Below are 288358 nucleotides of genomic sequence, written 5' to 3'. Positions count from 1 at the left end.
TGATAGCAAAGGGGTTCGCTGGTGAAACTTTGGTCTTAGTACATCCCAGTAAGGGATAAGTCTTAAAGAGTAGCAGGTTCTCCAATGCTTGCGTGAAGGGTAGACGGAAGGGATCTACTCGTAGTACATGAAGATTAAACAGAAGTGATTTACTCGTAGTAAGTGAAATATATCTTTCCTTTGAATTAGTCACTCAGGTACAGTGGCAAATGTTTTTATGTTAATTCATAAAATTTGCACTTTAAAACAAAAGAAATTAAGTTTTCGTATAACCTTGCAAAAGAGGGAGTTAGTTGCGGAGCTGCGCTGAAGTCACTCAGAGCCGCGCTGGTATTGGTTGAAACAGCCGGTGTGTAGCTGAGGTAATAATTGTAAAGGAGGGGTGAGTACAGGAGCGTGAGAACCAGTCTCACGAGAAAAGCCACGCAACTATTGGCTGGATTTATTTGAATTCAAAATTTTGATTGGTCGCAGGAAAATAAGACGTGCTGGTTTTGGAAGCATTTTGTAAACAAATAGAGTATTATCGTAAAGGTTTAAATTTGTAAAATATATGTGGTATTTAAATCCAGAAATTACAGAAACCCGACCTGATAGAAGATACTTAGGTTTTTCTAAAGAACAGATGATAAGGGGAAGACATTATATCATGTACGGAGGTGAAAGAAAAATGTCATTCGTTAAGAGTTAAAAATTTCTTTAAGAAAGATAAAACGATTAAAACCAGAGAAGGAATTATACGCCCGCATCATACATGATGTTTGACAGAGGCTATCACACTTGTGTATGGTTAGAGAATTGGGTGGAATATACTAAAGATGACAGAGTTTTGGCATTTCCCGAATATGATACTTTCAATGGCAGAGTTCTATCCAATTTAAGGACACGTACGAATGACTTAAATCCCAGACCTAGACTTACGCAGTATGAGGCACTAGAGGAATGACGTGATTGAAGCTTTTGAACGAGAGAATGACCCAGAAGTGACAAAGGGTTAAGTAAGTTTTACCCAAAGTTTCCACGAGAAACTAGAGATAAGCAAATGAAACAATGGAGACAGTCCATGATGGCAGAAGGGTTGTATCCTGTATTTACACAAGAAAAACCGTCAGGAAGTAAATGCACAGAAAAAACAAGAAACCTAATGATGAATGATAATCCAGAAGATGATTATTTGGAGGATTTGTTAATGAAAAATCCCCCACCGTATAATGAGGAGCCAAGCACAAGTAATCCTAGTGCTCCGTTTTTGAAACCACCTCTGATTCCGCAAGTGGTACATGAGACATCATTAGAGAAAGTACTCCAAGACAGGAAAAGAGAAGCATGAAATAAAGGAGTGAGTTAATTCAGAAAATTTCCCAAACACAAGTCCTGAAGCCCTAACAATTCCGGTAACTATTGGCCCAGTTGTTCCTTTGTACGGAGATAAGCAAACTAGTCTTAAAACTCCAGTTATGACTACTCATCTCCTGTAGTTCAGCCAAGAAAAGAACCTTTAATAATCGATGATCAAGCAAGTGAATGTGAGTCAGTGATCTCCTTGATGGATTTACCAATAAGAGAACCAGTGAGTGGCTCAGCTAGGAAAATTACTCCTACAAATTCGAGAGAGGTACAGATTGAGACATCCTCAGGTACAAGAAGTGCCACAGTAGTTTCACTAGAAGAAATAGAGAGATGGTCACGAGAAATAGAGAAACCCAAGTCACAGCCAAAAGTATTATATATATATAAATTAAGAATCAAACTAGAAGAATTGATGGCTGGGAATGTGAGAGTGGACAGGTTAAATACACTTAGTGAAGATGAATTACTATTCATATGTAAAATCATTACTAGAAATACTAGAGTGGTGCACGAATTAGGGAGCTTTTTACCTTATTGCAAAAATGGGGTGATATAGAAAAATGGAGAACTAGATGGGCAAAGAAAAAGGAAGAAGCTCGATCAAGAGTTGCATCTGAATATGTTTTAAAAGAAACAGAAAAGGTGGAAAGGTTGTGTCCCACGAGAGAAGTACCAGGTGGAGGTTATGTACATGGTTCCGACAGGATATTTTGTCATTTACACGTGATTTCCCAAAACTTCGAGAAAAACCTGTAGAGTGGTACAGACAAGTTGAGAGATTTGTGAAGGTTTCAAAATGTCTATTGAAGGACTTAGATGGATTATTTGATATTGTTGTACCCGTAGATCTGTGGACAGAATGCAAAATAGCTAATGATTGGCCTAGTGATGAGTACCCTAGAGATCCAAAGACAGGAGCACCCTCTGAAGAGGTAATGAAAAAATACAACCAGGTAATACTCTACCTCAAAGGGAAGGTGCCTGCTGAGGAAACAGACTGGACTAGAATAGATAGAACCACTCAGAATAAAGATGAATCCGTACATGCGTATTATGAACGTTTGTTACAGGTTTTTAAACAGTACAGTGGATTGAATAACATTGATATGAAGGATATGACGCATTGTATCTATCGGTTTGTGACAGGATTTAGGCCAGAGATCTCACAATGGATAAAGGACCATAAGATTTGTTGGCAGGCCAAACCGATCGATGAAATTCTTAAATATGCAAAGTATTGTGAGGACGAACTTGACAAACGAAAAGAGCTAAAAGAAAAAGTAATGTGGGCACAAGTGAAATTAGCAGAGCAACAAGAACTTCAGTTGAGTAAAATGAACAATAATCAGGATCAAAGTGATGATAATGGGGGTAAGCCAAGGGGAAAATTCAATAGGGAAGAAGCGAAAAGAAAGTTTCCTTGTCATGGGTGTGGCAAGTTGGGGCACTGGAAAAACGAGTGTAAGGCTGTTCAAAATAGTAATATGCCAAATAATGATTTGAATCCACAGATGCAGAATGAGGTGCCACGGAAACCACAGCAGCAGGTAATACAAAACCAGTTACCCCTAGCACCTATGCCAAATTAAAGGAGCAAAGCACAACAGAGTGTAGACACCACAAATTGGGAAGGAAGTGAAAAGAGAGACACAGCGACATCACAATTTCTTTTGAATGATACGTTTTTCAGTGAGGACACCTACTGACGGTGCCTGAGAGGGGAGGACGAGGAGTACGTACTTGGTGCCTCCTTGCCGGTAGATCAGTCAGGTCCATACATTGAAGGAAAGGTTGAAGGAAATGATGTCACCTTTCTGTTGGACACTGGTGCTACCCGTTCTACTGTGAGAACAGCAGACATTCCAAACCTATCCCTCTCTGGAGAAGAGATCCAAGTAGTGGGCGTTTCTAATAAGCAAATTAGTACCCCAGTTACAGAACCAATGGAAGTCAGAATAGGGAATTTTAAAGAAATGCATAGATTTGTTGTATGTGATTCAAGTCCAGTAAACCTGTAAGGCGAGATTTGTTGTGTAAAATGAATTGGACCATCTTTTGCACTACAAGTGGTGTTGAAATTCAAACCCCAGACGAAGATGGAGTTTATAAATTGATGTTAGCAAAACAGGAAACTGAAATTAAAAAGTTAACTATAGAAGATTTACCAGAAGAGTTACGACAGGGCCGCTCACTGTTAGACTTTGCCTGCAATCGAGGATTGTTCCTGGGTGTTTGTTTCTCCCTATCCCTGCTTGCTCCGTGAGGCACGCCAGCTGGTGTGAGCGGCTCCGCAGTCGGCGGACTTTCAAATCGCTCCCAGTCTGGTATTGCCCAGGTGGAGGACTTTGCTGTGTGCATAGCGTGAGGCACGCCTACCGGGGGACTGCGAGGCCCAGCATTCTCCATTCCGCACAGCTGGTGCCTCTTCCCCCGGCGGCCACGCCCTTCGACTCGAGGCTTCATTACCTTTCGCGACACCCGCTTCGCGGGTGCCGCTCACTGTTAGACTTTGCCTGCAATCGAGGATTGTTCCTGGGTGTTTGTTTCTACATATCCCTGCTTGCTCCGTGAGGCACGCCAGCTGGTGTGAGCGGCTCCGCAGTCGGCAGACTTTCAAATCGCTCCCAGTCTGGTATTGCCCAGGTGGAGGACTTTGCTGTGTGCATAGCGTGAGGCACGCCTACCGGGGGACTGCGAGGCCCAGCATTCTCCATTCCGCACAGCTGGTGCCTCTTCCCCCGGCGGCCACGCCTCTCGACTCTGGGTACTTCACAGACGTAAGCTCCACCGCGACGCGGGATGCGCGTGGGACGGAGCGAGGGGCGAAGACCGGGCAAAGAGCGGGCCGTTTGAGGCCGGTGGAGACTGGACTGGGCTACTCCTCTTGGCCTCTACTTTGTTATTGTAAACACACCTTTTTGAGGCGCTTTTGGATTATAAGGTACTATGTCCACGCGTGAGTATAGAAGCAGGGCAGCAAAAGGGAAGCTGCAAAATGGAACACTTGATGATTTTATTACCAGGACTAATTCTGCCATAGATATGGAGATTAATAAAATGCAGCATAGGGTCTCCATCGAACTCGACGCAGCCAGAAGGTTATCTCAGGAGCTGACCATGGCCAAAAAGTCCTCCTTAGGTCATTTTGCTCAAGCCAAAACACCTGAACGCTCAATGGGCCCAGCTGCTATTTTGACGCACGCTGTTATCCATCAGTCAGCAGTCGCATCTTTTCCAGCCCCAGCATCGATGGTGGGGTCTCTATGTTCATCCCCCCCATCCTTAGTTCACCATTGGGTGGGGTTGTTAGGGCTGAGGGGGACAAACTTGAGACGGTACCTATTGACAAGTGTAAGGTAATGAGTGGGAAGATTTCCCTTACCCCCCAAAAGGGTGCTATCCACAAACGAAAGCGCAACAACACATCTGCCTACTCTAGGAAAAAGGCAAAGGTTGCAAAGGCTCAGCTCTTTACGGGGACAAAGCTTAATGTTAAGGGGGAGGGTTGTCCCCCTCCCCAGTTACCCTTCCATGCACTACCCCATCTATTCCATGAATCCCTTCCTATGGGAAACAATTGCCCCTCTGTATTAGAATCCAGTTAAGCGAAATCGGTGGGGGAATATGATACCCCACCATTCTCACTTTCTATTGTGAGGTTATCACTTTGCACGATAGAAGGGAAGGATGTGGAATTCCTGACAATTGTTTGGGAAACGTTAAAAAAACTCTTAACCCCCCTTGGAAGTTAGACTCTCAAGAATAGAAAACCAGCTGCTTGAGACAGAAAAAAGCATTCTAACTTTAGCAACCCTGAGCATACCTGAAAATAAACCAACTAGCCCACTAGTCGCTAATTTTATTCCACCAGCAGCTCTGGTGACTAAACCTATTCCGAAACCTCGACATAAGGTCAATACAAGCACTCCAGTAAACAGAGCACCGGAGGGCGATAATCAGCTGCCGGCTCAAGTTCTACCAGCACCAAAAGCCTTGCCTGTCCAGAGGGCTAAAGATCATAATACTTACCATCACTCTCCACAGAGAATAAAATCTAATAAAAATCATTACAGGGGCTATGTTGATCTTCCCCCAGATGTAAGACCCTATGTAGTTGTGTTAACGGGGGTGCCGTAAATTCCATATCAACAGCAGGAAGACTTTGGGTCATTAAAAAATAAAGTAATTCACTGGTTCAATGTAAATAGGCCGTTACCCAATCACCTGAGAAGTAAAATTCTCATGGTGCGACGGGTCCCTTGGATAGGGACCTCGCACAAATCTATCACAGGTGACTGTGTTATCGTCTCTTTTGAAGACCCCAATACTGCACACCATATCTATTCATGGAACAATCATGGAGTAAATTTGCCCATAACACCTAGACCCCTAACTTATTTTTATCCCCCGCGATTACATCCCAACACGGGGGGAAACTGGACCTGGATTCCGGCAAGAAACTGTGCACAGGGTGGCCTATCCAACTACTGGCAAGACACACATGGCGGGTGGAATGGGGCACCCACTTATAACAGATTTGGGTGCCTTGAGGACGTGGATTGACTTTCCCAAAGGGCTTTAGACACACCGTCCTTAGCAGACCCACACTGTCCCTTGCCCTGCCCTTCACCGCGCTTTGCCTCTCGACCATTACAATGTCTCACCGGGAACAGCAATTTAACCATAGGAGTTACTAAGCACACAGAGGGGGATGTTGTTGAACATCTAGCGGGTGGCACATTTCCTGAGCCAAGGACTGATAAAATCATCCATCTAGCTTCAGGTGGTCATAACACTAAGGATAACTCTCCTCCAAAGGCGCAGCATGCAATATGCTTGCTGCAACAGAGGGTCTGCCCTGCCCTAAGCACAGCCAGTGCAGGGCAAGCCGGTGCATCTCTGTATCTAACACCAAGGATAAGGCGGGGGTTCACGGTGCAGTGTCAATACTTTCTTGGAATGTTGCCGGGCTGGCCAACAAATTAGATTCCCCGGAGTGGGCGGAACTCATTGAGGAACATGATATATGCTTGTTCCAGGAAACTTGGCCAGGGAAAAACAGTGCCGTACAGGGTACGCTTCTTTTGACATTCCGGCCAAATGGGGAGGGAAGGGACGACCATCTGGTGGCCTGTTGATCTGGGTAGGCTCCCATCTAGGTTGCAGGGCGAAAAACCTTGAAACCAACTCAGCGGACTTTCAGTGTGTTGTTCTGGAGTGGGCATCTGGTGAGTGTGGCATTAATAAATGTATACTCCCGACCGGTTGGAATAACAGGTACTTCGGGGACAATTGAGGATCTAGCATTGTTCCTCGGCTCTGCTACCCTCTGTCCTTCACTTGTAGTTGGGGGGGACTTTAATACTCAGTACGAGCCCCTGCCAGATTTTCTGGAAGGGGTAACTAGCGAAGAGGATGATCTTTGGGAGATACCTACCCTGCCGGGCCCCCCTGTAAAGTCATGGTCACCTCTAGTCACTCAAATAACATCTTTTACCCTATCCCACTCACTGAGGGCCTGTAATGGGCGGCTCAAGGGAGATATTCCTCCTAAGCCCACTTTTAATAGAGTGGGCCAAGAGTCACGGATAGATTATATCCTGGTTTCAACGAAGGATTGGGCTAAAGTGAGGGACTTTGGGATAATCACAAGGACTGATAGTGACCACAATGTACTATCACTAAGGTTCATGGTTCAGGGAATGCCCATTACCACTCAAGAAGAAAATCCAGCATTTCCTGCCAGGTTAGTCGCAACTAGCAACAGACGCAGAATCAGATGGCCAAAACTCCTGGAGAACCCTAACGACATCCAGAGGTTATACGCGATTGTGGTGCCTGCCCTTGAAAAAGTTGTGGATCTCTCCCCCCAGTTATCCACCCCTGTTGAGTTCACTGTGCTTGGGGACATTCACTCTGAGCTCTGCTCTAACTTAGCAGAAGTACTGAACCCTGTGGCTAGGACGAAAAAGAGAAAGGGGAGAAGAGCCTCTTGGTTCAATGCTTCTTGCAGGAGAGCAAAGGCCGATCTTTTGGAGTCCCTTAAAATTCGGGAACCCCCCAGTATGATCAGGAAAAAGCGGTTGGCCTACAAGCTTGTCCTTCGCAATGCCAAAATGGAATGGGACCATGACAACTGGTCTGAAATGACGGCTGCCCTTGCACTATGAGATGCCCGAAAATTCTGGCATATCGTCAAGTATAGTTCTGCTGAACCTATGGCGGCAGTAGATGCAAATATTGCATCTGCTGTGTGGGAGGACCACTTTAAAACCCTGTACAGCGCTGCCGATTTGGACCAATTAGGGAACTCATCCGAAGTAGCAATGGTCCAACCAATTGAACGTACAACACCAATGGATGGGGTTACTTTGGAGGAGCTCATTATGGCGATTATGGGCCTTGCTGCTGAAAAGGCGCCGGGTTTAGACAAGCTCCCCGGTGACCTCTTTAGGCACGGGGTTAAGATCTGGGCCCCGTACCTTAGGGTGTTGTTCAATGCGATCTTGAATGGCATGACGATCCCCCCGACTTGGCTGGGGGCAGAGATAGTGCCCATATTCAAGAAGGGCTCGCCTCTGCTCCCAGCCAACTACAGGCCAATAAGCCTGATAGACGTTTCCCAGAAGCTTTTCACTAGGCTAATTCTGGATCGTCTGTCGGATTGGATGACTGAACATGACATTCCGAGCCCATATCAAGCAGGGTTCAGAAGGAAGGTCTCGTCTATAGACCAGGTCTTTCGGCTGGCCCTTATATTCTGGAAAACGGTACAGTTGGAGGGTGGCAGCCTCTACACTGTATTCGTGGACCTAAGGGCGGCCTTCGACCTGGTTCCCCGCAGAAAACTCTGGGAGGTGTTGGCCAAATTGGGGGTCCCTAGGGGCTTGCTTGAGATGATTATTCGTCTCCACACTGCCAACTTTGCACAGGTAAGGTGCGGCAAGGAGGGGTCCTTATCGAACAGGTTCCCCGTTGACAGGGGGGTAAGGCAGGGCTGTGTGCTTGCACCGACCCTGTTCTGCCTCTACGTCAACGGGGTAATCTCCCACCTGAATGGGGTTGATAACTCTGACGCCCCTAAGCTGGCAGGCAGCAGGGTGCCGGCGATTATGTTCGCTGACGACACCCTGCTGCTTTCAAAGTCTCCGATGGGGATCCAACGTGTTCTTAATGGTTTTGTGGACTTTTGTGGGGAACATGGTCTAGAAATCAACACTCTAAAGACCAAATTCATGGCCTTCAATCCCCCACCAAAATTCCGTTCTAGCCCACACATTGGGCCAAGTAGACTCGAAAGGGTCCGAACCTTCGAGTACCTCGGAGTAACGCTAAACGAGAAAATGTCTTGGTGCTTACACCAAGATAAAGCATTACTCAAATTGGTACAGTACTGGGGTGGGATTATGAAGCTCATGGGGAAAAATAGGTCATCTATCCGACCCGTTGGCCCACCTCTTCAGATCTACAGGGCACAGGCAAGAGGCGCTGTCATGTACGGCAGTGAGCTCTGGGGTCATGCAGTCTCTCCAGACCTAGTGAAAGAGGAGAATAAGTTCATCAGGCGGGTGGTAGCACTTCCCCCCAGTACGCCGCTTGTCCCATTAAGGTTAGATCTGGGGATGAGACCTCTCGATGAAGATCTGGCACTGCGTCCCTTGGGTTACTGGCGCAGGCTGTGGGCGGTTCCTGAATTGATTAGTTATAGGCAGGGGCTCCAGGAGGTGCTTGCTATGCCCAATGCTGGGAAAATTAAATGGATTAAATTTATTAAAGGTGAGTTGGAGGGTCTAGGTTTACTGACTCTCTGGTCTGACCCTCTATCCACCTGTCCAATAATTTCCAAAAAGAGGCTGGCAAAGGTTTACCACGACAGTAAAATAGCGGTACTCTGTCGCCAATCAAACCTTGGGACACTCACGGAGTCATTTTTACGTATCAAGGACATCTACAGTTTTGAACCAGTCCTGGACAAACTATACCCCGCCTTACTAAGGAAACTCTACTTGCAATGGAGGCACGGGACTCTCCCACTTCGTGCCTTTACTAGTAAGTGGAGCAAACCCGCCGTTAGTTTATGCCCGGCTTGTAGAGTTTCCGATGAATCTGAGCTGCACATAATTTTTTTCTGCCCGGCTTATAGTGCAACCCGTAAGAAATGGATTGTTCCTGTATGCAGGAATTTGGGGTTTGTGGGGTGTTTGGCCGCATTCAGAGTGCTCAAAACTGACCTGACGGACCACATTGTCTTTGCCGTGGCTAAATATCTAGGTACAATGTGGTCTTTGAGAAGACAATGCCTCAAGGCCGGTCTCTGAATTTTACTGTAGTAAAAGTATGACACCTTGTACTATTGAAATACTTTTATGGCCTCCGTAGGATGTCGTGATGTTATAACCTTTTAATGTTTTAATAATTCTTAATGAAATGTTCTTTTAATATCTTTTATGGTGATAATTTACCGAAATAAAGATTTATGAAATGAAATGAGTTACGACAGACTGTAGATCCTAAAGTGTGGGATTTTACTGGAAAAGATGTAGGATTAATGGCAAATGTCGATCCAATAAAAGTGACAGTGAAGGAAGGTGCAGTTTACCCAAATACTCGATAGTACAAAATGAGCACAGAAATAAAAGCAGGTGTTGCAGCAGAAATAAAACGTTTAGTTGAAACCGGTATTTTACAAGAAATAATGAGCAGTCCATGTAACTCGCCCATAATTGGAATATAGAAGCCGAGTGGCAAATATAGGGTCGTACAAGACCTTTGCAAAATTAATAAGATTGTTGTCCCATGCTGTCCAGTCGTGCCAAATCCTGCAGGGATTCTGTATCAGATACCATGGGAGGCTGGATGGTTTACTGTCATTGACTTATGTCACGCCTTTTTCTCGATTCCATTACACCCAGATAGCAAATTTATTTTCTCCTTTGAATTCAACAGTCATGTATATGTTTGGAATCGTGTTCCTCAGGGGTACACAGAAAGTCCATCTATCTTTAATCAGATTCAGAAAAAATGCCTCAAATCTTTGATACTGCCAGGACAGTCAGTCCTAGTTCAATATATAGAGGACCTATTAGTGGCGTCTAAAAATCGAAAATGACTGTGTTGTCGATACCATTGCCTTACTGAACCACTTAGGTGAAGGAGGACATAAAGTGTCACCTGAAAAACTACAGTTTTGCACCACATCAGTGAAATATCTGGGGCACCAGATAGAAAGAGGTTCCAGATGGGTTACCTCAGAGAGAATCAGAATAATCAGAAACATGAATTTACCTCAAACTCAAAGAGATCAGAATGTTTCTTGGAGTAGTAGGTTACTGCAGGCAATGGATTGTGGGATTTGCAGTCCTAGCAAAACCACTGATACAGATAACAAAAGAGCAAAAGACCCAGTAGAATGGGATGATGAAAGCATGAATGCTTTTCTGAAATTACGAGAGTTTCTGTGTACAGCTCCAGCACTAGGGATGCCTGACTATTCGAAAGATTTTGCACTATTTTGTGACACACAAGATAATTGTGCACTTTCAGTTCTAACTCAAACTCATGGTCTGATGAGACGTCCTGTGGCATATTTTTCCTCTACATTCGACCCAGTAGCATCTGCATTACCAGGTTGTCTGAAAGCAGTAGCTGCAACTTGCATGAGTCTCGAGCAAAGTGAGTCCATCATAATGGGACATCCTTTGACAGTATATGTTCCACATGCAGTTGTGATTTTACTGACCAGAACTAAAACCCAGTACCTCACTCCTAGTCGGCTGACTAAGTACGAGCGTATTCTTGTAGGTGCAGGAAATGTAACCATTGCTAGGTGTAATATTTTGAACCCAGCAACATTATTATCTAATTCACACTTTGCAGAAGGAAAGGGAGAAATCGAACATAATTGTATCGATTTGACTGAATACAGTACAAAACCACGTCCTGACATAAGAGAAGAACCATTAATTGATTGTGAATATGAGCTATTTGTAGATGGCTCATGCATGAGAAGGAGGTTTAAGCGCTGCCTATGCAGTGTGCACTTTGGGGGAGGGGGGTCCAATTGAAGCACCTTATTTACCTGGAGTCAAGTCTGCACAAATAGCCGAATTGTTTGCATTGACAAAAGCTTGCAAATTTGGGAAAAATTGGAAAGTAACCATATACACTGATAGCCAGTATGGTTACAGGGTTGTGCATGACTATGGCCAATTATGGATGCAAAGGGAGTTTTTGACTTCTTCAGGTACTCCAATCAAAAATGGTCATTATGTAAAAGATTTACTCGAAGCAATCCAACTGCCAAAAGAAGTGGCTGTGGTCAAGTGTGCTGCTCACAAATCTGGTAATGACAAAGTGACAGCTGGTAACCGATTTGCTGACCAATTAGCCCAACATTCTGCCAAATTTAAAATGGCTGTAAACAAGAAAATTGAAGTAGGTGAAAATAGCTGCCAACTTGAAGGTGTGAGAACGTGAGAAGAAGTGAGAGACCTGCAAAATGAAGCAGAACCAAAAGAAAAGGAAGAGTGGAGAAAGATAGGTTGTCAGAGAAGGGTTGAAGATGGTGTTATTGTGTACCTTGATGGTAGGCCTGTGTTACCCGACTGTATGCTTGCTCCTATGGCTTGGATGTTCCATGGAGATTCCCACCTGGGACGAGACGCCATGATTAGGTTGTTCAGACAGAGTTGGTTTAAGGCGAAATTCAGGAACATAGCAGAAGCACTTTGCCAAAGATGTTTAATTTGTCAACAGATGAATCCCGGAAAGAAAACTGTAGTACTACCAGGAAAGATTGGGAAGGCAGAGGGTCCCTTCATACGATTGCAGATTGATTTTATTCAGTTAGCCCCTTGTCGAGGACTAAAATACATTCTTGTCATTGTCTGCCTGTTTTCCAAATGGGTAGGAGCTTACCCTACACGTAGGAATGATAGCATCACTGTAGCCAAACTCTTAGAGAGCTTATACCACGTTTCGGTTTTCCAGTAACAATTGAATCAGACCGAGGCTGCCATTTTAATAATGAAATACTTGGCCTAATCTGTGAAGCATTCAATGTTATACAAAAACTGCACTGTGCATACCACCCAGAGGCTTCTGGAGTGGTAGAACAACTGAATGGCACAATCAAGTCAAGATTGGGAAAGATGTATGAGTCTACCCGATTAGAGTGGCCAGATGCTTTGCTTCTTGTGGTGATGGGACTCAGAAGTATTCCAGACCGGAACAAAGACTTGAGCCCTCATGAAATACTAATGGGAAGAGCAATGAGGCAAGCATGGGTGCCAGGACACAAGCTGATAAATATATCTGATGATTTGATACTGGAGTACTGCCAAGAACTGGCTGACCAAGTGCGTTCTATCTCTCACCAGGTTGGGGAAGACGCTGTCGCCAGACAAGCCACACCAGCACATGACCTGAACCCAGGTGATTGGGTAGTGCTAAAGAAACACACTCGAAAATCTTGCCTTGCACCGAGGTGGGGAAAACCACGTCAAGTGATTTTGGTTCCCACCACAGCTGTGAAGTGTGAAGGAGTTCCACTCTGGATCCATGCCAGTCACACAAAAAGAGTGACTGAAACTGAAGCTGGAGGTTGTGCAGCTGAAGGGTCTCGAAATGTCGATCCTGAAGTAGCTGAAGAAGAGCAACCGAGCACCAGTCAAGACGATTGGATTCCAGTAGTTGAGATACCTGCAGAATACGTGAGAACCAGAAGTCAAACTTATTTAGACATCAGAGTGATAGTGAGGACGGGAGAGGAATAGAAGAAGGTACTCAGATCATAGAAATACAAGTCAAAAGTGATTATGAGGAGGATCAGATAGGGACAGATCAGAATACTCCGATAATAGACATCCCACCAAGAACTTCAGAGTCTGAGGAGGGACAGACCGGTATTAGGGCGAAAGCTCCGGCGGAAGAAAATCAAGAGTTTGAAGAGCCCGAGCAGGACCAGATAGGGGTAGAAAAAGGTGTTCAGGAAGAAGAAGGTGAAATAAAACAAAGTCAAATTCAGCAAATACCTGAACAAGGCCAGATTAGTAACCAGGCAGAAGAAACTGTGATAAGACGTGCCACAACTGAATGAAAATAAAAGAGCATTGGAAGAAGGCCAAAGCACAGTGCCAGCTAAAAGACTAAGAAACGAAGACAAATGGCCTAGGTTTGTTAAAAGACTGAAATTCTGTTTAAAGACCATAAATGAAGAACCTGAGCAAGTGAATGAGATAACGAGTCAAACTGAACAGTCTGTAATACAACCAAGAAGGAGAAGTCCACGACTGAAAAGGCTGGATAATAAATTCAGAGGGCCTGAATGGACCTACATTGTACTTGAAGATTTTGAAAACCTAGAAATAAGTGATGAAAGTAATGAGGAATTGATTACTGATCAGACTGACTGAGAAGTGAGACCCACTTGAAAAATTCACAGAGTAAAAGACTGCGTAAAAGCTACAAAGAGGCGTTAAATCTCCTTAGTCCGAAATGGCTGATCGTAATGTTAATGGAAGACCGAAAAGAAACTGCTTAAAAACATGCTGTAGAATATGCACATGTAGTATAGCGATAGTACTCATAGTATGGTTAGGACTAACCATAGCTATTCCTTACATAATGAGTATAAACATGAAGAATGATACTAATGAGCTACAAACGAAAGATACACCTAGAAGGATAGATACACAAGAAAAGGCACTTACCATTAAACAACAGAAGTTAGATTTAGAAGCATCAGATGAGGAAGGACTACATTATACTGGAATTAAAAACAGAACTCAAGTTCAAGTTCAAAAGCTTTATTCGAAGTGTAAAAACAATTCATAAAAGCATGTACATTGCAATCACAGTTTAAAATTCATAACAATTACGCTTTTGAAGAAACCAATATTGGCAGTTAATTTAAAAATTCTTTAAAAAATTTCCAAGGATACATTTAAGTTAAAATAACAGTTACAAATTAATTTTATCAATACAAGCTATAACTATTCAATTATAATGGACCTTCTCACTCTCAGTATTGCTCTAGGATACATGGTTATGGTATTAATAGTGTAGTAATCATCCTATGACCTTAATCTATTATACGCTTCTCTTGACCCTCTCACTCCCCAGGATAGCAAAAGAGGTCTCAAAATGTGTCGCCTTGGATGGGAGTAAAAGGTGCAGTATAGGGTACAATGAATACTTGATTGGAATGATACCTCATCACATGGACAGGTTATTTTTTCTCTCGACCAGTCATTACACCTTGGCAGGGTTATTAATCTAAAAAAGGTTTCAAAACGAAAACATGTCAAAAGTCTGCGAAAGAAAAAAGGTTGGTCTACTACAAGATACAGCTAAATATTTCTATGCAATGTAACGTCATCATGGTTGGTGACTGATATCTTGGTCCTTTCCTTATACCATCTTTTCATTTCAAGGTGTTCCAACAGGGTTTTCTTTAGAACAGATCGGGATACAAGGTCCATAGTGGTTGGACTTGAGAAGTATTCAGGATGACCAATTTTGGATACTATATTTTTTATGTAAGATAACCATGTAATATTTTTTACCCCTTCGCATAGCAAGGAGTCCTCTATAATGGTTCTATTCAATAGTGTGGCAGGGTTAGTCCAAATGTTGTGCCAGAGTAGAATCGGTGCCATTTTTATAATATCTGAGATGTGTTGTATAGCAAGTTCGGCGTGGAGCACATATATAGATGTGCTCTTTGGGGCTGCCAATAGATATCGTAGGAATTTATTCTCTATGCGTTGAATTGCATCCACAGGCTGCGAACCCCATAGACCCGCTCCATAGGTTCCAATTGTAACGCATTTAGCTTTACAAATTTTGAGAAGCTCCCTAGGTGGCCTAGACCCTATCTTTTTGGCAAAGTTTAGGAGTGCGCCAGTTGCTTTGTTAAAAGCTAGAGCCCTCGCTTTTACAGCGGGCTTCCAGGTACCTTGTCTATCAAAATGCACTCCTAAATAACAGAATATGTCCGCTAACTCAACACGCCTATTTTCTAGAAAAATCATACAAGGAGCTCTTACTTTGTTCGAACCACATGACATAGTAAATGTCTTAGAAACATTTATGTGTAGCCCCCTGTCACTCATGTAGTGTGAGAATGTTTCCACTGCCTTTTGCAGTCCCCTCTTTGTCTGTGATAAAATCGCCGCGTCATCAGCGTAGAGGAATATGGGAATGGGTTTTCCCTTAATTACTGGATAATCGTAATAATGTTGTGTAAGAGAGGAACCCACGTCATTTATATATAAGTTAAAAAGCAGGGGTGCAAGAATGCACCCCTGTCTTACTCCTCTATGAATCCGAAAAAAATCTGTGCATTCCCCTTTATTGCCATATCTTACTCGTGCACCAGCCCCAAAATAAATTTCTTTGATGAAAATAAGTATCCTGTTATCCAGCCCAATGTCCGACAGAGTCTTCCACAGAATATCATGCCTTACGCAATCAAATGCAGAACTAAGGTCTACATATGTTGCATATAAGTTGTTTTTTTTGGCATGTATATATTTTGAAGTAATAAGGGGGAGATTTAGACCTTGCTCTATTGTCCCTCTCCCCTTCCTAAATCCATATTGTAATGTGGATAAAACATTGTGGTCCTCAAGCCATTCTTGTATACGAGCAAGAATGATCCTGCCTGCTATTTTCATTAGTCCGTCTAAAAGCGAAATGGGCCGATAGCAGACAGGATCATTCCTATCACCCTTTTTATATATAGGGACCAGGACTGCCTCTTGCCAGGTCTTCATGAAACCAATTTGATTTGAGCAATTTAAAACTTTTGTAAGTATTGGGACCCAGAGGTCAGGGAGGTTTTTAAAAACATCAATCGGGACACAATCAGGACCAGGGGCTTTAGCCGACGGGCTTTCCCTTAATGCTTTTTGAACCTCCTCTATTTCAAACTGAATATCTATTGGGAAAGAAACACCTGTATTTTCTGCTATAGGTCTTAAAGGGTGTGAATCGTCCAGGGCAGCTGGAATGCTATAAAGAGCCTGGAAATGTTTCACCCATTCCTGTGCTGATATTGCGTTGTCTATACGGGGACCCAACCGTTCTTGGTAGAACGGTGCATTTACAGCCTTCCAAAAGGCAACATTATCCTTTTGTTCAGACGCCGAATGCAAAACAGACCACGCTTTAGCTTTAAGATCTTTTTTTCTATTAGTAAGGGTTCTACGATATCTGCGTCTTGCAGATTGAATCTGCATTCTGTTAGAAGGACTAGAGTGTAGAACTTTTTTGAGTGCAGAAAGTGCCCTTGTACAGTTTGCATCAAACCATCCAGGGGAGCCCTTAACTGTATTACGGGGAATTATCATTAAAAGCTCTTTAATACAAGAGCAAATTTTATTGAAAGATTTAAGAACAGAAATAGGATCTTCTTCTGGAGAGAGACATGAATTAATTTCCTTAAGGGTACTAATTATCAGACTTTTGGTAAATTTTTCTGGAATTACCTTCTCCCACTTAATACAAAACCCATTTTGTTTCCCAAGGATAGGGTTCAAGTCGTAGTGGGTGAGGTCAGATTGGGCCCGGTTACTAGCGTCGAAATTGTAGGTAACCGAAATAGGATAATGGTCACTCATACCAGTAATAACGGTTTCCCAGTTGGTTACAAGCGCGGCATATCTGGATGAAAAGAGTGCAAAATCTATAATTGATTTTGCGCCTCTACCATTAAAGGTAGGACTAAATATTTTAGGTGGGGTACAAAGCTCATTAGTAAAGGCTAAGGAATGATCTCCCATTATGTTATTCATTAAATCCCCAATCTTTGTATGGCAGAAATGGTGTGATATCACCCCAAGGTTTTAATCCTCCAAACCACACACCCCCTTTAAACTCATTGGGCATATGGTACAGTTAAAATCACCTACCCAAATAACAGCCATATCCCCTATTAGAGTTTCTTCGATGATTTTCAGGGTAGCCGAATTTTTTTTAATAACCTTCTCTAGTTCTGGGATCGGAATATTATTATAAAAATTTATTATGACTACATTTTTTTGAACACCCCAAGTAGTAATTAAAATTTGGTAGTAGTTGCTATCCATATAGCTTTTTAGGACAGTTGGACCAGTGGAGATTGATAGAAACAAGGATAAACCTCCCTTAGGTCTACCTCGTCTACTAGGTATAGCTGGAGTAAAAAACGTTTTATAACCCAATAGATGAAGTTCTTCAATTGCCCATGTTTCCTGGGCGGCAATGACAGAGTGAGTCATTGCTGTTATCTGCCAGTGGGTATCCATGATTTTTCCTGCAAGCCCCGCCACACTCCAGGTAATAATCGAGCCTGGAATTTCCCTGGTTGGAAGAGATCATGGATCATTTGAGAGTGCTGGGGTCAGGTCAGGTCAGTTATGTTAGTTTGTAGTAAAGGACTCGTTAAATCTGTCATATTGTCTCTAGGTTCAAGGTGAACAAAAAGTTGTTCACTTGGAAGATGTAATTGGGATTGAGAGTTTATCTCCCGGGAAATTCCCTGGGTACGTCTGTCTATATCATCTAAGCCTTGGAGAGCATGATATCTTTGTGATAATGAGGGTGAATATTGGAAAACCTCTTGCTTTCTATGGTGTTGAGAATCCCGTTGATATTTGGGTAATATCAGTGTCCTAGGGTAGAAGTAATTTAATTGTCGAAGCTGTATCCCCATGTTCTCTTTTTCCTGATGCCAGTCCTTTAGGTAGTTCATGACTCTAAAATCTTTAAAGTTGATTATTATTACATCTCCACTGATGTCCTTTGGTCTCACACCCAACCATTTAGTCCTAATCACATGAAGTATCTCTCCATTAATGTTAGGAGAAGGGGTCTATTCTTTTTTAACCAATATATAGATTTATTTTTGAGGCTCCTATAGTCCTCATATTGGCCTGGAAGTAATTCATGAACCCCTGTCAGCACAGCAACATAGGGCACCGATTCAGGCGGAAGCATAATTTGGATCTCACGCCCAGTTCTGTTTGCTGCCCTATTTTGGGCAATTGGATTGTTATTACCAGGTATAGGAATATCCTTGTTTTTAACCATATTGCCATCTATTCTAGTTTTATTTCCCCCATTAGGGTCACTGTTTACTGGAGCAGTCATCTTGGTTTTAACCCCAGTATTTTTTTGGCCTGGTTGGCTTTGAGATAAAGATGGAGGATTTTTAAGTGCCGACTCAAGGTGAAGGGGATTGCCCCGTGTTTATATTTTCAGAAGTAATTTTGGATTTTTTTGGCCTTTAGTTGTTTTAATATCGGATCTATTATGTTTATCATGGAAAGTTGTTAGAATGGTAACTTTCCTACATGGTGTCTTTTTAGTTGTCTGTTTAGTGAGTTCCCTTGTAAGTTCTAAATTGGTTTGAGTTGTACTTTCCAATTCTACTAGCTTTTCTGTAATGATTTTTAACCTATGTACTATGGGTAATAATAATGATGTAATTGAGTGCTCAAGATTCCCAACTAATTATTTCATTGAAGGGGATTGTACTATGTCATTAGCTTGGCTCTTTGTCTCATTTGATGGTCGTTCTTTTTCTATATTTTTAAGATTCCCTTCTTTAATATCTGATTTCTTCCTAGTCTTAGCGCTTCTACCTTGAAATCTATCCACCCCTCGTTTCCTCTTTCTGCGTGTGAGCTGACTTTTAGAGGTTATAGGTAAAGGGGTAAGTGGTTGAGGTAATGTCAGTGAGGTACCTTCCGCTAAGATCTCTAACGGGGTTTCATTTTCTAGAAGATCTATTATCGGATCGGGTAAAAGTATCTGTTCCCGTAATTGAAGGGGGATGCTAATATCACCTTCTTTGTCTTGGCCGTCAAGTTGATATAAGGGGGACCTAACCTTGTTAGCTACCCCCAATGAGGCACTGTTGTCTTTAGTCAGTGGTGGGGAAACTGGCGTAGAGTGCAAAGAAGATAATTCCGTAATACTAGTATCCTTTAGAAAGTGCTGTGTATGTGTTACAAGGGGCATACGTGGGAGGGATACAAATGATGGTAATAAGTACGAATCCTGGGAATTATTGGTGGTACCCGATAGGTTAATCATAGAAAGCGGGGGCAGTGACCCCACGGGTAACGAGAAACGTCGCTCAGTTTGCTCGATTGCCGTAGTCACTACTCCAATAGTCCTTTGAAGCATACGGTCAATTGCTGTCAAAGAGTGCGTGTTGGACTTTACAAGTTTAGCCGGTTTTGATGAAGGCATGATGATAGTACAAAAAGGGCTGAATAAGCACAGAAAACCAAGCAACTAATATATACAGTTCTTACTATGTGGTACGGGGGAATCCTACGATGAAATCAGCATAAATCGGGGACCAGGGGGGGTGGCCCAGCCCGGCCCCCGAACGGCCACAAAATGGCCCGCCCTTTGCCCGGGCTTCGCCCGGCGTCCCGCTCGCGCGCTTTAGTAGTGCCTCCAGGGGCGGTGTCTGGCGGTGGCGGCTCCTGCCGCAATTGCCCAAGGGAAGCGTAGTCCTCCGCTCGGTGGACGCAGGTGTCAGGAGCGGCGGCGGGAGGACTACGGCACTGGTAGTGGATGACCCGGTGTTGCAGTTTATGGGGGTGAGTTGCAAAGCAGAATCCCAGCAAAAAAGGAAGACACCCGCTCAGCCGGTATCGCGCGCTTTAGTAGCGCCTCTGGGGGCGGTGTCCGGCGGTGGTGGCTCCTGCCGCAATGGCCCAAGGGAAGCGTAGTCCTCCGCTTGGCGGCCGCAGGTGTCAGGAGCGGCGGCGGGAGGACTACGGCACTGGTAGTGGATGGCCCGGTGTTGCAGTTTATGGGGGTGAGTTGCAAAGCAGAATCCCAGCAAAAAAGGAACTCACCTAAATGTATTTGCAAACTTGTTAGTACACTATGTAGAAGCTATGGAAATTGAAGATTGCTATGTTTGTATGAAGTTACCCAATTCAGTAGCCGAAGGTGTTCCCTACCACCATTTACCTTTAACATATGGTATTTCATGTAGTGTTTTAGCTAGTTTATTTTATAAGAAAGGACCTTTGCAGTAGTACTATTCTAATTCAGATGTGATATTTTCTGAACTTCCTATACGTAGTAACCTGAATCCTGCACATACTAAAAGTGACGTAACACGTTATATGGGTGAGTATTTCCTAACTATAGGTACAATAGATACAGCTGAAGCACACAAGAAGAATTTAACATGCTCATTACAAGAAAAAGAGAAAATATTTCTGAATATGGTAGAGAAAAGGAGAGAGTTTCCAAAGAAAAGCAGATGATAAGAATCATAAAATTCCTAAATGGGCTGAAACTATAGGGTCCACCCAGAATGGCAAGACTCATGCTGCTATGTTGCTGGATTTCGAAAAGAAAGGGAAACTCTGTCTCCATAGGGAAAGAACTAGTTATTATAACAATATATTCATTGGTTCCAGTGAATGTGAACACAATTATAAGGTAATTGGGGGTGGGGTTTCAAAGATGGAACAGAACCTGCGTTTCCTGGAATTTATTTTATATGCGGAAACAAGGCTTATTACAAATTGCCAGATCACTGGTATGGGAGTTGTTATTTTGGAATAGTCTTCCCAAAGATATATCATGTAAATAAAATCACTGGAAGCAATGAAGAAACTAATAGATTAATACATACGAAAGAGCTAGTTTTGGAGAAATAGTAGGTGATATATTTAGTGCATTGATACCTATAGTGGGAGTGGCTGAATACACACAGAATTTGCAAATTGTCAACGGTAGTGGATCGGTTATCAACTGACACTGCTGGAGGGTTCTTGATGGTCAATACCGAATTGGTTGCGATCAGATCAATGGTTTTACAAAATCGACTTGCTCTTAATACATTATTAGCAAAAGAGGGCGGAGTCTGTAGAATGTTGAAAGCACAACATTGTTGCACTTACATACCTGACAAGAGTGTGGAAATTAAAGGGTATGTAAGAAATATTACACATTTGGAAAAAGAGCTCAAACCATTGGAGGTTGATAGTGCATGGAAGAGACTGACTGATGGTCTCTCCTCAATAGGTAGCTGGATTTCTAACGTAGGGAAAAGTTTTGTAGGTAGAATACTGATGCCAATGGTGGGAATAGGCCTACTAATTTTAGGGTTAATAATTTGTTGCAAATGTCATAAACACAGAAAGAGATATACAGTAAATGAAAGAGGGAAGAAAATAAATCTCAATGAAATGGATCTTGAAGAATTAAATGGAAAAATGTATAAGAAAATGAAGTCTTTTCATTTAAATAATGAGAAGAATCCTAGAAGATTGAAGCAATTGAGTTGGGTGAATTGTGAAAAGTTGGCATCTGTTTTATTAATTGGTGAGGATATAAAATATAATCAAAGAGGAGATTGATGGAGCAAGGATTCGCACGTAACGCTGCTTGCATGTACTCGACCCTCTCGAAATAACATTAATGAATTAATCAACATGTTCGTATTACTAATATTTGCATTACACTACATTCTGGGTATCTAGATGAAGCTTGCTTATGTGCTTTTACTAACAATAATCCGCTTGCAATAATATGGCTGCTGCTACGCGGGATTTTCTACTGCGCATGCGTCTGTCATACTCACTTGACATGGCGTACTCTTTACTTTGGAGAGAATCTTTCGCTTCTGCGCACTAGAACTAAGATGGCTGCTCTGTATTACAGCATGCATGAAGCTTGCACTGCTGCTTTTGCTAAGCTGTCTGTTCTGCCTAATCCTAATGCTATAGTTAAATATGAAATAGTGGGTACAGAGTAGAGATAAGTGGTATACAGTGCATTCATTTATACTTTGTCCTAAAACTGTTATCTTCTATTTTTTACATGAGATACTTTTGGGCCTGACGAGAGCCCACTGCATCCATTTTGAACATGTGCACATGAAACAAAAAGACGCTTCAGAAATGACATTGAATGATTGCCAAAGAACAGTTTCATCCAAGATGTGCCTGGGAAGCTGAACTTTACCCCTGACAGAGGAAGCTCAACTGGACAATATTATTACAATGGATTTACCAATAGAACATTCATTGTCAGTGGAATAAAGATGCCATGTGAAAATAAATTAATGGGCGTGAACGTTAATTTAAATATAAGACGCTAAAAGTTTCTTTTTGGTATGGTGTGATGACCTCTCCTCATTCCTTGTCCAATCAAAATTGGGGCTCCTTACCCTTGCAACATTGGGGGGTGGTACACTGACCTGAAAAATAGTATAACTAGCGTAGGTTTAGCTAGAGAAATTGTCCGAATAGCTGACCTGTCACTGACCCAACGCACTCAATAGGCAACCAAGAGCCGAGGGCTGCGGAGCACTCTGTCAGAAGATTCGATAACCCAATCAGAGTTCTGGGAAGCTGAAGTGCTGGTGAAGCACTTTGTCGGGGAAATCAATAACCCAATCGGGGTTCTGGCTGTTAGCTGCAGAGAGGGAGTAGCGCAGGCGTTGCAACTTAACTGCAGGTGCTGGGCTCAACCTTGGTGGTCCTGTCCTGATCCAATTTTGGCTTTACCTGTCCTGATTCTGAATCTGCACCTGCTAGCCTACTGGCGACTGCAACTTTAGGGGTTCTGTCCTTTAAACTGACCTGTGGCCAGGGTTAGTTCTTCACACTATTCTAGGTAAATATAAAATCCACGTGGGTTCGTCATTGATTTGTTTCCTTCTCTCACCCTCCCTAAAAGTTACATATTTGATAAAAGTATTTGCATATTATGTTCCTTTTCTTTACCCTTCCTATTGATAAAGTTTAGCATATGTTCCTTTTTTCCCCACCCTTTTGCTAGATGCTTGAAAACATTTTGATCGATGTTTATGTTCCTTCTCTTTACCCTTCCTATTTGCTAAATGATCGAAATTAGTTTAATACATCTTTTGCATAGTTATATTATGATTCTGATTTTCATAATTGAAAGTCTTTTAGTGTTTAGTTTGTGAATCATGACCATTTAAGAACCTTAGATAAAGAGTTTAAAACTTCCCGAGTTTGTGGTTATTTTTATGAGTGCAAATGTTATTTTATCCTATTATGCGAACACCCTTGATCCCTTAGGACTTTAGGTACCGGTGACGTGGATTAGTAAGTCAAGGTATAGACAGGTCAAAAGTCCTAAATGTCTCAAATACACTGATAGTAGAGCGAAGGTTAACTGTGTTTTATTTATTTGTGAGATTGATTATGGGCCCAGGTGACTATTTTTGATAGAGCGCGCATGTCACCCGACTAGTCTTTTATCAGTGGTGGTGTCCCCGAGTGATGTGGTGGTGTCCCTGAGTGGTGCGGTAGTGCCCCTGAGTGGTGTCCCTGAGTGATGTGGTGGTGTCCCCGAGTGATGTGGTGGTGTCCCCGAGTGATGTGGTGGTGTCCCCGAGTGATGTGGTGGTGTTCCTGAGTGATGTGGTGGTGCCCCTGAGTGATGTGGTGGTGTCCCCGAGTGATGTGGTGGTGTCCCCGAGTGATGTGGTGGTGTTCCTGAGTGATGTGGTGGTGCCCGTGAGTGGTGCCCCTGAGTGATGTGGTGGTGCCCCTGAGTGATGTGGTGGTGTCCCTGAGTGATGTAGTGGTGTCCCTGAGTCATGTGGTGGTGCCCGTGAATTGTGCCCCTGAGTGATGTGGTGGTGCCCCGGAGTGATGTGGTGGTGTCCCTGAGTGATGTGGTGCAGCAGCACAGAGACTGAAGCTAAGAACACGCAGGGTTGAGTGCTACAAAGCGCGTTCAGTTTATCAAAGCACAGAATGATGGAGCCAGAAAAAATCAAGGGGAAACAGGAAAACACAGGGAGAGTGTATAATAATAGAGGCAGCGAGGGCTTGGGCTTGGACAGCAATCAAGTACGGGGTCGAGAAGGCACTGAATGGGAGAACACGGAAAACACCCAGGGCCAAGGAAGGAAGATGCAAGCACACTGAGGTAACGGGTTTTTAGGAACCCGCTGGTGTCAGGGGATAACACCCGAAGACCTCTGAGTTCCCTTGTTCCGGACCACAGAAACAATGAGTCTTCTATCGCAGTCAAAGATCAAGTTTTATTGGTAGCTACCAAGTAACACGTGTCCCAGAAGTACACCACACGGAGAGTAGGTTTTGGGAGACTGTTCGTTTTTACAGAACCAGCCGTCTCCTTATATACAAGATATATGGCTTTAAGCAAGAATTCTTGAGTTTATGGTACGGCAATAAACATATTTCTACAATAATACAAAGAGCGAAGTCATGTAAGCAAGCCCATATTTTAGATGTCCAGTTCGTTGATAGATTACCCAGTTAGGCCTGGAACTCCCATCAGATATCGATGAAACTCAATAAAGAAAGGTGTAACCCAGTCATAAACCTGGCCATAAAACAAGGAACGTGGACAGGTGCATGTTTGCAGAAAGCATGGTCTGTATGTAGTGAATGGTTCGTGGAATGTTATGCGTAGATGCTATCGCATTCGGCCACTGGGCGAGGAGCTGCCTAAACAGATTTGGCCGAAGGCAGTGGAGTCAGTTGGGACAGGTCAGGGGAAAGTCACAAAAGGTGGACGTGTCTATTTGGATCAAGCTCGACATTTAATTGACTTATCATGAGGGCAAGATGCAAGATGCAAGATGGATGCCATTCACAAAATGGAGTTTAAGGGATGGGACGGAAACTGTGATTTAGGGGTGTTGGCAACCCTCGATTGTAACGCAAATACATAGGAATGATGTCCTAATCATTATCGGTTCGTAGACACCAAAATCGTCTTGGTACGTTGAGATTTTGTGACACGGGTATTGAACCTCGATATCGGGAAAACAACGGGGTCCGGATTTTGAGAACCACAACACGGGAGAGCAGGCGGAGACCAGAGGGCAAGGAGTAGCAAGCAAAACAATCTCTCGGCATTGCTGTGGCGGGAGAGCGGGAGCGCATTCCTTTGGAGTCTGCTGCGGGGGGTGGGGGAGCGTCAGCCTTTGAAGTCTGATGCGAGGCACAGACAAATGGTGGTGTGTGACGTGGCTGGCGCTGTGCATGCGCATAGATCACATGAACTGTGTCTAATCCACCGTTTTGGTAGACTGTTCTTTTCCTCTTACTATAATCTCTCCGGAGCAATGCGCAAGCGAGACCCAAAAACAAGTAAACTCTACTTTAAGAATTGTTACGTACACAATCTGGATAATACACTGAGACTGAACTGCTGCATAACTATCATAGACCTAGGTGTTTCTATGAGCACCACAGAAGTTGCTTTGGTATAGGTATATAGTTAGGGCTGTGTACTTGAAAGCATCACCTGTGTAAGCTGGACTGGGAGATAGGTCACAAAGGGATCCTTACAGCAAAAGTTCTGCTTGAAGACCTTAAATATTGCTACAGCTCATGTATTTCCCCAGTTTTTTGGAAGTTTAGTGAAAGTGGGCTGCAAATGCCTTTTTAATGTATTTAAATACATCTTCCTTAAACATTTCCCTTTAATTGGAACCCTGTGGTTTCACTAAAATAAGTGAGCGGCCACTCCTGACTATTCGTTTCTATTCTTTCAAATCTTACTCATTCTATGCCAATTAAATGTCACACTAGTAATGTTTCTTTAAAATTCTTGGTGGACCTGCGAAGGTGGATGTCGCATCTGGTGTTGGCACACACGACAGGAGACGGTAGGGTGATTTGGATGATTCCTTTATTGTATTGCATCAGTGTGGTACCGCATGCCCTGCGCCCTGACCTCTTGCTCCGAGGTCCTCGTCCCGACTGCCCTCGTTCCCCTTCCCCTGACCGGATGTGGTGTCCGGTGTCCTCGTTCCCAGACCCTGAGTCCCCAGGGTCCTAGTGCCATCGTGTGGGCACGACATCTCCCCCCTTGTTGCGAACAAATGTTCTTTGCCAATTGTCCCATAGCTCTTCTAAGCATATAGACAGCGTGGAAATGGAAGAGAGAGATAGAGAGAGAGAGAGAGAGAGAGAGAGAGAGAGAGAGAGAGAGAGAGAGAGAGAGAGAGAGAGAGAGAGAGAGAGAGAGAGAGAGAGAGAGAGAGAGAGAGAGAGAGAGAGAGAGAGAGAGAGAGAGAGAGAGAGAGAGAGAGAGAGAGAGAGAGAGAGAGAGAGAGAGAGAGAGAGAGAGAGAGAGAGAGAGAGAGAGAGAGAGAGAGAGAGAGAGAGAGAGAGAGAGAGAGAGAGAGAGAGAGAGAGAGAGAGAGAGAGAGATATAGATATAGATATAGATATGACCAATAACCAATATTCCTTTCACATCTCTTCGATCAGTCTCTTGGTCCTCTTGCATTCTCTCCTTGGCCGTTCCCCCCCCATGTCTGCTGTTGGCGCTTCCTCTGATGTATGCCCAGTCCGTTCTTGCTTTGGCGTTTCTATTTCTTCTTCTATTTTCGCTTCTTTGAAATGAGAGCTGTTTCTGGTGATCTGACGTTGGCCGGATGCAGCCGTGATCATGGGCCCATTCACCTTCACCACTGTTACTGGCTCCTTTGCGAACGCGCTGTCCGACTTTCTTGCCTGCCTCTGCCTCACGAACACCATGTCTCCTTCCTCTATCTTCTTGTTCGTTGCGTTTCTTCTTTTGTCCGCGTATTCTTTCATCTTTGCTTTCTGCCCCTTGTCCTTGATGGCGACCTCTTCCTGGTCCACTTCCTTTTTCGCTTCCATCTGTGGTAGGCGTGTTCTGCTCACTCGCCCTAGTACCAGTTCGGCGGGACACTTTCCAGTGGAACTGTGGGGCGTGTTCCGATAATCCCTGAGTACCTGGCATAGGGCTTGTCCTGTTGATATTTCTGTTAGCTTAGCTCTTTGTACCGCCTTTTTGATGGTCCCCATGAACCTCTCCGCCATCCCATTTGCTTGCGGCCACCTAGGTACGCCATGAATCTCTTGAATTCTTCGCCTGAGAACGGTGGTCCGTTGTCTGTCTTTAATGTTTGTGGCGAGCCCCATGCCGCAAAAATGTCATCCAGTATTGGCAGTGTTGCAGACGTCGACGACACGGGCTTTACGATGGGGAACCTTGAGTATTCATCGATCACCACTAGGAAGTACTTTCCTGTTTCCAGAGGCCCATAGAAGTCCGCGGCCAGCTCCGTCCATACTGCTTTTGGTAGTGGAGACATTTTCAGTGGTTCCGGTCTTGAGGGTGGCCCCAATACTTGACATATATGGCACTTTGTCACTGTTTCCTCCACCATGCTGTCCATTCCCAGGAACCACACCTTTTCCCTCAGCATCTTCTTGGTGGCCACCATGCCCCGGTGTGACTCGTGCGCCAAATCCACTGTCCTTCTTCGTAGCGTTTGGGGCATTACTATTCTCGTTCCTCTCATCACTGTTCCATTTTCACATTCTGATAGTTCCTCGTTGATTCTTTTAAATGCCAGCAATTCATTTTTGTCTATTCCCATGTCTACGTGCATGTTACTATTCACGTGTCTCCATCGTTGAGCTTTGTTGATCCTCATTGCCTCTTGCATCGTCCCGTCCCGTCTCGTTGCTTGTTCCAATTCATTCACCGTTATTGTCGCCGGTGTGCTTATTTTCAGCGCAAAGTTCAAGTATTCTTCTGCCATCGTGGTCACTTGGGAATTTTGTGGCAGTGGGTGTCTTGACACGTAGTCTGCTGGATTTTGTTCTTTTCCTGGCTTGTGGATGATTTTGAAGTTGTAGTCCATGAGCCTTATTCCCCATCTTTCTATTCTTGGAGGTATCTTCGCATTCGGATTGCCATATATTGTGATCAGGGCCTGATGATCCGTTACGATCGTGAACAGTTGTCGCATCTGGTGTTGGCACACACGACAGGAGACGGTAGGGTGATTTGGATGATTCCTTTATTGTATTGCATCAGTGTGGTACCGCATGCCCTGCGCCCTGACCTCTTGCTCCGAGGTCCTCGTCCCGACTGCCCTCGTTCCCCTTCCCCTGACCGGATGTGGTGTCCGGTGTCCTCGTCCCCAGACCCTGAGTCCCCAGGGTCCTAGTGCCATCGTGTGGGCACGACAGTGGATTTCTTAAAACTACATTCCAATCTTCTAAAAATTGTGTTCTGTGAAAAGAATATAACCGGCAAACCACTACAATGTAAAGATCGATTTAAATAAAAAGGATACTGGATCACCTGAGAAGGAATGGAAACCCTGTTGTCATAAACCTAATTTTAGAATGCCCTGTTTAGGGCCAGACTGAACCCTGGCAAGTTATATGTAATAGGCAACAAAACAGTGACACAAGTATGCAGATGAAAACGAAGTAAATTAATTGCCCATTGTTTACTCACACAGGACCAACCAAGCTCCTTGATGTTCATCATAATCTATTAGCAAACCCTCAAGTGACCAGATGATTTGGAAGGAGCTGGATTGATATCACAGAAGAAATATCACCAAAGTATGAGAGGTGGTCTTTAGCTCTGAATAAAACATGTAGTATTTGAGTAGGTCAGGGGCCTATTAAAGGATTCAGATGTGCATTGCTGCAGACAAGACTGTGGTGCGTGAAAGAATAGAACATAAGTAGGGGCCAGAGGAAGACTTCCCAACCATATGCTCTGTGGGACTCCAAAAGAACTGGGGAAGTACTGTAGGCTCATAAGTGATCTATGAAGAAGTAACCAAGCCTAAGAGTTATTTCACAGTATTTTATTAAGTACTAGCTTACCCGTCGCGCGTTGCTGCGATCTCCGAAGAAAGGAAATTCAAGGAAACTCGTTATGATAACATTCAATTTACATTGTCATTTTTATTGAACCGTATTCATTTTAATATGGAAACATTTCAAAGTGTCGTTTTAATTCCATTTCTTTATTCGAGTGCTTGTGGATACACAATTTGTTGTTTTTCCGTCTGGTGCGTACATCAGTATTCGAAAGATTATGAGGGCCCTGGAGGGCCGATATTTAAACAAATTTTATGCCAGAAACCTTCGCGGGAGTGTACTTAACAACTTCCCAAAGTTTCATGGCGATCGGATGAATGGTGTAGTAATGCATAAAGGACAGACAGACAGATAGAAATACATTCGTTTTTATATATATAGACTAGCTTACCCGTCGCGCGTTGCTGCGATCTCGGAAGAAAGGAAATTCTTGGAAACTCGTTATAACATTCAATTTACATGGTGTCATTTTTATTGAAACTTATTCATTTCAATATGGAAAGCATTTCAAAGTGTCGTTTTAATTCTATTTATTTATCCGAGTGCTTGTGAATACACGATATTTTTTGTTTTTCCATCTGGTGCGTACACAAATAAATCAGAAGGTTTTCTGATGCGTGAGCTGGCCACATACAGTTGTCCATGTGGGAAGCACGGATTCTCCAAATCTAGTCCACACACTTTTAGCGATTGTCCTTGTGCTTTGTTGATGGTCATTGCAAAAGCAAGTCGCACCGGAAACTGTAAACGTTTCAATTCAAAAGGCATATCTGTTGGTATCATTGGAATACGTGGCAACAGTACATCTTCTCCCTTGAATTTCCCATTCAAAATTGTAGCTTCGATGACATTGTTCATCTTTTTCACCGAAAGTCTTGTACCGTTGAAAAGTTGTGGTGGATTGATGTTTCGGAGAAGAATGATCGGCACGCAATTTTCAATGTTAAAATGTGCGGTGGCATACCTGGCAAATCCAGTGAATTCAAGAATTCCGTTGGGTAATTGTCAACTTCGTCTTGATTCATCACAGTATCGATGGACTTATACGTTGTCGCTTCGACTGGTATTCCGTAAATGGAAAAATGCAGTTTTCGAAAGATTATGAGGGCCCTGGGGGGGCGATATTTAAAACATTTTTATGCCAGAAACCTTCGCGGGAGTGTACTCAACAACTTCCCAAAGTTTCATGGCGATCGGATGAATTCTATTTATTTATTCGAGTGCTTGTGGATACGCGATACTGTCGCCGATGCTCGCAAATGCGCTGAAAATAGATTATGAGGGCCCTGGGGGGCCGATCTTAAAAAATATGTATGCCAGAAACCTTCGCGGGAGTGTACTCAACAACTTCCCAAAGTTTCATGGCGATCGGATGAATGGTGTAGTAATGCATAAAGGACAAACAGACACACAAACATACTTTCATTTTTATATAAATAGATAATCAAACAAAGTGTGTGCATAAAGCAAGATATGTAGAGCATTGTGTTAAAAGAGAGTAAGATAGAAAAGAGGAAATACAAGGGGATAGGAGAAAGCAGAAAGGGGATAGAACAAATCATTCCAATACAATGTTTTGCTGTATAAGTAAGAAATCAAGGCATATAAAAAGGAATTGAGCAATACTGTGGTGTACATTTACATACACTGTATCGGTGGGGAAATCGCTGCTCATTAATTCTTTGCATGGTTTATGGTGGTTGAATTTCTTTGAGGTAAGGGTTAACCCAAATAGTATATCTAGCAGTTCTCCAAAGAGATTGTTGGAGAGAAAGATTGTCTGCTCCTCATAAAAGTTCACCATTCTTTTCAAAACTGAAAAAAAAATCTTAGATGCAGATTTCCAATTACATAACACAATTTTACCACCAAGCATTAGAAATAAATTCAGAAGGTAGCTGTCAATTTTTTCGGGATGGAAGGGTAATTCGGTTCGGTCAAAGGTAAGCTAAACTGAAAGTGGGATTAGTGGTAGTGTCAGCTCAATAAAGTTCAAGACTTTTGTCCAAAATATCTGTAAAACGGGGCAACTGAACAACATATTGCGAAATCACAAATCTAGCATAGTCGAGAGCCCCGAAGGTTCCTCTTATGTAGTCTTTGTGGGGTCCAGTACTTTTTTTGTATGAAGTAGGTGAAAGAAATTCTGTTTGAACTAAAGATGGTGAAATTTTATTTGTAAAGGAGAAAGCTTAGATCAAGGCCAGGGGAAAATCAATACAAATCCGATTCCTATTTTAATTGTGTGGGTAAAGTTAATGTATGAGATCTAGCTAAAAGTAAATAGAAGACTTTGGAAGAACATATGTCCTCTGTTGTTTTTATGTGAGATCCAATATGGAAGGGCTTAGGTTAAGATTTTTAGCATTGGTTAAAGCTTTCTTAAGATTTAAAAATATTTAAAATTCTATATTGCCCAGTGTATAAACATGTTGTAAGTTGACGATAGGGTTGCAGGAGCTCCCAGACGCTTAGCCATGAATATTTAGATGGCTGTTCAATTCAATTTATAGTTTGACCATTCAGTTTAATATGTCTGTTATTCTAAAGTGATGCTATGTTAGAATTCCGAAGTTTGGTGTTTGATTTCTTGTCTTTGCAGTATTGTTTTCTTAGTGTCCTTAAAAGTAAGTTTAGAGCAAGATAGTGTATTTTTGGTGGCAGTCAAATATAATATTAAACTGTTATTGTGGAGGCTTAGTTGCTTCTTCTTTAAGCCAGATGGCGTGATCGGAGTCGAGATTAGTAAGCCATCTGGTACCTTGTTGTTACAACAGGAAAGCTGTTTGACAATCCTTAACCTCTTGCATGCTCATGACAAGGTGAGCTCGTCATGAGGCACACTGGAGCTGTGCTCATGACAAGGTGAACTCGTCATGTATAATGGGATTCAATAAATATCAGCACAGGACGGGAAAAGCCTTAGCAGCCAAGTGGTTAAAGTTAGCTAACCTAATTCCACCGTGGTCTTTAGGTAGTGTCAATTTGTGTCTTTTAGTGAGATTCTGGGTGTTTTGGATTTCCAGAGAAAATCATCCAACGTACAATCTAATTTGATACAGAAACTATCTGAAAATATTATTGGGATAATGCTCAATATGTAGTTTACAATAGGGGTGATCCACATTTTATTAGTTTCAATCTTTCCCCTACCATTGTTAAACACTTGTGGGACCATCCCTCAACAGTATCCATTTTCTATTCTATTTTAACCCTTTCCATGCTGATGACGGAACTGCTCCGTCATCGGCTGCGGTGGCACTGTGCTGATGACGGAGCGGTTCCATCATGGCCGGGCCACCGCGCCTGCGCGGCGCGGATTCCGCGCCTGCGCTGGGCGTTCTATTGAGCGGGCGGGGCCATGACGGAACCGCTCCGTCATCAGCACAGCCCAACCGCGGCTGATGACAGAGCGGTTCCGTCATGGCCCCGCCCGCTCAATAGAACGCCGCAGCGATGCGATTAAGTGTGGTCTTTTCAATGTATTTGTTTCCATAATGTTATAGTTGCATTGAATTCCTAGGTACACAATGAACTGAGTCTGATGTGGTGAATTATTTTATTAGGACAGCGATGGCCCTATATGTTCAACCAAGGGCTAGAATACCACTAAATGGGATACTATCAGATCATTTGGATCAAAAGCAAGGTACAAGACAGGGTGGTCTGCTGTCGCCAACCTTTAGTTCTATTGGTGAATAAACTCCTGTTATTCCCTATCGGGGTCATCAAGGGATCTCCTGGATTACAATTAAAATGACTACAGTTAGAGCAGCTTCATATGGATACGATATCTTAATAGATACTGAAAAAGCAGAACCTTACATTAACGCTGTAACAGACTACATCAGATCTATTTCATTACCATTGTGATATACCTTAAACTGAGACAACTTATCCTGTAACAAACTGGGTGGTAGGGAGGTCTTGGGCACATCTAGACAAGCCAGCCCAAGCGTTAAGTGCCAATGTAACGGTGAACAGTGATAGAGCATGACATTTAGATGCAAGGAAAATTAGCCCTTCCACCTACAGACCCAAAATAAATGAAGACATTACTACGAAACTGCATAAAAAAATTATTGCTTCAATTACCAAAAAGTGTGAAAGAACAGTGGGATGAAGATGTGGGCTGGATGGCAGTTGAGCACTGACCCTACAACAATAGACTGAAAAAGTGTGGAGACTGGCAGAGCAGGCAAAATAACAACCGCCCATGTTTGCCAATTCTAAAGAAAGCATTGTAAAAAGCCAGCCAATTGAAGAGGGAAGCTTACTTCAATGTGAGACTGTGGCTGTTAAAGCACTAGAACAATGATTACCCTGTGGCAATTTTTTTTTATAAAATGGTAAATTAAAAATGGGTCACCGTAATGAAATTGCAGGAGGCACTCGCCACCTGAGAAAACCATTCTCATAGTAGGGGAGAATCATTAATCCTGCTGAAGAACAGCACTGGGAGCAAGCGAAAGTGAACAAGGGATGGCTATAGGCCATACAAATGGCAAGCACATTTGGAAATGATGGCAGCTTAACCAGATCATGTAAGTGGCGGTATTCTCTGCCTCTCGTGAGAAGACTCTGACACCTGTGTACGCCCCTTTTTCTTCGCATGGAAAACTGCAGAAATATATCAAGAAAACAAAAACTCAACCCATAACGGAATGTTGATCAAGAGATTGAAGATAATAAGAGCAGATGGTCAAAAGCTTTAAAGAACCATAGCCAGTTAATCAAGGGTAAGGTCAAAAGCTCTGAAAGTAGTTAGCTGCAGAATAATATGGAATTCACCTCGAGTGTAAGTGGAAAAACTCTCAAGTACCCCAGGAAATAGCAGTGTAAATGCTAAAAGTAACATAATTATATGTTCTGATCCTGGCTAAAGTATTGACCTCTAACGCCCTTTTTAGGTCTCGCTGGAGTAGCATCCGAAGGATGCGTCCAGCTAGAGACGTATAGCCGCCCGTCTTGGGGGAATTAGGGACAGGAGGGTGTCACGCGCTTCTGCTGCTGTATTTGCCTGCTTGAACACGCACGTCGGCTCCGTCCACATTCTCAGCAACATGCGTGCGCATACACACACAGACAGACACTCGCTCGTTCACACCCCCCCCCCCCCCACAGTCATCGGCCTCTTTTAAACACACACACACACATACACACACGCATACACACAGACTCCAAGACACATACACACGCACGCTCACACACATACAGAGCCCCCCGCTGCCGCACGCGCACACACACATGCCCCCCGCCCTCGCAGCTCAGCAATGGCCCCCACTCACCGGTACTCGTCTCCAGCTCTCCATGCGAGGGCTCGTTGCAGGCGGCGGCGGCGGTCTCTTCCTTCGGTGCGGGGCTCTCTCACCTCACGGGAGCCCCGCTAGCGCCAGCCGCCCTTCTCCTCCTGCCCACACGTCCCAGTGCTGGGTAGGCTCCCGCCTGGGCTTCCGGTGTGTCTTGACGTCCCGCCCCCGGCCTGCCTGACTTCCGCCCGGGATTGTGCACGCCACGCATGAGTCCATGACTTCCTGCTGTGTCTCTTTGGTATTATCGAGGGAAAAGGTATTTTAATAATAAAACATTACAAATGTTAAATTATTTGGTGCGGTATGAGGAGAGCTACACAATCCCTGTTCACGTTTTTCACTTCAAAGCACGCCCCATTGCACACCCAGGTGCGCCTTCGTCCCAACCTCCAATCAGTCTCCTCCATCCTAACCACGAACCTCCAGGGGCCAAAGCAGCAGAAATACAGAGCTCCCCCTAACTCAGCAATGAAAACTCCTCGCTGCCTCCTCCCCAGGCTGCCTAAACACGGTGTCCCCCCCTTGCACCCTTCCACATGAGCCCCAGGACGATAAACCATGCCTAGACCCAAACCCAACCCCACCCCCTCCAAAGACAGCAGCTCCGAACCTAAGGCTCACATCCCCCCCCCCCACCAAACCCAACCATCCCCCCACTGTCCTGTTACGCCACACTCTATGCTCCCAAGCCCCATCTGAGCAGCTGCAACACCGTCCTCCTGTCCGTCTGTACTTTTTTCAAGCCCACAAAAAGATGTTAATATTTCACTTCTGTTCTTGGATTTTAGTCTCAATAAAATACACTGAACATAATCTTCACAAAAGTTAATTACAAAAATGTACGCTAGTGCCATTATAAATTACAATAACTTTTTTCTAAGTATTAATTATAAAAAAAATTAAAAGCCATTGTTATGTGTATTAACAATACATCTAAGTCATGTAAATACAACACATATTGCATTACAAATGCTATAGGTGTCACATTTGCGAAAGTTATAACTATTGGCATTGTAAATGACTAAGCTATTAATTTCGCTATTTTCAAAACCAACACATAAATAAAAAATGTCATTTACAATACCAATAGCTCAAACTTTCCTAATGCGAGACCTATTGCATTGCAAATGCTTGTTAATTCAGTTTTTGACATGCATTGTGAAAGATATTATAAGTGTGTGTTAAAAAACTAAAGAATAAGTACTATTATATGACAGTTTACGGTGTAGCAAGAGTAGTGGACTGATTCAGTGTGCATTGTCTACCTTTATGTTGTAGGTTTAAAAAGTGTAACTGCATTCCAAGTGTCTAAAATAGTTGATATTAAAACAATGAACTGGATGTATAATACATGAAACTTATGTCTTCTAGCCAGCAATAAAACAAGATTGTATATGAGCACCAGAACAAAACCGATTGTTGCGTGCAAATCTGGATGATGGCTTGTATAAACGTTCCAATGTATTACATTTCAGAAACTGCCTTTGAGAGCTCGCCTTCAATCCACTGACATCTGACAGAGTCCCCTGAATTAGAGAATACAAGCCTGACTTTCTACATGTTCAATTGGAGGTTCCTCAACTGCCTGAGAGAATTTGGAAAACGGGGCAATCGTGCATTTATTATTATAATTTCACATAAATTGACTTCAATCATAGGATTAGAAAACACATGCATGAAATGTTCCAGTGCTTTCATGGTGTGCTTAGCAAATTCGACCTTTTTCAGTGATTTGGGGATTTCACACTTCAAATAAAACTTAAAATGTGGTGAGAGAATGCATTTTTCAAAACACTTTCCGTGAATATTAGTTAAATACAATAAATATCACATATAGTTCAAAATATCTGGACCTGCCATTTGACATGTCATATCCAAAATCAAAATAAATGTATTCTTACTTTTATTTAACCTTTTTGCAGTTCCAAGTAAATTTCCGTGATCTACTTTGAAGGCACCATGTGGCAAAATTTAAAGTTAAAAGGACCTCGTGCGAGATGTAGACGGGCCTTACAGGTACTAATCAAGTTGCAGATACTGTACCCCCGTTTAGACTGCTGACACCGTTCTTTCAGGCTCAAAGCATCTAAAAACAGTAGTACTTGCACTATAAATACAGGTGCTAAAATCCATCGTCACGGTGGATGAGCCAAAGCAGTAAGTATCTTCTGCCACCAAGATAACTACATAAGCAATAGGTCCTTCAATTGCGCACATACACAAATCAGCTATGCATGTATTTTAGAAAATAAACCATTTTGTCCCCATCCACCAGGTTGTCAAGTACAAGCTGTTTTTGGTTTGGATAAATAATCTTCCTGTAAAGAAATATTGTCTTGAGAAACTATTTTGTTCTAAAATACTGACTATTTGTTTTGTAATAAAGGCACTGTTGCCAAACATGTCAGTTCCACCACGTATTTGCATACTACTGCTGCACATGAACAGATTCTGCGTTATACATCGACAAACCCATCATCTTACAACAAGATACCCTTCATATATTCTCTTAACCTCCCCCTATACTCACACACCCACCATCAAATGTCCTCAGTCACCAACTTCACTTACACAGCCACTATTACACAGCAACCCCTCTACCATCACACACTTACAAAACTACTTGTATCCGATAGATACTTCTAGCTGCAGATTCCTTACCTTCGAATTTCCCCTGACTTCACACTGGAGCTGGAAGATTTTCCATGAGTGGTACCCTGGAACACAGGTATATGGGATCTATCAGCTCTGCGTGGTGTAGGTGGCTGCGCCTGAAGAGACACCTGCTTCACCTATATAGGCACCACCTCCGCATATGGATGTCAGTTCTTTTCTTTCCACACCAGCTAGCTCTGATCCAAGAGAAGAGCTACCCCTCTGTCAGTTTTTGACAGGATCTTTGCACCGTTTTGTTGACATTTTGATGTCTTTTCCATCTGGTGTGTCGAAGATGTCATTGAGGAAGACCGGTTTTCGACCCTGTGGCGCCATGTCTGTGATGGACCTGTACCTCGAGTGTTTGTGGTTCCTGGAGTGTAACCACAACTCCAAGTCATGCTCCTACTGTCGGGCCATGGCACTGAAGGCTTTGAGGGAGCAGCCCCCGAAGCTGCTAGCAACCCTGCATTTGAAGTCCCGTTCAAGAGGATGGTCTCTGGACCGTTCCAGTAGTCCGAAGTCCACTGCGTCCTACTCAAAATCATCCAGGCATTCAGGTAAGAGGCCTAAAAATACAAGACGTCAAAGCACTCTTCAACTTCTCATCCATCGGCCGACGCGATGAAGGAACATCTGAGTTTGAGGCCTGCCTGAACCTGGGCAGACTCCGTGCCTCCCCAGTTCAAAATAAAGAATTTTATGAGGCCATGCGTCTTGTTTTTGAGTTGCACAACCCCTCCTGTGCACCTTCGGGCCCTGCAGGGTCGGATGGGGCCTCATCTGGTTTTGCGCTGCAGGGTCTGACGTGCCTCCATGGATCCAGACTGGTGCTAGTTGTGCCACTAGGACCTTCCCCGATGCCACTGGCGTCATTCAGCAGCCTGAGCCCCATTTGTAATCCACAATGGAATGGAGCCGCATCGACCAATGCAGATTCCAGTGCCAACAGGACCCCTGTGTCCTAGGTCAGAGCATGAGCCCAATTCTGAAGTGCTTAGCCTTGGGGACGAATGGAAGCATTCACTGGCCCCTTTAGAATACCAGTATGAACAGGATATGGACTGGTGTGAGGAACTGGGTGTTGCCAGCGGACTGGACACGTCTCCAGATACTGGCATGCTTTCTCCCCCTATCATGGCTACAGTGGAGGGTACTACATATGCAATGGTGGTGTGTAGGGGGGCTGAAGTCCTCGACCTTCAGTTGCCTTCGGCGGTGATCCAGTTTAACATCTTGACAAAGGTGCTGCAACTGGGACTCTCCTCCTCTTAACCCCTACTCCTGTTCATCAAAGCACTCACCAACTCCCTTCGGGGGACCTGGTCCAAACCCAGCACAGGGGCTCCTGTGAATAGGACGATTGCCTGCTGCCACTGCCCCACTCCAGGGGACCCAAATTTCTCTACCCAGCACCCTACCCCGGAGAGCTTGTTGGGCCAAGCCTCCACTTCCCATGGGGTGTTCCCTGCCGCATAGGGTGTTCAAGGTGCTGGGCAGCTTGGGAAGAAAGAGTTTTCTTCTGCCAGCCTTGCATTGTGATCAGCGAACACTGCATGCTTATTGGGCTGTTATTCCAACACACTGTGAGAAAAGGTTGCACAAGTACTGCCACAAGTCCCGGAGGAGGCCGGGCCATTCTCTCAGGCAGTTAGACGGGAGAGTACCAGTGAAGTTAACTATACGCTGTGGCTTAGACACTACTGACTCGCCAGCCAGAGTGGTTTTGTTGACGTGGCCCTCAGACGCCACGCCTGGCTGAGAACATCTGGATTTTCAGCAGATGTCCAGGCATACTCTGTGCTGGAGCGCTTTAATGACTTGCAGGCTCCGGCCAAGTCTTTGGGCCACTGGGCTGCCCACGTCCCTAGTCTGCCTTTTGCTCCTTTTGTGGCCACGGAAGGGGCTTTCAACTCTGCCAACCCTACCCCAGCCACGCTGGCATCCCAGCCTCTGCGTGGACTAGGGCACAGTTCATACCGACCTCGTGGGTCAGGTAGCTAGCGGTATGGTCCAGCCACCACCCCTCTGGCAGATGCAGCTTCCAACCCTTCCTAATCTTGCCCTTCTAGATTATGGGTGTCTCGTTGGTGGCAGAATCCACCATCACCCCTGCCTCTGGCAGTCCCTTCCCTTCAAGATTAACCCTCCCTTGATGCCTCTATTTTACGACTGGCTGATTGAGGTTCATGGGTCCCTCCCCCACGAGGAAGTCATGGCTCTCATGGCCAAGGGATCCATAGAGAGGGTTCCAGGTGCCAGTGGGCTGTGGTTGTAATTCCAGCTACCTTTTGGTCATGCAAAAGGATAAGGGCCTTCGTCCTATCCTAGATTCATGAGCTCTCAACTACTTTTTCAAAAAAGCATAAATTCAAGACGCTCCGGTCTTGTCTGCCCTGGACCTAGGAGACTGGATGGGAGCGTTGGACTTGCGGAACACCTATTTTTACATCCCCGTCCTGCCTGCCCATTGGCGTTACCTGCTGTTTACGGTAGGCCACGAGCATTTGTCGTTCAGCATTTTTCGTTCACCGTGCTCCCTTTTGGCCTTACCAGTGCCCCACGGGTATTCACCAAGGTGAAGGCGGTACTCGCAGCTTATCAGTACAGATCTGAGGTGCCAGTCTTCCCCCTATCTTAACGGCTGGCTGCTGAACGTGGGCTCGCCCCAAGCTGTCTTCTTCCACCTCCAGACTATGGTGCCCTCTTGCATTCCCTGGGGTTCACTATCAAAATGCCAAAGTGACACCTCACACCCTCTCAGACGTTTCCTTTCATCGGAGCTGTTCTGGCTGTAGTGCAGTTTCGGGAGTATCCTTCTAAGTGACGAGTCAAGGATATTCAGGCTATGATAACGATGTTTCAGCCTCTATCCTGGGTTTCGGTCAGACAGACTCTGAGGCTGCTGTGCCTCATGGCCTCCTGCATCTTGCTAGTAACACATGCCAGATGGCATATGTGGGCTCTGCAGTGAGACCTGAAGTTTATGCGGCATAGCATCAGGGGAATCTCTCTGACATGATCCAGATCTTGGAGGGAACTGTAAAGGACTTAACGTAGTGGCTAACAAACCGCGATTGAGTCAGAGGCAGATCCCCTCCCTTCCCCAACCAGATCCCACAGTAGTGGTAGATGTGTCACTTTTGGGATTGAGCACCCATCTGGTAAAAGTTGGGATCAGAGGACTTGTCTCTGCCGAAATCTGAACTCCCCATTATTCTGGAGCTCCATGTGATCTGACTGGCATTGAAAGCCTTAGTACCCTCAATCAAGGGAAAGCTGATATAGGTGTTCACGGACAACACCACTGCTATGTGGTACTGCAACAAACAGGTGGGTGGGTGTCATGGACCCTTTGTCAAGAGGCCCTGCTTGTAGTGACGTGGCTGGAACTGCAGGGCATTTTCCTGGACCTAGTAGCTTCCCTGAACGCCAGGGCGGATGAACTCAGCCGTCGATGCCTAGTGGATCTCAAATTGCATTTCCACCTGGAGGTGGCGCACCGTCTCTTTTAACAATGGGGAGTGCCTTGGTCAGATCCGTTCACCTCTGCAGAAAATACGCAATGTCAGCAGTTTGGTGAGCTGGAGTTTCCAAAGCTGTTTTTGCTTGGAGACTCTTTCATCTCAAGTGGAGCTCAGGCCTCCTGTACACCTTTCTACCCAATACCACGCCTGCCCAGAGTCATCAAGAAGATCCAGAACGGCAGGGCCCAAGTCATTCTTATGGCTCCGGACCTGGCACAGAGGGTCTGGGATCCTGAGCTTCTGAACATGAGCATCAATCCTCCGAACAGGCTGCCCCTTCGGAAGGGGATTTTTTCGCAGCAGCAGGGGAGGGTCCTCCACCCAAGCCTGTCAACTCTTAACGTTCTAGCGTGGAGATTGAGTGGCTGCAGTTGATAGCTTTCAGCCTTTCTGCTGAAGTCTGTAATGTTATTCTGGCAACTAAGCATCCCTCCACCAAGGCGGTATAGACCTGCATATGGAAAAAGTTTGTATCATATTGTACAGAAGTCTCCTGCCTTCCTTTCTGACATTTTGATTTTTATTTTGAACCTTGCACAGCAGGGCTCTGCTATTAGCACTCTAAAAGGGCATCTTTCTGCCCTGTCTGCCTTCTTGCTGCTGCCTGACCAACCCTCCTTATTTAAATCTCCCATTGTAAATAGATTTCTAAAAGGTCTTGCACATACGCTCCCATTTTTCCCTTTCATTATGCCTCAGTGGAAACTTAATTTGGCTCTTAGATTTCTGATGTGTTCTCCCTTCGAGCCTTTACACAATTGTCCCCTCAGGCTGCTCACCATCAAAACAGCCTTTGTTGAGGTAATTACATCAGCCAGGAGGGTGAATGAGCTTAAGGCTTTATTGCCCAAGCCTCCCTTCCTATCAGTCTTTCCTGATATTGTGGTGCTTTGCACTAGGGCCTCTTTCCTGCCAAAAGTAGTAACACAATTTCATGTAGGCCAATCTGTCACCTTGCCCACTTTCTACACTCCTCCACATCTCTCTAAAGAAGAGGAGCGACCCCACCATCTGAACCCCAAAAGAGGATTGGCATTGTACCTTGACTGCACATGAGAATGCCGGGTGGACGACTAACTATTCTTTTAGTATGTTGGGGCAAAGAAAGGTTGGGCAGTGGAGAAACGGACCATTTCTTGATGGGTCATTTTCTGCGTCAATATCTGCAATGCACTGGCAAAAACCTAGCCTCCTGAAGGCTTAAGAGCTAATTCCACCAGAGCTAAGGCTGCAACCACTGCGGTAGCCTGTGGAGTTCCAGTCCTGGACTTCTGTCAGGCAACAACATGGGCGGCTGTTCACATGTTTGCCAAGCATTACTGCTGCGCAGTGAGGTCCACGGGGACAGATATTTCACCCTTTTGGTCCTGCAGGACTTCTTAGTTTAAATTTGTCCGTAGACTCACCTCCGGGGATGGTATTGCTTTGGTATCTATTCAAAGGTAAGGAATCTGCGGCTAGATGTCTCCTAAAGATGAACAACTTACTTCCCTCTGGTAATGCCTTATTTGGTAGAGACAATATGTAACTGCAGATTCCTTACCGACCCAACCATCCATCCTCCTTGCTCTGCGGACACATTTCTAGGCTCAGGGCTGATCCCTTTCAGGACCCATGGTTTTGTGCTTCTGGCGTGGAAAGTCATGAAAAGTGACTGATGTCAACCTGCCGAGGTGATGCTTATATAGGTGACTTGGGCGTCACTTCTGCTGTGGATGCTGCCGCCACACGGAGCCAATTAACGCCACTTGACAGCATGCAGGGTTGCGGCTCACTGAAAATCTTCCGGATCCAGTCTGATGCCTGGGGAAATTCAAAGGTAAGGAATTTGCATCTACATATTGTCCCTATCAGATAATGTGTTACCAAAGGTAAATAACTTGTTCATCAATGTGTGAGATACAAAGCAGCAATCAGTCATTCCGAAACTGACTTAACAAGATCATAGAATCACACAATAAACTAATTTGTGCTCGTTCTTAATCACAATTGAGATAGGTATGTAATATTCTAGCCACTCATTTTCTTACCAAAGTAGAAAATATATGACTTTATTAAATCTCTTCAGCTACTTCACCCCTTGGATACTAAAACACGAATAGTTCCCTGGAATGGACCAGTCTTATACATTTTCCACCCAGAGTCAACCAGGCACTGATACAATAACAGATTTTGGCAATTATTACGGATCTGCTCCCTCATTTTCAAATTGCACAATTCCTTGAAATCATTCACTTTGCTGCCAAGCAACCAGCCTTCCAGAGCCTTAATGACACTATCCACAACGCCTACCCAATCCTGATTTTGTGTCTTCTGGGTGTCTATGAACTTTATCCTCTACTGTTCAGTGGTTAAGCCAAACAAATCACTTAGAGCACTCTTCAAGATTGAGTTGTTGTCCGCATCCTCTGCTCCTGGGAATCTTTTCCAGAGTAGGTTTCCCTAAGGAGGTCTTAACTGACAGAGGTATAAACTGTAACGATTCGCTCCCTGCACTCTCGTGCCCACCACCAGGGGGCTGAATTGTGGGGCTCTCCAGTGTTCTGATAAGCTTCCAGACCCTCCCCTTCATGCATATACTGACTTCCAATCATTTGGGTGGAAGCCAGCCTGCTTGTGCTTGAAGCCAGCTGCTCATGTTTGACACTCTATTACCTAGAATTCCCTGTTCACTGCTTTGTCTCCACCCCTGCAGGCCAAGGATGGGTGGAAGAATTCAGCTCACCTGTGGCTGGCTGATGCTAGCCTGCTCACACCTGTGGCATGTGATTACTGTGAGCTCTTTTAAGCCCCAATGCCCTTCAGTCCAGTATTGGTCATTGTAGCTGTGTCTTGGTGAGACCGATCCTTGTTTCCTGGGCTTATGATATTCCTTTATTACTGAGCTATAGCTATTCCTTGTGCCTGATTTAGCACTGCCTGCAATGCTACCTTGTTTCCTGAGTTCCTGAGCTATAGTTATTCTTTGTTCCTGGCCTTCAGCTATTTCTTGTTCCTGATTTGCACTGCTTGTAGTGTTCTCTTGACTCCTCGTTTCCAGAGCTGTAGCTATTTCCTGTTTCCTTGAACTACCACTGCCTGCAGTGCTATCTTGACTCCTGAGCCTTAGCTCAATTCTTGTTCCTACCCGAGCACTGCCTTCAATGCTACTTTGTTTTTTTGATTCCTGACCCTGCACTGTTCTAGAATACCCTTGTTGCCTACCTTTCTGTATATCCCTTCCCAGTCCCTGGTTTTCTTTCCATTTCCTTTGTTCCAGTTCCTAGTTTGCTGTCTTTCTATTCCTGATGTCTTGCTTCTAATTACCTTGTATGTTTGGTACTTGCTTTCTGCCAAGTGTGTCCTGTGATTTCCTTCCTTTCTTATTAAGCACTCCTCCTTGCTCGCTCATTGTCTATCATGCTTGTGTTTAGTTCTACCCCCTTGTTGTTACTGTCTTGCATGTGCCTGTGTGATCACCAGGATCAGGGGGCACAGCTGACTACCTAGGTGGTGTTTCTTGTTCACTGTGAGTATTGTCTTTGAGTTACATTTATAACATCACCATAGGTATCAGCTCCATGGACCCTGCCTTTCCAGGTATATCCTACATGTGGGTATTTGCAGTCAGTATCTGTAACAGCAATTGTGGGTAAGGAACTTACTGAGCTTCAGTCTTACCATGTGGAGCTCCCGAGTGCTTTACCCCACATTCCCTTTATTGTTAATGTTGTTTTATATATATGTCTTACATATCCGTCCTGTTCTAAATGCTAAATCACCTCTGAGGGCCTGTCCTTTCTGAGCCTTAACTCTCTTATTCTCTTGTACAGAGCTTCCAATTAGAATTCCCTTTCTCCTTTGACTTGCTGTGTGATCTTGGGCAGCTCTGTACCCAGTATTCTGCCTACTTTGTCTTCCCTGGCACCAGTCACTGCCGGAGTCCCTGACACATGCCAGTGTCCCGGGCTGAGTCCTGACAATGACCAACCTACATTTCCAGAGTCACTTGTGAGGTTTCTTTGCGTTCAGTTAACTACCACTTTACTGTTACATTTGTGTGTGAAAATATTGAAGGTGTGTCATAATCAAAGGTTTAAGAAAGAAACACACCAGTGCATCATCATTTAGGTTTGTGCAGGGCAGATCCCCAGTGCCCAACAATGGGAGGCATGGAGTGTCTACTATACAATTTGAGGATGTTAACCCTAGTCCTGAATATTATACTTATTGGCTCTCAAACACTTCTTTGCCTGATTTTGACTTAATATGCTGCTCTGATTCAGATTCAATGTCTGTGTCAGCATTGCAAAAGGATAAAAATACCCTCTTCTGCTTGCTGAGCAAGAGTTCTGATTCTTGCATGTCTGCTAGAAGTGGTTATAATATAGCATGTTTAACCACACCACAGACACAGAAAGAGCAGGTGCTTTATGTAACCTCTGTTTTCCATTCAAATGATATAGCTCAGAGTTGTGACCCAGTGAAGATCACAGTTCTGACACTAAAGATGCAATGTTTAATACTACATTCAAAGTAAACCACACCCCATTTAACAAAGAGGGAAAAGACCTTCCAGAATACAGGCGGCTAATAGTTTAAACAAACTCCAATGTTTAGTTCTGTTGCTTGTTGTGAAGTTGCCATGCCTACCCTGTCCTTGTAGAGAATGGTCTACAGTCTTCACAGGATAAAATTAAATAGAAGATTAGGGAATTACAACAAGAGATTAAAATTTTGCAGGCCCTGTTAAGATGCTATAACTCAAAGTTCAAGTGGGAACCTAAAACCCCTGTACAAGAATACTTTTCTGAATCTATGTCAGCCTCCTTACGAATGAAACCTTGTGCTCTTTTTTGCGTTCCCCTCAGAGCTGGTCTAGTGATTGCTTGAATAATACTGTGGCTAACCACTCAGATTCCACTCAGAATGGCCAGATTACCTTGTCTCAAAGGGCAGTTAATGAGCGTATTTGTTTGATTTCAGAATTTTCTAACTCCTCTGATGTTTTGTCTTCTAGTGCTAAATTGCATATAGGCTGTACACCTGAAATGTGTCCCTCCACTTTTCATGAACCCCAAATGAAAGGCAAGACACAAAATATCTCTTTGTTTTCTTTTCCTGGTAGTGGGGTCAGTTCTGTCTCGGAGATAACCCATAGGCAGCCCCATTGACATACAGATAAAATCTTAACCAGTGCCCCACATAATCCCTGATGTGACAATATAGTGTGACTCATAACATGCTCTTGATCTAGCTGCTGCGACTGAAGACAACCTCCTTGCTGAGAAGAAGCAAAATTCTGACCCCTGGTTTGTTTTCTTGCCTTCAAGCACACCACATATGGGAAAATCAGGAAATTATAGTACTCTATGCTCAGTTGCATCTGTACCATGTTGAAATGCAGATTAAAATGAAAAGATCTCCCGTGGCCAAGTAATCTCTGACCTATTTTCTCTGACTGTGAGCTGTGAACTGCCAAATTGTGAAAGATGTCTGACCATCAGAAACTCTAAGATAAGCATTATTCTGAGCTATCTGGAAGGAAATGCTTCTGTGTGTTTTAATGTGACAAGGACCTGTGAGGATGTAACTACTGGCAACCGCAAATCTACTGTTTACAAGCTACTACCATTCCCAGAGCTTAAAGTCGGTGAACCATGAGCCCCTCCACCTTTAGCTTGTCTTCTTGTAGAGTCCCCAGCCAGCATGCTGCCTTCAGAGCCCGAGTCCTCAGCTTGCCTGCTGCCTTCAGAGGCCAAATCCTCAGCCGGCCTGCTGCCTTTAGTACTTGAGTCCTCAGCCGGCCTGCTGCCTTCAGAGCCTGAGTCCTCAGCCCGCCTGCTGCCTTCAGAGCCTGAGTCCTCAGCCCGCCTGCTGCCTTCAGAGCCTGAGTCCTCAGCTGGCCTACCTACTGAACTTCAGCCTGCAGTCTGCCTGCCATCTAAGTCCAAACCTCTGGCCTGGCTGCCTACTGAGTCTCCAACCAATTTGCTTATAGAGCCCGCACCTCCTAAAAGCCTGTTTATGGAGCCAGAGCTTCCAAAGAGCATGCTTACAGAGCCAGAACCCCCAGGCTGCCTGCCTTCAGCACCAGAACCTCCAGGCTGCCTGCCTTCAGCACCAGAGTTTCCAGGCTGCCTGCCTTCAGCACCAGAACTTCCAGGCTGCCTATCTTCAGCACCAGAGCTTCCAGGGTGCCTGCCTTCTGGTCTGCCTACTTTTTGACCCTGTACTTCCAGTTTGCCAGCCTTCAGAGGTCTCAGTAGGTATAAATTCAGAGACTGAATCTCCAGCATCAGAGACAAAACTCTCAACATGTAAGCCTCCAGGGCCTGGGTCTCCTGTATTCTTGCTTCCAAAGACACCTGCATGTGAGTCTTTTGCATGTTTTCCTCCAGAGCCAGAACTTCAGGTCTGCTTCCTGTCACCTCCTTCGTTTTCAGCCAGTTTGCTTTTGACCTCTGTGCCTCCTGCCAATCCATTTTCTACTTTTGACCCTACAGCCAATTTGCCTTTGTTTCCAGAGTGCTACTCTAGCCTGCCATCATCAGGACTTCAAACATCTTTAATTCAGGCTTCTAAGCCCCTGTCACTGGATCTGGACTCCAATACTGCTGTTATTTACAGCCTATTATCCAACCATCTAGAACATCACAGTTCCTGCAGTCCTCTGGTATCTTGCACTACATATATGACGGAAATGGACCTACTTCTCAGGAGCAAAGGCTTTGAATCCAGTTCCAGATTCCTGGAGACGGTCTTTGGAGGGGGTGTATTATTACAATTCGCTCCCTGCACTCTCGTGCCCACCACCAGGGGGCTGAATTGTGGGGCTCTCCAGTGTTCTAATGAATGAATGAGGGATTTATAAAGCATGGAACTCACCCCAGCAGGGGTATCTCGGCGCTAGCAGTGAAAAAAGAAGTGAGGAAGTAGATGGGCAATCATTTTTTGGTTTTTATAAGACCTTTATTATGCAGAAGATATACAACATACAGAGTGGTGTTATCGGCTCACTGGGGCCAGCCGAACAGAGAACAATCAGGTTACCTTCAATTAGATGACACAGCCATTTAGCCGGCAACCCGGGGGTCCGGCGGCGAATCTCATGGAAATGCATTCACAGACATCTGTTATCCAGGTGTATAAGCGGCAGATCTTGTGATTTTGTCTTATTTTGTCATAAATAGCCATACAGTGTTCACCCAGCATTAGTGCCGTGTTATCAATCTCCCTAAGTCCCCACAAATAGCTCAGTAGACAGTTGTAGTTAGCCGGTAGTAGGGGGGGGGAATTAGCAATAGGTGTTTCACCAGTTCCGTATCCATAATGCTGTCTGTGAATAGGCAAGGTGTATACTGGTATAGCTCACTGAGGCACAGTAGCAGGCGAGTGTGTGTGGCAGGGTTAGCCCACAGCCGTTCCGGGCAAGGCTCAGATGGCCCGCAATGTGGTGCCTGCATGTCCTCCCTATGTTGGTAAAGGGTGGTTGCGAAGGGCATGGTGGTGTTTAATATGCTGCGCAGCATGTCAGCGACAAACACGTGCAAGGTTGAGTGCAAGTCCGCACCTCGCACAGTGTGCAAGCGTCATCGTGGCTCTGCAAAGTGTGAAATGCGTGAGGTCGATAATATACCACTTCCTGTTAGTAACATAGTGTATCTGGTGTCCTCGATGGGGTAAAGAGGTGGGTCTGGTCGGGGAACTTGACCAGCGAACAAACTGTCCCCAAAGCCTATACAATGGCAGGGAAAACCTAGGGTAGGAAGGAGGGGGGGGGGGGGGGAAGAAAGGGAGAGATCGTCACAGGTTCTCATATGCGGCAGCATTTGCGGGGCGGGGCGGGGCAGGGCAGGTCATCTTGCAGTGCGAAGCGCGTGTTGAGGCGGGGGGGTCGGCGTCCTCAAGTTGGGGCTGTCAGGCGCTGCCTGTGGGGTATGGTCAGGGTGCAGGTCAGCGCAGCGCGGGGCGGTTGTGCCAGCTGTTGACGTGGTGGTCGTCCCCCTACAGGGAGGGGAGGTAGGGGGGGGGAGTCTCCTTGCCAGCATCTGCAATCTGCACGGGCAAGTAGGGGCCAGGGCAGCAGTGGGCGCGTAGCGCTGTGTGGGCGTCTGGCGCAGGACTGAGAGCAGCGGGCGTCTGTATCTGTTAATGCAGGGTGTGAGGTCTATAGAGGTGAGGGGGGTGGGGGAGAGGGGGGCAGCAGAGCAGCGTCCGCTCCAGGGATGGTATGTGTTGCAAGGGCCATGAAGCCTGTTATCTCAAGTGATCCCTTGTTCCTGGCAGGTGCGTTGGAATGCCTTGAGGAGGTCGTCCCAGAGCTGGGCGATAGGGAACTTGCGACTAGTAGATGGGCAATCATACTTTAAAAGAGTTCTGTTTTCTGAATTTGAGCAGGTCAGGGCAGTGAGTTCCAGAGATGCTGAGCTACGAAGGCAAAAGATTTTCCCCCCACACAACGTTTGTTGACCCAAGGCACTACTAGCAGAACCTTCCAACTTGAGCGCAGGGATCTGCTGGGACAATAGGGGACAAGACTTTCAGTCATATACTTGGGCCCACTATCGTTGATGGTTTTGTGAATCAAACAGCAAATTTCAAACTTGATTCGGTCACGAATGGGAAGCCAATGTAGGTTTTTCAGTAACGGCCGAGAGGGAGCCCTAGGTGGTTGATTTAAAGCCAACCGGGCTGCTGTGTTCTGCACTACTTGCAACATGTTTAGCACCCTCTCATTTACCGCGCCCAGAAGTGTATTACAGTAGTCCAAATGAGTAACTACCAGGGCTTGGAGCAGGGTCTTGCGTACCGATATGGGGAGAATATCAAACACTCTCCAGAGAAGCTTTAACATACCAAAACAGCTAACTGAGTCAACCGCCACCTGGTCCTTCATAGATAGAGAAAGGTGCGGACGCACTCCTAAGTTTTTAGCCTTAATAGTGGAAATAGGAGCTGGGCCTAATTCTACCAGCCACCAATCAAGGGAACAGAGAAGTTGAGCTTTGCCAAACAGGAGGACTTCGGTTTTATTAACATTTAACTGGAGCAGGTTCATTGTCATCCAGTTGGAGATTGCACGCATACCCTCTGCAAAAAGCTGTTTAGTTGCCTCTGAGTTGTTACCTGATGAAAACAGAAGTTGCGTGTTGTCCGCATATGTAAAAGAGACAAAGCCGGGATCTCTAATGATCTTCGCAAGGGGGGCCACGTATATATTAAATAACGTGGGCGGAGGCATGAACCATGAGGAACCCCTTTATTTAGAGATTTGGCTCCAGAGCGGAAGATACCCAGATTCACAGTTTGGGTGCGCTGTTCCAGAAAGCCGGAAAACCACTGAAAGGCAGATCCCATTACGCCAATTTCCGTCAGCCTTTGCAATAGTCTGTGATGCTCTATGGTATCAAAGGCTGCAGACAAATCCAACAGCACTAAAGACACTGCCTTATCCTTGTCCAGTGCAATTTTGATAACATCTGTAACACCAAGCAGGGTTGTTTGGGTAGAATGTTTTGGTCTGAAACCAGATTGCGAGGGGTCCAGACATGACTGAGCTTCCAGACCCTCCCCTTCATGCATATACTTACTTCCAGTCATTTGGATTCTACTTGCAAATTGTCATCCATTCCCAATCCATGCCGGGTTTTGTCGAAGCCAGCCTGCTCATGCTTAAAGCCAGCCTGCTCATATTTGACACTCCATTACCTAGAATTCCCTGCTCCCTGCTTTGTCTCCACCCCTGCAGGCCAAAGATGGGTGGAGGAATTCAGCTCACCTTTGGCTGGTTGCTGCTAGCCTGCTCACACCTGATGCATGTGATTACTGTGAGCTCTTTTAGGCCCCAGCTCCCTTCAGTCCAGTGTTGGTAATTTCAGCTGTGTCCTGGTGAGACTCATTCTCGTTTCCTGGGCTTTTGATATTCCTTGATTCCTGAGCTATCGTTAATCCTTGTTCCTTGATTCCTGAGCTATAGCTATTCCTTGTGCCTGTTTTAGCACTACCTGCAGTGCTACCTTGTTTCCTGAGTTCCTGAGCTATAGTTATTATTTGTTCCTGTTCCTGGGCTTCAGCTATTTCTTGTTCCTGATTTGCACTTCTTGCAGTGCTCTCTAGCAAGTCAAGTCAAATTAGTCTTTATTTCGACTTTTAGTCATAAAAGACACACATTTACATATTAAAAATCACATTTCATTGACATTACATTCTGTTTGATATTTACAGGGAAGTACATCTTAAGATCTTCAAATTAAGATTACCACACACATGGTGTTTCAACTCGACCAGTTAAAAAAATAAATACTATGTTTTGGTAAAAAACATTTAAAATTGATAAAAATGATATTCCACAAATATACCACAGTAAATTTATAGGGGCTGCAATACTTTCAGTTTACCACTTCGGATTGTCCAGATCCATTTTAAAAATTTTGCGAGCGCAATCACCATAGTGTCAGAACAGTCGGTTTGAAGTATCCTCAATGCTACTGTCCCAGTCTGAATCCCCTTTTGGATACAGATCGACCTAATCCATTTGTGGCGAGGAGCTTTGTACTCTGGACATGCAAACAGGACATGAGCTATACTTTCCGAGTGTGTTATCCAGAAAGGACACATGTGGTCATTTTTACTAGTTGACCATTTGCAAGTAACCGTGTTAAGTGGGAGAGTTCCTACCCTAAACTGATGAAACAGTTTCCTATCATATGGCGTTGTGATGAGATCCCAATACCTCTCATACGAGGGAGTATGTTTCAGCTCCAAAAAAGCCTTAGTAAGCGATGGAGCAGTATGTGACTGAAACTCCTCTTGGGATATCAGTGCCCAGTAGGCTTCTTTTAACTTAAGTTTTGAGGGGAAGATGCCCTCCTGGGGATTTTCCCTCAGATCCCCCATACCTAAGGCCTTAAGTAGGGATTTAACCTTCCTGAACCATAAAAGTTTACCCCCAGAGTCCATATTTCGCGTTTCCAAGAGTGCTGACGCGTAATGAGAGAGTTCAGGCGTCGCCCACAATCTCCTCCAATATGCAATTGGTCTAAACCTACAAATGTCCTGTATGCTATGACTCCCCAAATCCATGCGTAATGGTACAAGTGGTGTTGAATGTGGGAGCCCTGTTATACAGCGGAGAAATTTGTTATGTGCATTTTGTAAGCCTGTTATATCAGAAACCCCCCGCAATTCTGCTCCATACAACATGGAAGATCTAACTTTAGTGTCATAAATTTTAAGTACTGGGGCCATTGGTTTGGTAGCTGAAGACTTAAACTCTCTTAGTAGAACACCAGCCAACTGTGCGTGCTTGGAAGTTAAATATGACATGTGTGGCTTCCACTGGAGCCTGGAGCCTAGTGTTATGCCCAGGTAGCTAAAGCTGTCTGTCTGTTCTAAGAGTTCCCCGTTCATGAAAACTCTGCCCCTGATGTTCCTATGCTTATGCATTACCATGAATTTTGTCTTTGATACATTAACAGATAGGCCATAGTCGTTACAGAATTTTTCAAAGCAGCCGATTGCTTTCTGAAGCCCTTCCTGAGTTTTAGATATTAAAAGGGTGTCATCGGCAAACATTAACAGGGGGACCGAGATACCGTTCTGTTTAGGTGTATCTGTGTATGAGTCCCTATAATAATCTGTGACCCGGTTAATATATAGAGTAAATAATGTGGGTGCCAATACACATCCTTGTCGGACACCTCTTGCTGTCGGAAATCTATCGGTCACCTGACTCTGGTTACCCCATCTCACCTGCGCGTAGTTGTCCTCATGAAATTTAATCAAAACTGCGAGCAGTTCAGGGGGCATACCTTGTTCATGGAGCGCTCGCCACAACCTGTCTCATGGGACAAGGTCGAATGCAGCCTTCAGGTCAACAAAGGCTGCATAAAGTGTACCGCCCCCTAGGATCACCCATTTCCAGTATATTGTGGAGAACCTAAAAACTTGATCAACTGTGCTGGTGGAGGGTCGGAAGCCAGCCTGTAAGGTAGACATGACCCCCGATTCCTCTATCCAGTTCTGGATCCTGAGAAGTATCATCCCAGCCACAACCTTTTGAATACAAGCTATTAGGCTAATCGGCCTATAGTTAGCTGGATCTGCGCGGTCCCCCTTTTTAAAAATAGGTATGATTTCAGCTCCCCGCCATGTGTCCGGCAAGGCGGTGCCTCTCGCAATGGCATTTGCCAGCAATTCTATGTACGGGACCCAGACTTCTTTGTTATGTAAAAAAAGATCTGCTGGAATTTTGTCTAGGCCTGGGGCTCTGCCTTTAGGTATTAAGTTGAGGGCATATTCGACGTCTTTCCTTGTGAACACAAGTGGGCTTTTAGGTATGGAACAGCTGACAGAGTCCAGAGCAGTTATAGGTGCGCTATTTACGTTAGCAAACTGGGTCTTGAAATACATTGTCCAGCATTCTGGAGGGACATGCAGCCTGATTCATGAAAAACGGCATTTGCGAGTCTCAAATAGCGATAAAATGCGAATTGCTATTGAGAACTCGCAAATCAGAATTCATGTACATTACGGGAAAAAAAAAGCGACTCGCACGCGGGCGCTAAATCCGTTAGCGACTAACTATAATCGCAGAATAATCGCTATTTCCGGCTACCTGCGTCGGGAATGCGAGTCGCAATCTCGTGCGATCGGGAATGCGAGTCGCAATCTCGTGCGATCGGGAATGCGAGTCGCAATCTCGCGCGATCGGGAAAACGGGAAGTCGCTTTTCGAGCACAGTGATGACATCACAACCAGGAAGCAGGCAGGTCCCACCCCCAAACACCACAGTGAGGCAAACCTCGAGGGAGCAAGTCGGAAAGCAGCAGCTAATCTTGTGATAGCGAAATTACTACCAAACTGCTGCCATGTCTGAGGAACCTGTTCCTGGCCCCAGCAACAGCGCAAGGGAGTAAGAGGAAGCTGAAGTTCTCAGAGCAGGAGCTCGAGAATCTGATCGAAGGGGTGGTGGCCAACCACGACAGACTCTTTGGGATCAACTCCAGGAAGGTCCCAGAGCAAGACAAAAGGAGGATCTGGCTGGGAATAGCCTCCAGTGTGAACTCCGTGGGTGTGGCCGATAGGTCATTGAAGGAGCTCAAGAAGCGCTGGTATGACCTCCGAGGTCGTGCCAAGGAGAGGGTGGCGGAGCGCCTTGGAGAGGCATCGGGCACTGGAGGTGGCGGACCTACAGTCCCTCCCAACACACCCTTGGAGGACCAGGTGGAGAACACCCTTGAGAGGGAGGCGTGCGTTGGCGTCACACTTCTGGACTCCTCCCGCCCCAGCCAAGACACCCAAGGTAAGTGGCATGCGACTGCGACCCTGTCCCCTATACCGTCCCTGACCAAATAGGCTCACATATTGGCCCTTAGTCATGCCTTTGTTGCGCATCAGGAAATGCCCTGAAGCATTGTGGGAGATGTAGTATGTCCACAATGTAGTAGTACCACAATGCAGCCAGACAGGTTCCAAAGTACGCAAATCCACAGCCATCCAGGGAATGTCACCCAGCATGCATGTAACATCAGCACGTCTGACAGTCACATGCAACTAATGAGTATCCACTTACCCTCACAGGTGGCGCAGAAAGCAGTGACAGAGAGGCTGCAGATAGATGAGGAGGCCCAGGAGGAGGATTCTCAACCGGAAACCCAGGCACCAGCCCCTGCCGCTGCAACAACACCAGCAGCCAGGCCCCCCACCGTTGTGGCCCCTGCATCTGCCGTTCCACCCGCAGCCAAGGCCAGGCCCCCCACCGTTGTGGCCCCTGCATCTGCCGTTCCAGCCGCAGCCAAAGCCAGGCCCCCCACCGTTGTGGCCTCTGCATCTGCCGTCCCACCCGCAGCCAAAGCCAGGCCCCCCACCGTTGTGGCCTCTGCATCTGCCGTCCCACCCGCAGCCAAAGCCAGGCCCCCCACCGTTGTGGCCTCTGCATCTGCCGTCCCACCCGCAGCCAGAGCCAGGCACCCCACTAATGTGCCTCCAGTCCCTGCCGCACCAGCAACGCCTGCTGTGACACCACCTGCAGCTGGTGCTACGACATCTGGGCCTGCGACAGCGGCAACACAGCGGCCAGCCACTCTGACAGGCCAGCAGAGCAGGCGTGGGAGTTCTCGCCATCACACCACAGCTCCAATCAGCAGGAGGGGCAATGGACAGCGCCATGCCTGTTTGAGTGTAGAGAGACGCATGCTCAGGATCCATCAGCGTCAGTCACAGCAGCAAGGTGCCATTCAGCTCCAGCTGCACAAAATTGGGCGCAATGTGGCCGGAGTGGGAGACCGCATGGACCGCATGACGGCGGCCATGGGCCGCATGACTGCAGCCATGGAGGCAAACACTGCTGCAATGATCAAGCAGCGCATTGCAGCAAGCCGGCGCCACCACCAGCTCATGAGCCGGCTGGCCTCCTACAGCAGGTCTAATTATGTGGCTGCAAATGCCACCTCACAGTTGTCGCGGCGGTCACTCACACAGCAGCACCAACTAGTTCAGTGCTGTGAGGACATCACCAGGGTCCTGGAGCACCTAACCACCGCGGTAACGGCACTACACCCGCCTGCTCTACCTGCCACTGTAGGGGGTGACGATGGCAGTGAGGGGGCTTCCAGCGTCAGCAGCCAATCTGCCACACTAGTCCCGCCACTTAGGCGCAGCACCAGGGCAACGCCTGGTACAGGTGCCCCGGAAGAGGATGAGCCTCAGAGGCGCTTGGGCATAACGCGCAGGAGGCGCAATTGACTCTGTCAGAAAAACACTGGCACAGGCTGACTATAAGCCTGCCATGTACTTTCACACTGCAGTATGAAGGAATACTGTTAGTTGTAAATAGTTGTACTGATTACCTTTTTCTTGTGAATGAAACAAATATATTTATTTTGCAGCACACATTAGCCTTGTGTAATCATTACCTTTTGCATGCAATTGTGATATGTGGGGTGGGGGAAGAGGGTGGGCTAGAAATTGTTCTCTGTGATGTGGTTGCGACGTCTGTGGCCTTCAGCTGGGTTCTCCCCGCGTACATGGTGCGCATGTGCTGGTGGCCGGTCGTCCCCTTCTGATTCACTGCCTGAGATCTCAACAGGTATCCGGCGCTTGGTTGCAATGTTATGAAGCATTGCACAGACAGCCACAATGCGGCAGCACGCAGCAGGACTGTAATACATGGCCCCACCTGTCTTGTGCAGTATACGGAACCTGCTCTTGAGCAGCCCAAATGTCCTTTCTATACAGTTCCTTTTCCGGATGTGCGCAACATTGTAGCGCCGTTGCTGAGGTGTGGCAGGGTTGAGGTAAGGGGTCAGGAGGTATTCCCGTAGGGCGTAGCCACTGTCACCTGAATGAGAGGAGCAGATGTTGATTGCCTGTGCAGCGCAGTGACTTCATTGCAATGTGACATTCGCGACAAAGTGTACTTACCAAGTAGGTGTCCTTCCCCAAACTCTCCCCTGAGCAGTCGTGTGTGGAGTCCGCTGTGCCTGAAGATAAAGGAGTCATGGGTACTCCCTGGGTACTGGGCGACAATGTCAGTGATGATGGTCTTGGCATTGCAGACCATCTGTATGTTGAGGGAGTGGTAGGACTTCCTGTTGCGGTACATATACTCCGTGGCAGCTGGTGGGCAGATGGCGACGTGGGTACAGTCTATGCAGCCGAGGACATGGGGAAAATGGGCTACATTGTAAAATTGTAGTTTTGTCAGGTCCAATTCCTGTTGGCTCGTGGGAAATGTGATGTGGCGGTGGAGCTGGGTGAGCATGGCGTCAACGAAAGTGTGGAGGCAGCGTGACATGGTGGGCTGGGATATCCCCCCAGCAGCCGCTACTATGCCCTGGAAACTGCCGGAGGCCAGGAGGTGCAGGCTGCACAATACCTGCACATGTGTAGGCACAGAATTGTTTCGCCTTGTTGGGTGCTGCATGAGGGGGTCAAGTTCATGTATCAGCCAGATGATCATTTCCCCATTCAGCCTGTATTTAGCATATATCTGTTCTCTGGTTTGGCCCAGCAAGGTGACCTGCTGCCGGTAAATCCTTTCCTGCCTCATGCGTCTCCTCCGTGCTGCTCGCTGTAGCCTTCGCCGCCTCACCACCATGTACATTTCTGGGATTGTGGAACGCCTAATGCTGCTGCTGAATGTCCTTATGTGTGATTGGTCAGGCCTGGACCTGTTGGTGATTGGCCAACTGTTTTTCAAATTTTACTTAATCATGGCTTTTATGGTTACCACCTGCTTTGAGTTGTCCTTAATTTGCGCCGCGCAAAAGTGCGATTTTGGGGGTTTTCGCTATTGTATATTTTTCATGAATGCCGATAGAGAATATATTGCGTTTCGCTATTCATTTCGCAGATTCCGTGGTTGGTCGCTATTTCCGTATCGCTAATGCTCGACTACCGGGAATCTGCGACTATTATTGCGTAATCACTATTATAATCGCTATTCTGTGTTTGCGAATTCGCTATTTTGTTCTTGAATGCCAATTCCGTATTTTGCACCCGCAATTGCATTTTCGCAGCCATTGCGGGCGCTATTTCGCTTCATGAATCAGGTTGATGGTTTTCAGGCTGTGGTTTTTGATTCCCCTTGCCCCACCTCACCAGGTGCCAAAAGCCCGTCATATCTCTGGACTTGCTTGCTTCGTATAACTCGTCCCAGTATTTATTGTCCCAGGCTTTTTTTGCTACGTGTTGCGTCCTTTTATAGTGTTTCCTAGTGCCCTGTATGGCCTCCCTATCAGTAGATCGCACTGCTAGAGCTAGGGATTTGTATGCTGACCTACAATTTTTATCATACCATGACTCGGGTTCCGTCTTCCTTTGCCAGAAGGGTTCTTCTTTTGAATACTAAAAAATTTACCAAGTTTAAGAAAAAGGGTCGAGTGAATATGAACTACCCTGGTATCGTAATCTTCATAGGATAACTGTCCCTGTATTTCTACAATTGCTTCTTTAACCAAAACATCCATTTCATTAATAGAATGGGGATTACCCAGACACTCGGCCCATCTTAACCGCCTTGTGTCATTTGTCATGACAATATCATCTACTATATCGTCTTTCAGTGTTCCTTGTCCCTTAAGGAGCAGTATCTCAAGGCTGAGCGGGTTGTGATCACTCTCTATTCGTTGAATTATAGTCATGTCACAGACAGAGGACCAGAGTTCAAGATTCACTAATATATAATCAATTCTACTTGTACTCAAGCCATTATTGAATGTTGGATTGCCCTGCTTGTCCCCTCGCGTTCTCCCGTTTACTGCTCTAAGCCCACATTCGAGACTAAAGGTCTTAAGTTGAAGGGCTGCTTGGGTCCACCTTTTTATTGGGGGTATATTTAATGGGGGAATTTGCCAGCAAGTGTCTTCAACCTCAGTGAGCTCTAGATCGCTGTGATCCAGGGGCTCAAAGGAGCAATTAAAATCTCCACATATTAGTACATTAGCACCTCCCCTCCAGGTTCTAACATAATGTCCCAGTGCCTCAACTACCTCTGACGTTTTCCCCCCTGGTTTCCCCCTAGCATATACATTAAAGATAATTAATTCACCAAAAATGGGGGATTTTAACTTAACCACCAATATGTCCTTGGAATTGGTTTCAAGTTGGGTTGTTGTGTATCTATCATCCTGCTTGACCCATGTAGTCAGGCCCCCCATTGGTCTTCCCTTGCTTAAATGGGTTGCCGCTAACGCGAAATGAAGATACCCGGGTCTATATTGTGGTTCAACTGCCCAGGTTTCCTGCATGGTGATTATCATATAATTATCAATAAAGATAGCCCAATCCCTGGACGCCATCTTATTCTTACGGCCTGCCACATTCCAGGATACCAAGAACTGACCCCCCGTATGTGTCTGTAATATATTGTGGACCTTATTGTCACACAAGCAAGCTTCCCCATGGAGAACAGTATACCCCGGCTGGTTCTGGCTAATATCCTGCGATCCCTCTGTCACTATTTCTCTTTCCTCAGCCAAACTACTAGTTAGATTGACGTTACCTGTACAGAGATTGGGTATAGCAATCTCTGTTTCCCTATTACTGACAACGTTGTTGATTGAATCATGCATTGTTTTCTCGACTAAACAACTTGATTGATGGTCATTTTCTATGCAATAGTTGGGTGTGACATTCACTATCTCTCCCACTCTATTGGGGTCGTTTTTCGGATCAGGGATTCCAGGTTCGCGCCGGGGGTAATGGGCTGGATTTAACGTTTCCTCTAATGGACTTATTGCAGTAATTAAAATAACTACCCTGGGAACTCCTTTCCCTTCGTCCACCTCTAGTCCATCTGAACTAGGGATAATTGCACCTCCACTCCCCTCCCCTCTATTCTGTAGTCTTCAATCGCATTCGTCGAGACCACTAAATATGTCATACCTGTTTGTTGTCTCCAATGGTGTGAATGGCATGAGATAGTTCATTCTACTATGTGCTGTTGGATTAAATCTGGGGGGTATGGTGTCCCACCCAGGTGTGTCAGGAGCTGGTATTGGATGATACATATAAGCTGGATTCCTAGTGTTCTCCATATTTAAAAAGTGATTGGTGGAGAAGGCGTGACTATGTATTGTTTGAGATGAGAAAACTACAGATCTCTGGTAGAAATATGTTAGAGGGCAGGGGGTGATACAGTTGTTAGCATTGCCCTGTGGCCAGTTTAATATGTATCGAACTGCATTTTGGGCCCTAAAGTTGACTTCAACCACATCTCCCCCGATATCCTTAGGTCTTCCACCTAACCACTGAAGGCGGCGAACATGAACTATATCGCCATTGATGTTGCTTGCAATTGGTCTGTATGATGTCAGCCAATGCATTACCTTATTCTTCAGTTGAAAAAAACCTTCCCGCTTATTCTCAGACAACTCTGGTACCTCAGTGCTCCCTTGATTCATTGTTTCCTGAGCTGTAGCTATTTCCTGTTTCCGTGAACTAGAACTGCCTGAAGTGCTACCTTGACTCCTGAAGCTTTAATAATTCTCTATTTCTGAAGCAGCACTGCCTGCAGTGCTACCTTGACCGCTGAGCTTTAGTAATTCCCTGTTCCTGAACTAGCACTGCCTGCTGTGCTAGCTTGTCTCCTGAAACTTAGCTCAGTTCTTGTTCCTGCCCCAGCATTGCCTTCAATGCTACTTTGTTTTCACTATTCTAGTATACCCTTCTAGCCTCCCCTTCTGTATATCCTTTTCCAGTCCCTGCCCTTCTTCCATTTACTTGGTTCCCTTTCCTAGTTTGCTGTCTTTCTTTTCCTGCTGTCTTGCTTCTAATTACCTTGTATGTTTGTTACTTGCTTTCTGCCAAGTGTGTCCTGTGATTTCTTTCCTTTCCTATTAAGCACTCCTCCTTGTCTATAGTGCTTGTGTTTAGTTCTACCCCCTTGCTGTTACTGCATTGCATGTCCCGGTTTGATCGCCAGGATCCGTGGGCACAGCTGACAACCTAGGTAATGTTTCTTGTTCACTGTGAGTATTGTCTTTGAGTTACATTTATAACATCACCATAGGTATCAGCTAAACAGACCCTGCCTTTGCAGGCATATCCTATATGTGGGTATCTGTAACAGCAATGGTGGGTGAGGAACTTACTGAGCTTCAGTCTTACCATGTGGAGCTACGGAAAGCTTTACCCCACATTCCTTTTATTGTTAATGTTGTTTTATATATATACGTCTTGCATATCTGTCCTGTGTGTAGTTTTCTGAATGCTAAATCACCTCTGAGGGCCTGTCCTTTCTGAGCTTTAACTCTCTTCTCTTGTACAGAGCTTCCTCCTAGGATTACTTTCTCCTTTGACTTGCTGTGTGATCTTAGGCAGCTCTGTACCCAGTATTCTGCCTACCTTGTCTTCCCTGACACCAGTCGCTGCCAGAGTCCCTAACACATGCCAGTGTCCCAGACTGAGTCCTGACACAAACTTCATGTCCAGTTACATTACTGCAATGTGGAAGTAGTGTGGAGTGAACTATAAGTTCACCACACCCTATCACCCACAATGCAATGGGTTAGTTGAAAGGTTCAACACAACCCTCAAGGGGGTGATCGTGGGCCTCCCAGAAAAGCTCAGGCGAAAATGGGATGTCCTATTGCCCTGCCTTCTCTTTGCCTACAGAGAGGTCCCACCGAAGGGGTTGGCTACAGTCCTTTGGAACTTTTGTTTGGGCATCCAGTTAGGGGTCCCTTTGGTGAAGGAGGGATGGGAGTTACCTCTCAAACCTCCTAAACAAGACATAGTGGACTATGTACTTGGTCTCTGCTCCAGGATGACTGAGTACATGAAGAAGGCCAGTAAAAACTTTGAGGCAAGTCAAGAATGGCAAAAAGCTTGGCATGACAAAAAGGCTGTTCTGACTGTTTATCAGCCAGGGCAGAAGGTGTATGTGTTGGAGCCTGTGGCCCCAGCAGCTCTCCAAGACAAGAGGAGTGGACCCCTGTACTATTCTTGAGCAGAAGTGGGATGTCACCTACCTGGTGGGTCTAGATACTCCCAGGATCCCCCATAGGGTGCTCCATGTGAACAGGCGTAAGCCATACATTGACAGGGCTGACATGGGCGTGCTCATGGCAACTGATCAGGGACAGGAGGAAGAGAGTGACCCTCTTCCTGATCTCTTCTCTCAGAACCCTGATGATGGGTCAGTTGATGGTGTAGCATTGGCAAGCAGCCTCATTGACTAGCAACATATTGATTGTAGGAAGGTCCTCAATCAATACAGACACATTTTCTCGCTCACGCCTAGTCAAACGACCTGGCGTACCCATGAAGTGGACACAGGTGAGAGTCTACCTCTTAAAAATAATATTCACAGGCAGCCTGGCCATGTCAGAGACTGCATCAGGACTGTCTTTAGCTCCACCTGGAAGAATCACCTGGTCCACATACAGAATGTTTTGGAGGCTCTGAAGAAAGCAGGCCTCACTATCAAGGCTACTAAGTGCCAGATAGGGCAGAGCAAGATTGTGTATCTGCCACATTGTCGGTAGAGGCCAGGTTCAACCATTCCAGAGCAAAATCCAGACCATCATGGACTGGGTTGCCGCTGCCAAGGCTTGCTGGTGCTCCCGCCGGACACTGACCCCTCAGCACTCAACATCCTTCGTGGGACAGTTCGTACCCAGCTCCTGGTCATCCTCAACGTCTCCTGATCCCTGTGGCTACAGAGTTAAGAACCCCCTCAATGCAACTGAAGCACCCGACATCATTGGGCATTCATCTACCGAGCCCCTGGTCACTCCTGTCCCATAGCTTTCAGGTACTCTTCAACAAGAATCCACCTTTGGATTCCAACAGACACTTTTCTCCCTTCCAGCAGTGACTCTTCTTCGAAGTCCTTCATTGAGATCGACAACTTTTTCCGATGCCACTTCAGACCTATGCACCCAGCTTACCCGGGATAGGTAACTCTGGTACTAGGGTATCCACGGGTGGGGTGGCTCTCCAACCTCCTAGCTTCCACAGGGTTTCTTCGGAGTCCACTGGGAAGGGTCCTTAAACTTTAAAACCTCAACTGCGACTTTCCCATAGAATTGTATGGAGCACACAGTTGTGTTCCCACACTGCACCCATCCTCCGTGGGGTCCCAACTTACTCGCCTTGGGTGGGTGGAAAATGTGCTTTTTATGTAAAGCGCTTTAGTGCAGGTAGGTTATGTTCAGGCTATATATAGCCCGAAGCCCTTCTGCCGCTCTCGCAGACAATAGTAGTGTATTCTAGCATTGGGTTGCAGCCTAACACTTCAACTGATAGTGAGACAATTTGCTGCATGGCTAAATACTTAGGCCCCAAATACGAGACCGATTGCATTGCAAATGTTTGTCTTTTCAGCAGCCAGTACTGCCTTCTTCTTGTCAGCAATTAACTTTTTCTAAAAGGTAACCAGCTGCAACTGGAAGGCCCTCTCCACCTGCCTGGACTCTTGCTTTGATGGGGACCAACTGTGGGCGGATATGCTGCTCCCTGCTCTGGACATTGCAGGTGATGCTGCTCCTTGGGGAGAACATTCCTCTGGCACTCTGGCTTCATCAATGTCCTCCTCATTATCCTCTTCAACCTCATTCTTCTTCTTCTTCTCTGAGGTTCATTGCAGATGATGGACTTACTCCCAGGTTCTGAGGACAATGTGGTAATCGGTCTTTTTCGACTGCTTGTTTAGTTTTAATCTTTATTGCTTGCACATGCTTCTTAGCACTGCCATGGAGAGGTGCTCCTCATTAGCCAGATCTGCCTCCATGATCTCAAACACTTAAGGTGAGAAAATTGAGTACAAGAATTAATTTAGAATTTTTTTTTTAAAATGACCCAATTGAAACCAAAAGCCATTTAAAAATCAAAAGGTTACTTTTGCTGCGAATTAAAAAAGGGTGTTTTAATTTCATATTAAATCACTGCATAGTATTGCAAAACACAAATCCTGGATCCCACACCTAAAATACCAATGTAAGACACTGGATTATTATTTGAGGTGGGTGACTACCCATCTCAAAGAATAATCACAACCCTTGTCTGGGTGAATCCTCAGTCATTCAATTAACCTTAACACAGCCCTCTGGTAGCTAGGGCACACAGAAGCCAGGCTTAACCTAGAGAAATGTGTAAAGTATGTATGCAGTACCATATCTGAACATCCAGGTAAGCCTGAAAAAACCAAAATGCAAAACCATAAAAGTCCCAATCAAAATTAAAAGAAAACAATATATTTAATAAACAAAATTATGCCAAAATGACAGAAGCCCAATAAGGTGAACCAAGATATGAGTTTTCAAAGAGCCAAAAAGCACAAAACACTTATGATAGTCTATGGACGTGGTAAGTCTAGACCTAAGCCCCCTTTGGGGCTGACCCCAATGGAGTGTTGGTCGGATACATCAACCAGGTTCATTCTGGTCAAAGATTTCAGTCAGTCAGCCAGAAACCGCTTTATTCGAGATAAAAACTCATAAAAGCAAAGCAAGTTAAACATAGTTTGAAAAAGCTTACATGAATCCAAGTTAAAAAATGACACAAGTAAAAAGTTGAAGATAAAATAAGTCATAAACAAGCAGCAAATGGAAGAAGTATAAAATCCAATTTCATACAATAGAATAAGTAAAATCAGTTAATATAAAGATAAAAAAGTAATGAGATCAATTGATAAATAACCTAGACAGGGTCAAAAGGCATCAGTTATATACATTATTCGGAAACAATCAATGAGCTACAGATCAATTTCTGCCTTAAAACCCATGCCCATCCCAAGTATTTAGCTACTGATATTAAGATAAATGGCATAGTGCTAGTACATATTAGTCATTCAGCTACGGAACTCCTACTAGTGCCCAGTAGCTTGCACATTGGTGCAAGCCAACCCCTCCTCGGAGTTGCATATACTGGGCAAACAAAAAGAAGGTGTACAAGAGTTTCTGTATGGTTCCCACAGGCCGGGCAGCTGTTGGTACTTGCCTCAGACCATCTAGAGGTCAATGCCTTCAACGGCAGAGAACCCGCTCTGAGCTGAAAATAGAGCTTCCTATCCGCCGGCTTGATAATGATATCCCAATAGGATTCAAATTTAGGGGCAAGTTTTGCCCCTAAGAAAAGAAAACCCCTGCCATAGTAGATGAATCAGTAACGTTCCATGCCTGGAACGCAACTTGTTCCCAATATTTCTCCTTCAAGATTTTCTTGGACGGGAATGAGATTTCTGCAGGGCAATCCCAGAGCATTTGCATGCCCAGAGCTACCAGACTAGTTCTTTACTGGACAAGCCAACGAATCTTATGGAAGGAGTCTGATTTTATAACGTCTAGAAACCCCGCAGCATATGTGGGAAGCTCAGGTGTTGACCAGAGCCTACACTAATATAAAATTAGTCGTAGCCTGGCAATATCAATAATAGCTTTCCTGCCCAGATCATATCATATGGCAATAGGGATGTGCTCTGCGGAAGACTAGTAATATTACGAAAAAACGTATTTTCAGATAGCGCTAGTGGTGCCAGTTTCTCAAAGCCCCATAGTTCAGCGCCATAAAGCACGGAGGACACCACTTTGGATTCGTAGACTTGCAAAACAGGCTGAATTGGTTGGGTCAGCGATTTTTTTGTTCTCCAAGTTAAGGGCTCCCGCAATCTGGCGATGCTTGAGAGCTTCTGTGTCTATGTGATGTTCCCAAAACTCTTCAAAAATTTCTAGAGCGCGCTGGAGGCCACTAGGGGTTTTGGAAATGATTAACATGTCATCCGCGAACATTAAAATCGGAAAATTCAGACCAGCTAAAAAAGGGGCATCAGTGTTTACTGGCAACAGACAATTGACAATACCATTAATATACAATGAGAACAGAGTTGGAGCCATGGCACAACCTTGCCTGACGCCACGCTCAACCGGGAAATCAGCTGTGACCCTACCATGTCCTCCCCACTGGATTTTTGCGTAGTTATCCTCGTGCAGCCGCATCACCATAGTTAAAATCTCCGCAGAGAGACCTAGTTGCTTTAGTGTCATCCATAACTTTGAGCGGGGAACAAGGTCAAAGGCTGCACGCAAGTCGACAAAGGCAGCATAAAGACTGCCTTTGCCCAGAATCACAGTCTTCCAGTGGAGGAGAGTAAAACGAAAGACTTGGTCGATAGTACTGTTAAATTTACGAAAACCCGCTTGGAACTGGGACAGTACATTATTCTCTTCGATCCAGTCCAAAATTTTGTTAAGGGTCATCCTCCCAATTATTTTCTGAATTGTGTCTAACAGACTAATGGGTCTGTAGTTTCCCGTTTGTGCCTTGTCGCCCTTCTTGTACACTGGAATTATCACCGCCCCCTTCCAGGAGACCGGGACCAGGGCACCTTGTGCTGTGGCATTTGCCAACAAAAGTATATATCTCCCCCAGCGGGCATTATCGTACAAAAAAACATCAGCAGGCACGCGATCGGGTCCCGGGGCTCTACCTCCTGCCACAACATTAAAGGCGATTGTGACATCATTAATGTTAAAAGCATCATCATTAAAAAAAGACAAGACTTGGTTCTTCCACTTGGCTTCCTACAAAATTACATGCATACTGCGGTCTAAAATAATCAATCCAACCATCTTGAGAAACATAATTTACAGGCTGTTCAGAATTGCCTCCTCTGCCCCACTTTATAATTTTCCAGAATAATCGGGAATTCTTGGTGTCGCTTGCTTCTTTGAGCTCCTGCCATCGACGCTCATCCCATAATCTCTTGGCCTTACAAATAGCCCTTTTATACATCTGTCTGCCACAGCCGACAGCATCCAAATTACAAGCCCTTATGGCCTTGCCCAAATCGGCTCTGGCTTTTCTACAATCTTCATTATACCACCTTGCCATTTTTGGGGTAGCTAATTTCTTAGTTTTGACAGGAGCTAGAAAATAAGCACTAACGCGCTTTAACAAACTGTCATGGATTGTAGTTACATGGTTCAGATCGGCATTGCCAACAACACCTTCTAGGGCTAGTAAGGCACTATCAACCTCCTTGGCTATTTTGTTCAACACCTCTGGGTTAGAGGCTACATTTGGCCATTTAAGACGTCTCATGTCATTGGCAGGTACAATAGTTGGGGGACAAGACTCAATACGATCAACATGAGGTGAGTCCCACTCCCACCAATCATGGGACACACAAAGGGGATTATAGTCACTTTCCATGTGATCGTTGACCACCATATCAACAATCGTATGCCAAAACTTCAGGCTACAAAGGGCATAATCAATTCTACCTTTGCTACGTCCGTTGTTAAATGTAGCAGCGCCAATTCTATCCTTTGAGGTCCTACCATTAAGTGCCCTCAGTCCCCTTTCATAACAAAGAGTGTTGATCTGGATAACTACCTCTGTCCATTTCTTGACAGGAGCAAGTTCAATGCCTGGCACCCCCCACTGACTATCTTCATCTTCATCTAGATAATGCCCATTGGCGGCTACAAGGGGCTCAAAGGTGGAATTTAGGTCGCCCGCAACAATTACATTAGTATCCTGTGAGTGAAGCTCTATAAGGGAGTCCAAGGCCGCTATAACAATCGATTTTCCCCCTCGGACCCCCCTCACATAGACATTATAAATGTCCAAGCATCCCATAGAACCTAAATCCAATCTTAGCACTTGGATATCACCACTCCCTGAGGGTAATTCTTTAATAACTAAAGGGAGTTGCTGTCGTACCCAAATTGTTAACCCACCCATTGCATGCCCCTTGACCCCCTTTATGGCAGGGACAAAGAAATTTAAGTAACCAGGGCAAAAATGAGGCTCAGATGACCAAGTCTCCTGGAAAAGGCAGACATCAAAACCTCCAATGAACGCTAACCATTCTGGAGATAACACTTTGGCTCCCAAGCCTGCTACGTTCCAGGAGATTAATGTCCCACCCACGGGTCCTCCACCCGCACAAGGGTTATTAGCTTCCCTCACAGGATTTGCCTTTGAACAAACACCAGTGGGGCAATCAAACCCTTAACAAGATGTTTTTCCAATAAAGGGGTCCACCACTCTAATTTTACCAATTTGTGCAACTACACTATTACTACTGGAGCCTGAACTACTATCAATAATTTTCTTTACTATATAAGATCCTCCCCTAACAAGGTCTCCAGAACTTGAATTAGAGGGAGGTAACACAGAAAGGGCTGGAAGTCAGTCAATATATTCAAGACCAGAGTACCCAGTGTTGGTAAACGATTTCTGCACATTTGGTAAATTAAGGGGCATTTTCCTCAGCTGGATACGGGATTGCGCTGGGGGGATAGTTCTTAATTCCAGGGCAAAAAGATTATCGGCCGATGACTCCGTTCTTAAAACCAATTCAATACAGTCATATTGGCCGACATCCGAGATTAGCCTAGTTACCTTGTTAATATCCTCCCTGATTACTGATCTACAGCCTCTAACATGGCCTAGCCAGGGGATGGCTTTATTGGTCAGGGAGTCGGGCGCACTCAAATTTCCTCCCAATACCCAACTTAGGCACATTTGTCATAAAGATTTTGTTAGAATTGTGGGGTCTGCTTAGTTCGACACCCTCTCTCCCATTTGGGGGTTTGCCTCTGTTGTGAACTTTGTCAATAGTGCCCCCCCTAATCTCTGAAATAGAGTGCTCTCTTACCGGTGTTCTTAACTGGTGTGTTAACTTACATTCCAGTGGTTTGGACAATTTATTTTGGGTTTTCCCTGGTACGCTTAGTCCATTTACCCTAGCCTGCTCCATGACGGTGGATTGGATATCCAACCCTAGCTATGTTGCCCTCTACTTGGGAACTTGACCTAATGCTACTGGCTATCAATGGGAACGCATTGCCATTAGGTGGACCAGGATTCTTTACAGGACGCGACCTCTCGCTTGTCTGGGGCCCCACCAGGGCAGATAAGTTTAAAATTAGGGTTTTCATAGACGCAATTTCATCTCTTAACAGGGAAACTAAACTCGTTAAAACACTAATCTCCTGCAAGGCATTATCGGACATAGTGCCAACTTGTGCTAAAGAAACAGATGGTTGATTTAGCAGAAGTTTAGAAGTAAGATTATCAGTGGGAGCTAGGTCAATATCAGCTGAGATAGGTACATCTGTCGCCGTACTGTCACTATGTATATTCGCTAATACAGAAAACCTGTTGACACAAGGTGTAGGTTGGTTAAATAAAAAGGACTGGCCGCTATCAACTGAAGTCAACTTATCAGAATTATTCACAATGGGACTATTAATTGGCACAGTTAGAGGTCGCCCTGTGCCAGAATCAGTTGCACCCTTGTGCTTCAGAAGAAACATAGCAGGAACAACTGGCAAAACATTACCCCCTTTTGCAACCCCCACCTCCTCTGTATTCAATTGTGCAGCAACATTGCTGCCTAAAATTGCCTCACATTCCTCGACCAAACTATCGATCCGATCAAGGACACAGTTCGTAGCTGCATGTCTGGCCACCTTTCTTGCCTTTTTACCCTTTCGTTGCTTAGTAGAAGCCCCGGAGTCAGCTCTCCCACTCCCCTCCTCCATTGACTTGCGCTTCCCCATGTTCCTACTGGCAAAATGCGAAACGGTTAAAGTACAAAGATATCTCCTCCTATCTAGCAGTCCAAATAAATGACCATGGGGAAGAATGTGGCCTCCAACTTTCAAAAAGCAAACATCACGTGTAGGGGAACAGTACCTTTGTATGGGATACAGGAGTTGTTCCACCAGCTAGCAGGGCGTTTTTTTAGATGAAGACTCAAAAGGGGGGTGCCCTGCCCTGGCTCTTTCTGGTGCTGACCGGCGCGGGCCTCTGGTGTTTTCAAGTGCCTCCCGGCGCAGGCAGCTGACACGACACGCTGCGCCACTAAAGGATTCTGGGGGCTGTAGTCCCCGTCCAGATCCCGACGTGATGGTGGCAACGAAGGTCCGGAAGCCCAAGCTGAAATTCTTCCCGGTACTGGCACTCTGACCAGCAGGGCAGCAACAAAGATCCTTTAATGAGGCAGCAAGGTGAGCACAGTATCTCTCGTATACAGGGCGGGTAAGCTTTGCGCCGGTCAGAGCACTGCGGGGTGACAATGTGGGTGGGCGCGATCGCTCCCGGTCATACAATAAAAAGGCCTCACCTGGTAGCAGGATGTGCAGGGTTGCAGTAGATCCAGTGGGGCCAGCTGCCCGCACTCCGCGACCACCCGCGACGCACTGGGGGAGGGGCGGGCACCACACTGCGGTATCCGCTTGAGGCATTTCTCCAACACTTACCCCCTGCAAGCAGTCCTTGGCCCAGGAGATGGCAAGGACAAGACAAGCGTTCTACACTCCGGGCACACCAAACCACAAACCACAAACTTCCCACACGGCCGTCTCACTACCCCGGCCCTCGAAGTCTAAAAACCCGTGAATTGAATTGAACCGGCTGTGAGAGGCTGTTGGCTGTTGGGTCTCGCGCTCCACCACACGTGCTCTCTCCTTCACACTGTTGTTCAAAAGTTCCAGTTGGCTGTTGCATCCGCGTGTCCCAGCCACTCAATTTCATCTTCTTAGTCTTATGTCTCAATTCAAGCACAGCAGAACACTTCTAAAGAACCCCAGGACCTCAATGGTGGCTGTTTGAGACTCATAGGGAGTCAGGCAGAGGCCAACAGCAGGGCAAGTCCAGATCTAGTTGCCACTGCTCAGCTGGATACTTTCAGGAAAAGCCTCTTGCAGCTTCTAGTCTCCCTGTAGCCAAACAGGAGTTCAGCCAACTGGCCCTTTCACTCCAATTCCTTCACCTGTGCAAGAGTGAACAGATCCAGTCTTTCTGTGCTCCACTCTTGTCAAAGACAGTAGGCCAAGTCCTCTTCTGATCTTCGGCAGATCCAGAAAGTGTTCTGACTTTGGTGCATGGAAGTGCCACATTTATGGCTGTCACCAGCTAGTTGGTTTGGTGACTCCTAGTTTGTTCCTAACCAATGGGGTAAATGTTCCCATACCCTGATCTATTCCTGTTTACAGAAGTTCTTGTTAGCTGTATTGCCAGTAGGCCCAAAATGCCATGTGTCAGGGCAGTTTCAAGATAGCAAAAGCCTTCCGCCACACTAAACGTGGGCTCTGAGGGCTTAAAGTGTGTTTAGGGAGTGTACTGTGGTAATCCTTGTGTCGTTCCACATCTAATACAAATATCCAGTATGGAGCCAATACTAAACCAACAACAGACCCAGAGATAGAAGCCTGGTAGGCCAAAAGCAGGGTCTATAAGGAAACTTGGGCTGGGGGCTAGGTGTCCGGGGGGAGTGCACTATGGTAATCCTAGTGTCCTCCCACATCTAACAGTAAAATCCAGTTAGGAACAGGTACTGTACCCACAACAAACCCAGAGACGGAAGTCTGGTGTGAAAGTGGGTGCACAAGAATTGCCTTGGCATCTTGTTTTCTCCATTTCAAGTGTGCCCTACGTGTTATATGTGAAGCCAGCGGACCAGTTAAGTAGGATTGAACACTCAAGAAGGATTTGATCTGTTTCTGAAAAAAAAAAAGGATGCACACATCCTCCATATTCTGTGGAGTTCAGAGGGGTCATCACTGCCCGTTCAGGTCAGCCTACTGTTTGGTGTTGGGAGGCATTTCACACAATTTTCACACCTATTCAAGGTGATTTACTGGCTGGGAAAAGCTGGCGGCTAATTCAAATAGGCCTCTAGGAAAATCTGGAAGGAAGAAGGTAACTTTCTCAAAGTTACTTATCCTTAAGATTTAATTAAAATTTGACTTCACCATTCAATTGGAATTTTAATAACTATTGAAAATAGTTGTTTAATATGTCTTTACCACGATTATTGTATATCCTACAAAATACTCCCTGTCTGGTAGCAGACAAATTCTTCAGGGATGTAGATAGTAAGCTGCGAAAGTTGTTAGGGGATGTGGGGGGGCACGGATCGCACTGGCCAAATTACAGAAGGGAGTGTATGAGGGAGGCTTAGCCATCACAGACCTCGAAAAGTACTACTGGGCGTCGCACCTAATGATCATTAATGACTGGGCATTCACAGATAAGAGTAACCCGGTTTTTACAGGGTGGATCACCGGGCAATAGGATCTGACGGCTATCTAGGGGCATTATATGGTCGGGAGAGGCAGGGCAACGTGCCCCAGCATACCCAGATAGTGCTGACAGTATGGGCCAAGGCTGATCTATTTCTGAGTTGGGCCAGCCGGCTAATGGAGCAGACACCGCTGTGGGCTGGTGGCATGCTTCGAGAGGTGGGACAGTTGCAGGGGTTCTTGAAATGGAAGCTTATAGATAATATACGACTAGGAGATGCGTGGAAGCGACAGGCAGTGAAATCGTTCTCAGACCTACAGACAGAATTTCATCTGGCACCTACAGAACATTATCGATATTTACAATTGAAGCACGCGCTGGGCAGGCACCTCAAAGAGGGGGATCACAGTCCTGAATATAGCCCACTGGAGGACAGGTTATAGTTGGACCTGATTCTGGAGAAGGCATTGTTTTGCACCTACAAAAAGATACTCAATAATTCACCAGATCTATAAAGTTGCTGTAGGCGTGGGAATCCGAGACGGGATTGTTGGAGGATGACGACTGGGCAGAGGCGGTGCAGAGTCCCAGGGAGGTGGCAATCCGGGCAAGATTTAGATTGGTCCAGTTGAGGATACTGCAGAGGTCCTACTACACCAGCATACTTATGTTCAAGCAGGGGCAAATTTTAACAGAGGAATGTCAGAGGGGGTGCACCCAGAGAGGCACATTTTTCTATATACTATGGGACTGCCCGTGAATACTAAAATATTGGAGGAAAGTAGCTCAGATTATGTTGAAAGCGATAGAACAGGAAGTCCCCCAGGACGCCAAGTGGCATGTATTGTGCGTCTCTGGGGAACAAAGCTGGCCCAAGAATCAAAGAATCTGGCTACAGGTGGCGGCAATGGTTCCCAAGAGGAACATTGCAGGGGCATGGGGGGGGGGGGGCGATTCAGCCGCTGAAAGTATCCCAATGGAAGAGAGATATGGATTGGTGTTGTTCAGTAAAAAAGACTATTTATGAGAGCCGGGGATGCCCCAAGAAACGGGAGAAAATTTGGAGGGGGTGGGGAGAGTGCAGGGGGTAAGGAAGGGCATAACGTGGGGTTGAGGTATAGGTTATACAAGAGGATTCAACTTGCTTCACGACTATTCTAGCGTATCTATGAGTTGCAACTTATGAAAGCCGCGGAGAAACGTGTAACTCAAACTATAATTATGTAAATGTATATGGATGCTGACACTTGTTTAAATAGAAAGAAGTTTTAAAAAAAAAGTTGTTTAATTATTTTACTAGCTAGTCCCATTCCTGAGATACAGTATTTGTATTTGATATTGCTTGCCAGTATTTTTCTAGAGGCCAGGTAGACTTCCTACTATGAAAATAGCTTTTCCGGGCTAGTCACTGGAAGGACATGCCAAGTAGTGGCGGCTCCTCCGCTAAGGTGGAGGAGCGTTGCCTCAATGCTGAAAAGGAAAAATAAAATGATTATAACTATCATTATTATCATTTTATTTTCCCTAATGCAGTCAGTGGTGGAGTGGGGCTGGCCAGAGCAGTGTAGGAGTGCTGTGCACTCCCTAAGTGTGCATGAATTGTTTGGCCGGCCCTCTCAGGTCGACCAAACAGATCATGTGCAATTTGCATGTTCCTATCAGGCTGCAATAAATAGCCTGGTTAGGAACATGCACAGGCTCCCTGTTGCAGTCTGAGCACCGATCCACGGCACTCAGACCAATCACAACTGTGCATTACAGCTTCGTTGATGTGTCTCTTCTCAGCCCATTTGGTCATTTTTCTTCGTTCCTCATCCTGATGCGGTTTGGATTCCTGTTGTTCGGTGGTTCGTCTTTTTAAGTGTCACCACTCCCCGGTTGTCTTCCTTTTTCTGTTCTCCTCAGGTATGTGCCTCTCAGTCGTCCTTTTTGGATATGCACTGTCTCTTCTTCTGTTTCTCTTCTTTCTTCTTTTCCCCCTTTCCTTCTTTTGTCTTCCTCTTTATTGATTATATCTGTTTCTCTATCAACTTTCTCTCTCTCTCATGACTATCTCAATGCGAACTTCCCTTCCTTTGACCTTATTTCCTTTCCTCGCCTTTTCTATTGTTTTCTACTTTCTTTCTTTTCCTTACCTATCGGCAAATTTGTACTCCTCTATATTTTTGCACTTTTTGTCTCTATTAATTTTGTACTTTATATAAATTCAGAGTTGTATGTAAAAGGTTTTATTAATCCCATTAAACGGCAGAGAGTTCTTTCCCATTTAGCATTCTATAACCCTGACTTAGTCCTTTTACAAGAAACCCACCTTACTGAAATTGAGTCCCTTAAATTAAAAAGGAATTGGGTGGGTACAGTCCTATTTTCCCCCTCCAACAACAAAAAGAATGGAGTTGCCATAAAAAGTCATAAAAAGTTAAAATGTACAGTTTTGTCACAGGAAAATGACGATGATGGTAGATGGATACTTACTAAGTTGCTAATCAATTCTATACCTTTAACTGCTTTTAATGTCTACGGTCCTACTCAACCTGACTGTTCCTTCTGGCCTCTAATTACGAACAAGTGAATTCAGCATAAGGATGAATTATTTATTTTAGGTGGAGGTGTAACCAGATTGTTGATCCATTCCTTGATCGTAAATCTTCAGTTCGCTTCATCCCTCATAAAACACATAAACAATTTCTTGACACTATTTTACAATTACATTTTACTGACTCTTGTAGGCTCTCCCATCCTGACACTTTGGATTATTCTTTTTTCTCTCCTCCTCACACACCTTTCTCTCGATTGGACTACATTCTTCTATCTCAATCCCTATCTCAAAATTTACTATCTTCCTCTATTGAACCCATAGTTATTTCGGACCATGCCCTCATTGTAACAGACCTTGATTTGCTTCAGCCACGTCCCAGGCAATCTCGGTGGCGCTTTAATAGCACACTTCTTACTGATCCTAATTTCTCTTCCTCCTTCCGCTCTTTTACTAAAGACTTCTTTCTACTTAATTCTGACCCCAATACATCTCCTCATATCCTCTGGGACTCCTTTAAAACCACTGCACGAGGATTCATTATTGATTTTGTCTCTAGGAAAAAGAAGCAATATCTTCAGAAACGTAAATCCTCCTTAGGATATATAAAATCTTTAGAACATAAATTTTACACCTCTTCGGATAAACATATGTCACCGGATCTTTTACGTGCAAAATTAGAATTTAATAAATTCACTACTGATAATGCATCTTCTATTCTCCTTCGTAGTAGCGCTCGTTACTATGGTGGTCGTAATAAATCTGTAAAACTCTTAGCTAATTATCTTAAATCTCCTAAAGAACGTACTTTTATAGAATCCATTTACTCTCCTGATAATACTCTCCTACATAAAGACAAGGAAATACTTGACCAATTTCAATTGTTTTATCAGCAGCTCTACACTCCAGAATCTCCTCCTACTCCCTCTCTTATTCAGGATTATTTTGACAAGCTTCCTAAACCTTCCAACTCTCATCTCAATTTTCCAGACCTTGAGCACTCACTACATGAGCTTTCTGTGGCTTTGACGTCCCTTACTAAAGGTAAAACACCTGGTCCCGATGGTTTTCCAGTTGAATTTTATTTACACTTCTCTGATCTTTTACTACCCAAACTCTTAACCCTTTTTCAATCATTTTACTCTTCTGGTAAGGCCGATGGTACTTTTCAGGATGCCACCATTTGTCTTATTCCAAAAGATGGCCGTGATCCCAAATTTTGTAAAAATGACCACCCGATTGCTTTAGTTAATGTGGACTATAAATTGTTTGCTAAATTAATTGCGTTGCGCTTAGACCCCTTTATGCCACATCTTATTGGCAAGGAGCAATGTGGCTTTGTTAAAGGGAGACTCACCTCTGATAACTCATCTTTTCCTTAATGTTTTGAATAAAGCCCCATCTCTTTCTTTTCCATTGGCCGTTATCTCTGTTGACGCGGAAAAAGCTTTTGACAGGGTTGATTGGGCTTTTTTGTTTGCTTCTTTACGTTGGCATGGCTTTGGTCCCAAGTTCATATCCCTTATATCTTTGTTATATTCTGCACCCAAAGCTTCAGTGCTTGTAAATGGTCAACTTTCTCAATCCTTTACTCTTCAACGAGGAGTTCATCAAGGCTGCCCATTATCTCCACTTCTTTTTATTTTAGCCCTTGCACCGTTTCTTTCTTCCATTCGTAACAATAATTCCATTTCTGGTTTTTCCTATGGTGATAATCAATTGAAACTCTCTGCATATGCAGATGATATTCTTTTGTTTATTTCTAATCCAGAAGTATCCATTCTCCCTTTACTATCTGAATTCAACTCCTTTTCTCTAGTCTCAGGTTATAAGATTAACTCGGATAAGACTGGAATTCTTCCTTTAACCAAATCTTGTGTTCCTCACCTTTTCTCCTCGACTGGCTTTGCCTGGAATAGTTTGAAGATTAAATATTTAGGCATCTGGTTTTCCAACTCTATTTCCTTCTCTGTTAAATTGAATATGTCTGCAGCCTTGTCCCGAATTGATCCCCTCTTCTCCTCCTGGAATCCTCTTTTTCTCTCCTGGTGGGGTCGATTGGATTCAATTAAAATGATGATAGCCCCTATTCTAATTTATATTTTTTCCATGTTACCTGTTCATATTCCTGCCCTTTATTTTAAACATATTGATTCCTCCCTTTCAAAGTTTCTTTGGAAGAATAAGGAATCTAGAATCTCTCTTGTTGCCCTTCGTAAATCTAAACCTAATGGAGGAGTTAAATTTCCAGATTTCCGCCTCTACCATAAATCCTTTTCTCTACGACAGGCATCGCAATGGCTTTCACCAGTACCTTCCTCTTTTACTCCTCTTTGGCTCCTCATTGAACAAAATTTACTACTACCCTTTTCTATCGATGAAGTGGTACGCTTCTCTGCCAAATCTCCCTATACTTCATTTCCTTTATTCAAGCATACTTCTTCTCTTTTAAAACCTTTGATCCTCCCGTCTACCATCACGCGTGAATCTTTTTTAAACACCCCCATTTGGTATAACTCGCTTATCCTTTTTAATAACAGGCCCATTTTTTGGAACTCTTGGAGATTAAAGGGCGTCATGTGGGTTAACCATCTATTTGATGGGTTATTACCTTGCTCTTTTCCTCAATTTTAACTTTTATTCAACTGTCCACAATCTTTTCTGCAGAAATTTACCACTCTTATGGCAATAACTCTTGATTGTTTTTATTCTCTTCCTTCCTCAGCCTCAGTATTACCTCAACCTCCCCTTCTTAAAATCCTGACTACTCTCCCTAAAGCATCTCTTATTTATAAATGTTACTCCTCTCCTAATCCAAGTCGTGCTAAGACTAAACTGGAGCTTGCTTGGGAAGCGGATTTAGATTGTACTTGGTCTGTTGCTGTCTGGGACAAACTCTGGTCCAGATCTTTAAATATTTCTCGTTCTGCTTCTCCCACTCAATCTTTATTTCTATCATAGACTTTATCTTTCTCCTCTTGCTTTGTCTCGATTCATACCCTCTTCTGATTCTAAATGCTGGACTTGTGGTACTTTACATGCTGATCTTCTACATCTGTTCTTTTCTTGTCCTGTTGTTTCTGCTTTTTGGGACAAAGTTTGGTCATATCTATCTCGCATCTTTGTGATTCAAACGTTTTTATTAGACATTTCAGTTATAATCAATAATACAACATGTGGGCACTTGTGTAAGGAAATACATACATCTGAAGAATAGACAATTTCGTGCATGCAATAATCATGAATAGCAAATGATGTTACAGCATGGGCAACATTGATGTTCATGACACATTCAGGTGAGCCAGATCATAACCGAGTTCCACATCTATTATCGCAAGGCCTTAAGAAGGGGAAGGCCGAGGAGAAAAGAGAAATAGCAGAGAGGGAGCGATAGACAAAGCGAAGAAGAAGGAGTAGTGCCAAGGGGGTATCAATACCCTGAGTTATTCACGGGGGTTTATGAACACTGAAATAGTTGTCAAGTGAATTCCACATGTTTCTTCGTGCGGGGCGCCAGGGAGAGTGTTGGAGAGTGATATTAGCTCCACGAAGGTTGAACACCCAGTTCAACCAGCACGCAAAACTAGCTTTCTTCGAGTCCTTCCAGTTGTTAAGGACTACTTTGACTGCCGCCATGAGTAGGAGGTCTAATAGGGCCCTATCAGGGTCACTAAGCTGTTCAGCCTTAACAAAACCGAAGACTAGGAAGGGGAGTTCCTTGGGAGGCAAAACGGCAAATAACTTATATATGAAATCGAAAATTTTGCTCCAGTAGGCTGAGACACAATCGCGTTGGAGGATGAGATGATCTAAATCCCCTTCCGCACATTTGCAGTTCTAGCAAAAAGTGTCAGGGGTGATTTTGTGGGCATAGAGACATGCAGGGGTCCAAAAGACTTTGTGCATGAGCCAGAATTTGGTTTGTGATAAAGTAGGGCTTATTTTGTGCCTCGTGCAGGATGTCCATGCCCTGGACCAGTCAGATTCAGAGATTGAAAAGGAGGCGAGAGAGGACCAATACTGTGTGGTGGGTGCAGTTAGCCTAGAGGACTGTGGGCGTAGCAATTTATATAACCTTGAGACCTGATGGCCTAGTCTATTTATTCTGGAGAAAAAAGAGGGGAGAGAAGGAGGTGTGGAGGAGAGACCTACCTTTGTAATGGCTGACTTAATGTTCAGGAAGGTATAGAAATCGGAGGCATTAATTCTAAATTTTGATTGAATCTCTGTGAAAGGAAGAAGGTAAGCCCCTTCGTAGAGCTGGTGTGGAAAGAGGATACCACTCTCGATCCAAGCGGGGTTGTAAAGTGGTACACCTTTATATGTGATCTTAGGGTTCTTCCAGATAGATTCCCATCTAGACCGACGTATTGAAATAGCAAGCAGTTTGTCAATTTTAAAGAGGGCCAACTTGGTATTATTAAATATGGATTTCGAGCACGGGATTAGATTCGCTCTTATTGTCAGAACTGCAATTGGGTGGATATCCCCCAGGAGAGCCTTCTCTAGATCCAGCCATCCAGGCGAGTACCCAACGGGAGGAGACAGCCAATAAGAGCCTTGTTTGGCTAAAAATGCCGTTTGGTATCGTTTGAAATCAGGAAGGTTTACTCCGCCCATGGATTTGTCAAGCTGTAACTTATGTAAACTGATTCTCGCCTTTTTACCCTTCCAAACGAAGTTTGTGAGTATCTTATCTAATTTATTATGGAAGTCTTGGGATAGTACCAGGGGGAGCATAGTGATTAGGTAATTGACCAGTGGTGTAATAATCATTTTGATGGTCTTGATTCTTCCCCACCAAGTAATAAAGCGCGGAGACCAGCCATCCAGTTGTTTTTTGATTTTCTCGAGGGTAGATTCGTTGTGTTGGAGGGTCTCAATAGTGGACCTACCAAACTCTATCCCCAAGTATTTGATATAGCTGCTTTTCCAGCACAAACCTAATGAGCCTAACATTTCTTGATTTGTCTCTGTTTAACTTATAACCCGAATGTGAGGAATAGGTGTCTCTGTTTAACTTATAACCCGAATGTGAGGAATAGGTGTCAATAGAATCCATCAGTGCCGCTATGGAGACCTCTGCCTGTTCCGTGATCACCAAGATGTCGTCCGCGTACGCCGCAAGTTTTACTCTTCTGTGTCCGACTGCGATTCCACTAATATTATTGTTCTGTTTAATATCATGAAGGAGTGGTTCAAGAGCCAGCAGAAAAAGGGTTGGCGAGAGAGGACAACCCTGTCTAGTCCCCTGTTCTAGATGAAAGGGTTCAGAGAGTAAACTGTTAATAGCAATTCTGGCAGAAGGGTGGGCATATAAGGCCATGACCATATTAGTGTAATCATCTTCTAGATTGAAGGAGTGCATGCACTGACGGAGAAAAGGCCACGAGACCCTATCAAATGCCTTCTCCGCGTCAAGAGTGATTGCAACCGCGGGAGAGTCTGAGATTTTTGATCTCTCTAGTACATGGCATAAGAGTCTCGTGTTGTCGCTGGAGAGGCGGTGTTTTAAAAATCCTACCTGGGAGTTACTAATCAAGGATGGTAAAATTGAATTCCGTCTGTAAGCTAATGTTTTTGCATAGATCTTACAGTCTAAGTTTATGAGTGAAATTGGTCTATAATTTTTCGTTAGTAACGGGTCCTTCCCTTCTTTCGGAATTACTATCATGGTTGCTTCACTCATCGTGGGGGTGACGCTACCTTTCGATGAAAATGATTGGAACAGATTTAAAAGGACCGGGTTAAGAGGGTCTTCGAACGTTTTATAATAATTGGCTGTGAAGCCGTCCGGCCCTGGAGCCTTATTGTTTTTCAGCGTTTTGACCGCGGCCAAAATTTCTTTGATTGTGAACGGAGCACCTAATTTCGCCTTGTCGTCCTCAGAGATTTGAGGTAGGTGGAGGGACTTTAGATACTCTACGCAATCCTCCGCATTGAATTGTACTTTGTTTTTATATAGATCTTTGTAAAAAGATTGGAAGGTGCGTAGATTATCCTTCTGTTTGGTATGGGTATTGCTAGTCTGATTTTTTTATGGAGGTAATGTGAAATTGTTTCCTCTTGTGTTTAAGGTAGGACGCCAGGAGTTTCCCGGCTTTATTACCTTCGCAAAGTTTCTGTGCTTTAAATTTATTGATCCATACCCCAGCTTGTTTGCTTAGTACGGCGTTGTATTTGTATTTCAGGTTAGTCAGGCAGTCCAAAATGGATTTATCCTTTAAATTAGTGGTGTGGGAAGATTCCAACACTTTAACCTCCTTTTCTAGAGATTCCAGCTCCGCGTTTAGTTCTTTGTTCATGCGGGCCCTGATCCCTATGATTGTGACTCTTATCGTGGCTTTAAAGGCGTCCCAAACTATTGAGATGTCTGAGTCAGGCCTGGCATTTAGTTCAAAGTATTCACGTATGGCGAGCTCTATCTGTTTCTTATTTTCAGGGACCAAGAGGATCTCCTCATTAAATCGCCATTGTTTAGGAGGAATAAGGGAATGTGAGCCTGCTAGCTTCATGTGGATGCAGGAATGGTCTGAAAATAGTTTTGGGGCTATTCCTGTCTCGTCTATGAGGTGTGTGAAGGGGTTTGAGATTAATAAATATTCGATTCAAGAGTATGAATTGTGTGGTGGCGAGTAGAAGGTGTAATCCCGCCCGTCTGGGTTTTGGAGACGCCAAGAGTTGTGTAAATGGAATTTAGAGCATAAACGTAACAATGCCTAGTGGGAGTGTGACGGGTGATACGTGCAATTAGACTGCCTGTCTAGGAGGGCGTCCAGGGGGAGATTGAAGTCCCCACCAACCACCAATAACTCGTCTTGGGGAATGTTCTCCATTTCTTTCGCTACATACTCCCAGAATTCAGGGTCATCTGCATTTGGTCCGTAGATATTTACCAAGTGTATGTGGTCATCATCTCTCTGTAGATGTGCTATGCTTAGCCTGCCCTCATTATCGCTGGTGTGGGAGATCAGGGCTATATTTGATTTCTTTGAGATCAGAGTGATCACACCTCTCTTTTTATGAATAGCAGGGGAGCACAGCGTGTGGGAAGTCCAATGTTGTTTAAATAGGTCAGCATCATCTTTATCTAGCTTAGTCTCTTGTAGGAGAATTATATCGCCTTTAGTTTTTGCAAGATAGTCTAAAAAATGTTTGCGCTTAACGGGGTGGGTAAGACCCTTGACGTTCAGCGAGACTATGTTCAGGCTATCTGCCAAGGTTTTGTTGGGTTTCATGGCAGCTATGGGAATGGCAGGAAAATGATGAGCAGAGGATGTCCCTCAAGAAGGTGGATGGGAGCCTCCATTGAAAGTATAACCCCTAGATTCTGTGACCTGGAGCCGGGGAACCCACTCAGAGGTTCCAGGATCTGGTAGTTACACTGTGTTGGTAGATCATGTGGAATGGATATCGTACATAGCAAAAGGTTTTGGCGACAGAGGAAGATATAGAAAGAAGAAAGAAGAAGGAAGATGAAGACAAGAAGGCAAGAGAACAGAGCACAGCAAGGCAGAACTGAAACATCTAGTTTTACTCTCTCTCAGATGAACACCCTTTGCCCCCCCTTCCCCCAACCCCCTCAAACCCCCTCCACCCCTCCCTCACGCCCTCCCTACCCTCCCTCCCAGAAACTCTACCTTAAGAGCTGCGACGGCAGTACTATCGAAGCTCAACACAGGAAGAATAATAATTAACGAACTGAAACAGTGTGAATGCTACACATCTTAGGACCTTGCACTGGTTGAACTGTACTACTTATTTCCTTAGAAAGGCATCGTGCAACTGTACTCAAATTTCTTATGCGCTCTTGGCTAGTAAAACCTACCACAACTAATTGTAGCAGAACTGTAAGGCAAACTGTAAGGCAACCTATGTCCTGCAAAGGACATTTTTTAAACGAACTACGAGAAAGGAATTAGCTTGATTAGCTGGAATAGCTCAAAGGACCAACTTAGGGCTACCTACCCAGTTATATGAGTATATGGGTGTTAGCCCCTCCTTGGGTGACCAAAAAGGGCATGTCATGCATGTCCAAAACATGAAGAGACTACTTGTAACTAGGGATTAGAAAGATAGATAAAGCCAGTACAAAATCTAACACGGTTATTCCCCTGTCTGAATTGGGAGTAGAACTTTTTAGGCCAACGGTAGTCTAGCATCCGACATCTGGTATGTGGTCAGCCATGTGTACAGACCTACGCGTGCCGTATGATGGCGGACTAGGCAATTTAGGAAAATCTGTCGTGACAATAACCAGTAACTAAGACTACTGAACAACTGAGACGTTTAGCCACCTGCACTGCAGCGGAAGCAAGCTTGAAAGCGACCAAAAGGTATTATTTAAGGCACAGTTCCTACTTTACCTGAGTGACATGGTAACACTGATTTATACTGCTCCGGGCTACATCTTACGGATCGTGAATGTCCGATTCGTGGGGATCAGGTTTGCTTTTGTTGGAGGAACCGCCAGAGGAGTCCATAGCTTGCTGCAGAGACTCATCTAAGTAACATGATAAGTCATGAGGGTTGGAGAAAAAGCGTGGCCTCCCTTGGTCAATGATCTTGAATTTGGCTGGGCCTGCAATAGAAAATTGGATACTCCTAGCTCGCAGCTTATCCCGCAAGGACAGGAACCCTTTTCTTATCCCCACAGTGTCTCTGGAGTAGTCTTGGGTAAAGGTAATGCGGTGACCTTCCCAGACAATATGGTGTTTTTTTCTTGCGTACTGTAGGATGGCTTCTGTATGCTGGTACCTAAGCGGTTTGAAAATGAGAGGACGGGGGCCTCTTGCGCCTTGTTGGGAGAATGACGGTATTCTGTGGGCCCTATCCAATTCTAGGCCATGTTGAAATGTGATTCCAGTAACTGTTGGAATCCATGCCTCAAGGAATGACACACAGGAGTCTGCATCCTTTTCTGAATTTTCCGGCACCCCAAAAATGCGAACATTGCCTCTCCTGTTACGGTCCTCCAATTCGGCAGTCTGTCGTCTGAGATCTTTGGTAGTGGAGTGTAGGTGTTGAATAATCTTTTCTCTGCTCGAGGCTTTATCTTCGTTGTCGCTGATTCTTTGCTCAGCTTCGCTCAACTGCAGGCTCATGGAGTTCATGTCTGCTCTTATAGCAGTGAGCTCAAGTTGCATAGAATCGGTGTTGCATGTTGTAGATTTGGCTAGCTCATGCATGTCTGCCAACTTTTTTAATATCATGTCCAAGGTAACAGAGAGGTCCGCTTTAGCTTTTATGGGTGAATCGGAGATAGAGGATTCAGGCCGGACCCTTTTGTTCTTGGACTCCCTGTCTGCCATGTTTGGTATTGTGTTTGGTCAAAACACCAGGTATTTTTACGCCTCTATGGTGTGCAGGTATGTAGAGTCAGACACCAGTGGCGGGAATAGAAGGCCTGGGTTTCCGCTGGTCGCAATTGGCCCTGCTAATCACTATTGGTCATTGGGTATGCTTCCGAATCGTACTGGGTCACTGACGGGCACTGTTGAACATTTGTTGGCCACTGTTGGAACTCCAGGGTAGGGCAGGACAAATATCGAGCAATTGTGGGCCCCGCAGCATTGCAGGTGCAGGACCCCTCAAGGTTGAGTGAGGGTGTGTGCCCCAGAGCTGGGAGTGTCGTTCGGTCCTTCCCCAGAGGCTGGATGCCAGCACTAAAATATGCTGGATTAGCGTTGTACTACCTGGACCTCAGAACTGGGAACAGATTTTAAGAATTCGCAGCATTAATCCCATTCAGTGAACCCCTCAGTGATCCGCCATCTTGAGGTCAGGCGCGATGAGCCGGGAGACTTTTCCTAGGATGCGCTGGGAGGCATTACAGCAGGCTTAGGAGCAAAGCAGCAATCATAGTTCAGCTTATGGGCGCATGGGTAGTTAGATATCCACTGGGCACAACAGCAGGCTAAGGAGGCGGGCTTCAGTAGTAAACGGTCCCGATCGCGGGGCCATTTCGAGGTCAGGCATCACAGGCGCGAAGCATAGCACACCACCTCCCGCCGTGGCATCGGACCAAAGTCACCATCTGGGCTCCGCAATTCATGGGGAAATCAGAGCGCTCACCTCTGTTAAGGGCACACATACGCTGCAGGATCATTGTAACCTGCATAACCAAGCCGGAGCAAGATCGGGGTTTGCGATTTTAAAATGGCGTCCGGCCATCGGATCCCCCGGCTGAGAGGCTAAACATGAAATAGGCTTCTTCCTCCGGCAGTGACTGAGGCGCTGATCGGCTCGCAAGTAGCACCGAGTCTTGCGCTCTCTGGGCTCACCGTCTCGGTACCATCATGAGCCCTGAAACACACTGCTTCGGGCGAGACAGGGTCCCTGTGCGGAGCGGAGACAGATTAGGCGGCCATATCCACCGCCGTCCAAGCCACGCCCCCATCTATCTCGCATCTTTACACTCTCTGTTCCATATTCCATTACTCTTCTCTTTCTGGGTAGTCTTTCAGATTCCTTGGAGCTCCCTGCACATTCATATGGTCTCTTCGATCTCATGCTTGCTCTTGCATTTCAACACATCTCTTCCAATTGGAAATCCCTTACAAATATCTCCATACAGGGTTGGTGGAACACTTTGTGTCACTTTCACAGGCTGGATGTCGCCTTTGCCTCTTCCTGCAAACCAATACGTAACACTGATCTCTTCTGGTTACCTCTCACCACATATTTGGATCGCTTTGCTTTGAAAAAATCTACTCATGTCAGCTCAGAAAATTTTAGACCTCCTTGAAGGACTTCCGCTCTCTCCTTCTTGTTATTTTATCTTTTACAGATTTCACATGCTTCGTCACCTTTTTATACTGTATATTTTGTATTGGAACTTTGTACCACCTGCTTATATGCCGTAATTATTCTTAATTTAATATTTTGCAAGGATAGTACCTTCCCCCCCTTCTCCTTCTCTCCCCCTTTTTTCCTTTCTTTAAAATCCCCATAAAATGCTTTTTTGACTTCTAATCATTGACATTAGCCATAATGTTCCCTGCTATGTTCAACAATTTTATTGTCCTACTGATGTCTTTGTATGCTTACAATTGTTCTTCAATAAAGCTTTTCAAACATAAAAAAAGGTGGAAGCACAGGCACTTTACTACTGGTTATCAGGGGTAAGGTGCACAGCGTTCTAATTCAGTAAATAGAAGGTCTAGCAAAAGGTACAAAATGCAGGGTGACAACGCAGAAAAGGCAGATTTCCTACAACCGACCTATTGCTGTATGATGACCAAGTGTCCTGCTTCGGAGGCCTGCAGATTTCTGCAGTGCTGCAACGTTTCTTAGCAATGCTCCAGTAAATCAATGTATGTATGCATAGTTCTGCTCGCGCTTTAAATCTGCTCACTTTTTGTTGGCCTTTTTGGGCATTATTGGAACTAATATAGTTTTAAAATAAGACGTGCACCTTATTAGAGAGGTAAGTATAAATATTACTTCCTGGAGCTCACCCTCAAGAAACCTTCGGTGCCTGTAACATAACATACTCTTAGTGAGTAGCAACTTTGTAGACAAAATTCATATATAATGGAAAACTACAAGTCCCATTATGCAACATTCCATTGCCTTAAATAAACAGCACTGGCTGAAATCATCACACATAACTGTTATGTTGTAACTGCGGGGCGGCGCCGCACTGTGCCCAGGTCCGAAGAAATTTCCAGAGGCGAAAACAGCTAGCTACAGTAGACAACACCTGGCAGTAAAGTGAAAACTCCGTTACTGAGATAACAATCCGAGGTGAGGATAGGTTCAGAGAACAAAAGGCGTGACTAGAACAGTACCAGCTTCAGTCTGTCTTCTGTTTCAGTGGCTGTAGAGTCAACGATCTTTGCCGCGCAGGTGTGACGAAATGTCGAAAAGGAATGCGGAAGCTGGATAAGTGAGTGAAATCTTTAACTTCTGAATGTATCTGTGTTTTTCAAACGTTGTTTGCGTAGCCCGAGTGTCTTGGGGGATGACCTGTGAATTATCGTGAGTAGTCTAGGTGTTGAGATCGGGACACACTGCCAAGTGCTGCCATCGTTGATTCTGCTTTGTTTAGCTGCATGATTCTGCTATAGGTCTGCGGCTATTGAAGGATCACCGGCCCCCGCTCTGTTTCCCGGAACCCCATCCGGTTAGCGGATGGTGGTGCTGCCACCTTGCCGGTTTTGTACTTGCTCCACCAATATTTTCTCAGCAGGTTCAAATAACGCAAAATCTCCAAGCCAGTATTGTTATCCCTTAGCTGATAATCTCTATACACTTCAAATAGCAGGTTCTAGAGCTTCTTTAACTATCCACGACTAATAATTGAAGTAAACACAGGCAGAAAAGTCATGTTGCAAATGAATACAGTTGATTTTGTTTAAAGTCCTATTTGCCAAGCCTTTGCAGACTCTTAAAACAACAACAAATGACGGGTTCCAGATGTCTCCTATTTGGAATTCTCGTTGTACATGTTATCCCATGTCAAAAAGGAAGATCATCCTGGAGTCATTCTGGACTCATCTGATGATTACAGTCAGGCTATTCCTGCAATTATCTGGGGCAGTCATCCCAAGCCATCCTGAAGTATTCCTGTAGGACGAAAAATGTAAATGTGATGACGAACCTAGACTCATCACAAAAACTACAGTAGGGTGGTGTTCTGATGACTTCTACTGGCAGGGAGTGATTACCTTTTACAACTCCACGAATACTACTTGACAACTTCAGGATGAGTGAGAATTACTCCAGGATGGGTTCTAGCTAATTTAAGGATGACTGTCAATTATTCCAGGATGATCCTATAACTGCTCCAAGACTGAAATGGATTACTCTGGAATGATCCCATGACAATTTCTGGATGAGTATGGATTATTCCTGGATGATCCTATGACAGCTTCAGGATGGCTATTGATTACATCAGAATGGCCCCATTATATTTTCAGAATGAGTGTTGATTACTCTAGGATGACGTGGTGAAAGGGAGGCATGTTTTTGTCCTTGATATTTGGATTTAGGCGGGGACCCCAAGACAAGTTCATTTTCACGGTCTGATGCGTCATTTTTAGTTGTGGATTTTTGATGAAGGACACTAGCCATCCCTGCTAAAAGGGACAGGTTTTCAAGTTTCTGCAAACTCATGGGGGCGCTAGAGGGCGCGCTTACGGAATGGCTGCCTAGACGTGCAGCTCCCGTTCCTTGGCGCATGATCCTTCTCTTATCCTGCGCCACGGGGTGATAAATCATCCCACGAAGATTAGATCCTGACTCCTGCATTGTTCCCCGCACTCGTTCCAAATCTGGCGGCTCTGAGTGCTCCGGAACCGGAGATACGGAGGTTTGAAGATTGACCGGCCCTGTCACTGGAGCTCGGGCAGGCGCCGGAACGGCTGCTGTATTAACGCGACCCTGGGGATCGCCACGAGTCTGCGGGCCGCGCCTCGCCGCCACGGCCTAAGATCCTGCTGGGAAGCCATGCGGCGCTCATCGTGAGGGTAGGAGACGACTGGCTGCCCTACCCTGTGCTGCGTCCTCCCCCCCCCCCCCCTTCCCACCGCTGGTGGCCCCTGGTTTAGTGGTGCCTGGGGGGGGTTGATTCCCCCGTGCTGGACGGGGCTGCGGCCTGCCTGGGCTGTTTCCCGCCCCGCCACTGTACCTGGCCGGCGCGACGGATCTCGGCGGTCCTGCAGGGTCCGAGGCCTGACCCCACCGCGCTGGGACTTACCTTTGCCCCGTGCTCCCTGCTGACGGGCTCCTACGCCGGGGACGGACCTGAAGATACTGTCGGTGCGGGGGCTTGCTGTGTCTCCCTCCTGAGCGTGGGCCCTGGATTGCCCCCCTGCGTGGCGGTCCCCGGGGGGGCTCTCTCCTCTCGCTGTTGGCCGCTGCTGTCTGTCCTACTGGCCTGGATCCTCTTGAACTGGACCCGCCCCGGGCCCTGAGGCCTGGGTCCCACGCCGGGCGACGCTGGTGTCCCCTGCGTGCTCCTGCGACCACTATCGCTTCTTTGGAGCCTGGGAGGGCGCAGGCTGGCGGAGTTTGTCACCGTCTCTCCTGTACTATCTGACTAAGGTGCACTGCGGTGGGGCCGTCCTGCCCCTCTCGACTGACCACTCCTTCACCGGTCCATTGAATTGCCCTGCTACTGGCCACCCGGAACTGTGGCCTGTCGCTGGCAGCTGCCATGGGGCGCCCTGAACACCGCCAGCCCAAACTGAGTTTTGACACTGCTCGCAGGGGCGCTAAGTCGACGCCGCTGAACCCGGGGCCTAGCACGTCTTCTCCACAACCCACCCCCCCCCCACCCCCGGCCCCTGCGGCGGACCTCACGAGTCTGATCCAAGAAATGCGACAAGGCTTTGCCACTGTCGTGGAAAAAGTAGATGGAGTAACGGCTCGGCTGGATGCCCTTGTGCACAAGGTTGACCGCCATGAGGAACGCATCACAACTGCGGAGCAGCGGATTTCCGACAACTTGGACTCCACCGCAGCCCATACGTCGCAATTGGCCAGGATGGACAATTTGCTTCGTGTCATAGCGGCGAAGAACGAAGATTTGGAGGCGCGCAGTCGCCGCAACAACATCCGCATAACGAATGTTCCGGAATCCACAGCCACAGGCAGAATGGAGCTGTACGTGGAAAAGTTGCTTAAGGGTTCCATAGGAGAGGACGCTTTTTCTCCTCAGTTCATAGTGGAGAGGGCCCACCGATCATTGGCGCCGATCCCCCAGCCTGGCTTACCTCCTAGGCCTATAATTGCAAGGCTATTGAACTATCGGGATCGCGACGCGGCCCTCCGGGCGGCCCGCACTCAAAAGTCGCTGCAGTATAATGGGATCACTTTTTCAATATACCCTGATTTTACACCGATGGTCCAAGACGAGAGGCGCAAGTTTTTGCCCGTAAAGAAAAAGCTGCGAGAGGCCCAAATTGACTATGCCCTCCTGTATCCGGCGAAACTGCGAGTTACCCATCAGGGTAGGCAACGCTTTTTTACTAACCCGCAGAAAGCAGAAGATTTTTTGAAATCTGTGCGTACTGCGCGCAGGGGCGGGAATGTGCCTGCCGAGGACCTGGAGAACGCTGATATACCCCCTGGACAACAGGATAACTAACTGTACTTGCAGTATGTGTTGACAACGCCAGCCACGCCTGCTGTCTTTTCAGCAGCATGTGGGACTTCGATCGCTGGAGAGGTGGGAGGAAGATGGACATGCTTGGACACTGCACCCCCAGCGGTAATGTACGCCAAGGACCACTCCCTTGGTCTTAGTCTCCACCGAGGGTAGTACAGTACTGGAGCTAGGACCAGGTGGTGGCAGTTCGCACTCTATGCCTTACCCCTACTGGGTGCTCCCCATTACATGGTTGTGTTTTTTTGTTGCTGCTGTTGCGGCTGGAGGGGAGGTTGGGGAGGGACTAAGAGGGTGGGATTCATGGCTACCGGCATGTTTGGGATGCTGGGGTGGGTGGGGGGAGGTTGGGTTTTACGAGGCTGCTATTGCTCAGACTGTATCTTTCTCTGCTGGTATGGTGTTTCCTTGGGTTTTGGGCGGGATGGCTGTGGCCATGAGGCTGTGTCCTTTTGTGTGTTTTCACATATAGTCTTGCTGCGTCTATGGCAGTATCGAATACAAGTGCAAGATTGACATGCGTGTCATGGAATGTCAGGGGTCTGAATAATGCTAGGAAATGCAGAAATATACTTGCTTATCTGAACAGACATCATGTACAAGTTGCTCTGTTGCAGGAGACACATCTGCCTGCTCAGGGTGATGCCACTTTTGGGTCAAAGTGGGCTAATGCCCGTGTTTTCTCCTCGTACTCGACTTATGCAAGGGGGGTTGCGGTGCTCATCTCCCGCGGAGTGCCGTTTCATCGTCTCGGAGAGGCGATGGACAGAGAAGGGCGTTATGCTTTACTGTGGGGAAGGATTGGCCGAGATGTCTATGTATTTGTATCTATGTACGCACCAAACGTTGATACTCCTGCCTTTTTCTCTACGCTATGGGGAAAGATTGTAGCTGTTGGGGCACGACATGTTGTATGGGGTGGAGACTTCAACCTCGCACTGGTGCCCCACATGGATAGGGCAGATGGTGTTAGCTCCTACAAGCCCAGGTCTAGAACGACATTGGAGGGAATCATAGAGGAGGGTGGGCTCTTGGATGCCTGGAGGCGCCTGCATACCCAGGGACGGGAGGGGACACACTTTACCTCATACACTGGAACATGGGCACGTCTCGACTATTTTCTAGTTGACAGGGAGGTTGCTGCAGAGTTGATAGGAGTAGAACACCTGCCTAGAACCTTTTCCGATCACAGCCCTGTGTCTATGCAGTTCAGCATTCCTGGGTGGGACGATCCACGACCTCAGTGGCGACTGCGTCCTGATATACTTCTGGACGCTGTCTTCCGCACTGAGCTGGGTGAGGAAATAGCAGATTTTTTCCCACGGAATAAAGGCTCGGTTGACTCTGTCGAGACCATCTGGGAGGCTTTTAAGGTCACCGTCCGGGGTTTCTGCATCTCCAAGAGTCACGGGGTACTGCGTGATATCCTACACTCCATAGCCACACTGGAGCGCAGCCTGCGAACTCTGGAACACCGCATGACCACAGATTCTGACCCGCGCTTACACGCCACCTTTAGGGAGACACTATCGGAGTTTGAGGAGGAAGCAGCCAGGGAGGCGAAATATCGGGGCAAACACTGGGTGGCTCGTAAGTATTGTGAGGGTGATAGGCCAGGAAAAGTGCTCGCTGCAATCACACGACCATCTCGGGTGCACAACACTATACTTGAGCTCGCTGGCGACGCCGGAACTATAGTCAGGGACACGGCGGAAATACTGTCCACCTTCACAATGCACTACTCTACACTGTATACTTCTACGGCAGTGGAACACACCCCATACACTGAATACCTTAACGAGGTGGCATTATGTTGGCTCAGCGATGGGAACAGGGAGTTTCTCGCGGCTCCTCTCGAGCTGGACGAGATCCGCGAGGCCATCATGTCCCTTCGGAATGGTAAAGCGCCGGGGCTCGATGGCTTACCGGCCGAATTTTATAAAACTTACATTGACATAATGGCACCGGTGCTCCGCGAAGTCTTCACGGAATCCCTAGCTGATGGGATACTCCCCCGCTCTATGCGCGAGGTGGTGATCACCTCCCTTCTGAAACCGGATAAAAACCCCACCACCTGTGAGTCGTACCGACCACTATCCCTCCTGAATTGCGATGTCAAGATCCTAGCTAAGGTCTTGGCCACCCGACTGTCGCTGCTCATGACCAGGTTGGTCCTGCCTGATCAATCTGGCTTTGTGGCGGGGAGATCTACGTCCCATAATCTTCGCACCCTCTTTGCCTTGCTTCGCACGGTTCACCCCGACATCCCTGTTGCAGCCGTGTTCCTGGATGCCACTAAGGCATTCGACTCGATCGAGTGGCCTTACCTCTTTTCGGTTCTAGCCAGCATGGGTTTCCCCAAATTGTTTATCTCTTGGGTTCGACTCCTGTATACCGACCCCACTGCTCGAGTGCTAATCAATGGCCGCCTGTCACTCCCTATTGCGCTTACCAGAGGCACCCGGCAGGGATGCCCGCTCTCTCCCTTACTGTTTGCCATCGCGGTTGAACCTCTAGCCTGTCGTTTACGGCAGCTACACCGAGAGGGGGCAGTGCTATGTCTGCAGCGGCAAATAGATGTGTCCCTATATGCGGATGACATCACACTATATGTTAAGCATCCTGAGACGCATCTCAATCCCCTGCTTAGAGAATTCATAATGTTCGGAGGGGTATCAGGTGTCCACATCAATTGGGCAAAGTCGCAGTTTTTTCCCCTCACTGATGCAGTACAGGTCTTCCCTCTCGATTACCCATTAGAGTGGTGTAGCGATGACCTTAAATACCTGGGGATTCGTGTCTCTCGCGATAGAGAGGAGACGTTACGTGCCAACTATGGAGTGGCCATGACCAAATTAGCTGCTTCAGTAGACAGGTGGATCACTCTGCCACTCTCCATGGCGGGTAGAGCCTCACTCATTAAAATGGTGATCTTACCTCGCTTCCTGTATCTATTCCTTAATATCCCCTATTACCCTGGCGCTTTTTTCTTTAGAACGCTTCGCACGGAACTGCGCAGGCTTTTCTGGGGTGGCAAATCCCCCCGCTTAAAATGGTCAACGCTGACCCTCCCCTACGATAGAGGTGGCTTTGACGTCCCTGATTTCGAAACTTACTACCAATGTGCACAGGCACACTTTGCCTACCATTGGATAGCTCCAACCCCTTTCATGCCGCACGTAGCGGTAGAGGACTGGATCGTACACCCTATACCGCTCAATGGCCTACTGTACTGTCCCGAGACTTCCATTACCACTGCGAACACCTCGGTTTCCTGCACGTTGGACGCATGGCGCCGCATTGCTAAACACCTGTCATGCTCACTTCCCTACTCTCCTAAATTGCCGCTTTCTTACCACCCACAACTGTCTCTCTTGTCGGAACGTGGTTTCCGTCACCTGTGTGACAAATTACTCATTGCCTGTTGGGGCGACCTGTTCCATGAGGGTAGTTTCAAGACTGAAGAAGTGTTTTTCAAGGCGCAGTCGCGCACCTGCCTTGAACTCTTTTACTACATTCGGTTGCGTGCGGGGATGCGGGACATCTTGCCTGATTATCCCAATGAACCTGATACCCTAGCGCCACTGCACTTCCTGCTGGGGTCACAAGATGGGACCCATTTGGTCTCCGGTCTTTACCGCCAAATCCGCGTAGCTGCCCCTGAGCCGGAATCTAGTGCTAGGTTGCGCTGGTCGGATGAGCTTGCCATCGACATTACTGATGAGCAGTGGAAATACTGCTGCACGCTCACCTCTCGTGTATCTGCTAGCAGCAGATTGAAAATCATTCACTACAAATTCCTTCAGAGAATATATTATACTCCGGCTCGGAAATACAGGTTTGGTTTGGCTGACAGCGACCGCTGTGACCGCTGCCGTGCTGACCACGCTGATTTCCTGCACCTGGCATGGGACTGTCCTCAGGTTGCTCATTATTGGCAGTTGATTGTGGGGGCTATTGCGGAGATGGTGGGTGAGGCGGTTCCCGCTGACCCCTTGGTTGCCATACTCGGTTATACGATGCAGATACCTAAAGGATGCCGTAAATTTGTTGACACCGCCTTGCTCTTAGCCAAGCGACGTGTTGCTTGCCGCTGGGGCAGAGGCAGAGCCCCTAAGTTTAAGGACTGGCTCACAGATTTGACATATTGCCAAGATCAGCACACCACGTTTGCCGAACTGGTGCCTCTCTCCTGCAGGCCCAGGGATATCTGGGAGCCTCTAACGCATTATCTGCTCACGCGCCCGGACGGCGATGCACGCTCAGACGACCTGCCTCCCCCCCCTCAGCGTTCTGCTGTCCCTCTTGGATCGCAGCCCCTTGCCTCCTCCTGCGACATCTGACTCTCTCCGTCCACACCCGCTCTCATGCCCCTGCAGTGTCCTGCACGAACTAGGCCGCCCAGGCGTGGCCTGACCCACACCCCCCCCCTCCACTTTGGACATGACTATTCTCTCCTTTCTGCATCTACAGCCCGTTTCACGATCTTACTAGGTGATACCCCGTTGTCTGCTTTACGTCCGTGGGACGCACCTTTGCAAGCTTCTGCCACACTAGGATAGCATACCCAGACATCATTTCCGCCATGGGCTACGGTCTGCCTGACCCACCTTGCTGCACCACTCATTATTTGCACTTTAGTACAGTCGCAATCGGCCTCGTAGTTCTAATCTGAGTTGGGAAGTTTTGGGTTCTTGTTTTTTAACTACCAATATTAAGGTGAGGAACCTCATCTTTTTTGACCACAAAACCCTGTTCAACTGCTGCTTATCCTTTGCTTGTCCTACTCCCCGGACTGCTGAACCAGTATCATGTAAGTCTTTTTTATACGCCGCCGGGCCCCCGGGATGCCGGCTACTGGGCTGTGTACTGTTCGTAAATTTTGCTGCCGGCCTCCGGGTTGTAGGCGAACCAAGCTGTGTATCATATTCTGTATACTCCAATAAAGCAGGTTGAACTCAAAAAAAAAAAAAAAAAAAAAAAAAAAAGTTTCTGCAAACTCATCCGCGAACTTGCATCACCAGGCTGAGAAGTTTTGCTTTCAGCATGAGCTTTGTTACCAACTCTTATATAATCCAGTCCACTCTGCTTGGCTTTTTTGTCCTTGCATCTTTTCTCTGAAATTTCTTCCTCTTGTAGTTCGCGTAACCCCCCTCTTAAGTCTACCAGCGCTTCCCCGATTGCCACAGTCCATTAACATCTGCTTTGTCTCCAGTGCCCTTTGAAGTAACACCTGTTTTAGACCCTCCGTTGTGCCAGAATAGCTTGCAATTATCTCTTGAAAAATATCCTGAATCAGTAGACACTGTTTCTTCACTAAAAAAAAGCAAGAGAAAAAAAATATATATTTACATATAAACTTCAAAACAGATAAGAACACATTGACCACTTGCAATATATCTTCACGCTCTAGCCATAATATATAAATAAAGAGGTATTGATAATAAAGGACAAATGTACAATCTTTCCATAACCAAGTAAGTACGTTTTCCTTAATAGACAGTACACATTGTAAGCCTGAACTTGAACCTCCTGAAAAAAGTTGCCTAAATAAAATAGTTTATCCAAAAATGGCTGCCTTATAGTAGTGCCACAAGCTAAACGTTTCAGTCCTTTTCATAAGTGTTACATTTGTCTCTGGAGAGCAATCCAAGGCATATGTGGGGACATGCATGTTCATTTTTACTGTCCATTATTGGATTAATTAATCACAAATGTAGGTTTTTACTGAAACAGGTTGGTAATTTGTACCGTTATCCTGCAGTTGCAAACTTATTATAAAGGTTTAATTATTGTGCTTACCAGATGATTGGAACAGAATCATAGCTTTAAAATCTCTCTCTTCGGTGATTGGCCGACCAGCTTCATCTAGATTTTCGACCAGCCATTTACAAAGAACTTCCCCGGGATTGTCCAAAAGCAGGAAGTCACCATCTTTTCGAACACACACAGAATGATCGCAAGTGAAAAACAGGACGTTGAATGAAACCATGATTATGTCCTGCTAGATATAAAAATTAGGAATTAGTTTGTGTGTGATTTAAGTTTCAGAGGTAAAATACAAAGCATATCAAACTGATTAACAGATTTAATTGGAGAAAAGCACCCCAAAAAGTACACTGACCTGGTGCAATTTCTATCTAATATGCCTAGATTTTGGACTGCAAAGAAGTGTTTGGGCATGCACTGAAGGCCATTAAGGAAATTACCTAATAATCAACTTTATTTTTGGAGAGCCAGAGTGTATGCTTAGGTCTTGCTGCTCAGGACAAATAGTAATAGCAAAGTAGAGGCATTATGAGAGAAATAGAAGAACTATCAATAAGTGAACTTTCACACTGGGGTTTGTGACGGGAAATCAAGTTACCTATCCTCACAGATGCATAGAGAGACCCTTTTTTGATGACATGGGGGACTGTTAGGATTGTAGGGCGTCAGGACCTAAGGTGATTACGTGGTGCTAGGAAATGTATTGTATGTAGTATATTTTATGCACCCTGTTTAATACCTCAAATGTGTTTTTATGATTATCAAGTTGTTTTGCATATCATGGTTTATGCTTGTAATGCCTACTGTAATGCCTATTGCGTAATGTGTGATGCTAATGATGTTTGGGCCGAATGAAGTTTTATGCCTGAGGTGATTCATGCACAAGGTGATTTACGCATCCTCTGCTTTACATTGCAGAATCTCTTGCTAAGTTCCTAACGTTACCAGTAGTTACTGGTTGTGCTCTACATTTATTACTTGTGCTACATTTACAATTGGTGATTTGTGATGGTAATGACAGTGGCCCCATTGTCCCTGTCATGTGTAAATAGTCCCCTGTCAATATTGCCCAGTGCCAGTTGGCACTGTGTACATTGTTTGATTATGATCTAAAGTGTTTGTTATAATACAAAGGCTATTTTTATATATAACCTTGTGTGGGGCCTCTTTTTATGGTGTGCCTAGTGTGTTGCTGCTGTGTGTGTGTGTGTGTGGCACAAACGCTTTACCCATTGTCTCCGGGATAAGCTTGACTGCTCATGCCAAGCTACCAAGGGGGTGAGCAGGGGTTATCTTGGCGTGTAACTCCCTTGCCCTGACTAGAGTGGTGGTCTCTGCCTGGCTTTGGCGCAAGCCTTAGCCAACCAGAGATCCCATTCCTAACACCATGGCTATATTTACAATGCCCTGTCTGTATCTTTTGAATGTCTTGTTGTTGTTCACATTCTGAAGAGCAGTTCTAGCTCAGTTACACTGCTGCTCTTCAGGAGGTGGATGCTCCAATAAACTACTCTTTAACTTCAAGAGAGTGTCAGTGGATTATCTTCACATTACAACTCCCATTTCTCCAATCCACCCAACATACCTCCATCCCACAACAGCAGCCACCTGTCCCAACCACTACACAATATGTATGTTTCCCTCAATGAATGCCCTGAGTATTTAATTAACACCACATTATCACCCACACTTATCTCCAACCAACACCATTTACCTTTGCACCCTCCATCCCACAATCTAATAGCCCCAATCACCTTGCCCCCTACTCTGCCTTTCAGGAAGAATCTCCCAGAACTTGCCACCTCTACTGAGCATCATAACATTCCCAGCATACCCCTGCACACCCCCGAAAATAAACAAGGCCACCTCAACTCCACAATCTCCCAGCTTGAAGTCATTGTCTTCCACGTAAACTTTAAATTGTCCACTGTATTTAACTCCTTACTCCAAGTGGCGGGAACACAATAGCCCAGAAACACAATCCTAAAGAGTACTCTTCTCTCATGCCCCAAGAGAGCTGCACACAATATGTTTAGACTGTCTATCTAAGGGTTTTCCTTCTCTTTGTACGTTCACGGGATAAAAGTATAAACAGTGTCCTTCCTTTTTCATTTAACCCCAGTCTGGTCACTGCAGTACAGCCTTTCTAGAAGGGTGGGGTCACAGTGCTCTTCCTGCTATTAACTCTGTTACCCTGGGCTCACAGCTGTGACTTTTGCATCCTCAGACAGAAAGTAATACCTCTCTTTGCTTGTGTATAACTACAAGACTCTCCCAAACCCTCCCTCCCTTTCTCTCTCGCTCCCTCTCACTCTCTGTGCGCACTTCTCTCTGTCCCGTCTGTCCCTCCCTCCCCTGCCTGCCTGCCAGCAGTAATACGTTTTAAACTTCACGTTTTCAACAAAATGCTTTTACAAAATGCCCACTAGTGCTCATTGGAGGACCTGACCAAACACAAGTTTATGCTAACACAATATGTTAAAACAGATACAATGCACACAGGTGCTGGTAATGTGAAAGAGCGGTTATTAAAAATATTAAAAACGACACAAGGAAAACACAGTACTTTGCTACAGCCACACTTTGGGTACATTGTTCTTAGATCTTTGTCCCTCAGCCTTCTAAAGTTGATATATTGAAAACACCACACATTGTATTAAAACATTAGGGCCTCTGTATTGTTTTAATCCACGTTGGGTATATTAAACAATCTCTTTTCTACTTAGGGCTATATGTCCGCTTGGATGATATAGCTTCAAAACATTGCCAAAGCCAATTGCTCTGGCTAAACACAAATGGTCCCAAAGGTGAAACCTTTTGGCTACGCCAATGATTGTTCTAAACTGGTGTGGAGTACTTTTGTGGTATTTTCACTGGGTTACTGTGTGTGTCATACATGCCAACATTTAAGAGGAGGAAAGTGGCAGATTTTAGAAAAATTATCAGGAGATTGCTTTTCTTCCATTGACTTCTATTGAAGCCATGCTTCGTTCAGCAAGATCCAAGTACCACAAGCACATCTTCCTTGAAAAAATGACGCACTTCAAAACCCTCCTCGACTCAGCCAAAAATAGACCCAAAAAACTATTTGATCTCATCAAGAATACAACCTGCTCTCTCCCAACCTCCAAGTTGGAGGATTCTACAAAGAAAGAAGCAGAATTCGCTATATACTTTGACGAAAAAGTTAAATCACTTGTGGATCAGGTCAGTCATCCTACCCCTCCAGAGGAGCGCAAATCCTTAACCATTTGGCAGAACTTTGACACCATCTCCGAAGATGCCCTCCTCAAATGCATCTTCGAAACAAAGCCCTCCAACCATTCTCTTGACCCCATCCCTAGTGCCATTGCCATAGACTTCTATACTCATTCTCTGCCCTATTGGACCACTTTGGTTAACCTCTCCCTCTGTCAAGGCTCCCTTTCTGCTTCCTTCAAAACTGTGCAGGTCACCCCACTGCTTAAAAAACCCACTGCTGATGCGAACGACCTCAACAACTTCCGCCCCATCACTAACCTACCTTTTCTTGTGAAAATCACAGAAAGATGTGTAGCGAAACAACTCTCTCGTCATATCAAGGACAATGATCTTCTTGACAATTTCCAGTCCGGCTTCATTCAAAACTGCAGCACTGAAACAGCATTGCTGCAAGTGATTGATGACGCGCTGCGGATACTCGATTCTGGGGAGTCTTGTCTTCTTATTCTCTTTGACCTTTTTGCAGCCTTTGACACTGTCAATCACAACACTCTCCTTAACACTCTTCAACAGAGAATGGGCATGGAGGGCACTGTGCTTAAATGGTTTGCTTCCTTCCTCTCTGATAGATCCCAAATGATCATAATAGCGAATAGTCTTTCATCTCCTTTGGTGGTAGGTCAAGGTGTTCCCCAAGGCTCTTTTCTTGCACCCACATTGTTCAATCTCTATTCAGAATCACTGGGAAATCTCCTAAGTAAATCCAGGATCCACTACCATCCCTATGTGGACGACACTCAAATCTACCTCAAGGTTGCCTCTACTCATGATCTCTCCATCCTAAGCTCTACTCTCGACTCCATTGAAGACTGGATGTTTACTCATCAACTGATTCTGAATCCATCTAAAACTGAATTCCTCCTCCTCACTTTCTCCTCCCCGGTTCAATCATTTATGGATCAGATGAATCTACTTAACAATAAACCCATCATTGTCGACAGCGCAAAATCCCTTGGTGTCATACTTGACACAAAAGTCAATCTATCCTCCCACATAAATTCCATTGCAAAGTCTGCTCGATACCAACTGCGCCTTCTTTGGGGGATTCGTCGCTTCTTCCCGGAGCATGACCTTAAAACCCTGATCCAATTGCTGGTTCTCTCAAGACTGGACTACTGCAACTCTCTTCTTACTGGCCTCCCCAAATCCCACCTGTCCCCCCCTTAAATCTGTTCTCCATTCAGCAGATCGTTTCATATATGGGGCCAAAAGAAGCGACCACATCACACCCATTTTATCCACCCTCCGTTGGCTTCCCATCGAGGCAAGATCTATCTACAAGACTGCCTGTATCACCCACAAAGCCATGCACTCCTCCTCGCTACCTGGCAAATAAACTGAAACTCTCTGGAAGCTCTAGACCATCACGTAATGCGGAAAATCTATTGCTTGAACCTGCCACTTTTAAGAAGGAAAGGTAGATGGCCCAATCCTTTTCTGGCAACACAGTGAGAATCTGGAACTCACTTCCGCCTCAGCTCCGGACCACCACCTCTTCCCAGGCCTTCAAAACTGACCTCAAAGCTCTCCTCCTTCAAAGACACTTCCAAACTTAATTCACACCCTCTCTATTATCTGAAGGAAGTCCTTCCATTATAGGAAACTCTATTCTACATGACTATAGAAGTGCCTTTTCAGTGTGTTCATGTGGTTTGAGAGTCTGCCATTTAATGCAGTATTATACTTCTACTTGTATTGTGTACTCCTTTGTAACATGCACACGTCACTTTCCCTCTTGTAATGTATCGTTTGCTACCTCTTGTACTTTGTTTGCTTTAGATACATGCACAATTGCCACCATTGCCTCATCTAACGTTACGTTTGTTCTTGTGTTTTGAGTATCTAACATTTAGTGCAGTATTATACCTCTATTTGTACGAGTTTGTAACATACACACGTCACTTTTTTCCTCTTGTAACGTATCGTTTGCTACTTCATTGTAATGTTGGGCCCTAGGCCCGCATTAGGGTAATGAGAGACACACAGACACCAGGATAGTGGGCTGGGAAATGGGCCAAGAGCACGTGCGCTCCGCCACCTTTATTGACTGGGTCACCTAACTCGTGACACCAGTGGTGGGTGGGTGTACAGTGTAGGGTTACAGAGTAAAACAACTAGAACGTGTCCAGCAGGACACTACATTCCTCCCAAACTTTAATAAAATTGAGGAAAGGCAAAGTCCGAACCTGTGGGAGGAAAAACATAAATATGCAATATCGTAAATTTAGAAGGAGGCTCTTCAGCTGCTTGCCAGATGACGACGGTGGAAACTTGCAGCTGTAACGTTCGTTCTCTTGGGCTTGTCATCCTGGTTCTCGGTGGGCGTGCTCTTCTGGACTTGCGCCATGGCAGTATGTTTTTCAGTCCATGGAGATCTTGCTTTTGGGGTGACGCTGAACAGGATGACCAGATGCTAGCCTTGATGATGTTATCTTCTACTAGTCCGTCTGGTTTCTTCACTGTAGGCAGCATGGCTTCACATTGCAAAGGAGGGAGTAGTCGAAGGACATCCCTCTCACTGAGACGCCCCTCTCGCGGGTGTTCTCCTGCAACGAGATGCACCGGAGGCCCTCTTCTTCACGTTTCCGCTGGGCTGGGTGTTCTCTGCAGCGTTGCTCCAACTTCCACAGTCTGGGTGTGAATGGAGGAGGCGATGAGATTACTACCTCGCAGTCCGTAGCTCCACCTGGAGGGTGGCTGTTGACTCTTGCCTTTGCGCACAAGTTCCTCTTCTTCCCAGGACGTGCAGGATAGACGGCGGTGGATCCATCTCTCTTGTCGGGACCCTCTGCCACCAGTGTCTCTGAGGCCTTTGCCCCTTGGATATCCACGGGCTGGTGTGGAGTGGTCAGTTCTCCTTCTGCCGGACGTCTGAGCGCTCTCCGCATCCAATCTTCCCCTCAATCCCAAAGGTAGGTGTCACCAATGGTCCAGCCTGTACTCTCCTGTAGTCGACCAGTCGTCGGGGGACTTGTAAATAGAAAATAGATGCCTGTTCTGTTCCTAGTGCCATCAATGTTCTCCTGGACATGTGGGTCACTGTACGTGGTGTTGTGGTACGTGTCACCTCTTCTTCTGGTGGGTGTGTAGACTTGTCACACCTCTCCTCACCTTTCTGGATGTTGTTGTTATTGATGGCGTTGTGCCATGACTCCTTTCTTCTTCTCCTTCCTTCATAAAAAAAAGGTGGAAGCACAGGCACTTTACTACTGGTTATCAGGGGTAAGGTGCACAGAGTTCTAATTCAGTAATATAAGGTCTAGCAAAAGGTACAAAATACAGGGTGACAACGCAGAAAAGGCAGATTTCCTACACCCGACCTATTGCTGTATGATGACCAAGTGTCCTGCTTCAGAGGCCTGCAGATTTCTGCAGTGCTGCAACGTTTCTTAGCAATGCTCCAGTAAATCAATGTATGTATGCATAGTTCTGCTCTGGCTTTAAATCTGCTCACTTTTTGTTGGCATTATTGGAACTAATATCGTTTTAAAATAAGACGTGCAACTTATTAGAGAGGTAAGTATAAATATTACTTCCTGGAGCTCACCCTCAATAAACCTTCGGTGCCTGTAACATAACATACTCTCAGTGAGTAGCGACTTTGTAGCCAAAATTCATATATAATGGAAAACTACAAGTCCCATAATGCATGAATTGAATTTGAAAGTATTCATAAAGCGCTCTGTGGCCAAGCGGTTTCCTGGCGCTGTAGGACAGTCTTAAGCAGGTGAGCATAGCGCCAGGAAGAGAGTTTAATCAGAGAATGCTTGGGAGAATAAGTGAGTTTTGAGGGCTTTGCGGAAGTGCTGATAGACGGTAATAGATCTAATGGTCAGTGGGAGGCTGTTCCAAAAGCGGGGAGCCAGGATGGAGAATCTAGAGCCACCTACTCTAGACTTGCGGAAACGAGGAACACAGAGGAGTGCCTGGCTAGAAGAGCGGAGGTTACGGGAGGGTAGGTAGTGGGTGATCATGTTGTTAATAAAAACAGGGGCCGTACGAGCCCGGGCCTAAAGACCCAGCAGCCCATCTTGAAGAGGGTTCTCTGCAGGATAGGGAGCCAATGAAGGGATCTAAGAAGAGGAGTAGTGTGATGAAATTTGGGAAGCCGATAGATAAGGCGAGCGGCCTGGTTCTGGATGGACTGGAGACGTCGCAGCTCATAGGAGGGAATACCCGCGTACAAGCAGTTCCCGTAGTCCACCCATGAGAGAACCATGGCCAAAACAATAATCTTGAGGGCATCAAAAGAAAAAAAACGGGAGATCTTACGGATAGTCCTTAGGGACAAGAAACAGGATGAAACCACAGAGCTGACCTGGGGGCGCATGGAGTGGTCCTGACTGATTTTAATTCCCTGGGTTCTAAATGAGACAGAGGGTACTGGGGGGGGACCAAGAATGGAAGGCCAGAAGGCAGGGGTCCATGGACTGGTAGAACCCCCAGTCAGGATCAGCTCCGTCTTATCCGGATTCAATTTTAGGTGGTTTTGGTTCATCCAATCAGAAATAAAGATGTGTTGTTTGAAATTTGAGAAGGGAGTCCGAATCGGAGAAAGATCAAAGACAAGCTGAAGGTCATCAGCGTAGTTGTATACGGAGACCTCCATGTTTGACAGAGAAACAATAAGGGGGTAGATATAAAGGTTAAAGAGGAGGGGAGAAAGAGAGGAACCCTGGGGGACCCCACAGGACACCAAGCGGGAGGGGGCAGAGAAACCAGAGAGACAGACAGCCTGCGTCCGGCCTTCGAGAAATGTGGCGAGCCAGGATAAAGTGGTGCCATGAATGCCAGCTGCCCTGACACGGTCGAGAAGGATGGAATGGTCGATCGTGTCAAAGGCAGCTGACAAATCAAAAAGCACCAAGGCTTGGGGGGAGTTGAAATCAGCCTTACTCTTCAATTCGTCCAGGACCGAAAGGACCACAGATTCGGTCGAATGGGCCGGACGAAAGCCAGCTTGACGGGAGGCCAGAAGGTGGTTGTCCTCGATGTAGGCCGAAAGTCAGGAAGTAATGTGGCTCTCCAGGATCTTGCCTAAGTAGCGGAGCAGGGAAATGGGCCTGAAGTTGGCAGGAATAGTGGGGTCGGAGCCGGGCTTTTTTTAAACGGGGATAACTGTAGCCGATTTAAAAGAGACCGGAAATGTGCCCTGAGAGATGGAGGCATTGAGAAGGGAAATGGGGGGGATCAGGGCAGCCAGAGAACAGTGCCCTTAAAATACGGGCCGGTCCATAGTCGGCAAGAGAGCCTGACTTGACTTTTTTAAGCAAAACAAGGAAGGATTCCTTCAAAATGGGTCGGAAATGGTGGAGAGAAGAGGACAAGGGAGGGAGGGAAGGAGGGGGAAGGGACAAAGAAGGTCGGTGGATGTTCCGTTTAATGTTGGCGATCTTCTCAAAGAAGAAATCATTCAAGGAGAGGCAAAGGGGTTGGGATGGGACAGGATGGGAGTTGACTTTATCGGATGCTGCCAAATTGTGGACAATAGAGAAAATCTCCTTGGGTTTATTGGCTGCTAACAGTATTTTACCAGAGAAGTATTCTAGTTTGGCCGAAAGAATGGCTTCTCTTGTAGTTGTTAAGGAGAGACCTATATCGAGCTCTCAGAGAGGGGCAGTAGTGGCGCATCCACTGATGTTCTGACTGTCTCAGGGCCAATTTGAGGGTTTTAAGATCATCAGAAAACCACTTATTGAACTCATGGAGGCGACACGCCTAGACCCTCCTGAGGGGGGCAACCAAGTCGCAAGGTGCGGACAGCCAGGTAATGACAGCATCGACTTGATGATCAAGGGAAAGATGAGATAGGTTGGGGAGAGAAGTCGCCAGGGAAGAGCAGAGAGTATTGAAGTCCACCCGGTTCCAGTTCCGTGCCAAGATGTTTTTAGGCAGAGGGGGCTTATCAACTACTCCAAGGTTGACGGAAAAGGAAATGAGCGAGTGGTCCGACCAAATGCAGGGAAGGATGGTGGTGGACGATATGGTCCGGCCAGCCGACCATAACTGGTCGAGAATATGGCCGTGTACGTGAGTGGGGGAGTGAATGTGGGATATAAAGTTGAGGCCGCACAGAGTGTCAGAAAGATCTTGATTTTCCATGGGGTCTCAAGGCCAGTAGTTGAAATCGCCTAGTAAAAGAACTGAAGAGTTGTTGACCACAAGAGTGGCCAGCAGCTCTTGTAGTGCAGGCACAAAGTTGGGCATAGTCTGGGAGGGACGGTATAGAAGGACAACAGTAAGGGGGAATGCAACATTCCATTGCCTTAAATAAACAGCACTGGCTGAAATCATCACACATAACTGTTATGTTGTAACTGCGGGGCAGCGCCGCACTGTGCCCAGGTCCGAAGAAATTTCCAGAGGCGAAAACCGCTAGCTACAGTAGACAACACCTGTCAGTAAAGTGAAAACTCCGTTACTGAGATAACAATCCGAGGTGAGGATAGGTTCAGAGAACAAAAGGTGTGACTAGAACAGTACCAGCTTCAGTCTGTCTTCTGTTTCAGTGGCTGTAGAGTCAACGATCTTTGCCGCGCAGGCGTGACGAAATGTCGAAAAGGAATGCGGAAGCTGGATAAGTGAGCGAAATCTTTAACTTCTGAATGTATCTGTGTTTTTCAAACGTTGTTTGCATAGCCCGAGTGTCTTGGGGGAGGACCTGTAAATTATCGTGAGTCGTCTAGGTGTTGAGACCGGGACACACTGCCAAGTGCTGCCATCGTTGATTCTGCTTTGTTTAGCTGCATGATTCTGCTATAGGTCTGCGGCTATTGAAGGATCACCGACCCCCGTTCTGTTCCCCGGAACCCCATCCGGTTAGCGGATGGTGGTGCTGCCACCTTGCCGGTTTTGTACTTGCTAAACCAATATTTTCTCAGCAGGTTCAAATAACGCAAAATCTCCAAGCCAGTATTGTTATCCCTTAGCTGATAATCTCCATACACTTCAAATAGCAGGTTCTAGAGCTGCTTTAACTATCCACGACTAATAATTGAAGTAAACACAGGCAAAAAAGTCATGTTGCAAATGAATACAGTCGATTTTGTTTAAAGTTCTTTTTGCCAGGCCTTTGCAGACTCTTAAAACAACAACAAATGACGGGTTCCAGTTGTCTCCTATTTGGAATTCTCGTTGTACATGTTATCCCATGTCAAAAAGGAAGATCATCCTGGAGTCATTCTGGACTCATCTGATGATTACAGTCAGGCTATTCCTGCAATTATCTGGGGCAGTCATCCCAAGCCATCCTGAAGTATGCCTGTAGGACGAAAAATGTAAATGTGAGGACGAACCTAGACTCATCACAAAAACTACAGTAGGATGGTGTTCTGATGACTTCTACTGGCAGGGAGTGATTACCTTTTACAACTCCACGAATACTACTTGACAACTTCAGGATGAGTGAGAATTACTCCAGCATGGGTTCTAGCTAATTTAGGGATAACTGTCAATTATTCCAGGATGATCCTATAACCGCTCCAGGATGGAAGTGAATTACTCTGGAATGATCCCATGACAATTTCTGGATGAGTATGGATTATTCCTGGATGATCCTATGACAGCTTCAGGATGGCTATTGATTACATCAGAATGGCCCCATTATATTTTCAGAATGAGTGTTGCTTACTCTAGGATGACGTGGTGAAAGGGAGGCATGTTTTTGTCCTTGATATTTGGATTTAAGTGGGGACCCCAAGACAAGTTCATTTTCACGGTCTGATGCGTCATTTTTAGTTGTGGATTTTTGATGAAGGACACTAGCCATCCCTGCTAAAAGGGCCAGGTTTTCAAGTTTCTGCAAACTCATCCGCGAAATTGCATCACCAGGCTGAGAAGTTGTGCTTTCAGCATGAGCTTTGTTACCAACTCTTATATAATCCAGTCTAAGCATGAGCGCAAAATCCGCTACGCTCGCGGATTTTGTGAATTTTCGGTAAATCCGCGATCCGCGAACTCTCGCGAATTTACCGAAAATTCGCAATCCGCGAGCGGCGGATTCCGAGGCCAAAAGTTCAAGCCTTGCTGGCCTGTTGTTGTAACTATTTTACGATGGCGCCGGCAAGCTGCCAGCGCCATCGTAAAATAGTTACTAAATTAGCTTCAACAGGAAGCACTAATAGATAAAATCAAGCAGGCGCTCGTGCATCTGCTTTATTTTATCTATTCGAGCTTCCTGTTGAAGCTAATTTAGTAACTATTTTAGGATGGCGCTGGCAGCTTGCCGGCGCCATCCTAAAATAGTTAACAGGCCAGGCAGCTGTGCCCTCTTCCCAAATATACCATCGAAAATCGGCTGTGATGCTGGACAGAGGCCTTTGCATCCTTGACTTTCACGAGTGCAATCCTCGTGCTGTTCCTGTGGCCAGGAGCTTTTATAGCTCATTCAAGGGACCCCTGCGCCCTTCGGCGCTATTGCATAGTAACACACACCTGGTCGCTGTAGACAACTCTCTGGCACTTTAGGCAGCTGTAGTGTAGTGTAGTGAAAGCACTACAAATTTAGCCAGCGAGGTATGGCACAAAACGGTGGCGTCTTCTTGAATAAATATGAAGGGCAGGGTTCATTCTGGCACGATGGTCCTGGCACAAAAATTAAACCTCAACCGGCAGCACTTACAGATATCATTTAAGCATGTGCCCTAGTTGAAGCTTAAATTCAGTGACTCATTCATCGGCCCAAAAAACAATCGTGAGCGTTGTCAAGGCTGGGCAGCTGTGCCCTCTTCCCAAATGTACCATCGCTAATCAGCTGTGATGCTGGACAGAGGCCTTTGCATCCTTGACTTTCACGAGCGCAATCCTCGTGCTGTTCCTGTGGCCAGGAGCTTCTGTATCTTCTTCATCCGCTGCTCTGATCGGTCTCTGACCTTTTATACACACAAGAGGCATGTGCACTCGCATGGAAGCCCCGCCCCAAATCCGCAAATCCGCTAATCCGCAAATACGTGGATTTTGCGGATCCACGATCCGTGAATACGCAAATCCGTGAATCGTGGATCCGCAAAATCCGCCCATGCTTAATCCAGTCCACTCTGCTTGGCTTTTTTGTCCTTGCATCTTTTCTCTGCAATTTCTTCCTCTTGTAGTTCGCGTAACCCCCCTCTTAAGTCTACCAGCGCTTCCCCGATTGCCACAGTCCATTAACATCTGCTTTTCCTCCAGTGCCCTTTGAAGTAACACCTGTTTTAGACCCTCTGTTGTGCCAGAATAGCTTGCAATTATCTCTTGAAAAATATCCTGAATCATTAGCCACTGTTTCTTCACTACAAAAAAAGCAAGAGGAAAAAAATATATTTACATATAAACTTCAAAACAGATAAGAACACATTGACCACTTGCAATATATCTTCACGCTCTAGCCATAATATATAAATAAAGAGGTATTGATAATAAAGGACAAATGTGCAATCTATCCATAACCAAGTAAGTAAGTTTTCCTTAATAGACAGTACACATTGTAAGCCTGAACTTGAACCTCCTGAAAAAAGTTGCCTAAATAAAATAGTTTATCCAAAAATGGCTGCCTTATAGTAGTGCCGCAAGCTAAACGTTTCAGTCCTTTTCATAAGTGTTACATTTGTCTCTGGAGAGCAATCCAAGGCATATGTGGGGACATGCATGTTCATTTTTACTGTCCATTATTGGATTAATTAATCACAAATGTAGGTTTTTACTGAAACGGGTTGGTAATTTGTACCGTTACCCTGCAGTTGCAAACTTATAAAGGTTTACTTATTGTGCTTACCAGATGATTGGAACAGAATCATAGCTTTAAAATCTCTCTCTTCGGTGATTGGCCGACCAGCTTCATCTAGATTTTCGACCAGCCATTTACAAAGAACTTCCCCGGGATTGTCCAAAAGCAGGAAGTCACCATCTTTTCGAACACACACAGAATGATCGCAAGTGAAAAACAGGACGTTGAATGAAACCATGATTATGTCCTGCTAGATATAAAAATCAGGAATTAGTTTGTGTGTGGTTTAAGTTTCAGAGGTAAAATACAAAGCATATCAAACTGATTAACAGATTTAATTGGAGAAAAGCACCCCAAAAAGTACACTGACCTGGTGCAAAAACTATCTAATATGCCTAGATTTTGGACTACAAAGAAGTGTTTGGGCATGCAATGAAGGCCATTGAGGAAATTACCTAATAATCAACTTTATTTTTGGAGAGCCAGAGAGTATGCTTAGATCTTGCTGCTCAGGACAAATAGTAATAGCAAAGTAGAGGCATTATGAGAGAAATAGAAGAACTATCAATAAGTGAACTTTCACACTGGGGTTTGTGACGGGAAATCAAGTTACCTATCCTCACAGATGCATAGAGAGACCCTTTTTTGATGGAAAGGGGGACTGTTAGGATTGTAGGGCGTCAGGCCCTAAGGTGATTACGTGGTGCTAGGAAATGTATTGTATGTAGTATGTTTTATGCAGCCTGTTTAATACCTCAAATGTGTTTTTATGATTATGAGGTTGTTTTGCATATCATGGTTTATGCTTGTGATGCCTACTGTAATGCCTATTGCGTAATGTGTGATGCTAATGAGGTTTGGGCCGAATGAAGTTTTATGCCTGAGGTGATTCATGCGCCAGGTGATTTACGCATCCTCTGCTTTACATTGCAGAATCTCATGCTAAGTTCCTAACGTTACCAGTAGTTACTGGTTGTGCTCTACATTTATTATTTGTGCTACATTTACAATTGGTGATTTGTGATGGTAATGACAGTGGCCCATTGTCCCAGTCATGTGTAAATAGTCCCCTGTCAATATTGCCCAGTGCCAGTTGGCACTGTGTACATTGTTTGATTATGATCTAAAGTGTTTGTTATAATACAAAGGCTATATCTATATATAACCTTGTGTGGAGCTCCTTTTATGGTGTGCCTAGTGTGTTGCTGCTGTGTGTGTGTGTTGCACAAACGCTTTACCCATTGTCTCCGGGATAAGCTTGACTGCTCATGCCAAGCTACCAAGGGGGTGAGCAGGGGTTATCTTGGCGTGTAACTCCCTTGCCCTGACTAGAGTGGTGGTCTCTGCCTGGCTTTGGCGCAAGCCTTAGCCAACCAGAGATCCCATTCCTAACACCATGGCTGTATTTACAATGCCCTGTCTGTATCTTTTGAATGTCTTGTTGTTGTTCACATTCTGAAGAGCAGTTCTAGCTCAGTTACACTGCTGCTCTTCAGGAGGTGGATGCTCCAATAAACTACTCTTTAACTTCAAGAGAGTGTCAGTGGATTATCTTCACATTACAACTCCCATTTCTCCAATCCACCCAACATACCTCTATCCCACAACAGCAGCCACCTGTCCCAACCACTACACAATATGTATGTTTCCCTCAATGAAATCCCTGAGTATTTAATTAACACCACATTATCACCCACACTTATCTCCAACCAACACCATTTACCTTTGTACCCTCCATCCCACAATCTAATACCCCCAATCACCTTGCCCCCTACTCTGCCTTTCAGGAAGAATCTCCCAGAACCTGCCACCTCTACTGAGCATCATAACATTCCCAGCATACCCCCGAAAATAAACAAGGCCACCTCAACTCCACAATCTCCGAGCTTGAAGTCATTGTCTTCCACGTAAACTTTAAATTGCCCACTGTATTTAACTCCTTACTCCAAGTGGCGGGAACACAATAGCCCAGAAACACAATCCTAAAGAGTACTCTTCTGTCATGCCCCAAAAGAGCTGCACACAATATGTTTAGACTGTCTATCTAAGGGTTTTCCTTCTCTTTGTCTGATGTATTCCTATAGGTTCTGAATCAATCCCCCTATTCCTGACCCTATTCTGGTTAAACAAACTAACAAGTTAACTACCAGCCAGCCCATGAAGCAGAAAACCCCCATGATGCAGATACCGTTATCTGACGCAGTCACACTACGGCACAGGAACGTGTTATCTGATTAGGTCATAACGCTTGCGATCTAATTAATCAAGCGATATTCCTCCAGCCCCTGATAAGGCATACGGAGTTCTCATAACAAATCAAACCTATGACAACCTGGGCAAAACCCTGCGGCCATTGTTTTGATTTCACCGAGAACTTCAGCGAAAGAATGTGCTAACGAGCAAGTCGTATGACATCCTTATTGACGTATCTATGTCCATCCTTACGTCAATCTTGGCACCTTAAAGGTATAAATATTACCGATATTGCCCTATGCAAACACACGCGGTGGTGACGAGACGGAGCAGCCATACTTGCCGAAGCGAAGAGCAGAGCAGACCCCGCTGGCGCAGCCCCGCCTTCCTGACGCGCTGAGAGACGCGCTGCTTTCTCCTGCCGAGAAATCCAGCACTGGCGTTTCCGGGTAGCCCTCGCAGGCAACCTGGAATATCGAGACCAGAGAGAGAGATACCATCCCTCATTCATCCTAACTTCCAGGTACAGAACTGAATAACCCCTCACAGAGAATTCTTTAGTTATTCACTTGGCAAAAACAAACTTAACTTAAACTGTAACTTTCTATTCCCGCCCACGCATTAGACTTAGGTCAGGTAGGCGTATTTAGAAACACCAGTTGAGTACGTTTAGTCAAATGTATATATGTATGTAATATATTTTAATCATTTTAAACCTTCATATGGCTTAGAAACCATATCAATGTTTTTACAGTATTATTTTATACTATTGCTTTTAATGTATGCACTTTACTTAACTATAAGTATTGCAATAATATCGATCCATTTCTCTTGTATGAGAAAAGAGACTGATCAATAAATAACATCTTTTTATTGAACACGCCCGTCTCTTCCTTTTCTCTACAATCTGATGAGACTAAGAATGCACGTACTGACTGAGTAAAATAAATTGCCTTTTGTTCACACGACTCTCGAGATATACTCTTGATTAGGGGAGAGCTAAGTTGTCATGTTCTATGGTTGTCAGAAACTAAATCCCTTCTTGTCTAATCAGGGAAGTTAAGTCCTTCCTGAACATTCGAGAAAGTTTCTAGTGAACTCTGAGCTAAGCTGGCAAACCCAAAACTTTAAGTCTAATATCGACAGTAGTAGACCTAGTTAACGTCTGGTCTAGGCCTTTACTATTGAAGGTATTATTCCAATGCGCAGAGCCTATTGGGATGATAGGAACTACACTACATGGCGCCCAACGCGTTTGGAAAGGGCGATAAAACTAACGTAAGACATTTAGAGTAACTCAGTCGTGCTTTCTCACTCAGACCCCTTTTCCCATTATACTCCAAAGACGTCTGGAGTGGGTGAAAGGTAATATCCTCCAAAACCTCGCAGGAGGGAACTCCTATGTATGGTTCTTGGTATAGTCAACGTTGAAGGATACACTGTTCCAAAATATTGTGCATCTAATCTTTGTTTCCATAAGAAACCTGATCTGCAAACAAACAGAATAACCTTCCTGTCGGTAAAATGGACAGTGAAGATGAAAGAGAGACAGTTAGAATAGCAACTGAACTCGCAGCAGCTGATGCTACTATGCAAGACGCAGACCCGGAGATAATACTCATCCCGGTCATCAAAAGGAAATCTATAACCATAAAACTTATAGAAAATGGACTGACACCTAGAGGTGGTACAGTCATATTCGTAATTGAGGCACACGAATATCGGCAGACAGAGGTATACTATTCATGGATACATTTTCCAGCAGCAAATCCTGTAACAAAGTACTTCCACTATTACAAAATAGAGGAACCTCCTGAAATGTACACCCCTTTCGAGGAGGTGGAAGTACCACTCAAATTTCAAGAGCATTTGCTCTTATTTGATGGCGCCCTAAAACATAATAATCACATCACCAGGCTCGGTCCTTTAGGTAGACCAGGAGCAACGTGGCCGGTCCTAGCTGGATACACACCACATCCAGACATCGACGGGATGTCTGCAGCAGAGCTGTTAACACAGCTAAAACAATTAATAAAAATACATAGACAATTAGTCCAGTATGTGATGCGGACTTCAACAATTCAGCCAGCAATTAAAATTCCACAGCTGACCCCTCACCAGGGGAACACAAACAAAATTACACCACAGAACATCCAGTCCTGCCTAGGTAAAGTACCGGCTAAACGGGAACAAATACCATTCTGGTTGGCACAGAAAATCACCCAAATAGAGGCGGTGTTTCCAGACACCACCCCGCTAGAAAAACACAGGATTCTGACTATCTGTCTTCCAATGGGAATCGCACCACACATAGAGGACTGTGACACTTGGGGTACAGTCTTTGCTTCCATCTACACAAAAACGCACGGTGTTCCATCCATTTCGGTAATACCAGATGTGCTAAAACAAATTCAAGACGAATACGGTCCAGAACCCGCTTTAACTCTTGGTATGAAATTACTAAAAGACTTCAAGCAGGTCTCGGCTATATTATTAGCCAACATAAAAGGTGAAGCAGCAAACGTGGCGATCCGCCAGAGGTTAAAAGAGACAGATATAGCAGACCAACCAGCTGAAATTGCCAGAATCATAGAAAAATCCTATGAGGAACTAGGTAGAGATAGTTTAGGTGGAATACAAGTAAAACCACAACTGATTGAAAGTCCTGAAAAAATATTTTTTAATAATAATTCAACATCACCAAAAAAGAACTGGGATGGAAACAAACAATCCAATCCTAAAGAAAAGAAATTCCAGTCCAGAGGAAGGTCTCCAAGGCGAAGAGAGAAATCTCCGAACCAAAGACATAGGTCACCTCAGAGTGACCCCTCTGGGAAAAGATATAACCTTAGAAATAGGGATAATATAAAGAAACCTGATAGATATCAAGACATTGATACACGTCCCTCTCAATCTTTTCAGACTTCCTCGCAGAAATCGGAAAGAAGAGGACGATCAGAACAAAGAGAAGAGCACGCCAAGTCCAAAGACAAGGAACCTGCTCATCTAAAAAAGAAATTACAATTTCCAAAAAAGAAGGTAGCCAGTATCAAGGTAGTTAACAATGCCGAGAATACTGAGGACACAACTGAAAAACGGAGAATGGGCTCAGACAATGCTAGACAGCGCAGCAGAAGAGATGCATAGCTCGCAAAGTCCTTATGAATCATCTGGAGACAGTGGACACGAATGAATATCTTCAAGTGGAAACTGCAGACACCAGAGTTAGCAAACCTCACAAAATATACGAAATAACATTGCGTATAGAGGGAGATAAGACTAGAAAAATAAGGGGACTATTTTGGGATAATCTCTCCAAGGGCTATGATATCCTTCTAGCTGAAAAAGACTGGCCACCAGAGTTTGTGAGGGAATGCCCTCATGGCGAAGAAGTAATTATGCCTGCCTTCTCAAATCATATCCCAATTCATAAAAAATATACACTTGCTAGAAAGTGGGCAGTGGCTCTAGCTCCTGCTTTATATAAAAATCACGTAGGATGGGATGAGGACTCACCTCCTCACAAAATCCAGTTAAAATCACAACCTACTGCACAAAGGCAGTACCCAATTAAGCAAGAAGCTAAAAAACAGGTAAAAGAAATACTAGATCAGCTAGAATACCAGGGGGTGATTGAAACTTGCACCTCACAAATGAACAACCCTTTGTTTCCGGTCTCCAAACCAGACAATTCATATCGTCTAGTTTTGGATTACCGACACCTTAACACATGTTGCAAAACTTTTGCAGTGCAAAACTCGCATAGTGCTGCACTAATGAATAACATAGTGCGCAAAAAATACAAAACAACCTTAGACATCTCTAATGGATTCTTTTGTCAAAACATAGCACCAGAGAGCAGATATTTAACTGCATTCTCAATAAATGGCGCCCAAACACAATTCTGTCGGTTAGCCCAGGGGTACAAGAACAGCCCGGGAGTATTCTCAGCGAGAGTAACAGAATTACTACAAATATATGATGATGAAGCATTATCTTATGTCGATGACATTTATTTAACAGATGATGACTTGGATACGCACTTGAAAAGAGTGAACACCATAATACTTGGGTTCGCAGCAGAGGGTTACAAATTCAACTTTAAAAAATCCAGAATTGCCCATCTGACAGTCCTGTTCTTAGGATATGAATTATCAAGTGAAGGCAAAAGCCTGGCAGACAATTTCCTAGAGAAATGTGCCGTAATCCAAGCACCTAGAACACTAAAAAACCTACAGTCGATTCTAGGCTTCCTAAATTTCGGAAGAACATACATTGCAAATTACGCAGAAAGGGTCAAACCCCTTTATGATCTGATAAAACCAGATTTTAAAAAATCTAATTGGACTCAAATACACACAGAAATTTTGAGATCCTTACAAACAGACATGCTAATTAAAACAAAATTAGAAACACGTGATAACACACGCAATCTTGTGATTCGAGTCATCCCAGGGAGATGCGGATTCACATACCTGACCTCTAATGAGGGAGAAAAGGTACCAATTGCATTCAAATCACACTTGTACACAGAAGCTGAACAGAAATTCAGTAACAAAGAAAAAAATTCATCATGCAGTTCAAACCGCAATAGCTAGAGAAAAAGACATAGCTGATGGTAGACATATCACAGTCAGAACAGCAGAATCAGCCTTTGAGGCACTAACAACACCGTGTAATTTACCAACAACAACATTGAATCCGGAATGGATACAATGGGTGAATTCAATCACAACGGACAAAGTATACTATTACTTTGATCCAGAATTAGAAGAAATGGAAAATTTAGAATATGAAAGAACATTCCCTCTGCCAATCGACATTCTGCCCTTACGACACTACGCCTGTGTAATCTATACAGACGGACATGCTCAACCCCCCGTTTGGGGAGAACAAGCATACAACCCCACATGTGGGATTACAAAAGAAGTATGGCGCGGAGGTAAACTAAGACCTCTATTAACAAAAACGCACTCAGTTGAAACTAATTCAGAACAACAGACTGAAATAATAGCATTGAAAATGGCGCTAGATAATGCGGATCGCGAATTCCCGACACTTATAGTGTCTGATTCATATTACTGCGTCAAATCATACAACAAGGATTTGCCGACATGCATTCAAAACGGTTACAAAGATGACACAGATGCAACAATAAAGCAGAAACTGCTCTGGGAACAAATAGCTCTTTTACAAAAAGAACTACCAAAGACTCACGTGACACACTCACTGAGTCATCAGCGTGATGGCGTTCACGTTGCAGGGAATTCATTGGCTGAAACAGCCACAGCGGCAGCCACTAAATCGGCTCCCGTAGTTCGAAAAAAGCGTACATTAAAATACATTGACGGTGAAACAATGCTGGCAGTGAAAACGTCATCAAAAGGCGACTGCTCAGCGCTACCGATCAACTATCCACTCAATTATACATACATAATCGATGCAAACTCCGTCCCTTTTGCTCGAATCCCTGGAGTGGGGGATAGAGTGATTCCAAACATGGACAGGACAAACTTGTTAATCGCAGACGCACATATGGGCGAGGGTCTCAGACACCTCAAACTAAAAGATTCTCTGGAAGAATTACAATCAAGGTACTGGTGGCCAGGCATGAGCCTGCACCACACCATGTTTGTAAAAAACTGCCCAAACTGCAACAGAAATCGCAGTGGGGAGAGAAACAGTTTAATACCTCGTTGTTTCACTCCAGGAAAAATCACCAGTAAAAAGCAAGGCTTGCGATTAACATATACAGGCTAGTTCCCACTTATAATGTGGATCACCAGCACTCGGCTGACATCTGTACTGTTATACAAAGATTTGCGAGTTTAAATGGCATATACGCTAAGAGCATGCTACGTTTGACCATTGTTTTCACTCTAGCCCTCCAGCCTGAGGGGAAACATGGCCAAATGAGCATAGCACAGCGGGAATCTTCTCACTTCCTTCCTGAGGGATACGGGATGGTGTAAAGAAAAAACCAAGGCATAAAGCAATCTATAACGGAAAGGATATTAGGTTCGGGAGCTGGGTGGGTCAAACATCTAATAAGTGTCCAACGTAGTCTAAATAACTTGCCAAGAAATTCTCTGAAGGGATTCAGTCCGTACGAATTATTATTTGGAACTAGGATGTTAATCTCTGACATTGATAGTCAGACTTCAGTGGTGAAAGAAAAAAGCTTTGATATCAAAGACCGTTTGGCTATTTTGCAGGACTTAAACAAAACAAGAAAAGACCTGAGCAACATAAAGTTGAAACAGCAGCCAACAACCACTGAAGAACCACCACCTGTCCCAGCAAGACCTGTCTGGATTCCAAAAGTCGGGGATCTAGTCAGGGAAAAGATCGCGGTAAAGAAGGAATTTGGGCCTTCTTACAGAAAAGCAGTTCCTGTCTTGTCTGTCAACGGGACAAGATCAGTTGTACTACCGCCACTTGCTGGTAAAAAGGAGAACCGAGTTGTATCCATCGACCTGGTAAAACCACAATCATGTGGCCGATAACAAACAGTAGGCCAAGTGGACTCCCAATAAGTAGCAGAACACCAAGGTTTGCTACCAGTACAGAGGTCCTAACTAAGAGGCTCATCACATTCGAAACACCTACAGAAGAACAACAAGGACTATGCAACAATGCAATAGAACTCAGACCTCTGAAAACCCAAATAAAAACATTTAGCAGAGACACACCAATCTATAATGAAGTACCAAGTGAAAATGCAAGAAACAGAAATCCTGAACCAATTGGAACAATTGACAGAACTGCATCCGGCTACTTCATAAACTTCGATTATTCCTCTGAAGGCTTCAGTGAATCAAAGACACAGCCATCATCAAAAACCTTTAAAGACAAAGCTAAGGAACTTTCGAAACAACTAAAAGAAACATATCTGATTTCTCCATGGATCGAATTTTGGGTGGGTTTTGGTGCATTTATCCTCATACTTTGGCTCATCATGGTATTAACTTTGGGACGCTTCATTGAGGGAAAATATGCTAAAATGGACACAGCAAGTCAGAAAATCAACTTGATCCTCAAACCACACACATCTTCACACGTCGAGAAAAGAGAACTTTCTTCAGTCAACTTCACAGCCAATCCTATACCGGGTGGGGTAGCATGGGACAACACTGACTATGAAATTTATGGTCCGGTCGAAATCCTGAAATATCCACACCAAATTAAGATCTCTTTGAGTGACTTTGTAAAACCAAACTCATTTGCTGATGATTGGGACTTCGAAAGCATTAATAATATGATGTCTGACTTAGTAATGTCTGCTAAATTTACCAAACATGATTATTTGCAGGGTTCTACAAAATATGATAGTATGTATTGCTATAACCACTATGGTAACCATTTTCTACATAAATCTGCACAACCTAGAAATGTTTTAAATTATAATCAATGGGAACATTGTGCAACCCCTCCAAAAGGAAGCTCAAGAACCTTCTATGACAAATATTCATATTTTTCAGGTTATAACACAAGCAATGCTGAAGCATTTTATTTCAAATTGTCAAATAAGACAGGAACTAAGACCATGATAACAAACACAAAATTGATATATTCAGACTCATTCTTTGAAAAAAATGAATACTTTTGGTTTTGATTATTGGGACAAAAATGTTGAATTGAAAAGTGTTTGGGGCACAAAAGAATGGCAAGTACAGGGTATAGAATCTTTGTTTAGAGCCTGCATGATCCCAGAACAAATCATATTTTTAAATGACACTGTTCAACAAACTACCTGTCTTGGCCTAGCCAAAATCAAAGACTTAAATAAACCGTCTATTCCAAAGCCAACGATGTTCAGCAATAGCTCTGATACAGATGAAGAGATAGACGTAAATTATGTATTAAACCAAAACAGAACACATCCAGATTGGAAACAGTGGTTGATCTGGCCCACAGATACTAATAACTGTCAAGACAGATTCCTGAACAAAACACAGGGGTTCAAACTGACCAGGCCAGACCCTAGATATCCCCAAAGACATCACCCAGGGATAATAACCACCTACAGTGTGGGCAAATTATGCCTTCAATGGCTACAAACTTCCACACTGGCAGAAATTAAGCAACACCTATCTTTACTTACTGATGGTGCTGACTTGCGTGATTTCATTATGGGACCACGCAAACAGCGTCAAAAGCGTTTCATAGCAGCCTCTGTATATGCAGCATACAATGAGGCCTGGAAGGTTACTCAAATTGAGACAGCAGAGAGAATACGGGAAATTGACCGTATTAATTTGGAAAAATCACTTTCTGTAGTGGACAATGGGTTAATGACTCTGTCCTCCAGAATTTTTTCTTTGGACAGCATTGTGTCTTCAGCAATCGACATATTATCGCAAGACTTACTGTTATTACAACACGGTCAGTCTCAATTGCGTTCTATTGTACAGCTTGGCTGGACGTTACAAAATCTGCGTTCAGGCTATGTGCCTTGGCGTTTAATCAACACAACGTCATTATTCCAAATCTTTAACCTTACTGATAGACAAATCAGTATGGCACAAAAGGGTGCTGATTATACAATCTTGAGCATTGAAAAACTCGAAAGATTACCAGTGACAATGTCAGAACGACCTGTCAGTGAATGGATAATACATGGGATAATAAATATTCCAATCTCAACCTTCAGGTTTCAATACTGCCAAAAATATATACAGGCTGGCATGTACGAGAAATTGGGAAAGGGGTACATTAAAACAACATGGAACCTGCCCTATTCACATGCATGTGTCAGTAATAAAGGACAGAAAGTGTTTCTTAGTGGCAATAATTGTGCGATGTCACTAAGCGGCACAATCCTGTGTAACGGAATTAGTTTGCATGGAGCCTGTGAAGGGAATTCCTACAACCTTTCATGTCACCAGCAAGGCGCACCTGCAACTGAGATAGAACCATTCTTTCAAAGACTCTATAATGGGAGTTACATTCTAATTGTAGACCGCAGATGTTGTAGTCTTATGCCCGGGACTCCTTATCTCGTAACTACGACTGCAAAGGTCAAGTGCTGTGGACGCTCATTGTTCCCCAGCTCCTTTCCAGACAGGGAGGCAAGGGCATGGCCCAATTTGAAAATTACTTCTATTCGAATAGATACTTTAAGCAGAATGAAAACAGTGCTTCTTCAGACGCCTACCAGGCTCTCGTCATCAAAAGAAACATATGATCTCCAAGTCGCAAGGACGACTGCAGAGATACATTCATTGTTATCAACTAATTCCCCCATACATTTCGCGGAAATCCTTAATGAAATCTTAAATATTTCTGATACCAATGGGATCTCAAAGGTATTTAAGACAGTATTTTCGATGGCATTAACACCATTCAAAGCCATACTGGGTATTTTTCCAGACTTCGTCCATTCGATTTTTGGCGGACTTCCCCTGATCTTGGGACTAATTGCAGGAATCCTATTCTTAGTCCTTATTTTTCGTTATGGCAACCCATGTCACAGACAAAACTCTTGCGACAAGGGAAGAAACAATCCTAGCCATTGGATACCGGGACCAGATATCAAGAATCCTGGGACTCTCCCGGCTTAGAGACCTGAACATGACTTGGTTTCTATCATTTCGACCAATGTGGCAACGATGTGTTTTACCTGTACTAAGGTGTCTGCTATGCGGAGAAGAATGCGTGTTAGACACCTGTCTGACGCTACAATCGGATGCGCCAATGGATGCAGAAACATTGTTGAGCCCGATCAAGGTTCATGCTTTGTACTGCCCTCAAAGGCTACCAATCCTGATGACGGCATTCGTGGAAGCTTCACCACTACGATTGATGGGTAGTGAAGTTCAAGATGAAAGCAGCATCGAACAGGTACGACCTTCTGTCAGTAATGCAAATCAGAATGTCAATGGAGACAATCATGCGCACGAATGCATGGTTACACCTATTTCCGAGTTAGTGGAACTCTCCCAGGAAGCTGTTGACAGCTTTTTCGAAAGCCTAAATGATATGATGTTCTCACCAGAGCAGAAATAGAGACTTTTGAGCAAGCTCGCACACGGCGTTCCCTGAATTCGGCCTTCAACTTTAAAAATAAAGTCACATGAACAATTTTCCCTCCAGTTCACGGACAGCAATTTTTTCAACAGCCCCAAAATATTTTTGCATATTTTTCGGGACACTATCTTCTGCTTAAACTAAGAACTATTCTTAAAGAACTAAGATTCCTAATTTTAGATAGCTTATAGACATTAGCTGCCCGCTGGAATGTTCATAAATATTTTATTCTGTGATGGAATGGTCTCGACTTTTTTTTTCTGTATTAAGAGCCATTTCATGTGTAAATTCTCTTATACCAAATAGCAATAATGTATACAAATGTGTGATTACTTTGGCATTATTCTACAGCTTGAGTGCATACAATACATATGACTGCAAATTTTCCGTATATTTGAAAAATTTCAAAATGCATTTATGTATTTTGGGGTGGTAAGGTATACACATTACTCTATAGTATGTTGTACTATGTTTTAGTATGCATAGATTAGTAAATATGGCCATAGTTAGCGTGGAGTGGGTGTGATGTATTCCTATAGGTTCTGAATCGATCCCCCTATTCCTGACCCTATTCTGGTTGAACAAACTAACAAGTTAACTACCAGCCAGCCCATGAGGCAGAAAACCCCCATGATGCAGATACCGTTATCTGACGCAGTCACACTACGGCACAGGAACGTGTTATCTGATTAGGTCATAACGCTTGCGATCTAATTAGACAAGCGATATTCCTCCAGCCCCTGATAAGGCATACGGAGTTCTCATAACAAATCAAACCTATGACAACCTGGGCAAAACCCTGCGGCCATTGTTTTGATTTCACCGAGAACTTCAGCGAAAGAATGTGCTAACGAGCAAGTCGTATGACATCCTTATTGACGTATCTATGTCCATCCTTACGTCAATCTCGGCACCTTAAAGGTATAAATATTACCGATATTGCCCTATGCAAACACACGCGGTGGTGACGAGACAGAGCAGCCATACTTGCCGAAGCGAAGAGCAGAGCAGACCCCGCTGGCGCAGCCCCGCCTTCCTGACGCGCTGAGAGACGCGCTGCTTTCTCCTGCCGAGAAATCCAGCACCGGCGTTTCCGGGTAGCCCTCGCAGGCAACCTGGAATATCGAGACCAGAGAGAGAGATACCATCCCTCATTCATCCTAACTTCCAGGTACAGAACTGAATAACCCCTCACAGAGAATTCTTTAGTTATTCACTTGGCAAAAACAAACTTAACTTAAACTGTAACTTTCTATTCCCGCCCATGCATTAGACTTAGGTCAGGTACACGGGGTAGGCGTATTTAGAAACACCAGTTGAGTACGTTTAGTCAAATGTATATATGTATGTAATATATTTTAATCATTTTAAACCTTCATATGGCTTAGAAACCATATCAATGTTTTTACAGTATTATTTTATACTATTGCTTTTAATGTATGCACTTTACTTAACTATAAGTATTGCAATAATATCGATCCATTTCTCTTGTATGAGAAAAGAGACTGATCAATAAATAACATCTTTTTATTGAACACGCCCGTCTCTTCCTTTTCTCTACAATCTGATGAGACTAAGAATGCACGTACTGACTGAGTAAAATAAATTGCCTTTTGTTCACACGACTCTCGAGATATACTCTTGATTAGGGGAGAGCAAAGTTGTCATGTTCTATGGTTGTCAGAAACTAAATCCCTTCTTGTCTAATCAGGGAAGTTAAGTCCTTCCTGAACATTCGAGAAAGTTTCTAGTGAACTCTGAGCTAAGCTGGCAAACCCAAAACTTTAAGTCTAATATCGACAGTAGTAGACCTAGTTAACGTCTGGTCTAGGCCTTTACTATTGAAGGTATTATTCCAATGCGCAGAGCCTATTGGGATGATAGGAACTACACTACATTTGTACGTTCACGGGATAAAAGTATAAACCGTGTCCTTCCTTTTTCATTTAACCCCAGTCTGGTCACTGCAGTACAGCCTTTCTAGAAGGGTGGGGTCACAGTGCTCTTCCTGCTATTAACTCTGTTACCCTGGGCTCACAGCTGTGAATTTTGCATCCTCAGACAGAAGGTAATACCTCTCTTTGCTTGTGTATAACTACAAGACTCTCCCAAACCCTCCCTCCCTTTCTCTCTCGCTCCCTCTCACTCTCTGTGCGCACTTCTCTCTGTCCGGACTGTCCCTCCCTCCCCTTCCTGCCTGCCAGCAGTAATACGTTTTAAACTTCACGTTTTCAACAAAATGCTTTTACAAAATGCCCACTAGTGCTCATTGGAGGACCTGACCAAACACAAGTTTATGCTAACATAATATGTTAAAACAGATACAATGCACACAGGTCCCCGGAAGCTTGTTTCCTTTCCAGTAAAGAATTCGCTTGGTAGTTTGGTCTGCCCTGTTCCCATGATACACTGGGCCAGGGACAGACTAATTTGCATGTAGCCAGGTTCTGAGCTGGGATGGCGCAGTGAGCTAAAAAACGGTGATGGATCAAGCCCTGATCTTTTGGCTGGGTATGAGTGTTCTGTTTAATTCAGATGCTCTGTCCATCACCACCCCCTCTTTTTGAATCAGTAATGTGAAAGAGCGGTTATTAAAAATATTAAAAACGACACAAGGAAAACTCAGTACTTTGCTACAGCCACACTTTGGGTACATTGTTCTTAGATCTCTGTCCCTCAGCCTTCTAAAGTTGATATATGGAAAACACCACACATTTTATTAAAACATTAGGGCCTCTGTATTGTTTTAATCCACGTTGGGTATATTAAACAATCTCTTTTCTACTTAGGCCTATATGTCCGCTTGGATGATATGGCTTCAAAACATTGCCAAAGCCAATTGCTCTGGCTAAACACAAATGGTCCCAAAGGTCAAACCTTTTGGCTACGCCAATGATTGTTCTAAACTGATGTGGAGTACTTTTGTGGTATTTTCACTGGGTTACTGTGTGTGTCATACATGCCAACATTTAAGAGGAGGAAAGTGGCAGATTTTAGAAAAATTATCAGGAGATTGCTTTTCTTCCATTGACTTCTATTGAAGCCATGCTTCGTTCAGCAAGATCCAAGTACCACAAGCACATCTTCCTTGAAAAAACGACGCACTTCAAAACCCTCCTCGACTCAGCCAAAAATAGACCCAAAAAACTATTTGATCTCATCAAGAATACAACCTGCTCTCCCCCAACCTCCAAGTTGGAGGATTCTACAAAGAAAGCAGCAGAATTCGCTATATACTTTGACGAAAAAGTTAAATCACTTGTGGATCAGGTCAGTCATCCTACCCCTCCAGAGGAGCGCAAATCCTTAACCATTTGGCAGAACTTTGACACCATCTCCGAAGATGCCCTCCTCAAACGCATCTTCGAAACAAAGCCCTCCAACCATTCCCTTGACCCCATCCCTAGTGCCATTGCCATAGACTTCTATACCCATTCTCTGCCCTATTGGACCACTTTGGTTAACCTCTCCCTCTGTCAAGGTTCCCTTCCTGTTTCCTTCAAAACTGTGCAGGTCACCCCACTGCTTAAAAAACCCACTGCTGATGCGAACGACCTCAACAACTTCCGCCCCATCACTAACCTACCTTTTCTTTTGAAAATCACAGAAAGATGTGTAGCGAAACAACTCTCTCGTCATATCAAGGACAATGATCTTCTTGACAATTTCCAGTCCGGCTTCATTCAAAACTGCTTTATGAACAAGGGGGTATACCCATATGTAGTCACTGGGACCTGGGTGGAATAGATGCTGAGAGGAAGGGGTCCCAGTGTATCAAGGGAACTACTTTCACAGTTTCAACAGAATTAATCAACAACAATTATTTAGGTCCACACAGTTTAATTCACAGTGGGATAAAGTATATTATACATCATATAGAAAGCAATAAACTGTATTTAGCGTCATACAGTTCCCCAAGGAAGGAGAAGGAACGTGATAGTGAGGAGATCGTGAAGTGGAGGGATTATGTGACAGTAAAATCAGTTGTTTAAGCACTTATTCATGCCACCAATGGGGTAGCAACAACTTGCATATCGCATAGTGATATTATTCGGAAACGGCATACGACACAAGGTACAGCATATATACAAAATGTTGGAGTGAGGTTGCCACAATAGAAACAAACAGTCGACGTTTCGACCCTCTTGTAGTTGCAGGATCGTTTAACCTTGCTGTGGGGTCTTCATCAGGACCATGGTGGGAGAGTTGGGGCAAAGGACCTAATGGGGGTATAATGAATTTCGAATTAGAGGGTAAAAAATCAACCTCTGAATTATCACAAAGGTGGAGACAACCAAGTTTGATAGGAATCGTACATGTAAGATAATATCATTGGTTGAACATGGCAACCTGTTATGAGTCCAAAATTTGACAAAAGGTAATTAATGCCCAAGCGATTGATAGTGGGCTAATATGTAAACCTGGGGAACAGGGACTGGAACGCTCTGCTGGCCATACACTCACAGACAGCGGTACCCGAATGGGAATGGGAGGGAGGTTTAGTATAAAACGCTAAGACTTAGTGTGCAGCCATATGTGTAAAAGAGGCCATCAACAACGAAAACTAGGAGTGACTAATCAAGGCGCTGGCGTGTACCAAGGTTAGAAGTTGTACCAACTGGTACACGCCAGCGCCTTGATTAGTCACTCCTAGTTTTCGTTGTTGGTGGCCTCTTTTACACATATGGCCGCACACTAAGTCTTAGCGTTTTATACTAAACCTCCCTCCCATTCCCATTCGGGTACCGCTGTCTGTGAGTGTATGGCCAGCAGAGCGTTCCAGTCCCTGTTCCCCAGGTTTACATATTAGCCCACTATCAATCGCTTGGGCATTAATTACCTTTTGTCAAATTTTGGACTCATAACAGGTTGCCATGTTCAACCAATGATATTATCTTACATGTACGATTCCTATCAAACTTGGTTGTCTCCACCTTTGTGATAATTCAGAGGTTGATTTTTTACCCTCTAATTCGAAATTCATTATACCCCCATTAGGTCCTTTGCCCCGACTCTCCCACCATGGTCCTGATGAAGACCCCACAGCAAGGTTAAACGATCCTGCAACTACAAGAGGGTCGAAACGTCGACTGTTTGTTTCTATTGTGGCAACCTCACTCCAACATTTTGTATATATGCTGTACCTTGTGTCGTATGCCGTTTCCGAATAATATCACTATGCGATATGCAAGTTGTTGCTACCCCATTGGTGGCATGAATAAGTGCTTAAACAACTGATTTTACTGTCACATAATCCCTCCACTTCACGATCTCCTCACTATCACGTTCCTTCTCCTTCCTTGGGGCACTGTATGACGCTAAATACAGTTTATTGCTTTCTATATGATGTATAATATACTTTATCCCACTGTGAATTAAACTGTGTGGACCTAAATAATTGTTGTTGATTAATTCTGTTGAAACTGTGAAAGTAGTTCCCTTGATACACTGGGACCCCTTCCTCTCAGCATCTATTCCACCCAGGTCCCAGTGACTACATATGGGTATACCCCCTTGTTCATAAACTACTTCGAGCAGACGCATGTCTGCGAGGTTTCCTCCCCCCCCCCTTCTTTTGAATCTATATTCTAGCATCACAATATGGTAGAAAGAGAGCTCTTGTCCTACTCAGAGGACTATATTGACAAATTGCTTGAAAACCCTGACAACATTTTCTTTCAATCTGATGTTCCATCAATTGACTTTTCACTAAAAGACAAAATTTCCCGTCTTGAACGCCTGGAGAAGAAACTGGTGCGCACCCGTTGGCACGGTCACTTGCTCACTAAGTACCTGAAAGAGAACATTATTCCGGTTGGACTCCAAATTAAGATAGAACCGGCTATCTTTATTGAAGTCCCGAAATTCAGAGAAGGCTTCAGTCATATATCAAATAATTGCTCTCGCCACTGGATGGTGTTGGGGGTTGAAACGGCTAAAGACCAGGTGTTACAACTCACCGCTGAAATCACTGCATTGAAAGCCGAAATATCTGCTGACACCAACTTTGCAAGCGCAAAGGATACCCTAACGAATCTACAAGCTACACTCAAGGACTTCGATCTAACCACCCAAAACCGTAAACTTGAGAAATTGGCACGGGATATTCGTCTTTACGATAAAAAAAAGACATATCCATACCTACAAGACGATTATTATCGACAAGACACACAAGGCCGGTTCACCACCAGAGGTCGTGGGAACTTTAGAGGTAGGCGGAATTACCCTACCTTTTCTGATTCGTCTTATAGCTCCGAAGGAGAGCCGGACTCAGCAGGCCCAAGCCATCAATACCCATATTTTGACTACAATTATCCCCCCCAGCTATTTCCTCCTTTTTTAGGACAAGGCCGTGGACCTTGGCGACCTCCACGAGGAAGAGGCAATTCATGGCCCCGTGGGCAGAATCAACGTGGCCCTCAGCAGAACCAACCCAACTGGAACGGAGGCCGAGGCCAACCTTCCAAACAAGTTCAATTCCAACCGGAACCACATGGCGAGAGGGTGACTCGCAACAAAACGTATCGTTGGTAGAACCATTGGGACTGGTCGAAATCCTGAACCCTATTGTCAACATCTCTAAGCAACCACTCAGCAATACCGAAATCCAAGTACTCAGCAAGGGACTATCATACGTCCCCACATACAATCCAGATAATTTCCTGGTAAGAACTGAACTAATCAAATTCTTTCGGAAAATCCGATTAAAGTATTTTTTCCGCAACTCCGACACACAGTCGAAATCATCTGTAACAGGCTTACGACCACCATCAACATTTGTTCCCTATGCCAGCACTATGTCCAATCAGATTCTAGCATATGAAGCTGTTGTCTGGCGTGATGTACAACGGGCTCTACAAGACAAAACCTTTGTTCGATATAACATCAGCAAATCCCAAAAAACAGCCTTACAAACACTGGCTAAAAACACCCAAGTCGTGATCAAGCCGGCCGACAAAGGCGGTGCGATAGTGATACAGGACCAATCTGCATATAAATCTGAGATTCTACGCCAACTACAGGATGCCAACTGCTATCAAGTATTGAGATCTGACACCACCAGATCCATTGCAACTGAGATCCTTGAAATTACACAAGAAGGATTGGATTTAGGCTTCCTGTCTGAGAATGAATTTCATTTTCTCAATAACAAACACCCACGTCTGGCAACACTCTACACTTTACCTAAACTTCACAAAAGCATGACAAACCCACCTGGTCGGCCCATTGTTTCTGGCTGTGGATCCATTTTGGAACCGTTGGGAAAGTACATTGACTTTTTCATTAAACCACTAGCAGAGGCCACTCCATCTTACCTCCGAGATACTATGCACACCATCAATATAACTGAAAGTATACCATATGATCCATCCGACCAAATACTAGCCACTTGTGACGTCGTCTCCCTCTATACCTGCATCCCTCAACAGGAAGCCTTGACGGTGATTGCCCGCTGTCTCCAGACACGTCCTGCACCTGTCCAAGTACCATCTGAGTTTATTGTAGCTTTACTGAAAATCGCAATGACCCGCAATTTCTTTCTGTTCGACACCAACTTCTACCTACAAACCTCTGGAGTGGCGATGGGGGCTCCATTTGCTCCTGACGTTGCCATTCTTTATATGGCAGCATTCGAAGAGGATACGGTTTTCAGTCAACTCAACCCATTCAGAGACCAAGTTGGCCTCTGGATGAGGTATATCGATGATATCCTCTTGATCTGGAATGGTAGCCAAGACCAACTGAACAATTTCTTCACTTGGCTCAACCAACAATCCCAACAGGTCAAATTCACAATCACATCAGATAGTAACTCTATTGACTTTTTGGATGTCACCATCTACCATGAATCTGGAAGACTCCTCACCAAACTATTTCGCAAACCGGCTGAGAGAAATTCCTTATTGGCTTATAACAGCCATCATCCACGTGCCCTTCGTGACAACCTGCCCTTCGGGCAATTCCTTAGGATACGTCGCAATTGTTCCACCAAAGATGATTACTTCTCTGAATCTCAGGACCTATCCAATCGCTTGCTGAGCCGCGGCTACCCCAGACGTTTGATTAAAAAGGCTCGGAAACGGGCATGGTTCTATCCCCGAGAGGAACTACTAGTGCCCAAAAACAGAACTGATCAGCAGGAGAATCGCATTGTATGTGTCACGACCTTTAACACCAAAAGCAACAGCATCAAAAAAATCATCAATAAACACTGGCATTTGGTCTCTGATGACATTAAACAACCTTTGACACCGCTTCATGCATTCAAGAAAGCTAAATGCATTAGGGATCATGTCGTGAATTCTTTCTTATCTCCCGATTGTCAACCCACGATTAAAACCCTATGGAACCTACCAGCGGTCCTTGGTCATTCCAAATGTGGCCATTGTAAGGCCTGTGACTCAACGATACAGACGAAGGATTTTGCATACCTCAATTTGACTGTAAAACTCAAATCCTTCAGTAACTGCAATTCTAGCAACGTCATCTACGCCATTGTGTGCCCATGCCAGAAGATCTACATTGGGCAGACCCAGCAAAAAATCAAAGCACGTATACTACAACATATGAGCCGCATTCGCTGTGAGGTTGAAGGCGCACCACTTACTGAACATTTCAAGTTGAACAACCACTCACCAGAAAGCTTACGATGGTTGGTCATTGAAAGAGTAACACTGGGACCACGGGGTGGCAACATCTCTGACATTCTCAACATACGAGAACTGAAATGGATGTACTTTTTCAATTCCATTGAAACCGGCCTTAATGAATCTGATAGTTCATTTTCACAATTGGCCACACTACCTTAATTAATCTGGGGTGATTTTTCCTCATAAGCCATCTTCATTGCCCCATTCTCCACCTGTTTCCATTCGTATTGTGGCCATACCAATGACAAACAATACTGATTAGATGCAAAATTTGCTATCTTACTAAATGTCGAGCCTTTACCCTCATGTTTGAGAGGTACGCTCTAATAACTATGTTAATTGTAATCATGATGAGTCTCCCAACGCGGCTAGAATATTTGTATGCTGGCTGTTCTACATATCACTCACTGTTGAGCCTTCACCCCCATGTTTGAATGGATACGCTCAAATTGCATGTACATTGTTGTTCTTTTCCATTTAACAATGTGTTGTTAAATTGTATTCCAACCTCACGTGATTACTATGTAATTTTATTATTTTGGGAGTATTATCCTCTGTAGCGCATAGGAACTCTCCCTCCAGTCCCACCGATCGTGCCTGACGATCTAGTCTTTCTACCAGCTCCATTTTCACCCGTGGTCACCACGTGACCCGTCACCATGACTCCCTTAGCAAACGAGGAAGCGCGGCATTTGCACCGCAACTCGCGCACGGAGCCATTCAAAGCATCTCTATCGAGTAAGTAATTTTGTACCCGATGGCCATTTCCCGCTGTTAATCTCTCAACTGAGATCATCATAACTTATTATCCCCCATTTCTTTTGCCTCATCAGACTCAACTCGAAATCTCATGAAGTCTGAAAATAACGACTTTTGAAATTACCGATCTTTGAAAGTTTACATGACGCTAGCAATCGGTAAGCCGCCTCGCTCTACCTTCCTGATCGCCGATCCTGGCAACGTGTATTTTGTTTTTTGACATTACATTACTGCCCGCTCATTTTTTAGATGCAGCACTATCCTACTCGATTTCAATCATCTGACTATCCAACCCTGAGACCAGCAGCACGCGGACTTTTGGTAAGCTCATTGTAGACGGGTTAGAATTGCGAGCCATAGCTAATCCACCTTTGGCCATATGTAATTTTTCTAATTTTTCTAACTTCCCACCCCCACCGCACTAGCCTTACGTTAGAAGTTGTACCCACCGGCACACACCATGCTTACTGTAGACGGGCTAGTATTGCCAGCGATAGCCAATCCACCTTTGGCCATATGCAATTTTTCCAATGTCCCATTCCCAAGGTTAGAAGTTGTACCAACTGGTACACGCCAGCGCCTTGATTAGTCACTCCTAGTTTTCGTTGTTGATGGCCTCTTTTACACATATGGCCGCACACTAAGTCTTAGCGTTTTATACTAAACCTCCCTCCCATTCCCATTCGGGTACCGCTGTCTGTGAGTGTATGGCCAGCAGAGCGTTCCAGTCCCTGTTCCCCAGGTTTACATATTAGCCCACTATCAATCGCTTGGGCATTAATTACCTTTTGTCAAATTTTGGACTCATAACAGGTTGCCATGTTCAACCAATGATATTATCTTACATGTACGATTCCTATCAAACTTGGTTGTCTCCACCTTTGTGATAATTCAGAGGTTGATTTTTTACCCTCTAATTCGAAATTCATTATACCCCCATTAGGTCCTTTGCCCCAACTCTCACACCATGGTCCTGATGAAGACCCCACAGCAAGGTTAAACGATCCTGCAACTACAAGAGGGTCGAAACGTCGACTGTTTGTTTCTATTGTGGCAACCTCACTCCAACATTTTGTATATATGCTGTACCTTGTGTCGTATGCCGTTTCCGAATAATATCACTATGCGATATGCAAGTTGTTGCTACCCCATTGGTGGCATGAATAAGTGCTTAAACAACTGATTTTACTGTCACATAATCCCTCCACTTCACGATCTCCTCACTATCACGTTCCTTCTCCTTCCTTGGGGCACTGTATGACGCTAAATACAGTTTATTGCTTTCTATATGATGTATAATATACTTTATCCCACTGTGAATTAAACTGTGTGGACCTAAATAATTGTTGTTGATTAATTCTGTTGAAACTGTGAAAGTAGTTCCCTTGATACACTGGGACCCCTTCCTCTCAGCATTCATTCAAAACTGCAGCACTGAAACAGCACTGCTGCAAGTGATTGATGACGCGCTGCGGATACTCGATTCTGGGGAGTCTTGTCTTCTTATTCTCTTTTACCTTTTTGCAGCCTTTGACACTGTCAATCACAACACTCTCCTTAACACTCTTCAACAGAGAATAGGCATGGAGGGCACTGTGCTTAAATGGTTTGCTTCCTTCCTCTCTGATAGATCCCAAATGATCAAAATAGCGAATAGTCTTTCATCTCCTTTGGTGGTAGGTCAAGGTGTTCCCCAAGGCTCTTTTCTTGCACCCACATTGTTCAATCTCTATTTAGAATCACTAGGAAATCTCCTAAGTAAATCCAGGATCCACTACCATCCCTATGTGGACGACACTCAAATCTACCTCAAGGTTGCCTCTACTCATGATCTCTCCATCCTAAGCTCTACTCTCGACTCCATTCAAGACTGGATGTTTACTCATCAACTGATTCTGAATCCATCTAAAACTGAATTCCTCCTCCTCACTTTCTCCTCCCCCGGTTCAATCATGGATGGATCAGATGAATCTACTTAACAATAAACCCATCATTGTCGACAGCGCAAAATCCCTTGGTGGCATACTTGACACAAAAGTCAGTCTATTCTCCCACATAAATTCCATTGCAAAGTCTGCTCGATACCAATTGCGCCTTCTTTGGGGGATTCGTCGCTTCTTCCCGGAGCATGACCTTAAAACCCTGGTCCAATTGCTGGTCCTCTCAAGACTAGACTACTGCAACTCTCTTTTTACTGGCCTCCCCAAATCCCACCTGTCCCCCCTTAAATCTGTTCTCCATTCAGCAGATCGTTTTATATATGGGGCCAAAAGAAGCGACCACATCACACCCATTTTATCCACCCTCCGTTGGCTTCCCATCGAGGCAAGATCTATCTACAAGACTGCCTGTATCACCCACAAAGCCATGCACTCCTCCTCGCTACCTGGCGAATAAGCTGAAACTCTCTGGAGGCTCTAGACCATCACGTAATGTGGAAAATCAATTGCTTGAACCTCCCACTTTTTTTTTTTTTTTTTTTTCTTTGTGTCCTCATTTGCCTTTTCTTCAATGGAGATCATACCAACCACCTTGCACGACTTATAGGCGTGATTTGATATATTGGTAGTAGAGATGTCCCATGGGAAGAATTATGGATGTTTTTTACTCAATCTAGGTATCTTTCAACCTGTAGGACCTTGACACGACTTGACTGACCCTGGTCCATGAGTGTAAGAGGCATAATCATTGGACCCGGGGAAGAAAAAAAAAAAAAAAAAAAAAAAAACCCGGGTTTATCTCCAGTTGATTAAAAGATTCCAAAAAGCCAAGTGTCTTTTACTAGTTGTTCTTTTAAGGTCCATTTTAGATACTTCGTATAAAGAAGAAAGCCACCGAGAGTGTAATGGGGGTACTTTCTCTATCCAATTTATACAAATCTGTCTTCTCGCCAGCAAGATTGCGTAGAAGAGAAAGGACCTTGCCAGACCTTTGATGTTGTCTTCCAATCCAAAAATGACGAGAGAAAGGGTTATTTCTAAAGATGTATTTAAGATAGAGTTTAACGTTTCCTTCACTTCGATCCAGAATTTTTGGATATCTGGACAATCAAAAAACATGTGTATGTCACAAGCCCCAGGCCAATTACATTTATTGCATTTTTTATCTGGTAAAAATTTGGATAATTTTAGTGGGGTTATGTATGCACGATGTATTGAAAATAGATGGTTTCGTCTCAGCCATGATGGCTTTACTGTTTTGTATAGTAAAGAAAAAGAGTTTTGCCATCTTTCCTCACATGGGGTACCAATTGCCGTTCTCCATAAATCATTTGGGAGCTGGAATTCCCCATCAATTTCCTCCAGCAATTGCCAATACCAGGTAGTTACTTCCTTTCCCCCCATAGCTCTTTCCACCAACTTTTGTTCTGTTAAGCTTGTTTTCCCTAGGTTCGCATCAGTGCGAGTCTGAGATCTCACCCAACTGTTTAGTTGAATATATTTAAATCTTGACAGTCCTACACCAACCAGTTCATATAGCTCATCCCAAGCTATAAGACTGCCTTCTTTGAGTAGTTGACCCCATCTTATGATACCTGTTTGTTCAATTATGGTGGAAAGACTGTCCCTCAGACAGGCTGGCATTCCTGGTGAATCCCAGATGGGGGCGTAGTTGGAGTAATATGAGAGACCCAGTTTCTTTCTGATATTGTACCAAATTTTTGCCCATGATTGTACGATTTTTAATTTAATGTTTTTGAAGTATTTCTGACATCCAAATTTAAACATGAAACTATCCGATGTTAGATTAGCCCCGGTTAACATAGCCTTATACATGGAGTCAGTTGCAAGATTAGATGGCATCTTTAAAAGCATTCGTGAGTGTGATAGTTGGAATGCCCATGAATAATACAATAGATCTGGTAATGCAAGGCCTCCTTTCTCTCTCCTTCTCCTTAGCTTTTTCCACGCAATTCTTGTGGTTTTGTAGTTCCATATGAAGGAGTTTATTTCTCTTTGTGATTTTTCAATCAATTTTGAGTCAAAGGCTATAGGAATAGAGTTGAAAATAAAGGTGAATTTTGGGAGAATACACATTTTGACCAGGTTTACCCTGCCCATAGTCGAAAGTGGTAGATGTGACTAAGATTTCAATAGATTTTTTGTCTCAGTGTGTATTCTTTCCAAATTAGTATTCCCAATACTCGCCACTTCTTGAGTTATTCTTATTCCCAAATAACGGATTGATGTGGATATTTTTGCCCCCAGCTGGATATTGGGTATGTTCCAAACCATTATCTCGCTCTTGCTGGAGTTGATGTCATATCCAGAAATTAGTCCAAATTCTTCTGCCCGATGGATAACTACTGGGTATGCTCTAGCTGGGTCTGATGTAAAGATCATGATATCATCTGCATACATTGCTACCCGTCTTTCCCACTCTCCAAAGCTAAAGGATGGAATATTAGCCTCGTCCCTTAGAAGCTGAGCGAACGGTTCAATATATAGATTAAATAGGAGAGGGGAAAGTGGGCAGCCCTGTCTTGTACCTCTAGTTATATCAAATGGTTCGGTTAGAGTTCCGTTAACCAATAACCTGGCAGAAGCAGTACTATATAGGTCTTTGATTATCCTACGAAAATTCCCCCCAAAGTTGAATTTTTTCAAAACATCATTAAGGTATAGCCAGTTTACCCTATCAAACGCTTTAGTTGCGTCTAGGGTTAGTGTGGCCAATGGTAGAGAGAAAGCTGTGGCAATATCTATGGCTCCCACCGCTTCATATGTAAGCTCTGCCAGTTGTCTGCCCTTGATAAAACCTTTTTGGTCAGGGTGGACGATTTTTCCAATGACACTAGCCAGTCTTGTAGATATGATAGTTGTAAAAAGTTTGTAATCGTTATTAAGTAATGATATTGGTCTGTATGACCCACAGTCCAGTGTTGATTTCCCTGGTTTTGGGATGAGCACAATTGTAGCTTCTCCCCAGGTTTTTGGGGGCTGACTTCCTTGTATCAAGATACCATTAAAAAGTGACGTAAGCACTGGGACTACTATATCTTCTAGAGTTCTATAGATTTCTCCAGGCAGTCCATCTGGGCCAGCAGCCTTTCCTTTTTTAGAGTGGCGAATTGCTTTCTTGACCTCGTCTGCTGTGATCTCAGCCTCCAAGAGGTTACTCTGGGTTATTGATAGGGCTGGGAGGTTTATAGCTGCTAACCAACTATCCCTTGCTTGTTGGTCATTAGGGAGGTTCTCTTTATAAATCTCCTCAAAGAAATCGAAGAAGGCTCTCCCTATCTCTAAGCTAGTGGATCTTGTTTCTGCTTCTCCAGGTATCTTAATTTCTCTGATGTAGTTGAGATTTTTGTCCGCTCTTATTTTCCACGCTAATACCCTTCCTGCAGCTTCTCCAAATTCAAATTGAGAGGATTTACTCACTTCCCATCTCCTATTTAATCTTTCCTGTAGGGTGTTTTCTAATTGAGATTTCAATTCAGCCATTTTTTCATGATCTTCAGATGTTGTTAGAGACCGGTCAATCTTAGGTTCCAGAAGTTTCATTTCCTGTTCTAAGTTTTTAATTTCCTGAAGATATATTTTCCGCCTATATGAGGCTCTATTGGTGATCTGCCCCCTTAGAAAGGCTTTAAAAGTTTCCCAGACGACTGTTGGACCTGCGGAGTCTTTATTTATATCAAAGAAGATTAAAGATTCAATTGAGAGAAAATTGACTTCTTCATCTTCTAATAGCAATGTCCGATCAAAGGACCAAGAAGGGTGGTTGACCAAATTATTAGATTTTAAAGTGAATTTTATTGCCGAGTGATCCGAGAGGTGTGATGGTATATAATCAATCGACTCTACTATATCGTTTAGGCAATAACTAAAAAAAACATAGTCAATCCTAGATTTATGTTTGAATCGGCTATTTCTCAAAGACACGCCGGGTTTATCACCGGCGCGTTCTCTCCATAAATCCGCCAGACCTAGGTGTGTCATAATGTTTTTAAGAGTATTTCTAGATCTAACAGAGCTAGAAATTCTAGATTTAGTTGATTTGTCTAGTTTAGGATCTAAGACAATGTTAAAGTCTCCCATCCAGATTATTGGTTCCTGTACTGATATTAATTGCTCTCTTACAGCGACCAAATGTGATGGGTCATCTGAGTTGGGACCGTAATATCCTATCAGTGTCCTCATTTGTCCATCGAGAGAGACTCTAACTATTAACCACCTCCCTGTATTATCTTCTTTATATTCTTGTATTTGCGCCTTTGCTGATTTTTTAAATATAAATATTACCCCTCTTATATTTGCATTATGGTCTGTGGAGCAGAACTTGTCTATCCACCTTTGTTTTTTCATTAGATTAATTGCCTCTGACTTAAGAAGGTGTGTTTCCTGCAACACAATGACCTGCGCCTGAGAGTCCCTTAGATATTGAAAAATACGCTCTCTTCTCCCTCTCACGCGCAGCCCATTTACGTTCCAGGACATATAGTTAACTGATGTCATATTTTGTTTTTATTTCTTTATGGCATCTTCCTTCCATTACTTTCTGTAAAGTTGTTGTGTTTATTGTTTCTATATTAGACGTATCAAGTATGTGATTGAAAGCATAAATTATGGTTGGAATTGAAGCTTTGACATGAATTTCCAAATGAGGACTTTTTATTTTTTCCCCCCTCAACCCTCCCCCCCACCCCCTTGGAAACCCTCCCTTATTTCTTCTGGCTTGGTGGTAAGCCAGATATACGTCGCTCCACAATCTCCTTTAACTCTTCACTACTACCTCTCTTAACTAAGCAGTAAAGGACGGGAGAAATAGAAGGCTTGTTTTTATTACTGTTTTTTTTACTGGTAATAAGGTGTAGTTTGAGCCTTAGGGGTTAGATCAGCATTTGATCAAAATTTGATCTGTAATTTGCTTCAAGTCATATATCCATGCATATGTACCTGTTCACTATTTTTTTTTTTTTTTAATTTTCCCCCTTTTTTTTTTTTCTCTCCCTTTCTTTTTTCTTTCATTTTTTTTGTCTATATATACATATATATATACATATATACACATATATATATATATATATACATATATATACACACACACACATATACATACACACACACATTTTTTTTTCCCTTTTTTTTTTTTTTTTTAATCCGAACCTCCAAAGTCCGCCGATTCCCTGCTGTGCAATTAGATACAATTAGATGGAATTAGAGAAAAGCAAAAGAAGAAGGAAGATCATCCAGATTAATTTATTAATTAGTCATTTGTTAGTTTCAGCTGTTGGACTTAATTCCCCCTTTTCCTTCCCCCTTTTTTTTTTTTTTTTTTCCCCCCTTTCCCTTCTCTCTTTTATTTATTCATTTCCGGGAATTACCTATTGAGTTATTTTATCTATGAGCCTGAGCCTGAGCCTGAGCTTGAGCGTGATCTTTTATAGAATTTAACAGATCATCAGCATCATGTACTGACCTAACATTGTGCATCTTATTGTTATACATGATTTTTAGAAATGCAGGAAATCTCATTTGTACTGTTGCACCAAGTGATCTAAAGGAGTCCATGCGTCTCCCAAGCTCCCACTGCCTATCCAGTGTAGTTTTGGATAGGTCCGATCGTATTTCAAATGTGAAATCGGGGCCTTTCATAGTACCTGCTTTCAAGGCCTGGTTCAAAATTTTTTCTTTGAGAGTGTAAGTCAGAAAGTTAATTAAGATTTTCCTTGGTTTGGTTCTTGCTGGGTTTAGGCGAAACGGATCTCTATGAATTCGTTGAATATCTCTATCAAGCACCTCAGCTGATTCATCCAATGTGAGAGAGCTTTTTAGTAGCTGTACTATGAAGATTTTCAGATCGCTTCCTTCTTTCCCCTCTGGAATTTTTAGAAGACGAATGTTATTACGTCTGGAATAATTTTCCAAGACTTCGATTCTTTCTTTCATATTTTCACCTTCTCCTTGGAGAGTGCGTACTTTAGAACTTACTGACTCCAGGTTTGCGGTCAGAACGCTTACCGAGTTTTCCAGCATTTCCGTTCTTCCACCAAGACTGTCAACCTTTTGACTCAACTCCTCACACGTTACCCTTATCTCAGCTTGATTATTTTTGGAGACCGCAAAGTCCTGCCTTATCTCTTCCCTCATTGCTGCGATGGAGGAAACTATTGCCTCAAGTGCCCTGCCGAAAGCCGGGTCAGAGTTTTGGGGAGTAACTGTTTTTTCCTTCCCTACTATTACTCCCAGGACCTCTTTTCCTGTAATTTTCTTTAATTGGTCAGGGAGAGGGTTGTCGCTAGGGCTTTCTGTATGTGTTGTTATTAACGGCCCATCAGACGCTTCAAGCCCGGTAGATGTTTCTAGTGCCACCTCTTCTGATGGACTAACAAGGGGTGCGCTTAAATCTGGGATAGAATCAGTTTGTTGGTCTTCCTGCAGTGAACTAGCGCTTTCCAAAGCCGCAGCCATGTCCTGGGTAATCCGCAGCACTTGTGGTAGGGCCTTAAAATATGTTCTCAAGGAGGGGGCTATGTCCCCAGGGGATTTTGTTTTGATTTTTTTATTTTTATTTTTATTCTTACTTTGAGGGTTGCTTTGGGTGGTGAGTGATTCTTTTGTTGTATTTATTTTCTTTTTTTTTGTCCACACCTTTTTTTGAGATTCACCCCAAGTGCCTTCTGGGTTAGGTAGTTTATCCCCCTCCAAGCTTACCGCTTTCCCTTTATTTTTGGTTTTACTTCTTGTAACTCTAAAATGTGAGTTTGGTGGGGAGCTAGGAAGCAAACTGTTCACCTCTGCCTCTGCATCCTTTTTAAATAATTGAAAGACCTTACTTGTGTTGTTGTGCTCCCTTGGGCTTTGTGTCCTTGGCTCCTGGCTCACCTTCTCCACTTCAGCGCTCTCTGCGTCTTGCACTCCCCTGAGAAACGCCAGCACTCTCGAGGAGTTTTCCCCTCTCCCTCCACTGGTCGCTACAGAAGCTGCCGTGTGAGTGCACCGAGCTGCGGCCGCCCGGCCGCGCCTGATCTCCACGGCTGCCCGCCCCCAGAGTGGGAGAGTGGTGGAGGTGATCAGTCTGGCATATGGGGGATACGGCGGACACGGCGGACACATTCACGGGAATGCGGTAATGCGGTGCAGTCAGCGTCAGCGTTTCCTCCGCAGATCGACCGCTCCCGGACAGCCAGAGGCACAGAGGACGAGCCTCGGGATTGCAGCGCTCTCAGTGACACGGTTAGTTCAGATAAACAAAAGCATTTCAACGTAGCGGGAAAAAATCAGCCTCCGCGTTCGGTTCCCGTCATTACAAGCTTCTCATGGTAGCTGTGAAGGTCTCAGGAGGTTGCCGACGTGCGAGCCGCGTTAGCCTACGGCCGCCATGTTTCCCGATAAATAACCTCCCACTTTTAAGAAGGAAAGGTAGATGGCCCAATCCTTTTCTGGCAACGCAGTGAGAATCTGGAACTCACTTCCGCCTCAGATCCGGACCACCACCTCTTCCCAGGCCTTCAAAACTGACCTCAAAGTTCTCCTTCAAAGACACTTCCAAACTTAATTCACGCCCTCTCTATTATCTGAAGGAAGTCCTTCCATTATAGGAAACTCTGTTCTACATGACTATAGAAGTGCCTTCCTAATGTGTTCTTGTGGTTTGAGGGTCTGTCATTTATTGCAGTATTATACTTCTACTTGTATTGTGTACTCCTTTGTAACATGCACACGTCACTTTGGCTCTTGTAATGTATCGTTTGCTACCTCTTGTACTTTGTTTGCTTTAGATACATGCACAATTGCCACCATTGCCTCATCTAACGTAACATTTGTTCTTGTGTTTTGAGTATCTAACATTTAGTGCAGTATTATACCTCTATTTGTACGCGTTTGTAACATACACACGTCACTTTTTAGGTCGAGCAGAACTATTGTTGCCCGTTAATGGGAATGTGGACACCGATGTGGACGAGCGTTTCCTTCGCGGTTTTCACCGCGGGAGCGCGCGTCTCACCCGCGCATGCGCAGAGTAACTCAGCCATTTTTTTTTTTTCCCCCAGCCCCGAACCCAATCAGGTATCAGAGCGCTTTACATATAGGCAGCCCCCACCCCCCACCCCTCTGCATGCGCACACACAGTCGAGCGCATGCACACGCAGGCACACACATACAGGCACACGGCAGACACTCGCTCACACACACCCCCCTCCCCCAGTCACACACACGCACTCCAGACACATACACACACGCACGCACACACACATACACAGCCCGCCCCCCCCCGCACTCGCGCGCGCGCGCACACATGCTCCCCCCCCCCTCCGCTCAGCAACCCACTCACCGGCTTCATTCCTGCGGCGGCTCTCCTCAGCTGCAGGGCCCGGCAGCAGGACTCTTCTTCCCTCCTTCGGCACCCGCAGGGTAGGCTCCTGCCAGCTCCGGTGCTTGAAACGCGGCTCCGGCTCCTGCCAGCTCCGGTGCTTGAAACGCGGCTCCCATCGCGGCTCTTCCGTTGGAGGCGGGGTAGGCTCCCGCCCTCCTACTTCCTGTTTCCTGTTGTCGCGCCGGCCTGCCTGACTTCCTGGTCGCAGGCCGGCACAGTGACGGCGGTGATTTGCGGTACTAATTAATTTATTAATGGATGTGTTCTGCTCTATGTTCTGACGACTGTTCTTTTTACCTTGTTGTTGCTGCTGATGAGAGGCATTAAATAGACTGGTGTCTAATGTACGCCTCTATGCTTGACCTTAAAATGTACGCGGTATTTCCAGTTTCAGAGTAGGAAGTAAAAACAACCATAAGTAAAGGGAAAGCGTTAAAAGATCCGTCTCAAGGGCCGAGCCTAAATAGGTTCACCGTGGAGGAACAAAAATGGCTAAATGTACACGTCTTAGCTATAGGCATAAATGCTCATTTGCTTCAGATTTGTGTGTGAAAAGTGCATGTTACATTTAATGACTGAGCCTCCTCAAAGAATCCTGTCAAGATTTCAGTGAGTAAGATGCTCAAACATAAGAGTAACTCCTACGGGGCCAAATTTACGACTTTAAAAGCTTTATGGCGCAGGCCGTTTGCCAGCTTTGAGGTAGAGCTGGTTATTTGTTGCCAAACGATAGGGACTGGAGAATGGGAATCCAGCAAAGCCTTGTGTTTTGTTAAGGATGCCGTCTTTAACGAGCGAGGAGGCAAGGCTCTAGCTCATAAACGTGCACATTATTCATGAATGCCCACCGCTCTATAAGCTTGTGTGTTTATATATTTTCATATAAAATCTTTAAAAATGAGGATTAGTTCTTTGGAATGCGCACGGCTGAAATTGTAATTATTTGTAAAATGTAATGTAATCTCTGGCAAGCCTTCATCTGCATTTTATAGTTTGAAAGGAAAATAGTCCGCGTGGAACACAGCCTTCCTTGGGGAATAAACTGAGCTTAATGAGCTTGATAGTCTGGCGAGCTCCATAAATCAAATAAAGCAAAACATTTCTCATTTTTGAATAAAAGCATTCATCATGCAGTGTTTATTCATTCATGGTCACAAGATTGATTGGCCTCCCTGCATCATCGTGTGTATATTGAAGCATTTTTAGAGTATGGTAAGCATCTACTAGCATCAGCAAGGGCGCCACAGTTCTATCTCCGAGCACCAGGCCTGGAGGTTAACCGGGCCTCCGTGTTCGTTAGTCAGCAGGTGCTAAAAGCACAGGCCCCTCCCTGGCCCCCTTCGTAGGCTGAACCATGACTCCCTGTGGTGGGTTGCTCCATTGGGTCGCTTTACAAGGCTTTAAAAACGGCTGATTACAGAACTACTAGCGTTCTGTGAATGTCTGAAAGTGTCAAAAACGCCTTTTAGCACCCACTTGAGGGCTCCGCCTTTCTTCTATGCTAATGGCAGCTATCAGCTAACACCCGCTGCGTCAATGTCCCAGTTTAAGAAGGGCAGGGGCTCTGATTACTACGCGCAGCTCAATCAAGTCTGACTAACTCAAGGGGTATGTTTCACATCCAGGCTCCGCCTCCGAGGTCATTTCTTCTTTCTATCAAATATTCAAATTGTTCATCGGGTGAGAGATATACTTATTGAATAACCAGTTTAAATGGTGCCGGGCAATGTCACAAAAAAATGTTAATATTTCACTTCTGTTCTTGGATTTTCGTCACAATAAAATACACTGAACATAATCTTCACAAAATGTATTTACAAAAGTTTAAGCTATTGCCATTATAAATAACAATAACTTATTTAAGCATTAATTATTTTTTTTTTAAAACATTGTTATTTGTAATATCAATACATCTAAGTCACGTAAATACAACACATATTGCATTACAAATGCTATAGGTGTCACATTTGCGGAAGTTAATACTATTGGCATTGTAAATGACAAAGCTATTAATTTCACTATTTTCAAAACCAACACATAAATAAAACATTTGTCATTTACAATACCAATAGCTCAAACTTTCCTAATGCGAGACCTATTGCATTGCAAATGCTTGTTTTCTCTTGTAACGTATCGTTTGCTACCTCATTGTAATGTTGGGCCCTAGGCCCGCATTAGGGTAATGAGAGACACACAGACACCAGGATAATGGGCTGGGAAATGGGCCAAGAGCACGTGCGCTCCGCCCCCTTTATTGACTGGGTCACCTAACTCGTGACACCAGTGGTGGGTGGGTGTACAGTGTAGGGTTACAGAGTAAAACAACTAGAACGTGTCCAGCAGGACACTACATTCCTCCCAAACTTTAATAAAAATTGAGGAAAGGCAAAGTCCAAACCTGTGGGAGGAAAAACATAAATATGCAATATCGTAAACTTAGAAGGAGGCTCTTCAGCTGTCTGCTAGATGACGACGGTGGAAACTTGCAGTTGAAACGTTCGTTCTCTTGGGCTTGTCGTCCTGGTTCTCGGTGGGCGTGCTCTTCTGGACTTGCGCCATGGCAGTATGTTCTTCAGTCCATGGAGATCTTGCTTTTGGGGTGACGCCGAACAGGATGACCAGATGGTAGCCTTGATGGATGTTATCTTCTACTAGTCCGTCTGGTTTCTTCACTGTAGGCAGCATGGCTTCACATTGCAAAGGAGGGAGTAGTCGAAGGACATCCCTCTCACTGAGACGCCCCTCTCGCGGGTGTTCTCCTGCAACGAGATGTCCCGGAGGTCCTCTTCTTCAGGTTTCCGCTGGGCTGGGTGTTCTCTGCAGCGGTGCTCCAACTTCCACAGTCTGGGTGTGAATGGAGGAGGCGATGAGATTACTACCTCGCAGTCCGTAGCTCCACCTGGAGGGTGGCTGTTGACTCTTGCCTTTGCGCACAAGTTCCTCTTCTTCCCAGGACGTGCAGGATAGACGGCGGTGGATCCATCTCTCTTGTCGGGACCCTCTGCCACCGGTGTCCCTGAGGCCTTTGTCCCTTGGATATCCACGGGCTGGTGTGGAGTGGTCAGTTCTCCTTCTGCCGGACGTCTGAGCGCTCTCCGCATCCAATCTTCCGCTCAATCCCAAAGGTAGGTGTCACCAATGGTCCAGCCTGTACTCCCCTGTAGTCGACCGTTCGTCGGGGGACTTGTAAATAGATGCCTGTTCTGTTCCTAGTGCCATCAATGTTCTCCTGGACATGTGGGTCACTGTACATGGTGTTGTGGTGCGTGTCACCTCTTCTTCTGGTGGGTGTGTAGACTTGTCACACCTCTCCTCACCTTTCTGGATGTTGTTGTTATTGATGGCGTTGTGCTATGACTCCTTTCTTCTTCTCCTTCCTTCATGGCGTCGTGCCCTTCTTCTCCGTTTTCCTTTTCGTGAAGCGATCTGGTCATCTTGCTGTCTTTGTCTTCCTGACCAGGCTTCTCCAGGCAGCGTGCACTCTGCCTGTTTCCCTCTGGTCTTGTCCTGGCTTTTGGACACTGTCTTCTTCTCTTCTGTGACTGGACCGGTCGTTGCGATCTTCTCGTGCTCCTAGTTCGTGTATGTGTTACGTCCGTCTCTCTGGGTCCTCTTCCGGACGCTCTCTTGGTCACTCAGTTCACGGACGTCTTCTTCCTTCTGAGCAGACCTTCTGCCAGGTGTTAGGAGAAGGGCCAACTTCCACAGGAGCGAAGAAGAATCCCTCCACCTCCAAGACACAGCAGCAGGAATGCGATAACAGAGTATACGACACTCCTGTCTACTGTCTCCTAAAAGTATGAGGGAATTTACCCAAGGAGTGTCCACCACTCTCCTCATACGAGGGGTAACAAAATAGCAGAAGGCGTCTCTGGGGATGGTCCAGGCTAGGAAACAAAAGCACGTTATGAACAGTCACACTCCCTATGGTTACTCTAAACACAGCGAAACATTGACAAGTGTGATTAATAATGGATCTTACCCCAATTGTAGGTCGGGCAAGCGTCATCGATGAGTCCAGGCAAAAGGGAGGGGGCCAATAAGGACTCACGAAGGACTCAACACACCTCAGACGCAAACCAAAGTTTAAAGGAAGGTGAGGTGAACCGACCGGCTGTCTGAAGGGGGGCCAGTGCAGCGGAGCAGTAACACCAATCACCAAACACAAGCAAACCAACTCAAAACAAAAGGAGTGAGGGGCACCGACCGGCTGCACAGGGGGCGAGTACAGCGGAGCAGTACCCACTCAGGAGGTGAGACACCCGGCCCCTAGTAAGTCAGGGCGGAGCGCTCACTCTCGATAGGAAGCCCAATAGAAAGGAATAAGCAAAGGAGGTAGTGCAGCCAAAAACACAAGGAGACTGTAGAAAGTGAACGGACGACGCCCGCAAAATGCGTGAGATATAGCAGGGCGTCGCGTTCAGCGGTAAAAGAAGCGGCGAAGTTTTACTGCTTAACAGTCAGGCACACACACACACTCGAGGAGCAGAATTCGAAGGGCAAAAGGGCTGTAACCAGGAATAGCAGCGTCTATACAACAGAACTCCAGCAGAGAGTCCTCAGACGCCAGCACCAAACTCGAGCAGGAACCAGGAAGTGGGGAGGGGGCGTGGTCACAAGAAAGTAAGCCAAGCAATGACGGGAGGGCTCTGCTCCTCCTTATTCCCCTTAGGGAATGTCAATAAAGTACATGCTCTGACAATAAGGGGCCACAAAAAAGTGTCAGAACCACATTAAGCACACAAGTCAAGGCTGATTCCTAACATCAGGCCTCTCCTCGCTGGTGACCATCTTGCTGGTCGGATTCTCCTTTTCTTTCTTTTAATTTTTTTTATTGAGAATTTAAACGGTATCAAAAATAGAGATGCAATAGTTATACACTGATTAATATAGCACAGTTCATAAAAAAGATCATCATGACAATACATAAATACATAATTACACTTCAATATTATTACCAAGAGATGAAATAAAATAGCGGGCCAAGATAAATACAGATATATAGATATGTAAGTATATGTCACAAAAGAGAATACAATTCATACTAAAGATTAATAGATTACGTCAAGGCAGAGTTAACAACTATACCCTCCCTCCATACCTTCAGTGGGGCCCACATTTTATAGCCGAAATCCCGCAATTTTCTGCCTTTATGTAAATAAAGCGAGGATTCTATGTTATGGATAGCAAGGAGCCTGGCCAGCCACATTGAGAAGGTCGGGGGAGAGGAGTCCTTCCAAGCAGCTGATAACAGGATCCGTAAAACGGCCACAGCCAAAAAGATAAAAGCCTCTGTTTCTCTACTACTACTCAGACCCAGGTTACAATCACTCCCGAAGATCATCACTGTTGGGGATAGACTGATCTTCGAGCCTAGCAGCCCCTCTAGGAATTTCTCGATCTCGGTTTTGATTGTAGTAAGTTTATCGCAAAAAAGAACATATGTAGCAGATCAGCCGAGCCTTGTTGACATCTCGGGCAGTTACTATCCATCCTCATACCCCAGTCATGTAACTTAGAAGGGGTATGATATAGATTGAAGAGAGTCATAAAGTGTTGAGCCTTCAAATTAGAGGACCTAAGTACCTGTCTATCTAAAGATAGGGCTTTATCGAGATCTACATCTGGGTCTTGTAATTTTGCTGCCCGTGCTACCTCGTGTTTCTCCAGATCATCTGGTAGCTTATCTATTAACTCCTGATAGACAACCCTAATCCTATCTCCGCCCTTCAATAAATATTCAAGAATAGAGCTACGAGCGAGAGAAGCAGTGGCCAATACATCGACTTTGACTGTTCGTAAAATCTGGAGATATTTAAAGCTGTGGCCCGTAGGTAAATCATATTTCTGCTGAATAGCTTCAAGTGACATAACCTTACCATTACATATTACATCCCCCACCGTCTGGATGCCTAGTTGTTCCCATAATTTCCAGGCCCCATCTATACTTAGGTTCGGAAAGAAACCTGATTTCCACAAAGGTGTATATCTGTTGATTCTGGGAATCTGTAGGGATTTCTGTATCATTTTCCATAGATCCCAGGCTCCCATCGGCACCGTAAGCCTGGATTTCTTAAAAAACCTACGCCCAGTTTTTCTTAATAATGCACCTACAGCTTCCTTCCCCATTAAGAGCTCATATATTGAAGGGAGGGTATATAGGTCTGAGGTCGGATCTGAAGTGTGTCTCTCCCTGCTAACGGCTTCAAATAAGACAGACATCTGGGTCAATAAACAAGCCCAGTGATAAAATCTTATATTTGGAGCTCCCAGACCTCCATGTTCCTGGGGGAGAGACATATATTTGGCTGCCCTTCTTATCTTGCCGTATTGCCACAAAAAGCTATTGAAGATAGACTCAGTTCTTTTTAGCACCCGTTCCTCAATTAGAAAAGGAATAGATCTATATAAATAAAGGAGCTTGGGCAGCATAGTCATTTTCAAAACATTTGTTCTGCCTATAAGGGACAAATGTAATGGATCCATACGTTTTAAATCTATTTCTATTTTCTTGAGAAGTGGATTGAAATTATCTTGTATGATTGAGCCTGTATCTGCATTAATAATGACCCCCAGATAGGTAGCAGAGTCAACATACAGTTGATAAATTTTTACTATATTCTTTGAGCATATCATCTGTGTTTTTGCCTCATTTAACCGATACCCAGAATAAAATCCAACCCTGGCTGTGCTTGCTTCCCTGCACCCTGGCTGTGCTTGCTCGCCTGCCCCCTGGTTCACCTGTCAATTGATGTGTGTGGGGCTTGTCGCCCCCCACCACCCCCACGTTCCCTCTGCTCGTGTCTTTTCTACAAAAGACCCTGCCCCACACTTCTATTTCTGAACCAGGATTTGCATTTTGTTCGGAAGGGGTCTGTGGCCGTGCCCTGCTGAGCATTACAAACCAATAAAGGGTTATAATGGTCCTGAATGAATGATTTAGTATTTGCACGGTTCACTCCGACATCATGCATTCTTTTTTACACATTCACAAGGCAATGTAGATATATATGTGTATATATAAGGTGCAACTGGCCTCCTCCCATAGGCTCTGTTATAATACCTTTTGTTTCTATAGGGCGTCATGCCGATCTAAAGACGAGTTTATTTAGCTCTGTAAACAAGAGATGCTGCTCTTATCTCTTGTAATGGTATATTATTGGCCAATCTTAGAAACATGGAAGGCTGAGTCAGGCGTTGCCTCAATTCAAACAGAAGGACCTCCTTTCTCGGTGGTGAATGTTTAACTTGCTGAGCAATCCTTCTGGCTGTACAGAGCATCGGTGTTCAATCTAGGTCCGGGAGGGCAGCTGTGAGGCTAAAAACAAAATGTGAAAATTAGTCATTTTTATTAATATACTAACTGTATGGCAGTTTGTCGTATGGATAGCCCCTGGCTGTACAGAGCATCGGTGTTCAATCTAGGTCTGGGGCGGCAGCTGTGAGGCTAAAAACAAAATGTGAATATTAGTCATTTTTATTAATATACTAACTGCATGGCAGTTTGTCGTATGGATAGCCTCAAGATCTGGACATAAATTGGAGGCACCTGTAATAGTTGGCTTTGCTGTGTTGGCGGTCATGCGCCCTCATAGGAATGTGCACTTTTGGGCATCTTGGTGACCAGTATTCTGCTATATTTATTGCTGTATCACCATCTGCACGACTTTGTTTTCCCTGGCTGTGCTTGCTTCCCTGCCCCCTGGCTGTGCTTGCTTCCCTGCCCCCTGGCTGTGCTTGCTTCCATGCCCCCTGGTTCACCTGCCCCCTGGCTTCACACCATACTGAATTCCCCTGCTCACAATATCTCTTTGCCTCTAGCAGCGCATGCGCTGCAATACAGGCTTCAACCTAAAAATGAGTTTTGCAGGGGAGGAGTCAGAGGGAAGAGTTTAGAAAGGTTTGTTTTAGGGGATCGGTATAGTAAAAAGAGGGGTCAGATGATGCAAGGAGGGGTAGAGTAGGAGTCTAGAAAGGGTTATTTTGGCGATCATATTAGTGGTATGGGGTTTGGGATAACGGAGAGTAGATGTGGAGGATTTGATAGATGTATAGGATGAGAGATAGGGTAGTGCATTGGAAGGATAGTAGAAAGATGTTTGAGATGAGTCAGAAGGTTGGGCTGGGTATAAAACTCTACATAATAAACAAGCATTTACAATGCAACGGTTTCGCCTTTGCAAAAGTTAGAGCTATTGGCATTGTAAATGACAACATTTGTATTTATGTGTTGGTTTTGAAAACAGATAAATAAATGACATTGTCATTTACAATGCCAATAGCTTAATCTCTCGCAATTGCAACACACCCACCCACAGAGGCCCCCCACACAGAGCCCCACCCACACAGAGCCCCCCCCCACCCACCCACACAGAGCCCCCCCCCCCACACTGCAAGCCCCCCCCACACACCCACACAGAGCCCCCACCCCCACACACTGCGAGCCCCCCCACACACGGCGAATGGACAAAGTTGATCTTTGGTCATCAAAGGGACATGGAAGGCAGTAGAGCCCTTGATGCACCACCCGAGTCAAATATCTAAATTAAATAATAATTACATAGAAAGCTAAGCAGACTGCGCATTACCTACAAGATTACCTGTACACTACATAACTCCGATTATTCAAGTGAAATAGTGCGAAAAGCAGTTGAACTTGCCTTTAAAAAAAAATCTGGCTGAGGCAATGAGCTCTTTATCGAAAAAAACATCTGCCAAAATATTATTTTTTAAAACAGCACCAAGTCAATATATCCGTCAGATGTTTCTCTCTCAAAAAAAGTTTTGTCATAGATGCAACTGAATTACTTATTTTGTTAACATAGCCATTACTTTAACCGATGTTGCCGTTTTAGAGCCGTTAAGCTGAATTCCCCATCTCAATTGCACGTGTATCATCTTCCGAAGGAGGAACGACAGAGGCAACACTGTTGGCATTTAATATTCACCATGGACTGCGACAAGATTTGCCTAATTGGCCAAACTATCCCTCTTACAGAAAAAAACCAAGCAATATGTTTAACTTTAGTAAAACGTTAAAACACGTTGACACCACAGATTCTGTATGTGTTCCTACAAATTATGAAGCGCACATTTCCAAAGAGAAACAAGTCCATTCATCCCCTTTACAGTGCAGTGCCTTAACTACTTTACACCTTCTCGTGCATAGTTTAAGCGTTCTCGCCATTTCATGGTAAAGCCGGTTTATTCTCCACGAAGCGACACGTTGTAGCAGATCTCTGCATGGTGTAACTATTTGATAAATTCCCCGGACTACGTGCTTGAGTTTAACTAAGGTTGGGTTAGTTTTGACATCACAAAGCAAGAAACTAACATACTTTCTCAGACTAGCATGGGTCAGGAAACTTTGGGCAGACATGTTCAAATACAATTATGATTACAGGAATGTTTTCGTAAACACCAATTTTCCTGTTCGAATTTCCTCTCTGAATAGACGCCCAGCGTTCATGCAAGCAGTATTCTGTCGCTCGTCCTGGTAGGTGTATTCCACAGCACCTCTCCCACCAACACAGGAGGAAGCAACTTGTGAAAGTCGAGTCTAACAGAGCAGAAATGAGGAAAATTAAAGCAGAAAAATACCAGAGAACTCCGGAAGACCGGCTCAAGGAGAACTTGCACCTAAACAATATTACAGGACTTATAACAACTTCCTGACTTCTAAGAGTAGCTTTAAGGTCCTGCCACAGCTGACACAGACTCTAACCCAATCCATTGATAAAATAAATAACAACTGCCCAAGACTGGCCATAATAACCCAAGAAAACAAGTCTCAGGTGCCCTGAATCAAAGTGCAAAATAAAAGTTTACTAGCACTGCTCCAACCCATTAACCCCCGGGGTACTTTCTGCACCATATTCTGCTTCACAGTGAGATGGTTAAGGTAGCTAGTGTCACAGTACTTGGTGCTTTCACAAAGAGCCTCTTCTCATCCTACCTCAAATCCACGCCTTTTCACCTCACAGTGTTCACATCTCTCTGCGAACTGTCTATTTTTTAAACCACTTTCCGCAGTTCCACCATCACTATGAATGTCTGTGTAAAAAAGATGAGCCATTTTATGCATTTCGAGCAGCTACTCAGAACCTGGGCGGGTCATCTCAGGAGAGAATGAAATACTGATTCTGCAGCAAGTACCTTACACAGAAAGTGTGGTCTGGGATATTCACACAACTGATCCAAAAACGGCATCATGACGTTCATGACTAGGGACTGAATCATAAACATACTGAAGCCTGGGCGAGAAGAGCACCACAGAAATCTAACCTGAATCTTCTTTCAGCATCAGAGACCTCTATTGCTTCATGATGGACACAAATCTGCAGTTAGCAGTGCTTACATAGTGAGATAAATACATCTTCATAAGAACGCACATTTTTTCAAGCTTCAGAACAGCACGGATTCCCCCATATGAAGGGAGTAGCTTGCATGGAGTAAACACAAATAAAAGAGCACAGCAGCCCATTTATATATGAAACTGTGGTTGGAATGCAGGCTTTATCACAAATTGTTTGACAGATCATTTGCAGTTGAATGTGCTTTTATATGCCAGTCGTTAATTTCGCAATTAGACCGGACACTAGTCAAAACCATGTCTCTACCTAAAAGATTACTTAAGCATCGTCCTCTGTAATGGCAGGATGGTTTGTGTGCGGGCTTTGGTGTCTTTCTGATTGCGAGTCAGAGCTTCTTAAAAGCTTTCCTGTGTACACACCTGAGCTCTTCGTAAACTGCAGTAAACAAGAAAAGGGCGGCGCATGCACACAACAAATGACTGCAAGAAGAGCAGCTGTGAATGGGGCTCGGCTTGCCTATATCTAAGCAGATAAGCCGTCCCTAGCCAGACAGTGCGGGGTTTGAAAGAGAAGCACACGTCTGGGAGAGAAAACACGAGAATCCTGAGCAGGGAAGGCAGGGGGGGGGGGGGGGAGGACAATTCATGGCCCTGGCTGCGTCTCCGGATGACGGCAGCCTCGCTTGGTGACCGGAAGAGAGGGTACTTCCAAGGGGGATGCTGTTTTCGCAAACAGTGGCTTCCTCCGGCGGCGGATGTTTTCGCAAACAGTGGCTTCCTCCGTTGGCGGTCGGCCGCCGAATGGCCAAAACAAACCTGGACGCCAAAAAAAATAAGCCCCGCCCACGGCCGCGATGACGATGCGAAAAGGGTGGAGAGGGAAAGAATCGTCGGGAACGCCCACCAATCGCCTCGGGAAATGACGGACAGTTCTCTCTTCCAATGGCTAGCCTCCATTTATGGAGCTAGCCAATGGAAGAGAGAGGCTGAACTAAAGCACACAGTGTAACTCAAAAGATTTCGACCTGCGCCGAAAAGCTGCGCGGCGCAGCTTTTCGCCAGGTCGAAACCTAAAAATGATGCCTGTGGTGCACTCATCAGCATTTTCTGCAGGACCAACACCACCAACCATCTTTCCTTGAAGCAACCAATCCCACAAGAACCAAATCAATCCCGAGCCACATTCCACACCCACTCATCCAAGCACAACCCAACAAACTAAAGAAAACAGTCAAAGGTTGTATTGTAATCAATGATGCAGGGTAGTCATAGTCTATTAGTCCATTAAGTATATTTATTTATAAGTATAGAAAGATGGTAAGTCTAATCAATACATCAGTATTAGCTTATATGAACACTTAAGTATATGCCTAGGTATTTGCCATTTGCCCCACCAGGAGCAAGGTCCTCTCTGCTCAGCCCATCTCACCAACTGATCTTGCCACATACAAAACCACCCTAACATTCTACATGACATCATAGCAGGCTGAGCAGGCAAAACAGAGACTCCATAGAGGGAATGCATCCAGTAGAGTAAGACTACAACACATCTCCCCCATTATAATAATGGAAAACAAAAAGAGAGAATGTGAAACTGTAGGACACATGTGAAGCAAAAGAAGGAATAACAGTCAAACGTAAGGTAATAATATAGTGGAACAAAATAGTGTAGCGGAACAACAAAAGAGAGGAAAAATGCATGAATTAAAATATACCATACAACTCATCCTTCTCCTTTGATAACGCACATACACTCATCCTTCCTCCTTACTCAACAATGCATTGAGATGGCAAAATGCACAAGACAGAAAGGAGGATGTACTACTAAAACAAATAGAACACTCTATTCTCAGATAAGATAAGGAAAAACAAGGAATGCTAGACAAAAGATACAATCAAAAAACTAAAAACAACGGCGTTTTTAAAATGCAACACACCACATGGTGTAAAAAAAACGCCACATGACAGGTCCATCACCCATAGAAAGGTAACAGTAAAACAAAAACTGTTAAATTTTAGGGTACTAAAACTCACGGCAAACGTGACACGGGTCACCCTAAAACAAAACAAACATGCCATGCCAACTATAAATGGAAAAACAATTACTCAAACAAACATACTGCGAGCTATATCAGCCCAAAGGTAACCCACTCTGGGCACTCCTTCACCCGAAGGACAACAAAATAAGAGAAAAGAAACAATTCCAAGTTATTCTAAATTTTGGGGATTGTAACACCCAAAGGAAACAAAATTTGAAAATCGCCATGCCCATGGCAAACATCAGATAGATTTCTTTCAACCTAGAGCAAACATATTTAGGGAAAACTGAACCCTAGGAAAACCAAATGTGGATACAAAAGACCTACGACATGCTAAAATAAGGAAAACTTTAAAATTTGTGACACACATGTTCAACTGGATGAGGGACACTCCACCAAAGTCAATATATATCGCACAAACACTTAACAACTACAACTCCAGGAAACAAAAAAACAAACTACAATTGACCAGCAAATTAAGAATGTCTCATGTTCCATTGAGCTGTCGACAAAAAGGGATGTTGTGAATACGGGAAGATTCGCGACTTCCTCCACGAAAACAACAACACTACTACCAACGTCACAACAAACATATAACTGCAACATGACCCCATCCAGATATTAAAATCACATGGTAAATAGAACATAACAAACTAAAACAATAAACGTGGTCACCGTAGTCTTAGATGAGCGATACCTCACCCGAAAGTCCAGTCCAATGAAGATGAGTGTTACTTCATCTGAAAATCCAGTCAATAATCCTTTATCCATAGTCCAGGTGGTGCAGGTTAAATCTAGTAAGTTTAAAGAATTGCGTCATATGCAGCACTAACAACTCGAGATGATACTATAAGATGCTTTTGTATGTAGTTTGCTTGGGCCCACAAGGTGAAAACCACGAAATCCAGGTGAAATATAATGACAAGAGATCTGATCGACATCGTACTAGGCTGGAATGCCAATATATTACGATCTTCATACAGTTAAACTAAACGTCGTGATTCACATTACATCCAAAGGGATCCTTCCCAATGTCCTAAAATGGCCGCCACAACGTGGTTCAGCGTCTATTTCTGAAGGTAATAGTGCACGCTCAGGCGCTGACGTCATCAAGGTCAAAGGAAATCTTCACTAATACCGCGAAGGAATCCAGATACGTCATCACTTCCAGGGAGGCAGGCAGAAGGGGAAGAGCTCCCCACATCAACCGTCACTTTGACAAACGGTGAGTTGGCCAGCATAGGGGGAAACTCTTGTAGCTCTGCCAAGACGCGCTGTATAAAGGTTTCTTCTTTTTGCCAAGACGCACTTTAAGCGTAGAGTCAAATCTTTGTGGAGGCAATTGAAATCAGCTCACACAGTGTTACGCTCCCACAACGCTTCAGCTTACATAGCGCTACGCTTCCTCAGCGCTTCAGCACACACTGCGCTACGCTCCCTCAGTGCTTCAGGTCTCACGGCGCTGTTGTACTTTGAATATAATCCACAGCGCTTCAGCACACACAGCGCTACGCTCCCACAGCGCTTCAGGTCACACGGTGCTGCTGTACTTTGAAATAATTACTTCATGCGCCGTTTTAATCTGTTGCGTGTTTTTTTCCAAGTCAGTGAACATCAGATTAACCCTTCTTCTAAACGATCAAAAGCTGCGTGTACTTTCCAAAAAGGTAAACATTTGCTGCAGTTAATATTTCCCAAATAAAACGATGTTGCGCTTACCCTGTCTGCTTTGGAGATCACTGGCACATCCACGTTGGGCCGACCGGTCTTTGGTCACTGGTGGGGCATGTGGAGAGCCAGTTTGCTTCTACTTTGCGCGTTACTTCTTTTCTTATGTTTCTTTAATTCTGGGAGTTTCAGCTTCGTCTTTTCCTGTGATTCTCCAGTTCCATATGTTCAAGTTCAATCAATGTAGATCACGTAGGTTCTCCTCGTCGTCGCCAGTATTGTAACCAGTCTAGCAAACCACATCCCCCTCAAAGAAAACCAACTCTCCCCTCTTCCCCAACACACACTCAACATACACAACACACAAATTCACACAAAGTACAAACAATTGAAAAAAACAATGAATGAAAAAATCCACTAACCCCCCACCCCCCCCCCCCCCATGGCTCTCCTGCCCACGACCACCTCAAAAAGGATGTCAGCGACCGATCACAAAACCACACTCCCCACGACCAGGCCACCAAGAACAAACACGATGGAGCATCAGAAGGCACAGTCCCCCACCCCTCCCCCATGTATAGCTCCTCTCCTAACACGTACGAAGCACACACATGCAGGGAGCTGCGTCTGAATTTGGCCCCTTGATGAAAACTCGTGCTTTCCGAAAAACGAGGAAGCTGGTCTGGGACGGAAATTGAGCAGCTGGGACCGAGAGCGGAGGATCGATGCTGCTCTTTTATAAGAAAGGCAGCGCTATGAATGGGGGCTCTGACCCAGGATGGGCGCGTGCAGATACAGCGTGGAGCTTTCCCCGATGAACTAACAGCGACCTCCTGGTAGCAGCTGCAGCAATCCATCTGTCCTTTTGATGGGCATTGCACTCTCGGCGATCTTCGTTCTTGCCGCAGAACAATGACGTCACTTCCGGCGCTCACGGATAAGCGTAGGCTTTTGCAAGAGGAATCCCCCGGCTTCAGGTATATGCAAAGATGAGAGAGCTGCTCTCCATTGAGGACCTGCGGTTCGAGTCCCAGCCAGCCGGCAGACTGATGGTTTACAGTAGGTGATTTTGGCATTGTGTTCGAGGCAGCTGTGCTTTTTAAAAATGCATTTTAGTATTGGGATGGAGTGAATTCGGCAGTCACCATGACGACAAAGCTTGTTTTCCTTTGCAAGACCTATTCCTCGGGCCGTGAGCAGGTCTGTCCGCAGTTGTTTAATGAGTCTAAAAATCGGATTCCACTAAACTATGTGTTTATGTAAATACTCTATGAAGGAAGTGCAGCCTGGGGGTACAGAAAGTATCATTTGCAATCACAGCAGCGCCTCCCGGCATTCCGTATTCATAAGCAGTTTGGGGGTTTGTAGGGCTTTTGGATTTTAGGGCGTACATGGTCATGTGTAATTTAAGGGTTTAGAGCATGTTTGGGTTTTAGGGTACACGGGTTAATATTAGGGTTTAGGGTGTGTTTGTGTTTGGTGTGCAAGGGTTAATTTGGGGGTTCAGGGTGTGTTTGGGTTTTGGGGTGCAAGGGTTAATTTGGGGGTTCCGGGTGTGTTTGGGTTTTGGGGTGCCAGGGTTAGTTTTAGGGTTTAGGGTGTGTTTGGGTTTTAGGGTACAAGGGTTAATATTAGGGTTTAGGGTGTGTTTGGGTTTGGTGTGCGAAGGTTAATTTGGGGGTTCAGGGTGTGTTTGGGTTTTGGGGTGCAAGGGTTAATTTGGGAGTTCAGGGTGTGTTTGGGTTTTGGGGTGCCAGGGTTAATTTTAGGGTTTAGGGTGTGTTTGGGGTGCAAGGGTTAATTTGGGGGTTCAGGGTGGGTTTAGGGTTTGTTTGGGGTGCAAGGGTTAATTTGGGGGTTCAGGGTGTGTTTGGGTTTTGGGGTGCCAGGGTTTGGGGTGTGTTTGGGTTCTGGGGTGCCAGGGTTAATTTTAGGGTTTAGGGTGTGTTTGGGTTTTGGGGTGCAAGGGTTAATTTGGGAGTTCAGGGTGTGTTTGGGTTTTGGGGTGCCAGGGTTAATTTTAGGGTTTAGGGTGTGTTTGGGGTGCAAGGGTTAATTTGGGGGTTCAGGGTGGGTTTAGGGTTTGTTTGGGGTGCAAGGGTTAATTTGGGGGTTCAGGGTGTGTTTGGGTTTTGGGGTGCCAGGGTTTGGGGTGTGTTTGGGTTCTGGGGTGCCAGGGTTAATTTTAGGGTTTAGGGTGTGTTTGGGTTTTGGGGTGCAAGGGTTAATTTGGGGGTTCAGGGTGTGTTTAGGTTTTGGGGTGCCAGGGTTAATTTTAGGGTTTAGGGTAAGTTTGGGTTTTGGGGTGCAAGGGTTAATATTGGGGTTCAGGGTGTGCTTGGGTTTTGGGGTGCAAGGGTTAATTTGGGGGTTCAGGGTGTGTTTGGGTTTTGTGGTGCCAGGGTTAATTTTAGGGTTTAGGGTGTGTTTGGGTTTTGGGGTGCAAGGGTTAATATTGGGGTTCAGGGTGTGTTTAGGTTTTGGGGTGCAAGGGTTAATTTGGGGGTTCAGGATGTGTTTGGGTTTTGGGGTGCAAGGGTTAATTTGGGAGTTCAGGGTGTGTTTGGGTTTTGGGGTGCCAGGGTTAATTTTAGGGTTTAGGGTGTGTTTGGGGTGCAAGGGTTAATTTGGGGGTTCAGGGTGGGTTTAGGGTTTGTTTGGGGTGCAAGGGTTAATTTGGGGGTTCAGGGTGTGTTTGGGTTTTGGGGTGCCAGGGTTTGAGGTGTGTTTGGGTTCTGGGGTGCCAGGGTTAATTTTAGGGTTTAGGGTGTGTTTGGGTTTTGGGGTGCAAGGGTTAATTTGGGGGTTCAGGGTGTGTTTAGGTTTTGGGGTGCCAGGGTTAATTTTAGGGTTTAGGGTAAGTTTGGGTTTTGGGGTGCAAGGGTTAATATTGGGGTTCAGGTTGTGCTTGGGTTTTGGGGTGCAAGGGTTAATTTGGGGGTTCAGGGTGTGTTTGGGTTTTGTGGTGCCAGGGTTAATTTTAGGGTTTAGGGTGTGTTTGGGTTTTGGGGTGCAAGGGTTAATATTGGGGTTCAGGGTGTGTTTAGGTTTTGGGGTGCAAGGGTTAATTTGGGGGTTCAGGGTGTGTTTGGGGGCTCCCAGCTGCAGGAGGTCAGACGTTTATCTGCAATTCATTGTGCAATTATCCAAGTTTGCATTTTTCTGGAAAACTGAAACCAAAGTGGTGGACGTGCTCTTTAAATAAACAAGCAATTCCTGTTAAAATCACCAGACGCAAAAACATCTTATTGAAAACACAATGGTACCTTTGAAGTATTCAGATGCTTATTTTCAAATCACCCCAAAGTCACAGGAACAATGTCATCTTGTAAAGTTATCGGAGAGTCATTTACAAGTCATCATGAGGAATAATGACACCTTCTGAAGTCAGCCGATACTAATTTTCAAGTCATCCTTAAATCATCACGAATAATGACACCTACTAAAGTCATCAGGTACTCCTTTTCAAGTCATCACGAATAATGACACCTACTAAAGTCATCAGATACTCATTTTCAAGTCATCCTCAAATCATCAGGCTGAGCTTCTGCAGCTTGCTGATGACGTGTAAATGACTTCTAAGGTAGTTGGATGATCATCCAATGACTCTGGGATGGCTTCTAAAGTAATCCTGTTTGACCTGGGATGGTATTGAGATGGCCCATTATCATACATGCCAATAGACTCCATTCTGGTGGGAGACTCAATTGCTGAAGCAGTAAATTGCCATATTTTAGGTTGAAATTGCTTCTGCTTCAATAAAAATCAACGAGGAGAACCCATTCCCCACCGTTTTTCCCCAAATCTTCAATTTTCATGTTCTAAAATGTTGTCATGTGTTCAGTATGAAAAGTTAAAAAAAGGTAGACATTGCTATCTATACCTTGCCTCAACACTACACAACCTGGCAGAGGAAACAAAAAATTCTGTCTGTTGCTTTACAAGTTGGCCAAGAAATAGCAAGAGATATGTGCAGATGTGTAGGAATGATGGCCCTGATGCAAGCGAGAAAAAGGGGCATCCTAAACAAGGTTAGGTAATAAAATACTGGAAAAACTTGGTGCCGAGCACCCCCCCCACACCAAACACCTGATTCTAGGTGCCACTGCACCTGATACACGATTTACAGCTATGTCCGCGGATAAGGAATTGTTTTACTTTCTGGAGATCAGCTTGTATGAGAGGTATGCAAGATATATCAGTCTGTGTCTTTAATTAATAAAGTTACCAGGTTACTTCATCATCAAGGTCGCAATGTGACCCTTCTGGCGCTTCTTTTAACAGTCTAATGTATTCTGGTGTTAGTAACACTACCTCTTGTCTGATCCATTTTAAGACAATGATTTGTTAAAAGCCAAGGAGTAGAGCTTCGCCTCCTTGGTGATGTGTACTGAGGAAACCAATCCAGAATTGTCTGAAATGCCACATATGTCATTCCCTTGTACTTCGCCATTATACATAATACTACTCCTGTCTCTGGAGCTTCCCAGAAGGCAAAACGTGAGTCCTTAATCATGATTATACAATATCCAAATATGAGGGAGGGAGGCATCTCCTGATGACCTTCAGTACCCTTTTGAAGCTTAAAGTTCTGAACTTCTCAAGTTCCTTGCGTGAGTGGGACATCCTGTCCAGCATTCTTCCATGAATTCTTGTCCTTGCAGTCCTGGTTGTACAATCGGTTATTGACTAGTCAATTTGTTGCGGAACCTAGAACTAATTGCAATGCATTTTCTGAGAGTGGATTCTTATTGAAAATCAACCATATTGGATTAATGCGTCAGGATAGAGTGGTAGACTTCACTATCGTTTTCTATGGAACATTTTCAATAAGAATCCATTCACAGAAATTGTATTGCAATTAGTTCTAGGTTAGCCCATTTTTTTGAACTAATTTGACTAGACTATTAAAAGGACTGCATATCTTAGTAAACAGCAAAAAACAAACTGAACCGGATGAGCTACTCATTTAAGTAACTGGGTGACTGGAGTGCTGTATAAATCTTGGTGCCTTCTGCATGCATGTGAAAGTCCATTTGGTGGCTAGGAGGAATTTGGCTGCTGGAATCGTGACTGTGACGAACAGGATGTTTAGGTCTCGCCTGTCGATGCGCATGCGCATCGAGCAAGCGAGACTATAGGGGCTCATCCAGACTTTATCTAACTTGCAAGGAATCGTGGCGATTCCTTGCAGTGCCCGTGACTTTTAAGCTCAATGCGCATGTGCATTGAGCTTAAAAGCGCGTGCACATGCACCCAGCCGCCTACTCTCTCTCTCAGCCTTCCCACAACTCCGCCCCCTCACTACTTGATTGCACGGCCGCTAGGCCGTGCCTCCCCTACTCTCCTCCCCCCTCCTCCTCTCCTCCCATGCCTGCCTGCCTCAACTCTCCGCCTCCCGCCCCCTCCCCCTAGTTTACAACGGATGCATGCAAACATGTTTTTTCAGATTGCAACGTTATTTTCTGCATTTGAACTGCTGAATGCTAAAGCTGACATGGATTGCAAGGAGTGGCGGTTTGCTCGGAGCCGAGTTCAGTCCTACACTGACTGCTTGGCTTCTTTGTTTCACACACTACAGAAAACATGGTGAAGGGAGGGGGAGGGCTTGGAGCTGCGAGGTTTGTCCCCTTCCCCTCCCCTACTCTCCTCCCCCCTCCTCCTCTCCTCCCATGCCTGCCTGCCTCAACTCTCCGCCTCCCGCCCCCTCCCCCTAGTTTACAACGGATGCATGCAAACATGTTTTTTCAGATTGCAACGTTATTTTCTGCATTTGAACTGCTGAATGCTAAAGCTGACATGGATTGCAAGGAGTGGCGGTTTGCTCGGAGCCGAGTTCAGTCCTACACTGACTGCTTGGCTTCTTTGTTTCACACACTACAGAAAACATGGTGAAGGGAGGGGGAGGGCTTGGAGCTGCGAGGTTTGTCCCCTTCCGGTCTGACATCCGAGAACCGGATTCCTGGGTTGCTGTTCGGTTCATTCACTCCAGGATCAACCGTTGGCTGCTGTTCTTGGCAGCGTTCCCGAGGGGGTGAATTTTTAAAGCCATATTCATATTGCATTGGTTGGGCGGGTTGCCATGGACACTGGTAAGTGAGGCTTTAAGTGCAGCGCGCAAATAAGGTTGCTTATCGTAGAATGTGAAGCAGTATTGGGATTTTTGTTGTGGAGAAGGTACGACAAAACGAACGCGTTGGATGAATTCATTTTATTACCTGTTTAGTATTGATTGGTCGCCGTGCAGTGAACTCGAGGTTTGGGTCAAAGGTCGTCGCCAGGGACCAGGCTTTGCATTTCGCGCAATAAAGGCTGTTTGTAGCCATACGCTTTATAAGTGTTTCATGTTGTTCTTTTCTTTGGTGATGAATTATTTAGGCAACTGGACACGATCCCGAGCTGTTTTTTTCGTACCTTCAAAATAATTTTGTTTGTTGGGTAAGAAGGCCGGATGTATTTCTTCCCTCAATCCAGAAACTTTTATTCTTTTTCCAATGCAAGGAGGCACGTGCAATCTAGAGTTGCTTTCGCTTTCTCCTCAAGTTCAAAACAGGGTTGGCTGGTTGGGAACCGCGTTACACACTGGACGTGCACCTCCCCCCTCCCCTTCTCTGCCTTCCCTCCGTCTTGTTTTTTTACTGCCTCATTAGTTAACCGCCCCACCTCCACTTTGTTGTCTAGTTGGCAGACTCAGCTGAGAGGCCAACAACTGAATGGGTGCATGCAATAGGTCTCGGAGCATTTGAGTTAGAGCTTTTAGATTTGTTTATGGCTTTTTTTCTTTGTAATTCTTTAGCATTGCCTACAGGAAACAAAAATGCTAAAGATAAAAAAAAAAAACCATAAACAATTCTAAAAGCACAAACTCTAATGCTGCGAGACCTATTGCATTTCCAATGCTTGTTCTGTGAGTGGTGGTTTTGAATAGGAATGCAGCTAATCTTACATGGTTGGTTCAATGGGATAGGAAGGGTGAAAAGCACAAGGCTGCGTCTCCCAAGTCCTCTTGGAGAATCTGATGCAAATTCTGTGAATGGTGTTGACAGTTGAGGCTGAGTGGGCCAGATGTAAGGGCATGCCAGGTTGACATAGTTGGCTGTTTGCGAGGAGTAATTCTCAGTTGTTCATGACTGTATTTTTAATGCCTCCTTTGGAATTGAACTCAGGTTAGCTGCTTCCTAGGAGGCAGTTTGTCTTCCAGTTTGTCTTCCAAGGAGGCAGTTTGTCTTCCAAGTTCTAAAAACTTTGGCTATACAAACCACGTTTGAGATGAGCCTTAACTTGTTAGTATCCTTGAGTCTACCAAGGCTTTCTTTGGTGCAGGGTGTTTTAATATCCAGTTTTTAGCTGATGAGCAACCAACCTCTCTCAGAAGTGCACTGACCAGTTGTGTTATTAGTTGGGCAATGATTTGCAAGAATCTGATTATGGTTTATTCTGCCTCCATTATGGTATTGATCTCTGCAAGGACTCGTCATTTGAAAACTGAACATCGGTCTTTGTTTAATGCATTCCTATGTTTTGAAAGTAGCCTTTTGGGTGCTTAACCCAATAATCAAGTGAACCTCAATATTCTCAGACATCCCAAATTTTAGCTTAGTGCCTTTGGTGTAGTTCATCTAGCAGTTAAACATATAAATCTTTCCTTGTACCCATCAAATTAGCATGAAAATAAAACAAAGAGATCAAATAGTGACTATGACTCTCCAAGTCATTTTGCGTACAAATTGTTTAGTACGCTGACAATACGCAACTTTTCCTCACATTAGACCATAAAACTCCCAATGCTTTGAGCAATTTTAAGGAATGCGTGACTGCAGTGTTCCGATGGATGCGGGACAGCAGCCTCCAATGTAAAGCCAGCAAGACTGAAAACTTACTTTTTAGGGCCCCCCACCCCAACCACCACCAGGATGTTCCCCTTCCACCCTCTCCTGGCAACAGTAGCGTGTAATCTGAGGGTGAAATTTGATAACACTGTCTTTTATGCCTCAGGTGGCAGGGATAGTAGGTTCCTGTTTTGGCCTGTTAAAAAAAAAAAATTGTATTTTCTTCCCCTAATGTAGTAAAAACAACTGTGATCCAGGCTCTCATCACTTCTAGGTTGGACTATACCAACTCCCTCTACTGGGGGCAGCCTGCCTACCTCTTGAGGAGATTGCAGATAGTGCAGAATGCTGCCTCTCGAATCTTGCTGCGCCTCCCCAGGAGAGCACAAGTTTAGCCATCTGTAAAACCTCTACACCGGTTACCTGTGACAGACCATGTCAGGTTCAAAGGCTTAGTCTTTATTTATAGAGCATTCTATCTTAAAGGCCTGTCTAGTGGATTAATTCCATATCAACCTTGTTTGGTCACTTCGGTCCTCCAATTCTTTGTTGGTAGTCATCCCTCGGTTCAGAAGAAAATACGGGACTGCAGCTCCAATTTCTATCTGGCTGCCAAGAAGTGATGCTCTTCCACTCACTATAACTCCGGGCCACTGAGATCATCTTGCTGTTTAAAAAAAAAAAAAACTCCTCAAGACGCAGCCCTCTGGGTCTGCCCTCTAGTGCATTGATTCAGTAGGTCTAGACCTTACGGTTAGCGCCTGGGCACTCTTGGGGTATCTGTACCGCAGTACAAACCTGTTTATTATAATAATAATAATTGAGTTATAGATCAGAAATACATAATACATTTAAGGCTTTATTACAATAAATCTCCCTTTATCGTGGATTTCCTGACTTCTGAAATTAATAAAAGGCGGGACTTCCCGTTGGGGCCGCGATAGGATTGGCCGGCTGGCCAACCGCTTCCGGGTCGTCGCAGGCAGCGCGGCGGCCCGGCGGGGACTTTAACAAACTCCTGGGCGCTGATTCGCGCACTTGACGGAAGTCCCGCCCCCACGCTTATTTCGTTTTCCTGAGTGCGTGCGCACATCTTATCACTTGTTTTTATAGCATGTACTACTGTTTACTAAGCACTTCCAGAGACTAGAACTAAGACTCGCATCGCAGGTCTACCAGCTCATTGTAAAGATGACACCGGTTACTTCTTAAAGATGTCTCTTTATTGTAAATTACATGACACACCGGGTGGAGGGCCCGATCACCAGCTCAATCAATGACAGATGCAACTGTCAACCGTTCTTCCAACTGTCAGAAGCCAGAACCAGCCTTTGACGTAACTTATGCAAATGATGGACAGGATTGGGACGGGAGCAGGAGAGGGACATAATAGCAAGGGGACGGTAGGGGAGGGGGACGAGGGGAATGACGGAAAGTTAACATCTTAACACATCTCCTTCCTATGGGAAGAAGAAAACAAAGAAGGAACAACAACAGTATAATCTTATAGACCCATAATGACCACTCAATCCCACCATGGTAAGGCCCCTGTGCATATATAGAGTGTATTCTTATTCATGAGTCACATTCAGGAGAGCCTAAATAACTCCTAGTTATTATCAGCACTGGAATCTCTGGTGACATTGTAGAATAAGAGGTTCATACGTTCTGCAAGGGTCAAAGCAGTGACCGGTCCAACCTCCCACTTGGATGAACGACATTCATTAGTGAGTGTTGCTGAGACCTTAGATTTCCGGGACACATCTTCTCCTGTAACGACACCAAGCACCCCTTGAGCACCTTGGGGGTCGTCACGTGGTAAGAATAGCATTGAAATGTGGGCTAGTTCAGTATCCACTACATTGCGTCTATGTCCTTTGATGCGACCAGTCACCTTTTCAATGTCATCTTCTGTATTTGGGTTTGACCAACTAGTAGCCTCATTTCCTTGGTTTTGGACGTTATCAAAGCCACTATCACTTTTCACTTCATGCCGTTCTGCTACATTAGTACTAGCCTCAACTGTGAACAGTCCTTCCTCCAGTTCCCTCAAATGACTTCCGTGGAAAAACTCCGTTGGGTCTACTGGACTGGATGACTCATGTTTCTTTAGGTACTCATCGAGCACATCCCTCCTCCCTGATGCAACTTTATTTGGAGGACATTGGAAGAGATCTTGTGCTTCCCTGCTCTTATCCATCAGCATATCACGATTTACCCATTTAGAATAATTTGCTTTGTGTCTAGTCTTCAAGTATTCGAAACTCAAACCATCTTCCCTTTCTTTAGTCAGACAACCCCCATACACATCTCCTGTGTTTGACTTGAGTCCTGCGAATGCAGCACTTTGCCGCACTGCCCTGAAATTGAAAGGGTTACTCTCATGTTTTCTTTCCGATTGTCCATTTTTGGATTGTGTAACATTTTGTTTTCCTAATTTTTCGCAATTACCATTTTTCCCAAAATTCCCTTCACTGTCTATTCTTTCATACCATTTGCTTGAACTCAACTTATCCTTAAATACACAGTAAGCCCCTTGTTTCTTATTGACCTTGTCCTCAGCTGCTTCTTTTTTCCTTGTCTTCCTCCTAGCAGTCTCCTCCTTGTAAACTAGGCTCATAGATGGTGGCGTTCTTTCATTCTCCATTTCGCACTTTGTCAATTGTATGCTTTTGCAAAGCGCCAGATCATTTTGGTGTTCATTCCATTTTTGATCAAAAGATATTCTCAATTTCCTCTGATCATTCCACCCGAGGATGGAGAGTTGGTTAACTGAAATGTATATAGCACTCCTAGTGCTCCTCTCTTTGTAACATAAGTCCATCACTTTGTACCCTATCAATATAATGTCTTCCCCCGTGAACGATTTCAGGGATACATTGGCCACCTTCAAATCGAACCCATGTATTTTTGCAAATTTCTTACTCCACATGCTCGCGCTAATAACCGTGTAGTGTGACCCTGAATCTGCGATGACTTTAATTTTTATTCCTCCTACTATGATGGCACACTTTGGGTTGATTTCACACTTAAAGTTTTTTTCTTTGCGAACCTTTACACCTATGTACTTCTCATACTTTTGTACTTCCCCCGAAGCCACCTGCTTAAAACGCTCATCAAGTACATGCATGATGTTTTCCAATATGTTTCGGTCAGTTCCTTTGTAGATTCCCTTTCCGATTTTATGATACATTTCACGTCCACCTGCACCTAAACTAAACATTAATATTTCCGCTTTTTCCTCAGGACTAAATGGTCTTCTCACTTCTTCAACAAGGGATATATAATTTTCAAAATACTCTTTCCATTCACTCCACCCTACTTTACTTGCACCTTCCTCCTCCATGAACATCTCTAGTGGTGGTAAATTGTACAAATCTTTTACATCCATTTATTCCAATAAATTCGCCTTTATTTGCCCCAGTATCTCCGTTTCTCACAGTTAGAATTTCCAATGTTCCTAAACAAGGATTTCCAATGAAGTCAGAGCAACTACGATATCCTATGCAGGATAAAACTAGGACGCACGTATATATTACTGCTCTGTTTGTTTTTTGAATGCGCAACAAAACAAATGATGTCACTTCTTTTATCCAATTTTGAATTCACACACACAAACAGTTCTAGGCGCTAACTTATTAAAGGATACAGATTTCTCTTCACAGTAGATTCCACTGTCAACACATTGACCGCTTTAGATTCTGTGCGTGTTCCTTTCCTTCCAATCGATAAAGTTCATACACTATACCTCGATTTCCGTGTCTTCTCTTATTTTCCTTGACACTTTCCCGATGTTCTCCACAACTATCGTTGCACGCAATGGATTAAGTGCGTGTTTCTTTAAATTTCCCGAGAATTCACTTAAGATGGCACCCAACGCGATGACGTCACTCGCGCCGATGCGCAGTTCTCCTCCTCCTCACAAGGCTCCCTTCAAGTTTTCCTCACACGATTAAAATCGAAGTGAGTTTAAAGCCTTATCTTCTTTTTTCTTTACTTTTTTTTTTTTTTTTTTTCCCTTTGTTTACAAACAAGATGTTTTATGTGTCATTTGTTATCAATGTGAAGCCACTTGCTTCCTGCTTATTATTTTTAAGATACATGCGCCCAGGACTTCAACCTAAACGACAGCACACCGGTTCATGCCCACAGCTAGCAACTCAGAATATAAAGTCACTAAATTATCTTGAACTTTTCTTTTCCTGTATTGCTTATTCTTCTTAACACCGTGTTACACTCGCACCTCCGTTTCCAATTTATCTCATTTGATCGTCGAAAGTCTTCCCTCAATGACAGATGACTTACGATAGGTGTAATCATTAACCAAGGCCACTAGATGGCAGTGCGTTATAACGCTCACTTTAAGCTCAAAGGGATCTGAAGAGAATTACACTATCCGAAACTTTTACAGATCACCGATTCATATCAACTATAAATGCAGACCCAGATACACTCGTCCTCTGCTCCGCTCAAATATTCTCAAATTCACCTCTTGAACTCTATTAGGTTCCAGTCCACCTGGGTCTTACTTTTCTTCAAATTGCAAATAACGAGAACGCCCAAGGTTGATACTGTACTTCTCTGGTTTACTCCAATAGCTTAGTGTTCAAGGGATTTCGCAATTTATTCACTCAATTTCATATCCTCAAATTCACCTATTGAGCTCAATTAGGTTCCGGTCCAGTTCACTTGGGTCTTACTTTTCTTCAAATTTCAAATAGCGAGAACGCCCAAAGTCGATACTGTACTCTCCTGGTTTAATTCAAACAGCTCAATGTTCAAGGGATTTCACAATCAACTCACTCAATATAAGTATTGCTGGAATTACGAAGGCTCCTCCTTTTCCTCACTCGTATTCTGCATGTGCGAGACCTCAGCACCTTAAAGATTAATTCTTATCAATTCTCATGTGGTGGGTTCGCCGGCGTGCCGTCCTCGTCGCCAATTTGTAAAGATGACACCGGTTACTTCTTAAAGATGTCTCTTTATTGTAAATTACATGACACACCGGGTGGAGGGCCCGATCACCAGCTCAATCAATGACAGATGCAACTGTCAACCGTTCTTCCAACTGTCAGAAGCCAGAACCAGCCTTTGACGTAACTTATGCAAATGATGGACAGGATTGGGACGGGAGCAGGAGAGGGACATAATAGCAAGGGGACGGTAGGGGAGGGGGACGAGGGGAATGACGGAAAGTTAACATCTTAACACTCATGCCACTCTGTCCCTAGGTATACAGCCCTGATCCCCGCACAGCAACGCGTGCCGTAGGCTGGCACCTCCAGAGCGGCTGCAGGGATTACACTTGTTATGTATCCGCTGGGTAGATAAGCAGCTTAAGTATTTCCATCACAAGTTAACTTTTGGCACAGCGGCACGTTCGTTATCACTAGCGGCACACTGCCGCCTTGTTTCTTAAGCACTCCATGAGAGTGCGTGCATGTTCCAGCTTTCTCCCTCCAAATGTCTGCTCCCCTGCACTCCACGCTGAAAGCTCTCTCTCCTTTGCCTCTCACTCACCCACCTCCCTTCGTTCCTCCTCACACTCCATGCAACTCTCTTGTGTGCTTCTCTCCCAGTCCCGGATCCTGTGATGCTCTCTCTCTCGAGTCTTCTGCTTTCCCCCATCCACTGCTCACTCTCTGTTACTCGCTTCCTCCTCCACCTCATTTGCCCCCACTCCCACCCCTGCGTGAAATGAATACTATCTAAGGCGGCATACGTTTCCCTTCACTAGCACTAGTTTAACGCAACCAACAACTGAAAGGTGATAAGTCAGTCTTTGCAAAGTGGATATCTATCAGATTCTTTTTTTATGAAATGTTTTACAGAAACTCCTACCAAACAGATTTACTCAAAATACAATAGTAAATATTAAAATGTGATGTGCCTTCTTCAAGGACACTACCACCTGCCGACTGTGGCGACATATAGCATCGGCGCCCCAGACGGCCGAGTTTCAAATTAGAATCATAAGAATAAACACGATTGGGCGCTTTTCAGGAAACGAGCACTATCTCGGCGTATTAAGGCACTATGTACCCCAGCCTCGAAGAGTCCACTGCACACGGCCTATAATACTTCTCTGAACCCGAGCTTCCACACTCCCTGGATCGTTCTCACCCCACAGCACATGACATGCTCTGTTTGTCTTCTCCTGTTGGCTGCCTCCTCTCTCGCAGCTAGAGGGCAAGCAGGAATTTGACTAGCAAAGTAGCTGGCATTCTGACAGTGGCCCTGTCTCCATGGGCCCTCACCCCCTCTCCCTGCTAACGCTGGTCGGATGCAGGAACATTGGCAGCTGATGCTGCAGGATGGATGGCCCCGGGGTTGTGCATTGCTACAGGATCCACGCATCTGCACCTAGAGGCGAGGCTTGTGCAGGCACTACCAGAGCTACGGGAGGCATCAGTGTGTCTGAAGGTACATGTGGTGGCCAGTTGCACGACTTGTTCCCATGCCTTCTAGACACATTCTTCTCTGACTGCTTCTCGAAGTAGTGCACTTTGTGGTCCGGAAGTTTGTTTGAACATGTTTACTTGCAGTGGTTTTGGGAACTAAAGTGGGGATTGCATTACATCGTTGACTAGTTCTTTAGGGGACTGCTTTGTCTGCATATCTGAAGACAAAGTGACAGAGATAGGGAAAAGATGATAACAAGCATTTGCAATGCAATAGGTCTCGCATTTATGCGAGTTTAAGCTATTGGCATTGTAAATGACCATACCTTTTATTTATTTAAAAAAAAAAAAACTAAATAAAAGGCATTGCCATTTACAATGCCAATAACTCAAACTGTCGTAAATGCGAGACCTATTGCATTGCAAATGCTTGTTATAAATAGAAACTGAAAAATGGCAGTGAATATGTTTAACGGATAGATTTTTTTGTAGCTGCAATAACATCACATGTTTGCCTCTCTGGATTGGTCAGCAGGTTTCAGCTTCTTCGTACACTATATTTTTGTTAGGATTCCCCTTTGAAATGGATCAAAAAAAGAAAGAAACACTTTTGCTTGAAATGCCCTTTTCTAACATTTTTCTTTTCCAGTGTGCTACCTCTGGATGGGGAAAAAGTGCAAAACTTGTAAAAATAAATAAAGCAAAACACAGTGGTCTCAAAGTGGCCAGATTGGTTTTATTCACACCTAAACATATTAGCACCACTTTACAGAGTTTGCCGGCGAAGCACTACTTTAGTTTTCTCGTCTTTCTTTTAACAGCATTGTTTTCCATGGGTGGGGAAGTGCACCATTCCTGGAAGTACAGTAGGTCGTTGTGATAACAAAGGCAGACGTTAAGGGGACACCAGGCCTTCTTATGTTGAAGTATCCTGGCTGGGAGCTAACCTGGCAAAGTGGGAGGGGAGATATGGGGGAAGGGGGGTTGCACACCTAAAAGCAACAGAGGGAAAACAAATGCACACAGCTGATCACTTCACGGGTACTTAAGAGAGCCATTCTTTTGACTTTCTTCAGTCCCTGCATATAGAAGATAGGCATGTACTGTAGTTAGCCGTGTTGGCCTGTCCCAGTATTTACACAAATAACAATATAAATACCACAACTTTTATTTTATTTCTTTTATAGCATTATTCATCCCAATGCAGGGGGGATCGGGTCAGAGCACTTAACATCGGGCGTAGACATTATACATTGACAATAAATAATATGTGTGTAAATCACTGTGTAAGATATGATACATAAGACAGTCAGGGTTACAAGGTGTAGGAGCCTCATGTCCGTCATAGCTCACTATGCTATATTATAAGGATTATAATTTATGAATTGCAAGTAACAAAAGGATCTCTTTGTTAAAAGTAGTAACCCATTTACCAATTTACATAAATCTATCTAAACCTATAACAACCAAGTGTGGATTGTCTATTTAAATAAATGTGAAAAAATACTAGGTGCAGCTTCTTTGTTTGCTTGCGACAAAAAAAGTGTGGGTAAATACAGATAAAAGGACCAAAAAATAAATCTGTAAACATACAGACAGAAATGTTTAAAACATAAATGCCATAAAACCGGGAGCCCTAATAATTGCCAACTTCTTTCACCATTTCATATGCTTTTGTTCCTTCAGCTGGTGATTGATTTCCCTCTCTAAGCCTATGCACAGGTTCGGATTTTGTAAGGTAACTTTCCCATGTTGTCAATAGATTTTTCCAAGCTCAAAAAATCTCCTCAAATTTCAACAAACGAATTCGCAACAACTAGTAGCAGTGCAGCTCTGTTGAAGGTCAACCTATCACAGTGCAGCTTATTAACTCACCATTTGGAACACTGCTTTGCAGTGATGTCTCCCCAATGCCAGCACGGCTTCTGACTCGACAATCAATCCCAGCAGGATTTATTCATGAACAGGAAACAATTACAAAACTCCTTTTTATACTCCAAAACTAAATAAACCCCATGTCTGTTTAACTTAGGAAAGCGCAGTCAAAATAAAGCCTTAAATTTGATAGTTCTCCAACCAACACAAATGATAACAACAACTCCTTTACAAATAGACATCCCACTTGCAGTGCGCCCTGCTTCTTGTGCTAACAAGAGCAGGTTGCACCAACCCAAATGAATACGAACAGCATAGAAGAAGACATTGTTCGCTTAGAATCCCAATGTGTAAACAGCGCTTTGCTCTATACATCACTATAACAGACAATCCAAATAGAGCGAGATCTTGGATTTCAACTAATCTGTTAACATCTTCAAATCAATAATCTGGACACTTAATAAACATTAATAAGTGGTCCAAAGTAGAATACACACACATATAGTACATCAGTACAACAATAATGAATCCACCAATTGAACCCATGAGTATCATCACAAACCTAAACAACTCAAAACAAAAAGGAAATCCGTTACCACAATCTTGTCTGAAACAATGCAGACTTTCTCAATTCAGTTTTTCTCGTTGATCTTATTTACACTCCAATCTCAATCAGAAAAGTACAGCCAATCCAGCTTATCACTGCAGAAGTATCCGATATGGGGTAATTTGTCAAAACTGTTTTCTACCCAGGGTTTTTGGAAGCATGCTCAATATTCACAGGAGAGTTTTTATGGGGAGAGGGGCCCCTTAGAGTAAGTGCTCTAATGTTAACCATCCTCTGCGACCAAACCTTTTTGGGCGCTGAACCCCAATAATCAAGTGCACCCCAATATTCTCAGATGCGTCAAATTTAACCTTAGCACTCAGCACCTTCACTCCTATTGATTTATCAGTTAGCGATATCACCCTCTTTTCCCTTTTCCTTGTTCCGATCAAATTAGCAGGGTAATTAAACAATGTGATCAAACCTGGGGTGACTCAAGTGAGTTCTAGATCACATGTAAATGTAAAGATTCATTACAGGAAATCTCATAACGCATTACAGAAAATATAATGAGAAATGCCATTAAGACTCGGATACAGAAAATGCTAAATCTGCATCAGAAATATTAATTATAGTAAGCAGCTATGATCTAAGTTTGTGTCATACCCGTAAAGAGTTCTGACCTCACTCCATTTAAGGAGAATCTCAATAAAATCAGCAGAGTTTCTGGAGTAAAATGAGAAGTCCCTCCCAACCCATAAAACCAGTGTTTTTAGACATATTTTATGCAAAAAAATTGGCAAAACTGCAGAATCAGCATGGAATGATCATGGTTAGCTCACGTTGGGGAAAATCCAGAATAAACAGCGTAGCAAAATTCAGAATACAGGCTTTCTAAGCAGAGGTTAGATTGATGTGGCACCTGCCATGTCAATGGAAAAACTGTAAAGCGAGAAAGTTTGCAGTGGGTCTCTGATTGAGAGGGGTAATGAGGAGGAGCATGGTAAATTAGAAAATTAATAAAATGTCTCGTTAGAAAATGCGACATGACTAAATTAGGTTTTAAAGCTATCTTAAAATAACTTTTGCTTGTCGTCCAATGCACAATATTATAATTTCACCTAATGCGATAACATATAGCCTACAAATTAGAGAGTTGCATAAATAATTTGTCACACAGATTTGCACATTTAAAAAAACGTCCACAGCCTTTGTAATACAAATAACTTTAGTGTACAGTTCTTCAGTGATAGGGCGTGCAGTGCTGAGGGTCCTCATTGACATCTTAAGTGCTTTTGTATTGGGCATTGGTTTCAAAAACTAGATCAGATCTAGGTATGATTTATTAATGCACATATTGATCTTTTTAAGATGATGATGGTCTTTGTAGAAATTTGAAGATTCATCTTGCCACTTTCTTTGTAGAGAGAATGTGTCCTTTTCTGTGCTGAGGTAGGTGTTACCTTCTTGTGTTGAGGCAAACTCACTCATTTTTTTTTGCAAATGCAGGCTCACCCTTTCTTTTGTTGTATAAGCGCCTTGTGTTGAGGCTGTTCATTCCTTCCTGCGCCCAGACATTTGAGCTCTTTTGAGGCATCTTTTTTCTTCATGTACTTAATCACTGTGTACCTACACTCCAGAGAAGTTGTCGATTCAACTTTTAGCCGAGAAGAGAATGCTGCTGATTTTAAGCTGATAGCACAATTCAAACATCTCATTTAAGATGGGCCATGTACTGACTACAATATAATTGAATGCAGAAAAGAAATTGGTGGGTCTCCCAATACAGAATAGCTATGGTAGCAACATTGGTCATGTTGTAGGAAAAAGAGGTTCTTGAAAATTCCAGTGTCCTTATTTAGGAAAGTGTGTACACTTGCTTTTCATATTACTACTGTCTTTTTTTGTCTCTCAACAGTGAATGCCTGCACTTGGGAAGACTATGCCTAGCCGAAGGTCGTTGCAGTGGCGGGATGGCTGCATTTCTGATGCCAGGCTCTGTGATCGTCACTGACTGGTATAGGTCCAGTGAGGGCAAAGAGTTCCTGAGCAGCATAGTACGCAAAAACAAAAGGAAATTCTTCGGTAAGCTTGCAGCGACCAATTTGCTACACCACAGTGTGATATCATCATACTTTGCCGTAGAAGCGAAGTAGGCCAGTAGTGCGAGGAATGAGTGACACTTTATTTTAGCGTATGTGATAATTTACATATGGATGCATGTGAACCTATTGAAGTATGTGAGAAGTCAGTGAGAATCTATTGTAGTACATAAGGCCAATGATGTGGGGATGAGTGTGAAATCTATGAATTGTGTTAAGCCATGCACAGAGAATGATTTAGATGATACTAAGCTGAATGAAGCAACTCATTTGATAAATAAAAGAGCACCGAAAAGTGTGAATATGTATGGAGTTTGTTCGTTGCTACTTCTAAGCCAGTGATAGGAAGTCATGGGGTGTGGAAGGAATCCATCGGAGTGTGGTAGAGAAGAGACAGGCACTGGTTAGGGATATACTGAAGGATGTAAGAGTGTTATGAGGACAAAATCCATAGGAGTAATGTGAAGGGTACGTGAGCCTGGCATGTGGAACTGGTACACTTGCTTACAAGCAGAAATGATGAGGCACGTGGGAATGAAAGCTTAGAAGTAGCATCCGGTTGTTCAGGAGTGTTTGACTGGTATCTGCCTCAGCATTTCCTAGTTCACCTCCTGAGTGGTATGTGCTCCAGAATTGAGTCCCATGGAAGCATGTTTAAGATACAGGATCCTGGGTTTGGCTTGCACAACTTAATTTCTAATATTTCGATATGTGGACATGTGTGTGTTTGCGCCATAGGCAAACATCACCAAATACGCAATATGTACTTATACTGTCTATTTAATTTTACCAGCCATATAAAAGACATGTACTGCCCTCGTCCTGCACCACTTTTTATTCATGTATTTTTTAGGGTAATTTTTCACTGTTTCCAGTCTGTGTTTGGCACTTAGTTCTGCTAAAAAAACTTGAAGCCCCCACCCTTTCAATTAAATTATTTGCCCTTTTGTAATTTAACAAAAGCCCATCTACAGTATTTTCATTATATACAAATGTAATAGTTTGGAATCCATATGCGGGTTATGCAGCATATTTATAGAAACATTCTGTTATTGTTTTGTAATATGTTTTGTGCACTGCATATGTAAACTATACTCTAGCCTGGCTCTTTTGCATCCAGTGCCATAGTGGTTAGAGACTGGCAGCTTTTTGGTGGAGTCTGCCAGTCAGTGTAAGCTGTCTGGTTGCAAAAGACATATTGTGGGCTTAAGAAGAACATATAATGGTTGCTGCCCGTCCATTGCTTAACTTGGTTGGCTGTGCTATCATGCTTAGTTGCTATCTTCATATTGGATGTCTTTTTCTTGTTTCAGCTTGTCCAATTTGTGTTTGACCCTTCCATGGAACATACCATCTCTTTGACCGTCTGGCATCAAAGCTTGCGTTTATGGAACTATTTTTTTCTTTTTGTTTAAGCATTCCATGAAAGTGCATGTGTTTTTCAGCTGTTTTCCACATGTGCTTTTCTTTTCCCCACTCTCTCTTGCCCGAGTGCTTCTTTCTCACACCTGCACCCATGTCCTTCTGCCCCCTCACTCCATAAGAGGCCCTCAGCACTCAACCGTGCTCTCTTTCACCCATGTTCTCTCTCCATAGTTTTTTTTAAATTAGCATTATTTAGTTTATTTACAATAAACAAACATTAGCCAAAGTAAGCTTCATAATTATAACATCCATCCTTCCCCAACCCCCTTCACCCCACCTCCTCCCCCAGTGGCACCTCTGTATTCTAGTCCTGCAGTAGTACTGAAAAATGTCTTTGGGAAACAGCAAGTTTGTATCCTCAGGGTAGTCCATTGCAGCCACACATCTCATGTTCTTCCCATCTCTGTAACTCATGCACTCTCCTCTGTTATCCTTTATCCTCTTTGTACCAGCCCACCCACATTTTTCCAACTGTCTGGGGTAGTCTCTACCCTTGTAAATAACCTTTTCCCTGGCATACACTCCCCATTGTTGCTTCTCCCACGCTCGCCTTGTTCTCCCCCCACCTACAGTGTTGCTTCTTTCCCTGTATTGCATCACCCCCGCTTCCCAACTCTCTCCCGCAACCCACTTATCCATTATCTTTTTTAAATGCCTTTCGGGCTACATGCTAAAACAGCACTTCCTTGTTATTTTTTTTTTAATTTATTGATGAGCCAGTAATATCTGTCGTTTTGTAGACACATCCATGAGTATTGAATGCATGGACTCTTCTTCAAAAGCAGCAGTGGTCCCATCTTTTAACATTTTTGTTTTGTAGCCATGCTGGTCAACATGGCTAAAAAAACATTAGCCAAGCCAATAAATCTTATAGGCGTAACCTATTAGCTTTACTTGTTTTATTTTTTCATTATAAAATAGTATTCAAGTGAGCATGCAAGTGGGTTGTCTTTCACAAACGTGATTTTCTGGTTTACAATTCATTGGACTAGACTTTTATTACCTTTAATTTATAGGTTAAGAAGTATAGTACTCCAGCATCACCCCTTAGGCTAGCATTATATGTCCTTTAAGCTTATGTCTTTCATTACTTTGCATATATCAACCAGAGCAGGCCTCTGTAGAAGGTGGGCAGGGAGGAGGCTATATTGTGCAAATGAGATGTGTGCCTCCTGACCATCGGATACGCATGTTCTCCTTGTAGGCTGTAGGGATTCACCAGTAGATTATTGTCATCAAGAGCTGCTGATGGACCCACCCCTTGCCAAATCTGATTTTTGCCAAACCCTCTTAGTTTCATCAGGATGTTTCCACCATCATGTTAGATGTTTGAGTTTAAATTCCCAGCAGAAGGGATAAAGACAGTAAGGCCATAATGCTTCTGGTTCATCTTGTGGAGATGTGCTACAAGATCCCTCACATCTGCAAATGAGTGGGAAGAGAGTCTATGGTGTCCGGAGACAATTCATAGGTATTTTGGTTGTTTTACTGTTTTGGGATGTTCAAGTGTTTTGATCTTTGAAGTCAGAATATTAATAGTTCTGCTAGTGCAAATTAAGCATTTATGTTTTATTTTAATAAATACTCTTGCCATATCTCTCTCAATATCACATATCTCTCTCAATATCACGATTGAGTGTCAATTCGAAGTCAATTGATTCGGGGACGCCCGGTGCCTTGTGATGGCAACATGGAATTCTGTTTGTCTTCGCGTTTCTTCCTTCCCATTCGGAAAAGCTAATTTTAAGATTTGCTTCAAGGGAAAGCGTGGGTGATTATTGTTACACACACTATTCACATGTAGGGAATTATTTGTGGCATTGAGAACCATGGGTGAAACTGTGTGAAATGCATACTAAAAGAAACTCTTGCAACACCAGTATTATGAAACCAGTATGGAAGGATTGCATGAGACTTCATTGAAGTGTAGAAGGGCAGTGATAAGGGACATAGAGATACAGGAGTGTCTGGAGCCAGTGGTGAAAGAATGTTTCAGACTACGTTAAAGTGCAATTGGTCAGCAATGTATGTGGTGGTTGAAGTTTAAAGACTTTGATGTCTAAGTAAGTAAAAAACTCTATGTTGAAGAGTAGTATGTTAGTGAATTCCCCCAATTAAGCCCTGCTCAGTGCCATGATCCACAGCTCAGATTTTCTGCAGTGCCCCAGTTACTTGTTTTTCATGTGTTGCCTCGACTGCTGTTCTGCCGTTTTTTCTAATTTCTCTGCTGTCTTCTTCATGCAGGACTGATTGAGAGGCCAGTGCTTCCCCCACAAGTAGCTGCTGACACTGCTAGCTATAAGATTTTTGTCTCTGGGAAAAGCAGCGTCGGGAAGACTGCCATGGTAGCTAAGCTTGCTGGCTTGGAGGTGCCTGTTGTTCATCACGAGACCACAGGTGATTACTTTTATGTGACTCTTACCCATTCCAGTTGCTCCAAGTTGGCTCCTTGTTGATTAACATGACTTACACATTGATTATTATGCTCCAAATGCTGCTAATGTTATGGATATTATTAAGCTTCTCAATGTGATCTTGTTAGTTGTGTTGTTTACGTTTCTTGTAAAGGGCTTCCTTGCAGTGCAGGTGCTATATCAAATTGCTTCTTAACTCACAAAGTGTTGACTACCTACCACCTCACACACAACACGGTGGCGCTCCTCAGGGATCCGGTGTATCCTCTGTATTCTTTAATATCTACGCTACAACTCTACCAAATCTGCTCAAATTATACAACCTCACCTGTTACAACTATGCAGATGACACTTAAATCATTTTAAAACAGATAGCCCCAAAGACCTCTACAATTCACAACTTGATTACTGCCTCCATGCAATAAACATTTGGAGGAGGAAAAAGCATCTAAAGCGCAATACTGCAACTGCAGAAATTATGTCTTGCGGACAATGGCAAAAGTACCAGCCTACCACCATATGACCTAAGGAACGTGACCCCTCCCCCCCACACACACAATATAAATAGAAGTTAGAAACCTAGGATTAAATATGGATTCAGACCTAGTCTTTATATATATATTTTTAATAGTGTATATTAATGTAACAGACAGTGCCTGGTTCATGATGCAAACACTACTTTGCATCTTCCCATACCTTGCATACCAATATAGTCTGCAAGCCATCCTCACACTTGTAATCTCCAAGCCTGACTGTGCCAATAACCTGTACATTGGTGCACCCGCAGTCATCATATGCCAAATATAATCATGCAAAATACTGCTGCAAGGCTACGTCTCTGCCTTTGCCCAAGAGAACTCATGGCTTCAGTCCTGCAGTGGCTCCACTGGCTTCCTACAGCGAGATTAGCAATGTTCAAGGAACTCTGCATCAGCCACAGAGCCACCTAAGGAAAAGGACCATTCTACCTACAGGATAAATATCAGCAATACACACCAAATAAAACATTACACTCCAGGCTTGCACCACTCATCACCTTACCTTACCATAAGACATCTGTAGGAGGCACTGCTTTCTCAGTACAAGCTGACAAGCTCTGAAACTCACAACGAGCCAACATTAGAAGCACACAGGAGCATATACACTTCAGTAGATAGTTGAAAACATGGCTGTTCCCTACATAACTGCACCACCCCTGAGCTCGGAGAACATGGCGGCCGCAGGCTAGTGCGGTGCGCGCGCTGAACGCCGAGCTCCGCACCACGGAGCTGCTCATCCTCGTCCTGTCTCTTCCCGAGGCCCTGATGTGACAGAAATCACGCTGTTCTCACCTGCTGGGGGTCCGGACGTATAGACACGGTGCTGTGTGCTGTGGGCGTCACGTCTCCGGAGCGTTTGCCTGCTCGTCTGTCTGGAGCCTGCGGGGACCAGTGGTGGCTTGGCTGCTTGGCGTTCCTTCACCTCTCGGATGTGTTACGCTTTACGATCTCCTCCACCCAGCAGCTCTCCGCCCCTCCGGTGCCTGTGGCACAGGGCAGCCGTGGAGCTACGCCGGGGGCGCTCGGCGAGGGGGCAGCAGAGCGGTAGGCTGGGCTGTGCAGGCTCAAGGGGGGGCGGAGGTCCAGCTACTACTGCAGAAACAAGGTGGTGAATTTATTTCCCCTGCTCAAACTAGACGGGAACAGGAGGCAACGACTGGAGGAGACTCAGTCCCAGTAATTGGAGAAAGGAGTTGGGAGGGGGTCAATGTTTGCCTGGGGGCTCTTGTGAATCAGAGGGGCGAGAAAGACAAGATAGACAAGGAAATCTCCCAGAGAGGGGGCAGTGCCAAAAACTTTAGCTTGGTAGTAGGGAACCTGGAGAGGATACAAGGGGTCAGCAAAAGGCTACTACAAATCCCAGAATCCCCTGTTTTAGGAGCAGCGGCAGCAATCGACCCCTCTGCATCCATTTGGACAGCAACTGAGCCCTTAATTTCTACTCCCAAGGGTTTAGCAAGGGGGAAGGAGAAGCCAAATCAGAGATCCAAGCCAAAACCCAAAGGGAAAAGAAATAAAAAACACAGTAATTCTGGTCCTCAGGGGGGCTTGAAAGCTTTGAGCTCTCCTTGTAACGCTGGGAAAGTAACTCCCTCTCTGCGCTCTTTTTTCAAAGTACTACCTCAGGTACTAGACTTGGTACCTTTTAATAATCCGATTGAGAGTCTCGAGAATGTCGGTATAGGTACCCCTTCTGGTATTCTGCCTGTTAACAACACTGAGCCGAACATCTATAGCCCCACTGGAGCCCTGGAAATCTCTGGTACACCCACTTTAGTCACTGTAATGGCTAATCCACTGTCCCTGTCGCCATCTAAGACACTAGTGAATACTCTGGAAAATGACGGAGAGGGGCAAGCTTCGATCCTTACAGGCGACTTACGAAGCTTAACAGTTCAGGAAGAAGAACGAGACAGCCCTACTAATGTAACTAACACCGAGTCTGCGCTGGAGGCTCTGGTGGCCTCGATTGCCTCGATGAGAGTTGAGATCCGCAACGACTTTCTGGTCTCTAAAGCTAACCAGAATGATATTCGGGCATCATGTGAAGCACTAGAGCGCAAATTAGATGGCCTGGGAGAAAGAACATAGGCACTTGAGAGCTCAGCAGGAGTAATGAAAGCTAATTTAGATGCAGCTGAGTCTAAGATTCATACTCTACAGAGAGAAGGGGACGCAATGAAAGATAGACTGGAATTATTCACGCAGGAACAACTTGCGCCTCTTGAAAATCCCGGAGGGAAAGGAAGGTGGAGATCTCAAAGGTTTTATAGTTAACCTCCTGAAGGAATCCCTAAACCTCGAGGAGACAGTAGAGGAGTTGGACAAAGATATACAGAGAATCCATAGAGACCCTTTCCGATTAAACTCTGGCAGAACTAAACCCAGGAAAGTTCTTATAAATTTTCTGACTTACGCCTTGAAGGAGAAAATTCTGAATGTGGCACTCAATCTTAAAACTGTAAAAGGTCCTGACTTCCCTTTCGAAGTCCGCTCTGATCTGTCCAAGACCACGCTTGACAGGCAGTGGGAGCTGGGCCAAAAGATGGATAAATTCAGAGCGGCTGGCGCAACAGTTCAAATGAGGTTCCCGGCGTTCTTACGTGTCATGTATAACAACAAGATGCATAATGTTAGATCCTCCTACGAGGCGGATGAACTCTTGGAAACTATCCGTAACCACTCTCAGGGTAAACTGTGACCAAAACCAGTAAGCCCCTTTTCTCTAATGCGTTGCACTAGTACCAGTTGAATCATAAAGGGGCAACACTTAGGCTTAGAAGGGCTTATAAGGGTTTATAAGGGCTACAGGAAGTTTTTAGGAAGGAAGGAAGGAAGAATACACAGATATGGGCACTTTTCTACCACATTAAAAATAAAAAAGTAAAAAGCAAATAAGTAAATAAACAAATAAATAAACACATAAAGGGGAAAAGGGAAAGAAAAGGAAAGAAAAAAAACCACATGAATAAACATAATAAAAAGAGAAAAAAAATGAAGCACTAGATATAAGGCCCTGTACAGGAAAATAGACAGGTATATTCTTCGGGATCTGGAAGTTGGTGGAGGGGGGGAATAAAAATTCAAAATAATCCTCAGAAGTCAGGTCCTCGAAGACTAGGCTCTTTAATAAATAAATCAATTGCCACAGGCAAGATAAACTAAGCTCAAAAAGGCAATAACTTTAACGCCGATAATAGAGAGTTAAACGCTAGGGAGGGTTGTGACAAATGACCTCAATCCAATTTTTATCTTGGAATGTCAATGGTCTGCGCGTGCGAGGGAGAAGAGAACGTATTTTACAATATCTACGAGATTCCCCAGCGCAGATCATTGTCATCCAAGAATCACATCTTCTAAAAAGTGAGGCCACCGAGATACTGAAAAAACAGAAGTGGATTGACAAATTCATCAGTACTGATCATAATGCCAATATAAGAGGAATCCTCTTAATTTGTAAAAAAGCTGCAAAGGTGCAGATCCTTAACTTCAACAAGGACAACAGTGGAAGATGGCTTTTAGTTAAGTTGTCTATTGATGGGTGGGTGTGTAATCTAGTCGGCTACTATGGTCCCAACATAGACGACCCATCCTTTTTAGAAACAGTCAGGAACAACTTAATCACTACCTCGGAACCTATAATATGGTCAGGGGACTTCAATGTTATATTGAACCCTAAACTAGATAAATCCACCTATCATGGTAGGCATAAAAATCATCCTCCATCCAAAGCCAGGCAGTCTCTCAAAGGGATTATGGAGCAAATAGGGCTGGCCGATCTATGGAGAGAAAGGGCGGGTTCTAAGCAAGGGGTATCTTTTAGGAACCTAAAATATAAACATACCTCAAGAATCGACTTTGCCTTGTTCAGTTATAGCCTTCAAAACTCTATATCCAGCATTAAGTATCTGCCCTCCCACTTATCTGATCATTCAGCACTTGTATTTATTTTAAAACTCCCAGCTCAAGTTAAACATCCCTCTTGGTCATTCGACCGCACCATTTTATTGGAATCGAAGGAAGTGACATATTTAAAGACAGAAACAAGCTCATTCCTTGAAACAAACTTATGTTCAGCCTCTCTTGTTACAGTCTGGGAAGCTTTAAAAGCCTACCTGAGAGGTTGTACCACAAATAGAGCCTCCTATTTGAGGAAAGTCTATCTATCGAAAATTCAAACTCTCGAAATGGAATTAGAGAAAACCGAGCAGAGACTGGTGGCATCACCTGGGTCAATACAAGATCAAAATAATCTCTCTGATCTGAGAAATCAGTTGGATAATATACTACAAGAGAGAGTGACTAAGAGGTGGGAGGCTAGCAAAATTTCAAATTTTGAATTCGGGGAAACAGCGGGCAAGATTTTGGCATGGAGGGTTAAAGCAGATCAGGCCAAAAGTCATATTAGAGGGATAAAGGTTGTAGGCGAAAATGATCTTAGAACATCAAATCAAGAAATTAGCATCGCCTTTAAGGAATTCTTTGAGGAAATATACAGGGAAGATATCCCTTATAACCAACTGTTAAGAGATATATGGTTAAACCAGAATCCTTTACCATCCCTGTCACCCATACAACGTGATGGGATTGAGATGGATATCTCTGAAATAGAAGTAAGGAGGGTCATTCTGTCACTCAAACATGGTAAAGCTGCAGGTCCGGATGGACTTCCCGGGGAATTATATCGTGTCTTGGTTGACGAAATTGCCCCTACTTTAACGGTCCTCTTCAACGACATCTTGAGGGAGGGTTTTGAGCCTCCTCGGTCATGGAGTGAGGCTACCATAGTATTGATTCCCAAATCTGGCAAAGACCCAACTTTATGTGGGTCATATCGCCCAATATCTCTATTGAACAGTGATTATAAGATCTTCACTTCCATCTTAGCGTCTAGAGTGGGCTCAGTAGTGGGGGAAATAATTCACCAGGATCAGAAGGGATTTATGAAAGGCCGCCAGCTCTCTGATCTAACGTACGACCTCGTGTGGGCAATAGACATCGCCTCAGCCTTCTCCCTCCCGCTGGCAACACTCACCTTAGACGCGGCTAAAGCCTTTGATAGGGTAAATTGGAAATACCTCAATGACATGTTGAAGAAATTCAACTTCGGGGAGAGATTCTGTCGTACTATCAAACTTATGTACAACTCACCATCAGCCCGGCTCCTAATAAATGGTACACTGTCTGAGGCATTGGGGATTTCGAGAGGCACTAGGCAGGGCTGCCGCTTTCCCCCCCCTCTTCAATTTGTACATTGAACCGTTTGCAGAAGTCTTAAGACGAAATGTACTCATTCCATCTTTTAGGTTTGGAGAGTGGGAAAAGCGGGTAGCTCTTTATGCAGACGATATCATAATCTTTACATTTCCGATCCAGAGACAACATTCCCAGAGGTAATAAGGAGAGCCATAGAGTTTGGCCGTATCTCGGGCTATGAGATCAACCCAAGTAAAACCGACATCATGGCTTGGAACATCCCTGACTTACAGTTAACCGTAACCAACTCGATGAGATATCTGGGTATTCGGATAGTTCATGACATCGACAAAATCATCCAAGTTAATCTCGCGAGAGTCTCTAATGAAAGCAAGAAACTCTTAAAATCTTGGTCTAGTCTCCCACTGACTGCCCTCGGCAGGATAAGTCTGGTGAAGATGTCCATTCTTCCTAAATTCACTTTTATTTTTAGCACTATCCCTCTCGCGTTTGATAACGCGGCCTTGGAGAAATGCCAAAGAGAGCTTAATTCTTTTGTATGGTGTTACAAATCGGCAAGAGTGGCATGGAAGAAACTGAGAAGGAGGAGGGAAAAGGGGGGATTGTCTCTGCCTGATTTGCAGTATTATGCGTGGGCATTCCAACTGTCTCACTCAAGAATGCTCTTAAAAGTCCCAACTAATACATCTATAGGTCTGATGTTTAACGCGATGTTGACCGGAGCCGGTTTACCAACTAATGGCTATATGTTCAAATACGGCGACCAGAAATACTTCAAAAAAGTTAAATTAAAAATTCTTATGTCCCAAGCGAAGACCTGGTTACATATAAGGAGGAAACTAGGATTGCCATATTATTCTAACTTTGCACCCATTTGGGAATCTCCAGGTTTGCCACTTTGTCTGGAAGACAGGCTGGCAATTCCGCTGAGAGAAGGAGGAATAGTAACATGGGGAGACCTGTTGGCAGGCGAATCATTGAGGCCTTGGGAGGAGTTACAGGACCAACTGGGCTCAGAGTTTTCCGGGTTTAAATTTTTACAACTAAACAGTTGGTTTAAAGCAATGAACAGGTCAGGGGTAACATTTGGGAAGTGCAGCACCACAGAAGAGAAATTGGTAGGAGGGGGTAAAGAAGTCTCGCAGTGGTACTGGAGCCTGTTAGAAGAGATAGATGGAGATTTTATCCTCCCGGAAAAGCTATGGGGCATAGAACTTGGAGACCAGAGTATCGAAATTTGGCAGAAATCCTGCACCCTGCTATATAAGTGTGTTAAACCAGCATGGCTCAGGCGTAACCACTTCTTTACGATCCATCGAGCCTATTTTACCCCTCTAAAACTGTCTAAATTCGTTCCAGGGAAAAAAATGCAATAAATGCAATTATATCGCAGCTTCAGATACTCACATGTTTATAGATTGCCCTAATCTATTGCAGTTCTGGGACGAGGTAAAAGCGACCCTGGATTCGATTCTTAATATCTCGATTTCTCTAACACTCTCCCTGATTATTTTTGGATGGGACAACAGTATAAAGGGCCATGCAAGGACATTTATGTTTTATGCAATATTACTTGCAAGAAGAGAGATATGCAAGGTTTGGATTGAAAAAACACCACCAACACACGCAAACTGGTTTACATCTTTGTATTCAACCTCTAAAACTGACATGTTGAGATCAGGTGGCTCACGTAACCGGGCGTTTTGGAACTATTTGGTTCAGTGGAAGCAATAACCGGGGTTTTTTTTTTCCCGGTCCAATGATTATGCCTTAGTAACTCCAAGAACTAGGCCCCCTCCATTTGGCTCCAAGGCTAGTTCAACTGGCGTAACACCAAGGTTGGAGTCACACCCCGTCCTCTCTTCAGGCCATCTCCTACCGAGGGTAACCAACAGCATTTTCAGGTGCAGTGGGAGGCTCGCACTCTGAGTTAACAAGTGCCTGGCAGTTGGAGGCTGAATAAGAGGAGGATCAGGCAAATGAGGATTTAAAAAAAAAAAATAAAAAAAAAAAAATAACTGCACCACCCCCACCCCGGTAACAAAGCCCAGAAAACAGCTGCACCCTCGAGCACAATCCTCATTGTACAACCCACGAATTAGAAACAACTTGATATGCAGGTAAGCTAAGAAGGGCTGACGTGAGGTTCTCCGTACCATTATATAGTTATGTACATGCATATATAACAGTTATGGTTCACCATAGTACTAACATCATGACATGCAGGGGTCAGCAGCAAATTATAACTTGTACCTTTTAAATTCACATACAACATATCTGCTATGAGGATTATCCATCACCAGCACTGTACAGCCAAAAACCAAACCACCAAATGAACAGGCATGGAATAAATGAAGAGTTCTGTCACACATTGCAGGACAATTTGCAGGGATTTAATGTAGTCCACCACTGCAGGTCCCAAATATGTATACAATCCGACTGCTTCTTTACAGCTCACAAAGACACTCCGATATGGGTTGATAATAAAAACGCATGTCTCTATAGATATCCCCACTTCTGTCTCCCTTCAATTATACCAACTCAGGACCAGCACTATACACAAACCCTCAGATTAGACAATCCACGGCAGTAACCAGCTAAACAGATTATATCATAAGAAATACCATAAAGGGACCTGCAGAGCTGTTCAAAGCTGCTGACATATTGAAAACCGTAAAACTGTACGTATGTCTCTCACACTGTATCATTCACCACACTGCTACATGCTGCATCCCATAATAAGATGACTGATCATTGTGCATGGTCTTCACGCACTACATGGAAACACTTCCCACATAGGATCAAAACAAAGGCAACCCTTCAGCTGCACATCCTACACAGTGCAACGTGCAACCCATGTAGGCAAGCGCTAGGGCACCCCACGTAGGAGTAGTAAGTGCTTTATAAATGCTATAATACAATACAATACCATAATCGGACAGATTGTTGAGGCAGGCAATGTTGTTTGACTGGGAGAGACCGCAGATGCTCTTGGTGGCAGAGGCCAGACTTTAAGGCACTTGTAAAAGGAGGAAAGCAGTCCATACTGGTTTGTGGTGTTAGATATGTGGCCTGCGAGAGTGAAATTGGCATTTTTAAGGTCCATGAAACATTGGTTGGAACAAGAAGGGAACATGCAATGTATAAACTCAATGGAAGGGGCATACTGTATTTTCTAACTGTGCATGGTACCTAGGTGCAAACGCTTTTCAGAGGTACATGTGTATTATGTCTTGATACAGAGATTGGTCTTAAAGAGCAACATTGTTTTGTGTTGCTGCTTCATTCATTTCCTCTGATCTGATTAGTTGTACTTGAATGTAAAGATAAAATCCACAATTAAAAATGATGCATGCAGTGCTATTCGAAGGATGACATGACCATCCCTCTTCTTTTCTTGTAAAGTAATATGATGCTTTTATGTTGACATTACACTATAGTAATTATTAATCCATCCGATTAGCTAATATTTTTCCAACTTATGATTGCATTTCTTCTCCATCATTTTTAACAATCCCATTGTTTGCGAAGGCACTTGCTGAATATCACATGTTTGTATTAATGATTCTCTTTATGGTTTCTCGTAATGAACTTTCTGTGAAAACGTATTTTGACCTGTGTCCTCGCTGCTTTCTCCTACTATTCTCTGCTTTACCAAACTCATGTGTCTGTAGTATGTAGTGTTGATTGAGCTCTGAGCTCTCCTCCATGTTTTCCAGTGTTCTTTGCACTTCATTCATTCTCTTAAACTGTCTGATAGCAAGTCCCCTACATTTCCAAGGTCCACCTTCTTGGCAAGCTCTTGCCTAACTATCTTTGATGTAATTTTTCATATTGGGTGTTTGTGGGTATTACAGATAAAACATGTGCTCACAATTTCTCTCTAAGGAGTTGGCAATGGAAAAAGGCTGAATGGCAGAGCCTCGAGTGTCCAAATACTATAAAAACAGTGGTTGCTACTGCTAAACTCACAGTACCAACTTTTATTGATTCCTTTTCTCTTGGAATAGTAACACCTAAATTAATGCTTTTTTAAACTGCTGTGCATATTCAAAGATATAAGCTCTTTCTTCATCTTTGGCTGCCTGTCACATTATCACTTGCTGAAGTTCTTTCACATAGGATTTTTATTATATGATTGCTCAGTCCGCTGTTGGCATAATTTCTATATTCACTGCCCACAGAATTGTTAATCATGAAGCTGCATCAGTAGTGGATATTGTGAATTTAAAATTATTCGATTTCCTTGTGCAGCGTGACCAGAAGGCAAGCTCCTTATGATCTTTTACCTGTGAGATAATTTTTTTACTTAAACTTGGTCAGCACGGGGTGATAGTTTGTTCCAAGTGGAAAACGCCTGCCACATAAATACATACTTTTAAACTTGTGTATGTTCAATACAAGGCCAGAGCATATTTGTTACTATTCATTCATTTTCTTTTTTTGATGTTTGTAAATATGTTAAATTGGCTGTTACAGCTTTTCCTTGAGTCTTAACATTTTAAAGTCAGCCGCCATTAAATTGCATATGATACTTTGTGACCATTGGCAACTCATAATGATAAACATTTTGAGCAGCATAGTGTGGGAACGTGATGGTCTCTGTATGAGAGAAACCGACTCAGTTGAGGATGTTGGCTGTCAGTGATAACACCTTTGGTTGCACTTCCAGGGATTCAGACTACAACAGTGTTCTGGCCGGTGAAGCTGAGAGACAGTGAGAGAGCAGTTATCTTCAAGCTACAGTTCTGGGACTGCGGGGAAGCCACGCTCAAAAAGTTTGACCATATCCTGCCAGTAAGTGTCCTTGCACCTGTGTGTGTGTGTGTTGGGATGTTTAGAGGTCGAAGGAGACCCGATCCTTCAACATTCTGGTAAGTGTGCACACTTCTGGAGTGGAAGGAAGTGGGTTCTATAATGAAATTCGTTATAATTTGCTAGTATTTGTGATACTGTTTTTAGAGGTCGAGAGGGGGTGGCCTATTCAGCGAAATCATTCATTTTCGGCTGCTATGTGTCTGCTGTGGGGAGCAGATGTACCCCTTTGCAGTTGCAGGGAAAAGTTAGGATCTTGTTCACAAAGTTCAGTAACATTATAATGAGAAAAGAGAGTAGTCCGTGGCCAGTTAAGAAAGGTGTCTTGTCCTACTGGTAGATTACACCTATTGGGGAGGATGAAGATAGCAGCAGACTTCTTAAGACGCATTTTTCAGGAGGAAATGGCTATATAAAGATTGCTGTAGGTTTGGCGCCTCCGCAAGTCGCGTAGACTTGTCTAAAACGGTAAGTCATATTTTCCCGGCAGGTGAGGGCACTAGTGTCCACTGCGGGGCTTTCAATTATATCCTGATAAATTGGTGTGTTCATAACTGGTGGCATGTAGTAATATGTTCTGTGTGTTATGGTACTTTTTTCACTCGGTCTCTTTGTCACTGCACAGTTTTTTTCTCTCTCTCGCTTTTATCTTCCATCTTACTCTCACCCTGTCTCTTTTCTAGGCCTGTAAGGAGAAGGCAGATGCCATCCTCTTCCTCTTCTCGTTCACCGACCGGTCATCCTTTGATGATTTACCCAATCAGATCTCTCGGGTGGCTGAGGAGTCTGAACACATTGTGAAAATAGTAATTGGCACCAAGTATCCTTTCATTCAGTGAGTAGCTTAAGACCATCTCATATGTCAAGCAGGGTACTTTGAGCCCGAAGCATAAAAACACCAGAATTTCCAGTTTGTCAGTTTGAGGGCAATTGGTGATAAGAGTTCAGCCATGAGCTGGTAGCAGGGGAGACAAGTCTTTAGACCTGGGTGATGCGCTTTGCAGGGCCCTCCTTTCTTGTAACTTTGTGTGTTTTTTTCCTCCCCACTCAGCTACAAAGAATATATTTACTATTAAAAAGGTATTTTGCTCATGAAGCATTAGTGGCAGTTTGTACTTCACGATCCCATCACTCTCTATCTAATCATACGGTATGATTGCTTAAATGAGAACCTTCACTGAAGAGGTACCTTCAGAAGCCATTCCTCAGACCTTGGTGGCAGAAAGGCGGCACCTTGTATTTCTGCTTCCAATTTGGATATTCTGCAAGAATTGTTGGTTTAAGCTCTGCCTCATCTTGAGTTTAAACTATATTTCAATATTTTGGCAGTGCTTCCTCTTCTGTTGCAGGCTGCTTCAAATGTTCATTAAAATTCTGCTTGCATGGTTGTAGAGCCTTAGTAATCTTAGATTAAATCTTATTTTCAGAAAGTGCACAAAGGCAGATTCAGTGATTATTACCATAGTTTAAAAAAAACCATTAGCCCCTGAGGCTGCATTGGGAGTGCCTCTATACAGGGTATGAAAGAAGTTAAATGCCATAACTCCCTGTGTCGCTACCAATGTCCACCACAAATGCAAAATCTTTTCTGTCACTTTATGACTGATTTCAATAGTCGGAGCCATGATGAATATATACAAATGCTTATCATCCAAATAAATAATGGAACAGCACAGATTTTACTAAACAATGGGGCCGGATGACTGCGACCACAATGATCAAAATATTCAGAAATAAAGTTGTGATCATTATGGCCACTCACCTTGTGCTAAGAAGAAAAGGAGTTGTGAATACTCCACATTAGCGGCTTGGGCTGGGATTGGGTATCGCCAAGCAGTAATGGTAATATAAAACCTGTAAAATATTGTTTCTGGTTCCTCATACTTTGTTCAGAGACAATGGTCTCCAAATAGAAACTCATAAATACTACCACAAGAGAATAACATGAAAGTTCTGTAGCGCATTGGAGCAACGGAAACCAGGAAGCACAGAAACGAAGATATGAGGGAGAGAAAAAGATGGATGGTTAGAACAAAGGATGGATGGGTGACTGGGTAGATATACGGATGGATAGTTACAGATGGATGGAGGCATTGATGGGCTGTATGAGAAAAGGAGAGATGAAGAAGAAAGATGGATAGAGAGAAGTGACAATGGATGGAAGAATGAAGAGAAGGAATGATAGATAGACGGATGCCCAAATGTGTTGAGATATAAAAGGCACCATGTGATAACCATGTTTTCAGATTTTCCTCAGAGATTCGCCCAGCAGAGTGCTGGGCTTGCTTGCCTCGTTCTTTCATTTATTCATTCACTCACTGCCATTTGGGATAGGGTTCAAAGTGCTGGGTATTTTATATTTGTGGTTACTCCCTTTGCTAAGAACATATTCATAGCTAAGCGTTGTTTATATATCACCCCCAGCTCCTTCCCAGAAGGTTTTTGCACCAATCCTCCAAGCGGGGGACACGAAAAATGGAGTCAGGGAGGTGGGTCCTGAAACGTGAATTCCCATAAGAAAATTCAGTTGGCACATGGAGCAAACCGCTGAATGAAATTACACCATTTTTGACAAAAAGGTAAAACGTTACTCGGTGTCCTTTTTGTGATTTAGTATAAATCCATTCAGCCATTTTCGAGAAATTTGTGTTTAGAGAGGTTTTCTGGTTGGGTTTGGAGAGGTTAAGTTAGGTATATCTGGAGGGTTGGGACCAACATAGTCCCACTGCACCATAATTTAAAAAAATGAGGAGGGAGGGGCTGAACAATGGACCACTGAGAGCAGGTGGAAGGGACAGGGGCAGCAAAACAGATCACGGATGGAGGTGCAGGGCCAGCACAGCAGACGAGAGGGCAAGCAGGAGGGATAGGGAATGGCAAGCTGACCACTGAGGGCAGATAGGAGGGGGCAGGGGTAGCACAGTGCACCCTGGTGGCAGGAGGGAGGGCCCAGAGGCAACAAGCTGACCATGAAGGGCAGGAGGGAGATGCGGGGCAGCAAGCTGACAACACAGGGCAGGCGGGAGAGGCAGGGACAGCACTACAGATCATGAAGAGCAAGCGAGAACGGCAGAGGCAGCACAAGGACAATGGAGAGCAGTTGTGAGAGGGTAGGTGCAGCAAGCTGACAGAGGAGGGCAGGAGGGGCTCGTAAGGGTAGGAGGGAATAGCAGCATATGGACAACAGAGGGCAGATGGGATGGGCAAAGACAGCATGCTGACCTTGGAGGGCTGGTGGGAGGGGCAGGGTTAGGGGCTGGATCAGCACAATGGACCACAGAGTAGGAAGGAGGTACAGGGAGAGCACACAAATGGCCTCAGACGGGAGGGTCTTGGAGCAACAGACCCTGTGTCCAACTGACATTGTGCAGGACATAGGCTGTGCGCAGTGGGGGGTTGACCGCTTACCACTGCGGGGTTTGGCCACCCACTGGAGGTGTTTGCAACGCACCCACTGTACATGGCCGAAGTGGATAAGTTGGCTTGGTATGATCAAAATCTCCAGAAATTCACAGAAAAAAACACAGGTTAGAGAGAGGTTATAGTTAGATGTTGTAATAAGATCTTAGGTTGTTTAAAAAAAATAAAAAATAGAAATCCAAAGGTTAAAGCAGTGATACTCCAAGTACAGCCCCAGGGCTGCATCCCGCCCTCCTGAACTTTACATGCTGCCCCCTGGTCAACAGCGTCATCGGACTGCTGTTTACTCGACTCAATACCAACATTAACAAAAATGCTTAATAAATGGGTACCAATGTATTTACTGGTTAATTGAAGTTAAAGAAAGGAAGTAACAAGGTTGTCCTGCACTGCTTAACTTTAGAATCGCCTTCATTTTTAAAGACCTCCTGCAGCAAAAGTGTAAAGGTATGATCAAGTTTTTTAACAATTCAAAAAGTGTATTTCATTAACATGCAGAACTGTTTTACCGTAGCGCACCAGATTATATTGGTGCACTGAGAAGTATTCTTTTTAAATGATGGTTTTCAAGCATTAATTTAGAAACATTCATTATTCCCTCCACCCTGACAACAGTGCCAGTAGTGAACTAAGATACAAGTCCGTTATTATGTTAACTCTTTGGGTCGCCAGGGTTTCGATTATAAATGAATATTATAGTTTATCTAATCACCCACAGAATTGTTTGTAGCACATCCTGAAGTCATGTATGTGTTAATGAAGAAAAAGGAAGTAACAATTGCTTAGGAGCACACAACTTGGTTAAGTGAAGAAGGTGGCATTAATCCCAAGCTTTTAGTTTAACATTGTGCAAATCAGACAGTAGATGTACATGCTTCACTTCCCCTACACTCACCTTGCCAAAATCGCCACCCTGGCCCCCCAGCCCCCGACGACCACCTTGCTGGCATCAATTCTGCCCTCTGTCACATCACATACCAAACTTTGTGGCCCTCCTGGGACAATGTATGCAAGCACCCATGGGTTTAAGTGATAACATAGTTAGGTGTTGAAAAGAGTTACAAAAAAAAAGGACTGAAATTCACCAATTATATTTCATTGAGCTAACTATAACTTGTGACCCCATCATGCACTGCTTATGACCTCACATATTACATCCCTCATTGCATTTTGAATTATATCTCTGATGACATTTCAAATTTCATCACTGATGACCTTGGGATATATATATGATGCTGGGTGAGGAAGAAGATTATTTGGGGTGTGGACATGGGTGAGGTGGGAAGAGAATTGTAAGTGGTGGAGAGGAGTGTTAAGGGTGGCACAGTGTCACAGTGATGGCTTAATGTATCATTGGAGTGAAGAATTAGAGGCACAGCCTGGTGGATGTGGAAAGTACTAAGGAAGAAATAGTGGGTGCTGGGTAGTAGTAAAATGTTGCAAATAATGCACCGTAGAGAAATAGTAAATCCAGGGATGTTCAAACCCATTTTGCTGGACTGGTACTTTGGATGATTGCGGTTCTTTTGCCAGGTAAAAAACTGGTATATGTGGTTCTTCAGTATGCTACATTAGATGCTTTAACCAGCCGAGTTGTCACGACAGGGGAAAGTGACAATTGTATTGGAATAAGTGTGAATCGAAATGGCTTAGATAAGCTTGACAGAGCTGCGGAGTGGAGGTGATGGTGGAGTGCCTGGATACTAGAATATAGTCTACACTGTCTGAATACAGATTAAATAGAGATGCTTGGTGATAGGGCAGCCAGTATACAGAGGGACGGTCAATGTATATAGTTGTTTGTCGTTGGTGGGTACTATGACCTGGGAGGGACATCAGTGTGGGCAGAGTGAACAAAGAGATTGTCCTTAACTGAGCTCTCAGATTTGATCAGTACATGCATGCTGATGTGACAGAGCGTGACCTAGCTGAATTCCAGCGCACCTGGCGCCTCCCCCTGCTGAGGATGAAGAGCGTTAATGGACCCCGCCTTTCAGATGGACAGACGCTGGATGGAAGGGCAGGGCTGGCTGATGTGTCACATGTGCTGAATGGACTGGCAGAGCATCTCTGGCACCAGGACCAGCTGATGGCAGGACTTGTTCTGCCAGGAATCCAGCCACCTCAAGAGGATACTTTATACTTATAGAAACATTGTGGAAGTAGTCATTCCAACATAAAGAGGACTTGTATATACAAGGAGCAATGCATGAAATAGCCGAAGCCAACAGGGAGGATCAAATGGCGTTGCATTGGTGATAACAGAACTTTGGGAGGGGAGGAAACTCAAGAAAAGCCCATCATGATGCAGCTTTAAGCGGTATCTCTCCTTACTACACTGTGCACTCTTCATTGATCACGACAGACGTGTGATCCTTCTTGTGATGCAACTGTATTTTGACATCTTGAACAGTCCCCCAATGCTAGTGCCCTCAAAGCATATTTCTCCAAAGTGGAGCTAATGTGTCAAACATGGTAACCGGACATGCTGTAGTTCCATGTGGAACACATTTGGGATTCAGATATTGCTATGGGAAATGTGTTATATTTTCTTTCTTTTTTCAGATAAGGAACCCCTGGCTCTGAGGGAGAATTCTCTAACTGGAAAGATAATTTAGACGGGGGTTAACTTGTTTAAAACCTCTTAAATGTGAGAAAGTGTCCATAAATTATTTCAAAATCTACAACGTCGCTACTTGAACTGACTGTGTACTTTGTCAAGCTGGGACCAGTAATAGTCCTCTATCCAGGCATGTACATGTATCATTAAAGCAGCGGCTTGTACTGTTAATAGTTCTTTAAAGCATGTCAAGTGTTTACATCCATGCAGGTGAATAGCAGCTGTTTTATGTCAGCGTGTTCATATTTATCTGAAACGGTCATCTGGGCCACCCCATTCAATACTACTTTCCTCATATGTAACTGCTGTTTTTCAACACCGGTAAAGCACTTGAGTCACAATTTTTCACCAAAATAAGTTTCCTTTACATTGCTGAAAATGGGTTCAAGTTTCTGATCGTGTCACTTGCGAATATCCTGCTCCCAGGCAAAAGAAAAAAGGTTCAGATGAACATTGCTCGTCCAAGGGAACTACCCGTGACAAACCATTGACCTTCCATCGTTGTTGGGACAGCATCACACAAGTATAGAAAAATGGCTGTTATTTAATTGCTTATAATTTAACCTAGTTTTTGTTTTTTGCATTTCTAGTTGTTTATTAAGGTATGGATTTACAGGAACAGATTTTGCAGGTAACAGGTTTTCAAAATTTGACACGGATCTGCAAACATAAAAGGGCACAAAAAATATAAATCGAAAGAAAATCCATATTCTATTTTGTATTACTCTCAGACCATCTTCCCGATCACATTCTCAACAGTAGACTTTCTGAATGAAACTTGACCGTTGCAAGATAAGGTCAAAATGTAGCCATTAATAAAATAAAATTGCAATTAGCCACAGAGACATCACCAGGATTTGGTGACAGTAGTTCTATAAATCTCCTGTTTGTATGCGTTATGGGTTGGGGTGGCCAACCCTGTGGCCACAGTGCTTAAGTGTTAATGTATTCATTTTTGTGCTATGTTGAAGAAATCTATAAAACTGCAGGGAGGTGATCATTCATGGTGTGATGAGATTACCTTATTGAATATCCAATTGGAATGTTATTTACTTAGCTTTCTTTTATTTGTGGAGGATTGTACCATTGCCTGCCCTGCAACATATAGTTTATCCTTAAATTTTACATTGTAGAGTTTGGCTTAGAACATTATGTGAAATTTACAATCAGTCCATTCATTAGTGTGTTTCATCAGCTTTGTTTTGAATGAAAATTCTTTGGAGCACGCACCAACGTTTGTATATTGACTATTGAGGTTTCACAGCCCCTTATTCTTATGACCTGGGTTGAACGACTTCATTTGCCCCCAGATCAGTGAAGTTGGACAAAAGTAGTAACTTTTGCATTTGTATATATGCAGGTGTGTATGTTCACTGCTTCCTGTTGAAGCTCCATAAGCACTTTTCAGAATAGTGGATGAAACAAAAGAATAAAAGTAAAATCTAACTTCAGCCTTGTACCTCACAGTTATTAAACCTCAACATCATGACAGCTCCTAATAAGTTTGCAGACTGTTTTTCCTCTCCTCGCAAATAATTGGATCCTAGCCAAAAGCCAAGAAGGGCTGACTATATTACCACCTGCCTCTGTCCATTACCAAATCATGATTGCTTGTGGTTAATCATGATGAATATTGCCAGACCCTGATTTGTGCATATGCTTACTTGGATTTTCACTAAGGTGTAGAGCGTAAGCCCTCATTCTGAATGGGCTGGTTAGTGTCCTATCTGTTGTAAATGGTGTTTTTGCCCAATGTGACATTCTGAGTTATGCACACAATCTTCCAGGCATTACCTAAAGGAATTTGCATCGGGAAAACAGGTTAGTAATGAAGAAAATGTGCAGATTAAGCATCAATAACGATCATGCACCTAGAGACTAATCCGTTTAAGGAGAGCACTGTCTACAAAGCCCCAATCTTATGTTTCAAGCTGTTTCACTTCACATCTGGGGTATATCCTGGTAATTGTGTGTTGTTTGCAGGCCACATAGGGTCTATAACCTGAACCCTACACACCTGCACTCACACTACCTTTCTCATCTTCTGCACCCTGCAGCGACAGGCTTTCCTATCCCAGGCATCCCAATCGGAGTCTATTTCAACTTCTGCATCAAAGTCTGTCAATAGATTTTGTCTCCAGTATCTCTCATTTCCTGCATCTCACACCGATAGTCTTTCTCGTATCCTGCATCCCGCTTTGCCAGTCTCTCTCTTCTCCCGCATCCCCTTCTGACAGTGTGTCTCATCCCCTGCATTCCATACTGTCAATCTCTCTCATTTCCGGCATCACATGCTGACTGTCTCTTTCATCTTCTGCATCTCACACTGACAGTTTGTCTCATCTCCTGAAGCTACATCTTACGCTGGCAGTGTGTTTTGATCCTTCCACCTTGTCTGGTCTCCTGGCGGTGTTCTGTCTGTCCTCGGTGATATAAATGTTGCTGTCCTTACACTGCCCTTGCACTGCATCACTTTCACTACTCCTTACCCTACTTCACACACCCAGTACTGTCACTGTCCTGCACTTCACCACTTTCACTACCCCTTACCCTACCTCACGCACCCCACACTCTAGCACTCCCTGCACTTCACGTTGGTCACTATATTACACCATACCCGGTCCCTACAAACTACCTCTGATAACAAAATGTACTACTTTCCACTGTCCGTACACTCCGCTACTTCCCTAAACATGACCACTGTCCACACCCTTTACCTTTGTTCTCTCACTCTAGTTGTCTCCACTTAGACCCTCTTGTTCTGCAGGAGCGCTTCCTGCCAGGGCACATGTCTGGGGCCACTGCCTCAACCCTCCACATATGTATCTGTCGCACGAGGATGAACGGTACCTCTGCCCTGCCTTTTTAAAATGTGGCCATATGATGCTGCGTGAAACATAGCACACCTGCTTAAAATGTCACTCTGCCTTGTATTTGTAACATAGGCTTCTGCCCTGCTAGTGTCCACTTGCCATCCAGGTAAAATGTGTCTCTAATCTGCCTTTCTGAATCATACACATGTCCTGCTTGTTTGGCGCGCACATATATATATATATATACTTGTATCAAATGCATCCCTGTACGGTCTGTGTGAAATGTATTTCTATCCGGTATGTGTGAAGTGCCGCTCTGTCTTGTCTGTATGAAATGTGCCTCTGCCCTGTCTGTGTAAAGTCCACCTCTGCCCTGTATGTGTGAAGTGCACCTTTGCACCTTCTATTTAGTGTCCCTTTGCCCTACCTGATGAAAATGCACCATGTCCCATGTGAAAAGTACCTCAGCCCAGCCTGTGTGAAATCCATGTGTTGTGACTATGATCTGTTCCTCTACCCGGCTCTTGTTTAATGTGCATCCCCTCTGCATGTGTCTTACCTGCCCGTGTGGCTAGTAGATCTAGCCTGTTCGTCTGTATAGTTCTGCTGTGTCTTTTGTTTCTACCCCGCCTACCTTGTTAATGACAACAAATCTGCTCTGAGTATAGGAAAAGCACCTCCCCGCTGCCTCAGTCTCGGCTGTCCCTCTGTTCATCTGATGGTGCAGTGCCCTGATGTGCCAGTCCCTAGGGTTCACTATAATAGGGCTTCACTGTTGCACTTCCAGCAGGTGGCACTTGCAGACAGAAGGCTTCACTTCCCCTCAACTCAGGGGGAGATGTGGCGCAGCGGCCAGAGTGATTGGCTCCGGAGCGCGGGGCTCACAGTTCGATCACCGGGGCAGATCAGCTCAGCATCATGTGACTCTGGGCAATAGCTCGCGTAATCTCCCTGATGGCCCACAGCGCCTTGAGACTCTTACAGGTGATTAGTTTGCGCCTTACAAATACTGTGTTGCTTGGAGGCTCAGGCTGGCCTGCACCACAGTCGCCAATGAAACAACCCCACCCCCACACAGACCTCCCCCAGCACTCTGGTGTACCCTGTATTGGAGCTCCTCCCTCAGGATGAGAAGAGTGAAAAGGGTTTAAAATGGCAGGAGAGTTCAATAGCTTCATGCAAGTGAGCAGCCATTCTGGTGATAAGGTGAAGGAACCAAATATTATACTAATGGACCATACTCACCAATAGCCCATATATCTTACTCATAAATAATAAGTCAGTCGGCAATGGAGACGGTTCAATCGTTTATTCAACAAATACCAACCCTGACAGGGGAGCCTCAGTCTGCACGACCCTCAGAGGTGCACAGAGGAGACTGACTAAACACAAGCAGTACAAGCATATATATGTTTCACACAGCACAATGTCACCTTAGAAGGAAAGATACAACTTGTCAAGGAGCCAACAGGAAGACCCATACAAGGCACAATTGATTGCTAGTAGCTCAGCCTAAGCTATTCCGGGGGCAGGTCAGCAAAGGGCCTCCCTTTCTATCTGAAGCCTGGGGAGGACAAGAACAGGCTCTGCTAGAATGTGCGCATCCCACTAGAGGGGCAGGTGTGACCTTGGGTTTCCCTGAGCTACAAACTAGCGAGTGGGGCAGACAGCTAAGTCTGCCATCGTGGTTTCGTGCAGAAAGCTTAATCACGTGATTTCAGGGAAACAGTACTTGAAGCAGAGAAACGAAAGAACATGGCTCCGGTCACACCAATAGGTTTGGGCACACAGGGAGTAAATCATTCCTAACTACAATAATACAATGTGAATAATGCAATGTTAACATGCGGTTATAAGGTTATATTGTATATATTAGGCAAATAACATGTATTCATTGAATTTATATCCCATCAGACGGCCCTTTTGGCCTACTATAGCCAATATAACTAGATTTATTCTACAAACACTCCCTCGTCAATCTGCATCAGGTCTGACACCTCCTTCTGACTCATTTGTTTATCGGCCTTGGCCTGTCGTGAGACGTTCAAGGCAGACGTTATTCTAGCTGCACAAAAAGAACAGCAAGCCGGGCCACAATGGAGACATAGGCAACAAGTAAGTATGACTCCGAAGGCTCCAGCCAGAACCATAAATATCTTCCAACCCCAAGTAGCTAAGCGACCTCAAAACCAACTACTAAGGGACCAGGTACCATTTTCAACATGTACTTCACTGGCTAATCGATGCAGCTTCTGTATTGCTAAATGAATGGTAGGGGCCGAATCAGGAATGAACACACAGCAAGAGCTGCCGATCACGCGACAGGCTCCGCCCCTATCTGCGAGGATGACGTCAAGAACCATTCGGTTCTGAAGCGAAACAAGCCTCGTCGCCTGAAGCTCAACAGTAATGTTGGTCAGGATCCCAGTTGTGGTTTGTACCACATTTTCCACTATTCTTGACAGATGTCTTATACTACGGCTATTGAAAATAGGTCCCCAAAAAGGGGTAAGACATTTGGAAAAATCCTCGAATTGTTGCAAGGAAGTATCTGTCTGATCAGTGCCATCAGTATCAGAATTCCTAATGCTTCGATTAGCTGCTACCTCTCTCCGAACCAATTGATGTGTCTTGTGGTAATCAGGTGGGGCAATATAAACTCGAGGGTAGAGGAATTAGAGGTAGCAACACCCTGCCCATCCCCGTGGGAGCCAAGTATACGCGTTGTCACCGCACACAAAATATACATCTGGAGGAGTAATCATGGAAGGAGTACTGTATGTCTGCAAGGTGTAAGTGTAATTACATTTACTATTCCCTACCCTAACATGACCTCGTCCCTTTATGCAAAATGGGGAGGTAGTATTAATAATGGGAATTTCAAGTTCTGCGAGGGGTTTGTGAGTATTCAGAAATATGTTGGCGCACAACAGGTAGTGGTTGTCAAAAGGAAATGATAGCTTGTGGTTGGTGCAAATGGATCAGAGAAAACCCTAAACTCTGAACAGCAGGGGCGGAGGAATTCCTTCCCTGTAGTCAATTTTAAGCAATGTCCGATGCACACAACAAATAAGTGTGATATGAATGATCACCAGCAAGTTACAAGGATGTAGTCAAACAAATGTGTTCTTTTTGTGTCGTTTTATTGGAATGCATATATTAGGAACATGAGACCAGCCGACACGTGTTTCGTCAAGCAGGGTGTTAACCCGTGACTCTTCAGGGCTGTTGGGAGGTCATGAAGGGCGATGTCGGAGGAGCGGTGATATTTCCAACCCCAACCCGGTCCTGTTCGGGTGTTTCACAGAAATGTGAACGTACTATAGGGTACGTGTTGTGTGTTCCAGTATGGAAATCATCCAAAGAGATCCAGAGAATGGTGCTGGCGGCGAGTTATGTCGTCTTTGGTTGCCGCGGTAATATAAGACTGGGGTTCGAAGTAGCTTCAAAGTATTCTTGATGGCGGGTCTCGCCGGGTGCGGACCTCTCCGCACCCGGCGAGTCCCGCCATCAAGAATACCATTCTCTGGATCTCTTTGGATGATTTCCATACTGGAACACACAACACGTACCCTATAGTACGTTCACATTTCTGTGAAACACCCGAACAGGACCGGGTTGGAAATATCACCGCTCCTCCGACATCGCCCTTCATGACCTCCCAACAGCCCTGAAGAGTCACGGGTTAACACCCTGCTTGACGAAACACGTGTCGGCTGGTCTCATGTTCCTAATATATGCATTCCAATAAAACGACACAAAAAGAACACATTTGTTTGACTACATCCTTGTAACTTGCTGGTGATCATTCATATCACACTTATTTGTTGTGTGCATCGGACATTGCTTAATATTAATAATGGGGATCGGCAAGGCTTTGTCATTAGTGACATTTCGTTCTTTGAAATGCTGAAAATACATGGTGTAGTTGAAAAGTTCAAAATCTTGCATTTCCTCTTGTAACCAGGTAACATTTTTATAATCTGTGTATACATTCATACAAGCTTTTGGATCCAAGGATCCCTCTCCCCCATTTCCTTCGGCATCAAATCCTTGGTGTTGTTCTATATACTTCAAAATGGCCTCATAATCCTTTTCAGTATATATCTTGGGTTCAGCTACATAGTGAGAATACATCAGTGACAGTAATTGGAACCATGCTTCACAGCTGGCTAAATACGATAACGGTAGGGAAATGAACAATTCATGCTGATGCCTTACTGATGGAAGTAACCCACAAACCCTCGTTTTGTTCGTGGTGCTATGGGTCTGATGTAACATTTCAATAAAAACATTCTTCGCATAAGTTTCTCTATGTCTAGCCTTATGAGGAGGTAGGGAATAAAAGAGGTGTTCCTCCGGGGCAGGGGTAGTTCCTAGCAGTTTTTGCACAGGGTGCTGGAATTCTAAACACACAAATACACACATCAAAATTACTGTGATTATAACAATAAAAGCAACGAATGCCAGCTTCACTCTGGTGGACCATCCGGAAAACAAATGCATGTTATCAATATATCGCCGAGGGGCAAGTGGTCGTTCATCCTCCATCACAAATCGAGCAAAAGGAAACATGCTCTCTATAAGTCCAAAGTCTAACTTTGATCCTCTCTAAAAGTCCAACTCTAATCTTGTACCCACAAAGCACGCACACCACCAGAGGGTTCTTCTTCCCTGTAAGGGATCTTCTCCCTGTGTCCGTTAGAGTTTCACAGGTAGACTCCTATCATTCATCAAAAGAACCAACTTCTGTATCCCAGTAGTACAACCGCGGCCCTTAACTCAGTCTTTCTTTCTGAACAGAGCTATTTAACACAATGTTCCTTAGCTCTCAGCGGGTTCAGTCTAGTGTCTCGCTCAGTACCCCAGTAACTCTATCCGATATTCTTCAACTCAAGTCTCTGTCTAGCTCCTACCATTGGAAGCTGGGGTACCGTGCTGTTTTCGAGGCCGCAGGTCGTATTTACAACGGCCAGGTTGCTCCTGGTCAGAAAACAATGCTGTTGCAAGGGTATCCAATGCATTCGAATCCTGTGGTGCCCAAGGAATAACAGACTCCGCAGGTCGAGCGGTCGCACTTTCCACGGTGGGCAACACCTCACTTGGTTGCCCTATTTCTTGGGCATCTGAAAAGGGCACAAAGCTTTGTTTCAGCTCTCCTTCCTGACTCAGAATTCCTTCTCGATTCCTGAGATCAAATGGCAAGGGCAGCGGGAGACGTTTCAAATGACTAACGTGTATCCAGTGCTTTCTTCCATGCACTTTCACCGCTGTTCTGGTCACCAAGATGATTTGATAGGGTTCTGACCACCTCAGCTCCAGACTCGATTTCCGTTGAAAATTCCTCACCATCACCCACTGGCCGGGCTCCAAACGATGTTCAGGACCCTCCAGTGGTGGCTGCAGTGTGTCCGATACCTGTTGATGAATAGAACGCAAATCTTTAGTCAAAGCGTACAGATAGTCTGTCATCAATGGGTAATCAATATCCCTAAAGGATCGGGGTATGGGGACTTCCCACACGTTGGCAGGCTGACCAAAGATCACCTCATAAGTAGACAATCCGGTTCTAGTATGGGGGGTTGTTCTCGGGGACAGTAAGGCCAATGGGAGGGCATCGGGCCACTTTAATCCAGTGTTCTCACAGATTTTAGCCATTTTTAATTTCAAGGTTCCGTTATATTTTTCAACCAATCCAGCCGACTGGGGATGTCTAGCGGCATGGAACTTTTGCTTGATTTGCAGCCCATCACACACACTCTGGACTAGCAGAGCATTAAAATGAGGCCGGTTGTCGGACCAGATGATACGGGGCAAACAATATCGTGGCAGATATTCCTTAACCAAGGCTTTCGCAGTAGCAGCTGCAGTGGCTTCCTTGGTGGGGTAGGCTTCAACCCATTTACTAAAAGCACATACTACCACCAATACGTACTTTAAGTTATTCACTCTTTCCATCTGTATATAGTCAATTTGTATTACTTCAAAAGGCAAGGATGGCGGGGCAAAACTTCCACTCAAAACAGATTCTCTACCTCCTGCATTATAGCGCAAACACAGGGGCCAGTATTTCACTATATGTGCTGCAGTTTTGGAAATATTTGGGTTGTTCCATACTGGGTCTAACACACCACAAATACCTTTAGCGCCTATGTGGGCCGGGCCATGTGCCATTGTCACTACAGCATATACCAATGCATTGGGGAGTAACCATGGCAGTTTCTCAGATAGATCTATCCAACAATCATTCTTATCTAGTTTTCCTACTTCCTGTTCCCATCTCCGTACTTCATCTAGTGTTGCCTCTTTCTGTAGTTCTCTTACACTTTCAATAGTATTATCAAACAAGGATGTTTCCGCTACCCATCGGGCCGATGTACTAGGGCAGTGGTTCCCAAACTTTTGACTCCTGAGGACCCCCATTGAGTCACCACTGGAAGCCGGGGACCCCCAAGCAATTTGTATGAGTTAAATTTCAAACATTAAAACAGTAATTCGAAAAAAATACACACGTGTGCACACAAAACAAATACTCAAAGTACTAAGGATTTTGGGGTCAGATGTAAATTGCGAGTCGCTAAATTAAATGTACAACAGTGTGTTTAACACTGTTTGGGATTCCCAATGGGGTCGCAAATTGCGAGGTTCATTAATATTAATGAGCCTCTCGCAATTTACTAGCCCATTGGGAATGCCAGCCCTCCCAGCGATGGTGGCCTGCTGGGCTCTGCAGGCCACCATGTCTCGGACTGCTTTTAAATAAAGCAGTTAAAAAAAAAATTCAGCCTGGTTACCATGCATTTAAAAAAAAAAGAAAATGAAACGTTTTCGTTTCATTTTCTAAGGGCAGGTAGAGGTCCCTGGGACCACTGCCTGACCTTAAAAAATAATTGTGCATGCATTTGCAAAGGGGAAGGGGTACTTGAAGTAGGTGGTAATTGTGACTGTTTTGCGACTGCAAAACATTTGTACATGGTTTTGAGACTCGCTATTTGGAAGGGAATGCCCCTTCCAAATAGCAAGTTGCAAAACCTATTTAGAGAGTCGCAAACAAATTGCGACTCGCGAAATAGGCTATGTACATGGCCCAATGGGTTTTTGCATGCGCAAACGGGTTCGCGAACCCGTTCGCGCATATAAAAACAGATCGTACATCTGGCCCTTAGTATTTTATATTGAAGTAATGGCCCCTCTGTCACATGATAATGAATAACTGGGACAAAATATAAGTTACAAGCAGCTCTTGGATGACAGTTTATAGGTCCCTCTGCTAGATTACGATTGTCACTGATCAAGTGCACAGTAACAAAAGAATCTCTGTGACAAAAGCAGTAACCACGAACCTAGGCACATAAAATGCTGCTTTTTAAGATGCATGTTACACGTTATTTGCAGTAGGCACATTAACCCTCTGTGCTACATTAGTTGAATCAAAGCTGCCACTGAACAAAACTCTCCTCGCTCTCCAGCAGGTACATTAATCACTGGCATTCTCTTGACACTTTTATTGTTGCTGGAAAGCAGCTAATTATACAAGAAATGTTTCTGTGCTTTTAAAACTGTTGCCTACGGACCCCCTGGGAATGTGTCACGGACCCCTGGGGGTCCGCGGACCACAGTTTGGGAAACACTGTACTAGGGAATATGGGATTCAATCTAGTCTGGGCTGTTTCTTTCGCTACTGAATCAGCAAAAGCATTTCCCTTTCCAGTCGAATCAACAACTTTCTTGTTAGCGCTACACTTAATGATGGCCACTTTCTCTGGTAATGTTAAGACGAATAGCAATCGGTCAATCAAAGGACCATGCTGAATTTTCTGACCATGTGTAGTAAAGAAACCCCTCTCCCTCCACAGCCTCCCAAAGCTATGGGCCACGCCAAAGGCGTACTGGCTGTCTGTAAAAATGTTCCCCCTCAATCCTTCACTCAACTCGCATGCTCTTAACAAGGCTATTAGTTCAGCTGCTTGAGCCGAGTGAAGAGAAATCCTTGCTGTTTCCACCACAGTCATTAGTGTAACAATTGCATAGGCAGCTGTTGCCGTGCCATCTTGTAACTTAAAACAAGAGCCAGCCACATACAACTCCCCCTGTGGGTCAGATAAAGGGGTGTCAGAGAGATCTACGCGCCCCTTCGTTTCCTCTTCTGTCCTAAATATACAGTCATGGACATCGTCCTTTACATTTTTCGAAGGAAGGGGCAGCAATGTGGCTGGGTTCAAAATGGCGCATCGTTTGATCGTGATATGGGGTACAAACAGAGTTAGCTCATAACCTGTCAATCTCGCACTCGTAAGTGCTGGGTCTTAGTTCTATTCAAAAGAATATCCACAGCATGCGGTACCATGACTGTGAGGTCCGTATTCAGGACTATTCCCTCTGATTGCCGGATGGCCATCGCTACTGCAGCAGTGGCCCTCAGGCAACTCGGGAGGGCTTGAGCAACAATATCCAAGACTGATGAAAAGAAAGCACAGGGTCTCTGCTTTCCGCCAAAACACTGTGTTAACACTGAAAGTGAGCAACCGTACACCTCGTGCACATATAGTGAAAAAGGCTTCCGGTAATCTGGAGTACCTAAGACAGGTGCAGAACAAAGAGCAGACTTTAAAGAATCAAAGGCTTCTTGACATTTATCCGTCCAGGGTAGGGGTTCATGCACATCTTTGGTTGTCAAATACAACAAGGGTTTAGAGAGGAGTGAATAGTTAGGAATCCACTGGTGATAGTAAGAGGTTATGCCAAGAAAAGCACGAACATCTCGTTGAGTACGAGGAACAGACATGTTAGTAATTACAGATATTCGCTCCGTGGTCAGTCGCCTCCTCGCTTTCGACAGTAAGTGGCCAAGGTAGGTCACTTCCTGTCGACAATACTGGAATTTAGAAAGGGATACTTTATTCCCTTTGTTAGCCAAATGGTTCAATAATTTAACTCTGACCTCCTTGCAACCTTCTTCCGTATCGGAGGCCACTAGGATGTCATCCACATACTGGATGATTGAGTTTCCTGTAGGCAGAATTAATTCATCAAGAACAGACTTCAAGGCTTGGCTATAAATGCTAGGACTTTCTGTATAGCCTTGAGGTGCACGTGTAAATCTAAAACTTCGGCCAGCCAATGAGAATCCGAAGACATGTCTGCTATCAGGGTGAATTGGAATGCTAAAGAACGCGTTCTTCAAATCTATTACTGAAAAATACTGAGCCATAGGGGGAATCATTGTCAAAATGGCAGTAATGTCAGGCATCACCGGATATTGCGGGACCACAATTTTGTTCACTTCTCTAAGGTCAATCACAAAACGATATGTATTTTTATAATCCGGGCACCATCAATTGGGGTTTTCTTCAAAATCGGACTGTTACAGACATTAGCAGCTGTCTCTTCTACCACCCCCTTTTGTATGAGGTCACGGATAATAAGCAGCAAGGCCTGTTCACCTTCTGGTGAAATTTTATACTGAGGAATGCGGGGCAGCTGGGCTAGGTTTCAAGGTTATTGACACGGGTGCTATTCTTAACAGACCAACATCGGTGTCTCCCGTGGCCCGTAGTGTAGAAGGGACAGTAGAAAATTCAGGAGGGAGATTCTCATTTTTAGCAAAATACTGAGTTGCATTTAAAGGGGGTTATTGCATTGTCAAATAAACACCATCAGGGGAACAATAAATTCGCGCATTTAATCTTTTCAGGATGTCCAGTCCCAAAAGATTTTCTCCACAATTTGAAGTAAAAAGAAAAGGTGACTGTATAGAAATGGGACCTACAGTGAAAGGCAGAGGCTTAGAGACGGGGCTTACTACAGGTATTCCAGAGAATCTCACTGATACATTATTTTGGCCAGACAGTGCAGCCCCTGGGACCAACGTATGGGCAACTGAACTATTCATTGCCCCAGTATCCACTAGAAATTTTCCTGATGCTCCCAACAGTTCTCCTTGAACATAAGGTCCCTCTTGGTTGACTGGTACTGTAATGTGGCCCCCGCTCTCTCCTTGGGTATCTCATGCATAATCCTGTCCATCATACCCATCATCCCTATAGGTCTCATTGTAATACTGTCGATTCTGGGGATTATCAAAATAATTCTTCCGAGAGTCTTCTTGTTGCATTTCTTCCCGTCGCATACTGTTTCGATCTATATTTCCTCTGTCATGTATTCCTATAGGTTCTGAATCGATCCCCCTATTCCTGACCCTATTCTGGTTAAACTAACTATCAAGTTAACTAACAGTCAGCCCATGAGGCAAGAAAAGCCCCCATGATGCAGATACCGTTATCTGACGCAGTCACACTACGGCACAGGAACGTGTTATCTGATTAGGTCATAACGCTTGAGATCTAATTAGACAAGCGACATTCCTCCAGCCCCTGATAAGGCATACGACGTTCTCATAACAAATCAAACCTATGACAACCTGGAAAATCCGTGCGGCCATTGTTTTGATTTCACAGAGAACTTCAGTAAAAGAATGTGCTAACGAGCAAGTCGTATGACATCTTTATTGACGTATCTATGTCCATCCTTACGTCAATCTCGGCACCTTTAAGGTATAAATATTGCCGATCTTGCCCTATGCAAACACACGCGTGGTGACGAGACGGAGCAGCCATACTTGCCGAAGCCCAGAAGCAGAGCAGACCCCGCTGGCAGCAGCCCCGCCTTCCTGACGCGCTGAGAGACGCGCTGCTATCTCCTACCGAGAGACCCAGCACCGGCGTTTTCGGGCAGCCCTCGCAGGCAGCCTGGAATATCGAGAGCAGAGAAAGAGATACCATTCCTCATTCATCCTAACTTCCAGGTACAGAACTGAATAACCCCTCACAGAGAATTCTTTAGTTATTCACTTGGCAAAAACAAACTTAACTTAAACTGTAACTTTCTATTCCCGCCCACGCATTAGACTTAGGTCAGGTACACGGGGTAGGCGTATTTAGAAACACCAGTTGAGTACGTTTAGTCAAATGTATATGTGTATGTAAATATATTTTAATCATTTTAAACATCATATGGCTCAGAAACCATATCAATGTTTTTACAGTATTATTTTATACTATTGCCTTTAATGTATGCACTTTACTTAACTATAAGTATTGCAATAATATCGATCCATTTCTCTTGTATGAGAAAAGAGACTGATCAATAAATAACACCTTTTTATTGAACACGCCCGTCTCTTCCTTTTCTCTACAATCTGATGAGACTAAGAATGCACGTACTGACTGAGTAAAATAATTGCCTTGTGCTCACACGACTCTGGAGATATACTCTTGATTAGGGGAGAGCAAAGTTGTCATGTTCTATGGTTGTCAGAAACTAAATCCCTTCTTGTCTAATCAGGGGAGTTAATTCTTTCCTGAATATTCGAGAAAGTTTCTAGCGAACTCTGAGCTATGCTGGCAAACCCAAAACTTAAGTCTAGTATCGACAGTAGTAGACCTAGTTAACGTCTGGCCTAGGCCTTTACTGCTGTAGGTATTATTCCAATGCGCAGAGCCTATTGGGAAGATAGGAACTACACTACATGGCGCCCAACGCGTTTGGAAAGGGCGATAAAACTAACGTAAGACATTTAGAGTAACTCAGTCGTGCTTTCTCACTCAGACCCCTTTTCCCAAATACTCCAAAGACGTCTGGAGTGGGTGAAAGGTAATATCCTCCAAAACCTCGCAGGAGGGAACTCCTATGTAAGGTTCTTGGTATAGTCAACGTTGAAGGATACACTGTTCCAAAATATTGTGCATCTAATCTTTGTTCCATAAGAAACCTGATCTGCAAACAAACATAATACCATCCTGTCGGTAAAATGGGAGACAGTGATGAAGAAAGAGAGGCAGTTAGATTAGCAGCTGAAATAGTAGCAGCTGATACTGCAGCACTAGATGCGGACGGGGATATAATACTCATCCCGGTCGCCAAAAGGAAATCTATAACCTTAAAACTTATAGAAAATGGACTGACACCTAGAGGTGGCACAGTCATATTCGTAATTGAGGCACACGAATATCGGCAGACAGAGGTATACTATACATGGATACATTTTCCAGCAGCAAATGCTGTAACAAAGTACTTCCACTATTACAAAATAGAGGTTCCACCCGACATTTACACTCCTTTCGAGGAGGTGGAAGTACCACTCAAATTCCAAGAGCATTTGCTCTTATTTGATGGCGCCCTAATACATAACAATCACATTACAAGGCTCGGTCCTTTAGGTAGACCAGGAGCAACGTGGCCGGTCTTAGCCGGATACCCACCACACCCAGACATCGAAGGAATGTCTACTGGAGAGCTGTTAATACAGCTAAAACAATTACTAAAAATTCATAGACAATTAGTCCAGTATGTAATGCGGACTTCAACAATTCAGCCAGCGATTAAACTTCCACAGCTGACCCCTCACCAGGGGAACACAAATAAAATCACACCACAGAACATCCAATCCTGCCTAGGTAAAGTTCCGGCTAAACGGGAACAAATACCATTCTGGTTGGCACAGAAAATCACCCAAATAGAGGCGGTGTTTCCTGACACCACCCCATTAGAAAAACACAGGATTCTGACTATATGTCTCCCAATGGGAATCGCACCACACATAGAGGACTGTGACACTTGGGGTACAGTCTTTGCTTCAATCTACACAAAAACGCACGGTGTTCCATCCATTTCGGTAATACCAGATGTGCTAAAACAAATTCAAGATGAATACGGTCCAGAACCAGCTTTAACTCTTGGTATGAAATTACTGAAAGACTTCAAGCAGGTCTCGGCTATATTATTAGCCAATATAAAAGGTGAAGCAGCAAACGTGGCGATCCGCCAGAGGTTAAAAGAGACAGATATAGCAGACCAACCAGCTGAAATTGCCAGAATCATAGAGAAATCCTATGAAGAACTAGGTAGAGATAGTTTAGGTGGAATACCAGTAAAACCGCAACTGACTGAAAATCCAGAAAAAATATTTTTTTAATAATAATTCACCAAAAAAGAACTGGGATGGAAACAAACAATCCAATCCAAAAGAAAAGAAATTCCAGTCCCGAGGAAGGTCTCCTAGGCGAAGGGAGAAATCTCCGAACCAGAGACACAGGTCACCCCAGAGTGACCCCTCTGGGAAAAGATATAACCTTAGAAATAGGGATAATATTAAAAAACCTGATAGATATCAAGACATTGATACACGTCCCTCTCAATCTTTTCAGACTTCCTCGCAGAAATCGGAAAGAAGAGGACGATCAGAACAAAGAGAAGAGCACGCCAAGTCCAAAGACAAGGAACCTGCTCAACAAAAAAAGAAATTACAATTTCCAAAAAAGAAGGTAGCCAGTATCAAGGTAGTTAACAATGCCGAGAATACTGAGGACACAACTGAAAAACGGAGAGTGGGCTCAGACAATGCTAGACAGCGCAGCAGAAGTGAGCATAGCTCGCAAAGTCCTTATGAATCATCTGGAGACAGTGGACACGAATGAATATCTTCAAGTGGAAACTGCAGACACCAGAGTTAGCAAACCCCACAAGATATACGAGATAACATTACGTATAGAGGGAGATAAGACTAGGAAAATAAGGGGACTATTTTGGGATAACCTCTCCAAGGGTTATGACATCCTTCTAGCTGAAAAAGACTGGCCACCAGAGTTTGTCAGGGAGTGCCCTCATGGCAAAGAAGTAATTATGCCTGCCTTCTCGAATCAAATCCCGATTCATAAAAAATACACACTTGCTAGAAAGTGGGCAGTGGCCTTAGCACCTGCTTTATATAAAAATCATGTAGGATGGGATGAGGATTCTCCTCCTCACAAAATCCAGTTAAAATCACAACCTACTGCACAAAGGCAGTACCCAATTAAGCAAGAAGCTAAAAAACAGGTAAATGAAATACTAGATCAACTAGAATACCAGGGGGTGATTGAAACTTGCACCTCACAAATGAACAATCCTTTGTTTCCGGTCTCCAAACCAGACAATTCATATCGTCTAGTATTGGATTACCGACACCTTAACACATGTTGCAAAACCTTTGCAGTGCAAAACTCACACAGTGCTGCACTAATGAATAACATAGTGCGCAAAAAATACAAAACAACCTTGGACATCTCCAATGGATTCTTTTGTCAAAACATAGCACCAGAGAGCAGATCTTTAACTGCATTCTCAGTAAATGGCACTCAAAAGCAATTCTGTCGGTTAGCCCAGGGGTACAAGAACAGCCCGGGGGTATTCTCAGCGAGAGTAACAGAATTACTACATCTATATGATGATGAAGCATTATCTTATGTCGATGACATTTACTTAACAGACGATGACTTGGATACTCACTTGAAAAGAGTGAACACCATAATACTTGGGTTCGCAGCAGAGGGTTACAAATTCAACTTTAAAAAGTCCAGAATTGCCCATCTGACAGTCCTGTTCTTAGGATATGAGTTATCAAGTGAAGGTAAAAGCCTGGCAGACAATTTCCTAGAGAAATGTGCCGTAATCCAGGCTCCTAAAACACTAAAAAACCTACAGTCAATTCTAGGCTTCCTAAATTTCGGAAGAACATACATTGCAAATTACGCAGAAAGGGTCAAACCCCTTTATGATCTAATTAAACCAGACTTTAAAAGATCCAATTGGACTCAAACACACACAGAGATTTTGAGATCCTTACAAACAGACATGCTAATTAAAACAAAATTAGAAACACGTGATAACACACGCAATCTTGTGATTCGAGTCATCCCAGGGAGATGCGGATTCACATACCTAACCTCTAATGAGGGAGAAAAGGTACCAATTGCATTCAAATCACACTTGTACACTAAGGCTGAAATGAAATTTAGCCCAACGGAAAAAATTCTTACAGCAACACAGACAGCTATAGCAAAAGAACGAGCCCTGGCACAAGGTAAACGAATAGTAATCGTAACACCAATACCAGCCTTAGAGGCGGTAACAAAGGCAAGCATTCCAAATGCTAAAGCACTCCATCCAAGATGGATACAATGGGCTAACTCTCTTGCTGCAACAGACGTGGTGTACGAATTTGATCCTTACTTAAAAACACAAGAATTTCTCCAATATGAATTTGAATGTCCTCCGCCAACCGAAATTCTGCCTCTAGAGCACTACGGCTGTATAATATATACAGACGGATCAGCACAACCCGCAGTAGGAGGTAAACAAGCTTACAGTGCTGCGTGCGCGATTGTTAAAGGTCGTTGGCACGAAGGGAAATTTAAACCAACCCTCACTAAAACACAATCCCTAGGAGATTGTACAGCTCAGCGAGCTGAACTACTAGCATTCAAGATGGCGCTTGAAAATACCGATCGAGAATTCCCCACACTCATAGTGTGTGATTCGTATTATTGCGTTCAGTCTTACAATGAATACTTGCAGATCTGGCTTCAGAACGGTTTCAAGGATGCGAAAGGTGGCACAATCAAGCATAAAATGCTATGGGAACAAGTAGTTCTTCTGCAAAAAGAACTACCAAAGACTCACGTGATACATACACTGAGTCAACGTGATGGCGTTCACGTTGCAGGGAATTCATTGGCTGATGAGGCCGCGAAGGCAGCTGTGCAAACGGCTTCCGTAGCTGCCGTCACCCGGTCAAAAACAAAAATAGACAGCGAAATATTACAAGCTGTCAGCGCTTCAGAAAAGGATTCGATAGAACCACTCCCTAAAGGCTTTCCAGTAAAATACTCATACATAACTGATGCAAACAATGTTCCTTTTGCTCGAATCCCTGGAGTGGGGGATAGGGCAATTCCAAACATGGAACATAGGTTAGGACTAATAATAGCGGCACACGAAGGGCTTGCTTCTATCCATGCTGGCGTCTCAGCCACAGTATCATTATTAAAACAGAGATACTGGTGGCCTCAAATGAGAAGACAAACGAGGAACTATGTTCTAGCATGTGAAATATGTCAAAAAATGAAAGTATCAACGGTGAGACGTCCAGTGCAGACGCCCCTTCTAATCTCGGATAAACCATTAGCCTGTGTTTATCTAGACCACTGCGGTCCCTTACAAAGGGATGGTAACTATAAATATATCTTGGTTGCAGTGGACTCATGCACGAGATTCATATGGATGTGGCCCCAGCGAACGGCTGACGCCAGAACTGTTATAAAAGATTTGCGAGTCTTTATCGGCACATACGCAATTGGCATGCTGCATTCGGACAATGGTCCTGCTTTTAGCTCTCGGGCTTATAAGGAGGCCATGGTCAGCATGGGCGTGCAATTGCGGTACTCTTGTCCATTTCACTCTGAGGGGAACGGAATTGTTGAAAGAAAAAACCGTGACATAAAGCAATCTATAACGGCAAAGGTATTAGGTTCGGGAGCTGGGTGGGTCAAACATCTAATAAGTGTCCAACGTAGTCTAAATAACTTGCCAAGAAATTCTCTGAAGGGATTCAGTCCGTACGAATTATTATTTGGAACTAGAATGATTATCTCTGACCTCGACAGTCAGACTTCAGTGGTTAAAGAAAAAAGCTTTGATGTCAAAGACCGTTTGGCTATTTTGCAGGACTTAAACAAAACAAGAAAAGACCTGAGCAACATACAGTTGAAACAACAGCCAACAACCACTGAAGAATCACCACCTGTCCCAGCAAGACCTGTCTGGATTCCAAAAGTCGGGGATCTAGTCAGGGAGAAGATCGCGGTAAAGAAGGAATTTGGGCCTTCTTACAGAAAAGCAGTTCCTGTCTTGTCTGTCAACGGGACAAGATCAGTTGTACTACCGCCACTTGCTGGTAAAAAGGAGAACCGAGTTGTATCCATCGACCTGGTAAAACCACAACATGTGGCCGATAACAAACAGTAGGCCAAGTGGACTCCCAATAAGTAGCAGAACACCAAGGTTTGCTACCAGTACAGAGGTCCTAACAAAGAGGCTCATCACATTCGAAACGCCTACAGAAGAACAACAAGGACTATGCAACAATGCAATAGAACTCAGACCTCTGAAAACCCAAATAAAAACATTTAGCAGAGACACACCAATCTATAATGAAGTACCAAGTGAAAATGCAAGCAACAAAAATCCTGAAGCAATTGGAACAATTGACAGAACTGCATCCGGCTACTTCATCAACTTCAATGATTCCTCTGAAAGCCTCAGTGAATCAAAGACACAGCCATCATCAAAATCCTTTAAAGACAAAGCTAAGGAACTTTTGAACCAACTGAAAGAAACATATCTGATTTCTCCATGGATTGAATTTTGGGTGGGTTTTGGTGCATTTATCCTCATACTTTGGCTCATCATGGTATTAACTTTGGGACGCTTCATTGAGGGAAAATATGCTAAAATGGACACAGCAAGTCAGAACATCAACTTGGTCCTCAAACCACACACATCTTCACACGTCGAGAAAAGAGAACTTTCTTCAGCCAACTTCACAGCCAATCCTATACCTGGTGGGGTAGCCTGGGACAACACTGACTATGAAATTTATGGTCCGGTCGAGATCCTGAAATATCCACACCAAATCAAGATCTCCTTGAGTGACTTTGCAAAACCAAACTCATTTGCTGATGATTGGGACTTCGAAAGCATTAATAACATGATGTCTGACTTAGTAATGTCTGCTAAATTTACAAAACATGATTATTTGCAAGGTTCTACAAATTATGATAGTATGTATTGCTATAACCACTATGGTAACCATTTTTTACATAAATCTGCACAACCTAGAAATGTTTTAAATTATAATCAATGGGAACATTGTGCAACACCTCCAAAAGGGAGCTCAAGAACCGTTTACGACAAATATTCATATTTTTCAGGTTTTAACACAAGTAATGCTGAAACATTCTATTTTAAATTGTCAAACAAGACAGGGATGAAAACCATGATAACCAACACAAAGTTGATATATTCAGATTCATTCTTCGAAGAAATGAATACTTTTGGATTTGATTATTGGGACAAAAATGTTGATTTGAAAAGTGTTTGGGGTACAAAAGAATGGCAAGTACAGGGTTTAGAAGCTTTGTTTAGAGCTTGCATGATCCCAGAACAAATGATATTTTTAAATGACACTGTTCAACAAACCACCTGTCTTGGCCTAGCCAAAATCAAAGATTTAAATAAACCGTCTATTCCAAAGCCAACAATGTTTAGCAATAGCTCTGATACGGATGAAGAGATAGACGTAAACCATATATTAAACCAAAACAGAACACATCCTGATTGGAAACAATGGTTAATCTGGCCCACAGATACAAATAACTGTCAAGACAGATTCCTGAATAAAACACAGGGGTTCAAAATGACCAGGCCAGACCCTAGATATCCCCAAAGACATCACCCAGGGATAATAACAACCTACAGTGTGGGCAAATTATGCCTTCAGTGGCTACAAACTTCCACACTGCCTGAAATTAAGCAACACCTAACTTTACTTACTGATGGTGCTGACTTGCGTGATTTCATAATGGGACCACGCAAACAGCGTCAAAAGCGTTTCATAGCAGCCTCTGTATATGCAGCATACAATGAGGCCTGGAAGGTTAATCAAATTGAAACAGCAGAAAGAATACGGGAAATTGACCGTATTAATTTGGAAAAATCACTTTCTGTAGTGGACAATGGGTTAATGACTCTGTCCTCCAGAATTTTTTCATTGGACAGCATTGTGTCTTCAGCAATCGATATATTATCGCAAGACTTACTATTATTACAACATGGTCAGTCACAATTGCGTTCTATTGTACAGCTTGGCTGGACGTTACAAAATCTGCGTTCAGGCTATGTGCCTTGGCGTTTAATCAACACAACGTCACTATTCCAAATCTTTAACCTTACTGATAGACAAATCGGTATGGCGCAAAAGGGTGCTGATTATACAATCTTGAGCATTGAAAAACTAGAAAGATTACCGATGACAATGTCAGAACGACCTGTCAGTGAATGGATAATCCACGGAATCATAAATATTCCAATCTCGACCTTCAGGTTTCAATACTGCCACAAATATATACAGGCTGGCATGTACGAGAAATTGGGGAAGGGGTACCTTAAAACAACTTGGAACCTGCCCTATTCACATGCATGTGTCAGTAATAAAGGACAGAAAGTGTTTCTTAGTGGCAACAATTGTGCCATGTCACTAAGCGGCACGCTTCTGTGTAACGGAATTAGTTTGCATGGAGCCTGTGAAGGGAATTCATACAACCTTTCATGTCACCAGCAAGGCGCACCTGCAACAGAAATAGAACCATTCTTTCAAAGACTCTATAATGGGAGTTACATTCTTATTGTAGACCGCAAATGTTGTAGTCTTATGCCCGGGACTCCTTATCTAGTCACTACGACTGCGAAGGTCAAGTGCTGTGGACGTTCTTTGTTCCCCAGCTCCTTTCCAGACAGGGAGGCAAGGGCATGGCCCAGTTTGAAAATTACTTCTATTCGAATAGATACTTTAAGCAGAATGAAAACAGGGCTTCTTCAGACGCCTACAAGGCTCACGTCATCAAAAGAAACGTATGATCTACAAGTCGCAAGGACGACTGCAGAGATACATACATTATTATCGACTAATTCCCCCGTACATTTCGCGGAAATCCTGAGCGAAATCTTAAATATTTCTGATACCACTGGGGTCTCAAAGGTATTTAAGACAGTATTTTCGATGGCATTAGCACCATTCAAAGCCATACTGGGTATTTTTCCAGATTTCGTCCATTCGATTTTTGGCGGACTTCCCCTGATCCTGGGACTAATTGCAGGAATCCTATTCTTAGTCCTTATTTTTCGTTATGGCAACCCATGTCACAGATCAAACTCTCGCGACAATGGAAGATACAATCCTAGCCATTGGATACCGGGACCGGATATCAAAAATCCTGGGACTCTCCCGGCTTAGAGACCTGAACATGACTTGGTTTCTATCATTTCGACCAATGTGGCAAAGATGTGTTTTACCTGTATTAAGGTGTCTGCTATGCGGAGAAGAATGCGTGTTAGACACCTGTCTGACGCTACAATCGGATGCGCCAGTGGATGCAGATACATTGTTGGTTCCTACCAAGGTTCACGCTTTGTGCTGCCCTCAAAGGCTGCCAATCCTGATGACGGCATTCGTGGAATCTTCACCACTACGATTGAAGAGTAGTGAAGTTCAAGATGAAAGCAGCATCGATCAGGTACGACCTTCTGTCAGCAATGCGAATCAGAATGTCAATGGAGGCAATCATGCGCACGAATGCATGGTTACACCTATTTCCGACTTAGTGGAACTTTCCCATGAAGCTGTTGACAGTTTTTTCGAAAGCCTTAATGATATGATGTTCTCTCCAGAACAGAAATAGAGACTTTTGAGCAAGCTCGCACACGGCGTTCCCTGAATTCGGCCTTCAACTTTAAAAATAAAGTCACATGAACAATTTTTCCCACCAGTTCACGGACAACAATTTTTTAGCAGCCCCAAATTATTTTTTACAAAATTTTCGGGAGACTTATCTTCTGCTTAAAGTAAGAAACTATTCCTAGAGAACTAAGATTTCTATTTTTAGATACTTTATAAACTTTAGTTGCCCGCTGGTATGTTCACAAATATTTTATTATGTGATGAAATGGTCTCGAACTTTCTTTCTGTATAGCCATATTAAGAGCCATTTCATGTGTATTTCTCATATACCAAATAAGCAATAATGTCTACAAATGCGTGTTTACTTTAGCGTTTAATTCATAGCTTAAGTGCATACAATATATATGACTGCAATTTTTCAGTATATTTGAAAATTTCAAAATGCATTAATGTATTTTGGGGTGGTGAGGTATACACTATACTCTATAGTATGTTGTACTATGTTATACTATGCATAGATTAGTAAATATGACCATAGTTAGCGTGGAGTGGGTGTCATGTATTCCTATAGGTTCTGAATCGATCCCCCTATTCCTGACCCTATTCTGGTTAAACTAACTATCAAGTTAACTAACAGTCAGCCCATGAGGCAAGAAAAGCCCCCATGATGCAGATACCGTTATCTGACGCAGTCACACTACGGCACAGGAACGTGTTATCTGAATAGGTCATAACGCTTGAGATCTAATTAGACAAGCGACATTCCTCCAGCCCCTGATAAGGCATACGACGTTCTCATAACAAATCAAACCTATGACAACCTGGAAAATCCGTGCGGCCATGGTTTTGATTTCACAGAGAACTTCAGTAAAAGAATGTGCTAACGAGCAAGTCGTATGACATCTTTATTGACGTATCTATGTCCATCCTTATGTCAATCTCGGCACCTTTAAGGTATAAATATTGCCGATCTTGCCCTATGCAAACACACGCGTGGTGACGAGACGGAGCAGCCATACTTGCCGAAGCCCAGAAGCAGAGCAGACCCCGCTGGCAGCAGCCCCGCCTTCCTGACGCGCTGAGAGACGCGCTGCTATCTCCTACCGAGAGACCCAGCACCGGCGTTTTCGGGCAGCCCTCGCAGGCAGCCTGGAATATCGAGAGCAGAGAAAGAGATACCATTCCTCATTCATCCTAACTTCCAGGTACAGAACTGAATAACCCCTCACAGAGAATTCTTTAGTTATTCACTTGGCAAAAACAAACTTAACTTAAACTGTAACTTTCTATTCCCGCCCACGCATTAGACTTAGGTCAGGTACACGGGGTAGGCGTATTTAGAAACACCAGTTGAGTACGTTTAGTCAAATGTATATGTGTATGTAAATATATTTTAATCATTTTAAACATCATATGGCTCAGAAACCATATCAATGTTTTTACAGTATTATTTTATACTATTGCCTTTAATGTATGCACTTTACTTAACTATAAGTATTGCAATAATATCGATCCATTTCTCTTGTATGAGAAAAGAGACTGATCAATAAATAACACCTTTTTATTGAACACGCCCGTCTCTTCTTTTTCTCTACAATCTGATGAGACTAAGAATGCACGTACTGACTGAGTAAAATAATTGCCTTGTGCTCACACGACTCTGGAGATATACTCTTGATTAGGGGAGAGCAAAGTTGTCATGTTCTATGGTTGTCAGAAACTAAATCCCTTCTTGTCTAATCAGGGGAGTTAATTCTTTCCTGAACATTCGAGAAAGTTTCTAGCGAACTCTGAGCTACGCTGGCAAACCCAAAACTTAAGTCTAGTATCGACAGTAGTAGACCTAGTTAACGTCTGGCCTAGGCCTTTACTGCTGTAGGTATTATTCCAATGCGCAGAGCCTATTGGGAAGATAGGAACTACACTACACTCGGCCTCTTCCTCGTCCCCTAATAGGACCATTCCTGACTAGCAACAGCGGGCAATCTGCCCTCCAGTGTCCTTCCTGTTTACAATATGAACATTGATTTATGCCAATGTTCGGGGGACCTCCCCTATCTCTTCCCGTCATTGCACCCCTCTGGAATGAACTACGTACTCCCCGTCCAGCATTCTGTCCTCTACTAACTTGCTGCAATAAAACTCTAGTTTTAAGTCCTTAGTCTTTTTCTCTGACTTTTCTTTACTTTTATTCTCTCGATGTTCATAGTATTGGGCCATACTGAGAATCACAGACGGAGCAGCCGTCGTCCACGTGCTCTCAGCTGCTTGGAGGCGGGACATCACTTCGGGGAGCAAATTTGTAACAAACCTATTGACAAACAACCGTATTCCACCCTCCGTAGATAGATCTTGCTCACTAAAATCTATAAAGACTTTCTCAAACCTCGTAAAGAAATCTGATACGCTTTCATCCTTCTTCTGTTTGCAAGCCGTTAATTTGTCCCAATCAACTTTCCTGGGAGGGAGGAGGGTTTGCATATAGGTAACAATTTTAGCTGGTACTGCCAATACCTCATCTCTAGTTTTTTCCCCAGGTTTGCGCTCCTTGTCCCATGCTTTCAATTGGTCCCATGTCCCTCCTAATTCGGGGGCATGGTCAGTATCATGTATTTGTCTCCAAATGTCCACCGGGATCAGGAGACCGAAAAATAACTCAATATCAGGTATTGTCATGATAGCAGAATTGGCGGCCTCAGCTAATTCCTTATAATAGGCCGTGGGGTTTTTACAAGGATCAGGGAGCTGAGCTTTTAAAGTGAGGACCTCTCTTCGTTTCCAAGGGGTATAAACCCATTGTTCCTGAAGCCTAGCATCTACACGAGCCCTAGTTACCACGTTATTGGCATCCTTTATTTCTGGTAGTTCAGGATAAAAGAGGGGATGCACCTCTCTCATGGGGTGCTGTGCTCCCCAATCGGCACACTTTTGGTGCATTATGATAATGTACTAAGGTTTCTACATTCTGATACACCTCATCAGCCTGTAACTGGAATTTATGAGCACGATCTCTTATATCACGCAGTATCTGAGGAGGCAATCCCTCCTCGAAACACTGTTCCCATAGTGAAATGAATCGAATCGCCATGTTCTCCAAAGCCAGTTGCTGTGCAACGGGTTCAAAATCTTTCATGGTGCTCCAAATGTCTTCCAAGGTGTAAATGGCGTTTCGCATCCACTGGGATGCCTGAATTACTATAGGCTTCCTTTCCTCCGCACCCAACAGCGACCTCGTATATACTTGCTGATCACTCAAATCAGATCTGAGGCGCTTGGGCATGGTATCCAGGCAAGCCGTATATCGGGGATCTATAGCAGTCTGAATTGGAGGGGAGAGAAATACAGGGTGCGAAGGGGAAGGAACAGCCGCGTCCGGCTGTAAGGATATCAAGGGTGAGGTAGTCTGTCGGAAAGTAGGAGGGGGGAGTAACGCACCCCGTACTGACCCGTCAGCAGGGGCTGTGGCAACCGTTCACGTCGGTGCTCCAACAGTCGATGCTGCTCCTGGTTGGTTCGCCCGTACCAAAGGTACGGCGGGGTATAACCCCTGAGGGGCATAGCGAGGAGGTGGCCTGGCTTCTAATAAATCCTCTAATTCATCTCCAGTATCGGGGCGGGCTACATAACTTTTGTCCGTTTCTAAACGTAACTGCCTATCCATTTGCACGATGTTTTCCTCCACTTTCGCTTTATCATAAGCTATAGCTTTCTGCGTAACTGTCTGTCCCGATTTAAGCTTTCCTAATTTCTCTTCCCTTATCCTTCGTCGTTTTGCCTCCTTCAACCATAGGTTCAAAGAGTCAAACATCGACTGGCGGCTTTTCTTCATAAATAGTTTATTCTGAATGTAATTGATCTTTTCTCATCAAACGACCCCGTTAGAGGGCATTCCAAATCAGAATTGTCCTTGGTATACTTATGCCACAGCGTGTTAAATAAAATCGGTTGGAGACCGTACTTTACATACATATCTAAACTGGGGCTGCCTTCGGGAGGGGCAGGCTGTCTTTCTTCCAACCTTGCACCTCGCCGACAGCATCACCCAAAACATATTTTACTAAAACAAGGCATTTCAATAATGTTTACTCAATTCTACTTACATACTCCACAAACCATTCACAATCGGACGCGTCCTTTTCACCACTCACACTCTCGTATTCTTCCACAATAAAGTACTGTAAAGTGTCGCAAGGCCGTTACAAGTTCTATGCAAATTACGTCTTCAAAATACAAACAGAGCCCGTCGACTCCTGTTCGGGGAATCGATTCAAAAGAATTCCAGACCAACAAAATTCAACCATAAAAGGAACAGTCACCAAACTGTCCTGAAATCACCTGATAGGCGAATCACGAACCCTCTTACAGGCCATCCCATGGTCCTGTTTTGGTTGGGCCGAGCATCTGGGCACGTAGCTCCAGAACCCTAGCTTACCCAGTTGCTCCCAGGGCTTTCCCGAAGAGGATTCGGCCGAGCGAGTAACTCCGTACTCCGCTAAGGCACCAGGTGTTGTCTCAAATTTTCACCAAACACGTCCGTGAGGTATCTACCCGCGCAGCCACTTCGCCGCAACGTCAGACCCCCAGATTCCCTTGTGATCCGGCTTCCCTAGCCACCTTCAAAAGCAGTTAACCGCTACCAAGGAAACACTTCTTCTAAGTATTTCTTATCCAATACAATCAAAAATACACTCACCTGGTGCACTTCAGGTCGATTGCGAGTTCTCCACTGCCGACTCCTAAACAGACCGGCAGTCTGTTTTTCTCTCGGGTTAAGCCCGTAGGACTCCGGCGTAGGGTCTTCAACAGCTGGGAGGGATACTGGGCTCGAGAGTGGAAATACTTGTCTTCGTACCACAAACGGGTGTCTCAAATCAGGATCCTCTTTCTGTCCACCCACTCGGCCAGAACTCCTCCCTGTCCCTCTTACTCCTGTTTACAAGAGAGGACAACCCTACCGCGGAGTCCCGGCGTAGTCGCCAACTGAAGGAACCAAATATTATACTAATGGACCATACTCACCAATAGCCCATATATCTTACTCATAAATAATAAGTCAGTCGGCAATGGAGAAGGTTCAATCGTTTATTCAACAAATACCAACCCTGACAGGGGAGCCTCAGTCTGCACGACCCTCAGAGGTGCACAGAGTAGACTGACTTCACACAAGCAGTACAAGCATATATATGTTTCACACATAGCACGATGTCACCTTAGAAGGAAAGATACAACTTGTCAAGGAGCCAACAGGAAGACCCATACAAGGCACAATTGATTGCTAGTAGCTCAGCCTAAGCTATTCCGGGGGCAGGTCAGCAAGGGGCCTCCCTTTCTATCTGAAGCCTGGGGAGGACAAGAACAGGCTCTGCTAGAATGTGCGCATCCCACTAGAGGGGCAGGTGTGACCTTGGGTTTCCCTGAGCTACAAACTAGCGAGTGGGGCAGACAGCTAAGTCTGCCATCGTGGTTTCGTGCAGAAAGCTTAATCACGTGATTTCAGGGAAACAGTACTTGAAGCAGAGAAACCAAAGAACATGGCTCTGGTCACACCAATAGGTTTGGGCACACAGGTAGTCAATCATTCCTAACTACAATAATACAATGTGAATAATGCAATGTTAACATGCATTTATAAGGTTATATTGTATATATTAGGCCAATAACATGTATTCGTTCAATTTATATCCCATCAAAGAGCGTGCCCACCCTGCCTGATTTAGGAGGGACCGTAACATAGGAAACTGGACTGATAAAGCAGCATAATTCTGCATTAAGTAATGATCAGTACCTCTTACTAAAGGGCATTCATTTTATTTCCTCACAGAAACAGATCAGGCTTTCAAAACACATTTTAGAATAAACCAGGCAATGGACCAACACATTGCCGGCATCTTCAGCATCCTCTAGCTTGTGATAGAGAGCAGTGCTGCAGTAAACCTAGCTCTAGCAGACTCCGGGGGTCTTCCAAGGACCCTATGTTGCTGCACTCATTATCCATGATAGGTGCATATTTTAATAGAAAAAAACCTCTTACCTAAATCACAACAGCTGTTGTTTTAGGGTTAGTTAATATCTGTAACATGGTGGCGTCCTTGCAATACGTGGTAAAAATGCCTTTTTTGGGTGGTTTTTCGTTCTCGTTGGAGACAGTTTTTTAATCATATATTGTCCTCACCTCCCCTGCATTAGTGTTGTAAGTGATTTGAGTATTGTGAAAATAATGCATGACAAGTGGCCTCACATGTTTCTGTTGTGTCATACTATGCTCTCTGTGTGCTCTGGGCAGTGTTCTTTCACCCTACCTTGGTTATGACCGCACCAAAGTGTGGAGTGTAAACAGCACAATGTGTGTGTTTTGTACAAGGCAGTTCTATTGGGAAGGTGCCTGTGTTATTGTAGATTCTGGCACTGGCTCTCGGCTAAAGATTCTTTTATTTGGTGTGTCTAGACCAGATCCTACCCTGGTCACTGTTTTGTTTGGCAACAGTTATATGTGCAGTTCGGAATATCAGCCCAGGGCTTAAGGTATTGGGATTTATTTTCTGTTGATCATCTGTTTATATGACTGTGGCAGTCGCTGGAGGTGTTTCACATTTTATAGTTAATCTTTTTTAGGTGGAGCCTAGGCAGCGCTTGCGTTGTCTCTTCGACACCTTGTATACACTTTGTGGGCTTACAGCCCGCCCATGGACTTCCCATTTGCTGTCTCCATTGTCACTCTCCTATTCTTTCTTCCCATTTGTTCATGGCATGCCTTTGTCATGCCTCTTCCAGTGTTTATCCCTCCCTAAGAGCAGGGAGCAAGTACAACATCAATCCACAAGTTACCATTTTAACATCTGTTTTAGAACTTTTGTAGTTTGTATTGAACTCTTGGACCGAGCGCTTGTGTTTTCAGTAGCTTGGAGTTCCAATGGCCCTGTAAATCTTGCGCGCCTTTTATTTTCTATAGCATGGTACCTGCTTACTGGCCACCGTGCTTCATGTTTCAGATGAACGGTATCGCTCGGGCGACAAAGTTACTGCTGTTGTCACTAATCTGGAGATATTTTTAGCACATAGAATGTGGAAGCTTGGTTAGTACAATATGCATTCGGAACTGCCTATTTTTTTGGTCTGATCTAGAGATGGTTTTAGTTTTTTCGCCAGCCTCCTGTTCAAATAAATATACATACACAGATGCAGAGGGGCTCTTAGTCAGGCCTCTTTATCGAATGGTCTATTCAACTGCCATTCACATTTTGGTTCCATCCACCACATACTATAGCATACGACAAAGGGCCATTCATTGGTTCTCTTAACTGAGTGACATTCTGTTATACACATTCACCTACAATGTAGTCCGCTTCAGTACCAGGACTGTTAGGTCATCTCAGCTTTTGTTTAATTTATTTATGTGGTGTGTCAATCATTTTTTATTGTCTTTACAAGTTTAATGGCTATTACACATTTGTAAAAATAATTAATTAAATACATATATATGCAGGTTTGCTAGTGCTTGCTCTTCAATCCACTGTGGCACAGCACACAGGATAAAGTACTGCATGGCTAAACACTTATAAAGCCCAAAGTGTGAGACCTTTTGGCTGTGCCAATGCTTATTTTGTAATGGGCATCACACATGGCTTAGGTTTTTTGCAGGGCCCATTATCTTGGAAGGTTGCTGTTCGCATATAGGGTCGTGTCTCTTTTCTGGGGGGGCAATGAAAATCCAGTAGCCCCATAGTCTCTGGAAATATGAGATTCCCACTCCAGCCCTATTATATTTTGACTGCTTTCAGCTTATAATTCTGTTGTGTTGAGGAAGAATATTTAAATACTGCGCCTTGACTTTAGTGAAATGATGTTAAAAAATATTGTTTTGAAGCAGACGTTTTATTTGTTTCTGTTTGTGCCTTTTAGTGTTTGTTTGGTCTGACCAACCATTTTTATTGAAGCATTATTTATTTTTATTGACATTTATCATCATCCATAGTATCATTTCTGCTTTTTTTTAGCTACTTTTCTGAACTTTTCAAATGATAGTCATCCTGTGGGGTGAAAAAGTCAAGAAAAGATTCATGAGAATGCTGCATAATTTGTCTACCTAACAGTCACACCTTTGATGACTTTCCTAATTTTTCTAGAAATGTAATTCATAATAGAAAATAAAGAAGAGAGATGGAAAGTGAGCCAACCTTGTGTGTCCAGAGAAAATGTTCTAAATCGCCATCAAAATAGAGGTATTGTCTATCTGGATCAGGCTCCCTAACCAGCAAAAGGACTTGTTAGGTTCAGCTCCTACCCCTGACTTTGTCCTCACTTTGACTGTATGTAACATTGCCTGACTAGGGAATAGTTTTAGTAAGGGTCTTGATGTTGAGGGTATCGCCAATTATTTTTGTTGCAGCATTTATGCATTTTGTTTATGAAACGACCTTTTATTTGTGCAAATTCTGGAAATTCTGATGCTGAAATTGGTTATTTGTTGCGTACACAAATACGACCACTGTTGTTTAGGTATGGGTCTTTGTACTGAACTCTTTCTCAGCTGAGCATTGCAGGTTTCTAAGATGGCTCTACCATGATGTACTTGACTGGCCTGCCCCATTTTCATAACTAACGTGGCCAGGTTGTAGGCCGTAACATTTTCAATGGTGTACCTCGCTGCTTGTGCCTACTGTTTCATAGTATCCCAGGTAAAGGGCAGCTTTCTTTTTTGGTCCTGATGGGCTTGAAAGAGCCTTGGACCAGAAACCTACTTCTCCAGTGACCAACCACTCGTCTCCACACAAGAAACTAAGGAGCCACCATCTTCAAGGCCTTCTGTCAGCACCTGCTCCTTGGAAATGTGCCAATAATTTGAAACAACATTTCCAAATTTGACATGCATTTTATTTACAAGGTAGTGTTATCTTATTGCTTTAATGGAATTCTATTTATAGTGATACCACATTCATTATACGTCGTTGCTAGCGTTTTTCAGGAGTTAGGGTAGCTGAGTCACTGTCCAAATAACCAAGACGAATTAAACTCTACTCACTTCTCATCAGTCCTCCTGGGTGTTGCCCATAAACACCTGCCAGAGTATGAGAGGTAACTTCCTAGGGGCAAAACTCTTGCCCTGTTTTCCCTTTCCTCTATCCCCTCCTTACATTTCCCCATCTGCTTTCCTAACCTGCTTTTAACTTTCTATAGAATTACTCACCATGGCCCCCTCAGCTTGTCCTCTGTATTTCTAACTTATGTGGGCAGCACCAACCTGTTTCTGATTGGACTCGTAAACCAATTCACAATGTACGTTAAAAACTTGTTTCCCTAAAACCTCTTTTCCCTGTTGTCTTGGAAAATCTTTATTCAGTTATAGTGGTAACTATAAAATCACATAACATGAAATACAAACATGTCCTCCTTAAAAACAAGCATTGGCATAGCCAATCTGTCTCTGCAAGGGGAATGCCTAATAACTGAGATGGCGAATGGGACGTTGCTTTTGCACAGCAGGTTCTTATTTCTGACTTGTTAATGAACTGATGTGTGCATTGGTGAGAAAAGATTGCAATTTGTAGAACATGCTGAGCTTTACATTTGCCCGCGGTGTAGTGTAGTTCCTATATTCCCAATAGGCTCTGCGCATTGGAATAATATATCCTATAGATATGACGTAGGACTTAGGTCAGGTAGGTCTCTATCGAATATACTAAACTTAATTGTTAGTGCCAACTAGCTCAGAGGTCACTAGAAACTTTCTCGAATTCACAAGAATGGATTAGTTTCTGACAACTGCATAAAGATGACAACTTTTGTTTCCCTAGGACTGGAATAACTATCGTCAGAGTCGTGGAAACAATAGATAAGTATTTCACTCAGTCAATCATGCATTCTTCGTTTCTAGAGGTTGCAGAGAAATAGTGAGACGGTCGTTTTCAATAAAAGGTTTATTGAACAGTCTTCTTTCTCATGCAAGAGAGGTGAACTGCTACAATCGTTAGATAGAATGGAAAGAGTAATGCGTACAGCGAAAATAGTATTATGAAGTAATACTGTAATAGCATTGTGTGATTTCTAAGCCGTATAAAAATACATACATAAATAACACAGGCTAAAATACTCAACTGATGCTTCTAAAATACACCTACCCCAATGTACCTAACCTGGGTCTAGTACGAGGGAAGAAGTAAGTATGGTCTTTTGCATAGGTTTAGTTTTTGCCAAGAATCTACCAAAGGTTTCTCTAGGTTCTAATCAGCTCCATACCTTAGAATGAAGGAGGTCTGGTATGTCTGTCTCGGGACTCGATTTCCCAACACCCCACAAGGTGAGTCAGAAACACTGGAGCTGGATTTCTCAGCAGAGGAGGGCAGCTTCCTGATCAGTGCGTCAGCTGGAGAGTCGGCTTCCTTCGGCACTTGCTGTAGCGAGCTGCGTCGGGCAAGTAGGTAGTCAAACTGCTCCGAACCACCGTGCTTTGCCAAAGCAAGTGAAGGTATATTTATACCTTGAAGGTGTCTAGGAATGCCATGTTTAACGTAAGTCGGGCATATGAACGTCATGAATGAACCCCTGGGGAATAGTTGTTCATTGTAAAACTAACTGAGTTCTTGTAGAAATCAATATTCAAGCAAGGGGAAGTCTCTAACGGCTTAAGCTGGTTTTCCAAGAAATTGTTGTGACGTTTGGTGAACGGATGGAAGTAGCCATGCCTGTATTTGGGTTGCATGGGCTATGCCTAAATAAGGTCTTAATTTCCATGCCTATATAAGGGCAGCGTGAATTGTACCTATATAAGGGCATGAGTCGGGGAACGTTAATTCAGAATCTAAAACGCCATACAACAGCGGGGCTATTTTGTTTGAAGCACTGACATTCGGAACTTTGCCGTATTGTTAACAAACTGACAGCGAAGAGCCAATTCTGTGTCATGAATCTAAGCATGGACATATAATGCTGCTCAGTGGATAGGGTCAGGGTTGCTGAACACACCACCCGTGGGCGCAGATACACTCACCTTTTAATGAACAGATTTGTGCATTGGTGAGAAAAGATCGTGATTTACAAAGATGCTCACATGGCTCTTTGGTTTGAAGTAATGACATAGTGAACCTTGCTGTATTGTTAACAAACAGGCATCAAAGAGCCCACTCAGTACTGTGAAGCAAAGCACGGACATATAATGCTGCCTCGGTGGATAGAGCGATACAAAAGGGGATAGAGGCAGGGCCAGGATCACTGAACCCACCATCCATGGGCGCAGAAACTCTGACTTTTTTTTTTTAAATATCTTTTTATTAAAAGCAAAATAACAAGAAACAAAAAACAAGGCAATACATTACAGTTGTGTCATGGCGGCGCTGGGGGGGATACATAATCAAATCAGATGTCAGAAGTATGTGATGAGATTGGGGGGGGGGAGGAGACCAGGAAGAAGCAAAATATCTAAATGCCCGTGGAGGAAACATCAGGTTGGGAGGGTGACAGGTCAGTATCCAGTTCTGAAAGGAGGGGAGTACAGATGCCACCACGGTATGCGTTCCATTGATTCCAAATTTTCCCCCATTTGCGGGGCGTGCCACGGGAAACATACACTGTTTTTTCCCTAAACATGCACCAGTCCATGTTTTGTTGCCACACCAGAACTGTCGGTGGCCTCTGGGCACCCCACAACTGAGCAATGTCTCTCTTAGCAATCATATTACCCAAGGTCACCCATCGGAGCTGCGCCAGGTCATAATCATTCGGCTCCCAGACATTCAACAGACACCTCCTCGCCTCAGGCATTGATTGCACACCCGTGACCTCACTCATAACTTCATGCACGCGAGTCCAATAGCGCATCACCGCAGGGCATTCCCAAACAATATGGAGAAACGTACCCACCAGACCACAACCACGCCTGCACAGTCCATCCACAGAGAACCCCATTTGCACCAAACGGGGACCAGTCACGTAGACCCTATGGAGAATTTTGAGCTGGACAAACCGGAGGCGAGCCGGGATAGCCACTTCCTTCGGGGAAGAGATCGCAGCCTGCCAATCCTCGTCGTCGAGCTCCAGACCGTCACCAGTCCACATCACTCAAAGGTTACTCAGTAGGTCGGTTCTGGCATTGATCAACTTTTTGTATATGAGTGAGATCGTGCCGTCAGGGACATGTCCGTCTAGCACCCGATCTTCGAGCGGGGACGCCTCCGGAATATCCGAGCCCAGGGGAAACGCAGACAAAACCGCGTGTCGGATTTGCACATAGCGAAAGGATTCTCTGTCATTCAAGTCATACTCAACTTTCAGCCCCCTCAAACGTCTTGACTCTACCCTTCATCCACACATCATTCACCCTGCTGATACCGATCACATCCCACTTATCGAAACCCTTCGACTTCCAGAGGGAGACAAGTTTTTCCGACGCATAAAGCGGGGTAGCGTGGGTCGGCTTATCAGCCCAGCCCAGGGCCGCTGTGGCGCGATGCCACACCTGCACCGCTGTCCTAGTGGGGCCCGTGAGAGATCCGCCTACAGATTTTGCATACAGAGCCCTGTTGTAGTCTCCACCAGGCAGCAGCCATCTATCCATCTCAAACGCCGGGCTCGGCAAGGGACCGTAAGTGCAGTGGTTGATGGCCCCCAGCTGAGAGGCCCAATAGTAGCAGCGGATGTCCGGGAGCGCGATACCCCCGTCGTACCACGGGAGCGTCAGTTTTGCAAGAGCAATACGAGGACGGCCCCCCCATACCAATTGTCTCTGTAGGCTTTCAATCTCCCGGAAGTAGCGGGCGGGCACAATATCAAGTGTATTTTGCAACGCATAAAGGAACCGAGGGAGCGACATCATCTTAAATAACGCAGCCCGTCCCAGAGGAGAGAGAGGGAGCCTGCCCCACGCAGTCACATCGGCACGGAGGCGCTGGAGAGGGGGCAACAAATTGCGTTCATAACGAAGCACAGGGTCCAAGGTGATAAAAATCCCCAAGTACTTGAATCCCTCCCGCACCACCGAAATAGGACATCCACGAGGCAGGAGAGGGGCCTCGCCGCATAGAACATAGATGCAAGACTTCGACCAGTTGATGACCAGACCGTAGTTTTTACGGAAAGAAGTCAAAACGTCAAAAAGGACGATCAACGATTTCCGAGGCGACGTAAGATAGAGGAGTATATCGTCTGCGTATAAGGATATTCGGTCTTCAAACTCCGGAGACCATCTAATGCCCTTCAAGGACGGTTCCCATCTCAGCCATGCCGCCAATGGCTCCAATGCAAGGGCAAACAAGAGAGGGGACAAAGGACAGCCCTGGCGTGTTCCCCTAACAAGAGCAAAGGAGGCCGAGACACGACCGTTAACCACCACTTGGGCCAAGGGGTCGGTGTAGAGCAATTTCACCCAGTCGATGAAGGTGGGGCCAAAGCCAAATTTAGAGAGAACCGCCCATAAATATGGCCACTCCAGCGTATCGAACGCCATGGTGGCGTCCAAGACGCCAAGATGGCCGGTTCACGCAGAGTCGCCGCTCGCGCGAGGACTCCATGCAGGCGCCGGAGATTAAGTGCCGTGTTACGATGGGGTATGAATCCGGATTGGTCCGGGTGAACCAGATCGCCTATGACAGTGACCAAGCGGTTGGCAAGCACTTTGGCCAGAATCTTCGGTTCGGCGTTAATCAATGATATGGGCCTAAAGGAGGCGCAGCGGTCTCGTGGCTTGCCATCCTTGTGGATCACCACCATGGAAGCCAATCTTTGGTCGGGAGGGAGGGAGCCTGTCTCCAGCGATTCCAAGAACATCGACCGCAGATACGGTGCTATCACATCCGGACGGAGGAAACTCTGACTTTTTAATGAAAGGATGTGTGCATTGGTGAAAAGATTGTGATTGCAGCTGTTGTAAATGCCGAAGATATTAAAATGTGAAACATACACGCACTACCAAAGTGGAAAATACACCAAAAATGTTTGCTTGTATTACATACAAGTTTGTATTTTGATAAATTGAAAATATTATTGTATATAATCCTTAGAGGAGATACCCTCAATACACTGCCACGTTTTGGCTTGAACGCTGTATGAATCACGTCACAACTCTCATACTAACAGTGAAAAACGCTCATAATTTTGGGGAAGGCTCTTTTGCAGGGACGGCTAGACAAGAAAGTTCGCACATCGCAACCCTTATACTGAACAGTGTGCATTTGGCAATATATGTCTCTTCTGAGGCCATGTTGGAATCAGTCAACGCTTAGTCTGTGAACGTTAGGTTTCCAGTTGTTAATAATAACCATTTGCTTAGCCTTAACATGGCGATACAAAAAAAAGTAGTTGGTTTGCTATGATGCCAAGCCCATCACAAGATGGCCCCCAATAGTGCAGCGCAGGGTGATAGTGTCGCCAGTGTGCCGCTGACTGGTGTCCGTGGGTGGCCTTTGGTTGCGTTGGTGCCCATTCACCCGCTGGCTTGCTATTGCTTACTCAGGTCCCTCACAGCATGGGCCCGCTGCAGGAAAGCCACTCTGAAATGAGTGCCCTACTGTGCACGCTCACTCTCCAGAGCCGGCGCAGCCGCAGCACTGGCCAGGTGAGCATCTGTAAAACATACCATCCATGACCCGGGCTCCGTGCCACACGCTAAGCTGTGCAACAAGGTGGAGGGCAGGCTGCAGAGCCTGGGAGGGAGGGGTAGTAAGGCGCGATAACAGGAGAGGACCTAGAAGTGGTAGGGCACTGTGCCTGGCAGGGATTGTCGAATGACACATGAACGCCCTTGTGGTTGATGGGGAGCAGTGTCGTGGGTAGTTACTGAGGCACCATCACATACTGAGAGAGAAATCTTTAATCTGATGGTATGGGACAAGGCCCATTGTGGTGAGTAAACTAGAGCGGTGACCAAAGATTACATGGGTTATGGCAACATCAACTGTGCACAATGTCGGGTAAGAAGAAAAACAAGTATTTGCAATGCAATAGGTCTCACATTAGGAAAGTTTGAGCTATTGGTATTGTAAATGACAAATTTTGTATTTATGTGTTGGTTTTGAAAATAGCTAAATTAATACCTTTGTCATTTACAATTCCAATAGTTTTAACTTTCGCAAATGTGTCACCTATAGCATTTGTAATGCAATAAGTGTTGTATTTAAGTGATTTAGATGTATTGATATTACAAATAACAATGGCTTTTAATTTTTTTAAATAAATAATACTTAAATAAAAGTTATTGTAATTTATAATGGCAATAGCTTGAACTTTTGTAAATAACTTTTGTGAAGATTATGTTCGGTGTATTTTATTGTGACGAAAATCCAAGTACAGAAGTGAAATATTAACATCTTTTTGTGACATTTGTAATAAAGCTTGAAACATTGAGAGCACATTTTTGAACCAGTTGTTGTTGAATGGTTGCACAGATTGATGCTGTGGTGGCGTTGAGTGATGTTGTAGTGGCGACGAGTGATGCTGTGGCGTTCAGTGATGCTGTGGTGTTCAGTGATGCTGTGGTAGCGCATAGTAATGTTGTTGTACCCCTGAGTGATGCTGTGATTGTGCTGAGTGATGCTGTGGTGGTGCTGAGTGATGCTGTGGTGAAGCGATAGATCGAGTGAGTGCGATAGATAGAGGGAGGGCGATAGATAGAGGGAGATAGATAGATAGATAGATAGATAGATAGATAGATAGATAGATAGATAGATAGATAGATAGATAGATAGATAGATAGATAGATAGATAGATAGAGGGAGGGCGATAGATAGAGGGAGGGCGATAGATAGAGTGAGGGAGGGCGATAGATAGAGTGAGTGAGGGCGAGTGAGTGAGAGCGGTAGAGTGAGTGAGGGTGGTAGAGTGAGTGAGGGCGGTAGAGTGAGGGCGTAAGAGGGAGGGCGTAAGAGTGGGGGCGGTAGAGTGAGGGCAGTAGAGTGGTAGAGTGAGGGCAGTATAGTGAGGACTGTAGAGTGAGGGCGGTAGAGTGGTAGAGTGAGGAAGGTAGAGTAAGGGTGGTAGAGTGGTAGAGTGAGGGTGGTAGAGTGGTAGAGTGAGGGCGGTAGAGTGAGGACGGTAGAGTGAGGACGGTAGAGTGAGGGCGGTAGAGTGGTAGAGTGAGGGCGGTAGAGTGGTAGAGTGAGGGCGGTAGAGTGGTAGAGTGAGGGCGGTAGAGTGGTAGAGTGAGGGTGGTAGAGTGGTAGAGTGAGGGTGGTAGAGTGAGGGTGGTAGAGTGGTAGAGTGAGGGCGGTAGAGTGGTAGAGTGAGGGCGGTAGAGTGGGAGCGGTAGAGTGAGGGCGGTAGAGTGGAGAGTGAGGGCGGTAGAGTGGGAGCGGTAGAGTGAGGGCGGTAGAGTGAGGGCGGTAGAGTGGTAGAGTGAGGGCGGTAGAGTGGTAAAGTGAGGACGGTAGAGTGAGGGCGGTAGAGTGGTAGAGTGAGGGCAGTCGAGTGGTAGAGTGAGGGCGGTAGAGATGTAGAGTGAGGGTGGTAGAGTGAGGGCAGTAGAGTGGTAGAGTGAGGGTGGTAGAGTGGTAGAGTGATGGCAGTAGAGTGATAGAGACTCTTGGAACGTTTGGCAAACTCCTTTTCATGGTGGGACAGGTATGTGGTCAGCGTAACTGCACTGCCACCAGAGAAACATGAAGGGTACCCCTGACACTCATCCAGAACATGTCTTAGCTGTCCTGTGGGGAATGACAGTCTCTTAAAGGAATCCTCGCAATAACTATGTCAGCAAAGTTTTGCAGGGAACGACATGGGCAATTTCTTAGGAAACCCAATGCAGCTGCCTCCCTTATTTTCATCTCGGTCCAGACTGCAGCTGGACCAGCAGTTCTTACATCCGGTGAGCGATCACGCATCATCTGAATGAAAATGGCGTCCGTGACGCCGCGAAGCTGTCTCTGTATCTACACGGCCCCGTGTGCCCTCTGATGACAGCGCTGCTTTGCAATCTCAGAGGCCATTCCTGCGGGCGTCAGGAATGCCATTAATCTTCTGACCATTTCTTTCCCATAATTACCTTGCTGACGCTCTGCCAGAATGATTGAGCTTTGCAGACCCTTTGTCATATTGAACAACTGATTGGACGTCTCAGCAGCTGCAGTACAGCTTATAAGACACATGCTGTAGTTTTACACTTTTGCGTATTTCCATGGTTTCTGTCCTCACTTTGTGTAGAACCCCACTTCCGGCACAGTACTCCCTCGTCGGAAGCTCTTGTGCGAGGGCAGGGAATTGCGTGGGTTTGTTTGTTTCTTGTCACTTTAGGCACTAGGCAGTGTGTTCGTAGCAAAAGAAAACCCCATTGCTCTAACACACATTTCTGCTACGAGGCTTTGATGCATAATATAGCGAGCGTCTTTTTAGGACTGCATTTCAAAGATTCCCAAAACAACTGTCTGGTTTAAAAGAACCAATCACAGGAGCAAGTATGACGATTATGTGACCAGACACAGCTCTGTTTGAAGGCTTTGGGGAATTTACCAAACTGTTGTATCCGATCTGTCACTGATAACACGCGCATTTTCAATTCTGTATTCCTCTGAGGTAAACACTGCGATTCATGTTTTGGGCTAGAGACTCAGTTGTTCACAGTAAATAAAACAAGTCCGGTATTGAGAAACTCACCTCCGCAGCACCTCGGCTTGGACACAAAGCCAGGATATCTGTGTGGGGACGGGGGCGGGCCCGCAAAAAGACAGGAAGCAGACGGGAGCCTACCCCGCGCTCCTGTGCCCATGAAGCCAGCTGGAAGTGACCGTGTGAGCTAGCGGGGCTCCCATGCTCGTGGAGAGCCCCGCCTGCTGCCGACACTGACCCCCTGACGAGGGAGAGAGGGACAACCAGCGTGGTACGCTGTACCTTTACCAGGAAGAGCAGCGAGTGCCAGGTGATGCGGCGGAGTGACGGAGCCTGTAGCAGCGGAAAGAGCCCGGTAAGTGGGTGGGGGAAGGGGTGTGTGCCCGCGTGTGTGTGTGCCCGCGCGTGTGTGTGCGCGCGCGTGTGTGTGTGTGTGCGCGCGCGCGTGTGTGTTTGCGTCTGTGTGCATGTATGTGTGTATGCACGTGTGTGTCTTTGTGTGCGCGCGTGTGTCTGTGTGTGTGTGTGCGCACGTGTCTGTGCGCGCGTGTGTTTCCAGCATGCTGTTCCCAGTCGCAATGTAGCGCGTGTTCACGGCGTGACCTGATCTGATTCCGGCATGCTGCGCGTGCCCATCTCCTGTCTCCTTGAAAGCATAGCCGGTGACTATAGGTCTCGCAGCGTTACAGCGCGTCGCGCTGCATCGCCAGTGCGAGACCTAAAAACTACACCTTGAGCGACTAAAAACACCGGAGCTCCTGAGGAGGGCTCGCAAACCATGAAAAGAAAATCATAAAATGGTCATCAAATGAGGGATACTGAACTTGGTCCCTGCTCTTGGGGGAGGGGTAAACACAGGAAGAGGCGTAACAAATGCATGCCATGGACAAATTGGGAGAAGGAAAAGGAGAGCGATGATGAAGCCAGCAAATGGGAAGCCTATGAACGGTCTGTTGCATGTGCAATACCTGCACAAGTTTTCAAGTTTATTTTGTTCTAGTGTTTAGTCTTTTAAAACCATTACACTAAAATTCATTCTTAAATGTTTTAAACACTTATTTTACAAAAATCTAAGTATAAAAAAGTAAATATAGAAAAGAATTCAAAATAGAATCTTATTAAAATCAATAGTGTGCCAGCCTTGTCTCTCCTGAGACAAAGCAGTATCAAACGATGTCTTTACAGAATTCAAGTTAAGTTTCTTTGCAATCGCGATTTTTGTATAGGAGATGTTGTGTGGCTGCTATCGTCCTTCAAAGTTCTTGGTTCGCACTCATTGGTAAAATACGTAAGACTAATAAAACACTTGTTAGCTCAATTACAACATGTAAAAGCATTGGATCTTGCTGATTTTGTGTGTGTGTGTGTGTGTGTGTGTGTGTAATGACGCTGACCATAAAGATACTTGACAATCAACATTTTTGTTTGGAGGGCACATGGCGATTTTGTTCCTTCAAAGTTCTTTGTTCATGCCTAGTTGTGTAGTGACCGTGATCCTGGAGTTTCTTCTTTGTAAAGTGCGAGTGCCTTATACAATCTGTGATCTTTTAAGATTGACCTGGCTATAGTCACTTGATCATAGTGTGATACAACTGATCTTTACATATTCTTAAAAAATCTATTCTCCCTTGTGTACGTTTTGTGTTATTAATCCTTTGTTTGGTCTATCTCTTTTAGATTCAGTTTTAACATTTTTACCCCCAGCATACAAGGAGAATTGAAGAAGCTCCTTACCAAGTACTAACCTCTTACCTGCAGGTGCGGCTTTTCAATTTTATCAAGTTTGCTTTCAATAGTTTTTTCCTTTCCGTTTTAAACTCTGGGCACACGCAGAAAATGTGTTAAAGACTCTTGCTTATATATATTTACACAGTCGACATTCTTGGTTTTGAAACTGATATTTCCAGTTAGGGATTAGGTCTTTAGTTTCCCACATGCCAAAACGGAATTGCATAAACTGCTGTTTTATGGTCAGTGAAAAATTAGCTATAAGGTATTCCTGAGGCTTCCATTTATATATGAATTGATCACTGTCCAGGTGCGTCGTCTTCTTGTGAAGGTGTTCTTATCTATTATATGAGACAGATTTTTGGTTGTAGCTTTAATTGCTTGATAAAATGCTGCTTTCCCTATGCTCGCACTCCAAATTTCTTGTGCACCCAATTTCTCAATTGCCTGATTAAAATAAAACTTTTTTTGTTGTTCAATTTTTGCACCTCAATTTCTTGCCAGCACAGATTATTGATTGAACGATCTGAAGCCCACAAACTAGATACAGCATGTCTCTTCGAGACAGCACATGCATTGTCTACAGCCAAGATATAAAATCATTCAATAGCAGCAACAGAATTAATCCAGCATAGATTACCTCAATCTCATTGTAGCTCTTAAAAAGCTAAAAACTTTAAAAACAGTGAGTTTATTAGATAACCGCTGGAGGAACACGAGAGCAGGTTGGACTTGCGCGACATTCTGGGATTTTACTAATGGCATAGTAAACATTCTCCTAGGTAACTCAAAATAACTACAAAACATCATGAAATATAGGGTATCCTGCGAAGACACATTGTTGCAGCTGCAGTAACCCAGTGAGCGAGGCGGACTCCAACTCCTGGGAGAGGCAAGGATATAATGCAACATGTTAAATCTTAATCTGGTAAATTTAAATCTACCTCATTCAGTCTTTACAATGAATAAATAAATAAGGTTCCATGGTCTGAACTGATTTTAGCAACATGAGCCCCCACACCATGGGTTTCGTCAGTTCTAACTGCTCTCTATATAATGACTTAAGTTCTAGAAAATGGTCCCTCACCCACTTCAGTTCTGAGGTGCTAAAGGACTCAGGCCATAGAATAAATCCTCCCACCGCCGGCTGCTAAAAGTGTCCTTGACATGCGCAATCCACTGGATCTTCACAGCATTGTTCAGAGACAAGCAGTCCTTGAGGATCAATCTGTTCGACTGGGATTCCTTCCTAGTCCAGACCATAACCCAGCATAACAAAAGCCTAAGAGCAATCAAGTCTTTGTCAAACTTTACCCCTAACTCATCATGTACACAAACTGCTCTGGTGCTATGGGGAAACCGCAATACGTGTCTTAAAAACATATTTTTGATGGTCTGAGTATTATCCACCTTTGTGTATACATCACCACCATATAAAATCTGGGAAACACACTTGGCCTGGTAAACCTCAGTTAAAATTCTAGGTGGACGAGTCCTCAGCCTCTGAGCAAAACTATTTACAGCAGTGTTTGCCTTGACAAGCTCAACTTTTTTATTTTCAATCAGGGGCTTCCAATTTTTATTATCATCTCACCAAAATTCCAACATAAGAAAAAAAACAGGACTTTAGCCAGAGTGTGATTGCCCACCTTGAATGTTTTTGTTCTGGTACCCCTCGGGCCAACTACCATCACATAAGACTTTGTAAAGTTGAGTGCGAGGTCCAGGCTGGCCATTCATGCTACAAGCATATCCCGTAATAGCTGTAACCCAACAGTGGTCCTCGCCATAAGGACCACATTGTCAGCATACAGGAGCACCAGAATCTATCTCATCACAGCCTTTGGACAGTCAGCCCCCACAGAAAGAAGTGCTTGTTCCAACCTATTAACATGGAGCGTAAATAAAAAGGGGGTAAGAATTCACCCCTGGCGAACCCCCCTGCTAGTGCTAAAGGACTCGGTGCATTCCGAACCCTGAGAATACTGCACTGATGCTGAGGCGTAGGCATATAATTCTCTTTAAAAACGCACAATATCAGCGTCTACCCCCATCGCAAGGAGTAGGCCCCACAGTTTCTCATGACTGACCCTGTCAAAAGTGGATGTTAAATCCATAAATGCCAGGTGGATTGATTCAGAAGGAGCCACAGTATACCTGTTTATGATCAAATTCAAATATTGATCAGTAGTTGATCTATCTGACCTAAAGCTACATTGTACATTGGAGATTGTTGTTCTCATCCACCCATAACATCAACCTATCTAATAACACGCTACCCAAAACCGTCACAGCGGTATCAATCAGGGCTATCCGCCTATAGCATTGGGGATTATCTTTATCTCCCTTATAAAAATACCAGGACAATTATTGCAGTAGACCACAAGGTGGGAGACCCTCCTTAAGACCCTCCTTAACTGCAGTGTTTAGGACCACTGTCAAGGTTGTACCTCAAAACTCGATGTCGTCTAAAAACCGATCTGGAGGTATCCCATCAGGCTTTTTTCATGACAACGCCTGAATACCCTGGCTAACTTCCTCTAACGTACAAACAAGATGGGCTCTTTTCCTAAAGAACACACCCAAATCCTCTTTACCACCAAAAGGCACAGAGTTGTATACCCCCTCAAAATGAGCTACCTATTGATTCTCTGTAATATGATGATGTAAAACAGGGCCATTATTACTGGTCAAACGGATGATTTATTACATGCCAGAACAAACAACCTTGATCATCCCAAGCTCCCCTCCTTAACACAGCTTTGCGGTTTGTAAGTTCCAATCTGTACACTCTGCGGCAGGCAATGACACAATCCTTATCTCTGGGTACTTTCTTTAATGCTTTTTTCAATCTTCGAAGGGCCTTAGACCATTTACTATCAAACCATTTAGGTTCATGTGACCTAGTATTGGTCGCGGGGACCTCAAGTAAAGATAAAAAATTATGTGAAATATCCCCGAATGCTGATAGAATTGACCCACTTGAAGAGCCTAAATCCAAGCAAGTGACAATCTCATGCCTACACCCTGTAAAAAGAGATTTTTTAAACTGTGTGGGCTCCACCTAAGGCCATGTTAGCTGCCTGCCTTGATCTTTTGGAACCAAAACTATGCATTCTGTTGGGACCCTACAACATCCACTTAATCCACCAATTGGCATTGGGGGGGGGGTTGTGATTACTAAAAGGACTGTGCACGTTATTAAAATTAATAATGAACAACAAACAAGGAAGCTGACACAAACATGCATTATGGAGCACGACCCAGCCCCTAAAAGGTGGTAGGATACAGGGGCTAATGGACCTAATTTCTCCCCCCAAAAACAAGGTTATGATTGCTTAAGGTTGCATTTAACTCAGAGCCCTCTCTGGTATGGTCCATATGCAGCCCCTCTACCATCACATATTTGGGCTTGATACTAGTTATATCCAGAGGGAACTCACAAAGATGGCAATTAAAATCACAAACTAAAATTATCTTCTCTATGCCACACCTATTTCCGGACAAAGTGTCAATAGCTGAACTTAGTGCTAAAATTAGATGGCTCCTCTGGCTAGGCTTCAGCATTGTACAAATTAATATTGCCAAAGATATTGAGCCAGCGAAAATGAGCTTTAACGCTTGTAACAAATGCGAAATCCCAAGCAAAATCTTACATTTTCCCACACCAGTCCAAGGAGACAAAAGTTACCAGCCCACCCTGCTGCCGTAGCCACAGCTGGAGTAAAAAATGTTTATATCCTTCAAGAAAAAAGTGGTCTAACTCTTCCCACGTTTCCGGTAAACATATCAGAACAAAAGAAACCCAGTTCCAATCGTTACATTTTTGGTGTTAGGTCTGCAATATTCCAATATAGTAATCGGAACTCATGGGAGCCGCTCACCAACATACCAGTAGTGGCGGTACCTGGGTACGGCAGGAGACAAAGGTAAGGCAGGATGTGCAAGTCAATCACAGGAGTCCAGATTACACAAAGGAGCAAATCTATTTATCATCCTCAATGCTGGGGATGCCGGAAGAACCGGTAAGCATCTGCCCAAAGATTCCTGCGTCTGTGGACCCTGTTTCAATAGATTCATGCAAATTGTTTCAGGCTTATACGAGAAACCAAGAGGAAGTGTAGTGTAGTTCTTATATTCCCAATAGGCTCTGCCCATTGGAATAATATACCCTGCAGCTTAGATGTAGGATTTATATCGACTAGGTCTCTGCCACATATATTAGACTTAATTGTGAGTGCCAGCTAGCTTAGAGGTCACTAGAAACTTTCTCGAAAGTACAAGAAGGGATTAGTCTCTGACAACCATATAACATGACAACTTTGTTTCCCCAGAATAAAAAGTATCTCTAGAGTCGCGGAAACAATAGACGGCTATTTCACTCAGTCAGATGTGCATGCTTCGTTTAACCAGAGTTGCTTAGAAATAGAGAGACGGGCGTTTTCAATAAAAGTATTTATTGAACAGTCTTATTTCTTAAGCATAAGAAATGCACTGCTACAATTGAAATGCTGGTTAAAAAGTACAATGCATATAATACAAATAGTATTATAAAGTAGTACTGTGAAAGCATGATATGGTTTCTAAGCCATAAAATACATGAAATGCATAAAATACATACAATAATAAAAGAGTGGCTAAAAGTACTCAACTGGTGCTTCTAACATACGCCTACCCCGGTGTACCTAACCTAAGCCTAGTACAAGGGAAGAAGTAAGTGAGGAGTAGTTTAAGTTTTAGTATTTCTCTGCCAAGAATCTGTTCAAGAATTCTCTAGGGGTCTAATCAGCTGCGTACCTTGGTTTTAGAATGATAGAGGTCTTGTATCTCTCTCTCAGGACTCGATCTCCCAGCAACCCGCAAGGGCAGCTTGGAAACACCGGAGCTGGATTTCTCAGCAGGAGAAATGACAGCGTCTTCTCAGTGCGTCAGTTGGAGGATCGGCTTCCTTCGGCACTTGCAGCAACAGACGTCGGGCAAGTAGTTAGTCGATCTGCTCCTAAACCGCCGGGTGTTTGACTGGGCAAATGTAGGCATATTTATACTTTGAAGGTGCCGAGTTTGACGTAAGATTGGACATAATATCGTCATTAGTGCCTTAGTTCCTTGAAAACTCCAGGAGTTCTTGGATAAATTAGTATTCAAGCAGGGGGAAGTCCCTGACTGCTGAGGGCTGGTTTTTCCAAGAAATCATTGTGAATTCTCGGAGTTTAGTGGAAGTAGCCATGCCGTATTTGGGCTGCACAGGCTAAGACTAAATAAGGCGATGATTCTTATGCCTATATAAGGATTGGGTGAATTATACCTATATATGGGCATGAATCGGGAAAATTACACTAGGGTCCTAGATTCCCACATAACAGAAGGGCTTGGATATTGGTCGGTCTGGTAGGTCTAACTGAACCTAGAGCTGTCAAGACATGTGCAAGTCTACTAAAGTTTATCACCACTCAATCCCCAGCCCTCCTCTTAACTTCAGGCCCCAGCCTATCGACCCTTCTCACCATATTGAAAGCTGCCTATATATCCACATCCGCAGATTCAATTGGACTACTTTATTTTTAAGCTCATCAAAGGATTCCGATGTTGGTCTACTCAAAGGAGGCACATTACACAAAACCACTACATACGGGGTAGCTTCAGGCAGTAAGTTAATTACAATCCCTGTTTTGGGATAAGACACATTCAGGGGATTGAGAGCCTATAGTGGGTGCTGAAGGACCAGCAGAAACAAGGGGGGTCATTGTTTAGCACAGTTAAGGCTGAGAAATGTCAGTGGAAGTTCCAACAAAGTAACATCCTCTTGCAAAATCTGTGGATAGGTAGGATAGGTTTTATTAGTCAAACCATGTTTAAAGGGCCAGATCCAGGTGTTGGTTCTCCAACATTCTTTAAAATATCCATAAACTGTGGCAATATGTATTCATTAAGTGTTAGTATTAAAAGAGTTGGGGCCATCAGTAAACTTCCTCAGGTGGGCCGCAGGCAGAGTGCTCTCCTGCCGAGAAGAGTGTTGCATTATCCCTGTTTGCATACCCAATTCAATACATCTAATCCTGCTTTTGGGACCTGCCTATGCCTATTCTTAGGGCTTAAACTAGATTGTGCAGGCTTATGAGTTAGATCAACTGGATAGCCCTCCCCCTTCACAGGCGAAGCAGAAGAAAGTTGAACCACATTCTTGTTTCCCTGTGTTGAATAGCCCACATCTGAGTTGTCTTCGTAACATGCAATGGGATCACCAGGTGGATTGGTGGCACTTGAATGAGCAGATAAAGAGCCATCCTCAGTCAGGCTCAGTCAGAGATAAACGTCTCTTTGCCAACTCTATCTCCTTCGACACAACCCCCATCACATTTGCCAAGAAGCCATCAATAGTAGTCACTCACGGGGCTACTTGTGGGGATGAAGATTTTGAGAAGGCTTCCTTTCTTTTCCCCATTCTTCCATTGGCTCGACACAACAGTGGGAACAAGGAACAACAGCCTAACCAGTATAGCCAAGAAAACTGGTGGAGTGGTGTATATAGCAGAATAGCATACACTGGAGTGGGGTAGAGTGCACTGGCATAGAGTGGAATGGAGTAGATTAGAGTGGTGGTCACTGGAGTAGTATAGAGTTGAGTGTCATGGAGTGAGGTTCAGTGTAGAGGGAGGCGTAGAGTGAAGTAGCATATAGTGGAGTGATGTGGAGTGGAGCAGGGTAGACTGTTGTGGTGTACAGTGTGATTGTGTACTATGGACGGAGGTAGAGTGGAATAGCTTAGAGTGGAATGGTGTAGAATGGAGTATCATGGAGTCTAGTGGTGTACAGTAGAGTGGTGTGGAGTAGAATGGAGTGACGTACAGTGGAGTGTAGTGGCGTACAGTGGAGTGACGTACAAACAAATAGTGTCTAATAGAGTGGCTTACAGTAAAGTGATGTTTAGTGGAGTGGCATAGAGTGGAGTGTCGTACAGTGGAGTGGTGTATAGTACAGTGGCGTAGAGTGGAGTGTGGTAGAATGGACTGGCATACACTGGAATAGCGTGGAGTGGCGTAGAGTGTAGTGATGCAGAGTGTAGTGGCATACAGTGAAGTGATCTACATTGTAGTGGTGTGCAGTGGAATAGCATACAGTGCAGTATTGAAGACTTAAGTAGTCTTCAGTGGAGTGGCATACAGCAGAATAGTACAGTGGTGTGGAATGAGGTACAATTTAGTGGCATACAGTGGAATAGCATAGAGTGGAGTGGTATCAGTGAAGTGTTGTAGAATGGAGCCAGGTAGAGTATAGTGAAGTGGCGAACAGTAGAGTTGCAAACAGTTCAATAGAGTAGACTGTAGTTTTTTAGAGTGGAGTTCTGTACAGTGGAATAGAGCAAAGTGGAGCAGGGTAGAGTGGAGAGGTCTGCAATGGAAGAATAGGATACTTTACCCTGCACGCTTTTACAACACATGCCATTACCCCACATTTTTTACTGTGCAAAATCTTTAACAACGTAATACATTACAACACAATTTACTATTCTAACGCCACCCGGATGTTACTTTGGGGAATGCGTTGTAATGGTTTGCAGTGTTAAGCCCTGCATTGTAAAATATTTTGCAGAGTAAAACATGCGGGGTGATGGCATGAGTTGTAATGCATGCATTGTAAAGGATGTTTAAAGCAGTGGAATGGCTTAGACTGGACTGTGGTAAAATGGAGTGATGTACAGTGTAATAGCGTGGAGTGGAGTGGGGTGGAGTAGGGTGGAGTGGCGTTGATTGTAATAGTGTGGAGTGGAGCATTGTAGCTGAAACAGACGTAGCATGAAATTGTGTGAACGGATGTAGATGTAATTTGCCTGGAATAAACATTTTGAGGTGTAAATGGTACTTTTTTGTTAGTATGTCTGAATAGTGTAAGTAGTGTTAAACTTATAGGTTTTAAAAAACGTTTTATATGATGCTGTGGTCAGTTTGCTGTATACCATGGTACATGTGGATGAAAAGTCAGTATGTGCTTGGCTAATGGCTGTGTTTACCAAAGGTAAAAGGCAGGTATGTCGATTTTAGCACAGTTTCACTGCGTTCTGTGTTTCACTATGTTTTGGAGTACGGTTTTAGATAGATGTAAATAGTAACTTTTAATATAATACAATACCTATTACCAATTTATTTCGTGATAAGGTAGAGTCATTTACATTTTTCCTGCAGTTTAGGAAGAACTGTGCTTAAGAAATAAAATGTAAGTAGCGTGGTAATTTATAAGTGTTACTGTGGTATCGTGCATAATTAAATATGTGAAAAATAGAAAATACACTGTACTGCACTATATTTGCAATATATTTAGTACATTTTTGGTACCGAGGTACTCCCATGGCAGTACCACGATACTCTGTACATTTAAATTAAAAATATTTAGAAACCACGGTACTTCGGCGAGGTATATGGAAAAAGTTTGTGAAAATACCAGAACTACAGTTTTGATTACATTAAAATAGCTTAGAACTTAAGACAAAGGCGGTGGGGCCTCAAACAACCTCTCGGCAACCCCACTGTATGGGACTTACTGGAGGTACCAGGAGGGGTTGTTGGCCCTAAGGGCCCTCAGCATCCAAGGGGGCTTCATCCCCCAACAAGTTGTGCGCCACTTCTCCCGGGCTGCCCTTTAAAACATGTTTTAATTATGTTAGGACTGACTTTGGCCCCGGGGAGCCTTTTTTATTTTGTTATTGTCCAAGGGGCCTGGCAATTGGTATTGGGTGCTTCTCCACTAGGACCATGGGGGAACCTGAATGCCCTTGCGGTCCCTGACAGTTCCCGCCTTCTGTGGGAACCGGCATTGCTTTTAAACGCAGGGAGCTGCTAAACATTCTGCTCTCTGTATCTGAAAGCAATTTGTCTGTTTCCCTTCTAGCTTGACAGAGGCAGAAAAACAAACAAATGCTCTGCTTTCAGCAAGGAAGAGCATTTTGTCAGCGCTACCTTTGGATGCGGAGCGTTCGCTGTGACTTGGAGGGAGAGATGAGGAAGCACTTAACACCTGTGGGCCTGTTGTTGAGTCGTTGTCCGTTCCCCCAGGAGCAGAAGCATCCCGTGAAGGCTATAAGAATGCCGATGTCATAATGGGAATATGCTGAGGACATTGATACACGAGGACCTTTAAGGGGTTCAGTAGTATGTCTATATCCAGTGGCGCAACCAAGGAACGGGTCAGACAAAGGTCCAACACGCATTTGTATCCGCAGAATAGGCAGCAAAACACAGGCGAGATGAAGTCAAAACAGACTAATCTGGACACTAGGAACCAATGCTCGCTTAGATCCTGAAGCCTAGGTGAATCCAGATGAATCACCATGCATTCACGACAACGTTGCACCAGCAGTGCCTTTTCTAAAACTCAATAAACTGGGACCTCCATTGCGAAGCAGGTCAATTAAAACCAGGATACCCACTACAAGTAGTAGGATCAGCGGAAGCTCTCCAAAAATGCTTACTAATCTGAAGATTGTCTGAAAGGTGCTCAATAGTTCAGACCCTATATGTTTAAATAGGTTCACAGTCCCCTCGTATCAGACATGTTAAAGATACGATTAACCATTTCCAGAAATGGAGCGGGAAGTTCGTATGGACCACTGCCTTTATCTAAGATGAAGACTTTGCAACCTGGAGATCAAACGTCTCTCGCGCAGAGGTTAAGGCCACATCTTTCTGAAATGCATGGCTTTCATTCTGCTCAGAGAATCAAACCGTATAAAGGAAACATTCAATGAAGGCCATAGCATTGCTTCCCTAACTGTGTGAGTCGGTGGAATCAATACTTGCATACAAGCAACCCAGAACTTACTGTGACCAGTTATGCGATGCCCGGTACCAGCCCACGACAGGCTTAACTATTCAACATCAAATAACTCCCATTCGAGAGAAGCTCAAACACCCGATGAATCACGGCAGCTGGGGAACCCTTCAAGTGACAGGACAAGTTAGCGAAATGTCTTTGCAAACTAGGGACCCACTTAAAGCCCTTTCACAGTTTGAACCTCTGAGAAAAACTTCAGTGTCCCCATTCTTGCATCTAAATCTGTACGGTAATTCCCAGTACATGTGCATGTACCCTTCTCCTAGTGCTTCATACCTGCCTTCCTGATGGTATTTGAGACAGTATTGAAATTAGAATGTTGTGACTGGCAGTGTCACATAGCCATGGATTAACCATTCTGGAGAAGGTGACTCAGCCACAGTGAAAGGGCAATTGGTCCAATTTTTCAATGTGCAACATGGTATATTTTACATCTCTGTGTGCCATAACCATCCGTCTTTCCGTTAGATTGTACACAGAGAACAGAGTTGATGTAATGCCAGAAGCATTGATTGTAGCATCCAACTTAATAATAGAATGGACTGCAATTGAGATTGTCCACATTGTAGAATAGACAAATCCTGTTCCATTATATCTATTGCAGAAGACACAATGTTGTCCAGTGAATAAATCCTGGATGATAGTGTGGGCATGCCATTGTCGACCACAGCCAAGGCCTTTTCAAGGTTAACCCTATCTATTTCATGTAGTCTCTCAGCAGCCTCCTGTTGAGAGATTTTCCATAGCTCGTTATAAATAGCATACAAGAAGCACTTTTACGTGGCTTCTGGGGACCTAACAAATAAACCTTAAGATCCATGTTATCTGAGAGATGGGATAAGTGTTGTTTCACTTGAGACAGTGTTGAGGTCTTTAGCCACTCTAGGCATAACTTCCCAACACTGTAAGATGTCACCACCCGAGTGTTCTGATTATGCATAGCACTGATCAGGCCTATGGATACTAAACACTTCGGTGGTACCCCTGAATCTTGACTGACACCTGTTTGTGTTGATAGGCCAAACCAACCATTCCTTCCAATAGGGTTCAGATAAAATGTAAGAACCACTGTGTAGAATAGTATCTATTGTATCCTTACTGTGTTGTGTGAAATTGGGCCAACCCTCAAAGTGTGTAAGTGATAGGTTCCAAGGTGCGTTCAAGTTCTTGATCTTGGCTAGCCTAAAACAAGGCGTCTGTTGCACTGTCTCGTTCAGGAAAATCTTTTGATGTTGTTTGAGGCATGCTATAAATAAGGCCTCAGTTCCTTGAACCTGCCAATCTTTAGTCCCCCAATACAGATTGTATGTCTACAGTGTCCCTCCAAAAGCCAAAACCCTGTAAAGTCAGTTGGGTAATAAGGAAGCAGAGTATATCAGCTTAATGAGCATATTTTTCTTTGCAGGTGTAGGTGCAAGTTTATAGTAATAAGAGGTCAGGTCTGTAGTGTTTAACCAGAACAATAAAGAAACTTTTGTGCAAATGTAGTGGAACTACCTTTCGGCAGTGTTAGGCAATGTTCCCATTGACGGTAAGTGAAAACATTACGAGGGATACTTTTGTGCAAAAAATGGTGACCATAGTGTTGGTAACAAGACATGGTGTCAAAATAAGATGTACCATCAGAGAATTTATCATTTGAAAATGCAGCGGATTGTTTTAAATCAGACATTATAGTTTGCACAGTTTTAATGTCTCAATCATCAGAGAGAGTACTAGAGGTTTTTGTGGTATTCTTAAAAGTTCAGTAGGACCATATACATCATAGGAAACGCTGTCCCAAACTATTCCTTCGGGAACTGGAACTGCTGTAGTGTTTACTAGGGACAGGTCCCTCTGTTCATGGTGTGATGATACATGCGGTTTCAGGGCCAAGTTCACATGTTGTACTGCAGAGAGTTCTGGGAGGTAATGTCCATTCAGGAGCAGGAAAAATGCAATTGCAATCCAGAGCTGTAGCCAGGGAAAAACAAAGTAAGTCCTTTTCAGCCAAAGGTAGAAATCACAAATGTGTTGTGTGTGAGGAACAGGCGGTGGTGGTAACTCTGGTTCACTTTGATCTGATGAGAAATTGTCAAAATCGATAAAGTAGCCAGACGCAGTAAGCTCTATCTTTGGTAGCTAAGCAGGTTTTGTGGAACTGGCAGAAGCCACAGTTTGAGACATATTCACAAAAACATTGGTATTAGGCTGAATTGAGATCTGAGGTAAGATGGCCCAAATTATTTTTTGTCCAGTATCTTTTCTCTCACTAGGTCCCCAATCTTTGGGACCCAGGCAGGTCCTTCCGGAGCAGCTTTCACTTCTCCAGTGATGGTGCGTTTTACTTGGACGTTACTTTGTAATGCCCGTAATTCATTGAGTGCCTGTAAAACAGACATACAATCATTAATTTCAAATGGTTTTTCATCCGCCACTCTGCTGCCACAGTTGAGGTCTGGTACCCACATTCGTATCCTCACCAGGACTTCATATGGAGTATGGCCCCCAGGGAGCTTCTTGGCATGTTGTTAAGTGCCCTTTAGACTCCATATATGTGATTGACCCAACTGCTACGCAAGCATAATACCCTAGCTGTTAACGATTGCTTTAAGTCCCGGTTCTTCCTCTTCACAACCGAATTTCTCTTGGGATGATGCGGGGAGGAGTACCGCAAAGCTGCCCCCAAACTTCCCATGGCTTCTTTGTAAGCCTGTGAGCTAAACGCAGGGCCGTGGTCGGAATGTAATATGGTAATTGGGTATGTCTCTATGAAGGAAATCCTTTATAACAGTTCAGGCGTCAGCCGAGCGCTAAGGCCAGACCCACAGGAATCTAGAGCATGAATCCACTGCCACCAAGATGTACTTGTAAGCCCCAACAGAATGTAAGGTGCCGCAGTGGTCCAAATAGACGCATGCGAGTGGTCTGTCTGATATCAGTAGTGGTGTTTGAGGTGGACGTGTTACAGTGGAACCTTTCATCTGCTGACAGATGTTGCACTTGAGGACAAAACCCTCTGTCTGTTTAGCAAGACCCGGCCACCAACAACACTGCTTCAGCAGTAAAACAGTTGCAGTGATACCTGCATGTGTTGAACCCAGACCCTTGTGTGCAGCTAGAATTAATCCAAATCTGTGGTCCATGTTTTGTATTACTCTATCCTTCACTCCTGGAATTTGAGCATTCGGAATATTTTGCGCATCTAACTTGTTGGAGTACTTGAGTGTAAAACCTTTTGGCAAGGCTGAGCTGTTATGCGTAGCGTTTACGGCTATCATTATTTGTTCGTCTATCCTCGTACTAGAACGAGTGATTACAGAAGTTCAGCCTGTCGCCTTGGCGTTTTCATCAGCCAATTAATTATTTCAACGCGCATGCCAACAATCTGATGACTCAATGTGTGAATTACATGAGCCCATGTCAAGCAATTTTTCAGCTTTGCCCCCTGTTCCCAAGGCAGCCTATGCTTTATTGTGCAACCTTTGGATTCTCCAAACCCATTCTGGTCCCAATAGTGAAGATATTCATTGAATTATTGGACACAATAAAACAAATTGCACACGATGAGTGTGGGGAATTCCTGATCTGTATTTTAGTGCCAATATCAGGGCTTTTAGTTCTGCCAGCTGTGCCGTGCTATCTCCTAGAGACTGCATCTGTGTATTGCCAGGATGGAACTTGCCATCCTGCATACGTCCCTTCACAATCGTACATGCTGCGCTGTATTGCTGTTTACTTCCTGTGGCAGGCGGGGCAGATCAGTCAGTATAAATGATGTATTCAAACTGATCTAGGGACATTATTTCATTCTGGAGAGGATATTCTTGTTAGTACTGCAGGAATTCTTGTGTTTTTGATGTAGGACCAAATTTGTAGTCTACATCTGTTACAGTGAGAGAATTAGCCCATTGTATCCATCTTGGATGCTTTTGCGTTTGGAATGCTTGCTTTGGTAACAACCTCTAAGGTTGGTACTGGAGTCACAACAATTATGCATTTACCCTGTGCAACTGCTCTTTCTCTGACTACAGCAGGTTGAACTGCTGTCTATATCTTTTCCGTAGATGCAAAACGCATTTCAGCATTCATGTACAAATGTGATTTGTGTGTTATGGGTTCTGTTTTGCTTTCATTGAAGGTAAGTTAAGTGTACACTGATTTACCCACGACTACACGGATCACCATATTAGTGGTATTTACACGTGTGTGTAAGTATTTGGAAGCCATCACATCAGCTTGTATGGAATCTCTTTTGGCCAAAATGATGTCATATCCATATTTCAGGTTCTGCCAAAAGAGAACTTTCACTTTCCTAGGTATGTCCCCCCTCCATTTGGAGAATAATGTTGTATAAACAATGTGGGACCCTTGTATCCGGTGTCTCTGCTGTGATATGTTCATTTAACGCTGCTGTCACCAGAAATTCCATTAGGTTCTGGCGAGCTATTGTTACTTCTGCTGCGCTGTCTAGCTTCATCAGTGCCCATTCCCCGTTCAGTAGAAGAGTCCTCAGTAGCCTGGGCATTTCTTATTTTTTGGCCAGCTACCTTCTTCTTTTTAAATTGAGGTTTAATTTTGGGTTTATCTTCTTGTTTGATAATGTAGTCTGAAGTGCAATGTCTCCTTTTTCAGCTTGACCCCCTCTTCTGATCAATTTGTTGACAATCCTTCCCTCTCTGAGTGTTTTGATGAACTCTGAAAGGAAAGAGAGGAATGTGTATCAGTATCCTGATACCTGTCAGGTTGTTTGATATTATCATGGTTTCTAAGATTATATCTACTTTCAGATGGCTCCTGTTGAGGAGACCCACCCCGTGATCGTGATGCATTCTGATAATTATTTTCTGATTGTTTGTTATCCCATTTCTTCTGAAGAATCAAGTGCTTGTTTTAAGTTATCCTTTTCAACGTTACCTGTCTCTTGTGGTTTCCCAGATCTAGCTCCCAAGTTATCTCTACCCAGTGAAGCATAGGTTTCTTTGATAATCTTAGGTAGTTCTTGCTCTTGTTGTGCAGGAGTGACTTCACCCAGGCGTTGGCGTATATCTACCACTGCTGCCTCCCCTTTTATGTTAGCTAACACTATTTTGGATACGTGGGCAAAATTGCTTATCAATTTCATCCCTAAGTCCAGGGCAGGTTCTGCCCATACTCATTCTTCATTTGTTTCAATACATCTGGTCAGACTGCTATTGAGGGGGTACCTTGAGTTCTGATATAAATGGCAGCAAAACGATACCCTAAGTGGTACAATCCTCTATCGGGGGAGCTATTCCCATTGTCAAGCAAATTGTTAGTATTCTGTGTTTTTCCTGCGGGCCCGTATGGTATAATACTGCTGCAATCTGTACTATTTTTTGTGCTATCCAGAACAGCATTTGCCCATTTTTGGTGGACATTCTTCCCATAAATCAAGTTCAGTGTTTGTAGGCTAATATTTGTCATAGTAATTTGAGGTTGACCAGCTTGAGGAATCCTTGCAGGTTGAATTGTAAGTGTTCACATTATGAACTGTGTAAGATTTCTGTATAGTTTTACTATGTCTCTGTAAAGTGTACCTAATTCTGCTGTTTGCAATGTATCAATCTCTCGATGTATTGTGTAAGGAGCTAGTACCAGCCAGGTCGCTCATTCTCTGCTTTGCTGACCAAGTCTCACATTTGTTGTGGTGTAGGGGAGGGCACCTTCAAACCAATTAATATGCTCTTGATATGTTAACTGGACTTCTACGTCCATGTATGGAAAGTATTTTTCAGGTGTCTCATCTTCAATGTAAGTATGAAACAAATATGTGTGTGCATCTGCAGGTGGGAATTTGACCTAAGAATAGAATACATCTGTCCTTAATGCCTCGTGTGCCTCAATCACAAAGGTAACACTAACACCCGTTGCCAGGAAGTCTTATTGTAATAATTTCATGGTACCTGCATGTCTGCAATGTTCTGTAATGTTAAGAGCAACTTCTTGATCTTCTTCCCCTATAACCGCAACGCAGTCTTCACTGACAGACACTGTTAAGGTTTTCCACAGTATGGGGAACTATATTCCTTCAAGCTTATAAAGCTACAGCCAATACTTAGGGTCCACCTACTCAGCTGCGGCTGTTTTCCCTTCCCACTCCAGACGTCTCTGGTTAGATGTGAGTAGGGGTCTCTGAGAAAGCACAACTGAACTACTCCGATTTGATCGTTAAAAAAGACCCAAACCAACATTGGCGGCGACAGGTTATGTAGTTCCTAAAAATACATAGGATCTGCTTGTTTGTTGGACAACCTACAACAAGGGATTGGTGTCTAGACTGATTCTGGACAGCACCACACTATATGTCAGCCTAGAAACCAGCTAGCTCACAGTGCCACTATAAGCCCCCGAATCCAACCAAGGAGCGAATAGTTTCTGGCAACCATTGAACATCACAACCCTTGACCCTCAAGGGATCGTGGAAACAGTACAGTATTTTTTGCTCTGCCAATTGTGCTCACTTAGTCTCACAGAGATACACAGAATAAACGTTGGGGACGTTTTCAGTAAGCATTTATTGAACCAGCGCCATTCTAGAATAAAACATGAACCGCAAGTGAGATTCACTCACTACTAAATACGAATCTCCCACTCCATTTTGGAGACTTAATACACCAAGGGCCAGATGTAGGTAGCCAAATACGGGACGGTAACGGCCGAATTCGGCCGTTACCGACCGGTATTTGGCTTTTGAGATGTAGGTGGGTCGGAATTTACAGAATCGGTATATTTACCGATTCGGTAAATTTACCACTTCGGTATTTTTCCGAATCGGTAAATATACCGATTCTGTAAATCCATATGTAGATGGCACAGTTTGCAGTGCCACAGGCCCTTAGGATTTCTTATTTTACCACCCAATCCTATTGGGTGGTAAAATACCGAATTCCAGTGTACATGCACATCTGTGCATGTACACCTATGCCATGTGACACACAGACATGCCCTTAGGGCATGTATGTGTGCCACATGGCACACAAGCCTGCATTTGGGGTGCTATAGGGTGTCAAAGTGACACCCTGTTCCCCCTGCCAGGATTCGGTATTTACCGATTCTGTAAATACCGAATCTGTATTTCCCATTGATTCCTATGGGCTTCAAGGCCCATAGGAATCAATAGGAAATACAGATTCGGTATTTACAGAATCGGTAAATACCGACTCTTACAGAATCGGTAATTTTTTACCTACATCTGCCTCCTTTCAATTTACCGACTCTTAAATACCGATTCGGTATGAGTCGGTATTTAAGAGTCGGTAAATCGAAATTACCTACATCTGGCCCCAAGTATTTAATGCATCTGATACAGAGGGCTTTGCTCACTTTTTTATACTCATGGGATCCGGCCTTGTTTCCTCCTTTCAGACTATTTTTGGTGTAATACCGGCCTTTATCCATTCTATTTTTTCTAGTGCCTTCGGAGGGCTTCCCCTGGTGCTCCTGTTGATTTGCGCTGTGCTTGTTATCCTATTATTGCTTCGCAGTGGCTGCTCGATCTGTGGAGCTCACAAATCCAGTCCAGTTGCACCTGTACAGTGATCAAATGCAACAGCTTTTTGGTTCAATGCCAGTGAAGTCTTTTGCCATTGATTATTGGCTGACCTTCCGTTATGCCTACTTCACCTGTGTGCAACCTGTGTTCCACTGCCTTCGGTGCCCTTTTCAGTGGGCCCTAGATATCTGCCTCTCTAATACCACACACGCTACCCTGGATTACGATCTGTTAATGGGTCCATTGAGGGCCCATGACCAGGAATGTGCCTTGGGTAGACGTTTGGTGTGCGATCCTCTACTTGACCAATAGCAGACATGAATACCTGTGCTTGTGCGCAGCGCCTCATAGATCTGAGTTTCATCGAAGTTAACACAGGTTGCCCTAAGGTGCTCGTGACGGTCTCTGGATATTAGGAGCATGTGTGCTCATTTAACCTACTTAACTGGATGGCATAGCTTTTTACTATGGAAAGGACTGACAACATTCTGGAGTTCATGGCATCTCGCTTTTCCAGTAACATTTCTGTCTCCGAAGACTAACTATGAATGGATGTGTTTTTTTGAGTACCCGATTGCCAAAATGTTTTTTTTGAAACATAAAACCTTGTAATAATAATTCTTTGGGGCTTCATAATTATCCTAATTGGAATACCACTGAGTCGCTTTGCCTCTGCTTACCTTTTTGTCTTTAGCATATGGCTAACGACCTGGCCAGGGGGAGGGTGTCATTTGGCCCATAGGGACATTGTGGTTACTACACGTCTTTATTTTTGCAATATTTTCTATGGCTGCTTTCACATGAGAACTCATCGCTGTTTTCACTCTCTGCATGTTCCTGGGATTTTGACTGAACATTATGTGCAAGGTCGAACAACAATGCCCCTTGTTATTTTGTTCTGGCTAGGCCTTAGCCCTTAGACAAAACATACCGATCAAGCTGTTATTTGGACAACGTACTTAGGTTTTTCATGGGATACACGAATAGGTAACACAAACTTGGAGAGGGACCTTTCCAGGGAGAAGAGCAAGACAGCACCTATGATGTAGATCTACCATCTATAGGCTATGGTATGGGGCCTGTTGACAAAGCCCAGGGCTCTTCCATTATATAATAATACTTCTTCTTAGCAAGGGGGGGGGGGGGTTGTTAAGCACTATAGTCTCTTCTCCATTGTCTTTTTATGATGATATCTCCCTTCATGATATATGGACTAGCTGCTATGGTGACTGTATTTGTACTATGCATTTTCCTACTTGTTGCAGCACGTATACTGCATGTTAGGGCACATAGGTTAAAATAAATATTTTAAACTGTGTTGTGTCTCTGTCAGATACTATTGTGGACAAGTACAAGAATGCGAGCGAAAGGATGTGTCTGGCTACCGTAATTCCTGAGAGATCTGGGAGTGTTGTGTTCTGGGGTGTCTAATCATTTGTTTCTCTGTGAGTGAGTAGAAGAGCAAGTGAGACACTAGAGCTATTTGGACCTGGGCTCGTGGGTACTAAGGTGGTAGGAAGGCTCAGTCCCTATACACCAAGGTCCCATATCTGTGTATAGTTCCCTATTTGTGCAGAATCCTTGCAACTCCATCACTCACCTATACTGCCTTTCACATACCCAGTTACTCACCCATATACCACTGAGAGTCCATGCAGAAAGACAGACAGAAAGACACACACACTCTCTCATATACAGCCATTTGTGTACCCATTCACCAACCCATACAGACACTTAAACACCAACTGACAGACTCATACAGACATTCATACAACCTAGTCACTCACACATACATTCAATGAGACACCTAATCAATTCTATTTCCTGACTATAACCAGTGGCGGCTAGTGATGTTTGAAAGTGGTGAGTCATAAAAGTTGTGGTTGAGTGTTGGGGTGCGAGTGAGCAGAAGAAGCGTGAAGATCATAAGAGAGTTGGAGGGGTGGGGTTCTCCCCTTAGAAAATTTTGCAAACAAAGTGGGCAAATGGAGCATTTTAATGACAATTTGACAAAGCAACATGGTTTATAAAGCAATTGTTAAAGTGCAGACATACATACCATAGTTAAAATCGCCCAACAATGCACAGGCCAATTTCAAAAACTATAGTTCCTTGACATTCCAGCAGTCACCCTTGAACTTGTTATTGTTGGAGGTGAACTAAGGCTCTGAGGGCGCGGAGCTTGCCCGGGCTCAAGATGGCCGCAACCTAGGAGGGCTCTGTTAGCCATCCAACTATCCTGCAGGAATCTGACATCATCGGCACATCAAACCTTATTCCAGCTACTGCCCAGGGAGCGCTTGAGAAGAGCTATGCAGCGGTGTGCTGATTGTGCCAGAATATGCTCCTAGCAGACAGAGAAATAACATGGTTGAGTGGGGCCTAGAGGAAGCGCGAACTGCGGCCTTTTCCCTGTGGAGGTGCTGCAGCGCGGATGGTGCCGACTTCGTACCTGGAGCCTTGCCCTTGCAGCTACTACAGAGAGATACGAGCGCCTACCTCAGTGGGTGAACGCCGGAGCTCAGGGCGGCTGCCTTCCCATGCTGGGTGGCGCGGCTTCACTTGGTTGATGCACGGCGGTGTTGAGCCCCAGAATTTCGGCTGCTCACCTGCAAGAGGAGAAAACCTGCTGGGCACCCCACAATGGAGCAATGGAAGACTCCCACCCTGGTCGGCAATGGCTGCCCGCGAGCTAGTGGAGAAGGTTTGAGGTTCGAGGTGTGTGCTGACTGTAACGTCCAAGTAACGTTTGGTGTTTTCAGTAAATTTCTATGGTTTTTTAAATGCTAATTCCTGACTGTAACGTCCCTGTAACCTTTGTTTTTTTTCTGTGAATTTCATTTTTTTTAACTATTCGTCACATTTACAGAGTGGAGGAGAAAGGGGGCTGGACCTCCGACCAGCTCTTCACGACGTCCTTGGGGGCCAACTACCCCTCCTGTTACTTCCAGTAAGTCCCACACAGCAGGATGCCTGAGAGGTTATCCGAGGTCATGCCCTCTTTCTCCACCACTCAGCAAACGCGCCTCATGGCGAACTACTTGCAGGGGGAAGAAGTCCCCTTGGCTTTTGAGGGTCCTTGAGGGCCAATCAACCCTCCTGTTACCTCCAATAAGACTCGCATAGCTGGATTGAGGAGAAGTCGTCAAAGGCAACGCCCACATCATCCACAAATGTGCAAGCGCCCTTCCTGGTGCACTACTGGTGGGGGGAAGAAATCCACTTTAGGCCAGAGGTCCTCAGGAGTAAAGTGGAATTCATTACCCAATCAGCAGCGCACCAGGAGGCGTATTTGAAGAGTGATGAAGAGAGGGGCTGTGGCTTTGTGTGTGTGTGTGTGTGTGTACGTGTGAGTGTACGTGTGAGTGTGTGTGTACGTGTGTGTGTGTGTGTGTGAGTGTGTGTGTACGTGTGTGTGTGTGTGTACGTGTGTGTGTACGTGTGAGTGTACGTGTGAGTGTGTGTGTGTGTGTGTGTGTGTGTGTGTGTGTGTGTGTGTGTGAGTGTGTGGGTTTGTGTTACTATCCTTGTGGGGACTTGGGTGTGATAACACACTCACGCTGTGGGGACTTGATTGCACTGTGGGGACCTGAACCCAGGTCCCCACAAGGCAATGTCTTCAAAATGATAAAAAATGGCGTCAGGAACATCTGTGTTAATTTTTAAAACTTTAAAAAAAATTGCCTTGTGGGGACCTGTGTTTCATCAAGTGTGTTTATATTTCTGCTCGCTCTGTCCCTGTAGACAGGCGGCGGTACTGCACGCTGAAACACACTTTGCATTTTAAACACACTTTGCTCACCAGAAACACAGAGTAGAAGCACAGGACAGACATTTGAAAGGAAAAGAAGCATAAATATGTGCTTGTTCAAATATTTTTAATGCAAATTAACCTTTCTCTTTTTATTCAAATAAAACTATATTTACAATATGCCATTGAATTAAGACTTTTTGTGGCTGAAGCTTGTGAGTAGTTTTATAAATATTGCTAAAAGCAACTTGGGTCAGGTTTGAATATCTGAATACTTTACTATTGCCATTTTATCCTTAACTTCAAATAAAGAATGAGTGTCCACTGCACTGCGAACCAACATAAACTGATTTTTACCCTGTTTAGCCTAGCTGGAGAAGTTCTAAACCAAGCAGCTCTCTTGTAGTAACGGCAATACTGGGATTGGCTGAAGCAGTTTTGTTGCCTTCTTTGCCTTATAACAAGGATTTCCTTTTTTCTTATTTGGCATTATGAATATTTCAACTAATGGAAAGAGTTGTGGAACACGATACAAAATAAATGTACTGGCCAGGAACCTAAATGCTTCACAGATTTAAGTGTCCCTAACTGTAGCAGTCACGTTTCAGAGAAAAAAAAACTCCAGCAATGCGCCACCTTAACGGCACAGATGCGTCACGCATCTGTGCCGTTTTGCCCCATGGTGCGCCGCATTGTAAATGCGGCGCACCATGGGTGGCGGAGCAGCGGCGCAAGATAACTGGCGCATCCCTGGGGATGCGCCAGTTATCATAAATCTGCCCCCAAATTCCATACCACCCTACAATATATATATTTTCTACTCCTTAAATAGGGAAATGTTTACAAGAAACTCCAAAATGTCTATTAGTACTATTACTATTGAGAGAGTAGAAACCGAAAAGCAGCATTCAGAGCAGAACTTCAGGATGGCTGTTTGTAGAAGTGCAAATGCGCGATTGTGCATTTCAAAAGGTTAATTAGCATGACAAGAGGCTCGTCCCTGAAGACGGTGAAAGACAGGAAAAGCTTCCTGGAGGGGGGATGGGCCCATTTGCAACAGAGCACACCTTGCTAAACTTGGTCTACAGAGAGGCAGCATGGCATACAACTTGTTTGCCATGAGAATGGCAAGAAAGGGGCCCAGCACCCAAACAGAGACTCTCAGTGGTTATTGCCTCAACCTCACTCCAAAATTACGGTTACAAAAACAAAATGAAATAACATTTCCAGGCGCCATACAAAAATCAACGTGGGTGCCTACAATTGCTGTGTTACTTATTGCATTCCAAACAAAACCATTCCCTAGGTGCACATGTGGCAGAGTTTGCGCTCTGTGAAAGGTTTAAAGGCGGAATGTTGGGAGGAATTTGGCGCGGGGCGTCCATTGGGGCGTAAGGGCGTAGCCCCACTAAGCCCCACTAAGCCCCATGGACCTACCGCGTCGTCACTAAAAGCCAAATACAAATATTTAAAAAAATCGCGCTATCTGCCGGCCGGGAAACCGGGAGACACCCGACTTTCCCGGAGTGCGCAGGGGGAGGGGGGGTTGGGCCTGCTGCAGCTGCGCAAGTGTATTTTTGGGCACAAACATGCCCGCGCATGCGCAGATCGTTTTCCTGTGAATTCCCCCTTAGAGAGAGGACCAGGGGGCGGGCCACAGCCCCCGGGGTTACACAGGGCGACTGGGCGAGGAGTCATGGTGCCCCCCCCCCAGCCAATCCTGGCGCTGGATTGGCTGGTCAATACATAGCCCGGGTACATAACCCCCTGTCTGGGGGGGGGCAGAGCTCTCTCTCCCTCCCTCGTACTGCGGCCTCTGTATGGGGTTTGATTGAAGACTTGACCTCTGACGTGACCGGACCCAGGAATACGACAAGTACCGAAGGAACCGCTCGGCCAGGGAGACCCGGCGTTCACACTCAACTCAGGTATTATCAGAATTCAGAGTGCTAGGATACGGCCCCGCCGAACCCCTTCACCGCCACATAAATAATGAATGTGCACTATGGTGCTCCTGCCTCTTGTGTGGGCCTATTTCATGGAACAGTGGTCGGGAAAAGTAAGGACTCAAGTTTGGAGCACAAAAGTTAGCACTGTTCTGCCTCGACAATAAAGCGACCTCTTAGCAGTCACAAAGCGTGCACCTGGCTCCTTCGCCGTGTCTGCCAATGCAGAGCGCGGTGAGGCATGTCACGGGAGGTGCATAAACATAACATAACATAAACATGAATTCGCTAAGTCCTCAGCATCTCAGGCACCACCTCACACTGCAGAGTACAGCCTCCTAAGTCCATGCAGCATCAGACGCTGCCCTCTTTAGTGACTATCAGCGCATTACAAAATGAGCTCGCATGGGAGAAAGCGGGGATTCCCATTTTGGTGTGTAGTTCAGTTGTAGAAATGTATACATGACTTTGGGCTCAATATGTATGTTCTGATTTTGGTGTGAAGTTGTAAAAATGTATACATGACTTTGGTGTGAATATGTACCATCAAAACTTCAGGGCCACACCAAAGGGGAGAGGATGTGGTCTGACGGTTAACGCGGCCGACTTTGGCGCTGGGAAACCAGGTTCGAGCCTCTTATCAAGCCATAAAAATGTATACATGACTTACTTTGCTGTTAAATAAATAGATATTTTAAAAAACAAATAAAAATGATGTTCCGACTAAGGTGTGAAATTGGTGTCGAATAAATACATGTTTTAAAAACAATTAATATTAATATTAATCATGTATCATTGGTGCTGGAGTACAAGGTTTGAGACTGGTATTGAACACTGACAAGCTGTGTGCAAGTTATATGGTCATAAAAATACATGAATGATGGATGCAGGATGGTGGATGGGTGGATGCATGAATGGATGCAGGATGAATGATGGGTGGATGGGTGGATGGATGGATGGGTGGATGCATGCATGAATGATTGATGCAGGATGGATGGGTGGATGCATGAATGAATGATGGATGCAGGATGGATGCAGGATGGATGGATAGATGGATGTATGGGTGCATGAATGAATGATGGATGCAGGATGGATGCAGGATGGATGGATGGATGGGTGCATGAATGAATGATGGATGCAGGATGGATGGGTGGGTGGATGCATGAATGAATGATGGATGCAGGATGGATGCAGGATAGGTGGATGGATGGATGGGTGGATGGATGGATGGGTGGATGCATGAATGAATGATGTATGGATGCAGGATGGGTGGGTGGGTGGATGCATGAATGATGTATGGATGGATGCAAGGTGGTTCGGGCTCGCTCGCTGCGGTGCAATATGCAAATTAGTTTAAGCCCACCACTTTCAAATGTCACCAGCCGCCCCTGATTTGGATTCCTTTTTTTATATATTTAACAATGTATTCTTCTCGAGACAATAGTGACTAGCTCTGTTGGAGAATGAACACAATAAACAGCCCTTTCATTTCGGTAAAACATTGCTCTTACTGAACAAAAGCGTGGCCAACATAAAATGAGCATAAGACAAAGGCAAATGGGGAAGAAAGAGAGAAGACGAATGGAGACAAGGAGGAAAAGGGAATCGCAGAACAAGTACATGGAGAGGAATAAGAGGAGGAGGGAGTTGGAACACCAGGAGAATCAGGACTATCACATAGGGAAGACCATGAAAAATAGGATCAGCTGAGAGAGGTATGCGCAAAATCGGAATTAAAAGAAAGTAGCAGCTACAGTAAAAACGCAGTACTGGCAAGCAAATAGCTGGGCAGAAAGGTAGGAAAAGCAAGAGCTTCTGAAGGAAATAAAGATACAGGGACTAACGCGAGGAGAGGGGCATACAGGCAAAATGTAGGGAATGCAGGAACTGCGTAGAGAGCAGTAAAGGAAAACACCTCGAGAGCAGCGCAATTTCGCAAGGGTCTGTCCCTTGTCCAATGTGAGTAGATATTCCAGTCCTAACTTTTTTTTACTGTGACACATGGTCTCAAGGCCAGCTTTTAGGGTGGTGCAGCTGGTTTAGCTGTATTGTATCTGACACTGACCATTGGCAGGACTGCATTTAGAATTCATTTATGTGTTTAAAAGCACCGAGTGCAGAGTTCCTTGTGTGTCCAGACATTTTCAGCTCAAAATAAAAATGTCAGGATATCTTTGCTTATTAAGGTTTCTGCTATAGAGAGAGGATGGACATTTTTCTAGTGGCAGTTTTGACTCATAAAAAAGTAGTGCAGAGTGTTATTACGCCAGCTGCAAAGAACGTGTACCATGCAGATCACAGACCAATCTTTTATGTGTATAGCTCAGTGGGTTATTGCTTTTGTCACAGAGAACTGTTTGTTACTTGTAGTTCATGAGTTACAATCCTAACATTGCACAGTGATCTATGAGCTGTCATTAAAGAGTTGCATGCAAAGTGCACAGTATACGTTAGAATGTTATATGCTTCATCCCCGGTCTTTCATTATCCTAATGTTGCTAAAAACGGGTTTGTTTGGATTGAAATACATTCTTATTAGTAAAACCAACGCCAAGCACTTTGGTACATTTTAAATCCTGAGTTTGTGCTTCTCTAGGTGAAACTCTTAAAGTAAACTGCCTACTAGTATGGATGAAGTGATTCCTACATCTTTTAATCCTCATTGCCTTATGTAACGTTTTCTATAGACTGGTTTACACATGTATCATTCAGTGTCCCAGGAAAATGTTTGTGTGATGAAAAGTGCTCTGAACCCCTACTTTGGTATGAGTAGTGCTATAGAACAAATAACATGTATGTGAAAGCAGTGGTGTCTCTTCCGCTTAGGTGGAGGAGCGTCATCCCACTGCTTTCCGCAGTGTAAGAAAATAATAAATTAAAATGATAACTGTTATTATCATTTTATTTGTTCCTGCTTCAGTGTCCTGGAGGGGTGGGGCGGTTTTGCTTTGCCGACAGAGCAGGGGAGGAATGGTTTGCACTCTCTAAGTGTGCATGAATGTTTGGCCGGCACTCTCAGTCCAGCAAAAAACATTCATGCCCACTTAGCATGTTCTCCACCCAAGCTGCATTACAGCCTGGCTGGAGAACATGACCAGGCTCCCATTCCCTGGCTGAGCGCCCAACCACGTCATTCAGACCAATCACAATGCTTCATTGCAGTGTTGTGATTGGTGATGGGGAGCCTGGTAGCTCGGATGCTTCCTGCCTCTTGTTTTCCCTGGAGAAGCCAGGAAAAGGATGGGAGAGGAGGGAGGAGAGGCAGCGGCCAGCCAGCCAGATGGCTGGTCAGCCGGTAGGTAGGTGAATTTTCTTTCACATCCTCCTTCATCTCTCCCCCCTCCCCGCCCCACTGCTGCTTCCCAGTAGCGGTACAAAAGGGGGCGGTGATAGCCAATAACACACTCCTCTGCATGAGACCCCAAAGAAGGTCCCAGCCAATAGAGAAGCGAACAGGTCAGTGAATACTGTCAGGGCAAGGATACCTCTGTGGATACAGGAGGAATCAACAAACTTCAAAAGACAAAATAACTTTATCAGGGGGACGATATCAGGCTCGTCCAAGCCGAAATTAGGAGCTCCTTGGGAACAGTGCAATGTGCACTCTTACCGCAATACCAAGGGAACGAAGAATCACCTAAGGAGCCCGCCGTATCTCTGAAACAAGAATTATCGGCGCCCCGGCTCCTCTGCTGCCGCCTCTAATCCTGTTTCCGGGTCGTGTAGTGCCATTTGCAGCGCGACCCGCAAGTACCGCTGGGAAATGTAGTTTTGCATCTTTCGGTCTTCCAGAACCGCTTGCCGCAGCCATGCAGGCAGTGACTTCCCAGTGGCCGGGGAAACCGTGACAGCAGCAATCAGTGATTATTTTGGGGTCCGCTTGAAGTTAGTAGTGATTCACTCTAGGGTTAGTACTTGCCTTCCAGATGAGTGGTAGCTACTGAGTTGTTTCTTTAAGTAATGAAATTGTGTTAAATGAGAAGACTCTAAATTCCTTGCATTTATCGTATGATTTAACTGGATGAGATTCACAAGAAAGACTAGAAAAGGTGTTTGGGTGTATCCAATAAGGCTTTATTGTAGCTAACTTCACATCTGCAAGATCATTTCAAGGAGCCATAAAGCCTTTTTGCTCTAAAGCTCTACCGTTGTTGCAAGGAGTACCTTAGGCTTCATCCCTGAGACCCATTCGTTTCTGGCTCGACCAAAGCCTAACCTATGATGACCAAATTAATACGCTGTCAGCTATGTGTTTTAGGGCATTGAGATGTCAGAATAAGGTGTTTTGGCATCTGTCCCCGTCAGCTTAAAAAACTGTGGTCTAGGCCATGGTAACCTCTCAACTGGACAACAGTAATGCACTCTACTTCAACCTCTCCCAGACTCCACTTAAACGTTTACAGAGGATTCACAACTCGTCATCATGTCTGTTATTGAACATTCCCAGTCTCTCTTCCATTAGGATAGGTCTTAGAGAACTTCACTGGCTGACAATTGACAAGCAAATCCAATTCAAAGCAATGTGCTGCACATATAGGGCTTTTGTCAATGCCAGCACGTGCTATCTTCAAAAGCGAATGAAACCTAATATCCCTTCAAGATCCCTGTGATCTTTTGACACAGATTCACAAGACAAGAATTGGGGACCGCTCCTTTAAATATGTTGCCTCTAAGATTCGGAACAGCATGTGGCTTAGTCTTCAGAAAAGTCCTTCTGAAGCAGTCTATAGAAAACCGCTGAAACATTGCTCTTCAACTAATCCGCCTCGTCTAGCAACCTGTGTATCTAGGGAGCACTCATAGAACAGAATCCCAGCACTGGGATGTTTCATTGGAAAGCAGCCATGCACTGTACAAATCATAAACAAATATTCAGGGAATTGCGGACCTTAGTGTGTCAATATTTAATTTTGTCATTGATCATGTTCATTTTGTAATCCTTCTTTGCTACTTTTAAGGCTGGGAGAGTCCATGAGTTTTTTTTTCTGATCTCCACTTAATTTTGTGGTTTAGTAGTTACTCTGTTCTGGACAACACATCAGAAAACCAGCAGTTAGAGGTATTTGACAAAGACTTTCTTAATGTAGTGGGTGCTTTTGTAAACAGCATTATTGTTTTTAACAAATGCTGCCTTCACATCACCACTTATTCTTGCATTGGAGGTCAGTTTCTTAAATGCTCGACCATGATTTATTGTTACGGTGACACCAAAATATTCAATCTTGTTATCTTGGAAACTGCACATTATAGGATGATGGTTCAAATGGTCTCAATTTCAGCAAGACTGGCCACACACAAGGGAAAGCAGCCCCAAATATAGAGTTTAAGGGAGAAACCCCTGTGTTCATCATAGACCTATAAACATAAAATACAGATATTCCAGGAAGACTCAAGCTCCAAATTATGGTTCCAGGCCCTATTCTGCACCTACCAGTCTATACCAGCTGTAGGCAAGTGTACCAGGGAGTAGGTTGAGAAGGCTGTGCAGGGTCATCCACAAGCACCATACTTTACTGTCTCCAGTACATCCAAACCAGTTCTTGATGTGAGGATCCTTAGATAGAGCTGGTTCATCAGAGGTCATGGCTCCAAGGCAGGCTCTCCAGGAGGTCCACACTTTTCTCAGTTGTTATTGGAATGACCTACCGTTTTATTGCACGTTTCCAGCAATGACCAACTCCTCAATACTTTAACCTCACAGCAGAGCATTTCCAGTGTCCTCAGATCGTTAAGCAGTGCTGAAACTTTGCTTCTCGAACCTCTTGCATTTCAAGAGGAATCTGGAACTTGCCATCCCCAGGTTTATGTTCTACCACCTGGCTCTCTACATTCAAGACTGACTTGAAAATGTTGTTTTTTCAAAGAGACAACAGCTAGTCCCAAGTTCTCCTCCTCTGAGAACTCCTTCCCCTGTTGTATTCTGTATACTTCTCTAGCCAGCCTCCCTTGGCTGTCAACTTTCATCTTTATCTTTCAGACTGTTCCAATGCCTCCTACACTACCTTTTCTTCTGTGTTGCTGTCATAAGTACGTCACAAGTCATCTCATTTTCCTTTGTAATCTCTGACATCTTCATCGACACCCATTATTCGGGCTTCCCGCTATCTTCTTTCATGACATTCTTTCTGTTTATTGTTGAACATGTGCACCGTTACTGTATTCATCATCACAGTTCTTTTATTTTGTGTGTCAATGTAATTGCTGAATGTAGAAATGGCCATAAAACGCAGAGACGATGCGTTGAGGAAACATAAGTCGTTTAATAGGTTTACAAGCTTGACTATAACCTGACGACCTCAGCCACAGCAACCAACGGAGGCAGCTTCACTCAAGCCACCGGCGCTCGCCCTGGAACGCTGGTCGCGGTGACATTCTAAGTGATGTCACCGCGGGCAGCTCCATTACAAGCGGATACGCCGGGGTGCAGCAGGTGGAAGATACCACACATCCCCCTTCCCTGCGGAATAGAACATCAGAACAGAACAAGGAACATATGTACTAGAGAGTATCACATCATTACATACTGTTCAAAATATCTGGGTGGTCTGGTCATTCTTCGGCTAATCCTTCCATCTGGGTGAGGGACCGGCAACTGTTTACTGGGGTTTACACCTTTGCTCCCCCCGGCAAAGCTTACGTCCTCCCCTTCTCTAGAAGGATCCTGCCCGGGTGGGTGAAACCTCACTACTCTTCCCAGGTTCCAGAATTTCCCCTCCTGGGTCTTCACAGCATTCCTGAACAATTTAGTGATCTTGGTGGGACTACTGTATCCTGACCAACTTGCTTTGCCAGTAGGTGTCCTGATCTTAACGTCATCCCCTACTTTGAACCCGGCCTCCTGTGTAGAGTTGAGCCTGTCATATCTTTCCTTCCTCCCCACCATAACTCCCTCTTGCTTCACCAATCCCCTCGCTTCCTTGGAGTGATCCGACCACCCCTTGTGCCACCCCATCCACCCTGGGGAAAGTTTGGTGTTAGGTATTCTTGCACGGAGCAACTCGAAAGGGGTAACTCCTGTAGTTTGGTGCGGGGTGAACCTGTACGCTTCTACTCTTTTCCATATTTCTTCCTTCCAGCTAATGCCACTGGCCTTGGCTAATTGAATACTCTCCTTGAGGGTTTTGTTAAAGTGTTCGACGATGCCATTGGTCTCAGGGTGATACAGAGCACAACGTTTGTGTGTGATTCCTCTCTCCCTAAGGAAGTCCTCCATCTCTTTCGAACATAATTGCACCCCATTGTCCGTGAGTAGGCTGCTTGGTAATCCTTCTCTGATGAACAATCCTTGAAGGAACTCAATGACGACCTTTGTTGTGACTTCACTCACCAATTTCACTTCTGGCCACCTAGAGTACATATCCATGAGTACCAGAATGTACGGTGTGCGCACTTCTCCAGTCAATGGACCAACAATGTCCAACGCTAATTCCTCCCATGGTCCTGATGGTGGCGGCCTGGACACCATTGGAGGTGTCAGTCGTTTCAAGACTTTGTCGCTGTTGCTGCACGGAATACAGTCTCTTATTTTCCTTTCAATAGCAAGATCCATACTTGGCCACCAATAGCTTTCCCGGAGCCTTTGTTTGGTCTTGGTGATGCCCAGGTGGCCCTCGTGAGCTAACTCCACAAGGTTCTCTCTCACAGTAATGGGTGGTACTAATCTCGTTCCCCTGAACAGGCATCCATCGACTACGGACAGCTCGTCTTTGACAATCCAGTATGGCCGCATTGCCCCCTCACGTTTATCTTCGTGTTTCCACCTGCCTTTTACTCTTTTGCACACTTCATCCAAGACTTCATCTTCCTTCAGTGCACTTTTCCATGTTTCTTCTCCTATTGCTCTCTGGATTGCACAAACATTTTCCATCTGATGGTCATCCACTTCATCCTCCGTCTTGTCACGTGTTCCATTTGCCTCATCTTCATTTACAAGCCTTGACAGGCAGTCTGCTGCCAGGTTACGTGTTCCCGGGACGTACTCGACACTGAAGGTGTATTCCTGGAGACCAACCACCCAACGCCTGATCCTGCTAGAGATAGCATCCAGGCCCTTTCTGCTGAAAACTTCCACTAGCAGCTAGTGGTCAGTACGAAGGGTGAATTGAGTACCCCACAGGAAGTCTCTGAATTTTCCCAATGCCCAGGACACAGCCAAAGCCTCTTTTTCGATCACTGAGTAGTTGTTTTCAGACTTCTGGAGGGATCTTGAGGCGAAAGCTATCGTTTCTTCTCCATCTTTACCTACTTGAGTGAGGACCGCTCCTAACCCTTTTGCACTTGCGTCGGTTGTGACTACTGTCGCACGGTTGGGTATGTAGGACTTCAGACTGGGAGCTTCTGCAAGTGCATTCCTCACGTCTTCAAACTCTCTCTGACACTCTTGACTCCAGTTGAACGCCGACTCTTTTTTTAGTAGCAACCTGATGGCGTATGTCCTTCCTGCAAGGTTCCGTATGAACTTGCCGTAAAACTCCAGCATTCCCATAAAAGACTTGATTTCGTCCTTGTTCATGGGAGGCACCAAATTTACAATGGTGTTCTGGAGCTCCGCTTTGGGACGGATTCCTTCTGCTGTCACCTTGTGTCCCAAAAAATCCAGTTCTGCGCAGCCAAATACACACTTTCCCTTCTCACCGTTAATCCTTGCGACCTAAACCTCGCCAGCACTCGTCTCAGCCTCTCATCGTGCTCCTTTTGGTTTTTCGCAAATACCAGCACGTCGTCCTGGTAGCATACAACACCCGGGATTTCTTTCAGGATGTTCCCCATGAGCTCCTGAAATACGGCTGCCGCCGAGGCCAACCCGAAGGGCATCCTTTTGAACTTGTACGCACCCATGGGTGTCACGAACGCTGTGAGTTCTTGCGACTCTTCATGCAGTTTTATCTGGAAGTAAGCTGAGGTGAGGTCAAATGTGGAGAACACTCTGCCCCCTCTAGCATGCTCATCATCTGGGTGATGTTGGGTAGAGGGAATCGACCAACCACGACCTTCTTGTTCAACGCTCTCAGATCGATGCACAGCCGAACCGACCCATCCTTTTTCTTGGCGGCCACAATGGGCGCCAGCCATTCCGTCGCTTCTACCGGTTCGATGACCCCTGCTTTGCACAGTCCCTCTAGTTCTGTTTTTACTTCTTCTTGGATAGCAATCGGAAGCTTCCAGACCTTGGCAACGACCGGCTTTGCGTTCTCTTTCAATTTTATCTTGTGACAGTAGTTCTTCAAACATCCTAGCTCTTCTCTGAATACTTCCTTGAACTCGGACTCTAAGTCCCCTCTTTGTTCACGTATCTCCTGTATTAAGATCTGGGGGCTGCTGTTGGGATTGAGATCGCATCAGATATCTTACACATTAGTGTCAGTCGTGTATTCTTGTCTTCATGCAAGTCGGTTCTCTTAACAGTAACTTAAACTATACCATCCCTCCCCAGTCCCCCCCCCCCTCACTTGAGTTGCACTCGCTCTTGGATGGCTCTCTATTCAGGTAGTATTTGCACAACTCAGGCTTCTTTATGTCCCTTGCTCACTTTGCCACTGGATTCAAGCAAGCCTGGCTGAAGACGGCTGTAATGCCAGAAACCGGTCCTAGAAAACTTGAATCCGGTCCAGGGAAGGCATGGCTTGGCAGTTCGGGCTGGACTGTTCCCATGAGGCAGAGGGTCAGACTAATTTGCATATGGTCATGTCTGAACTGGGGTGGCAGAGTGGGCTAAAGAACGGTGATGGATGAAACCCAGATCTGTTGACTGGGTGTGAGTGTTTGATTAGTTCAGATGCTCTGTCCATCACCACCCCCTTTTGTACCGCTTTGTTCGCCATAAGGTGGCAGGGTATGCTCAGACGTGAGTCTCTTGCTCACTTTGCCACTGGATTCCAGCAAGCCTGGCTGAAGACGGCTGTAATGCCAGAAACCGGTCCTAGGCAGCTTGAATCCGGTCCAGGGAAGGCATGGCTTGGCAGTTCGGGCTGGACTGTTCCCATGAGGCACAGCGTCAGACTGATTTGCATATGGCCATGCCTGAACTGGGGTGGCGGAGTGGGCTAAAGAACGGTGATGGATTAAACCCAGATCTGTTGACTGGGTGTGAGTGTTTGATTGGTTCAGATGCTCCGTCCATCACCACCCCCTTTTTCACCACCCCCTTTTGTACCGCTTCCCAGTAGCAGCCACCACTGTGTGAAAGAGGTGCTACGGAGATGTGAAGGGCACTGTTGAGGGCGGTAGTGAAGCGATCTGTGGAGGGAGGAGGCGCCAGAACAGGTTTTCGCACTGGGCACTACTATCAAGAAATCAAGCCCTGTGCGGTCCAGCATTTGTAATGTGAAAAAGGGTTCAATGAGCAAAACATGCCAGCTGCTGCATTGATGTTGAGATTTAGGGTCACCTAGCTGTACTGTGTTACCGGGAAAGGGCAAGAATACACCATATTTATTACAATACTGTGAATTCCTGTCCTTTTTCCTGCACTGGTGCACAAGGAGCTGCCTAGGGCCAACACAGTCACCCTTGCACCATGGTGCCTGCTTTCCATACAGGAAACCAAAGGGTAAGGATTTGCCACTTATATTCTAATTCAGTGGTCATGCATTGATGAAATAGGATGGATTTACATAATTTCAAGTGTATTACCAGATAAGTATAAATCTCTCAATTTCTTCTGGGTGCCCCAGGATCTTCTGAGTGCGGTCGCTCATACTTAGCCAAGCATTATCTAACTATACCGAATACAAATGTTTGGTCTGTCCAGTGTTACAGGAATTATGTGGCAGAGATAATCACATTATGTAGCACATTTTAACTAAATGATGCATCAAGAAAATGTAAATTATATTGTGTAATACAACATATTTTGTGGCAGATACCTCCTTATTTTATGCATGATAACACTATCTGACAAATATTTAACCTCATTAATATCAACTTATCACCTAAATAAAGCAGTTTGCAATTGAAAGATCGTCAGTTAATCTTTGTAAATGCCCTGCCATCATTGTGTGGCAACATGTTTGGCAGCATTTTTATTAACTTTTGAATTGTTTCAACTACAAACAGTTTTTTGATAAGTTTGCAGTAGATGATGGCTTATGTGACAAGTGCAAAAAATATATAGCTATGCGGAAAAGGCTGTAGCCGTAGAATCATCTAGTTCTGCTGACCATGGTTATGCCTCATCCCACCTAATTGAATTGAATTGAATTGAAAAACAATTTATATTGCGCGACTAAAACCCGAAGGCATCAAGGCGCCTACCAGAAATATCATAAAAAGGCAATATCATAAAAAGGCAAAGCACAACTACAAATAAGTCCGCACAAACAGACGTGTTTTCAGGGCATTTCTAAATAACTGAAGAGAGGGAAGGGACCTTAGTTCCAAAGGGAGGGCATTCCACCACTTGGGTGCCAGGAAGGAAAAGGCTTTGCCACCCCAATTGGTTTTCCGAATGCGGGGGACTGCAAGAAGGAGTCTGTTAGAGGAGCGCGAGTTCCTAGAAGGACTGTAACGGGATAGAATGGATCCAATTCCAGTAGGGCAGCTTTTTGCTAAGGCCCTGTAGGTCATGCACATGGTCTTGAAAAGTATGCGGTCCTCTATGGGAAGCCAGTGAAGCAGTTTTCTGGCAGAGGTAGCCGAAGTGCGCGGGGGTAAGTCCAAGACAAACCTGGCCGCTGCATTCTGGACCACCTGCAAGCGCTGCAGCAGGCGTTTATTCAGTCCCGCATACAGCGCATTGCAGTAGTCCAGGCAGGAGCCAATGAGGGCGATAGCAAGTTGTTTCCTAGCCTGCTGTGAAAGATAATGCCTAATCTTCCTCAGTATGTGAATAATACCCCAACAGGTAGAGATAGTTCTATTGACCTGTTGACACATACTGAGGGTGGAATCGATCATGACCCCAAGATTTTTGGCAGAAGAAGCAGGAACAGGACAGGCTCCCAATGAGTCTGGCCACCAATCGGCTGACCATACTTCTTCCTTTCCTCCAAACACCATCACCTCCGTCTTCTCCCCATTCAGTTTCAATGAATTGTAAATCATCCATTGACCGACTGCCTCCATACAAGATCTAAAATTGGAGGCAGTCGAAGTAGCTGACTGGGAGAGAGAGACGAGGATCTGCGTGTCATCCGCATAAGAGACTACCTCCATCCCAAAAGATCTAATCAGTCTGGCAAGAGGGGTCACATATATGTTAAAAAGGGTCGGGCTTAACGCCGATCCCTGGGGGACCCCACATTGCACAGACAGGGATGGAGATAGAAATTTACCCAGCATCACTCTTTGCTCTCGTTGATCGAGAAAAGAGGTAAGAAGCCTCAGGGCCGCCCCCTGAACCCCAATCTCCCTCAGGCGAGATGTTAGGACTGAGGGAAAAAGGGTGTTGAATGCAGCCGTGAGGTCTAAAAGTATCAGGAGGGAGGTCTGTCCCCCATCAACTCGGGTGCGGATATTATCCAGCACTATGGTGAGGGCTGACTCGGTGCTATGTTCCCTCCTGAAACCATGCTGGGAATGGTCCAGACAGCCCGAACTTTCTACGAAGGCGGCGAGGTGTTTATTCAGATGTGATTCTAACATCTTCGCCGGAGCTGGGAGCAGTGAGATGGGGCGAAAGTTCTTTAATACCCCAGGATCAAGAGAAGGTTTCTTGAGTAAGGGTTTTACTACTGCATTTTTCCATTGAGGAGGAAAAATACCATCCCTCATGGCCATATTCATGATGTCAACAAGGGGGGGCAGGAGGGATTCACTACACTGCTTAAGGATCTTGAGCGGGCAAACGTCTAGAGGAGAGCCGGATTTGGTTTTATTAAGGAGAGTCTCTAGATCTTGTACAGAGAGAGAAGGGAAGGATTCCAAACATACCGGCGAGGATTTCTCCAGGAGAACAGGATCTACATCCACAGGGACTGAGGGCTCAGTGGTGGAAGATCTCTCCAACTCCAAGGCAGTGTAGATATCCGAAATTTTAGTCTGGAAAAAGGAGGCTATACTATTACAGAGCTCCTGTGAGGCAATGACAGGATCCGGGGTCTGGAGGGTTATAAGGGAGTCCACTATCCTAAAAAGCTCTTTAGGAGAGGTGAGTGAGGTAGTAAGGGCCAAGAAATATTCTTGTTTAACCCTTATTACCTCCGTCTTATATTTCCTTATCAGGATCTTATGGGCTTCCTTATCCCTTAGGTCCCAGCTAGTATGCCATAGGCGCTCCCGTCTCCTAACTTCCTGTCTAAGGAGTCTTAAATGCTCCGAAATCCACGGGGCGGAGGGCCTTTTCCTAGCTGAGTAACGCAACCGGATAGGAGCCAGCTCTTCCAGTGCCTCGGTAATGGTCTTTTCAAACTGTGAGACCGCCAACTGAATATTGTCCTCCTGAGATAGGGACAGACTCGATGTCCAAGGAGCAAAGGAGCCTTTCGAAATATTCTTAAAATTCCTGCGTAGTTCGATTTTACTCGGAACTTTTTCAGTCCTGTCAGAGGTCGGACCAGACACATCAAATGGAACGGCCAGGTGGTCTGACCATGAGAGGAAAAAGGGGTCTTTTATCATGAGCCTACCATCATTGGAGAAGATCCCGTCGAGCGTGTGCCCCGCTCGGTGGGTGGCCCCTTTTACCAATTGAGTGAGTCCACATGCTGAGGTAACATCCAGCAAGGATAGAGTATCATGGGTCTCCAGCAACTCCAAATGATAGTTAAAATCTCCCAGGACAGTTAAATTTTCACGACCAAAATAGGGTTCCAGGGCGTGGAGCAACTGTTGTCCAAAGTCCACTCTAGGGCCTGGTGGACGATAGACCAGGATGCCATTAAATGCGGTCTTATGAAAGCCTGTTAAAGAGAAATATAAGGCTTGAAAGTTATCCTTAGGGTCAGAGACTGGTATAGCGTGACAGTGAAAACTGTCCTTATAGAGAATCGCTAATCCTCCTCCTACATGGCCCATTCTGTCGTGCCGAGCTAATCAATACCCTTCAGGGACTGCTTCAACTAGGTCTGGACCAGAGGAGTCCTTTGCCCACGTTTCTGTGACAAAGACCCACGAAGCCTTTTTGTCAAGTATAAGCTCCTTGAAAGCTATATTATTTTTAACCAACGAACGACCGTTGATGAGAATGCAATCTTCTCTCAGCGCACTGACTCCTGAGTCAATATGGGGTCCTTGTAAAAAGGTAGGCGGAGAAAAATCAGAGCCCCCTAGGTCTGCCAAAGAGCATCCACAGCGTAAAGATACCAGAAGATCGTCCGGGGAACTTTTGTGAAAACACGAAAGTCCAGGAGGTTTAAGCCTAAACAACTCCTGTGACGAATACCTAAAGGATGGAGGGTCAACCTCACCATGGCCAGACGTCCTGCCGTCCCGCCCGTCCTCAGCGCGGACGGGCGCAGACCGGCTGGACTCTGGCGTGACTCCGGCGGTAATCCGGCGCTCACGCTGCGCGTAAACGCTGCGCGCCATCTAGCTAAAAATTTATAGGGCTCTAACCAGTCAAACCTGACTGCTAGAGCACACCACGAGAAGCGTCAGCGTCCCAGAGTCCCCCCCAAGATGGCGCTCAAAGTGGAGGAAGGCTCGGTGGTCAATCCGCCAAACCAGCGGTGCAGGGCACACTTTAAGTGCAGAAATGCGGCGGTGACAGGAATGTGACGGTGAGTTTAAAACGGGAAATCCAATTAACAAATCCTACAAAGTAAAACAAACGAAAGTTTAAAAATACACAGAGCGCCCAACAGCAAAGCGCTGCGCGTAATTATGCAAAGCCTTACAGGCAGACACTGCCTCTTACCGGCTATAAGTAAGCACTGCCAATTGCCTCTAACCAGTCAAACCTGACTGCTAGAGCGCACCACGAGAAGCGTCAGCGTCCCAGAGTCCCCCCCAAGATGGCGCTCAAAGTGGAGGAAGGCTCGGTGGTCAATCCGCCAAACCAGCGGTGCAGGGCACACTTTAAGTGCAGAAATGCGGCGGTGACAGGAATGTGACGGTGAGTTTAAAACGGGAAATCCAATTAACAAATCCTACAAAGTAAAACAAACGAAAGTTTAAAAATACACAGAGCGCCCAACAGCAAAGCGCTGCGTGTAATTATGCAAAGCCTTACAGGCAGACACTGCCTCTTACCGGCTATAAGTAAGCACTGCCAATTGCCTCTAACCAGTCAAACCTGACTGCTAGAGCGCACCACGAGAAGCGTCAGCGTCCCAGAGTCCCCCCCAAGATGGCGCTCAAAGTGGAGGAAGGCTCGGTGGTCAATCCGCCAAACCAGCGGTGCAGGGCACACTTTAAGCGCAGAAATACGGCGGTGACAGGAATGTGACAGTGAGTTTAAAACGGGAAATCCAATTAACAAATCCTACAAAGTAAAACAAACGAAAGTTTAAAAATACACAGAGCGCCCAACAGCAAAGCGCTGCACGTAATTATGCAAAGCCTTACAGGCAGACACTGCCTCTTACCGGCTATAAGTAAGCACTGCCAATTGCCTCTAACCAGTCAAACCTGACTGCTAGAGCGCACCACGAGAAGCGTCAGCGTCCCAGAGTCCCCCCCAAGATGGCGCTCAAAGTGGAGGAAGGCTCGGTGGTCAATCCGCCAAACCAGCGGTGCAGGGCACACTTTAAGTGCAGAAATGCGGCGGTGACAGGAATGTGACGGTGAGTTTAAAACGGGAAATCCAATTAACAAATCCTACAAAGTAAAACAAACGAAAGTTTAAAAATACACAGAGCGCCCAACAGCAAAGCGCTGCGCGTAATTATGCAAAGCCTTCCTTCTGATATTACACCCAGATTGTTCCAACGCAAATAGGATCTGGTGATAGAATGTACAATCTCCAGTATCACACTCCACGATCTATAGAGTCATACAAAGGCCTTTCATGCAGTATTTGTTCACAAAATAAACTTTACTTATCTTATTTGAACATGGTCTTTGCATCAATTCTTTAATAAGTCTCTGAAAATATCCTCTTTGTGGAGGTTTGTAAAGCAATCTTATAACATAGAAATCATGTCACTTTTGATTCCTCTTTTTGTCTAAAGGTAGATTTATGAAAATATAGCACATAATGTATGACACACCTCTTTCTTTAGAGAAGAACTTGTGTCATTCTGGGAAGAATAAAACCTCCAATAGGCAAAGAAGTTACCTCTGTGAAATTTGACTAAAAGGTGTCATCAACTGCCAATGCCATTAATAGTCAATGCCATTAATAGTATATCTATGAAACAATAACATCTGCAATCCTTGGCTTGGCCATTGGTACACCAAAAACTGACACTTACGACCCATGTTTGCAGAGATCATGAAGGCAGCGGCTGGGACATAAAGTTAATAGGGCTCTGAGAGACCTGTTTTTAGCCTGCTGTTTTCACTTGTGTCCTTAGCCTGAGCAGCAAATAAGAGGATGTTAACGGCCAACTGTGGAAGAAGGCGTAAATCATGTGCTGTTATTTGTGATGTTGAGTGTGGTGTCCTGTCTACCACCCCAACCGTTTTAGTGAACAGATATCCATGTTTAGCTCTTTGGAAAATTTGCAATTGTGGATAATTGTTTATTATGGATCTTCCTCTCAGTTCTAAATGTTAGGAATTGTTCCATGCCCTTTTAATAGTAAGATCATTTTGGGCAAGACTGCATTCTTCCTTCTCATATCCTAACCTAATAGCCTCTGCCAATTTTTTCTCCGCCTTCAAAACCTGCTTGAAGTCTTGTTGTTGCCTAAAATTCATCTGTTTACGCCTAGATGCAGAAAAACTTAGAGTCTCCCCCGAACCACTGATTTAAATGTGTCCCAAACTACCTCCGGTGCTGCCGTATTTCTATTAATTTCGAATAATTCTTTAACTATTTGTTTCATGATTTGACAGTACTCCTCGTCTAAAAGTAGTTTCCGCTCGAAAGACCACTGAGGGGATTCTATTTTCCCTTCAATATCTAGGGCCAGATCTAGTACAATTGGATTATGATCGGAAACCAGTTTAGGTTGGATTTCGATAGTACTCTTAGCTAAAAAGACAGAGGTTGTAAAAAAAGAGTCCAATCTCACGAATTTAGAGTGAGGGGCAGAAAAAAAGGTGAACCCTGGATCGTTGGGATATTTTGCGTGCCACACATCTTAGAGACCATGGTCCAAGAATAATCTCTGAATTGCCGCATACACTAATTTCTTTCTGCCTGTATACGCTTGAGTGGATCTAACGTTCAGATCTGCTCCAATATTAATGTTAAAATCCCCACATAGCAACACAGGGGTAACCCATTGTGCTAGTTCTAAATTAAGAAAATTAAACACCTCGGCATCATCTAAGTTTGGCCCATAAACACTGCACCAAGTGAATCTATGATGTCCCAACTTGATTTCTGCGATAACCCATCGACCCCACCTATCCGATAAGGTCTTGACGCACTCTCCCACCCCTCTTTTTTTAAGTATCGCTACGCCTCTTTTGACTCCCGTTTGTTTAGAACAAACAACCAGCTCCATTCCCATATTCTTTAAATATTCTCTATTTGCCCAAGCCACATGGGTTTCCTGTAAACAGAGTATATCAATACGTAATAGCTGAACAATTTTGGCCAAAATTTGTCTTTTCCTAGGATCGTTTAAACCACATATATTTAACGAGCAAATCTTAATCTTCCTATCCATTAGATTTATTAACAATCAGACCCATACAAAAACAAAGCCTTTTCTTCCCTATTTGCATTTTGGAAGAACATTTTCTACATTGCACTGCCCCACTGTATTTTCTTACTGCCTGCTGCTGCCTTTTTCACCCCCCACCACCAAAGCCCCCAACCCCCCCTTTTCCTCCCCTACCACCCAGCCCTCCCCACCCACCCCCACCCTGCCTTCCCATCGTATGAGGCCCAAGGACCATTAGTCCCTGTGTAATGGAGTACCGTGTCTCCCCCCCTATCCCTTAGGACCTTAAATTAAACGAAACCAATCTAGACTGCCATTTCTGAAGGACACCCAAGTCATAACATTAGATCAAGTACAAAAAAAAAAAACATAGCAATCTGTCAAACCAGGTTATCACATATCCTCACTAGATCATCAAAGTATCATCTTATAAACCTCCACCCCCTATATAGCAGCCAAATACTCTTTGGCCTGAACCTCTGACCAAAAAAACTTGGTTTGCCCTTTCATAATGACTTTTAGTTTTGCCGGGTTCTGTAAATACACAACCGCCCCCTTCTTTTGAAAGTCCGGTATAAGTTGCCGAAGATGCCAGCGCTTGGAGACCGTAGCCTGGCAATAGTCTGGCCTTACAAAAAAGTTGCAGTCCTTCGCGGTGGCCTTCCGATCTGGTCTTGCCAGGGTGTAAATGTCTTCCCGAGTCAAAAAATTATTAAAACAGACCAGTATCGCCCTTGGAAGATTCTCTTCGCCTTGACGGCGCTTTCTCATGGAAAACGGGAACTGGTGCACCCGTTGTATTTCCCGGGACCAGTCCCATGTCGTGAGCTGGGGGAAGGCTTCTGTCAATAATTTGCAACAAACTTGCGGATATCTGATCCTTCCCGCTATTCTGGGACCCCCAAAAAGCGCAGATTATTCCTTCGTGAATAATTTTCAAGTTCAGATAACTTATAGCTCAAATCGTCCCGATGAGCCTTTATGAGATCTAATTCTTCCCTCTGTACAACTGCTTCGTCCTCTAAGGCTGATATCCGAGCTTCAGCCTCCGTGACTCTGTTCGTGGTTTCTATCCCCAATTTTATTGCCCGCCGAACTGCATTTTTAACCTTGCTACAGGTGGCTTGCATACGAATATTTTCAGCTTTGCTTTCAGCTCTATGGTTCATCATTGTCTCATAAATAGTTACCAAGGTAATTTCCTGCGGTAGGGGTGTATCTGCTGGGTTTTTCCCCCCTTGCTCCATCTCCTTTGAAACTACCATAGCTGTTTGGGCTCCATTTAATTCAACGCAAGGTGTTAGAGCACCTTCTGATGTAGCTTGTTGAGAGCTCTTTTTCTTTGTTTTCTTTTTAACAGTGGTGACACTACAATTAGGAGAGATCCCACTCCCTTCTCCTTCCTCATCCGGACTGCTGCCTCCACTGAATTCTGCCCAGTCCTTGCTTATACTAGAGCCTTCATCCGATGATGCCTCAGATAACGAATAGAAGTTCTCGACTAATTCTGATGTACTTGAGCCCTCCTGTGCATTAGTATCAGAAGCAAGTAGATTCATCTCCCTAGATAATGCCTTAGGCGTACTATTTTCAAGGCTAATTCGCACTGTTTGTCCCGCTAAAGGTAACTCTGCGTTTAAATCCGTATCAAGCGTTATAGACATTACAGAAGCTACCGGACTAACTGAAGTTTCCATTGGGACTTCTACTGAGTAAGCCAAAGAGTCTTGCATTAAAACAGCAGTTACATCCCCTATTTCTACTGGTTCAGCCATGGTTTCAGCATTACGGGCATTCTGCCACTCAAACAGAGCTGGCAAAGTCAAGTTCTGGACGCCTGGCTTCAAAGAGCGTAAACCCACGGCGCCCTTCCCCTTACATTCACTATTTTTTTGCGAACCCCCTGAGTGCTAGTAGAGGAATTATTCATGCCGGTAACAGTCTCGCCAACATTATCAATGCTCCCATTTATTTCTCTGTCCGTCTTTTCACTGCTCTCCCCCATACCTGACTCTTTGTTTGTTTCACTCCGGGTGGTAACCTTCGCAGATTCGTTCACTTTCCCCGTTCCTTTTGCTGGCATCTTTTTCTTCCTGGTGCCTCCTCGGCCACGAACTACTCTGCTTTGGTAACCTCTCAATAATAGAAGGGGGAATCTCCAAAGAGGCGTTCTCCTCCGGAGCGTAATCAGTTCGCCCAGCATCCGTTAACAGATCCAGATAAGGTAGCCTCTCTTTCTCCAAAAAGTTTCCAGCCGCAGTTGCCGGTTCCTTTTTTTTTCTCTCCTTTTTCCGCCCAGAAAAAGACAAAAATGCTTCCAGCTGTCAAGCCATCAAGCCGAGCCGAGCACCAAACTCCGAGCACAGCCTGCGCTCCGAGCCGCCCCCAGCTGTCTGTAATGCAGCCGGAGCTTTCTTCAGCCCTTCCGGTCACCGCTTGGCGTTTTTTGCTCGAGTTGGTGTTCTCCTTTTTTTTTTATTTAAATTTGTTTTTATTGTTGCAGTAAAGTATTTCAGTACAGAAGAAGCAGACCGCCGGCGTGGCTTCAACATTCAGCCACGTACAGCTATGTGTGCAACGTTTTTCTTGCTATATAAAACTGGTATACATAAACATGACTTCGGTGAATCAGTGCATTACAATCTTGTAAAGGCTCCTGTAGGCTGAAAGGTAACGGGACGGTATCGCCATAGGGGCGATGAATAAGAACAGATGGGTACTTTCATGCCGTTACAGCGCCGGATCTAGATCTGTACTGTGCACACAGCAGTGTTACCAGTGACCAGGGGGGTAACGAAACTGTGGGAGGGAAGCATGTAGGCGCTAGCAGGGTCTGAGTCGGGAGATAATGGCGGCGGGTGTCATGGGAGGGGGGGGGGGGGAAAGAAACCCATGGATGGCCGGACCTGCGAGAGGTCGCTTAGGATATAGGGGGTTATTGGGGTCCGATTCTGGGGTGGCTCACTTCCGGTGAAGGCTACTGGTCGTCTCGGGTGGGGGGAGGGGAAGGGTCAGGCGGGTCTCCAGCCTGCGTGGACTGGCGGAAGCTGTGGAGGAGCATGGCCCATTCCATGGAGATGGGAAGCTTGCGCGCGCCTTTGGCTTCTTCTTCCCTTAAAGCGTCTTCCTCCGCTGCCGCCCATTTTTTAACTGCCCCCTGCCAGTGTGCTATGGGGGGACCCTCTGGGGAGCGCCAGCGCATGGTTATACATCTATTGGCTAGTAGGAGCGCTAAGGACACGAAGCGCCTATGCACCGGCTTACGTTTAGAGATGTGGAGGATGCCTAATGCACTGGATTCCCAGGTGGCTAGTGTAGTGAGACCCGTGAGTTCCAGCAGTGTGTTGTGTACCTCCTGCCAGAAAGATTGGAGATTGGGACAGTCCCAAAACATGTGACGGAAGTTCGCAGCTGGGGAACAGCATCTGGGGCACAGGAATGGCGTGGAGGGGTAGTATTTCTGTAATCGCGCTGGGGTGAGATATGCCCTGTGTAATATATAATATTGAATATTTTTGAAGCGGGCATTTCTAGAAACACGCTTAGGGGCCTCAAGAGCTTTAGTCCACTCCGAGTCGTGTAGATCACGACCTATGTCCTCCTCCCAAGTGGCTCGCAGGGTCGTCAGGGGGGTGAATGAGAGTTCCCGGATGGATTTGTATAGCCATGTGACCAGGTGGCAACCCACCCCCATATGTAGGATAGTATGTATTACTGGATGCGTGTCTGGCTCGCCATTTTGGAGATTGAAATGGGGTCGGTATCCATCGAGCAGTTGCCTATACCTGAGGAACTGGCCTGGGGGAAGCCCGTATTCAGCGACCAGGCGGTCCAGCGGTTTCAGTTGACCCTCCTCGAGGAGTGATCCTAGATCTGTGATGCCACAGCGGGACCAGTCGGCGAGTAGTGGGGCCGCAAAGTAGGAATCCTGCTTGGGGCCGCCTATCAGGGGCAGCAGCGGGGAGTATGGGGGTCTAGCGGGAGACAGCCGGTGAATCCGCAGCATACATCGGCGCGCTACCGTCACCTGGAGGGGGTAAGTGCGCCGCGGTTTGGTGCCCGGGAGGAGCAGACGGGTGAGTTCCGGAGTCACGATTCTACCGGTAGGGGTAACCGTCTCCTGAGGGTAGCGGTCCGCCGTCCAGTAGGACAGCCACTGGAGCTGTGCTGCGAGGAAATATGCCTCGAAGGATGGAGCTCCGAGTCCCCCCTGTGTGGTGGGGAGTTGAAGTGTTTTCAGGGCGACTCTGTGGCGGCCCGCTCCCCAGATGAGAGTTCCTAAGAGGGAATCAACGTCGCGGAAGAAGGATCTGGGTGGTATCACCGGCAGGTTTGTGAACTGATAGAGGAGCCGGGGGAGCATCACCATTTTAGCAAGGGCTATCCGTCCAATCGGGGCCAGTGGCAACTTATTCCAGAAGGCGATCGTCGGGCGCAGATTCTCGAGCACCTTGCGGTGATTGCCCTCAAAGATGTCCGCCGGAGAATGGTATAAGCGGACGCCGAGGTATCGGGGAGCCTCCGTGGACCATGAAAGCCTATGCGGTCCAAGGTCTATGTCTCGGGGGGGTAGGTCCGGGTGTAGGGGGTAAACCGTGGACTTGTCCCAGTTGACCTGTAGACCCGAGGCAGTTGCAAAGTCCGCCAATGTGGCCCCTATGGGGGTTAGGTCCATTTCAATGTCTCGGACAAATATGAGGAGATCATCCGCGTACATGGACACACAGTGGGTCCCGTCTGCGAGCGGCACTCCCCAGTCCATCCCCCCTTGACGCAGTCGAACCGCCAGCGGCTCGACCGCTAGCGCGAACAGGAGGGGCGATAGGGGGCAACCTTGTCTCGTGCCTCGTCGGACTGCAAACGCCGGCGAGATACGTTTCCCGATACGAACTCGAGTAGTGAGGTCGGTGTATAGGAGGCGGGTGTATGCCAGGAGCGTCGGGCCGAGATTGAGGCGCCGCAGGACCGAAAATAGGTAGGGCCAGGTGAGGGTGTCAAACGCCTTCTCTAGGTCCATAATGAGGCAGGCAGCGCGGGGAAATCTGTCGCGTACCTGATCTTGGATATGGAAGACCCGGCGGAGGTTCTGGGAGGTATTCCTCCCGGGAACGAAGCCGCATTGGTCGGGGTGGACCAGCGGGCGTATGACCTGTGCATAACGATCAGCTAGGATCTTCCCCAGGATCTTACAGTCGGCCGACAGGAGTGTGATAGGTCGGTATGACCCCATGTGCAGTGGATCCCTGTGGGGCTTAGGAAAGGTGACAATCACGGATTCCCGTAGCGACTGGGGTAGTTTCCCCGAGTGGAGTGACGCCCCGAACACCCGTGATAGACGGGGAACCACCAGGGAAGAGAATGTTGCGTAGTATTCTAGTGGGAAGCCGTCCAATCCTGGTGCTTTATTTCGGGACATGGCGCGTATCGCTTGGGTTATGTCCGAGGGGATTATCCTGGAATCTAGTGTGCGCTTGTCGGAATCCGATATCGTGGGCAGCGTCAGGGGGTCCAGAAACTGATCTACGGTAAACGCGGTACAGCATGTCGGGGCATCGTATACTCGTGCATAATGGGTTTGGAATTCTAGGAGAATCTCCGCTTGCGATTGCACCAGTACACCCTCCGGGTTGAGAATGTCCGTGATCGGCTTGTTTTCGGTGTCTTGTTTCGCCATCCAGGCCAGAAGAGCCCCGGTTTTGTCTCTGTCTTTGTGCACCCGAGAGGCGTATGCCCTGAAGTTATACTTATGAAGGTCAGCGCAGGCAGTTTGGTATTCCGTTTTGGCCTCTGCCGTGAGCACGGCGTGTTCCTCTGAGTCATCAGGCCGTTTAGTGAGAGCAGCTAGAGTTTGTTCCGTCTGTAAAAGCGACCGTTCTAAGGTGCGGCGGACCCCCACTATCTGTTTGATGCATTCTCCCCTCGCTACCACTTTATATGCGTCCCACTCCACAAGTACCGATGACGCAGTGTTCTCGTTGTGCATAAAGTAGTCGCCTATGCTGGTTTTGTGCGCGTCCCTGAAGACCGGGTCTGTTAGGCAGTCTCTGGGGAGGCGCCAGGTGGGGACCGGTGGATGCGGGGGGCGCCAGGTAAGCCGCAGTATGTGGGCATCATGATCCGAGAGGATCCGTCCCAGATAATCTGTAGACGTAACCTTAGGGAGGATCGGAGCAGAGCAGAGGAAACGGTCCAGGCGGACCCGAAGATTGTGTGGAATCGAGTGGAAGGAGTAAATGCGAGCCAGTGGGTGTAGGTGTCGCCATGCATCAGTGAGCGCCCAGTGTGTGGTCCATGCCCTGAAGAGGGCCGCCTGCCGCGGAGCCGGGGAGTGCGTGGGGGGAGGGTGTGAATGGTCCAGTGAGGGGTCTAGTGTGCAGTTAAAGTCGCCTCCCAGTATCCATGGGATAGTGGTGAACTGGGCCAGGACGCCCGTAAGGTGATCCCAGAACCGGTCCTGATCTGTATTAGGGGCGTATATGCTGCCCAGTAGTACCCCTTGCCCATCCAGAATTCCCTCCAGAAGCGCGTATCTGCCCTCCCTATCTACTACTCGTCGGAGCGCCCGGAAGGGAGTACCAGGCCTCACCCAGATTAACGCGCCGCGTGCGAACGCTGAATATTGTGTGGCGCAGATGGTCCCTCGCCATTTGGCTTGTAGGCGAATGAGTTCAGTAGCGTTAATGTGCGTCTCTTGTAAGAACGCTATGTTGGCCGACATGCGCCGTATGTAGGAGTATACAGAATAGCGCTTGCTGGGTGTGTGTAGACCCCGTACATTTAGTGTAAGGATACTAATGTCAGAGTGGGGGACAGCCATTGCTAGGGTGACTTGGTTGGGGGAGGGGCCCCTCCACAGTTCCCGCGTGTCGCCTATGTGTGTGTGTCGTGTATGCTCCTGCGCGCCAAGCTTCCTTAAACGTGGGGGGGGAACTGGGGGTGTGAACAGGAACTAAAACTTCGGGTGGGCAACTGTCCCAATACTGAGGATACGTCACTGGGGGTGGCATATCCAAACTAGTGTCCCACTAGGGGAGAAAGTCAACAGTAGTTTGCGGGGGTGGCAGCATGTGTCTTCGCTGGGCCTGTGCGCGGTTCGGGCTCTAGTAGGAGAAATATCTATCGCTCGCTGGCGCGTACAATTATCTAGTAGGTCAGTCTAGGCTTCTAGACGTCGCGCATCATCACAGGCAATCAAGAAAAGGATATGTCAGGTGTCAGTTCAGTTGTTCACGAGGAAGTGACAGGTTGGCTGATGAGGGCAGCGTCCAGAGGCCGCGCCACAGCAAGGGGAGAGGAGATCGGGCCAAATCCCGACATGGTCCCATCGCTGTCTCGATCTTTCTCCGGGGTGAATAGGTGTGGCTGACCTTCCAAGTCCGAAGCAGGGGGTGACGAATGCAGTTCAGTGACCGCCCGCAGGGCGTCTCGTCGTTCCTGCATGATTTGGGTGAGATCGGGCGAGCCCGCTGGGGAGGACGCCTGGCTCTTGGGGTGGCCAGATCGCTCACGGTTAGCGCCACGTCTCCTGGGCCGTCTGGAGTCATTATTGTGTGCCTTCCGGGGTCCGGGCTTAGGGAGCAGTGGGCAGTGAAATTCGGTCCAGTCCTGTGCGTCTGCCACCGTGTCGAAGAAGAGGGCTTTCCCCTTGTGGATCACCTTGAGGCGGGCAGGGAACAGCAGGGAATATTGAAGTTCGTTTGCGCGGAGGCGCCTCTTGACTTCTAGAAACGTGGATCGACGTTGTTGAATCTCCCTGGCATAGTCTGGGAACACCATAACGTGTTGGTCCTCCACCTGCAGGGGGCCCGCCGTCCGGGCCGCACGAAGCACCGCATCTCGGTCCCGGAAGTGCAGAAATTTGGCCAACATAGGCCGCGGGGGAAGACCAGGTTTGGGTGCCCGGGCCGGGACCCTGTGTGCCCTCTCGATGGAGAAGTACGGCGACCGGTCACAGTCCGGGGTGAATGATTTAGTCCAGGATTCCATGTAGGTCAGAGGGTCTGAGTTTTCTATCCCTTCCGGCAGGCCCAGGACGCGAATGTTGCAGCGTCTCGAGCGTCCTTCCAAATCCACTGTGCGTTCCTCCAGGGTCGCCACGCGGCGTAGGATCTCCTGCATATCTGCTGCCTGCGATTGCACTGTTGGTTGCAATTCAGTCACGATCCGCTCACCCTCCTTCACTCTGTCCGCCAGTTTACGGTGTTCATCCCGGATCAGGCTAATGTCTGTTGCCAGGGTGCCTAACCTCTCCTCCATCGATAGGCGAGACATTTCTATTGCTGCCAGCACCTGGTCCAGCTTTGTTGATAGCGTAGGGTCGGTTTGCGACGTATTGGATTGTGTCCACGCCCTCGTCTGGGGCATCTTCTCGACAGCCGTTTCTGGGACTGCCGTCCCCTGGATGTTCCTCGGTTTCCCCATGGGTGCTGCTGAGGGGAGGAGGGGGGGGGTTTTCCCCTCGGGCGTCTCGAGTCCTGTGGGTGGTAGGTCGTCGCCACGTGGTATCTGTGGATGAGTGGGTCACCACTCCGGTTCCGCCGGATCCAAGGCGAGGCTCGTTTCACCCTGGGGGGGCCATCACCAAGGGCGTTGAGGGTGGTATGCGGTTACCGGGCCGGTGGATTCAATCGTGTGGGGGCCTCTGCACCTCACAGGGCGGGGTCCAGTGCCCGCGCCGACCGGTAGGTCGGGCGGCGTAAGCTGGGGGAGGCGCTGACAATGTCTCCAATGTAAGTGGGATGCTCTCGTCCCCAGAGCGGGACTCGTGGCTGTTCCTGAAGTTGGGCCTGCTCAGTCTTGGGTGCTCCGGGCGGGTGACAGCGTGCTCTGTGACTGTCCTCGTGGGTGGGTGTGAAGAGGGGGCCACCGGGGTGCTGACCCGAGATCCTCAGGGAGCAGGAGGGGAAACGGCAGCACAGCACTCACCGATGGTAATGGCGGGGCCTCCAGAGCGCTCAGCTCCGTGCGAATGACGGTCCTCCTGTGGTTCGCGGTGGCAAGCTGTTTGGGTCTGAGGGCCGGTCAGGCTCCCGGCAGGGACACAGCCTCGGGGCCCCGGGGTGGCGGCCGCTATTTTGGGAGCCGGGGCTCCGGGGTGAAAGAAAGCCCCGTTCGGCGTTCCAGCTCTCGCAGGGGCGGCTCCCTCACCTCGCCGCGCGTCCGGGTAGGTGGTATCCCGATGTTGGCAGGCCTCTCCAGTTCCACCCGGGCTCCAAGTGGGGCTCCCCACCGGCCTGGGGTGTCAGAGGTGGCTCGTCAGGGCCGGCAGCGCCCGGCGCCAGGAGGTCGTGGGAGCGCCCTCTCCCTCGCTAATGTATATTGCAGAGTTAGTGTCCGGTCGGCTGGGGCAGGTGGTAGCGTCCCAGGGGGGGGCGAGGTTCGGATCGTTCCCGGCGCCTAGGCCTCCGCGGGCGCCATGTTAGGGTCAGGCACTCGGGCCCTCCACCCAGCTCCCAACGTAATCTTTTCCGGGTCCCTCCGCCCGGTGGCTATGTGGGCTGCGCACCCCTGCAGGGCCTCGCATAGGCTGGGGGGGGTCCCGCCAGGTATCGGTGTCGGGGGGGGAGGAGCGGGTAGCACTCACCGCCCTCGAGGAGTGTTGCGGGCCCCCGGAGGCACAGCCCCGCTCTGGCGGCACGTTCGCCGGCCCCTCGTGGTTCGCTGTGGCGGGTCGGTCGGTGTCACGGCCTGATCAGGCCTTCGATGCAGTAGGAGCGCCGGGGTTGCGGAGCCCTGGTGCAGGCAGCTGCCATCTTGCGCACCGGGGGTGTAGAGGTGGGACTGAGCGTCGTCCAAGGTGGACCCTCGAGGGTCGGACCCACAGTTTCCCCGGGATTCCCCACTGTCGCCAGCTGGCAGTATCTTCTGCGGCCGTCGCTGAAGGTGTCGGCTCTTAGCGGGTTCCGCGTCCGGGAGACGGGGCTGCGTCCGCCATTGTCACCTCAGCGCTCGATTTCGGTAGGAGACTCTCCAGGGCGCGCCGTCCGTCAGCTGCTACTGTAGGTCGCTAAGGGGATGCCCCAGGTCAGCACAGGTGATATGCGTGGAAGTTGAGGCTCCCGGCGATCACAGGTAATGGGCAGGATGCTAGCCCGATCGCGGAGCCTCAGCTAGACACAGCCGCCATCGTGGCTTGCTTAGCCACGCCCCCGAGTTGGTGTTCTCCTTTTCGAGCTGAACATCAAACCAACATCAAACTAATTTATTTCCTCACGCCTTTGCCAGCCCGGGTCAGCTTCACATGTTCTCTCCTCTCTCTTCTGTGTGACAGCGCGTTTTTAATTTTCAGCGAGTGCAAGGCGAGCCCAGTAACTCCTCCGTGGGTCCGGGAACAGGAGAGAGGAGCGGAGCTGTCTACATAGCCAACGCCACGGACGCCATCTTGCCTCCGAATGATCTTACTGTTAAAAGGGCTAACGCATATACCAATATTGCCGATCAATTAGCAGCTAATTATATACAACATAAGGAAGCAGCATATGAATATGGAGAAAAGACAGGTAGGATATTAGCGAAGAGGGCTAGGGAGAAAGCTGTATATGGAGACATATCGAAAATTAAGGACTTACAGGGAGTTATGCAGGAGACGAAACAAGGGGTGTTAACTGCTTTCCAAGAGTTTTATCAGCGGCTATATAGTGACGAGATTGGTGAGGTAGATGCTAGCGAATATTTAAGTGATATGAATTCTGTAACTCTTTCTGAAGCTCAACAAGCGATACTAACGGCACCTCCAGACTGCGGGGAAGTAAAGTTAGCAATTCTGGGTTTGGCCCAGGGTAAGGCAATGGGGCCAGATAATATCCCCTTGGAGTTTTATAGGATATTTAGCAATGAGTTAAAATCAGAATTAGAGTATACATGTCAGCAAGCATTTATAGGAAAGGCTCCACGGTCATGGGCAGAAGCTACCATAGTGGTTTTTAAAAAGAAAGGCAAAAAAGTAGACGAAATGGGGTCGTATAGACCTATTTCTCTGTTAAATTCAGACAGTAAAATTTATTCAAAATTGATTGCCAATAGGCTAAATGATCTGATGCCAGGTTTTGTCTCTATAAGACAACATGGATTTATACAAGGAAGAGGCACCACAGACCACATAAGATGAATAATATCTCTGTTGGATTGGTCACAGGGGACTGCTTCCCCTGTAGGTGTGGCCCTGTTGGACGCAGAAAAAAGCGTTCGACAGGGTCACATGGACCTTTTTGTGGTCTGTGTTGGCAAAAAAGGGGATTCCAGAGAAATTTGTAAATGGAATAAAATCACTGTATAGTCAACCATTTGCCACTATTCGTATCTCAGGAAGAAGCTTGGGGATGGTGCGGATAGCAAGGGGGACGAGGCAGGGCTGTCCCTGCTCGCCCTTGCTGTTCGCACTATACATCGAGCCGTTTATTGCACATTTGGAGAGCAACTCGGCAATTAAACAAGTGCGGATAAATAATTTTGATTTTAAAGTTTGTGCTTACGCAGACGATATCGCCATAGTGACATCAGAGATGAATACTGCACTATCAGTTATTGTGAAGTCTGCGGAGGAATTCGGCCGGCTCTCTGGATATAAATTAAATATCGATAAGACACAGATTATCCATTCAGCGGCCGGACGCCCAGAAAATCTAAAACTCGATAATGAAGCCACATATTTAGGCATTAAGATCACTGCCAACATGGAAAAAATTGTCCCTATCAATTTAGATCCTATTATTGGCACTTCGAATAAAACCCTGGAAAGATTAAACAACTTGAAGCTCTCACTCTTAGGTCGCAGTAATGTGATAAAAATGCTAATTTTCCCTACGTTTTTGTATGTATTTCGTTCAATACCTCTACTGATACCTTCTGGTTATTTTGGCCGAATTGAAAGGATGTGCTCGAGATTTCTCTGGGGGTACCACCGGGCCCGGAGATCACTTAAAAGTTGTGTGTTGTCAAGGGAAAAAGGGGGATGGGGCATACCGAATTTTCAGGTTTATGATTGGTGTGCGATACTGCAATATTTGGGCTTCTTAATTTTACCGGAAGACTCTATGGAGGATTTTATGATGCCATCCATCTATGAGATGCTTCTGGGCTCGGAGGCCAAACAATGCTTTAACCGAATTATCGAACCCAGCTACTTTAAAAAAACAAAGTTTAAAATTGTTGAAACTGCGTTTGCCATATGGAGGACTATTAAAAAAAAAAGAAATTTCAGCCAGGCTCCAACATGAATATATATACTCCATTAAGGAACTTTTTTTTTTACCTGAGATTTTTCATGATGGAGTTACTTCTAGGTGGTATAATCTGGGGATTAAGAATCTGGGGGACCTGTTCCAGGGAAGCGAGTTCGTATCTTTTGAGTATTTAAGGAATGAATATCAGGTACCGAGAGTCGATATTTTTAAATACCTACAGATACGAAGTTTCTGTGCTCAGAAAATATCTAATTCTACATTGGTATTGGAAAAAAATATTTTGCTTGAAGCAATCAAGGATGGGCAGAAAATTGGGCACTTATACCAACTATTTATGGAGAAAGCTGAGGATGATTTAGAATTAAAAGACATCATGTGGCACACTAAACTGGGAGTTGAGTGCGTTAATTTAGAAAGAAGCTTGGCGATTGCCGGCAAGGTATTACTGAATGGTTCAGTAATAAGTCAGCATTACATGTCAATTTTTGGGTTATACTATACACCGGGCAAATTAGCCAAATGGAATTCCGGGAGTGGGACAAAGTGTAATCGTTGTAACCTTTATGCAGCGGACGCTGCACATATGTTTGTTTTATG

General features: G+C 44.8%; 1 protein-coding gene and 1 long non-coding RNA gene across 3 annotated transcripts; one reads left to right on the top strand and one right to left on the bottom strand.

The window, feature by feature from the left end:
• The first annotated feature begins 56331 nt into the window (after nt 1–56331).
• CPLANE2 (ciliogenesis and planar polarity effector complex subunit 2) lies at nt 56332–193960 on the top strand. Of its 2 annotated transcripts, none has more exons than XM_078642840.1 (6): nt 56332–56371; nt 171876–172042; nt 175729–175881; nt 186327–186451; nt 187153–187289; nt 191774–193960. In XM_078642840.1, the coding sequence occupies exons 2-6, from the start codon at nt 171931–171933 to the stop codon at nt 192036–192038; spliced, it is 792 nt and encodes a 263-aa protein (XP_078498966.1). In that variant the 5' UTR covers nt 56332–56371; nt 171876–171930; the 3' UTR covers nt 192039–193960. The 2 variants fall into 2 exon arrangements, with proteins under 2 accessions (XP_078498966.1, XP_078498965.1); XM_078642839.1 differs by lacking the exon at nt 56332–56371 and adding an exon at nt 154262–154361.
• LOC144753247 (uncharacterized) lies at nt 93708–107649 on the bottom strand. Its single transcript, XR_013594261.1, has 3 exons — nt 107380–107649; nt 94404–94605; nt 93708–93917 (listed from the first exon to the last, which is right to left on the bottom strand). It is a non-coding gene; the product is annotated as an uncharacterized LOC144753247 (long non-coding RNA).
• Nucleotides 193961–288358: the final 94398 nt, after the last annotated feature.

The sequence above is a fragment of the Lissotriton helveticus genome, chromosome 5_1 (genome assembly GCF_964261635.1).
Source record: "Lissotriton helveticus chromosome 5_1, aLisHel1.1, whole genome shotgun sequence".
Classification (NCBI taxonomy): domain Eukaryota; kingdom Metazoa; phylum Chordata; class Amphibia; order Caudata; family Salamandridae; genus Lissotriton; species Lissotriton helveticus.
Note: the sequence above shows the minus strand (reverse complement) of the source record. Positions and strands in the feature narration are given on the sequence as shown.

Bases quoted from the DNA above. Each gene is read 5' to 3' on its own strand.
- CPLANE2 (XM_078642840.1), top strand. From the start codon at position 171,931: ATGGCTGCATTTCTGATGCCAGGCTCTGTGATCGTCACTGACTGGTAT. The intron at 172,043-175,728 runs GTAAGCTTGCAG...TTCTTCATGCAG, and splicing joins AAACAAAAGGAAATTCTTCG to GACTGATTGAGAGGCCAGTG. The intron at 186,452-187,152 runs GTAAGTGTCCTT...TCTCTTTTCTAG, and splicing joins AGTTTGACCATATCCTGCCA to GCCTGTAAGGAGAAGGCAGA.